This window comes from Fundulus heteroclitus, chromosome 22, assembly GCF_011125445.2.
Source record: "Fundulus heteroclitus isolate FHET01 chromosome 22, MU-UCD_Fhet_4.1, whole genome shotgun sequence".
NCBI classification, from domain to species: domain Eukaryota; kingdom Metazoa; phylum Chordata; class Actinopteri; order Cyprinodontiformes; family Fundulidae; genus Fundulus; species Fundulus heteroclitus.
The window spans coordinates 36,802,841-37,091,198 of NC_046382.1; the positions used below are offsets into that span (position 1 = coordinate 36,802,841).

The 288,358-nt window shown below is 40.4% G+C and overlaps 6 protein-coding genes and 1 long non-coding RNA gene across 11 annotated transcripts; 3 read left to right on the plus strand and 4 right to left on the minus strand.

Annotated features, from left to right (window-relative positions):
- The first annotated feature begins 27,132 nt into the window (after positions 1 to 27,132).
- On the plus strand, positions 27,133 to 31,108 carry ciao2b (cytosolic iron-sulfur assembly component 2B). The gene is made up of 5 exons (XM_012872802.3): positions 27,133 to 27,381; positions 27,555 to 27,634; positions 28,926 to 29,051; positions 29,172 to 29,217; positions 30,709 to 31,108. Exons 1-5 carry the CDS (start codon positions 27,255 to 27,257, stop codon positions 30,807 to 30,809), a joined length of 480 nt encoding a protein of 159 aa, XP_012728256.1. The 5' UTR covers positions 27,133 to 27,254; the 3' UTR covers positions 30,810 to 31,108.
- A 22,182-nt stretch (positions 31,109 to 53,290) lies between these two features.
- Positions 53,291 to 83,090, plus strand: wipf1b (WAS/WASL interacting protein family, member 1b). Its single transcript, XM_036126863.1, has 9 exons — positions 53,291 to 53,510; positions 70,497 to 70,599; positions 72,441 to 72,570; positions 75,282 to 75,437; positions 75,523 to 76,246; positions 78,327 to 78,427; positions 78,515 to 78,730; positions 79,943 to 80,056; positions 81,718 to 83,090. The coding sequence occupies exons 2-9, from the start codon at positions 70,540 to 70,542 to the stop codon at positions 81,768 to 81,770; spliced, it is 1,554 nt and encodes a 517-aa protein (XP_035982756.1). The 5' UTR covers positions 53,291 to 53,510; positions 70,497 to 70,539; the 3' UTR covers positions 81,771 to 83,090.
- Positions 83,091 to 84,720: 1,630 nt separating this feature from the next.
- gpr155b (G protein-coupled receptor 155b) lies at positions 84,721 to 96,821 on the plus strand. Of its 4 annotated transcripts, none has more exons than XM_021321591.2 (20): positions 84,721 to 84,881; positions 86,626 to 86,825; positions 86,916 to 87,063; positions 87,148 to 87,277; positions 87,352 to 87,530; positions 87,609 to 87,761; positions 87,842 to 87,909; positions 90,155 to 90,326; positions 91,056 to 91,211; positions 91,332 to 91,415; positions 91,572 to 91,695; positions 91,805 to 91,889; positions 91,992 to 92,079; positions 92,754 to 92,979; positions 93,082 to 93,159; positions 93,379 to 93,533; positions 93,723 to 93,818; positions 93,953 to 94,017; positions 94,100 to 94,237; positions 95,799 to 96,821. In XM_021321591.2, the coding sequence occupies exons 2-20, from the start codon at positions 86,668 to 86,670 to the stop codon at positions 96,277 to 96,279; spliced, it is 2,784 nt and encodes a 927-aa protein (XP_021177266.2). In that variant the 5' UTR covers positions 84,721 to 84,881; positions 86,626 to 86,667; the 3' UTR covers positions 96,280 to 96,821. The 4 variants fall into 4 exon arrangements, with proteins under 4 accessions (XP_021177266.2, XP_012728253.2, XP_021177268.2 ...); XM_012872799.3 differs by having other exon boundaries at positions 84,722 to 84,881; positions 93,085 to 93,159; XM_021321593.2 differs by having other exon boundaries at positions 84,722 to 84,881; positions 95,741 to 95,914.
- Positions 96,822 to 98,712: 1,891 nt separating this feature from the next.
- LOC105933324 (transmembrane protein 41A-B) lies at positions 98,713 to 109,202 on the minus strand. Its single transcript, XM_012872800.3, has 5 exons — positions 108,919 to 109,202; positions 104,771 to 104,921; positions 104,508 to 104,669; positions 102,498 to 102,636; positions 98,713 to 102,404 (listed from the first exon to the last, which is right to left on the minus strand). The coding sequence occupies exons 1-5, from the start codon at positions 109,056 to 109,058 to the stop codon at positions 102,169 to 102,171; spliced, it is 828 nt and encodes a 275-aa protein (XP_012728254.2). The 5' UTR covers positions 109,059 to 109,202; the 3' UTR covers positions 98,713 to 102,168.
- Positions 109,203 to 113,952: 4,750 nt separating this feature from the next.
- Positions 113,953 to 117,760, minus strand: LOC118557139. Its single transcript, XR_004927637.1, has 4 exons — positions 117,650 to 117,760; positions 117,464 to 117,553; positions 117,216 to 117,356; positions 113,953 to 114,600 (listed from the first exon to the last, which is right to left on the minus strand). It is a non-coding gene; the product is annotated as an uncharacterized LOC118557139 (long non-coding RNA).
- Positions 117,761 to 120,592: 2,832 nt separating this feature from the next.
- bean1 (brain expressed, associated with NEDD4, 1) lies at positions 120,593 to 177,984 on the minus strand. Of its 2 annotated transcripts, none has more exons than XM_036126495.1 (5): positions 177,943 to 177,984; positions 164,038 to 164,159; positions 141,633 to 141,836; positions 141,289 to 141,430; positions 120,593 to 127,309 (listed from the first exon to the last, which is right to left on the minus strand). In XM_036126495.1, the coding sequence occupies exons 2-5, from the start codon at positions 164,060 to 164,062 to the stop codon at positions 126,922 to 126,924; spliced, it is 759 nt and encodes a 252-aa protein (XP_035982388.1). In that variant the 5' UTR covers positions 164,063 to 164,159; positions 177,943 to 177,984; the 3' UTR covers positions 120,593 to 126,921. The 2 variants fall into 2 exon arrangements, with proteins under 2 accessions (XP_035982388.1, XP_035982387.1); XM_036126494.1 differs by lacking the exon at positions 177,943 to 177,984 and adding an exon at positions 177,682 to 177,932.
- Positions 177,985 to 197,786: 19,802 nt separating this feature from the next.
- cdh5 (cadherin 5) lies at positions 197,787 to 238,536 on the minus strand. The gene is made up of 15 exons (XM_036125904.1): positions 237,627 to 238,536; positions 225,659 to 225,904; positions 225,273 to 225,546; positions 224,941 to 225,066; positions 224,622 to 224,789; positions 224,283 to 224,464; positions 220,690 to 220,797; positions 219,462 to 219,607; positions 219,224 to 219,357; positions 216,675 to 216,784; positions 216,290 to 216,392; positions 210,020 to 210,150; positions 209,769 to 209,883; positions 205,756 to 205,888; positions 197,787 to 205,011 (listed from the first exon to the last, which is right to left on the minus strand). Exons 2-15 carry the CDS (start codon positions 225,902 to 225,904, stop codon positions 204,627 to 204,629), a joined length of 2,361 nt encoding a protein of 786 aa, XP_035981797.1. The 5' UTR covers positions 237,627 to 238,536; the 3' UTR covers positions 197,787 to 204,626.
- Positions 238,537 to 288,358: the final 49,822 nt, after the last annotated feature.

The following is a 288,358-nucleotide window of genomic DNA, read 5'->3' on the forward strand; positions in this document are numbered from 1 at the left end:
CAGTTTGTCTCCAGTAGTGAAGGTAATGCTGGTCTTCACCCGGTACTTATTTATCATCGTCTAACTGTAAAAGGGAACCCGTCTTTCTTGTTCCGGCACTATCCTCAGATCAGAGTTATAATAAAATTTCCTGAGGTACAGTATTCTCTGCGTTGATTTTCATAAGCTATGACACTGAAGGCTAATAAAATTACAAAAGGAGTTTTTTTTATCATTTATAAATTTGGATTATTGAAGAGCTGTATATTTAATTCATCATTTTACCTAATTATTAGGTTTTGTTTTCTTTTTGCAGCAGTTCAGCCGTGTTTTAGGCAGAATCATTTACGCTACTCAAAGTGACAACAATTTATGTTATTTACAATTGAAAATATGAAGATGTTTTTTGTTTTCACAGCCAACTGCACAAGGAGCCCAGGACCTGACAAAGTGACTGGTAGGAACCAACCACAGCAAACGCCCTTTAACATTTCATTTACATAACGTGACGAGTGATGAATCAGTAATAGTGCCTGAGCTGTGTGGAACGCGTTGTGAATACAGTTGTGATGGGTGACTCAGCAGAAAAAACGGGACATCATTCGTGCTTTCACTTTCACATTTATAGCCTCTTGAAAAGTTTTTCCACTACTTTTCAATAGAATATGTCTTTATGAAGCGGAATACTGTTTTGACAGATTTAATACCTCAATCTTACTCCAGAGCAAACAATTTAACAAGAGATTAACCAACTTGCTAAAAAATTGAACATTTCAGTGCACATTTCTTATAAGGCATGCAAGTAATGTGCAATTCATATGCAATATGATTAATTAGAGCTTTCAACCATTTTAGTGGCATGATGGGTTTGTAGTTTGAAACCATAACTGTTTAAACCTTCTACACGAGTAGCTGGACCACGACTACCTCGCAACAGAAAGGGCCCGATAATAGTACAAAAATGATCATTTGCATCCCATCAATTTCAATGACATAAATCTTAATGAAACTATTTGCTTTTCTTTAGTTTGAGTTTGGTAAAGCTGCCTCTGAATCTTCTGTTGGTCATTTTGAAGATTTAGGCCTAAAAACAAAAAGTACAGGTGTGGAGGCCTAATTTACACCAGTGAGTATAAGTTAGGCCAGTGCCCAATGAGATACATTGACTTAATAATTCTGGCAATGCTCATGCCTAATAAGTGTGATAATAAACAGTTACAAGAGTAAAGTGAATTTTATTCAGGTTGCTTAAACAGTAATGATCCACTGTGTGTTTTTCCTAGCAATCACAACAATGCACTGGGCTATACCCGTCACCCTGCTGACGATTGTGGGGATTCTGGGCTTTGTGCTCATATTTTTCAGGTATTTTCACATCTTTCTATTTTTACAGAATATTGTCAGCACTGTCTTAATGTCGTATATTTTTTAAGAAAAATGCCGTTTTTCTTTGCATGCAGATGGAGAAGACATCTTTCAACTGCTAGGCAAAACCACCATCAGAACCAGGTGAATGATGTTGTTGTGTAACGGCACATTGAGTCCAAATCATCACCTCCAAGAAGTGACTCCTAAAAAACAGTTGAGCACACACTGCAGCTCGGAGGGGGATGAATCTGGTTTTGGGTTCCCTCACATACCCACTGTGACGTTTGTATGCCCCACATGAGAACGATATGGTGCAACGTCCCAGTCATCACGTGTCGATCATTTTGTGTACTGCAAAATCCAAGGAGATGATCTGTGGACACGTCCGGCGGGCGGCAACCGCACAGCAGTGAGCTTGGATAGCATGAAGTTCCATGAGGAATGGATCTCAGATGACCCCGTCGGCTCAAAGATATCCCCACTGTGAACTGATAATGCTGTTAACATTACGTTGTATGTCACGTGCATGCCGTCCATCCACCTGACAGGTCACCAGTCCGTCACAGGATAACATAGAGATGTACAGTACAATGTACACACTCACAAAAAAAAAAACCCAATTAAGATTAAAAGCTGTGTTTTAGGGAAAACTTTTTTTTCCCTATTTGTTTATGCTTTCTGTTGGTTACTTAATAAAATTTCACCCTTTTTAATAAAAATTTTCACACAACCATTTTAAGACTGGGGAAAAAAAACAGCCCAGAAATGTACATTCCTATGTAAAAAGAGGATGGATTTATAAAACTGGTGATGAAGATGGCAGCTCGACAGGTGTTGTCAGTGTGGAACTGTGTTTTAAACACTCTTTACCATCTATCCCCAAGCATTTCAATTAAATGTAGTTAAGTAAAACATGAAATGCAGACTTGTTTGCAAGAATTTGAATTTGGGACAAACTGGTATGAAACTTTTGATCATCTGTCAAATAGCCCATTTGAGCTCAAACCCTGTTTTCATTACATTGTCTACGTGTTTTATCCAAATGCATGTCTGGGCTCTTTCCTGTGCTATTCTCTACCTCTATTCCTTGCTCGGGAGTAAAACCATACATATCTATATGCTGCCTGTTGCACAGTAATTTAAATTTTTTTAAATGGCACCACAGTTCTGTTCAGGGAAACTGCAGTATAGAGGATGAAGTGTGCTAATGCTCAGGAGATTCTAACCTTGTTTGATTTGCGGTGCACTAGTATGTTGGACCTTGTCACACCCTACTGATCTAGCCTCACTAAAGCGTTCTGAAAGGAGTGATGACAGTAGGGTAGTCTGTGGTCAGGATGTGTCATTTTCATTGAATAGGGTTCCCATTGACCTCTTGTGGAGACCTAACTGGTAGTCCAGCCCTCCTGGTCCTCTCTGGTCTGACTGCTACATTAAATCCTGTAGATTATTGGATTCTGCTCCCTCAGTTGCAACACTGTGTTGGAATCATAGGCAGTTTTATAGTTTGACTCGATTAATTTTGACTAATTTTACTGTTTTAACCCTGGATAATTAGGAAAATGTTAACGACCACAAGGCAAGCAAACATAGCAGTCTTTCTGGTCGCCTTGGTACCATCGCTCTCCTTCTCTTCGTTCGTCTGTCAAGAACCTTAGTGTGGCCTTTGATGGGGATTTTAAATTCGCTGAGCAGATGAGCTTTGTCATTAAGTAATGCTTTTTCCAATGTAGGGTCTAAACCAAGGCCAAAGGCTTACCCGATCAGAAGAAACTAAAAGAAGAAATCCATGCTTTGATATAATCCTGGTTAGATTATAAATCATTTCATTGTGGTATTGATAAAAGAAAGTCCGCAACCAGTACAGAATGCTGCAGCTCATGTTTGGCTCGTTGGTAAGGTTGTTTTAAACCTCTAAACTGGTACTTTGGTTCATGTCTCCACTGTGGCACTTTTATACTCAGGTCAGGACACCTAAGTCTGCTGATAAGCTTCGCCTCATGGTTTGTAAAACCAGGACCAGACTTGCACACTTCACGTTTGACGAGTTTTGCATATTTGTAAAGACGGGTTATTTTCCTTGTTTTGGTCTAAATGAAACTGTATTACCAGACTGTATTCATTTGTTCATTGTTTGTAATGTTTATTGTTCACATATTCTTTGTCCATTTCTTTTTTTCCCTGTGTTGTGCTTTGCTGTCTTTGCTGTTTTTATATACTTTGTTTAAAGGGCTTTTTTTTTATATGTTCGACATTTTGTTCTGTGTCTTATTTTAAGGGCTCTATAAATAAACGAGATGTTTGTCGTGTAACAACAAGCTAATGTATTATATTGGGATTTAATGTGGTATTTCAGCATGACGAGCCGTTACGCTGAAATGTATCTTTATGCTAATTTTATCCCTTCAATCTTTCAGGTATGTTTCATATTATTCAGTCGACTGTGGATGCATCTATGTAATTGAATAAATTGCTGTGCCAGATTAAAAGTCAGTTTATTTAATTTTGGATTGTGTGAGATGAATGTCTAAATAAATGCTATTATAGTCTGCTGCGACTTATATATGTTTTGTTCCTCATTATGACACATTTTTTTGACTGATGTAACTTAGTCTGAAAGATACGGAAAATGTCGCTCTCTTGCTTTAAGATGATCCTCCGCCCCAGCCTGAAGTAATTTGCAGCCTTTAACAGGTTTTCCTCCTGGACCTTTTTGTATTAAGCTTCATCCATCTTCCTAGAATCTCTGATCAGCTTCCCTGGCCTGCTGAAGAAAAGTATTTTTATAATGTAATTCTACTAATCAGTTGACCTCTTACAGCAACTGGTTTCAATGGACTTTATTTAGTGGTAGCAAGGTAAAATGATGTAGGAGTTAAGTGGTGTGTTTTTGCAACAAAAGGTAATAAACACGTAACAGTATATAATTTTTTTTTTTTAAATCAGACATGTGCTTTTAAATTTTAAATGTAAACACCAGACACATAGTAAAAGAGGAAGACAATGTGCCAGCTCCTCTTTTCCTTCCAAGGCTTCTGTTTCAGTCCAAGGTAGGCAAGTTATTATTTTATACGTTTGCTAAATTTTATCATGTATTTATTTTTATCACTTCAAGGCAAATGTCAAAGAATACTTTTACAACATAGCCTGTAAGTGATAATTACAATTTGTGAATACTTGCACAAATCATAACCATAACTGTAAAACCATCATGACTCATGATGGTTTCATGACAATGACCATCTGTGTTTGAAAAAACAACAGAGTGTGAATCATTAAGTCAACAGTGGAATCCTTTCACTTTGTAGGGATAGTTAGCATTCTTATGCCTGCAGACAGATCAGGAGATCTTTGCGCTTAATGTCTTATGTCTAGTTATGTCAGGACTTATCAATTAATGTTTTATTAGGGCCCCAACCTGAAGTGTCTGACTTAAAGGACCCAAAAGAAATCCAAGCACAGAACAGGATTTACAGATTTTATTGAGAACCAAACAGTGGTGCCAATTCTGGAACCTTGGGGTTAATTCAGGTTAACTAAGGCCTGAAATGAAGAGTGGAGGATTAGGGACATACTCCCTATCTAATGACTTTAAAGCAGGTGAGATGAGATTCACTAACAGGAATGACATCAGGGAAGCTCTGATCCTGAGTGCGTAGGAGGCTTTATGATGAATCTCTGGGATCTCTGTGCCATTCCTTGCAAGATACTGTTACTGTGACTTACTGTGAAACCAGTTGCCCATTGGGAGATGAATAAAGTCCTCAATCTCAATACTGTGGGAGTCTCATTTCACCATATGTGACAAAAGATGCACAATCTTTATACAGGCAATTACTGACAAGGCAAATCGTATTTCTCTCTCAGTCGGTTAAATAAGGCAAATTCTCCACAAATGTAGAAATTCCCTCTCTTTTGTCTTGCTAAGAAAAATCTGTCCAAGGAGACAAACCAGGCATGCTTAAAACATATAGGTGTCTGTACAGAGGTGGTGCCAACAAGCTTCTGAAACCAGAGTCGTAATTAGCAGAGTGAGAAACATGTTTGCAGGGAACCTGAAAAAGGAGCTGAGAAACCTTGACTAATGTCAAAGACCAGAAAGCTGGAATAACGGGAAGTACAGCTAAACATAAGAAAAAATAGAACTGAATACTGGAATAACAATAAAAACAGGAACCTGCACAAAGAGCTGAGAAAAAAGTAAATCCAAAGTCAAGGGGATGCAAACAAATAGGACCTTTTTATCAAACACTATCACTCAGACTACCACTTCAAAACTGAGTGAGACTCCAGATTCCAGCTGTATCTGCGAAAAATATCTTCTGATCTTCACACCATCGCATCATCGTGTCTCTGATGTATCACCTCTCTCCCGTGTGTCCACATTATCTACTCATTCTTCCAAAACTATGCATCATCATGTAATGTCTGTATGCATGTATTTTTAATTTTTAATACCAGCGAAACAGGCTGCTAAAGTAACCTCTGCTCAGTTTAAGATAAATGCCATTGCAAAAAAGTAGAAGAAAAAAAAACAAGCAGAAAAATATCTAAAATCAGATAAGAAAACACACACACCACAGCCAGTTGCTTATTTACAGGAAGGATGAGACTTCCAGTAGTGTTTTTTTTTTATCTGTCTTTACAGCAGCTGTGTTGGCTTGCCCAGTAGGTGACAACCTCTCGGTGTCAGATTACACCCTTTTACAATCAGCGCCAGGAAAAGCTGACATTTATTTTAAATGACTTGATTTATTAGAAAACTGCAGCTCCGACACAGCTCAAAGGGGAAGATAAGACCGAGAGATGGTACAAGAGGAATGTCTCTTGCAGGGCAGATATTCAAGGGGAAAACCTCTAAATGAAATTAGGAGGAAGTAAAGTAAGAGAGCAGCCCATTCGTACAGGAAACTATGTGCGGTTGAAGATTTCTACTGTTTTTGTTAGACAGTTATCTTTGAAGCACAGCTACAGCACAACGCCATGCATTGTCCACCAACATCAGCTAGATAGAAAAAAATAGTAGCCTGACAGGAAAGGCGAGATTCTTTCCAATAGATTATAACTAATTTAAGAAGATCTTGATAAGCCAATTTAGTTTGAACTATGAAGTGTTCTTTCTCTTTAAAGACTACCGCCCCTCTTAGTCATTATTGTATTCAGGTGAGCAAATCAGAAATGCTCCATGTTTCCAGTAAATCGTTTCTCATCGTTTCTCGACTGTTTGTACGGTAAACATTCACCGCACTGGTTACCAGGGTGGAGCCAGGTAAAATTGTCAACCCAAACTGGGGGGTTTCTTAGATGCCAGATTAGAGAGATAATCTTTTATGTGGTGACAGAATAAGCCATGTGTGTACACTGTATGCCCACTAAAGGAGCAGGATGGTGTAGCGCTGACCAGACGGGGGTTTTAGGCTCTTTGAAGAGGCAACGGGTTTATAACCCATATATCTCAGTTAATACAAATCTGACTGAAATGATTAATAAATGATCCTTTACTAAGGAAGTTTGTGTTTACTGTGAAAATAAAACTGAGCCAGATACTGAAATTAAATATTCAAATGCGGCGCTCTGCAAAGATTATTTATGACACCTTGCATTTTTTCCCCCAAACATTTTGCCAAGTTGCAGGTGATGTGAAGCAACAAAGTGAAAACAAAGTTTTTCTGTTGATACAGATTTTCATGTAACTATTGGAATGTGTTAAAGATATTTTTAGTTTGCATATGTTTATAAATGTATTGTTTTGTTTGCTCGCTGTCTAGTGTAAACAGTGTTGTATTTTCATTTGATGCAACCCTAATAATAGTTTTTTTTCCCCAATTTAGGTTCATTTGTATTTAAGCTGTTTGTCATTTGTTGTTCATTGTTGAGTGTTGGTGGTTATGTTTGGTTAAACTGCTGGCTACAAAATAAAAAGAAGAAGGTTCTGCAGATGTCACATTGCTTTTTTTTTTTTTTTTTTTGACTGCCATTTGGGGCCCACTTCCATGGCCGCTCAACCAGTTTTACAAGCACACGACACACGTTTAGGAGAAAATGAAAGAAACCAGGGGTATGACAGCGTTTTATAAATATAGAGGTCCCTTTAACAGTTTTCAATCTCTAAATACTTTTCACCGGTACCATTAAGGTCTTCATTTAGGATCTTTTGTGATAGATTAACACAAAGCAATGGATAGTTGTAAAGGGAAACGTCATTTTTCCAACCCTTTTTATTTTCATCTCGAATCTAAAAATTGTATTCTCCGCCGTTTAATCTGACACGCCTGTATCAGATTAAATGGGGCATGCGTTCATGCACAGTGTTGTGCATAAAATGATGGTAAGTGGAGAACCGTGAACCAAAAAAAAGCTGCTTTTTAAGTGTGGAACGTCAAGGGACCGTAGTTACTTTTGATAACTTTAAACTCTTAGAGTTGAAGTTGTGATAAAGGTGAGAGGACAAGCTTTAGCCACCTTGTCCTTGTTTATGTGCATAAACAATCATATCTGTGAGAGCCTTGCATTTCACTGATGACTCATTTCCAAGTGAGAGAAACCATCCCTGATATTTTTTCCAGATCAGAAACCTGTATAACCAGTAGTGTGTTTGTAACATGTAGCAGACTATGAACTGGGCTGATAATTTATTGTGATGATGACTATTGTCAACATACCACTACAATTCCTATGTACTTTGTAGCTAATGCTCTGTAGACATGTGATCTTTGCTGTGAATATTCTGCCATCTTTATTGGTTTTCAATAAGGAGAAAAGCAACCAGCAGCTCTGTGATTTTTTTTTTTTTTTTACTGATTAACATTTTATTGAATTTTCATTACAACACAGTCCATTCTCTGTAAAAGTGATACCCACCCGCAATTACATTGGTACAGTAACAGAGCAATAGAGAACAAACACTAAACAGTAGACAGAGTAGGAAAAAATAGGAACAAAATAAGAAAGTAAAATAAATAAATAAATGGGGATGGGGGCAGGACCTTGTTCACCCTTAATTTGGCCCCTGCAGTCTAAATAGGTCCCATTTAATTCGGAAGATCTCCATTTTATTTAATAATCTGTATGAAATGCACTCCAGTGCATCTAATCTGCCTAGTTGATTATACCATAAAGTAATGGGTATAATACAGGTGGCCTTTCATAGACATAGACATAGACAGCTTTATTTGTCATTTTGTATGCACAAAGTGCGTACAGAACGAAATTTCATTTGCATACAGCTTAAAAAATCAGAGTAAATTGCACTAATTTTCAGGACAAAGATGCAGCAGCAATTTATGTAAACAATTGAAATGTAAAACAATGTAACAATGTAAACAATGCATGGGAAATAGACAGTGTGCTATTCACAGTATCCAGGAGAGTATTATTAGAACCGTGTAATACGAATGTGGTACAGAGTCCATTTAGTGGCTTCAGCAGTCCAGCATTTCTGAAGCATATGTGCATATGTGTAAATGTGCAGTTATGCGAGTATGGTGCAGTGTCCATTTTGGGTTTCAGCAGTTCACAGTCCATTTAGTGGGTTCAACAGTCCAGCATTCTGAAGTATATGTGCAAATGTGTAAATGTGCAGTTATGCGAATGTGGTACAGAGTCCATTTTGCAGCCTCAGCAGTTCAGAGTCCCTAGCAATTCAACAGTCTGTACCCTCCACCCCACACAGTGAGACAGCTGGTCAGAATGCTCTCTATGGTGCTTCTGTAGAAGGTCCTGGGAATGGGTGGGGGCAGGTGGGCTCTCCTCATCCTGAAAATCCACTGAAGAATAATCCGTTTGCGCCCCAACATTAATGCAGTCTGGACCCATTCAGTGGTGTTTGATGACAAGTGTTTAATCAGAATCAGAAATACTTTAATAAGTGGGAGTGCAGAGAATGGGGGAGTGCTGGCCAAGTGGTTAGAGCAGCGTGCTTGTGCTCTGAGAAGGATGCAAGTACCCGGTTCAATCCCAACTACCTGTACTCTGGGTCCCTGAGCAAGACCCTCAACCCCCGACTGCTCCCCGGGCGCCCTACAGTGGCAGCCCACTGCTCCCCAACGGGGATGGGTTAAATGCAGATAAATCCTAGTATACTTCCAGCTGCGCCCCCGGGCAGCGGCTAAGGCTTACAGCTCCGCTACAACTCTTTGTTTGGCGGCATATTTTCATAAAATATGCCACCAAACTCGCTGGAAACCACTCATCCACCCAGCCGATCAGTTCATGATCGCCAGCGCTTACTGGAATTACGGTCATGTAGTGTTTTTGGACTTATAACCACTTCTACGCTCGATTGTTTACGCGGTCTTGGAGTATTACGAGAACCCCCGGGGGCCTGCGAGGCAGCGGACTCGACGAACAGCTCACGCCGGTGGTGAGTGAAGCGGAAGCGGTGTAGCTGGCCCAAGAAACGCGGTTGCCGCGAAGGCTTAGCAGCTAAGCTAAAGGCTAACCCATTCAGACCGCCGCTGCCAACCATCTTGCTCTCCAACGTCCGCTCACTGGATAACAAAATAGACCACCTACAACTCGAACTCTCTGCAAAGAGAGAGTTCAGGGACTGCTGCGCTCTGATCTTGACCGAAACATGGATCTACTCAATAATCCCAAACCACGCCGTTAGCCTGGAGGGGTTAGCTACGTTCCACACCGATAGACAGAAAGATCTCAGCGGTAAGACACGAGGAGGCGGACTCTGCGTTTACATCAATAACACCTGGTGTAAAAATGCTAGATTAGTCACAAGTTTTTGCTCTCCGGACACTGAGCTCATGATTATTAGCTGCAGACCTTTTTATCTGCCTAGAGAAATCACTGCTGTCATCATCACTGCGGTTTATGTGCCTCCCAGCGCCAGTGACGGACTGGGATTAAAAAACTGCCCTGGCATTTTCACCAACCAGCGGGGGGGTTGGGGGGGGGGGTCGCGGTGGAGAGACGACGACAAGTTTTGCGCCGAGTGGGGGGGAGACGTTTGCGCGGAAGCGGCCGCCACGCCAAGAAAGTTCTGCGGGAAACCCTGCATTTGGCTTATTAGTGGGCCGAGTGAAACCAAAGGCCTACAATTAACAGGGTGAAAGGGGCCGCTCACACCCGACGATCATGCCGCCTCGTGATTGGCCGGCCCAAACGGCCCACGAGGGACCGCGGCCCTTCTGGCATCTGCCCAAATGCCAGACCGTCCAGTCCGTCACTGCCCAGCACTGACAATAAAGAGGCCATGAGTGTTCTCTATCGGACAATCTCTGACATGTAATCTGCACACACAGAGGCGGCTTTCATCATTGCTGGGGACTTTAACCAGGCAAATATGAAAACTGTTCTTCGTCATTTCCTCCAACATGTGGATTTTGGAACCCAGGGGGAGAACACCCTAGACTTAGTTTATACAAATATTAAAGGCGCATTCAAGGCAGCCACCCGCCCCCACCTGGGCTCCTCAGACCATCTCTCTGTCATGCTAATTCCTGCATAAAAGCCCCTGCTGATCAGAGCTAAACCTACAGTGAGGCAGGTGAGAGTGTGGACTGAAGGAGCAATCGAGGCGCTCCAGGACTGCTTTGAATGCTCTGACTGGGACATGTTCAAAGCTGCTGCAACTTATGAGGACAAGATCGACATTGATGAGTACGCCATGACTGTGTCAGCCTACATAAACAAATGCATTGAGGACGTCAGCACCACCAAGACCATCATCACCCGAGCCAACCAACGACCCTGGATTACTGTGGAGGTTCATCGAGCGCTAAAAGCACAGAACTCAGCCTTCAAGTCTGGTGACAAGGAGGCTCTGAGGACAGCGAGAGCCAAATGAACCGTGCCATCAAGCTAGCAAAGCGGGACCACACAAAGAAAATCCAGGAGCTTTTCAACGACGCCAGCAACACCAGGAGCATGTGGAGAGGCATACGGGCGATCACTGAATACAACACGCCCCCCCGGTGGATGAAGTTGATGCTGACTTCCTAAACGGACTAAATAACTTCTTTGGGAGGTTTGAGGCACTAAATAGCACTCCAGCAGTGAAAGCTGTTCCCCATCAGGAAGAGGAGGTCCTCTGCCTTGACACTGCCGATGCGTGGAAGACTTTGAGAAGAGTCAACCGGCGGAAGGCCCCAGGTCCCGACAACATACCTGGGCGGGTGCTAAAGGAGTGTGCAGGTCAGCTGGCTGGTGTCCTCACAGACATTTTTAACACCTTGCTGGACCAAGCCACATTGCCAGCATGCTTTAAGTCTTCCTCCATCATTCCGGTGCCGAAGAAACCTCAAATCACCTGTTTCAACGACTACCGGCCTGTTGCACTGACTCCCATCATGATGAAGCGCTTTGAAAGGCTGGTAAAAGAATACATCGTCTCCAGTCTCCCCCCAACACTCGACCCGTTCCAGTTTGCCTACCGGAGGAACCGCTCCACTAAGGACGTCATCTCCTCTGCTCTTCACCTGAGCCTGGCACACTTGGAGGAGAAGAACACGCACGTGCGGATGCTGTTCCTGGACTTCAGCGTTTAACTCCATCATCCCAAAGCATCTGGTGGGAAAACTGGAACATCTGGGCCTCAGGACACCTCTTTGAAACTGGCTGCTAGACTTCCTCACCAAAAGACCTCAGTCGGTCCGGGTCGGACAGAACACCTCTGATGTCATCACCCTCTGCACGGGCTTCCCTCAGGGCTGCGTCCTGAGCTCCCTGCTGTTCACCCTGATGACACACGACTGCGCTCCCAGGTTCACCACCAATCACATCGTGAAGTTTGCTGACAACACAACGGTGGTGGGCCTCATCAGAGACGACAATGACCACGACTACAGAGAGGAGGTGGAGCAGCTGGTGGGCTGGTGCAGTGACAACAGCCTGACCCTGAACTTGGAGAAGACGAAGGAGCTCATCGTCGACTTCAGGAAGAACCGGCCCCACCTCACTCCACTGCTCATCAACAACTCAGCTGTGGAGGTGGTCAGCAGCACCAAGTTCCTGGGGGTGCACATCACGGACAACCTCACTTGGTCTGTGAACACCAGGTCACTGGTGAAGAAGGCACAGAAACGACTGCACTTCCTGCGGAGAATGAGGAGAGCCCGCCTGCTCCCGCCCAATCTCAAGACCTTCTACAGAAGCACCATAGAGAGCATTCTGACCAGCTGTCTCTCTGTGTGGTGTGGAGGCTGCAGTGCCGCCGACTGGAAGAACATGAGGAGAGTGGTGAGGACAGCAGAAGGGATCATCTGGGCTCCTCTTCCCTCCATTAAGGACATTTCATCACAGCAATATGTGTCCCGAGCCCTTAACATTATCAGAGACCCCACACACCCTCACCATGAACTGTTCTTCCTGCTACCTTCTGGAAAGAGGTTCCGCAGCATTCGCTGCAGGTCCACCAGGTTCTGTAAAAGCTTTTTCCCTGCTGCCATCAGACTGTTGAACTGCTGAAGCTATAACTGGACTTTGTACCACATTTGTCCTGCATTTCAATTGCTGTACTGTGAAATTACTGCTGCACTTTATCCTGAAACTATCCTGCAAAGTTACTTTATTCTGAAATCCACAGCAATTCACTGAAATATAATGACATAGACAGCTCCGTGATTTTACACAACCACCACGGACAAATTCCTCAGTGCACGGCGAACAATGCACAAGGGCATAACCATCCTCTCAGAAGTGAGGGGGACATATTTTGAGTGATTTATCATTCTCTTTCACCTCTCCTTAGTGGCTAAGGGACAACATAATCACCAACAACAGCAGTGCAGCACCAGGTGAGATCATAAACTGCCAAATGAAAAAAATGTAACATGAGCTGTTTGGTAAACATTCCTGTAAGCAAATTATTACTATAGAATATGGAATGGGAGGTAACAGGCTCATCAGACTCAGAATTAAATTTATTGGCATGAACATAGAAGGTGACTCAACATTAAACAAATCCACATTTTAGTCAGATGTAACAGATGTGCAAGATTAATCAAGATAAAGAAAAATGGCGTGACGTTTCACTGCTTCCTTTAAGAATGCAAATAATGCAGAAGTCAAATAATATCTGAAAATAAATATCTATTAAAGTTAGGGCTGGGCAAGTTAACGCGTTAATTTCGCGTTAATTCATTAGACTATTAACGGCGATATTTATTTTATCGCGCATTAACGCATGTTGCTCACATGCTTTCAGTCAGTGTCAGTCAGCACGCGCTGACTGCAGCGCGCTGTCACGGCAGCACTCTCCCGCTCCCCTCTCGTACATGGCTCAGCGGCGCCAGCCAATCAGCACGCAGGCTCAGCCTGGCCCGCCCACTCAGCTCTCACACAAACTTAACAAACAGCTGAGAGAGACTTACCTGACTCCGCCAGATAGATTTGCTCCGCATATCCATCTGGAAACCTTCCGTTGAAGTAATTTTGGGAAGGGGCGAAAATACTGGTTAGCTGATTGGCCTATGTTGGTGATAGACCGGCCAAATGAACCAATCAGATTCGTCGTCACTCTGTTACGAGCGACGACGAAAACACAACCACAAGCTACTCTTGCTGCTGCAGGTAAAGGCTCGTTAGCTCAGCAAAGAAATACTCTGTAATTCCGATAAAACTTGCTCGATAGCCACGCTAACGCTGGTTTCATCGGCTGAAGCCGCCATGTTGTTTAGACTGAACTGTCGCGCTTCCCGTTGCATCACACCTCAACTCGCCTCAAAGCCAACGCTGATTGGACGTTCGTTTGGTGAACGGCTCCAAATTTTCTTTAACGGAGAGTAGCCAGACTGATCTGCGAGTGAAACCTTGAAAGCTCGCGAGATCAGGATGGTCTCACGAGGCTAGAGAGAGACCGCAGCAGCGAAAAAACATGAACAGGGGAAGTAGCACCGTTCGGCTTTATTTTAATACCGTAAATGAAATCAAGCTGTATGTTTTGTAAAAAGCCGGTTCATTTCAGTGGAAACACAACAAATTTATCTAAGCACGTGAAAAAACATGAAAACGTCGAGCCCCAGAAACGGAGAGAGGAGACGAAACTTCTCTCACTGCCCCGACAGACCCACAGACGTCTCTGACTGAGGCGTTTCAGTCCTCCAGGGAACATCCAGGTAGATCAGTGGATGGATGGATGTTACTGGAGCCCACACATAACATGTAATTAAGACCTTGAAAGAACCCAGTACATATATTAAAAAGTGTTATTTAAGATAAGATAACATTAGCTAATCATTTTTTTATCCCACGACGGGGAAATTTATAGGATTAAAGCAACAGGCAGGTGCACACAACACAGACAAAATTACATAAGGATTGAAATATATAAGAGGTGGATTAGCGAAAAAACACTGAACATAACATTATTGTCAGGGTTTTGTTTACCGATGAACTCAGGACGCACACACGGAACTAAAAGTTTGAGTCTTTATTGAAAGAAGTATGCTGGGTGATGAGTGATGAAGACCGGAGGATCAGGACTGCAGAAAGTCAGGGATGTAGATGATGCCAGGAGCTGACGGCCCGGAGACAGAGAGTCCACACTTGCTAGGTGCTGCTCGGCTGCAGGCCTCATAGCACTCAGGTTAGCAGTTCATTGGAGACACCAGGGCACAGAGCTGAGCTTCACCAGGGCGGCTAGTCAGGTTAGCAGAACTTGAGAGACACCAGGGCACAGAGCAGAGCCTTTCCAGGATGGCTAGTCCAGTTAGCAGTTCTCTGGAGACACCAGGACACAGAGCAGAACCTCTCCAGGAACAAACAGTGAACAAACAGTCTTTAGAGTGACTGGCAGGACTAACCTTAACAACAGGAGCAAAACAAAGCTTCCAAGGCAAACCGGGGACTGGCATGGAGAGGTGTGGAATGATGACGGCCGAGTGCTGAACTTCTTCTTCTTCTTCTTCTGTTGTTGTTTTATGGCGGATTGGCAGGCCAACGTAAAAGGTGCATTTCCGCCACCTACTGATCTGGAGTGTGGAGTGCACAATTTTGGAAGACTACAAAATTAATCAATGAGGGAAATAAGCAAATAATAATATTAATAATAATAATAATAATAATAATAATAATAATAATAAAAATAAATAAATAAATAAAAAAAAAAAAAAAAAAAAAAAAAAAAATCTACAACTAAATCCTATTCATTGTTCCTGTATCTTTTAGGTATTTGAATAATATTTCATTGACTCTTGTCTGTCTTGTCTCATTTCCTAACAACACTTTTATTGAATTACCATCAATTCCTATCCTTCTCAACTCTTGAATTAGTTTCATTCTCTCCCTTACATATGCAGCACACTCAAAAATAACGAGTGCTGAACTGAAGGCAGAGGGAGGTTTAAATAGAGCACTTCACAGGTGGAACAAGGGTCTGGCTAATTGACTGGTAAATGATATCAGGTGTGACTGACTGCTGAGGAGGTGCAGTGGAAATGACAGAAAATAACTGATGACTGAAAACAATAAATAAAGTCAAACCTAACCCAAAAGAGATGAAAAAATGAAAATAACAGAAAAACAAAGCCAAACCAAAACTCAACCATGACAATTATTATTATTATTATTATTATTATTATTATTATTATTATTATTTAATTGTAATAATAAAATAAAAACCACAAAACCCAAAAGGTCAACAGTTTCATGATACATCAAGCTTAGGGACTGGCTAATATACAGCAGGTCAAAAAAGGCCATATTTTGGCTGCAGTGCTTGCTGTTCTCTTATGAAGAAAAGATCAACTAGTGCACTAAATTCAATAGATGGGTTGAAAATATCCAGTATAAAATAAGTGCTACAAATGTTACAACACTTTTGTTCATATGGCAGCAGAACATTAAAATAAAAGTGCTCTTTACACTACTTTTGAATTCATTCTTGGAGTTTGTAAATACAATGCGATTAATCGCGATTAATCAGGGCGATTAATCACGATTAAATATTTTAATCGTTGCCCAGCCCTAATTAAAGTAAATCAAATAATCAATCCCCTGCCCTGTCACTGTCTGCTGGCTCTCCCTTTGAGGGCTGCAGCCTGGTCTCTGCCCTGACTCAGGGCCTTCTCCTTGGAATACCTTTTACAATACAGAATAAACTATTTTAGAGTGGGAATGAGAGTTACTCTGAAATAGCAGTGAAAACCCTCTCCTCATAACTGCTTGGTTTCTCCTTGCAGGCATAAATATTTTACTCAGCAAGTTGTAACCACTCTTCACCTGTGAAGACCCAGCATCATTGTCCACTGCTGCTAGCTTCTGCTCTTCCTGCTTCTGCTCTTTCTATTGTGGCAATAAAGATTGATTTTAAATATGTGGAAAGCCACTATGAGCACAAGTTCTACAAAGAAATTAAACAGATTTGTGTTTACTCTTACCATGAACTAACTAGCAAGGTATGTAACAGAGAGGTGACAACAGTTTTCTTGTTCACTAGCGTAAAAAGATAAACTGCCATGTCATGAGTCATCATTTAGCTAACATTATCAGCAACAGCATTACTCAACAGGTTGGTTGTTGGTGATAGTTTTTCTGAAAGACGTTCATGCTTCCCTATTTAGATGAGCTATCTGCTGATTTAATTTCTCAACATGTAACAAGTCATCATTTAGCTAACATTATCCACAATAGCGTTACTCAGCTTACATGGTTTATTTAGGGGGGAAAAACTGTGTGCTTCCCCCACTGTGAAGAGCAGCTCAGCTGCAGAACGCTTCCTGCCTTCTGCTCAGAAAAGCACGTTACCGCACGTGAATAATGGATTAAACAGTCATAGCAGCTGGAAAAAGTGTGTGTGTGTGTGTGTGTGTGTGTGTGTGTGTGTATGTGTGTGGGGGGGCGAAGGGCACAGATTTGAGAGGTACCCCCAGTCCATTACGCTCATGACAATGCAGCTTACTTACACTGATGTTTATCTCTCTGCAGGAGGTAAGCTTTGAATTTCTGGAGGAGTTTTGGTTCTTTGGGTTGCGGTTCCAGCTAACTACAGCAGTATTGACCAGAATATGCAGGGCAGTTCGTGATTCTTGGTAAACGTGAGATGAGAACAGAGATAACTTCCTCTTTGTTTTGTTGCCCGTGCAGTTTAGTAATAGTGTCGCGCTTTATCTTTGGATGAAAACCTCAAACCAAAGCGCCTAGCATCAGTCCAAATAAAAAGCCTAAAAATAGTAATGAGCTAATGTTTTTGCTCAAGATTCAGCTCAGAAATGAGGTAGAAACTCTATGTAGAGTACAGACCATGTTCTCTGGAGTTTTAATTATTTATGCTTTTTTTTGTTTGTTGACATGCTGTGACCAGGTTAATTATAGTTTGCATTACTAGCAAACACTGTATTTCTCTTTATTTTGTACTTTAAAAAAAACTGTAGCAACAGCTTGTTGTTAGTAATAGTCTTGTGAAAGACCTTCATGCTTCCGTATGCAGATGACCTTTGTGGAGTTGCTGATTTCATTTCTCAACAGGACAACAGACCTCCCCATAATGCCAAAAATATCAATACCTGCGTTGTTGACCTTAGTGTCACTGTTTGATTCGCCAGAGAAATAATATGACCTAAACTAAAATAGAGAAGCCATGTAGTATAATCTGTGCCCTAAATCAACAAAACAGCCTCAGACCCCACCTCACCCCCCATCACCATGTATGACTGTATGATGTTCTTTTTTTTTTTTTGTTTTACACCAGTTTTAACGGGACACACACCTTGCTGAAAGTTCCAGTTTCATCTTACTTAGTCACAGAATATTAGACAAGAGTCTTAGGGGACCATTGAGATGTTCTTTGGCGAATGTGAAACCCACCTTTGTGTTCTTTGTGGCCCTTTTGTTCTTTAATGTTCTTTATAATTTGACGAGTCTCTATTTTGACTTTTTATAATCTACCCTGAGATTAAGTGAGGCCAAAACGGCCCAGTTTAAGATGTTGTTCTTGATTCTTTATTGAACTCCTGGACGTGTTGCCGGTGTGCTCTTAGAGTGCACTTTGTAGACCGGTCACACCTGGGAAGGCCAAGAAATTACTTGATCCTCTCAAGACGGTTTTTCATATAGATCCTATTCAGGTAATTTCCTTCTTCTAAATATAAATAAATGTTTCCCTTCACAGTCCCACAAAGGGGAAATGATGCATTGTGGTGGATGTTATTCATTATCAAGGAGGAAAGCACACTACTCATTTAATTAAGAGAAAGATCTTTGTCTTTGCAGTTTATTCAAAGGCGTGAAGCGTTTGAATGTCTCTGTCCCAACGCGGTCAGGAAACAGAGCGAGAGGAAAAGGGCACACTAAACCTTTATTCATTCTGGGTTAACACAGGAGGAGAGTGTAGACTTCATCTGAGAAAATACGAGCACACACACTGGTGCGATCCAGTTCCTATCTAACACAACTCCTGTCTGATTCCTTGGTTAAAGAGCACACAATAATTCACTCTGTAAGCATCTGAGCTTTTTTCACACGGGAAACTTATGCAGGTGAATCTAGCCAAGATATGATCAGTTACATACATCAATAAATGTTTCCAAAACAGCATTTAACCCATCTCTCATGGAACAGTTGGCTGCCTACCAGGTAGCAATCTGGGGTTGAGAGTCTTGCTTAAGGAGCCATGGTGGCAGTCTAACTGTATTCTTGCAGCCTTTCTCAGAACACCTGCTAACTAGACCAAAACTCCCCCTGAAGTGATACACTCTTCCTGGAGTGGTACAGATCAGGAAGTTATCAGGAACGTGTGTGGGAGCTGAATCAGAACCACAATAATGTGGTTAAGCACTATTAAGCAATAAATTATGAAGGGGGATTTTCTTTCAAAGAGCCAGCTTTGTGTGGATTGCTTCTTTCAATCAGTGCATGAAACGATCGCTGTCGAGCTATTTTTCTATTTACTCAGGCAAATTTGGTTTGTATTAACACTTATTTGTTTATATGAAACTTTTAAACTGACAAAGAGCAACACAAAACACATTAACACATTTTCAAAGCACTGTAAATCAGTGTGTGTACTAATCTAATATGGAAAATAATTACCTTTCCAGTGATATTATAATCTAATAAGACATTTAAATCATGCTGCAAAAACAAGTTTATCTACCGTAATTGTTTTCACCGAACAAATTCCAACACAGGATCCAAAAACAACGCCTTCCTCCAACTTCCTCATTTTAAGAACTGGTTTAGTGTCTTTGCCTTTTTATCTTGTAACTAAGATTTTTCTTCTTGTTTTAGTGCGGTTTCCACCGATATTGACCAGGCATCATGTCAGGCCTGGATGTTGACCCAGACGACATGATGTAGGCAGAGGCAACAAGAACCTCTGATGCTAAAACTACCCACTTTAATCAACTAGTATACAGGAAAATGACTTGGACTTTGTTGAAGGTATCGGTATGACTGACTGAAACCACTTTCGGTTGGTTTTGGAGGTTGATAATGATTTAATAACCCGCCTCTTGCCCCATGACACCTGCAGACAGGCATCAAACCGTGCGCTGACAGGGTTGACCATAGACATTATATAGGGAGACGCCCCATGGACTGGTGCTGGTTATTACAGCTGACGTTTCAGCTTGGCCACCATCTTGGATGGGTCTCTCCCATGCCCCCAAAGCATTTATTTGTACTGAGTAAGATGTTTGCCCAACTACAATAAATCTCATAACTAACTGATTTTTTTTACACGGTTGGGTTTGTTACAAACAGTTATGATACAGGATTCTGTTACACATTTTAAAAAGCATGTTGTAATGCTGAAATACGTTGTTTATACAACATAAATGTATCCTCTTTAACAGACAGACATATGGCATATCATTTTTTTACTATGTTTTATGCTATTTAACAGGCAGACATGTGGTATGGCATATTCTTAAATATATAAATACATCTGTGCTTTCATGCTGAAATACTTTGTTTTATGCTCTTAAACAAAGTTAGATGTGGTATTACACATTAATACATGTATAAATTAATACATTTTATATTTTATAAACAAGTCAGTTTGTTCATTTAAATTTATTTCACTCTCTCACATTTCACTCTCTCACATATCCTGAGCCTTCTCTACACGGCAACAATAATTTCTTCATATTTGTGCGTGCTGTACATGCACACATGCACACACAGTTTTTAAAGGCCTGGAAAAGCGTTCTTTAAAATTTCCAGGTCATTCCAGTATCTTACACTACCTTGCTTGCAGCTAGGACTGGAGCTTTAGACTGTTGCATGTGTTTGTTCTCACTAACTCCAGGCTACTTAATTTGGCAACGTGATTCTGCCTTGTTTTGTGAAATACGGCGATAATAGATAAATAAGCATTAAATTATGGTCCATCTGTTGGGTTTCTGCATTGTTCTCACCAAATAAAAACTCAGCTTTAGAACCAATCTCAGCCTAAAATGGTGATCTGCACCACATGATCTACTCTAAATAGTTAATTCTGGTTATTGGAATCATAAGCTGCAAAGTTGCTCCCTCTGCGTTTACCTTCGTAAGCGTTCCAGCACGTCATGAGGCGCCTGCATACATAAAGTCTATGGGGCTGATACACTCTTCTCTATTTATTCACATTGTGCAATGGCCGTATATAATACACTTCGCTTTGAAGCCACCAGTGGCCATATTGGTACTCCCTATGTTCATAGAACAACGATGATTTTCTCATGTTCGGGGGTACATAACTTTTATGTTATGTACTAAAACTATCAATTACTGAGAAACTCACAGACACACATATATATATATATATATATATATACATATATATATATATATATATATATATATATATATATATATATATATATATATATATATATATATATATATACGTATTTCACACAGTCAGAAGACTGCTTGTTGTTGCAACCAAATCCTCGGCAAAATCAGCAATCCATTGAATAAATAGAGATCAGTGGGCTGACAGTCAGGATGGGTGGATAATGTGTTAGGTACTGCCACCGTGTGTCTGAAAGCAGGTACTGTTTTCAAATTTCTCAGCGAAAGACCCAAACTGCTCCTTAACTAAAAAATGATATGAACCACAGAACGCACATCTTACCACATTTCCTGAAAAATGAAAAATATATAGTGATAATACTAAAACAAAACATACACTGGAGAAAATATACAAAACCCAGATAATAAATGTTCACACCGAACAAAAAGCAACACGATGCAAGGGGAGAAAGGAAACAACCTAGAGACACAAAGAACACAGAACAGCCTTGACCTGCCGAGCCATCGGCTTAATCAGGCAATTTGGGAGCCACGTCCACACCTCAAACTTGTTGCTATCCTCCTCAAATCATTTCGGAACCATTTTTGCTTTGTTGCAGCCATGAAGGAATATTATTTCCAACTAAGTAAATGGTCTGAATAAATAGATAGACGGATGTCAAGCTGACATCCACATGGAAGGCAGGAGTCAAAGTTCCCCAGCAGACAAATTGCCCAAACTATCAATCCCACTGCCTTCCCTGGTTTGCCATGTGTTGCCCTGGTAATAATCTGTCCTAACTGCCATATTAGTGGTCCTAATGTCCTAATTATGTGACAGTTTTTTTATTAATAATTTATGACTGTTATTCCAATCTCGTTCAGAGCTGAAGCAGCCTGTTGGATAAGAGGTAAAACATCTTGGAGAAAATAGAAAAGTCTAGCTGCCTTCTTAAGCATCTCTGAGACTTTGGAAATCTACATTTACACATTTCCATAAATGTGTGACTATAAGTAACACATCATAGGTAAACCCCATCTACTCCCTCCACGGTCCTGATGCCAAACAATGCAACAAGAATAGAGGTCTCACAAACATTTAATACCTTTACAAAGCTTTTAATTTTCTATTTTTCAGCGTTGAAGTGTCCGGTCCAGGGTTTCTGACTAAGGTATTTTGAGTTTTGCCTTTTATTTGAATAAAACAGAAAAGAACAGAAAAGTGAAACCATAACTTGGACTCTCACATCAAACTATTTGAAAACTCTCATATTTCCTATCAGGCTGCTATTTTTATTAACGTGGCTGATGAATTGCACAGCATTGTGGCGTCATTTCTAAACTGTCACCACACCCTGGTCGCTGCTGACTTAAACCAAAACAACAAGTTTCTTATTTCCTGCTTTTCAACGGAGTAACTGCAATCAAATTACAGATGACTGTGTCAATAGTTTTGTTTTCATATGTTTTTTTTTTGTTCCGTCTTTTATTATTGTGACATTGTAGCTGATTTTTCTGTTTAAATGTTTGATTTTGTGGGTAACTTATTTAAAAGAGTGAATTCTATTAATGTATTTGTGGAAGATTCCATCCATCCATTTTCTTACTCACTTATCCCTCATGGGGTCACGAGGGGTGCTGGTGCCTATCTCCAGCATTTCAACAGGCGAGAGGCGGGGTTCACTCTGGACAGGTCGCCAGTCTATCACAGTTGTGGAAGATTGAATCTGATTTTTATAGTGGCTAAATGGAAGACTCCTTCTGAGGGAAAAAACACAGAAAGGCCACATCCGTTATAAAGGAGAACGGCAGGAAAGAATTACCCATCATCCAAGCTGTAGAATAAAAGGATATAAAGTATTTAGTATTTAAAAAAAGGAAGCTGGAGGATGGCTCATCAAAAGCGGAAACCACAGGAATGACAAACATTCAGAGGTTGACAGGTAGACATGAAGATCTAGTCTAGCTGTCAGAGCAGACAAAGGATGACAACAAGCAACTTTTCTCTTTCACCTTAAATTTTTTGTTACGTCCTTTTGAACAAAGCCCCCTTTTCTCTGAATAAGCTGTTTTACAAAGTTTTTTTTCTGGTTTATGTAGACCAGACAGGTGTGGTTATGAATTTAACATCTCCATCCTTTGGACTTGCAGATTAGCCTCGTGAGACCATCCTGATCTCGCGAGCTTTCAAGGTTTCACTCGCAGATCAGTCTGGCTACTCTCCGTTAAAGAAAATTTGGAGCCGTTCACCAAACGAACGTCCAATCAGCGTTGGCTTTGAGGCGGGTTGAGGTGTGACGCAACGGGAAGCGCGACAGTTCAGTCTAAAGAACATGGCGGCTTCAGCCGATGAAACTAGCGTTAGCGTGGCTATCGAGCAAGTTTTATCGGAATTACAGAGCATTTCTTTGCTGAGCTAACGAGCCTTTACCTGCAGCAGCAAGAGTAGTTTGGCTTGTGGTTGTGTTTTCGTCCTCGCTCTGTTACGAGCGACGACGAAGCATGTTGACGAGTACGTCATATGCTTCGTTGATCTGATTGGTTTATTTGGCCCGTCTATCACCAACATAGGCCAATCAGCTAACCAGTATTTTCGCCCCTTCCCAAAATTACTTCAACGTAAGGTTTCCAGATGGATATGCGGAGCAAATCTATCTGGCGGAGTCAGCCAGGTTACTTGCAGATGGCTGCTGCAGATTGGAAACTAGGCGCCATACTTTTGTTTTTATCATTAGATTCAACCAAGCTGCAGCTTTTTGCCCTTGTGTCCAACCAAACACCTGCCTTTCTATTAGAAGTGAAATGGTCCTTCTGGTTTCCTGTCGAGCCACACCGCGAGCTGGTCTGGCTACCAAAGTGCAGTCCATAGTTATCTTGCAGTTTGTTTGCTTTATTGTTAATGTCAAAACACACTAGACCCGGTTTAGGATCCGATCCAACAAAAATGAATCAGGAAAAAGTGAGACACGGTGGTAAAACATGTTCGCTTTAGGGGGAAATAGCAAAGTCAAATCTTCTACGTGCAATGGAAACATTATATAACAGTAAGCTAAAAAAAAAAGAAAAAAAAGTAAAACTGCTGTCTTTGAGCTTGTTTGGGCAGACACAGCGATTTTGTGATTCATGCCACACCGGCTTGTGTTTAAACCGTCAGGATTTTTGGCATATATTCCGCCGTGATTACTCTACATTGCAAATCTGGCGATCTATAGTGAACAGTTGGACTCACCTGCTGTGTTTGGGCCTTACCCCTTTAAAAGTGACTAGCACTTTTATAATTTCTTTAAGCATGGAAATTGCGTCACCTGACAAAGTTGGAAAAAGACTTGCGACAGGTTGTTGGAAAGGTATGACTCTCCACCTTCCAAGGATCCCAGCCATGGGGGCAGAGCATAAACACATCTGTGTCCTGAAGCATTATTCTGGAAGAGTCTACCTTGTTTGATAGACCTTTAAATGGCATCTTCTGTGTTTAAAGAGCTGTAAAATCATGAGTGAATAAAATAATTTCAGGAATTGTCTTAGAAACATTAAAAGCCTCCTCCTTTGAAGAATTTAGAGAATAGAAATTGCCATATTTGAACTACTTTTAGAGAAGGTGAAAATTACGCACCTCCCTCTAGGCCCAGTACCAGGCCGGTTGGGTTTAGGATTATATCACGAAGTTTAGAGGAAAGTTCAACCTGGCAGACTCACCCCACACACCTGCATCCACTGATTACCTCTTCAAGCGTCCGCACGCCAGCCAATCTCCGTCAAGTCCTCATCCTACCATCCCACAATACTGCTTATAAGGCTCTTCACTCATGGATTCTCCTGCTCTTCAACTGAGCTTCGGCATCAGAAACAGCTGTATCATGTCCGACTTTGAGTCTGATAATCTAGCCAGATCCCCAAGCTGTCTCATCTCGGATCCGCTCCTGCTTCCTCCATTTCTGCACGCAGGAGCATTCACATGACAAACCGCCTTGATGCTACTTACTCAGCTTCCCGGCTTACAGCTTGTGGTATTTCTCCCTCTCATCCACCTCACCGCCCTGTTGCCATATGACGACTCCTCGCCCTGTAACGAGTAGTGCTGGAGATCCCGAAATTCAGCCGGACACAGAGCTTTGTTTTAAAAAGGTTTAATTAAGAGACTTAGACTTAGACAACTTTATTTGTCATTCGGTATGCACAAAGTGCGTACAGAACGAAATTTCGTTTCGTACAGCTTTTGTAAATCGCAGTAGAAGTTAAATTACAGTTTTAGGTGCGGCAGAGATTTAGAAGTAAACAGTAGATGTTAAATATACAGTATACAAACAATTGAAATGTAACAAAAAAGAGACATTATTTATGTACAATTTGTGCAATTTTAAGACTAATAGATGAATAGTGGCAGATGAGGCAGGCGAGCAGAACCAGACTTGAAAAGGGACTGACAGACAGAACCAACTTGACCAGAACCTGTAGACTGAATCTTGACTTACAGCCACCGATGTGTCTCCAGCGTAAGCAGAGCGGATAACAGAATCCCACAGAAATCCTCCCTTCAAAGCAGTGCAGACAAACACTAGCAGGTGTACTAGTGAGGGCATTGTGAGGACTTTCTATAGTAGAGAAAAGTCTAGGAGAGAAACACTGCTAAGCAGATAAGGATAGGGAGTGAAAGAGACACATACAGTTTTCTAGACGTAATTGTCTGGGAAAAAGACAAGGCCAAGTGTATCATCTATAGAAAGAGAACATTAACCTGTTGGCAGCAGGAGCTCAGCTGATGACGGTGCTACAGCTAAGCAGAATGCAAGGACAGCTAATATGTAAAGAGAAAAAGTGAGAGAGGACACAAAGTTAAAAGTTCTAATAACAGAAAGGCATATAAAATTGGAAAGTAGTCGAGTCGTTGAATGTTGCAGAGTGAGAGAAAGTGGTCATCGTGTCCTCCAGTAGCCTAAGCCTTTAGTAGCAAAACTACAGAGATAGCTCAGGGTAACCTGAGCCACTCTAAGCTTTGTCAAAAAGGAAAGTTTTAAGCCTAGTCTTAAAAGTAGACAGGGTGTCTGCCTCACGGACCAAAACTGGGAGTTGGTTCCACAGGAGAGGAGCCTGATAGCTAAAGGATCTGCCTCCCATTCTACTTTTAGAGACTCTAGGAACCACCAGCAGACCTGCAGTCTGAGAGCGAAGTGCCCTGTTAGGAACATAGAATTTTAAATTCTATTCTCAATTTAACAGGAAGCCAATGAAGGGAAGCTAAAATTGGAGAAATATGATCCCTCTTGTTTATTTTCACCAGAACTCTTGCTGCAGCATTTTGGATCAGCTGAAGACTTTGAACTGCATTTTAAGGACTGCCTGATAGTAAAGAATTACAATAGTTCAGCCTTGAAGTAACAAATAAGGACTAGTTTTTCAGCGTCACCCTTTTCGCTTATCAAACGTATCATTCAGGATTTTATGAAGTGTTCCCAATTGCAGCACTGAGATGAAAAAGATCATTTTTGATGCATCGATGATTAGAAATCCATCCATCCATTGTCCATACCCTCTTATCATTGCAGGGTCGCAGAGTTGAGGGGGTTGAGCATACCCCCAGCGGTCATTGGGGGAGAGCTGAACAACCTGGACAGGTCAGGACAGGTCCATCACAGGGCAGGCAAAACAGAGACATGCAGGACAAAGTCATGCTCTAGGTATGAATATGTCCACGGAATTTAGAGAGACCAGTTAACCTACAAGTCATTTTGGAACTGTGAAAGGAAGCTACAGCACCTTGAAAGAACTCACATTTGTCATGTAAAACATTTACTAGAGCAGTTTCAATGCTATGGTGTGGTCAAAAAACTGATTTGACAGCTCTGATAGGATAGATTTATTTTGTATTAAAAATGTGTAGCCTACATTTGCTGATACATTTCCTTTTCAGATAGTTTACCATAATGGGACTGTAATTATTATGTATTAATATATTTAGATTGGGCTTCTTTAAGGACAAAAGAACATAAAAACATATGATAAACAATTTGTGTCTGTTAAATGTAGCAGCTGTTTTACTTGTGTTGTTTGGGGTCGACATTAGTTACAGTGAGAAACAGAGAGCGAACGAACTGTTCCTTTAAGACGCTCTCTCGACGACGTTGGTTTCCGCTAAACCCGGAAGTGCTCGGCCAGGTTGCTATTTCTAGCATCACAGCGCAGCGCGACGGCTTCAACTTATGACTTTCTTCTGTGTAAAAGGGCGTAAGATATAAGTTAAAATGTCCGGAGGGCTCCAGCTGGAGAATGCCAACCCGGTGATCTTCCAGCGCTCCGGGGAGAGGCTGCTGACGTCCTCCGAGGAGGACGGAGACGTTCACGACCCCATCGACGACAGGGAAATATTCGATATCCTTTTTTTTTTTATATAAATCAGGAAAACTTCCTGTAATTCAGCTTGTTTTAAACCAAATGAAATAAAATGGTTCAGTACCTTTCCACAGTATTGTAGGTACATAAACTTGCATAAAGGCATGATAATGGCGGCGGGATGAATAAATGTTGTCTTTAACTTCCGTTACATCTGATCCGGTCCATCAATGATCCGGAGCACCCGCTGTCTCTGGAGGAGCTCAACGTGGTGGAGCAGGTTCGAGTTCAGGTCGGTGTCTGACTTCACCTCTCATCACGGGTTCTGAAAAAGGTTCCGCCGCAAACTCCAGTGGATTCGTTCGTTACGCGCGTGTTTTGGTGGAGGTTGGATAAAGCTGCGACTGCGCTTGGATGATCCTGCGCGTCTTGTGCAGCTAAGTGAGGACGAGCAGCATGGCGGACAGCTGGACCACCAGACTGAGGGGGGATGCTGGGGATGCGGTGGGCTTGGAGATAGAGGACGGGGACCAGAGCTGTCAGCCGCGCAGGATTGCAGCTGAAGTGTATCAAAGGACTGGGCTGCTGATGTTTCTGTTTCTGTAACAGCTGGCACATTGCATACCAGGTTGGATATTTTACAGCTGAAAGGATGGCAGGATCGTGCTGTCCCTACCATCCCGGGTCCCTCTCCAAAAAAGAGATGCATCTAAGACCTGAGGATTATTGTCTAAACCTATAGGCTTTTAGATACCTAATAAAATATCCATTTCTCTTCAAACACACTTGTTTCTTTCTCCTGACAGAGCTGTAAATTAGGTTTACAACTGATCAAACATATATGTTTGAAGAGGAACTGTTTTTGTCATGTGTCAAACTCTCGGGTCTTAAGAGGTTAAGAATTTTGTGTTTTCATTTCTGACCCTACATACCGCACCATTTCTGAATCCTGCCGTGTTTGTGCAGTGCTGGCATCAAACGTACGCCAGGAACTAAGAGGAAGCCAGGGGGGCTGGCGGTTTGGGAGAAATCCTCCTCTCTCATTGGGTGCTTTAGCTCCTAAAATGTGAAGGAAAATACTTTTCGACTGGTTTCATTAAATCTCTATAAGGATGGAGAATAAAACAAAATGTAAAGAAAATGACACGTCTCTTCATTCCTGTACCATGTGGCTAGTGAGGAAATAGACGTGTGTGTGGTGTACGAGGAGGACAGGTGATCCTTGGGGTCCTTTAGATTCCAGGTTGGGACTTGTTGGTTAGGACTGGTCTGATGCGGGTTCAGATTGGAGTATTTATAGAGTATTCTGAGCGGTTTGGGCTTCAGTTCGTTTGTTTTTCTCTCTCAAAAACAAGAAATTGAGCAATATGCTCAAATTATGGTGCTTTGTGTTTGAGGCTTGATTTTCCACCGGGCATTTACTCCTGACGCCTAACAGGGCTGACAAAGTGTCAGGTGACCCGCTGCCAGCCCAGTGATGGCTCAGGAGGCATAAGAGTGTAAAACAAAGTATTTATATCCGTGGTTGGACTATGAGGTGGAGACAGGCTGACCTTCGGTGTGTTGTTGTGTCTTGTCTTCAGGTCAACGACACAGAGAGCACTGTGAGCATCGAGTTCACTCCCACCATACCCCACTGCAGCATGGCGACGCTCATTGGCCTGTCCATCAAAGTCAAGCTTCTGCGCTCCTTGCCAGACAGGTTCAAAGTAAGTGGAAGATGCTCATTAAATGTCGCCTGCTCTCACGTGTGGGCTGGCGCATGAAACAGACTGCGGCATCTCTTTGACTTTTTACGTTTTTATGTTGTTGTTTTTTTTTCTTTTCAGATCGATGTTCACATCACTCCTGGAACTCATGCCTCAGAGGAAGCAGGTAGAAACACGCAAAGCAAAGCAAACGTTTGAATTTAGAGGTTCATCTCAAGTTAGAACGTTAAAGAGGGCTAAACGTCTTATAGATTTGGAAGAAAGAAATATTTATTACACACTGTGATATGTCTCAAACGTTTATTTCAGTCAAGTATCGCTTACAGAGAAAGAAAGCCCCAAATCGATGTTTTACCGCTGACTAATCCAAATGATTTTTAATACATAAATGGGGGCAAACTCAAAAGAGTCACCGTGTACTGTACCTTGTATGCACTGACTCTTTGGTCAGGGCTTCTTTTGCATTGATTACTGCATCAATGTGGCGTTGCATGGAGGCGATCAGCCTGCGTTTCTGCTGAGGTGTAGCTGGAAGCCCAGGCTGCTTTGACAGCACAGTTGACTCTGGTGTCTCTCATCTTCCTCTTGACAACAGCCCATATGCGACCCATATTCGTCTTTTTGACGGCAATATCTTTTCAAAGTGTCTGCAGTCCGAACGGTCACGTCACATTTTCTCCGTCTTTGACATCACTCTCCTTGCTTCAACTACTCGTCTACACACAGTAGCAGCAGTCAGCGCTCCACAGAAGACCATTGTTAATAGTTATGCTGCTTTCCTCTTACCTTCGTTTCACTATGATGTGGTCCTAATATTGTCGGCTCCCATTGCTCACCAGGTTTCTAATAATAGCAAGGAGAGATGCCGGCCCGTATCCGAGGTCGTTTTAATTTTTTCAAGGGTTTTTCTCCCAAAACTTTATTGAACATTTACAGCAACAGTTACATTCACCATAACCTCTGTAAAACAGTGAGCTGCTCTGCGACGTCTCCTTCTGTTATCTTTGCGGTCTTGAACCGTTCAGACAGCAGTATGATGAAATCAGCATCCCCATAGAGCTAGTCAGCCGAAGGAAGCAGGAAGTGCTTAAAAATTTCGTGGTAGATGTCTGGGGTTGACTTTCTTCTTGGTAAAACACAGTGGATCAACCACCTGATGACAGATTCACTGACTGGGGAAACTTCCCACTGGACTTCACACAACATGTATTCTTGGCATCTCTACTTTCCATTTAGACCAGGAGACCTTGATTTGCAATTGAATAAAATCCTCTCTAAATTCTATAACATCTGATCAACGGTCCAGACCTTTCCCCCCTTCAGTGTCGGCGGCTCTATGCAGTCGGCAGTCCTCGCCAGGCTTGTGCCGGCCGTCGCATCGCATTTCTTCATTAGAAATCATGTTTCATTTGTGCAATACTCAGATCCTTAGCTTTTAAAAAGGATAATCAAAAAGAACAGAAACTAATGCTTGAAATATGTCACACTGAAATAAATTACACAAGTTCACAATTTGTAATTGAGTTGCTGCCTTTCAAACGACGTTCTAGTTTATTAAGATGCACCTGAACCTGTCGTCTCGAGTAGGCGGTTTGTTTTCACGCTAAGCAGAGTGAACAGCGCCCAAACTAAGTCTTCCTGCTGTTTTCATCTGCAGTGAACAAGCAGCTGGCGGACAAGGAGAGAGTGGCTGCAGCTTTGGAGAACTCGTCCCTGTTGGAGGTGGTCAACCAGTGCTTGTCCAGCAGGACCATCTAAGCAGCCTGGCAACATGTTTTTGGATTTTTTTCTGGCAGTGGAAACCCGGACAGCATTATATGTTCACTAACCCTCAGTTGTGCTATACCTAGCAGGTCAGACCTCTCTTTGTGATGTGGAGCTGCAGCTGATGGTCATTAGGTAATAAATCACAGCCAAATGTCTGTTAGGTTCATCAGTAACAGACTTTGAGATTTACTTTCTGTCTTTTATATAGAAGTTTTGTTGTCGAGCGTTTGTTCTTGCCTGTATATAATATGCATATTTTTCAAGATTTAATAAAATCACTCAGAAAACAAGCCATAGCTCTTGCTCTTTTTTTTGTCAAACCTGTGATTCCATTCTTAGCTGAAGGGAAGGTTTTATTTTAGAGGGTTGTCCACATACCGCGGTTACTCGAGCAGCTGTTGCCGTTCCTTCATCTCTGACACCTTCAAGGCGTATTTGTCCACACAACCGCTGGTTGCTGGATAGTTTCTCTTCAGAACGTTCTCTGTAAACCAGATCGCCTTTTAAGCTTAAGACAGAACCCAGTAGATCAGGAGCTCTACAAATACTCAGACCAACCCCCATCCTGCCACGTTCCAAGTCACTTCCTTTATCCTCCCCATCATGATGCTCTGTTTGAGTTTCAGCAGCTGATTTTTACAGTGCCCAGATGCCCAAATGGTGGAGTAGGGCATTTTTTTAATAAAAAAAAAAGACCTTTAGTTTCTACATGGATGTGGATGAACAAACTTTTCAGCGTAATATGTTTCCACTAAAACAAACCCGACTTCCCGTTCATAATGTGGGGCAAAAAGCTGCGTGTGCTTCAAACATAACCGTGTGAGGGCGTCCCAGCATCAGCCTTCGTGGGTCTGAGCCTCTTGTCCTGAAACGTGCATCGTCTCCTTTTCTCCACCAGGTGGAGGCCTGTGTATGCGCGGGGATTCGGTCTGCCAGAACCAGCCGCAGCCTTGCCAGGCCACACGTTTACTGAGCACTTCACACATCTGTGTCTAAGTGGATGAGACAGGATGTCTTCATCTAGACAAACATGAGCTTCTGTGGGGAGCAGGCGCTTGCTGGATCACACATCTGAACATTAAACGCTGAGATCCAACCTTTTTAATCGGTGCGTGATGAAATACTTTTGGGCCGACTGTTCTGGTAGAGTTGCATGCGGTGGTTCTGTTTCTGGGAGAGAACACGTATTGCAGCATAAAGTGTTCCCAGAACTAGGCTATCACAGCGGCCCACCCCCATGGGTCCACATCTGGAAACATTGCGTCACTGCAGAAACACCGGATGAGAGCCGCGCTCTGCACAGCTGCATTGGCTGAAACCAGAGGCGCGAACACGGAGGGTTCAGGCAACTCCCATGTTCAGAACCGGGCCAATCAGGCTGCATCTCACAGATCGGGAATCGGATCTAGGAATGTTGTCAAAGTGGAGTTGTTCACTTAAATTGTAAAACGAGCAGGATTTTCAAATAGTGCTTAGTGGCAGTGTCAGGCAGTAACATTTTCTTTTCATTTTACAGTGTGAATTCAAACTCTAAAAGAGCATGTTCAGAAATAAAAGTTGTAGTACTATGTGTGCCACTTTATAGACAGAGCCACCTATAATTTAATTGTATGTTATTTACAGTTGACTGACATGTGGACACTGGACAGCAGTCCACATGTCAGTTTAAAAAAAGACAAACTCTTAGTGACCTGCTGGTAGAGTCATGCAGCCACAGCCCTCTGTGCTTTGAAATAACCAAAACTAAAACAGACGAGGAACAGTGACAAGGTGAAATGAGCAGTACCCGATTAACAAGCAGCCTACATGCAATTTGGAACATTACATTAAATGATGTACTTAATATGGCAGCCATATTGGATATTGAAGTCAGAGTTGTGCAAAAGGGGATTTCAGCTTTAGTGGCAATTTTCTACTTCCATCGGGTAACTCAAAAAGTTGATCTAGAGTGCAAATTTACTCTGGTTAAGAAAAAGCAACATTCTATAGCATCAAATATATAGACTATTAATACAGATATAAGGTATAAATAATAAGATATAACCAGGGGCGGTTCTAGACCAAATTTACCAGGGGGGCCAAGGTGGGGTCAGTGTTTTTTCACAGGGGCACAGAACAAAAAAATTTAAAACAATAAAATGGCAATATTTAACTGTGTAATAATATTAAGTGGCTTGTGGCTCTGGAACTGCAGGTTTCAGACCCCTGATCTAGCAGTTGAAAACTTTGCCCCCTGCTCAATACGGCTAAAGCTAAACGTGAAACATCTTAAGTTTTAAATTCTTTTTATAGTAAAGCTGTATAGGTAAAAAATTATATTGGTCAAAGTGACCAATCAGTTATGGTTTCTTTGCCATTGCAAATAATTATGAGTTTATTTAACATCATGCTTTTAGTACAGGGGCCATAACAGAGGCCAAGGCCATTTCTACAGGGGCACGGGCCCCTGTCTAGAACCGCCCCTGGATATAACATAACACAAATGTGTTAATTGGGAAATTTGCCATACCGAACCACATTTTAACTTTACAGAGATCAGTTAAATTGAATGGATCGGCACAATCCTAACAAAAACCGGTGTAGCCTACTTTTTGTCTGAAAGCGGCTATTTATTTAAGCGGATATAATGAGGGCCACCAAACAGCCACTTTAGCTTCTGGACTGGCTAGATAAAAGGGAGCAGAGTTTGGGTTCAAGATAAGAGACAGTTTTAAATTCATTAAACGATGCGAGGTTTGTGGATAGCGTTTGCTGTCATTAATAAAAAAGTGCTAAAAGTTTAAATTAAGTTTAAAGCTTAAAACTGGTCCTCCAGTTGGGTAAATCCAGCTGATCTCAGAGGTAAATTGAATGTCCTGTAGTCGCTGAAAGTCCGGCTGACCGCGCACAACCCGGTTCCTGCAGGGCTCTGGTGGGTGAGGCAGCCCGCCTGCGGACCTCAGCATCGGCTGCGCAGCCGCAGCGCAGCGCAGCGCTCCTCATCAGCCACCGCAGGGTCCTCCTGACGGTCCGTGGAAGGCTAGCAGCCGCGCAGAGGGTCTCGTACTTTTAGAGGTAAGTTAGAAAAAGCCCACACGGACTGCAACTTTTTATTGCAAGTCTTTGTCTGCGTGCCCGCGGCGGAAAAGTCGCCTCGGCGAAGCGGAAACGCGGAGAGCCGAGCCGCTCGGAGCCGCACAAGTTGTCAACTTGTTGGAAGCAGCTGGGAGTAATTGCTGCAGGGAACGGGCTGGTTTGTTCCCCACACCAGAGAGCTCTGATGTCGGCTTCAGACGGCTTTGGAAACTGCAGGCGTCTTTGGCATCCGGTCTGCTTTTTTTTCCTTTTTTTTTTTTTTTTGCGTGCTATCCCACCCATAAATAAAACTCTTAAAACTCCGCGATTGCGTTTACAGACGGGTTTGGAGTTGCCGTTAAAGCGCCAGACTGCTGTTGCTGCAGCAGATTGTACATATTGGACTTTTCTGACTTTTTTTGAGGGGTAGCTGCTGGTTGGGAGCTCACATCAGGCACAACAAAAAAAAATAAAAAAATAAATAATAAAAAATGCTCTTGAACAAATCGTACAGGAATGCTTTAAAATGTGCTGCGTGTGATCTGCGCTGTTTGCGGTGGCGTTTGTACACAGCGTCTCAGACAAGATGTTGTTCTGGAGAGAGCGGTCATCCTGGGATCACTCAGTTCTGGGAACATGGACTTTATGAAGACGCTTGCTGTGAATGCTGTTATGGCATTCCTCAAATGGGTTGATCAAAAGGCTTATAGGCCTGAAAAGCGGGATATAGAATACTGCAATGAACTATCTTTGGGTTCGTTTCTGTAGTTTGATTTTTTTTTTTTTTTTTTTTTTGTATTTAGCGCCCCCTACCCAAAACTGTGCAGAACTACTATCCCCTGCATTCACGATTGCAAATTTTTTTCAGCGTGTTGTCTTTACCACATATGCACTGCTAAACCCTGACATTTTCCCCACCCATATTTGCACTAATAATAATAATAATAGCCGAATCTCAGTCAGATTAGATGAAAGCAGCAATGTCCAATTCTTGCCCCAGGTTTTCAGTTGCATTTACGTCTGGACTTTGACTTACAAAGCAAGTGAAAGTAATGGCTAACATATAGTGGGATCTAGACATTTTTATTGTTGCTATCCTGGTCAATGTCCTGCTGGGAAGGATGAGCCTCTAACGAGGTTTCTTCCAGAATTGCACTGTATTTATAGCTCCATCCATCTCACTTTGAACTTGGTCCCTGCTCAAGAAACACATACCCTTAGCATGATGCTGCCACCACCACATCTCACCGCAGAAACGGTGTGTTTCAGGTGATGTTCAATCTTAATTTTCGACTAGTCTTTTGCATGTAGGCCAAAGGGTTTAGCTTTCTTCTCATCAGACCAGAATACCTTCTTCCATCTGTTTGTCACGTGGTTCTGTCACGTAAAGGCGAGACTTTCTGGTTCTAACATCTGCTCTGTTAAATAATTCAATATCAATATATATTGAGATATCATTTTATTCAATAAAGGTGATATGACATTTATAATAGCTCAATATACATTGCAGTCTATGATATCATCATGTCACTGAATGACGTTCTGGGTTTCATGTAATTTTATGTGTTTTATTTTTTAAAGCAAACATTTCTAAAATGTTATATTGGAATTGAGGTTAAATTAGCTTAACTAATTCAGAACATTTGGTATGTGTTTCAACCCATTCACAATGGAAATCATGTGTTAAACAAAAATATTATTTGATAAAATAAAATTTTAAAGAATGGTTTTCTCAGTAAACATCAGGAAACTTCTAGAACACTCGATTTTATTAATGCGATCATACCTCCGGGAGGCTAGGGGTCGCTGTAGCGATCGGTCGCTAAAATCAGCTTATCCTAAAGTGATACAAAACACCTTTAAATCAACATTAATATTCCATATTAATGCGGTAATAACGCTCATAGCACTATCGAATGATGGTGGAGCGAAACAAACATTATTTTTGAAACTAATCGTAGTTGTTTATCCGGGAAAGCGGAAGTTACTGGAAGCTAATAGCATTTATGCCAGCGAACATTCAGCGCTAACTTTGAAAAGCTTCGGCTTTATTCTGGTCGTAATCAGTGGGCCGGATAACATAAACGTTAATATCGCATCAATGTATGAAACCCTTGTGGAGGTAACGTTTGTTATAACCATAAAGCACACTCGAATTACATCAGCAATGGCATGGTTCGAAGAAGCTAGTGGGAGCTACGTCAGTTAGCTCCACGTGTTTAAAGACAAAGTGAAAATACACTACGTATACCTAAAATTTCTCTGCCAAACCTGTCGGTGCCTCTGTGTCAGCTCGCTTCACTTTGGACATCCAAGGGAAAGCAGTACTCCAAGGAAACGTTGGTAATTTCAGCAACGGGCAGCATGCGGCTCTACGGCTAGCCGAAATGTGGCGCTTGGAGTGGGCCCCGGGTCGTAGTCGAGTCCCCGGCATGCAGCAGGCGATCTCAGTCCAGGTTTTACTCTCAGCTTGGGAAAATGGGTTCTGTGCTGGCTGGTCCAGCTCCGTCTGGAGTCCATTTCCTGCAACAGCTGAGGAAGCAAAACAAAGCTGGTTCGGCATAGGAATTGCAGAAGTGAGACTGCAGACTTAGCTTTGATTCGGCCGTCAGGTCCTCTGCCCCGCAGAGGACAAAGAGAATTTCCCCCTTTGTCGCTCCATTGAAGCGACGGGACATGAGTTTCTCACAAAGCACATTTTACCCAGTTTGTGAATCTTTGAGACCCGCATTGCTGGCTGGTCCCCAGGACGGACCCTCGCCTTGAGAGTCCACCGGCAAGAAGGATGAAGAGAGTGAGGTGGAGTCTGGCTCCATAGCAGGCACCCTGCTGAGAGAGGCTTTCTGTGTAATCTTTTAAATATAACTTTCAGCCCGTATAATATTTTCCCATTACTAACGTAAACGACGTCAAGTGAGGACAGAGAAAGATACATTTTCTGATTACCACTCGTTTTCTGCTCCCGGATCCATTGCAATGCCCTCATCTGTTGCTTCCGATTCCTCTCTTACTCTTGGTTCCTCTCCTCCTTCATCACTAACTTTAACCTTAGATGTCGCACCTGCATGACAGTTTCCCTGATTTCCCTGATTGAAGCGTAGAGGAAGATTTCTAAATAAGTACATATTCATGTGAATACCGTAACGCTCCATTATGACACCCAAGCACCAGACTGGGGCTTTACTGCTAACACTTTATTTTAGGACGAACAGAACAGGATAGCTTTCACTCCGCCAGTCCCCCGAACCGCCATAGACATTATATACATAGATGCCTCGTTGGGCGGGTTCTACAGTATGGCGGTGACGTTGACGTGCGAACCTGCGCCAAATGAGGCGTCTACGTATATGATGTCTGTGCGAACAACCACTCCATCCCCCGGCAGCCACACATTTCTTCCGGGATAAACCCAAAACAACCTAACTTAAAGAAACAGTAAGTGTGCAACAGCACCTAGCAATAATGTCTAATACAGATCATTACAATACATTTTTATTTATTTCTTACATTGACAGTTTTTGATTTTAATTTTTACAAAGGAAATGTTTATTGACTAGTCCTTAGGCTGTGGCAAAAAACACAGACAGACCACCATTCCATTTTTCACCTTGCGCACCCCTAGTGGCAGCTCACGCAGGGAATCCCTGATCTAGGGGTATTGGCGTTAAAAGAGGCTGAATACAGATGCACACGATGCTTTTCAGAGATTGTATGTGTCATAAAATTGTGAAACCAATCATTTTCTTCCCCCTTCTCAGTTATGTATATCTTTTGTGTTGGTCTATCACATAATATACAAAAAAAAATAATTTATACATTGTAGTTTGATGTTCCAAAATTTGAAGAAAAAAAATCTAGCACCTTTTTAACACTTTTGCAGGAGGCTGTGTCTGTGAGAATTGTGGGTTGAAAATGTTAGTGCCATCTAGTTCAGTTCTAGAAATATATATTTTTAGAGATTTTTCTAAACTATACAGATGTTTTCACAATCGACCGGGTTTTACATTCAAAATAATTCGGATACATATTAGAGAGGCTTATTCAGGGGCTTATGTTCTATTTGAGAGACAATCACAGTCATATAAAGTCATGCTAAATTGCAAAGAGAAAGGAAGATGATGCATAGTTAAAACATTTTTGTTGCAGGTAAACAGTGTGTGATGCGGCTTGGTACGGCTAAATGTTTTGGCTGATTCCTCTTTCAGTCAAAACCAGATGGTGAGCATCAAAGCTTGCCACAGATTCCTGTCTGAACCTTGACTACTCCAGTCCAGCACATGGGCACGCTTTGAGCTAAACCAATGCCATCGTTGCTCCTGTTGCTTGTTTCGGGCTGTTGTGCTTGAAGTTGACCCTCTGCCACCGTCTCAAGCGTTTTACAGCCTCCAACAGGTTTTCTTAAAGGAGTTCCTTGTATTAACCAAATCAATTTCCCAATCGAGCAGCTTCCTTGTCCTACTGAAGAAAAGCGCAGCATGATGCTTCCACCCTCCTCGTTTCACGCTGGGTATGGTGTGTTTGAGGTGATTAGCAGCGTTCGTTACATGTGCCACATAGTGTGCGTCGCAGGCAGGCCTTAAAGTTCATCAGACCTCATCAGAGTTCCTTCTTCCCCATGTTGGCTGCGTCTCATACGTGACTTATGATAAACTGTGAAAGAGACTTCTGTCTTTCAACTCTGGGTGGCTTGTTGGACTCTTCCATTTGTTCCATTCTCGCCAGGTCTGTTGATTGCATGGCCAATATTGGCATGTTGACAAATTCTTTGAATATCTTTTAAGCCATTGTAAGAAGCTTAATGTTTAACTTTGAGTTTTGGTGTTATAAATTGTGTTGTTCTAGTGCTTACTGACCCTACTTTGAGTTGTTCCTTTACTCATTCAGACTGAAGATGCTCTGGTTGAAATGTCATTGTGTAAATTTGTTTTCTTCTTAAGTATTTTTAAATGATATTTTTTAATTATGACTTTATTGTTTTTTTTTTATTGTCTCTTCAGTCTTGGTTTTTCTATTTATGGACTTGGGCCTGCCAGGGTAGTATGATTTTTGATGATTAATGATTTACTTTTTTCTATTTGGAGTGCACAGTTGTGTGTTGTTGCAATAAATCTTCTAGGATTGTCACAACACTAAAATGTCTGGTTTGTTTTGTTGTTTCACTGATGAATAGTTGACTGAGCCGTCAGCTGATTGTTTTCCTGCGCTGCTTCGGGCCGCAGTAGAACGAAGCACATCTCAACAGGGGAGCTCAGACCGACAGAGCCCTGTCATTGGGCTGTCTGTGTCCGTGACGCTTTCGTTTGAGCAGATAGCGTTAGCTTATGTCGTCCAGGTGCAGATTTCAGCTGAAAAGTAGAAAAACACTCAACACTGCTACCGAGCAGGGTTGTTTCATGGAGTAATTTGTTGTCATGATTTGACTCAGAGTAATAGCTTTTGAGCTTTCTGAAACTGAAAAGCCAGGGTATCCAGGAATTTAGCCCAGAACCTACTCTGGAGATCCATTAACTGAGGCCCAGGAGGTTTACTGCTTCACGGTTACAGAAGCTTTACTGGCTTTTAAATGTTGCTCTCAAACAGCAGTGTTGTAACGTTAGCTTGTTGCGTTGTCGTGGCTTGTGGCATCGTTCCACATTGCTGTTGTTTTTGTGTTGCCAATAAAGAGGGGTGCATTTGTTTTCCTGGCTGTATTCAACATGTTGGCCGAGTCAAAACTTTCAGGAACAAATTACTGTTTAGATGAGCGGCTGCAGCGAGGCTTAGTGCCTCTGTCACTGCAGCGCTGCAGTCTGAAGACATGCAGTTATTCAGGCAAATGTGAATGGGTCCGTTTATATTGATCATGACACAAATGAGTATCTTTGGATAATTTATTGAGATATTGAATTTCCTGCTTGAGTGTAGAATCTATTTTTACTCTTAAGGTATATAAATACTCTGCAAGAACAGATGTATTCTCTCTCCCAGCTTTGTATGACCAAAACAATGTCATTCTGTTCTTGCCATCCCCCCAAATTTTGCTTTTTCCATTTTCATTTGTCTGAATTTCACTTTTTCCGTTCTAATCATACTCCAAAAAAATGTGTAATTAAGGAGCGGATGAAAAAAATTCAGCAACTCAATAGCTACAGATCTCCACATTTAACGACTCATGTTCAACTTCTAAGTACTGTGGTTCAGCAGCGCATTAATGCATTTGCAATGTATTTAAAAGCATTACCCTTATTTTTTTTCAAGAAAAAAAAGCTCATTATTTACGTGTAAAAAAGAACTAGATGTATTTTGCATAAAATACTTCCTTTTTATAATTTAAAAAGGCTTCTTAGATGAGTAAGTATAACATCTACAGACAGTAAAACCTTGTGCACATATTCATAATTAGAAGCACCTATATCTATTTTCATCTCTTTCAATTGTTGCAGACATCTCTATTGAAGTACATGATTCTCGGTCTTCTGGTGTTTAGCTCTCGTGTTCTGACAGCACTTGACTTCTTGTGAAGTAGGAAATGCCCTGGCCTGGGAGAGCCTTTTTCTCGTTGTATTGCCACCTAGAGGAAAAGAACAAATGACTCTGTTCTTGTGGCCTATAAGTACATTCTGATATGCAGCATTATTTTCTATATTTAACCTCAGCTGGGAGAAGCAGACCCTTTTTAAACTTCAAGTAAGGGTAAAAGACTCACTTTCGGTTTGTGTAAAAGAAACAATGATAGGAAGCTGTGAACTTTGCTAGACCCATGCATGTTTAAAGAAAGTAAGCTCACTTACAATATGGGTTTGGGGTTTTCCTGGTACCAAAATGTCTTTATAGAAAAGTATATTGTCACACTTAGCAGTCGAAATATTGTTCCACTTTTAATGGCTTCTAAACTACATCATTGGTATTATGCATTGTTTTATTTTTAAAGGCAACCTTTTGTTACCTGGTCCACGTGCTCACCAAAAAGAAGCACCTAGTATAACATTGTGTAACATACAACACAGGCAGCCAACAAACAGTAGATTGTCCTGAAAAAATGGAACATATTAACTTTGTATGACAAATCCATTTATTGTTAAGGAACACTTACAAAGGGTGTTTAGAGATCTCAGCCTTTGCAATGTGTAATTGCCATAATTTAAATAACTCATTTTAATTATAAGTTATAAATAAGTTATTTTTTAACTTATTTAAATTAAATAATATTAAATAATATTAACAATAATAATAATAATAATATGTATAATAGCAACATCAACTTAAATTGATAATCAACAGTAAGGCAAATATATCAAAATGTCAATGAAACAATACATCAAGCAAGTACGGAGTACAGAAATATCATTGTTTCACATAAAAAAAAAAACAATGTAGAAAATTAGCATTTTTAAGCATTTATGAAAGGGTATTATAACGTTAAGGAAGTAGTTTCCGGACGAGTATCACGTTCACTTTATGCAAAAATAAGTGAGAATCAACATCCTGTGAGCATATCTTCTCAAGTGTGAAAAGGTTTCCTCTTTCAGTGAGGAATAAACCTGTCACAGCAGTACTGTTTGAGAATGCACAGATTATAGATTATCAGACCGTAGATCAATGACTTCAAGCTGGACCTTACTTGGTGCATTATCCACTCTAAAAGTAAAGGGACACACAATCAGGTTTTTTCACTCTCAACTGTTTTGAAGTCTTCAAATCATTTTGAAAACTCGCCATGCAGTGCCACTAACATGGATGAATACCTCTGAAGGTGATTAGCTGATAGTGTGACTTCCTGCTATGTTAGCATGTCAGTAAGAATGTTTCCCTGTAATTGACTTGGAAAAAAATTCAATTGTCTCATGAAATCTGTCACCAAGCTGTAGGCGAGAGTCAGGTTATTACTTTTCAGCTTAGTATTTAGTTAATTCATTAGTGGAGTCGGTTGATCCTGTTAGCCTGGAATAACAAAGTTTGATTTCTGATTGTGGAATTATTCCCAAGATAACCACCAGTACATTGATCAGAAAGAGTGATGGTGTAGCCTTTAACCAGAGATGGCGATTCAGGTTTCACACTGGAACTCTCATTGCAAAAGAAATATATAAATAAATAAAATGTCCTTGTAGGTTAATGGAAAACGTATTATCTGTGGTCTGTGTTTGCAATGAACCCAGGGCAAATAAAGACATGATAGTTTTTAATACATATTTATCCCACTTCCAAACTGTGGGACAACAAAAGGATGCATATATGATATTATAAATCTTTTATGATGAAATGTGCTATATAAACACATTTACTTTTTCTATTTTCTATTTTATTTAGCTGTCGTATATATCGCTTATTTTTCTAAAATTGTGCAGTTCTACAGTCTGTTTATGTTCCTTATAAGGACCAGATGGATGTCTCTCAAAAACGTACTCTGTACAAAATGTCTTAATTTAATTTCAGAGCACAACAAACTTGACTCTGACATTATTATTACAAACTCTTCAAAATAAAAGCCACTTCCATGAGAGAAATTGTAAAATGTGTCATTTTCTCTCATTCCCCTACCACGTTCTGCTTTGCCCTTTTGAAATTTTAATGTTTATTCCCGGGACATGTTTGTTGCTCAGACCTACCCACACATGTTCAAAGTGTAGATTTGGGACGTAGGTTCCTGATAATCTTGCAAATCCTCCAATTCGGAGTGAGGAAAAAGAAAAGGGGCCCATGTAGCACACCACGTATACCAATGACACTTAAGCTGATTCTGCAAAGCCAATTTAAAGTGTGTAGTCACACACTGATGCAGCATGAAGCCCCCTCTGTTTGGCTTTTGTGGCTCAGCTGACTTTGCAACAGCGGTTAGCTATTTTTAAGTAGACGTCTTTTCTCCCCCCCCTCACTAAAAAGTTCTTATTTAGCTGCTTCTGTTCTTCTTATTTACTATGAGAACCCAAACAGAGACTGCCCAGGGCCGAATCATGGGGTCCTGACATGACACTACAAGGGGATAATCTGGATGAATGACATCTAGGAAGCAACATCAACTGTTGTAAAGTGGATCTGATGCCCTGGTTTCACATTTTGGAAAGAAAAATTATTGCATATATAGTTTTTTTTTTTTTTACATCATGCTTTTTGTTCCATGATAAGAAGCTTAATTCAACAACGCAACAACATGGGCATATACAAGTGTATATGGTAAAGTATTTGTTCACAAAGGAGATCCGGTCTTTTAATCACTTCCATGGCTACAGGTTTATAAAATAAACCAAGCCATGTAGACTGTTTCTACAATCATTTGTGAAATGCTCCATGGCACTCAGTGGACTCTAGGTGGTTCTGTGACAGGATGTCACCTGTGCGAAAAATCTAGTCGTGACATTTCCTCACTCCTAAATATTTTACAATGAGCTGTCAGTGGTTTTATAACAGAGTAGAGACAACTGAGACAGTCAAAGCAGGGGATCAAACTGGCAGCCCACCAATTGCAGGACAAACTCCCCGACTCTTGCACTGCTGTTGCCCCTACTGGGGAACACACTGCCAAAGTGTGCAAATAGTCCTTAGCATCTGGTAGGTTTTAGATATTCAGTGTCAAAAAAGATAGATAACAGTCACTTTACAGATTATGTAAATTAGCGTTCTTGTTTGTGTTGCAGAGCGGTGTTTTTATAACCATGGTGTTGCATACTTCCTAGGCTCAAAAAGATTAACAGAAGGCCCATTTATGCTGATCACCATGAGTTTACTTATATTCGACAACAATAGAGAAGACCTTTAATCTGTATAATGAACATTGTTCATTATGCTAAACCCTCTTTCACCCACTTCTGATGCAGCTTCCAAAAGTTCTCTGGAGTTTTTACTGGACTGGCTGTATAGACTGTGAGTCATTTCCATTAATGTTTTAAAATGATTTACTGACATAACCTCGTCTACAGCATCTAATGCAGCAAGCTCTTGACGATGGTTCATACAGTGCCATGTGAAGAGGTTAGGATAGCTTGCAGTCAGCCTGGTTGTCACCTGAGCGTTTGCCCAACACAACACTAGCTCCATCAGAAACAAATGCAATCCATTTATTTAAGCCACCCATTTCTAAAGCCTGCAGTGGCCAAACAGTTCAGCAAAGCTCTTCCTATACTTCTTTTTACCAGCTCCAGAAACACAAATTCAAGAGTACCTCTATCTATAGAGGCTTTAACTATGACAGTCAGCAGAGTTGTGACTGGCAGATGTATCCTCACCAATCAGGACAGACAGTTTGCTTGAAGAAGACACTATGCTGTTCACAATTTTTGGCTGCATTTCTTTTGCAATATGTTCCAAGATATTTGTGGAACTGTACCTTGAGTGGGGACTAGTTCGATGAGATCATCCTGATCAGTAAAAGCTTTATTGATCTTGGTAATCTGATGCTCTTCCAAATACCGCCTTGGTCTCAGCCAGCACAGTGTCTGATACAGTTCTCACCATACTTCCAAGCAAATCCTGACCACCCTTATGTGTAAGCTCCTGAGCTATTTCATGAGCCCTGGGCATCTCATACCCCCAAATCTTGTTCTGGAATGAAGACAGTGGTGTGGTAACACTTACAATACGTTACACACATTTTTATTAACTTCAAGGGAACGCCTTGAAAACTAATGGGTACTAATGGGTAATTAACCAGTACTTACTGGTGACCACCCAGTCCAGCCTTATTAGGGGACTACTGGTTATTTATTAGGAAATCAATAAAGGAATGAATCAGGAACTAATGGCTAGTTAACCAGGATGGACCAGAGAACACACAGCCATGCCTTAATGGGGGACTATAGGTTTTTGATCTCATTTGAGCCTGATAACTGGATCTTAAAGGAGGCCCACTCCTCAGATATGGAGACCCTCTTTTCTGTCAGGACTTCAGACTTTATGGTAATGCAAACAGCATATCCTGCAAATAAATATAAATGATGATAATTGTAGGATTTTAAAGTTTTTTCCTAATACCAGCATTACTAATAGCATCTGCAACTGCACTAAGTCTAAACATCCGTCCACAATTACATTCATTATTAACTGCTTACACTTTTGCACTATGACTAAAACCTGAAAATGAAATTATCAGACTTTATACATTACATTTCTATACTTTTTAATGACTATCCTGTGTGACCAGGACTATACTGTAAGATGTTTTCCAAGCATAATATACTTTACTTAGCTTTTAAGATCTGTGATTATCAGACAACCATTTACAAATGATCAAGCCATAATATATTAATTTTAGAATATTTTATCAAAATAATTATGTCTATAATTAAATGCTGCTCTAATCTGCACAATGTATGTGATGAACTAAACTTTATATACACATCTTTTTCTATATTTGCTGGTATTTACCTAACCTTCTGTCCCTCCATTCCAACCACAGATGTTTTTAAATTCTCTACTCCAGACGGCTGGCCAGGAGCTCACGTCTAAAAAGAAACGAGGAGTTTTACAACGGAGCATAGCAAAGCATATCTGTTTAGTTGATTATTGGAACAACACAATTTAACACAAACACGTCATTTTCATGTTCACGTATTTATTTAATGCGATCCCTGTAAACGTGCCCTCATGACACCCAGTTGATGTTTGAGCTAGCTTCAGCTAACTTTGATGCTAGCCACTTCTGCTTGCCAGGGGTAATGCTAGCATTAGCCTCAAACTAATGCTGCCTCTGTTGCTTTAGGGGCAGCTGGTTTCTAAAAAACATTAAAAAAAAGGGTCCGTTGTTGTAAGCATTGAAAACGCTCCAGCTGCTGCGTCTCTCGGCCTTTGCTCTCGAATTGAGTCTAACTGTTCCCGCCTACCTTCCCAGCCAATCATAAAGGAGCAGCTGATTAAGAAACCAATCACAGAGCAGTGAGCTGTGGTAGTGAGCTCAGCCATTGGCTGGGAGTCTCAGCTGGAACAGGAGGAAAGGAAAGAGAGCAGTGAAGAGTTTGCGCTGGTCCTTATAAGTGAATGTAATAAACACGTGCCGCATACAGACACATTGTCACGTATCAATGGCCGCTCTTATGTGCTTATGTGGAAATTTCCAAGCGTTTCTATTTGTACGTACACTAGCGAATCATGTAGACCACACCACTGCTTGACCTCATCGTGCTCGGAGTAAAACATCATCAGTAAGCATTTTGTTGTTGTAGTATTGCTTCATTTTGGACTTAGGTTTTTCCTGAGACACTTAGTGGGAATTTGAATGGCATTCCAGTTATTGCTGCAGAAATTTGTTTGTGGTAGAGTGTCCTTTGTCATCTCTTGGTTGTTGCACAACAGAAAAGAAAACCCATATGAATGTGATCATCTTGCTTCACTAACTCGTATGCTTGGTCATGGAACTAGTTTTTGCTTGTTGTGGGTTTAAGCTCTTGGCGTTCCCCAGTAGCACAGTGGGATGATCCCAGTGCCTGATGGGATTTGCGGCTTTCGGTTGTGTCTCCCTCCTCCTTGGTTTTTGTATAAATTTAACCTTAAAGAGCTTCTCGCTGCTGTGAACTGCTTTGGCTTCTACACTGGTTTGTGGTCAGAAAACGTGCTTGCAGTGAGCCGGCTCATGTTAGTAGCAGTAGAATTATTTTGCTGTTGCTGCGCTCACTTTATGCACGGAGCTCAGTTTCCTGTGTGAAACATGTGATCTTGGCATCACTCTGTCCATCCAGCACTGACACTCATGACCATGTGCCCCATGTATTTTTAGTGTAGCCTTCAACAATTTGTTTACCACCTCATTCTGTTGGCTTATCTGTGTAGAATTGTTCCTTCGAGGCAGCACTGTAGAAAATTAGTATTTAAATTTTACTGATGTAATTTATTCAGGCTTTAAATTCTAATTCAGCTTTTATCCTCTTTTAATCAAGAAGCCCAGTCAGCGACAAAAGACGGGTACCAACTGGACTTCTCCAACAACGTCACATGTATGGTGTGTGCACATTGCTGAGCTTCTTTGTGTGTGCTGTGAATTTGTGTTCCCACTGTTTCATCAGTTGCTACAGCCTGCACCATTTCTACATACTGGTTGACTTTATTAAGATGACAAGCTGGAACTTGAGACCAGTTTTGTGTAAAGGTCACTATGAGGAATACAATTATTTTGAATATTACCATTTAGCAAAGAACGGCTTTCTTGGTGTTTTCATTATGCATGGGAAATTGGCAGTAAAACAACCCGTGACCTTAGACTCTACTACCCAGCTAGGTTAAGCTGTTGAATTTCCTCTTTTGCATCTGATCAACTTCCACAAAGCTTGCGAAAGATCTGTTCATTGATAGTCAGCCTATTGGGCTGGAGTTGTTCCGCTGTGCTTTACATGGCACGTGGCTGCAGCATGGTGACATCAAGTCTATGTAGATGCTCTGATCTGTAAACACCGGGAGCCAAAATGAAGATAACGACATTCCACACATGCTACTGAAAAGCTGACAGTGCAATTTTCCTGTGTTTTACAGCTTTGTCATGCACTCCTGTCTCCTTGGACCCAAAATAGCAAAGGCCCAACTGACACATCCAAGGTCAATAATAGGTATGGCCACAAATAGCTATTAATAAGTGCCAAGAGCAATTATTAAATTAGTAAATTATTAAATAAGAAAATTTGTAAAAGTAATAAACTACAGGAAGAAAATTGTGAATGTCATTATATATATATATATATATATATATATTATATATATATATATATATATATATATATATATATATATATATATATATATATATATATATATATATATATATATATATATATATATATATATAATTTAGTTTCACTTTCTCTATGACTTCAGAATAACCCCTCTCTGGGTTTATAATTTCAATGATATGACATTCTTTTGCTACTAACACATCACCCGTTCCATTTCAGTATGGAGATCCAGCATGAAGTTTATTTTTCGATTGACACCTGCTGTGTTTACATTGTGTTGTTTTAACTAAGCAGTTTATTTTTGTCATAGAGCTAGTCTTTCCGGTTTTACATTTCATCATTTTAAACACAATTAACACTGACCAAAAAATATTACGGCTATGCCATTACACCCCAAAGTAGTCACATATCATTAGGTCACAAAGGGGAGCAGTAGCACTCAGAGAGTGGTCAGTATACTATGGCAAGGCTGGATCCTTCCATTTAGTGAAATGGATTCTGATCTGCCTCAAAATTAAGCTTCTTCTTATATATGTGGAGCTACACTTGAATGCACAGACAGGTTGCTCTCATGCTGTTTAGTAAAATGATCAAAGTGACCCATTAGCTTCTCACATTTTAAAACATTAGGATTTCCTAATTTCTTTAAGGTCACTCCTTACCCGACGATGATTTGGATGTGTATTTTGGTTGGAGTTGTTCTGTATTAGCAGTGTGGATTGCTGACACTGTGGCTGATTGCAGCATAGTGTGATGGGGAAAGCAGTAAAGTAATCTGCATGTCAGCAAAAACTAAAATGAGCTCTTAGATATTGAAGGAGTGTTTGTAGTCATGGTCTACATCTGCAGACTCTGCTCTAGTTGTTGGATGACTCATGATGTTGTATCATAAAGTCAAAATATTCAAGTTACTTTGTCCAGCAAATTCATTTTACTGTTCAAATGCTTGATTACAGGAAGATTCCTGTCTTCTGAGAAATTAAGTTGTAACTTCCTGTACCTGTAGTGATTGTAAAACCTTTGTGCCATTACACAATCAAGTCAAAACTTTGGCTGTCAGAACGTTCTCTGTAAAGGCCTGGTGTTGATTTTCCTTCGTGCACTACCCAGTTGCAGTGTGGGGAACACTGGTCTTTTTATAACTGCATTACCAGCTCTCACATTTTTTCCCCCTCAACGAATACCAGATTGGGGTAAAGAAAAACAGCTGTGGACACTGGAGGAAGCAGAAGTGTCTCTTCAGGGCGCTGCTGTGCTGCTAGAGTTTGCTGCTCAGACGTAGAAGCACGCAGAGTACTGAAACACAGGCGATGGCGTTTTGGCAGATTGCCTCGGACTGCATTGCGAAGCAGGAAGTGTGACACTGAGAGCACAGGAAGTGGCTGATGTGGAGCTGTGCGCTCCTTTTTGTCCAGCAGCATTACAGGCTACAAGCCATTGATTTTTGGGTCGAATATAACCTGAAAGTTTTCTCTGATGGGATAAGGACTGATAAATGGATGGCCTCCAGACAGCTTTTGTCCAGTTTAGTGTTCAACAACTAATAAAACCTCAGTACAAAGCTCAAATATGGTCAATATGGATTGCATATCTCAGGGCTATAATGAGAGGTTTCGTAGATGAAGATGAAGGTCAGAGCACCATAATGTAACAGAAGATTTGCTTTGGATCCATTGAAGAGCTTTCCTGGTTTGAGAAACCAATGTTTACATGATAGTCTAAATATAGATAAAAAGAGAAGACAGAAGAATATTGTTGCTAGTTGCAAGTTTAAGTTACATTTTGTATTTGAGTCTCTGTTTCTACTATTTTTCTATGGTTTTACGGCACTTGTGGCTTGTTTTTCATACAGTAGACTGACAGAAAAGGGGGGGGGGGGGACATGTGGCCAAGGACCTCAGGCTGGAAATCGAAACCGGGTCAGCCACATCAAGGACTAAGGCCTCCGTATAGGGTTAGTGTGCACTACCCCTGCGCCATCGGATCATGCCCCTTTTCCACCTTTTCACACTGATCATTTGTTTTGATCTAAAACCTGTCTTACAATCCCTTAGAGATAGGGCTGTGCTTTCAATCATATTTATCGTTCAGTTTCAGGTTGGGCCTAAAACAAATAGAAAATCAACACAATCATATAAAAACAATATTATAGCATATTCTACTTTGGCGGTAAGCTCTTATTTTGTAATGTCTACCAACTGAGGTACACTTTCATCCCTTTTAAGGGCTGAAGCTTCATGCGTTGTTTTTTTTTAAAAAAAAAGGAGAAGACAAGCAGTGAAATAAAACGTCTTATTGACGGGTGGGAACTGACACTAGGTATGAAACACGGAGGGCATCATGGAAAAAATTAACGTGTCAAACGACCAAAACTCTAAATGTACGAATCGAAGGGGCGAAATAACCAGCACCTGGCGGTAATGGCAGCATCACCAGCAGGGTTCAGTGCAGTAAGGGTCAGTAATTTCTGTTGAAACAATTCAGATTGATACTGTTTGCACCAGTCAACAAATCTATTCTACCTGCAAAAATGTAGAACAATAGACCCCTTGCAACCACGTGACTCCGTTACCCAGAACCCCTTGCGTGGCGGCCGTATTGGTTGGCAGCCACCCTTACCAACATGCAATCCAAGCCTTATGTGGATGAGTTACAGCCTTCTGATAAGGCATTTTACTATGCTAAATGTACAAGGATTGGTAATGCGGACCCTTTGGCACTTCCTGATATGGATTTTTCGAGCAATCCCGATGATAGCGCACAAACAGTTCACTGCCGGATGGATACGTGAACTGTCTGTTTGTTACCTGAATGATGTAGCAGTTGTCCGTGGAAGGGTGAGTTTAATATTGTTCAGTCGGCTGTCGTGAGGTTTTCGTGAGCGCATCCTGCTGTTCAAGCAGAGCTACGAGGGGGCGACCTCCGCTCCTCTCCGTCCCCGGCCCGGGACCCGCGGGGCCTGAACGTCGGTCGGCTCGCGGAGGGTTTGGGGAGGACAAGCGCTCCGTTCCGCGCGACGCGCTGGCCGCCTGTTTCGGCACGCCTCCGCTCACGGGGCGGGCCGGGTGACCTGCCGTGCCGCGCGGCCGCCGGTGCGGTGCGTGAGCTGGGCTCGACCCCCTGCTCTGGTTCCCTGTTCACCCACCGTCGCTCGCCTGCCTCTGCCACCACAGCGAGCGGTCCCAGAGGGGGCATGACGTACAGTGTGTACAATCCGGTCGCGCCGCACAGATCGTGAGCGGTGAACTTTTTAAACCCCGCGGTTCCGTTGTTAGCACACTGCCAGTCTATTATGGTAGGCAACCTATAGAACGACTTTTTGTCCCTCCCAGCACGATTCCCGCAACCAACAATGCAACAGGTTTACACCATATTGAACAATCGCTCCGCCGGCCATGCGAGTAATAAGCTAACTGTGCCAGTGCAGTGGTGGGCTGTCACGCTAGCGTGCCCACCAAGATGGAGGCGCGCACCCCCGATCACGTGACTGTGACGTCAGATGCAAGGGGTCTATAGTCAGCTGAGTGGGCGGGGTCCGGGCGGGGCCAGGCTGAGCCTGCGTGCTGATTGGCTGGCACCGCTGAGCCATGTGACTGTACGAGAGGGGAGGGGGAGCAGCAAGGTTCTCCAGTAAGGAATAACTGCAGAGCTGTGAGGGTGTTCCTACTGTGGGCGTTCCTACTGCGCGTCATCACACAGACAGGGAGACCAGTGAATCAGTTTAGAAGTGGGTGTACGCAATGCTGACGGAAAAATAGGCGGGTATACGCTGTATACCCACGTATACCCTGGACTACACCCCTGGCTATAATCTTATGCACCATGGCTTTAACATTTGAAGATGCTGTATTGACAAACAAATTCAAATGCGATTTATCTACTGAGTGCACATTTAGATCTGTTTAAAAATTAGTTACAGTAAATGTAAAATATGCTGTAAGCACATATTCACTGCGCCTAATTTTTTTCTAGATTTTATTATTTTAGTCTTATTCCAAAATAGATGTTTTATTTTTTTTTTACCTCGATACATGACGGCAATGTAAAGACATGCTTTCAAATTTCTGCAACTACATTGAAAATAAAAAAAACTATGAAATCACATGTACACCACTGGCCTTTGCCATGAAGCTCAGATATGAAGTCAGACGGCTCCTGTTTCCCCTAATCGTCCTTGAGTTGTTTCTACAGCTTAATTGTGGCCCACGGTTGATTGGACAGGATTTTATAAGGCAAACACCTGACCGTATAAGGCCCGACAGTCTACAGTGCAGGTTGGAGCGCAGAGCAAGCATGAAGTCAAAGGAATCGTCTGTGGTCCCCAGGCATAAATCTGGGGAAGGGTACAGGGAGTCTTCTGCTGCTTTGAAGGTTCCAATGAGCCACCAGGTCTCTTCCTAGACCTGAATGTCTGTCAAAACTGAACGAATGGGGTAGAATGGAGGTGACCAAGAGCTTTTTGGTCACTCTATCAAAACTTCAGCATCGCTGTGTGGAGAGAGGAGAACCTTTCCAATGGACGGCCATCTCTGCAGTAATCCACCAACCAAGCCTCTATGGTAGAGATACAAGAGAGAAGGCACTCCTTAGCTAAAGGCAACTTTAACTTTGCCTACTGGTGCCTGAAGGACTCTCACATCATAAAAAAATACAATTCTTTTGACAAAGATTGAACTGTTTGGCATGAATCTCAGGCATCATGTTTGGAGGAATCCAGGCATGTTCATCATTTGGCCAATACATCCCTATAGTGAAGCGTGGTGGTGGCAGCATGATATTGTATTTCAGTGGCAGGAACTGGGGGACTGGTCCAGAGGTTAAGATGGATGTACCAATGTACAAAGACGTCCTGAATAAAAACCTGCTTGTTGAGTGGCCCAGCCGGAACAGAGGCTGGAATTAAATTGAAAATTTCTGGAGAGATCTGAAGATGGCTGTGCACCCGTCCGCCCTGATGGAGCTCTTGATGTTCTGCAAAGAGGAATGGATGAAACTGCCCAAAATTTGTGCCATCGTATTCAAGAAGACTTGAAAGTCAAAGTGCTTCCACAAAGAAATGAATTGCTGTCATAAATTAACATTTTACTCATATTTCAATTAGTTGAGATGCACCTGTAAGTTTATTTTTGTTTTTTAAAAACCATTTCTCACTCACATACATGGATTATTTGGCCATGCTTCTTGCTACTGTGGGTCAAACGTAGGTGAATTGTATTTTAATGTCTGCTATTCTGCCTCTGAAACTAAAATGCATTTTTCGCTATGTTTTATCAACTTCCAGTTGGTTTATTAAAATGATCTAAATGTGTAGCTGTATAAGAGCAGTGAAGTTGAAAGCACATTTTCACAATGAAAACGTCTTACACATGAAGCATGTTTTAGATTTTTAGACCTTTTCATTACATTGTTCCAGTTTTACTTATACTGAGGAATCATTGCACCTTTGTAGCCAGATGGTAATTGTCTCTTTTTTTTTTTTTTTTTTTTTAGATCTTTAAGTAGATTTTAAAAGAAAATTCATATTACAGATTTGTAGCCTGAGTAGATAAGCACATTTGTTATATTGTTAGTTTGTCATGTGCATGGATGAAATATTGTCTATGCACAATATATCAGCTGTTTGCTTTATATTAGCATCTTTTTTTTGTTTTTATTGTGTACTTCTTTTTAATCTTCAGCCCCAAGTGGGCACTTCATCACCCCTCCTCCTCCCCCAATAGGCAAGGGAACTGAAAAAGAGGAAGTGGTGCGTTCCATATATAAGCGCGTGCTGAAGTGACACTTCTGTGAATGTGTGCGCTGTGAGATTAGAAAAGAGGAATCAAGAAATGCTGCAACACTGAATGTTAACGTAAAGGCTTTTGGATGCAGCTAATTTTGCGCTTCTTTGCGTTTACTGTTGCATGTGGCTGCTGTTCGCGTTTTGCCTTTTTATGCGGAATGAACGGAGGTGCTTCTTCTACTGTCTTCTGAACATACTGATAATCCTTCTATGGACACAGATTGAGTAAGTGGGCCTATTTTCATTCCAATGTCCCATGTTTTGTGATCTGTAAATGCAAATAGACGTTCAAGACGTAAGCCTTTTGCTACAAAAGTCAAGTTTTTCTGTAACGCTGCACGAACGATCCTATTTGCTGCTCATCTGTATATTGCAGTTGTGCAAAGAGTTGAGCTCAGTTATTTACTCGGAGCAGGCTTAAAGTCGTAAGGCATACCCAAGCCAGTGGTGGATAACTTGGAGAGTTATGTATACATAGTTTGCTCCGCAGGCTCTGTTCCAGTCTAATAATGGCGCTTTCATTGAAATGCCAAATCTCCGAGCTGTGAGAAAGAGCTATTTAGGAGAGACGGTCCCCAGAGGGTAGGCCTGCAGAAGTCGTTCAAATGGAGCAGATGAAGTTAAACAAAATCCAGATTTTTGAATGCATGTGTGTGTATCACCAGATTATTCAGCTCCTGCATGCTGTGAGGTTTCTCCGTCTCTTGTCTGGCATTCGTCAGTTTGACGTGATTGTTTTCATCGAGCGAAATCCAGTCCAACTCTTTATCTTTAAAGCTCTTAAGTAGCCCTGGACAAAATGGATGGGATTGCTGCCCTGCTGAACAATAAAAGTTTGTGCATGTAAGTGCAAAGAACTTGCTTTCATCAGCAGTGACGGGAAGACAGGCCGAGCTGCCATTTCCTTTAAGAGCTGTCAGAGTAACCGTTTTATAGGCGTCATAACTGCTAGATACCGCTGTGTGAACACACCGTAGGAAGTATGTCTGATTGCGCTTCAGAATTTCTTTTATGAGTCGTTTTAAGAAGTGAAACAAGGGGGATTTTCCAAAAATGACAGACACAATCTATGATGTAACTGGGTCCAAATGATGCATGAATTCGGGGATTTGATTGATTGAATGTCTTAATGCAACAACAGAAACCAATCGTACCAAAAGATTTGTTTTGAAAAGCATAAAAAGATTAGAATAAATAAGTAATGATGTAACAAGATCTCGTAACATTAAAATGAAACGATATTCTTAGTGGGATCCAGAGACTGGCCACACATAGCTTTGACTGCTGAAATGAAATGAGTTTAGAATGCTACTGTGTCTCCAGATATGCAGGTGTGGGCTTTACACCTCGCTGTTCAGTTTTTTCCCTCTAGACTCTTATTTTGATGAAAGGAAGGAAGTTGTTCTTGAGTTTTGCTATTGTGTTGACAGAAAGGGCTAACAAAGACGTCTTGTCAGGCCTCTGGACAACACATTCTCAGTGACGGATAAGCTATAAACGATTCGTAAACCCTCAGAGCGCAAAGATGGGGTAACCGTTAACTGTTAATCATGCTAGAGTTAGCATCGATTTTATAGCTTCCTGTCGCTGCTAAGCTCAAAGATATAAAGGAATCTGGACTGCATTTGATCATCCCTTATTTAACGTTTAATGTTTCAGCTGGTCATACATGAACTGGATAATCCTAGGATAAAAGGACATTCTTTGAATTGCACTTCTTTATTTGTCTTGGATCTTCCGATGTTCAGTGTTACCTTGAAGCACCTGAACCTGAAGGCTATTTGTCAATAGCCGTCAGGTTCATAAAATTTACAGATGCAATCAGATGAAAGAAATTCTCTGAATCCTCCAAAACTAAAGGGGGCGACAGTGGCACAATGGGAGGGGCAGTCACCTTGCAATCAGGAAGCTCTTGGTTTAACTTAATTCCAGTTTGCCCACCAATCTGTATGTCAGTGTGTGCGTGTTGGTATGACTGGGTGAATGTGGCCCAAGGGTGAAGCACATTGAGTGGACTAGAAAAGTGTTGATAAATTCAGTCCTTTTAAAGCTAATATGCATGGTTTTCTGTGAGTTCTGTTGACTTGCTTCACTGTTAATAGGTTTTTTGTTCACTATATAACTTAAGCTGTGCTACCCCTAATAGCTTTGTATTTTCTGTTTTTTAGTTTTTTTTGTCCTTTGTTGCTAAAACAGCTTCTATTGTCAAATATCCACAATAGATTTCTGTTCCTTTTTCGACCAGGTTCTCTTAACTTGTGTGAACATGTCGTTACGTCAAAGAACTTCAGTCTATCTCACAGTTCGAACATCAAGAAAATCATACACTACCAGGCAAAGGTTTGGACAGACCTTTGTAATTCAGTGGCTTTTCTTTATTTTTTATAACTTTCTACGCTGTAGATGTGTAGTGAAAATATCAAAACTATGAAGCGTACGTATTGAGAATTATGTGTAAAAAAGTGAAATGACTAAAAGCATCTTTTTTATTATAGATTTATAGTCGCCTATGTTTTGACTACTCCTCTGCACACTCTTAGCATTCTCTCAATGAGCTTCAGGAGGCCAATCACCTGAAATGGTTTTCCAACAATAAAAACGTAAGCTCCAGTAATAAAAAAGGATTGAATGAGAACATGTGTCCAAAGCTTTGACTGGTAGAGAATCTGTAAAGAACTTGACACAGTTTTGCTTTGGGAAGTGTCTGTGGCAACGAGCTAAGGTAGACAGAAATATGTGCTATCTGTTACAATGTCCTGTCTGCTAAATACTGGTCAGTTTGGTGGATTATGCATGTTAACATAAGAAACTGTGCAAAATGACCTTGCTGAGTCGAGGACTAAAATGACAGCAGCAGACCCACATCTGTTGCTGAATGGTGAAGCCGAGATGTGTGTTTGTGTGTAGTGCGTGTGAGCGGGCTCACAAGACCACGCCACAGGATGTTAGCTTAACCACTCAGCACAGTTTCTGCACAGTCTCGGACACATTTATCACGTTCCTGGACTCTATTCGGAGGGTCTAAATTTAACGTTTTCCAGAATTCAAAATGTCAGACGGTCAGAGCTTTCTGTTTGATCTGTTTGCTCAGTGAAGACACGCTTGTATGCTTGCTGTGCAATATTAGGAACTGAACCAGATTGAAGGGATGTTTTAGGTTTTGTGTTGTATGTATGTATGTATGAATGTATGTATGTATGTATGTATGTATGTATGTATGTATGTATGTATGAATACACCGCACACACACATATACGTGTATATACCGGGGATGCAAGTTATCGATTAATGAGTTAATCTAAAATTGATTGATATTGTCGATCAACTAACAATTGATAAGCGGCCATTTTTTTACAAATCTGAGTGTTTTCTTTCTTTCTGCAATACGTGAAAGGCAAAAAAAAATTTTATACAATATGCTGAATTTAAAAAGAGGCACATCATTATATTTTAACAATTAATTGTGCCACCTGTATCAAATAATGACTGAATAAACAAGAAATTGTGGGTTTCTCACTCATAATTAAACACAGGCATATTTATAAAATATAATACAGCAGGATTCCATCAGGTTACTGTATAGAAAGAAATAAGATGAATAGAATAAAATATGTGAAACACTTATAATCCTCACAAAAGCCCTCACTATCAACTGTGCTTTTGGCATCATGTCTTTTTCTATCATGTTACGAATGTTTTGCATAATGCCCTCTGCTTTTGTGACATCACATCCTCGCCTTTGGAGCAGTAGGTTTTGGTTGAGACGTTGACGCTGCTCTGCCATGCAGCATTAAACCGTGTAAAATAATCCCACACTGGACTCCATTTGGACCATTTCACGTTCCTGTTCTGGCATGCCTCTACCATGATTATTACTCTTACAGCTATCATGGGCTGCATATGAAACTTTCTGATTATAGCTCCCAGCTGCTGTTTATAGCTGCTGTTCCTTGACCTTTCATGAGGTCAACAGTAAGAACTCTATTGTTGCATAAAAAATGAGCTTCGGGCTGCTGTGTCTATTTCGGATAGCTTTTAACTTTGTCATTACGCAACGGAAACGTACATGGATGAATCTAGTCAAATCCGGGCCTACAGCCTAGCAAGAACTACAAAATGCATGCTCTCTTCTCTTCAGACAATTTCATTAATTTCCATAAGGTGGGTTGTGCTTATACATCATGTCACGCAAAGGATTTTGGGATTCTGTATAGCTCCTTAGCACCGGTAAAGGACATGATGAGCTCGCTATGCTAAAGGAGTTGTGATAGGAAGCATACAGGCTCCTTTTCCTACCTCCTTCCTTACTGACCACACTATTCGGGCAGCACTTGTCTTGGAGAATGCTGACGCACTTCCTCTTTGGCCGAAGTGTCCTTACCAGCCATATTCTGTCTATGTTTAATGATGAACTGCGACGCCCTCTTCTGTATGGCGGCCACACTACAACAGTGAAAGATGGGCCGTCTAATCAGAGCAAACTCATTTTTATCCAATAAACCATTATTAAACAATCGTAAGTTAATTGTTTGCATCCCTTATATGTCAGTGCCCACATTTCTGTCGGCAACTGGGTCAGTGTGTAGCGTTGTCATTTTTTGCAATGGGAAGGTTGTGAGCTTGATTACAGCTTCCTCCTTCACAGGTCAATGTGGTCTTGGGTATAAGGCACTTAACCCCAAGTTGCCTACAGATCTACGCACGGCTATGTGAAGTTGTGTGCATTAGTGATTGCGACTGGGTGATCATGCCTCCAGTGTAAAGTAGTTTTAGTGGTCAGTGACACTAGAAAAGTGCTTTATAAATTATGTCTGTTTACCATTGTCATTCAGTGTGTGTGTGTGTGTGTGTGTGTGTGTGTGTGTGTGTGTGTGTGTGTGTGTACTTACATCTACAGAATTGGAAAAAGTAGGTGCTAATGCTCATCATTGTCACACATGGGTTCAAACAAAGTCATAAACAGAAACAGCTGTGTAGGACGCTTAAAACTGGGCGAGGAATGTCCAATCTCTGCCACCAAGGTGAGCTTGTGAAAGACCTTTCATATCACAGGTTATACACTATCGCACAGCAACAAGATGCAAGGTAGTTCCACTGCCTCAGCTAGGTCTCTCCCAGACAAATATTTCAAAGCGGACTGGTGTTTCAAGATGCGTCGTTCAAGCTCATTTGAACAAGCATAAAGAAACTGACAACTGGGGGAGTGTTGACACACTGATGGTCTAATCAGAAGATGACCAGCAGTTTCACTGTCCGCAGAAGTCGGGCCAGAAGTGGTCGTCATGGATGAGTTGCAGCCAAAAAGCCAGATTTGGAAACGAGGCCAAGTGACTTACCTGTGCACAAAATCATAGGAACTGTGGTGAAGAAAATGGCAGCAGGTGTCCTGGTCTGATGAGTCAAAATTTGAAATCTTTGGCTGCACCAGAAGGCGATATGTCAGCTGAGGGCTGGAGAGTGGTCCAATAACGAGTGTCTGCAGGCAACAGTGAAGCATGGTAGAGGTTCCTTGTTAGTTTTGGGCTGCATTTCTGCAAATGGAGTTAGAGATTAGGATTAATGGTGTCCTCAATGCTGAAAAATACAGGCAAATACTTATCCGTCACGCAATGCCATCAGGGAGGCATATGATTGGGCCCAAATTTATTCTGCAGCCGAACAACAACCCCAAACATACAGCCAAAGTCATTAGGAACCATCTTCAGTGTAAAGAAGTACAAGAAGTCCTGGAAGTGATGGCATGGCCCCCAGAGAGCCCGGATCTCTATGTCATTGAGTGTGTCTGGGATTAGATGAAGAGACAGAGGGATTTGAGGTATTCTACATCCACAGATCATCTGTGGTCAGTTCTCCAAGATCTATGGAACAACCTACCAGCCAAATACCTTCAGATACTGTGTGCAAGTGTAACAAGAGGATGCTGTCTTAAATGCAATGTGTGGTCACAGCGAATTTCCACTTGATATAGACCTGTCTTCTGTTCAGCCACAGCACTTTAAATGATGAAAATAAACTATTGACACTTTCACTGTGGAAAGAATTATTAATTCACGGCAGTTTCTCAATCCTGCCTAAATATTTTGCAGAGTACTGTTTGTGAGTTTGTATAAATATTAGTGATTCCTTGTTTCCTCCAAACTTGATACCAAAGAGTTCAGTTGTTGTCTTATCAGACCTCAGCATTTTATTTTTTATGGCGCTGGGTCCTTCAGGTCCCTTTTGATAAACTCCAGGCGAGCTGCTATGTATCCTTTATCAAAGAGAGATTCAGGAAGTCCTCACAGAGCAATAACTGATCTGACAGGGTTGATCATCGAGTTGTTGGTCATCTCCCTTCTCCCCTGATTGTTCAGCTCAAGGAGGAGTCCTGGTGGTTCCAAGCCTTTCCCAGTTTTCATTTTTATTTATTTTTACAATTTTATTTCATTCCTTGTGTTCAAACAAAGCAATTAAACATAAAAACAAACATTCTAAAGCAGTACATTTACAAAGAACTTAAATTACAAAAGCGTCATTGATCGTTTTTGATGGGTAACCGTCCCAATCTGAATTTACCTCAGGTAGACTGCAGAAACATCTGAAGGATCTGTGGAAACAGGACCCACCTGAGCTCAGTTTGGAACTTCAGGACAAAGGCTGTGAATACTGGTATACATGTGATTTCTTAGTTATTATTTTTGATATATTTGCAACAAAAAATCATGTCATTGTGGGGTGTTGCGTCTAGAGGTTTGCTCTAAAAGGTAAAATTTGTATCATTTTGGAAAAGAGTGAATATTATGGTTGATATGAACTGTTTTATGGCGGATCGCTCTGATTTGTACCTGGTGGGGAGTGTACAAAACATTCAAATGGTGTAGGGGCGACAATACTTCTTAAAGTTCCTCGGGTTATTGTCAGTTCTGGTTTTATATGCTTGGTACTTCACACAAAAAAAGCCGAAAAACATGCAAAAAACATTTTCTTTTTGTGGGTTCTCCTTTTTTATAGCTATTTGCAAATATGTTAGTCAGCGTTGGTGTGCATCTTGACCGTCTCTTTAAAAACATCTTCTTCTCTGCTTCTCTTCCCTCTCTGTCAGAGGAACCACTGTTCATGCTTTTACTAATATTAGGCGGCATCTGAGAGAGAAAAAGAAAGAGAAGTGGTTTATTTCCTTTGTAGGTTTCAGCATACTGTGCTGTTTGTCATGCCGGAAGTTTCTGCATTCACTCAGAGCTGCATTCAGGGTCCTCTGCGAATCTAGCCGCTTTCTGACTCCACTGTGCTGCTCTAAAACTCAGCTTGAAAGTTACATCTTGAAAAGGTAGCCGTTAGCGGTGGAAAATCAGGGCGAAGCTTCCTGCCACAGCCCCCCCCCTCCCCCCACACACACACCTCAGAGCACCCCAGTAACTGAAGTCCAAACTGCTGTTCCTTCATCTGCAGGTGGTGTCATTTCATCAATACTTCAGGAAATGAGTCGACATGTCTCTCAGTATCTTTAGCAGAACTGTCAAAGCTTCTGAGTCATATTAAAGGTAATTTTAACCACAGACAAAAGTTAGACTGAAGGGCCTTCAGTCTCAGCCGTTCTCTCATGACCGACCTGTCCTCTACATTTATTCAGTATCGGATAAATTCAGTGGAGCCCCCATAGGTGAGGAAACTACAGATAAATATGATTGCTTTGGTGCAATGTTAATACAGATACACATTTATTCACACCCCTGAAGACAGTACGTAAAATAAATATTTTAGATAAATTCATCTTTTATTTTGCTTTCATAATGTCCCACTGAAAATGCTGCAAAAATGTACATTTATTTGGGAAACATTCTGTGTAGAGCAATAGTTGCTTTTTTACCAAATGTCCTGTCTCCCAAAGCAATTCCTTTAAACAGTAAACTGTTCCTGGAGTATAAATATTGTGTGACATGATGTAGCCCCACAGCTACAGGTGACAACCTGTTGTTTATGAGTGATTGTGAAAAGGAAGTATGTTCCGTCCTGCCATCACAAACGACAACATGTAGAGTTTGGCGACGTCTAAAGGAACTTTAGCTAGAACTGGGAACTTTGGTCAGGTGAACACTCCTGGTGTGGTTGGCTCGTCAAACACAATGTGATACTTGCAACACTATTTATGAAACTATCGCTTTCTTCAGAGCTATTACTAGAATCTCATCTTGTTCTCTTAAATCCAGTATTGTTTTGTCTCATGTGTTGGATGTGTTAATCAATGCCGGTCAGTAAAGGCCCCGTAGCTAGTCAACTAATGTGCGCTAACAGCAGCATGTCTCTGGCGTGGGACGTTTAACAGAGTAAAGAACACTAACCTAATTTTTGCAATATCAGTTTTAAAAAAATAAATAAAAATAGACAAGGAGTTTAGGAAGCTGTAGTGAATGAAACTCTTTTTTTTATTTTTTTTGAAGAAGAAATGACTGCAGTTCATAAAGGCCACAATGTTCACCTAAGGATATTGTTCCAGCATATCTGTTAGCAGGAGAATCCTGAGCAGCAGGAAGGCCTAATGAATTATTGGAAAACGTTTGCTTTCATCCTCCATCTCTCTTGGAAGATACCAGCTATGGACATGTTGGCAACTTTTTCAAATATGTACTTTTATAAAGAACAAACGCAGGGACTGCTGCTATTAGCAGTTAGCATAATGCAATTAGCAATGCTAATCATGTACATTTCTGAAACAAGATGTTAAAGGAAGTTAAGAAAAAGTTTGAAACTAGACCCATTCCCACACATTTCACTTATTCACACATGGGTGTTCTCTCCTCTCCTATTATGAATAAATGACAAAAGATTTTCTTATTTAAATCTTTTAGTAGTTTCACTGTTCACAATCAGTCAAATCTAGTTGGTTTAGCTTTTTATTTATTTATTTATTTTTTTTTTTAGTTGAGTTATTTTAAATGTTGTCACTTCCACTTTTTACATTTAACCATCCTCAAGTGAATCAGGATTTTACCGCAGTCTAAATCCATAACAGCATTAAAAAACTGCAACCTCTCTAAAACAAAAATCTAAAAAAAAAACTGCAGCCTTGGCATCTCTGGATATTGAGTCATTCTGGTGTCACTTATAATACTTGGATCAGGCTAGTATCATGACTCAAAACCTGCTTATCAATCTAATGGTCATGTTTTTGGAGTGTGGGGGAAAGCCTGGAGAAAAACCCATGTAACCACAGGGGTCACATGCAAACTCCATGCAGAAAGTGGTGGGATTTGGACCCAGGACCTTCCTGTTGCAAGGTAACGGTGACACCAACCTCACTACTGTACAGCCCAGCATCAAAACCACAGTTCAAATCACAAATGCTGCATTTACATTTTCCAAGCACTCTACTACAAAACATCCATTCACCAATTGGTTTACTGGTCAGTCATAAATAATAACCCATAAAATAAACTGGCCTCCTCAACACTAAGGTCTCCCTTTTGCTGAAGAGTCCCTGAAATATCACTGATTTCTAAATGAATTGAAAACCTTAAAGAAGAGGTCTTTGAAACAAAATACTGTTGGGATTTTCTTGTGGTTTCTGGGATAAATATTTAAAAAGATTTTTAATAAAGAAACAAACTACTTGCTGTGCAGCTTCTTTTTAATTGTATTTCTTTTGCGTCATCGTTCCGGCTAAATTATTTGCTTTAATTATTTACTCAAAAGCTTTTTGCGCTCTTTGAACGGCACATGTTGACGGCTTTATTGTCATTGCACTTGAAACCCTTGAAACTCACCGAAAACATAACAGACATCCGACTAATGAGCCAGATAGTAATCGCTCAACCTCTTTTGGTCGATGGTAACCCAGTAAAGATACAGCGAAAGCGACAAGTTGTGGAAAGAGGAGTTTACATTATTATCTCAGTTTGCTCCATTACGTATATATCAGACTCTGTTTCTGCTCTTCATTCACATAAGCATCGCAGATTGTCACTTCGTATCTGTAACCGTACGAGGGATCCTCTGGTGTTCCACTTGATTTGTTCTGAATGCAGGGGTTAAGAGACTGTGTGAAGAGACTTTATGTAGTACAGATAGAAACGAAGGTAAAAAAAAGAAAAAGAAAATCACTTTTTTTATATATAAAATGAGAATAGAGACTGCTGAGGTTTCCAGCTGGTGCACTTTCATGCTGGGTGAAGATGGTGATGCAGCTTCATATCTGCTTTTCTAATTATTTCTGAGAACATTAGATTTAAATTTAAACCACAGAAGCCTGTGTTCATGTTTCCATGAAGTCTGATTTCCGCCTACAGTCTCTGGGCTATTTAGGAGGAAATATTTGCAAACTCCAACATTCAGTCACACTCTGATGCTCACATGTGTGTTTGCAAATGTTGTCTTATTTAATGCAAGGCACATTTATCTGTATAGCGCATGTCAATAACAAAGTGCTTTTTATGTACCTAAGACTTTGTAAAACACAATTAAACTACATTGCAGTTGCATTATAAAGGACAGTAAAGAAAAGTTGGACCACAGACTGAAATTAACAATGTTTCAGTTACTAGTTTAAAAAGAACGATCAAATGCAACTATATGCAAATAGAATTTTACCCTCGGTTTTAAGAAACTTTGTATTTTAAGAGTTTTCTTGGAATGTGTTCCAGGTTAGTGGAGCATAAAAACTGTATTGTTCATTTTTTGCAAGCTTTTATGGTGTTTCAGCATGTTTTTGCCCCCATGATGTTCGACACTGGGAAATTTTTGAAAGAGAAAGAGATTTGAAAGATTTGAAAGAGAAATCCAATCAGCATTTGCGTAGCACTGCAAAACTTCCCACAACTGGTCAAATGACAACAAACGCCAGTGGATATAAGTGGGATTCTGTACGATAGACCAGATGTCTGCAGCTCCGATCCTCCAGGGCTGCTGTCCGGCAAGCTTTAGATGCATTCCTGCTCCAGCACAACCTAATCACAAGGCTGCATTGCCTCCTTGGCATGTCAGCGATTTCTGCAAAGGCCCGGAAATCAACCACTCATTATGTTCAGGTGTTTTTTAAGCAAGGATGCACCTACAAGCTGCAGGACCGCTGCCCTCTAGGCCGAGAGATGCAGACAACTGAAATAGAGCAACCAAAAGTACCGCTTAACTGTCAAGTAAAAGGAAAATGATTCATGGGTTATAAATAAAATTCTAAAAAACAGAACTGGAATGTGTTGGGTTTATCTGTTTTTAGCCGTCTTTGCTTCGAAACCTCCAAATAAAATCTTGTCCAATCAGTTTCCTCCTTTAGTTAAATAATCGGTAAATGGAGTCCGTGTGTGTAGTTCATTATTAGTATAAATCCTGCTGTTCCATGAAGGCCTCAGAAGTTTGTTAGAGAACAAGCAGCATCATGAAAATAAAGGAGCACAGCAGTCAGGTCAGGGAAAATGTGTGTTAAATTTAAAGGAATGCTGTTGTAAATATGAATATGATCTATGTACACCACTCCCTCAGTAAAACATAGTGGCAGCATCATGCTGTGGGGATGCTTTCTGTGACAGGAACTAGGAAGTTGGTCAAACTGAATGGGAAGATGGAAGGAGTTAGGATATATTCACACCAGGAAGGTCCGCTGGGTTGGTCCGGACCAAAAGCAGACTTTATTTTTCCGTTTTGGTAAGGTTTGCTTTTGCATTATACTTTTTGCAAGTGAACCATAACTTGTAAACAAAGCCACACATGTGGCGATCGTTGCTCCCATTGGACATTAATGGCGAGGGTGGGACGTAGCACAGACCTGGAATTGGAGGATCTACCATGGAAATGCTGCATGCAGCACCTCTGTTTAGCATATTTGTGGTGTTATTACAGCTGATAAATGCTTGTGAGTGGTAAGAGCAGCTCATTAATCAACACAGGTTCCACGACATTATTTATTACTAATTTTGCAACGGCATCAGACGATGTGTCCTGCAAGCTGAAGGTGTTCTACAACACGCTGGCAGCAGCAGTATGATTTAATTAATGCATTTAATGCTACGGTGGCTCGTTAAGTCCGGAGAGACACATGTTTTCTGTAGCTGATTCAGATCAGGGCCGTTTGGAAGGGGACCAAGACCACCTCACAGCACTTTGAATCGTCTTGTTACTGAAAAGTGCTTTATAAATAAACTCGCCTTGCCTCAAAAAGTGGATGTGGCAGGTGTGAATACACCCTTAGATGCAGAGAGATCGTGGAAGAAACGTGCTAGAGGCTGTGAAAGACTGGGGACTGGGGACTGAGGTTCACCTTCTAAAATTGTCTGAAATGTTTTACTCTGGTTTCTCTCTCACATGACATACATTTAAGATTGTGGTTGTAATCTGATGAAGTATGACATGATTGCAAAGGTCTGTATTTGCGAAGACATTTACTGCTGATACTATGTTTGGTACAATAGATGTGTTTTGTATGCATGGTGAAATCATTGTTGTCGGGTTTGCGTGACGCATCAGAAAGTTGTACCGTTTAGTTTCGTTTGAGTTTAAGGAAATGTTCAAGGAATACGTTTTGTCCCAGCTGAAAACCTCTTTTGTTGCTTCTTTGTTGCTTTTGTTGTTTTTAGAATGTTTTTTAGAAGTTTTGAGCTCAGTGATTTAGCAGCAGCAAAAGGGTTTCTGTTTGTTTCAAACTATGCAGGAGCAAGTGAGATTAGATAATCAGAGAGGTTAAATTGGTGTAGAAATGGAACATACAAAGGGTAAATGTCAGGTTTGTGGAGTCAAAGTGAAAAGAGGAAGAAAGAAAAGCGGTAAAGAAAAATGCAGCAGGAAAGCAAAACGGGGTGAAAACAAAGAGAACACGAATATGAAAATGATGCTAGCTGCGATGAAGCTGTCATCATCATCCTGGCAACCGGATGGCTGCGGTGCTGGAGGCGCGTTGTGACTTCCTGTTTGTTGCTGCATAGAGGAAGTAAGAGGCCCCTCAAGGATGGTCTGAAGTGTGAAGCGGAGCTGTCAAGAGTATTTCTGTGAGATGGAGCCGAATGATTCAAGTGTGAAAACGGACGTTTATGCATTTGAGTCTAATGCGTGCATTTGTCGCTCGATTCTTAATTTATGGCAGCTCTTTCCACTTTCTTCAGCTTTGTTGTTGTTGTCTTTGTTTAAATAGATGGTGTTAGTGCCAGAGAACTGAAATGGCTGCATTTGCTTTAGCTGCTCTCTTCACTTTGACTAAGAAGCAAGTTCCAAAGGTTTGAATGAAGAAGTTGCTGTGCGTTTTTCGGGGCAGTGCTGTACCACTCGTGCAGCTTCTGCTTGTTCAAGTGTTTCTTTGATCACTTCTGCCGTTATAATCTAAGAAGAATAAAAATTTCGTCTGTGCACAAACATTACAGCAGACAGTAAAACTTATTGACTTGTTTACAGATTTTGTCATTTTTTTTATGTCATACCTAAATGTTACAGATCACCAAACTCATTTTGATATCAGACAAAGATAGGCCAGCCAACAGAAAATACAGACGATTATTTATTATGGGAAAAAAGCTATTAATCCTCCTGACCTTGTGCGAAAGAATAATTACCCCAACTTGTTAACCTTGTTTTTGGGTTCAGTTTTACTCACACTTAGTCCAGAGTACCACTGGACCTGTGTAAATAGCACCTGGGTGACATGAAGCAGCCTTAAATATTTAATCTAAGGCAACAACAACCTAAAGAAATTCAACAACACAGGAAACAAAGACCCTGGCCTCTGTCAGTCTAGAGACGGTTCCATTTCTAAGGTTTGCTGGTCCCTCCAGCAACCCACAGGGAGAGCCTTTATTCCATTGGTAAACCTTCTCAGGTGGTCAGATCACTCAGATTTATTTAAAAACTGCGTAGAAAAACTTTCCAGGAGGTCGGATAAGAACTGGGTCTCAGGTACAGCAGGCCTCGCTTGCCTCGATGTTCATGATTCAGTTATAAGAAAGCAAAAATTAGGCTAAGATTGAAGGGAAATAAAATGGGGATTATGCCAAAAAAAAAACACAGCTAACACAGCTTTTCAGAAATAAACAACCTAATACACCCAAAGTGCAGCTGGGCCTCATTAATTTTGGATGTTTGGTTTGAGAAACGATGGAATCGCCTCAACAGGCTGGGATTGTTGCTGTTTAAAGTATCCCTTTTTTCAATGTTGGTTACATAAAAACACTCATTAAAACATTACGTTTAAAACTATGATTCAGTGCAACTATTATGTACTGTGCTGTTGTACTAATTGTACTAAAGCAGCCTATTCAGTGTGGTAAGCTTACCTTTAGAGCGGTGTGTTTGCTTGCCGCTGACTGTGTCTAGACAGACGCTCTGCCAAAAGACAACCATGATCGCAGTTCTTAAGTACTTCTCTCACTTATATCATAATCTCAATAAATGCCAAAACATCTCATGATATTGTGTTGTTGTTTTTTTTTGTCTCTGTCAATCATGCCTAGTGTGATGCACTCGGGCTGCTTCAGGAGCGACAAGCATCACTTTCCATATTTGATGGAACCCTGAATTCTGTTTGCTAGCTGATCAAAAGCTTAGGCGCACTAAGTTTATATGCAGCAGAAGATATTGCCGTGGTTGAATTAAAACAGTTCTGCAAGCAGGACCAAAATTCTTCCACAGCGGTGAAAGAGACGGTTATCACAAACGCGGGATGGCAGCCGTTGCTGCACTGCAAGAAAGGAACTAAAAATAAGTACATTTTTCTTGAAATTAGTATATTTGTACTCGATTTGAGCAAGTAAATTAAACATCTGCCAATGGAATGAGTATTTTTACCCCTGTAACAAGGTAATTAGACATACTGCACTTGAAATAAGATGATGGAGATTTTAATTGCAAAACTCTTATTCCATTGGCAGGTCATCTTGTTTACCTGCTCAAATCAAGGACAAATACACTCAATTCAATAAGATTTTACTTTGTTTTAGGTCCTTTTTTGCAGTGTGCCATGGGTGGCACAACCAGTTATGGGGTACAGGGTGAGGCTACTGTTTCACACAGGATCAGGTTTGCTAAGCCTTTCTCCCTTAATTCATTAAATCATCTTTCGAAATCTCTTTTTTTTGTATTCATTCAGGTTATCTTTATGATGTTAAAGGACATTAAAGGACACGAAGCCTTTTAGTGTGACGAGAAACCAGAGAAGAAATCTGTGAGGGGGAGTGAATACCTTTTCTCAGAACCGTCTACTGTTTTTTTTTTGTTAGTGTTGTAATAAATGTTGTGTTGTTGTTTTTAACACAGTGATCACATGTTGTGATGCGTGGGGCTTCTCCTAAGCCCAGGTCCAGAGCAATTTGTCAGAAACATAATTGCATAGGCCCAAGTCTCATGAGAGTGAGCAATTACACAAAATAAAAACGAGTAGAGTGAACCAGCTGTTGGGGAAGTTCTCATTCAAGTTCCTGCTCAGTGGCACACAATGTGATTGTATGCAGGCTCTACATTTAACCGTCGGCAGTGACCACCCGTCTTCTCTCACACGCTTTCTGAAACTCTACAGTTTCGCCATGGATTGACAAGAAATTGTGAGGATAAATCATGGCGACAAAAGGCTGAACAAGTGTGTCAGTTTTTCTTCATCTTTTATGACTTAATAGTTTTTTTTTTAGATGATGACACACAAATCTAACATTGGGGACGACTAGTAATGATCTGTCCAGTCATAGCATTCGTTTTTTACCTAAAATAAAAGCCGGACTGGGTTGACCTCACCATAGAAACTATGATGATGACTCCTGACAGTCAGTAAGCCCTTTAAATGCCCGTTTGTACTCTGCCAGACATTTCCTCTAACATCTCACTGCGAATCGTTTAAGGAACTGAAAGCAACTGTTGTGACAACTGCCAGAAAGCAGAGAGGCTGTTATCAGGCAGGAACAGTGGAGGCGATCTGGAGAACTCGCTCCAAACAAACCTAAACTGTTCACGGTAGGACTGCAGAGAGGCGCATCTTCCTCTGGAGATTTATTCATTTTTTGCCTCATAGCATGAAATAAGATGGAGCGATTTGCTCAAAGAGTAACTAAATCACTTTCAAATCAGTTTAGTTATATTGCGCCGATTTACAACCGATGTCACCTCAAAGCCCTTCACAAAGTCTATCAGATCATCCATACAGATTGGTCAAAAGTTTTCTAAGAAAGCCAGCAGATTGCACTGAGGCATCGGCATGCTGAATTTTCTCCTCCGTTACTGTCGCTGCGTGCATGCAGCAACAGTAACATGAGTTTGTTTTAAGTGTGCAGCTAGTCGATTTCCAACCGCAGTGTTAAGTTAATAAGAACGATAGATGTCACTTGTTTAGTTTTCACACCATGACTATCAGTGTTTGTGATTGGAAATATTTGAAACCGCTTCAATTTCTCTTTCTTCCAAGTGAAGAGCTGCTTTTGTAGCCTTTTTTCAACCAGCTGACCGGCAGTGTGCAGCAACAGATTAAGAGAGAGGCAGGACCATCTTATTCTCTTTTGCAAATAGCTTTAAACCCGAGGAATGGCGATAATTGTAGTGGTTTCAAAGCCTTGGTGAACTTTGATGCTGGTAAGCAGATCTATGCTTTGGTGCGAATCTCAATTCTGCCTGCACTGTGAAATTAATGGAGGCTGAGAACCCAACGATAAATTTGCACCTTTGACCAGCATGCATCCTCGTTCAGTTGTTGCATTCACACCTGGTTTTATTTCTGATATCTTTTTTTTTCACCAGCTGGTGGCAATTTTAAAACATGTTCAAGCACTCGGGAGCAAATGCTCCGACCTTTTCAGCCCACTGGAACATGTCTGTTCGTCAGGACGGCAGTCTGTGTCTGAAAGCTGCATCCGATGTAGCCGCATCGGCTTACTGGACCGCAACCAAGCAAGTCGAGTATATGTAGAACCCGTTGTTGGTTCTGATACCGAATGCATTTTGGCTTTGAATTTTTAAGGCTCATTATAAAAAAAAAAGAACAGCATTTGACTTTCAAATAAATAGGCGAGGAAAAATGAGAAGTGATGAACAGAAATCAAACTTCCACATATTGAAGGTTGTTTCTGTCTAAATGCCGACTAATCCTTTAAGTTTTTTTTTTGTGTGTTTTCAGTGGTATTGGCTGATGCTTTTACTTCTTAAGGCCTGCTGGAAGTCAGTGGAAGTTTCTCAGATTAGTTTCATCTGCGATTTCCCCCCTCCCCTGGACTTCATGGACAATGCTAACTCATCTTTTGGTACCAGCTTATTTCCTAATGATTTGTGTGATCTGTCTCACAGGGTGCAGAATCCAGTCCAGATCCAGTCCAGCTAAGAGCAGAAGATGCCAGCCCCGCCACCCCCACCCCCTCCAGGGCCTCCCCCTCCTCCCACCCTTGCTGTTGTGAGTCCCTCTGTTTCCCATCTGAGAAGTCACACTCAGCAGAGACCTCTGGTGGATAAACCCTTTCATAACATGTTTTTTTCCTCCTCTGACCGCGCTTTTGGATTTAAACCCAATGCTTGGTTGCTGCCTGAATTTTACTGAGCAGATAGTTAAATGCACCCCATGAGAAAGTGATGATGGGATATTTTAAATTGGCAGAAAAATGAACTGAAGTCAATATGTCCGGACATTGGACTCTGGGAGAAAAACGGAAAGAAAAGATCTAGCAGTAAAAGTGAAAGAACATCACGTTTATGTCAGAATAAAGGTTTGTGAGTTAACAGCTGTGTATCTAAACTTAAGACTCTTTAGTGATGCTCTTTAAAAAAACAAGCTTCAGTGTGAAAACATTTAATAGATTGGACTTGAAATCAGAATAAAACTGTGATATGTTGCTATACTTAAGTACCTCTCAGTTATTTGGAAAACTATTGGACAGGTTATGACAGTAATTTAATTTAGAAAGGGAATTATATTTTATGTAGCTTAACCACACACAATGGTATGTTTTAAAGGTTTGTGTCTATTAAATGGGATTATTATGGCTGACAGATGGAAACCCAAGATGTAGTTTCTTAAAATATTATAATATTGAATAAGAGCAATTAAAAATCATTTTTAATACAGAAATGTTATGTAACGGTCTACACAATTGTATGGAAGATGGCTGCTGACTTGACAGTTGTCCAGAAAAGAGGCACAGACACTAACAATGAGCAAACTGCTTTAAGCATGCATTTTAATGGAAAGTTGACTGGAAGGACAAGGTGTGGTCGAAAAAAGTGCACAAGCTTCAAGGATAACCATAGCTTTGAGAGGAGTGTGAAGCAAAGCCAGTTGAAACGTTTGATGGATATACAGGGGGCGGAGACTGTAGCTGGAATCAACCTTTCAAAGAGCCAGCATACACAGACGTACCCAGGACATGGACTACAACTGTCACATTCCTAGTGTTAAACCACTCCTGAGTCAGAGACCGTGCCAGAAGTGTCTTATCTGGACGCAGTGGTCCGAAGCGTTCTTGTCAGATGAAAGTAAATGCTGTTCTTCATTCGGAAATCAAATATCTAGAATCAGCAGGAAGAGTGGCGAGGTCCAGCGTTTCCACGGTCAGGAATGATTTGGAGAGCCTTGGCATCTGCTTGTATTGGTCCACTGTATTTTATCAAGTCCAAATCCAGCTCAGCCCTCCACTAGGAAATTTTACGGACCTTGATGCTTCTCTCTACTGACGAGCTTTACAAAGGTGCCCATTTGATATTTCAGCAGGAATCAGGACCTGCGCACTCTGCCAATAGTACCAATGCCTGCTTTAAGGACATGGTTGCACTGTGATCAACTGGACAGCAAACCGACCTAACCCTTAAATACACCACAGAGATAATCTGTTGTCAAGAGAAACACAAGAGACACCAGAGACACCAGAGCTAACAATGCAGATGAGATTAAGGCCGCTATCAAAGCAACTTGGGCTTCCTGAAGCCCTCAGTAGAGCCACAGGCTGGTCGCCTCCATGCCAGAAAACAGCCCTGACCCAGTATGAATCGTATGCACTATACAGCCCATGGTGATACATTTCACTAGGCCCACAATTCTGTGTTAAAATCTCTCTTTACTATTACTGATGGAATATCTCATTATCTGAAACACTGAATTCTGCATATTCATTACATGTGACCCATAATTATCAAAATGAACAGAAATGACCCAAGTAATCATCACATTTTTTAAAATCCTTTTCTCTGTAACTTTGGACATTTCTTCCTTTGTTTGAATCTTTTTGTGCATATTTGTTCCAGGCTAACACACAGAAGCCGGCTCTGAGCCGATCAGAGCAGCAGGGACGGGGGGCTCTGTTGTCCGACATTTGCAAAGGCGCCAGACTAAAGAAAGCCGTCACAAATGACCGCAGCGGACCTGTGTTGGACAGCAGTAAGTCAGCGCCTCTTCATTGGCACCTAGCGGTGTTTAAAGGAAAATCCAGGTCCTGTTACTATGCTTGATTCATAGTAAACCAATTACACTGGTGCTCAAACAGTGCGAGTGGCGCTACCATCAAGAACAGCTACAGTGTAAAGCAAAGTCTTTGCATTTCCGATGGGAACACCCAGATTTTTATTCTTAAATCTTTGAAATGTCCCTTTTCCAGAGCCAGCATTCATCCCACTGCTTGCTGTTTGTGATATTTATATCCCAATCAGAGATTTAATGTGCTTGATACCAATCAGACTGATAGAAGATTTGGCATTGCCTGAAACTGAATCCCGGTCCGACACTTTAAAGTGTAATTCACCCCGATGTAATGGCAGACATCCGCCCTCAGACACATTTCAAAAATGCCACCAAAGTGAGCGGTTCCAAGAGACACAGAGTTTTAAGCAGGACTCGTTGCTGTGGCGGTCAGGATGAGGGAAAGTGACCTGTTGAAACATGGAGGAACCAGGACAGGACAACATCTGGAACTGTCTTTTGAGGTGCGGGATTTAAGGAATCTTAGGCAAATTCAACTGCAATAACCACTGTTCAACCCTAAGAAGGCAGTACTAAAATGGTTTTAAAGCAAATATTACAGAACTAAATAAGTTCACAAAAAAAAAGTTAAAGAATGGGCGTGTTCCGACGGTGCAGGGGGTAGTGAGCACGACCCATATACGGAGGCCTTAGTCCTCGATTCTGGCCTGAGGTCCGGTGCTGCATGTCTTCCCCCCACTCTCAAACCTTGTTTCCTGTCAGCCTACTTTAAGAAAAATGAGCCGTAAAAACACAGAAAAAGAGTATAAAATGTAAAGATTTACACAATAACATTAAAGTAGCACCCTTAGTTTATACAGATTATCTGCAAACAATTTGATTTTGGGGTGAGTTACACTTTACGTTGGTGATAAAATCAGTGCCATGTGTAAGCTTGAAACCAGTAGCTTTAAAGTACAGTAATATAACACCCTACATTTCCTCATTATTGCACCCACGATAGGAGGCCTATCAACCTCAAAGACGTGGAGCTCATAACCAAGGATTAGTCATCAAATGCCCAGGCCAATGTGCAACTAGCAATAAAGGGAAGGCTTAGGTTACTCTGCTAAGAAAGGGATTCCCATTGATTATTTAGAAGTATATAAGTACTGTTTGACAGATATTTACTAAAAATGTTAAAAAATCAGAATGTTTTTTTTTAAATTGATAGTCCTATTGTTTTGAGAGATGCCCAACTCGTTTCTTATTAGAAAAAACTTTGAATATAAAATTAGTTTCAAATCAAAATATGCCAATAATTTTGGGCTTAGCTGGATTTCGGTAAATAAAAAAAGGTAAAAGTTATTCTTCTACTTCTGAAACCTAGCACCTTGCTTTGAACATCATAAAACGTATCTGGGGTTGTAGCTGCTTTCTGGACAGCTCGGTGTCCCACAAAGAGCGGTCTGTATGTGAGCACAGCGTGGCGAGCAGGTCACATGACACGCACAGGAAGCTGAAGGAGCCAGTATAATATACCTTTTACCCTGAGTGCCTCTGAAAGGGTAGAAAAGCAGATTCTAAAGAGAGAATTGGGATTCTTTTAGAGAACAAATAACACACAGAGCCTAAAACACAGATATGTTAACCAAACATTAAAACAGGCTGGGATTGTTAAAAATTAGCCGAGCCAAAAACGACTGCATGGCAGTGTACTGACAGTCCAGTATAAGCAGGGATTAGGAGTTGAGTTTTGTCAGAGACTTTTACACCAATCATTTAAAAAAATAAGTAAATAAATAATCAGATACCGTGAATGGGATGAGGACATCCATAATTAGTAAGCATGTCATGAGGGACCATTTATGTCGCTTGTCATTGCCTTAGGTATAAAAGACTTGTTTGTGTAAACTTCTTCATGATTGGGGTGAATTATTTTGTCATTTTAGAATAGTTATTCATATTTTTTGAAGTAGAAGTATAAAATGAAGAAACTCACAGAAACTGAAAAAAGAACTAGGAATGAGACACGCAGGATGTGTGGAATTTACCAGCTTTTTTACTTTAAAAATAACTTCTAGGGTCCCTCAGGACAATAAAGTAAGAAGTAATTTTTGTCAAATATATGTTTTTTTTGTATTAGAACAGGATAAAATAATATCAGCTTCTTTCTTGGATGAGAAATTATAGAAATACAACCATTAACAAACAGCAAATGATGCACGAAACAGACTGACTACTTATTTTTATTTCTCTTTAGGTTTAATACACAATTTGAGACAACTGATTTTTATTGCAAGTGATGTAAAAAAAAAAAAAAAAATGTTTGCACCCTATTGACAAAAGTTAAAGAATATTCCTGACACTACAGTCATTGTTTTGTGGACATTTTAAGCATATTGCATGAAAATGCCTAAAAGAAACTGCTAAGGCTAGCATGTTTTAATTACCTTTACATTTTAAAACATTACTAGATTCTTTAGCATTTTTGGCTAAAGTTAGTAAGAGCCACACCGAAAGGTTTAAAGAGCCGCAGGTTGCCAACCCCTGACCTACAATTTGGCACAAATGACCCACTGCTCCAGTAGTCAGACCTTTAGTACAGTTTTTGCCCATATGTCCAGTTTGAACGTTATATAAGCAGACACTACTATCATGAATTAAGAAAGTTTTTCCTTCCTTCTTAGAACCCAAAGGAGGAGGAGGAGGAGGTGGAGGAGGTGGAGGAGGTGGTGGAGGAGGAGGAGGAGGTGGTGGAGGTTTTGGTGGTGGGCCTCCTGCATTGGGGGGCATTTTTGCAGGAGGGATGCCAAAACTGAGGTCTGCAGGAAACAGAGACAATGGTAAGAAAAGAGTCAAAAAACAATAACAATAAATGAAAATTGTTGTCTCTCTGCAAAAATAAATGTTCCAGATTTTCCTTCCCAGACTCGGGACCCAGTCGAGGACCTCTTCTCCCTCCAGGAGCCCGATCTGGAGGACCCAGCCCTTTTGGTGGTGGTGGCAGTCCATCTGGCCCACCAAAACTGCCAGGTGTCCCTGCTGTTCCTCGCGGTGGTGCTCCTGATATCCCCAAAGGCCGTCCTAATTTTTCATCCAGACAAGACACTCCAGGAGGTCCGCCTCCCCCCGTACCCAGCTCACCCAGACCACCCCAGGGCCTCCCATCTCGTGGGGGCCCCCCTCCACCATCTCTCCCTGGAGGCCCAAGGCCCAGTCATGCCAGTGCACCCCCACCGCCCAGTGTTCCACCAGGAAGGCATGGCTCTCTTCCTCCCCCACCAGGGGGCTCCTCAGCTGGGCCTCGATCGAACTTCTCTGCGCCCCCTCCCCCACCTTCAAACAGCAGCCGACCTCCCTTACCTCCAGCTCCAGGGGGGAGGCCTCCACTTCCTGAGGACCGACCGCCACCACCACCAGCTCCTGGAGGAGGTCATCGACCATCGATGCCCCGCGACATGCCCCCTCCTCCCCCATCTGTCAACTCCAAACCGTCTCCCTCGTCTTCCTCAACCGGCCGTTCCCCAGCTGGTGGGGGGGTGCCCCCTCTGCCACCGGGACGACCGGGGCCTCCTCCTGTCCCGCCTGGCCAGGGAGGGGGGGAGGATCAGAACACACCTCGCCTGCCCCAGAGGAACAGCTCACTCAACAGGTAAAATTGGAAAAATTTTTTTTAAAGAGGACTGCCCAGATATTCAGATGCTGAAACTGTTATAGATTTGAGTCTGATGGAAACTCTTAGAGCTGGGCAAATGGCTTAGCCTCAAAAACTGACTAAAACAATGTAATCCACAAAAAAAAAACATTATTTACCATTATTATTTTTAGCATATTCCTCTTTGCAGAAATACTCTTATTTTGCATTGAATGCCAAAGGGGTGTTGGATTTGGCCAGCAGGAAGAGCAGCTCTAAAGTCTGGGAGGACACGTCTTTGAAAATATTTGGTGATGAGAGCAACTGGGAGATAGTCATTCAGTCAACTATGGTCTGTCGCGGTACTGGAATTGGTGTTGCAGGCTTCAGGCATGTGGGAACAACCGAGAGAAGTCGGGATAGGTTGAAAATGTTGGCGAATACATCTGTCAGCGGAGCACAAATTCTTCATTAGAACACAAAATCTGCTGCCTCTGCTCTTACCGGACTGAGTGGTTCTTGTTGCTTTGATGAAAGTGTGGCCTGCTTGGTCAATAGCCGAGTCCGGGATGTTTTCGTCCAATCACCTGTAAACAGTAATCCAGGCAGTCTGCAGCTGTTCGCAGCTTTAAATCGTCCATCTTGTTGTTGATTGTGCTGGCATTGGCTGAAAAGAGGCTTTGAACGTTCGGCTTATGGGAGGTTTTGAGCGTAGCATGAAGGCCTCCCCTTAGTTAGTCATCATACCTCCTTGTAACACCGTCCCTCTGTGATGGTAGCGTGTTGGGATCAACATTTAAGCGCAGACACTTCCGAGTTCCGCCTTTGGCATTTCTCAAAATTGTATCATAAATTGAGATTGAAGGAGCAATAAGTGATATTTCACCATTAAGTGGAGCTTGAGCACTGTCTGTAGACCAAAACAAGATGTGCATCAAGCCACACCTCTTTCCACCGCTCCAGCTCTTGGTCCCCATTTCCCCGTTGCACCCATTGGCTTATATGAGCCTATTTGCAAAGGATAAATACACATTCCTTTCAGAGGAACATGTCTAGTGAAGAAGCAAGTAAGTCATAACATATAATGTTGTTAGTAAGAGAACGGTTTGATCCGATGGACATGCTCTCCACCACTTTGTGCCTGGCGGTAACATTTTATTGGCAGGGAGGGGCTAAGCCCTGAGGGGCAGCTGTTCACGTGTACATACGGCCATGTGCTGCCCGGCTTTGTAAACAAGAGATTGGAGAAAACACCGAGAGATGGTGTGTGACGTTTAACCATAGGCCATCTAAAAACATTTTGTTTTTAGATGGCCTAGTTTTTAAAATGCCTTTAGTTCTTCACAAAACAAATTTTCTATCTAAAATAGTGACCTTTTGCGTTTTGCTCCTTTTAAGGTAATACCATCTTTATGTTTATTAATCAAAATTGAGGTGGTTTGGGCGTCTGATCATGATGCCCTCTGGGCGCCTCCTTTTGGGGGTTCATCCAGACACGTCCCAGTGGGAGAAGACCCCGAGGAAGACCCAGAACTCACTAGGGATCGTTTAGTAGCCTAGTGCACTCAATGTGAACAACCTTTTTTGGTCAGAATAGGCTTGTCTTGCATATCATTTGTGATGATTGTCAGTTGTAGTATTTTATTCTTTATTTTTAACATTAATGTTAAATTTTAATAATTGTTCGTTTGTCTTGCATATTTCAATGTTTTTTTATTTATTTTTCCAATTTAGACTCTAGAGAGGAGTGCAATGATTAGTTCATTTTGTTATCTTTTTTTTGTTTACACAATACCCTAAATGTCAATGAATATTCCACAAGGTTCAACAACAAGGTATTTGGAGAAATTAAACTTTTTTCAAGGCTCAAAGTGCAAGTAACACTTAATTTTTCTAACTCTGTGAATAATCCGGTAAATAATCCTTATTTCAATGTTGATCAAAGTAATCAGGATTATAATTTTCCTCTCAAACAAGCAGCCCCAGAAACTATGGGGCTGCTATGGTGGAGATGGATATTTTACCCCTTGGCCTCTGTTTAAGATGAGTTTTTTTTTCTAAGTAATATAAAGATGAAAATCTCCTTCATCTTCTCCAGCCACGGTCCAGCAACCCCTCCTGGTCGATTAGGACCCCTCCCTCCTCCTCCAAATGAGAGACCACCGTCCGTGGGAAGAAACCAGTCGTCACCGCGCACAGGTAACCCACCAGTCTCTACCGACTTCATCAACAATGGATCACTTCTATACAAAGAAGTCAGCAACAATATTGCCTCTGCCTCCAAAGGTCCTCTTCCTCCACCGCCTCCTTCTGGTCGCAGCGTGGGCGGAGGCAGCATCAGGTCATCGCCCGCAGCTCCTCCCGTGGGTCGGCCCGGCCCGGAGCCTCCCCGTGGAGGGCCTGGCGGTAGACCGCCCCTGCCACCAGACAGGCTGGGGCCTGGAGGGGCTCCACCGCCCATGGGGAACGGTTTCCAAAACTCGCACCACAACCAAATGCAAGGTCTGTAAGTCCACAATGTGCTAATTTAGTTTGGAATAAGCAAGGAAAAATGAGAAATATATAGCAGAGTCTGGTTGAAGAAGTACAAAGCAAAGGTATCCATGCCACATAACTATGTTTTAAACTCAGGCTTTAATGTTTTTGTAAATCTGAAAGGTTTGTTGTGCATTCAGCCTATTTTACACTGATGCCCCTAAATAAAATACAATGCGACCAGTTTCCCTCAGAAGGGACTTGATTAGTGAAATGAGTGCATCTGTTTGTAATGTACTCTCAGTATGAATCCAGCTGTTCAGTGGAGGACTCAGGGGTTTGTTAGATAACATCAGTGAACAAACAGCATCAGGAAGACCAAGGAACACAGATGAAAGGTCAGAGAGAAAGTTGTAGATATGTTTAGAGCAGAGTTTGGTTAAAAAATAAAATCCAAAGTTTGAAGCATCTCACAGAGCTTTGTTCACCCCAGCATCTGAAAATGCAAGGATGTGCTATGGCCTTTATGGAAAGGTGGGAAGAAGAAGGCAATTATTGAAGGAAAGTCATAAAAAGCTCTGTTTGCACTTTGCCAAAAGGCGCGTAGGAGACACAGCAAACATACACAAGAGGTAGCTGGGGTCACATGAAACTATGTCAAAAACCTAAAGACCACTCATCATTATAAACACAATGAATGGGAAAGATTCCAGTATCTATATGTGCAAAGGTGGTAGAAACAATACCCTAAAAGACCTGCAGCTTTAATTTCTGGCTATACAAAGTACTGACTCAGGGGGCTGACTCCAAGGCACGATTTCCTTTTTTTATTTTATTAGACGATCTGTAAAAGAAAAATGTTAAAAACCATGCAATCTTTACTTTTGCTTCTCAATTAACAGCTACTTTCTGTTGGTGTTTCCCCACAAAATCCCAGTATAATACACAGGGGTATGTTGTTGAACCATGAGGAAATGTGCACTGTAAACGAAGAGCTTGTAAAGTTATGTAAGCTTGACAAAAGATACAGATACCAGCTCAGTCCTATATACTGTTTTTCAGACTGATAACTATTGCCCTATGTGTTGTTGTTTTTTAACACAAGCTTGAGTTAAGGCAAAAAAAACAGAAAAACCCTGACCTCTATTTCAACTAGTTTAGTTAAAGTCCTATTATATCCTGTAACGTCATCCAGTCTAACTGACATAATTGCTCCGTTTTCTCTGTTTCCTCCAACAGATGAGTTCGAGTACAGGTTTACTTTTCACCCAGTGTCGGAGCTTCCTCCACCTGATCCCTACGTGCCCTCCCATAAAACCTACCCCAGTAAGATCTCCAAGACGGAGAGCAAAGGTGACGCACGCAACACACATACACTTTTTTCCCCCAAAGTATTTCAGCGCTTGCTCACAAATTAACTTTAAGCTCGTCCAATTGTTAAAACATGGAATTAATTTGGAAATTTGGAAGCACAGACGCTTGATGCAGAGAGAGAGACTTTATTTTTGATACAAAACAAAGTATTTGAGTTTTAATAATGACCATAACTGTAGGATCCCATCTGTGCAGTGACTTTCCCCCATATTTAAAAGCGCTTTTGTGAATACTCACTTTACAAGAAAAGTACATCAGATCAACAAAACAGAATGAAAAAATACACTAAACACAGTAAAACACAAAACAAATTACACTGAGCTAAATATTAAAGTTTTGTTTATATTGTCTGTCTCTCTCTGTCCTTGTAAAGCATCTTTGAGTGTTCTAAAAAGCACTATATAAGTCTGATTTATTAGTATTAGTATTATTGTTGTTGTTGCTGAGAACATAAGATATTTTTCAATTTTCTTCGATGGATCTTAACAGAATTTGCAAACAGGATAACTTTTTTAAAATCAAATCTGTCTTTAAGCTTTTGCTCTACATTGATTTACACATAACTGAAATCTAAGTACATTATTTAATGAATTAGAACGTTACATGCATACTGTTGAGCAGGTAAAAAAATACTTTAAAATTGTTTGTGATATTTATAATTTTCTTGAACCATGAGTCCGTCAGAATTTAATCGGCATAACAGTGGAAATTTAACCCACGCTGTCTGATTATTTTACCAATTGGTAGCATTTATATAGTAAAGATATTTGGCCCAAGCACCGAATCCTGTGGTACTCCACAAGTAACGCTGGAGTTCGAAGAACACTAACGGTGCTGCACCGTCATGTGTATTGCATATTATCTCACATTGTTCTGTGAATAGGCTGGTGTCTTTCCACTGGCTGACTTGAATATTTTTTCGTCTTTTTCACCTGAATATGTTATATTATCAATAATGCAATATTTACTCTATGTATTTTCACTGTTATTTTGGCCTAACTTTAGATTAAATTAGCTTGTTTTTTTCCCATTACTAAAAATTGTCTTTGCCACTGTCACTGTGTCCATAGTGGGACAATAAAGGCATATGTTATCTTTTACATGAACAAACTGGAATCTTTCAGAGCCAATGATTTTGACCTATGTGACAAAAAGTTTGGAGACCGTTGCTCTATGCGCTGTTGATGAGCTGACTTGAAAGCCACATGAAGCTTGAAGGTCTTTCTCACTTCTGCACAATGTGTGTCTCAACATGTGCTGTCCCCACGTTGTGATTATACAAGGCTTACCACTTCATGGTTGCTCCAAAATGCTTCCACTTTAACTAATGAACAGTGTGAAGTCAAAAAGATTGGATGCTGAAACAGGATCGAAATGTTCAACAAAGTGTTACTTTAAGGGTTGTATATTTATTCAATATTTTTTTTTATGTTAGAAAAAGTTTTGAAGCCATTTATTATGATCTATTTTTTTTTCTATCCCTAAAACCTTACATTTCAACAGGAGTGTGTAGGCTTTTTATATCCACATCAAAAGGTATTCAAGGACTAAAGCGTCTTAATTTGTGTGAAACAGTGCCACCTGGTGGAGGAAGATATGCTATGGAAAACTAACTAATCTCACCTTTACTTATGTTTCAGGTGCTGGTAAAAAAGAGCGAGGAGCTCCTCCCCTTCCTCCAATACCCAGGTGAAGAAAAGATGGCCGCCATGACAACGCTTGGACCGTCCACCTCTTCTTCTCTCCTTGTCTCTTTCTTTGTTACGCTCATTTGCGCTTTGACCAGAAGCATGTCGATCATGTGAGGACCGCAAAGGGGGGAAAAAAAGGACTTCCAGTGCAGTTATTCAAACAAAAGCACAGAGTCTCGTGGAGTTTACATCATGTGCCTCTGCACCAGGGAAGTGGGGGATCTGCAAACGGCCAAAACTGTTTATATTGTGGTACAATTGTGTTCTGGAGAAAATAAATTCTATCTATCGTTCTAGTTTTAAGTTTACAGCCATGCTGTTCCTGGAGGATGTGTTTGGGCAGGCCTCAATGATCTTGTTGCTCATAATCAGATCTCTCTCAAACTCTGTTTTTTTTGAATGCATATCAAAGTTATCCAATGTCCCTTTTTCCGTCACTGTCACAACCGATCGTTAGATTTTCTGATTTTCTTAAAAACCAGCCAAACCTTTTTGCTTCTGTTCCGACTGTAAATCTAAAGGGAGTTACCTCGGGTGGCTTTTTTTTGTGTCAAGATATTCACTTACGTCAGTTGAAACAGTAAAATTAAAGGCAGTAACTGCTTGAACATATCAGGTAATCAATCAAGGTGCCTTAGATACAGCCACAGTGCAAAGAAGGACTTTAAATGGTCTCACCTTCCAGCCTCGACTGTGGTAAACATCAGGAAATTTTGGGCACTTACTTTGCCAAAGCCACGTGTGCCTTCACAGCCAGAATGTAGACTTGTTCTTTTTTTTTTGTTTTCACCTGTTTGTTTCTACTGGAGCCACTGAGCGGTACGTTTTATTTGATTATGTGAGGATGCTCAGCTCAATGTGTTTTAAAGGACATTCCAGTGGGGTTATTGCAGTATCAGTGTGCAATCGAGCTGGATATTGTGTTGCCGTTGTTGGGTTCTCTTGATGCGCAGCAAAGGATCTGTGTAGGTATCGGTATGATTTAATCAACTGATATTGAACAATGGGATAAGTTATGTTTGCAGTATTATGTACGTCATTTTGTTCTGCTTTGTTTTTTTTTGTTAAACGTTTTCTGTAAGGCGATCATACAAAAGTAAAACCATTTACATTAAACATGCTTTAAGATGCTTTACTTAGGGGTAACTTTGGGCTAAAAAGGGGGTGCTTTTATTGAATTATGCATCAATATTCCTGAACAATAGACTTTTGGGTAAGGGACAAGGACACGGTGAATTGTAGTGTCAACCAGATAAACCAGATTTTACCACATAACTGTATTATTCATTTACATAAATGTGCAATAAAAAAAGTTGAATAAATGTTTAAAGTGTGGCATCGTGTTAACCCTGTCCATTTTAAAAGGGATTGCTACTAACACAGAACATCAAGTTTGTGAAAGCTACAGCATCCTGGCATCGGTTAAAGCCCTTGGCGGACCCCAGCTCTTTACCCCAGAAGCGAGCACCCATGGTTAAAAACGTCTTTGAAGGAAACAGAAATTACGCTTTATTACTTTTAGTCTAAACAAGCCAGATAAACGGTTACAGATCAGTGCTGAGGCTCTTGGCAGGTATCGGCACAGGGAAAATATGGATGAGGAAGAGCAAGCCACGGATGATGGTTGTATGAGTCTTCAGTCGCCAAGTGCGACCCCCATGCTCACCCCATTGTCGTCAGTAGAGAAGGTGTCACCACTTGGATATCATCTGCTAGATTGTGCAATATGTCTTAGACTGTCCAAATGTACATACTGCCCAGTGATAACTGACCCATCCCTTTGTCCATATCTGTGCATGTCATCTCTGTGACATAAATATAGTGTCTGTACGAATCATCTGGTATTTTCCCAACAACTGCTTTCAACGGCTCTAACAACTTATAGCTTCATGTAATATCTAACAGGTCAGAGAAAGGGAGGCTGAAAGCAGATGCTGATAATCAGTTGTTCTTGATTAATCCGAGGAACCACTTCCGGAAAAGGAGTGTTGGCAGTTTGCTGTTCTGGAGCATACAGCTGTGAGTTAATGGCAAGATGGCAAAACAGCAGCAACCTTGGAGACGCAACTACCCACCCATCTGTCTGGGGAGGTTTCCAAACTATTTAAAGTCCACCATTCACATGTGGAAATGATTTAAGACAGTTGCCAGTGTTCCCAGGAGTGGGGGGTGTCAATGAAAGGCCAAGATGGCTTGGCAGCCACATGAAAGCTTCCTTTCTCAAAACAACATGGCAAGCTAGCTTGGGTTGAAACTTGTGGAATAATATCCACTGAAATAGACGAGAGGAAAGTAGATATAGTTGACCATAAAGCACAGTGTCATGTCTGCCAGAATCCAAACTAAACACCAACTGTCAGCCATGATGGTGGCAGACTAATGGGCTTGTTTTGCAGCCATTCGGGGCCATTTTATCCGACAGTTATAGCCTGGCTGAAACTGGGACAAATGGATGATCACACATGGCAGAAAAAGGGGGGTAATCAAAGTGTTGTGATAGCTCATTCAAGCTCCAGACGTCAGCCTGCTGAAAATGTTGTGGTAGGACATTCTGCATCAGTGAATGCTTGCATATCTGTCATGAACTAATGTTCAGTGGTTCGAAATTTCTTAACAGTGTGAGGGAACTCTGCTAAATGGGGGTTTGGCTAGTTTTCCCATATTTGACCGAGAGGCGTTGGATTTGATATCCATTGAGGACGCGTGGGTTCAAACCCTGGCTCGTTTCCTCAGAGGAACATGTAGACGTCCATTAAGAAGAAGAAACCTGTATCCACAAAACAAAAGTCTACACTGTAGAATATATGCCCACAAATGGAATAAACTGCGTGAGTGATAGCTCTGTAGTGAAAACTGCATTTGTGTGTCTCTTGATTAAATAATTTATCCAAAACGACGCTCCTCGTAAACCAACCAATCACGGAGGCCGCCACCAAGCTTCCTGTGCGACGATTGGCTGAAGCCTCGGCCAATCTTGTCGGGGCGTGGCTACTCGCTGCAGCTGTCAGATTGGGACCAGCCTTCAGCCCAAACAGCAAAAACAAGAGCTCAGAAAACAACAAAGACGGGGCAATGCTGCTCGTCCGTGTCGTGCCGTGCTTCTAAGGACCGAGGTGAGAAATATTATCGCTCAATAAATCATTTTAAATTGTGGAAACGTTAAGAAAGGTACGGCTCACCGCGCCCTGAGATGCGTTTTTAGCATGCAGGTAGGGTAGCGCTAACGGTCAGCTGGCAATGACGGCGGGGGTCCCAGAGGGCAGGTCGCTTTGTCCGGCTTCTCCTGTTACACCGCCGCGGCTTTGGGGCTTTACACCATGTCCCTTTCCGCTTCAGGCGAACAGACAACGGATAGAAAAGACCGTCTCAACCCCCCGTTAGGAGACCATTCAGAGGCGTAACAAGAGAATCTGTGGGTAGCGTTCCTCCTGCCTCCCCCATATTTTCCTCATTCCATACAAATACTTTTAAACAGATGCTTTTTTTTTCAACGAGCATTACATTTTCTTTCAAATGGTACCAACACCATGGTAGTAGGATGAAAAATAAATAGCAGCATTTTACATCAGAAAAATCCATAAAACAAAACCTATTCATGTTTTTTTTTTTTTTAGATTTTGTTATTAAACTCAATTAAAAGCATTCTGAGGGCCAAAGTAACATTTTATTTGTAAGAAAAATAAAACTATAAAGACAAATAATGTCCATATATGTTCAAAGAAGGTTGATTGATGTCAGCTGGAACATGGATGGTTTAATTAATGCAACATTAAAGCGTGGATCCATCCTGCTTTTATCAACAGTTCAGGCTGGTGATGGGCTTGTAATGGTGTGGTGTAGGGATGATTGGTTTTTGACTCAGCTTTCTAAGACACCGCAGCCAACTTGAGTCCCCTCCGCGTCTCCTGCTCCATCCTTTTGTCACAAAGGCTCCATTCTTCCTTTCTCATAGCTCAAATTTCCAGCTAGCTTCTTGAACATGACAAGGCTTTAATGTTCTCCAGTGAACTCCACGGTCGCTAGATCTCCGTCCAATAGCCGTGCAGCAGACAGATCACCAGCGACTGTGATGAAATCATGTCACTATGGACCCAATGTCTCTGAGGAAGATTTTTGACACCTTGTTGAGCCTTGTTGAAGCATTAAGTTCTGATTTCTGAAGGCAAAACGGGATCCGATCCCATTTATTTGGACGTATGAAAATAATACCATTTAAAAAGAATGTTTCAAATGACAGAATGTAGCAAGTGATCCCACTGAGTTGGAAAAGAATGTGCTCATATACATTACATATTTAGTATACAGTACTTCAAAACATTAACTAACAGACTGTTTGAATAATGAAATAAATAAATAAAAATGTACCCACTTTCTGATCAAACACTCATTTGTTGGACCAGAAATTTGACACAGTGCCTCGGTTATGCTTCTAACAGGTAGTTACATGTTGTGAGTAGGGATTCGCTAAAGTCCAACCCCTAAGGAAAAATAAAGTGTTTTATGAGGAAAGCATGATATGTCTAGATTTACATCTCCAGTTCATTCGGGCCGGGAAGAAAACAAGACGGAGCGACTTTTTAAGCAGATAACAGGAAGGCCAAACAGAACTCAGCAACGATGCTCTGTTTTATACTTTTTAGCTTTCAACCTCTGCTATCCTAAAACATCCACTTCTCTTGTCGGCTGTGTCACTGACTGTTCAAACGGTTGTACCTGTTTAGCTAGAGTTTATCACAACCAATAATAAGCTGAAGTTAGCTCTTTTGGTTTAAGTGAATTGACATTCCAGTGAACAGTAAGAGTCAGCTGTCTATAAGCTCCTCCATACATCTTGTGATGTGTTACTCTCTCTACCAGGCTCTGGACCCATCGGCCTCCGAATCTCATCCCATCGTCACCATGGAGACTCCCAACAGCTATGTGTTCATCCACGGGAAGAACATCTCCCACAGCACCCTGGGAGGCTCCGCTGCGGGGCCCCACATGTCCATCGACAAGCTGTTCCCGGCTCTTCTCGAGTGCTTCGGCATCATACTGTGTGGTTACATCGCTGGACGGTGGGTGCATGTAAATACCGAGAGACTGGCGCGACTCCTCCGTGAATTTAAACTCGGGTTTTAAACCGGATCTCTGGTTTCTTCCTCCAGGGCTGACATAATCACAGAGGGCCAGGCAAAGGGTTTGGGGAACTTTGTCTCTAAATTTGCCCTCCCAGCTTTGCTCTTTAAAAACATGGTGCTGCTGGACTTTGGAGACGTAATTTGGGCCTTTCTTTGGAGCGTCCTGGTGGCCAAGGTGTTTGTCTGACCTGTTTCAGTTGGACCTCGTTTGTATGTTCCCTGCTATGCAAGCGTAAAATAACCCCGCATTCCCCCGCAGGTTACGGTGTTTGTGCTGGTGTGTGTGCTGACGCTGATGGTGGCCAATCCAGACAGTCGATACAGCAAGGCTGGACTGTATGCCATCTTTGCTACTCAGAGTAACGACTTTGCCTTGGGATACCCAATAGGTAAGACTCACCTGGCACGGACATTTGAAGTTGTCAGCTTGCATATTTGAGTCTTTCCGTGTCTTCCCTTCCAGTCGACGCTTTGTATCGAAGCACGTATCCAGAATACCTCCAGTACATCTACCTGGTTGCCCCTGTTTCCCTCATGCTCCTCAATCCAATCGGCCTTGCTCTCTGCGAGGTGCAGAGGTGGAGGCAGGCCAGCCACCCACACCACAGTAGTCTCAGCATCCTGGGAATTGTAGTTTTGCAGGTAATTCTAGCCGTGGGAGTTGTTAGAACCATTAAACAGTGCGTTTAATTCTTCCGATTTTTCTTGTCGTCTCTCAAGGTGTTGAAGAACCCGATAGTGTTCATGGTGATAGTGGGAATCATCTCCCATTTTGTCCTGGGAGAACAGATCCCCGCCGTGCTGTCTGAGTTTATAGACGGCCTGGCCAACTCTTTTGGAGGAGCAGCGTTGTTTTACCTCGGACTCACTATGGTGAGCTGTAAGAGTTTGTGTTGTTTTACAACCATAAGACTGAAGGATTACTGACATTTTATCTCTGTTTTTTGAGGCAGGTCGGCCAGCTCAGAAAACTAACCAGAGACACTGGAGTTGCCCTCATTCTCCTCATCACAGCCAAACTGTAAGTGAGGCTCAGATGGAGGTGTGGTTTTCATTTCTCTTCAGTAAAATATTTGTAATGCCAAAAATAATAGATGAAAAATAAGGATTATACTATAATGTTTCATATTTTTATTTTTTATTTTTTCAGATTTGTCAAAATTTATTCTAGTTGGAGACAATTGTGGTACTGAACTTGACATGAATGCACAGACTGCTCCCCTAATTTTTGGGATTTTCTCAGTAAAGAAGTTGCCAAATTCATTACAGGCCCTGGTGGAGTGGAGTTCCGATGCCACAGTCACAGGACGATTTGTTAACCTGTTGACTTTGGCAAATAAGGCATGAGCATTATCATTTTTTTTTACTGATAATCTCAGAGAAGGAAGATTCTCTTGCATTTTTCAGCTGTAAGTTATATCTGTAAAGTCTCTCTTTATAGATGTCATAGTGAACCAGGAGTCTATTCTTTCTCCATCTGTGTTCGGCTTTTCGACATTCCCCTTTTGCACTACTGGAGCACTTATCCATGGAGATTTCTTCTTCCCAGAAACAACCTTCACTTTAATTGGAGCAATCCAGTCAATGATGTCTGAAACTTTAGACTGAAAGTTATTAACTAGTTCATCTACTGAGTTACAGCACAAAGTGGAAATAAAAGAGTAAGCTTGGTTAGAGGTTTCAGTGGCATCGTCCCTAAAGATGCGCTTTCTAATGAATTGGCTGACTGAGTCATTGAAAATGATGCTTTCAAAGATAACAGAAAGGTGATCAGATAGGGCAACATTAATCACATTAGACCCTTACTAATGATTAAGTCTAAAATATGTCCCCATTTGTGTGTTGGCTGTTTAACATGTTCCGTTAAACCAAAATTTCTAAAGTGTCTAAGTATCTCACAGTTTTTTTTTTGTTTGTTTTTTTTGCACCTCTGCCTTTAGATGTCTTCAACATAAATGTTGAAATGTTGAAATCACCCACATAATAAACACATAACACAGATAGTAGGTCATTAAAATGAAAAAGTATATTTTGGATTTAGGTCTTTGCCTGGAGAACCAAGAGTCAAATTTGTCCAGAAACACCTTTTTCCACTTCAGTGACTCATTGGACACAATTGCCACAGTTTTAGTTGGGAGGAATTGATCTATCAGTATAGGTGTCTCACTATTTTCATCTAGCCATGTTTCTGTTAAAAACAACATCAAAAGGCTCCACCTTTTGTCCTGTTGGAGTCTGGTGGAAATCCGCTTTTAGTGTTGTAGAAGTCTCATTCTGTGGCATGTTTCTCTGCACGTCTAATCTTAGCAGATTCCAGTTGTACTGGGCATATAAATTGTTTTCTCACTCCCTGTTCTTTGTTCAAGGAGAAAGCTGCTGGCGTCTGAGTCACAGAACATGTTGGAAGTGGAGTTTTGCGACTGACCTATTAGGATAAAATCCATCTTTCTTTAAAAAAAAAAGACGTAGTTTCTCCCAGAAATAAATAGAAGTTTTCTATAAAGTTGACAGATTTTGCAGTACATGCCGTTTTTAGGCAGTCGTCGATCATGAGCAGTCTGAAAAAAAGTCTCATCTCCACAACAAACGGGCGTGAAAGGTCCACTGAGAAACACCTTGACATTATTACCTTCAGCTTTATTTAGCAGATGAATGAAATTCTCAAATATTTCTGAATTTTTTCCCCCCTCACATCATCCATGGCTCCTGTGTTTATTATGAGGTTTTTCAAGGTTGAACACGCTTCTCTTTCCAGCTGGTTCACCCCTATCTTTTGCTGTGAACAACAACAAACCATTTTTGTCGTTTCCTTTGTCCTGGGGTTGTGCAGCGTTATACAGTCTCTGTATTCATCTAGGTCAGGGAAGACAGGGTGACATCAACCTGTCTTCCCTGACCTTTTGGGTTCCCATCCAGTTCCAGGGGTGCTGCACGACAGTTTAGTCTTATGTATGTTCATCAGTATTCTATTTCTTGGTCGTGCTAGCTAGCGACCTGCCACTGTTTGGAGTCATCGGCAGAGTCTTATCATTTCATACCCAGCATTTACCTCCACGTTCACTTCAAGTTGTTGGATTTTCAACATCTATTTTCTGTAGAAGCTTATCGAAGTTCTCTGCCTCTTGTTCTGATTAGCTAAGGTCAACTGTTCCTTCCGCTGGATACAATTACGTATAATGACATTGATAAATCTTAATCTACAGTGTGTAACATTTCGCCCTCACATTTAAAATGTGCTTTTTTTCTCTCTTTTGTCCCCCTTCCAGCCTGGTGATGCCATTGGTCTGCAAAGACATGGTGGACATTCTGGACGTCGGGGTGAACAGCACAAGCCCGAACCACACTAGTTTGTCCAACTTTGCTTTTCTCTACGGAGTCTTCCCGACCGCGCCAAGCGTAGCCATCTATGCTGGTCATTATAACATGGAGCTGGAGGTGGTAGGTTCCGTTTAAAACTGCAGCTTGACTGATCCTGCTATTTTTTTCCTTTTTTTTGTTTCTGAAACAATACACCGATTCAAACGTTCAAGCATGTAAAATGCCTTAATCTGGACTGAAACGGAGCTGAATTCCTCCGCATTCTTGGCATGAGGCTTTCATCTTTTTAAACCGAGGCTGCCTTCTGACCCGATCACATGATACACAAACTCACGCAGACACATACACCCAAACGCAACACAGAGGATAATGACTTCCTGCTGGTTTTCTGCCATTCAACAGCATTTGCAACACTCTGCTCATTCCCCTGTCACATTGTCCTGATTGAAACGCTAAAGCGGATCATTTCTTTCTAATCATAAGCACCATCATCATTTTACTCAGTATTTCTTTGAACTCCAGCAAAACTTCAGCCGTAGCTGAATCCAGGCAGAGTATACAGCTGGGAAATGGGACGTGGCCCCTTCCAGATTCGGTGCAAAGTTTTACAGAGGGCCAGATGATTTAAAGAACTAATTTTATGAATTAAATGGTCACTAGAAAACTGCTGTTTTAAAATTAGTCTTTATCTGTGTGTTTGTGAAATAAAACCTTTTTTGGATGATGGAAGAAACTTCTACTGTGACCAAAAATCTGTGGGTTGTGTAAGTGTGTGTGGGGGGAGGGGCTTTATGCTTTTCTACAGCGCTGTGAGTCTCGGTGACTGCAGGTTGGTGTCCTGTATTTTAGGTGACATCAGGGATGGTAATCAGCACGTTCTTGTCGGCACCAATCATGTACGTGTCCGCCTGGTTGTTGACAATCCCCTTAATGGACCCGACCCCCCTCGTGGCAGAGCTGGAGAACGTCAGCTTCAACATCAGCATCGTCAGCCTTATAGGACTGGTACGTGGTTTTGATGCACGGTAAAGAGTTTCTCTAACGCCGCTCCCTCAGGGATCGGCATGAGATGATCACTGTCAACGTTGAACAGACTAAGTCAGTTTGTGATTGGGTTCCTCTCAGGTGTGGACTATCGCTGTGATGTTGCTTAGCAGGAAATTTAACCAACTCCCTCATCTATTTGCATTAAACCTTTTCCTGGCTCAGGTCAGTTAAATATGATGCTCCACTGCATGTAAGTGATCGCCACTGTGATAATACATGTCTGTAATTTTGGTTTCTGTTAGTTAATACCTGGAACGTACGTGTAGCTCTTTATATTTACTGGAGTCTGCTACCTTAACCCTCTGCTTCATGTGGCAGTTTTTAGTGTGCGTTAGTATGATCCTGTGGAACTTCCTGGTGAAACAAGAAGATAACCTTCTCAGTAAAATTATCACATTCACTCTGTTGTACGGGTCTCTGTACAGCACATACATCTGGACAGGTTTGTTTTCATCAGATATTTAAAAAGCTACCCCCATCAGTTTCTGTAAAGTACCTTAAAGCATTTTGTTCTTTGCTTAAGAGAAGCTTGGGGTTCTATGTCTCCCCAGGTTTAATCCCTCTCTGTCTGGCTCTGACTAGCAGAGATGATCTGCTCAGACTCAGACCAGGAGTCTTTATGGCTTTGGGCTGGGGGTAAGTATTCACACCTATGCTTAAAGGAAAAAAAGAGAAAACTAGGTTTGCTGATGCAATATTTAATATAGTCTGGCCTTGATGCTGTTTTTGTGTTTGTAGGGTTCCCTTCCTGATGGTTGGAGTTCTTCTGATTTCAGGGGAAAGGACGGAAAACATTGACTCTGCTTTCTTCTATGGCAGAGCTCAGGTTTGGACCAAATGCCCCTTTATCAACACTTTACACTCTTATTTGGAGACGCACCGATCAGCATTTTCTGGATTGATTTCCGATCTCCAGTTTCTATTAAACTTTGTCAATTTCCAGTTCCTATTAATCTTTAAAAACAGTAATATAAGAAGTATTTTTTCTCAATACTTTCTGCTGTGAGTGGGCAATAGTTAAAGGTTGAAAGCTCGAAAGGATAAATTGCAACAACTTTTCTGTTACTGTCTCATGCAGTCTGAACAAACTACAGACAGATTTCGACATTTTTAAAGAATAAAGCTTTTTAGTCCAACCAGCCTGTTTCATCCATTTGCTTCGTCTGACTTCATATATAAGTAGCAAACTTTGAGTTCTCTTCGTTCAGTAACACTGTCCACACTGAAGAGTGTTGTTGCATTACCTAGTAGTACTTGTATATGATGCATAAAAATGATCAGAAAAAGATTGGATTCTTGAGTTTCCAACAGGCCAATCACCAGTCAGAGCTGAATAAGATGAAACTTTAGGTACAAAAGTATAGTTTACTATTCTTCCTTTCAAAACCTTTTTTTTAATCATTACCTGAATAGGAATACTGAACACAACACAAAAGAAATCTCCTGGAATGTAATCATATTATTATTATTTTTGTTTATTTGACATTATATTTCATTCAGATAATCAGCTCTGCTGGGGTCCTCGCTGTAAGCCTGGCCCTCGGGGCCATTTCTCTGATGGGTCTGAGCCAGGGAGACCGGGAGCAGATTGGCTACGAAGCTCTGAGCCAAGCTGCTGTCACCAGCATCAATGATGAACTGAGGGCCCCTGGTGGCCTGGAGGATCAACAACAACCGCAGCAACAGACAGACATGACAAATTCCCCCACTTGCAGCATCAACTCAGGTAGCTCTGTTCTAGATTCCTCTCATTTCTTTAGATGAAAAGGTATGTAACTGTTACGTAACTGTTGGTTAATTCTTTCCCCCTTTCTGTTGTTTCTTTGAGCAGATTTCCACATTTCTCCTCTCCAGGCCATACCTGACATGATAGCGAGCACTCAGAGGGAGCACCCAAACAGCACAGGTGACAAACTTAGTTTCCTTTGATAATATGACATTATAAAAGCATGAACTAGAAGCTGGAAGAGGCAACAGAACGTTTAGTTTTGTTTTCCTTCTTAATAATTCTGAGAGGTATTAAAAGAAACAGTTCTCTGTTGAAATATACACTACATATGAATGTGTCGTTATTGTTAAGGAAGATGGAAGAAACCTCATTTCTAATTCAGCTTTGCCGCTTCAGGCCACAGTGGGGCGCTGTGTGACAGGCAGCAGCCCTGTTCGTCGGCCTCGGAGCAGCCACTGGATCTGCCGCCACCAGGCCTTCAGAGCACTGATGATAAACAGACTGTGAGACACGTTTTGCTCTGTCTGCTGCTCAGCGTCAGCCTGCTGGCGGTAAGGAAGAAGCAAAAGTCCAAGAGGATAGACTCCACTAGATCGTAGCACAAAGTGGAGTTTGAAAAAAAAATATTTGTAATAATTTTAATCTAACTCCACTGCCTTGCATGAAGATGATAAATTCACTTGTGCAGTGAGCGGTTGAAGGAATGACGAGTTGATGTCTGATTGCAATCGTCTCCATAGAATCTGTCCAGCTGTCTTTGGTGGTTGTTCAACAAGGATCCAGGCCGACTTTACCTGGAACTGCAGTTTTTCTGTGCTGTAGCCAACTATGGGCAGGTACCTCAACAGGATGATACATTGTGCCTGTATTTGTGTGTGTGTGTGTGTGTGTGTGTGTGTGTTGTAGGGAAACGGGTAGTGTTAACTTTAGCTGGTGTTGTGTGTTCTTTTTTGCTTTCTGTGTCTCCCAGGGTTTCCTTTCGTTCGGAATATTTGGTCTGGACAGACACCTGATCATTGTGCCGTTCAAGAAGAGGTAGGCGGAGACTTCAGCAGTCGATTCACAATACTTTGTCACGTGGTTTGAAAAGGAATCCTGTAACTATGGTGCTGTCCAGGTTTCTCGGCCTGTGGCACGGCAGGGACGGAGAGGATCTGAGTCCGTCTGCCGTCCCTGAGGAGGTCCGACTCACCTGTACCCAGTTTGTCCGCTACCACAAAGACCAGTGCGTGCAAGACATAGTACACACTCGCAGGTATGAGGAATACAGCGGGCCTGTTTAAAATGCCTTGAAAAAGTATTCATAACTGTATCTTTTTTTTTTAACAAATAAAAATCCAAAAGATGTGCCTTGCATTTGTATTCAACCAGCCAGTACTTTCAGGGCAAACCTTTCTGTAAATCCAGCTGAGGTATTCCTGGTTCCTTTACCCGCTTAGCAGGTGTAGACCCTGACATTTTAGAACCCAATATGCTTTACAAAATAGCTCAAGGTCAGTGTGTTTGGATGGAGAGCACCTGTGAATCTCTTTTCCTCTCACTGCCAATTGGATTTTTAAGTCTGGACTTTGACTGGGCCATTCTAACACATGAAATCAGTAAGTCTGATTGTTTAGGGCTGTTGTCCTGATAGAAGGTGAACCTCCACCTCAGTCTCCAGTCTTTCTCAGCATCTACCAAGTTTTCTTCCAGTATTGATCCTTATTTAACTCCATCTCACTTCTACTGTAATCAAGTCTGGCCAGCTTCACTACTCTTGCTAAATAAAAAATGTTTCCCCCTTTCTTGAGTGGGCCACCAGCATGTTTCACTAATGGGATGCTAAATTCGGGGTGGCGGTTGTAATGTTTCCTCCTCATATTGAATTTGAATGTAGACCAGAATTTTTCTCATTTGTCAGGAGCGCCTTCTTCCAGGTGTTTATGTTGTCCCCTATGTGTAGTTTCTGGCACCTGAGCTGTGGATCTCTGCAGCTAATCCATAGTTAGCATGAGCCTCTTGGCTGCTTCCCTGATTAATGTTCTCCTCACACAGTATGTCAGTTTAGAAGGACGGCCATGTCTTCATAGGTTTGCGGTTGCTTTATTTGGGATATGTTTTGACTTTCTCCCTGATCTGTCTGCTGTGTTCCTCGTCCTTCCTGGTGGTGCGTTTACTGTCAGACTAAATCACACGTAGACGGACTGTTTTGAATAGATTTAATTTATCACTGACAGAGTAAAGGGTGCTGAATACAAATGCATTGCAAACTTTTCAAATCTATTATATTACTTCCAATTCACTATTACCCGTGTCTTTGTATTTGGTCTGGCATAATATCCCAGTAACATAAATAGTCTGAGGTTGAGAAGTGAGACAAAACAAAAGATTCACTGTCTGTGCTACAGTTTGGAACGTGTTCATAAATGGACTGATCAAAGTCCTTTACATACCATCTAATAGAGATTGCAGATTCCATTGTTTCTGACCTTTTAACGGTGATGGTGCATGAATCTTCACTTATCACTGTCTTGTTTTTCTAAGAGCCACATCTAGCATGTTTAGGGGCTGAGTATGAAACCTTTCCACCCTACTGGAAAAAGACCTTGCACTACATTTGAATGACTCTTGGCTGTCACACTTTACCTTTCTTCTAACAGGTTCCTACTCTTCTGTTAGCGTTACCTGAGATGAATTAATCCTTTCCTTGCTTTGTCTCTCTCTGTCTCTGCCACCGTTCCTTCTTCCTGTGTGTCCCTCCTCTCCATCACCTTGTTAGTGGCTCAGGGGAGAGTGTGAACGCTTTGGCAGGTGAATCCTTCCTCTGATTGCCACAGGTCTGGAGGAGTGACACGGGAGGAGAGTGAAGTTGGACGTTGCCTTTCCCATCATCCCCAGTACTTAAACACAAACCCTTATGTTCAGGAGCAGAGACCTAACGACTCACAGAACCGGCACAAAAATGACAATCCAGAAGAATCGCGCAACCGGGCCTCGCTTCCTTCCTGCATGGAGGCTCAGGATGAACGCCAAGGATACATTTCTACCCTTGATGGACACGATGAGGAGATCTCTCAGCATGATCTTGGTACAAGACCTCCCCAGGGGCCCCCTGAAGGTGTCTTTCGGGGTAGCGACTTAGTGGTCTGGCTAACGGAGCGAGGTCTATGCGCTGGACGAGCCGAGGCCAGACTTTACGGCCTTCGTCTTCAGCAGGGAGGAGTGCTGACCCACCTGACCGGCCAGCAGGGCTTCAGGGACGAGCCCACTCTGTTTTACCACTTCACACAGGAGGAGAGGTGGTCCAGGAGCACGTGAGAGGATGTGTCAACCCTTAAGGCGCCAAACTGGAAGTGCCTTATGGTGAAGTTATTCCCACAAACTACTGGCTGGGTTATCGTGAGACCCAAAGGCTCTGTGCAGAATTACATTTCCCACAAAAATCTGTATTTTATGGGGAGCAACTGTTACACCTTTTCACTATAAAAGTATGGAATAGTGCATTTCAAAGATTTAAAGTTTAAGTAGACGTTCAGGAGACAATTTCCACTAGAAAACCAAAACTAGGCTGTTGGTCAGGAACTCCAAACCCACTCATTTTCCAATCAGTGAAGGTAAGAGCAACCAGGGCCAGGTAATAACACTCTTCAGTGTTGGGGCGGTTACTGAGGTAGGACGTGTCAAAGTTAGCTGTTTTTAGTGCCAGTGAAGCATTTAAAGATCAAGTCAGAGGAAGGAGATTGATGTAAGAAGGTCTTTTTAAAAAGAGACTTATTTGTCTGAGCGAATGAAATTTTCAGGCTGAGCTGAATCAAGACTACAGCAAATTTGTTCTGTTTAAGCCTGTTTCTATACAGATGCTAACTGTCCTAATTACTTATCCAAGCTGGTAAATATTAAAATGTCAACTTTGTCTAAAACAATAAAACCTTGTCTTACAGCCCCTCCTTTTGCCCACATGAGTAAACATAATCTTTGCTCTTAATGTAAGTAATTAATGACAAATCACAGCAGGGAGGCTAGAAAAAATATTTGTAATGCTCTTCTCATATTCTTTTGTTTTTTATTATAGTTCCTAAACAACAACAGCAATGGTGATCAGCTAGGGTCTGTATTGGCAGGTCATGGTTTCACCCAAACTGCAGATATGAAGTAAGGCACAAAAATCTAGTCGGTTCATCTCTAATTAAAGTTGGTGGTGTGTTTTTTAAAAAAAAGAATCATACATGAAGAAAAAAATGCTGCTTGTTGGTCCTGAACGCCTCCAGGCTCTGGACCTTATTTCACATTGTTCCCTCTATTTCATTTATGATGTGTGCACCAGTGGTGCGACGACAAACGGACTGTCATTGAAAGTCAGTCCAACTATACTATAAACATTTTTATTTTATTTTTTTTATGCCGGGTAACAAGAAAGAAATCTTCCTGTGAACCTGTACCTCGCACGTTGCCACAGTTGGGTCTGTGCTGGACTCTTGCATGACTCGGCTCTCAACCATTTGCACTGACTGAAAAACGTGGAGTCATGCAGGACGTTTCGCTGCTGATAGTTGTGACTGGGACGTTTATCTTTGTAACTGTTACCTGTCCTTGTGAAGTATTTTGTCCCAGCCTTGTACAGGTTTGTAACGTTCAGCGATCGGAAGCACACGCCAGACTTTTCTGCACTTTCGGGGGCGAAGACTCACAGCCCCCGATCTTTGTTTTGCTGTATATTTTACAGATGACCTCTGTATTTCTGTTTACAACCTGTTAGGTTGCTGCTGATATGAATTTTTTTTCCTGATGTTTACAATTTGTTGGCTCGGTGCCACATGCATGTGAAAAGACCTCAATAATGCTTAACTGATGTGTCTGTAAGCGTGAGTGAGAAATCAACACATCGGTCAGAAGATTATGCAGACAAAACCCTCGTCAATAATTATCAGCACCTCTGATGAAGTTGTGAGCAGTCTGGAGATAAAGCGAGTCTTACACTGCGACGTTTTCACCTCACTCACTGTGCAGCCCGTGGCCAGACACGCTGGGCTCCTCGTCCAGACGCCGCACATCAAGTTTGTTTAAACTTTTTAAATGATCGACAGATTTGTTCAGGTTCAGATCAGTTTTTTTTCTTTTTTTTCTTCTCATAGCCATTCATTCCCCTGCCTTACTTGATTAGCGTGTTCACTTGTCTCTCCCGTTGTTAACAGTAGCTTAGACAAATGAGCCTGAAGTTTTTAGACACTATAATCAACTTTAAAAACAAAGCATACTTTAAAAATGGTTGTTAAATTGCTAGGAATCACTGATTTTGTAAAAACTAACCGTTAATGTGGAGTTTCCTCCAGTTCTGCTCAGATTTATGGTTTATTTTAGAACCTTCAACACAACTTGACCAGGGGTGCCAGTTAGGTTGGACGGTGCTGAGTTTACTGTGACGATTTTCTACTCTAGGCTTACGAGTGGGTTTATTCCCAGCTTTGTATCCTCTGCCAAGTGGCGCCGGAACCATGTCCGTGTATTTCACGAATCCGGTTGTTGTTGTCTGGGTTTACATTTTCTATGTACTGATTTGTTGTTGGTTTGATTGTGCCTGCCTCTGACAACATTGGGCAGAGTGTGTCTGTCTATTTGCATGGCCGGTCCTGGCAGTATGTTGTGTGTGTTGCTGATAAACAGGCCAATTATGGTTTTATGCATTTTCTCAAATGTCCAACAGGGTGAAAGACTGAAGGATAACCAAGTAAAAAGACCACCAATAAAAACCACTTGCATCCAGAATGTCTTTATTTCGCTTTGCCAGATTGTCACGTTGTCTTTGTGACCCCAATAAAGAACATTAGGAAATATGTAATTTATTGCATTTTCCACAGGCAACTGACTGCAATATGCAGAGTTGAAAACGCTTTGTATATCCCAAATTTTGGTCATAAGATCATATTTTCACATAACGCTTTTTAAGCTGAAAACAATATAATCAAAAAGACAGGATTAATAAGACTGAAACTGGGCTCTTCAAAAAAAAAAGTGCTTTTAGTGTTTTAGTGAGCTTTCTGAAAACTTGACACATTTTAAATGCATCATTTTTAATCTTTACCCTGTCAAACATTTGGACTCACCTTCTCATTCAATGGTTGGTCTTTATTTTTATTCCTAATTCTGGGAACTTATTCAAGACAGTTAAAAAAACATTTCAGGTGACCAGCCTCAGGAAGGCCGAGCAGTAATCACAAACAATTGGGAGGGAGGGGGGAGGTATTTACAAAAAGTATAAAATATACAAGATATTTGGAGCTATTTTAAAATTCTGCTTGATATATAATTCTATATACTCTCAAGTCAGTTTAGATGTCTTTACTGTGTATATGCAATATAGTAGGTAAAAAATAAATAAATAAGGAAAAGCCACTGAATGACGAAAGGTGAGTCCAAACTTTTGACTAGTAGAGCAGCTCAGGATACGATGTAAAAATAAGCCCAAAAATGCAAATAAAGCTAATAAAAAATAAATATATTTATTTTATGTAACGATTTTTCTGAGTGTAAAAAGCAGCAATAATAGAATAAAATGACTTGCTTTGAGATGCAGAACCTTTCCATGAACCTAAACAGTCATTAAAATCCCAAACCCATGGGAAACACTGAATGTCATATTGACATTACTCCATCACAGGATCGTGTGACCACTGAGATTCATTTCAGGATGGCAAAACAAGTTCAAAAGGAACTTGCTGCAGAGATCATAGATCCATTCTGGCCTGGCAACGCCTTGGGATCCCCCAGAATGAGCTGGGGTGTCTGGTTTTGCCTCCTGGACCCGTTACCCCCGCGACCCGATCTGGAATAAGCGGAGGACAGTGGATGGAGGAAAGTTCAAAAGTACATTTCATGGTGCCTTTGATTGACAAGTTTATTGTCTCATGCAAAGTTTAGACCTCGAAATGTGACTGAGTTACTTTCTCAGTTCTCATTAGCAGTGATAAGGTTTCACCAACAAATGTCTAAGACAAGGTGGGGCTAAAGCATTACCTGATGGTGGATCCGTTGCTGTTTATAGTGAGAATTAAAACAGAACATAGGTCAAGAAAATTTAATACAATCAGGTGAAATTAAACTTACTACAAATACTCATTCATGCTTTACAGTCCAGCCGGCTCAGAGTCCATAACTATCTGTTTAAGCTTTGACAAAACCATGACATCATTGTCCTGTCCATGACCAGTGAACACAGAGCTACATTAAGACGTGTTTAAGTGCCTTAAGGAAAAAAAAGACACTTGACCGTAACACATATGTAAACATACCAAAGCAACATTTCCCCTCTGACGTTTAGGCAACTACAATGAACACCATGAACCAGTAAATATATGTATAATATATCAACACTGTGGGTTTTAAAACGAGCACAGAGTAGAATAGATGGTTTAAACATCTGGGCCCAGATGCACCAAGCCCACGTCAGTTTCATGTATAAAACTCGTGTTTGAGCAAAGAGAAGATTTTCCTCAGAGGTGAAGAGTTTTCAGTTTTGATCATAACAATAATCAGCTTCTGACATCATTGTTTAACCCCAGTTTCAATAGCATTGCGGCAAATAAAATCTTAGCTTTAGAGTTTCCTTTTAACTAGAGCTGCCATTTTGTGGACTGCAGCCAAGCAGAACCCAAATAATTACAGCTGATGCTACTGTTGAAGACCACAAGTGAGCTAAACATTAATAACAATAATAATAATAATATAATTCTCTGATGTGTGGAGGAACTGTGGTGAAGGGAAGACCCAAAACTCACTGGAGGGATTCTATCCCATCGGGCGTCGCTGAGGAGGGGGGATGTGTGGTTTCCTCCTGGACCTGTTACGCCTGCAACCTGATCACAGACGGGTGGGTTCCAGTTTCAGCGAACAGGACCTATCCAGCTTTAACGTCATGTGTAAGAACAAGTTGTTTGGGGGAAACAAATTATTTTTAGCACTATACATGATTTAAGCGTCTGGCCCCTGGTGTTACAAAGTCCAAACAGAGTAGCACTGAAGTGCAACGCATTTACACAAAACTCATTAAAACCTGATAGAAAGCACCAGTTTTTCCGATGTTCATTTCTGACTCAGGCCCTCACAACCGTGGCTACTTTGAACAGTTGCAGAGCTTTGAACAAACTCTGAGCCAGAAACCCTGAAAAATATTTGGAGCATTTCCAGACTGGAAAACATAAAACATTTCAGACCAAAAACCTCATTTCAGCCAGCTTTAGGAATCTCCCTGAGGGACCTTATTGATGGGAAATCAAAAAGAAACTAACATCCAAAATCTGTTGTCTTATTTCTTAGCGTTAGTAAAAGAGAAACTATCAAAAGAAGAAAATACAAAATTGGGACTCTTTTCGACAACCTGTGTGACCGTATGGACAATTAACATCCATTCTAACAATGCTTAAAGAAGTAATTTAAAAATTAAAAAGTGAAGATAAACATCTTTTGTAAAATGTAATAAAAATAAGAAAACTTCTGATATAAATATGGGAAAACTTTGGTCAACAAGGATGAACTATCGTCATGTGAGATGCTTTGAACCCTCTCATTAAGTATCCCGCTCAATCTTTGTAGATATATAATGAACTGAACACTTTAAAGGATATCCTAGGTTTGTCACAGGACTGCAGTTAAGCTTTGTTGATGGAGATTAAATTAGTTTTTGACTAAATTCTGCTCTAGTGAGAGAAAATAAGCAATTACATTACATCAGTGATGTGTAGAAAAAGTTATGTTGGGACTAATCATGATTAGCAGCATTACTATACATTACAAATCCTATTTTTAATAGGAAAGACAACGATCTGACAGTTCAACTCTGTACAAAATAATTACAATTTCTGCTAAATGTAAATGATTCTATCCATCCAGGTAGATGATTTTAGCCTCTCTTGTGTGTGTTTTTTCTTCCCCAAAGCAAAAGCAAAGAATTTTGGGTCTGATCTCAGGAAACTTTACTAAAACTTTTAGATGGTAATATTTCAACCAATTGACAAAACCTTTTTACGAAGGCGAAACGTAACCTGATAAGAGCAGAAGTTCAGAACAAACGCCGCCCAGGATGTCTTGACTCTCTGGAGTGACCTTAAAGAAATCTCACTTCTGGCGTGGACAAAAGGTCACATGCCTCCATCTAGTGGTTTCTTTCCCCACCTGAGTTCCTTTTAAACATTAAGTCCCTTTCTCATCTTTCAGTCATCTTCTCCTCCTGCCCCGGCTGACCTCCCCCCGGCTGGTGCCGTTGCTGTCGATGCCGTCCACCTTGAGGTGAGCTCTGCTGTAGCGTCTGATCAGCGCTCCAGGCAGGAGGGCCATGAGCGCGATGGCCAGGAGCTGAGCCAGCGTCCCCCAGGAGAAGATGTCGTCCAGGGAGGAGATCTGGGACAGGATGGAGCCCGTACGGACGCAGATGAAGTTGTACGGGATCAAACCTGGAGGACGGATTACAGAACAGGGGCTTTGCGGTCGGATCTACGGCTCGTCAGTTAGGAAATGTAACTTTGATGCTCTGTGAGTGAGCTCACCTATTAATACAGAGAAGAAGAAAATTGAAATGGGGATGTTGAGGACAGGACAGGTGATGTTAAGGAACCAGTTAGGAGTCATGGGGAAGAAACGAAGGAAGAGGAGGAAGAAGAAGAGGCTGCTCTGATTCTCCTCCACCTGGCAGGAGGAGGGAGGGAGCAGGGAGGAAGAGGAAGAGTTGAGGAAAGAAAACAGAACAAAGGGTTAACAGGAATTTAATGGGAAAAAAGCGTCACACTGCAAAAAGAGAACTAAAAGTAAGTCACATTTTCTTGAAATTAGTGTATTTGTCCATGATTTGAGCAGGTAAATAAGATTATCTGCCAATGGAATGAATAGTTTGACCCCTAAAATAATATTTAGATATCCTGCACTTGAAATAAGATGATGGAGATGAATTGTTCCTATTTTAAGTACAAAAATCATATTCCATTGGCAGATAATGTTATTTACCTGCTCAACTCAAGGACAAATACAATAATTTAAATTTTTTTTTACTTATCTGTAGTTCCCTTTTTGCAGCGTAAGACGTGTTCAGGGGTGAGAAAAAAGATTTACAGGTTTTATTAAACCGTTTGCTTTACATTAGCCTAACACCACTTTAGTCGCGTAGCTTCAGAATTTGTATTTACATATAAGCCCAGAATTATTCATATACCTGACAAATTTAAAGAGATTTTCATTAACCAAGAAGTTGTTTCCTGATTGGGAATGAGACTGACACGACACAGAAGATCAGAAGTGAATCTACAAGCATCAAAGCTGATACGTCAAAGTGAGGGAGGTCCTGGCATTTTATGACACACCATACACGTAGACAACCAGGATGACAAATAAACCAGACAAATCGCTTACAACACCATGGAGAGGGACTTCGGTAATATATTAAATGAAGATTTATGGTAAGTGTATGTCTCCCTTTGGAATTCCAATTCCAATATACATGTATATTTTAATTGTTTTGTCTCTGATAATTGTTCTCTTCCTTTGCTACCAAATCTACGAACCGGGTGAGGCGGGCCTTCCTGAATGAGACAGGAAGAACAAACAGGCCGCCTCGTCAGTGCCTGAACAGAAACAGGATTTTACTGGAAAGGAACATCGTGGTGTTTCATTGTGTTCGTTCCGAACAAAACCTGCTCCAGCCCCGTCGGACCAGTACGCACACGTATCTTTGTTTTATACCTGAACACACGCAGGTGGTTTATGTGCATGAACTGAGAGTTCAATGACAGAAATGAAACCAAATCTCCAGTCAGTTCCATATAGCCGCATTTTATTTGTTTTTTCTTGATTAAAGCGAACCAATTCGTACTGAGCATGATTTCTGTGTATCGTTGCACATATAAGATGTACTCTGGCAACAAGAAGGGATCAGTCTGAACTGGCTTAACCCAATTTAGAACTAGCACTTGCTGACAATGTATTGGCACAACACATTAGCCAATACAAGTTTACTGACGATATGAGCTGCATGTGTTGAGAAAAAAAATGTATACTGTAGCATCCCGAACATCACTGGTAAGAGAGTTAAATCCTGAATAGCAGTATAGACATGCGCTACTGATGCCACTGATCACTGCAAAAAGGGAACGAAAAGTAAAATTTTCTTGAATGGAGTGTATTTGTCCTTGATTTGAGCAGTTTAAATCATCTGCCAATGTTTTTGCACTTAAAATGGGGACAACTCATTTCCATCGTCTAATTTCAAGTGCAGTATATCCTATCTTGTTTTAGGGGTCAAAATACTCATTCCCTTGTCAGATAATCTCATTTCTCTGCTCAGATCAAGGGCAAATATGTACATTCTACTTACTTTTAGTTCATCTTTTTGCATTGATTTTGTGAAGTATATTGGACCATGACTTCATATCGGCAGAGCCGATTCTTAAATGACCCGGTGAGGAATGTAAACCAAAGTATTCTGATTAAGACGTTCCCATTTGCAACGCAGCTGAGGGTCTTCAGACTAAACGGCCAATCCTGGGAAGGTGTGCAGACATGCCTACCTTCCTCTGCAGCAGAGCCACCTTCTCAGGGAAGAAGTAAACCACATATTGCTTCCCAAATGTGGAGGACAGCAGGAAGCAGAACGTGGAGCCGAAAGTGGAGAGCAGGCAGGTCAGCATCAGACCCACCCAAGGTCCGAATATCGCCCCACCCAGCATGTTCTGAAAGAGGGCAGGAAAAACGGCGGCAGTTAAAAGGCTACGTCAGATTATACGGAGCTATTTCTTCAGTTCCTGTTAGTTTCTCCCGGCATGCCTCTCACCAGGAAGGACGAGCCAGGTATGGCGAAAGACTGCTTATAGAGGTAGGCGCTACAGAACAACAGCAGAACATAGCCGTAGTTTTCTGTCTTGTAAAACTTGAGCGTCTCGGCGAGTTCCCGCAGAGACTCCAGGTCAGACGGGAACTTCAGCCTGGGTGGAGGAACGCAGAGGAACAGATCTTAGTACCTGACTGGGATGTTTTTTTTCTTCCTTAGGACATTAGTTAATGAAATGAAGTTGCAATAACAATGCAATGCAAAACAATAACAATGATCCCAAACATGGCAAGGAAATGTATATACTGATTGAAATAGGAAGAAAATAAGTTTTAAAACGGTCTATTTTAAGTCTAAACCTTAACCTGAATGAAAAGGTTTGGCAAAAATCACTACTTTCAAGGATCTTTACTAGACATTTTCAGGTTGGATTGCAATACTGCCTGAGTTTCTGGTAAACTATTTACCATAAAATTTTCTATTTGTGATTGAAAACCTGCATGTAAAGTGTCTCCAATTGCCGTAGAGACTTAGTCACAAATGAAATCCCACTGCAAAATGTTTATATATCTCATTTATGTACTTGACCAATGTCACTAAAAAGGACAACACTAGTGCAAATTAATCACTTTGCTATGGTGCATCCAGTAGCAATAAAATAAGATTTTTTAGGTCTAGGGGATTCCTCGTTATGGTCAGGCTAAAGGTCAATTCCAGTTACCTGCTAAGGAACTGCTGCATTTTACGATGTGCTCTATGACTGCAGTGATTGTACGAATCGCAAATCCAAGAAGCTAAAGAGAGCTTAATGTTTCAGGTCTGTAAAAATTTGTCTTTGTTTTCAAATAATAGTAAAACCCCAGTTGCTGTTTCACCGACATGGTCCAATTTCATCTGTTCCTAATGCAAATAATAAACAACCTCTCATCGCAGAAACACTAGAATAAACATAATCAGCTCTGATATAATGTTTTTTTTTCTTCCTTTGGTATAATTCATGAAGAGAAACCAAAAATGACTCAAATATTGGAATATCAAAGAATGACTTAAAGGACCTATAAGTAGGATATTTACTGTAAAATCAACCTAAATCATTCTTATTTGTCACCGGGGATGGAAGTAGCATTCCCTATAAACAATCGGTTCTCTCCATCCACAATGTCTAAGTCACGTTTTTCTCCTTTAAAACCTTTCAAGTACGGTGAGGAACTACTTTAGTGCAGTGTGCAGCCCGTGTTTACTTCCTGGTTCCTGAGCCAATCATATGAAAGTTCCCAGGGTTCCCAAAACAGCATGCAGCATTTTGGTATTTTATTTTGGTAAAAGAGCAGCAGCCTGCTAACATGGAAGCCAGTAAGAGAAGCAGACCAGAACAGAATACAACATCATATAGCTGTCCTGTGGAAGTAAAAATTCAGCGGAGATACATAGCTGCAGGACCGTTGGGGAAATGGTGGGTCTCTGTGAAAGGCATTGTGTATGTGTTGTTCCGAGTTTACTTATTGTTCCTTTAAACCAGACTTACCACACCAGACTTAAACCAGTATGATGCCTACAAAATTCAGACCAGTGCATCTCCAGCAGGGCTAAAAAATATATTAATATTGGCATCAATATCGGCCAATGTAAGCCATTATTTTACATTTCAGTATCCATGCATAAGTAAAACTGGGCCGATGTTTATGTCCATCTTGTTGCCGTTCGCTGCATCACGATTACTGCCTCATGCCCAAAACACACCGACTCCCGAAACAAATGCTCAAAGGACTGTGGGGTGTTTAAGTGAAGTAGAGAAGCTACTATGTCAGTGGTGTGGGTGTTTTTGCAAGGTTTCAGCAGAGTAGGGAAATATATATAGTATCAGTAAATGTTGGCTATTGGCTGTGACAGCAATATTAACATCGGCCCAAATTTTCCCATCGATGCAACCCCAAATCCCGACTATAAAATGCCTTTACTCTCAGTTTAAACAGAGTTAAATATTAAAAGTTAAATTGAAGCCAAGCATAGAAAAATCTGTAAAAACTGGACTAAGCAAAAATAAGGGAGCATCTTGTTTGCCTCTGAGCTGAGGAGTAACTGGATACATTTGATTCAGAGATAGAAATAGCATCACTGCTTGCAGACTTGAGAAGAGGCTAGAAGACACTTATGAAAACTCACCCAGCAAAAAAAAAAAATCCCCGACCCCCGACCCCACCCCGATGTGAAACTCAAGATGCCGCCTTCCTCCGCCACCTGCTTCCACATCCAGCGCTGCTCCTTTTTACTGGTCAGAGGACAAACATCCAGCTCTCTCACTGGTCAGCAGCGAGGGGGACGTGGAAGCAGGCCGACACGCGAGACTGGATGGATGAATGTACAGTATTCGAGGAGGGGGACTTATAAGTTTGCTTACGACTGACACTATAAAAGACATCCTGCCTCAGCAGAAACCCTTCACACGCGGGGCTGGAGGAATGTACAGACGGGGATTCGTATCTGCGCTCTCTCACACACAAATCAGATCAGGTTTAACGTGACTCAGCCCAAACCGAGAAGTTCGCTCTCCAGTTCCCTTTGGTTGAAAGATAAAACAAAACAAAAAAAAAGAAAAAAAATTAATTTTACAGTCCAGTTTGTTGTGTTTATATTACTTTAAACATGTTGTGAAATAAGCAATAGCATAATGTGGACACACGCACACAGATAGGCTTCTTGCGTTTGGCCTCAGAGTGTCTGGCTCAGTGTTATTCTATCGTCCCTCTGCAACCACACGTTTGACTGTAAATTTAAACTCACCCAGTGTTGATGCATAATCAGGTGACCTATCCAGCTTGTATTTAAATTTTTCATTCAGACGTCTTGTTAACACCCAAGACCTTAAACGTTAACCTCCACTACAGGAGAAAAAAAAAAAAAAAACTCTGAACATGATTTATTATTTTTGGCTATCTGGGAGGTTTCTTTATTTAGTCAAAACTCATGTCTGCCTTTTCGCTTGCAGAATTCCCCCTCATGGTGACTCCCTCCCGTTCACTTGGATGGAAGAAAGTAAGCAACAGGTGGGGGTCACTTATCTGGAGTTTTTTTTTTTTTTTTTTATTCAGGGAATCCCCTTTGGTTTTCAAAATAGATAAAAGTGGTTCCTTAAAAATATCTGCCGGTTCCCTAAAATTATTCGTTATTGTTTTTACCATTATATTTAACTTCCAAAAAGATTAAAAGCAGTACACAGACGAACGTAAGTTAAAGAAACTTATCTGAAAAGCCAAAGCTGTGATGACAGTAGGCCTGGGCCTGTTACTGCTATAGGTTTGGCTTACTTACCAGATAGGCTGGTGCCCATCGGTGTATTAAAAATAATATTACCAAATCAGCCGACTGCAGGCTAGCCACAGGTGCGGATCCACTCATAGTTAACCGTCTAATATCATCTTATACTTGTGTTACTATAACCAGTGGAAAGACAAATGGAAAATTAAAGACAAGGAAACGCTCAAATGAAATTCTAAAAAGTATTATCTGCACCAAGCGCTACTAAAATTAGCAGCTCTGTGTTATTTATATAGTTTTGAGGTCTATACTTTAAAATAACAAAAGAATAAATGGTTAAGATAAGGGTTCCTAAACTTTTCAGCTTCCACAAAATAACAACGGAAAAATGATAAGTCAATTAAACAGTCATGACATCACAACCAGCATCAACAGCCAGTATTATTCTTCCATTTGTAATTACATGTTGTAAATGCACTTACTATTAACATTGTTTTCACTTTGATTTCTAAAGAGGCTCCATAAGCCCCAGATTTGCTGACTCTCAACCCCTAAGGGGGTCCCGACCAGCTTGTAAATAAAACTCTAACAATAGAAATTATGTTAAATCATTTTGGTAGCATAGGGAATAGTTGTTGCGACTCTGTTTTGAATAAAAGCAATTAAATCATGCTGTGCATTGCTGTTTAACATGCATTCACAACTTTAAAGCGCTTTATTTGGACCCTGCGAGGGTCTGAAGCCCATTCCTAGACAGAAGTCCGTTACTGTGCTTTCTTACAGAGGGGTACACAAGCTGCTACTTTTAGACCAGTTTTACGTTTGTCTGTAACTTGACCGTCAAATTTGACAGCTTGCTGGTTGACTATTAGAATCTAGTTGCCGTGTGCTGCTACCTGTACTCTTGGACGGCCTCGTCCTCCTGCCCAGACCCCGGCTGGAGCCGCGTCGGTCCCGGGGGAAGGTGCGCCGACAGCAGGTAGAGGTAGACACTTGCCGCCGCCACGATGACAGCTAGTCCCGCCAAGGAGCGCATGTTGTCCCCTCCAGACACTCTGCTGCTGACCGCTAAACTTTCCCCCGACGAGTCAGTTCAATGGACGGGAAGCTGACGTGTTGCGGTTCAGTTGGACGGCACCGGGGGAACGGGGTGTCGCTTTCCGGGGGGGCAGGCCACATATGACGGCTGACATTCTGACAGCGGATCGGTGCGCGGATCATGTGGCACAACCCGAGGACTAACAAGTTGCTTCAGTGCATGGTGGTGCACTGGTTTGTTGAACAGGTTAGATTATTGGCCAAGGTTTTACCCACATTTTAAATATAGACATCTTGAAGTTGTCATTTTTAAACACTTTTACTGAAAAGATACAAAACAATTTTTTTTGCATGCAACGTACATTTGCACTTCCCCACAAAACCACTAGAGGGCAGGATACTTCAACCGTTGACCTCCCGTGACATATTTAGATTGAGCCATCGGGTAACTTCAACTTGCTATGACATTAATAAATTATTGATACATACTAATTTAATAGTTTAAAACAATTAAATAGAAGCTATTGCTCAGGAATATTTATACACCCTGTAAGGATAAGCGGGTATAGCAAATGGAACATTTATACACATGTGGTGCTGTAAATAAGTATTTTGCCCCCTTACGTCACGTTTCAGATCAAACAACTTTTGATAAACATGCAGATAAAATATGTGGTTTTCAACGGAAGCTTTTGATTTATTTGAGAAAATTCAAATCAGTTTGTTCCTAAGGGGAAAACGTGAGCGTCCTAAAAACCTACCGTTTTATAGGCCCTTCTACCAAAGTCTAGTTTGGACTTCCACAGGACCGCTACATGTAGTGCAAATGTGATTGCTGTCGAAGTCTTTTGTACTTCAAATTTATACTGATTTTAGATGGTTCAATGCCACTTCTAGGCTGTGCATAATTGCTATCCAATTGTAGAAGGTGCTTAGGGTTCCAGATAGTTATTTTTCCAATGGCTTCACTTAATTGTCCCAGACGCAGATAACTGGAAATGCATATTAAAGGTGTAAGGGTGACCCAGTGGTTAGAGCTGAGCGCTTCAGTTCTGAGTAGGATGCAAGTACCTGATTTGAGCCCTGCAGACTGCCACTATGAGAAAGTCCCTTCGCTCCAGATTACTGCACTGTAAGCTGCCCGCTGCTCCCTAAGGGGTGGATTAAACGCAGAAGAGAAATGTTGTTGTGATGTACAATTACAACAGTTTTCTCCTTTCAAACTTGCTGCTGAGCCAAAGCTAAATGGTACCTGTTTGAGACCTTGTGCAACAGAAAGCTGGTCCTCCACCCACTAAAACACGTCTTATTTACTTTACCTTAGTTGAATATTTCTTTAATTGGATTAACAGAACAGGTAACTTAACACTGGGGGTAAAAAATTAAAAAAATGCACAGAAATATATAAATTCACACAGCTCACCTTGATTGGGTCTGTACTTTAAATCAAACATGCAAAAAAATAAACATGCCCTTCAATATTTACTTATCGTTTTGGATTCACAGTTTAACAAGAAGTGGTAGAAAAAAATTAAACCTGTAAACAAAAACTATAAAATTACATAGTCCACCCTGCGTGGGTCTGTGCTTCACATATACTGGACATAAAACGTAAACAAGCTTTTCCATCTTCATTTCTCTTTGGATCTGCACCATAACCGGCAGCTTTGTGCTGGTGGTCAAAACAAAAAAATATACAAAAGCAAGTTGCTTATCAGTTCTGGGTGAGTTTGTGTCCTCCACTTCTCTGTGGTGCATGTTTTAGATGCTCTGCAGCGTGTATGCTTATAAAGTCTCCTCTTGCTGCCTCATCAAAAGTCATGATTTCATCTGCATTTGTAGAAAAAGGAATTAGTAATACGCAAAGGCAATCTGGAAAATGGGGTCTCATTTTATACGAACATAAGAACAAACGATAATTATAGCTAGCAATTCAGGATTAATACAAAAATGTTGACATTTCCTGCAAAATGCACGAGAGCGACCACAACTCGTCATACTTCAACCACAACTACCCACACTGACACAACTACAGTACAATTTTCTTCGAGGTTTTGATCAAAATGTTAACCGATTTGCTCAGAATATATAAGAATCTGGATAATTTACTGTAGTTGAGCCAACATTGTTGTCTGTGAAAAAGAATAACATTAGTCCCCTAGCCTATGGTTCAGGAGGCTTCTAGGTGTTTGGAGGACATTACGTTGAGACAAGCGTGAAAATGTTAAGCAGAAACTGAATGTCAACAGGAAATAAACATTTCTTATCCAAGCAAATGTTAACGTGACGTATGGGCTTACCTTTAATTGCTCTATAAATCTTTGTTGTTTCCAAAGACTTCTTGCCTTGTTTCCCTTTCCCCTTCATATTGAATTGAGCCATCAGTGCATTGATGAAGAGCCTGAAGAATAAATCACATTTCTGAATCAATATTAATAATTACGAGGGATAATATTATGCACAGGCTGAAAACTGTGTATTATATTGTGGTGGAAAGAAGCTTGCTGATGGTCAAAGGCTGGGGGGCTTTGCTGTTTGTATATCTGTAGCTACATACCTGTCAAGAACTTTGTGGACACAGTCCTTAGTGTTCTTCCCACCAATTCTGGAAATATGCAGCACCTGTTGAGATAAATCCATGATACAGTTGACAGACACTCCCACAAGAACCTAGCAGTGTCTGATGGCACTGTACTGTGTTAAGCCAGGCTATCCATTTCTTCCAGACTTAAAACTTACCAGGGTTTCAAAGCCTTTTGAATCAGAGGCGCTCCTCCTCTCACTAAAAATCCTCCATGGTCTCCATCCTCTCAATTTGAAAAGGTGGGTTGCACATGTTCCAGGTGATTGCCGATGTCAATCAGCATGCTGAAAAGCCATTGCTGGAACACTGAAATAAACACATTTTTTTGATTAAGATGGCTATCTGTAACTAGAACAGCAAGGCTGCCAAGCTGGTAGATAAGATAAAAAGTGTGTCACTGCCAATTGATCAGTACTTGCCCTTCTCGGGCAATGGCAATGCCCAGCTTTCAATGCCAGATAGAAGCGTCATCACAGCGCCTGAACCTGGAGCCAGTGCTAGACCTTGTGCATTTTAAATGTAAGTTTTAATTACATTTTATCATCGGCATAACACAGAAACAGGTCCACCCCAACTGGTTGGTGAACATTAAGGGCTGGAAACCAACCAGAAGAAACTTAACCACTACTGACACATTGCCTTATGCTGTTTCTGTCTCTGCTCTGTCTTCTCTAACCCCCAGTCAGTCAAGGCAGATGACCGTTCATACTGAGCCTGGTTCTGATGGAGGTTTCTTCCTGTTAAAAGGGAGTTTCCCCCTCCACTGTCGCTACATGCGTGCCTGGTATAAGGGATTGCTGCCAAACACACGGATTGAACTGCCGAAACAAAACGGCGCAGAGGCGACGTAAACACAAGTTGTAGCTAACGTTAGTTGAAGAGATGCCACAGCAGGTTTGGATCAACAAAACAGACCTGAACTTAGCTTTAAGTTTGAGCAGATAACAGAACGCTGAGTAAAACCAGTTTAAATGAACGCAGAATGGAAGCAGTTGGTTTATGAACGTAGCCACGCTGCTCAGCAATAGTGCAGTTGATTGGTTGGTTCGTGACCCTCAGGGTTGCGTTATATTGCAACTCTTTCATCTAATAACAATATTTTACTATTTAAATAATAACACAACTGATAACTGATTTTTTTGGTTACCTTAATTAAAAAAAATAACATACTCAGTAAATAAACCAGTTCAGTTTAATCTTTTCATTTTAATTTATCTTAAGAAAATAAAACCATTAATTTGCAGTTTTACTGGAAGTCTAAATGACGCCCAAACACTGAACTGCTTATTGATGTACAAGTAGGGTCAATATTAGGCGCCCAAATAGTGGACCTTGTTAGACATCCAGAATTGTTCTTGGGCAGACAGACTAAATCTAGACATGATCTGCATGTCCACTAGACGTCTAATGTTTAGTGGGTAATAGTTGGTTGTACCATCTTTGGCAGCTACAACTGCCATTAAGCGCTTAGTGTTTTACAGCTCTCTGGAAGACCAAAATTATTTTATTTTAATTTCTGTTATGAATATCCTATTTAAAGTAATCTCTGGACCGTTAACTCTGGACATTGACTATGTCCTTCAAAAACCTTTATTTCACTTTTTGCTTAGTAATTCAAAGGTTGACTTGGTGGTATGCTTTAGATAACCCTGGTTCTCCTGAGCTTAAGGTCCCAAACCTTTAGCCAGAAATGATCCCTCTGGGTTTTCTGTTGGAGAACAGAACTCATGGTTCCGTCTTACCAAGTCCTTCTTGTCCTGGTGCAGCAAAGCTTCCTGAAACATCCACACAGCCAATACCTCTGGTATGATGTTCTTGTTCTGGAAAGTAGCGTTAGGTTTACAACAAATGTAATGGGACACACAGTTACCAAATTCGTTTCACTTTTTTCCAAAGCACAGATTCTCATAACATGTAGGGGATCATGAAGTTTTATTTTCTGTCCAACATGACTTGGGTCTTTATGTTCTTTATGGTCAGCAGTAGTTTTGGTCTTGATACCCTTTTTGCCCATCCTTGTTATTGTAGACTCTTGACTCAGGCAACAGATACATACAGTGCTTTAGATGTAGTTCTCTTGTGATCTCCTGGATGAGTAGTTGATTCCTTCTTGAAGTAATGTTGGTCGGCCCCATTTCTCCATTAGTCCTCCAAGAGGCCAGGATGACAGCTTATATCTCTTAATTAATCACCTGCTTTCTGTATTTATTCAGGTTATGATTGTTTGGATTTCACATTTCTGGTGATCAGAAACATGAACCCACCTTTGCACAAGTGTAGTGTTGTCTACTAATATTACAATGGCCTGTTAGTGATCAACCTTTTATTTATATGGCCCCTTTCATACATACAAATACAGCTCAAAGTGCTTTACATGGCATCAGACACATCAGTTACTATGTTGAAGTTTACATAAACAGGAACATTAGGGGACTATTGTGTTATGAAACTAAACCATTAAAACCAAGAGTGGTGATGAAATTACAAAAATACATGATAACAGATAGACACTAGGTGGTGCTAGAGCACCTCCCCTTTCCCCCTGGATTAAAAAGTGCCGTCCTGAAATCGTTCTTTCTTTTTTCTTTTTCTATGCAGTTTATAGTGTGTGGTCTAAGGTAGAATTTCTGGATTAAATGGGCTATATTATCAGTTCCCTACATTTTTGTAAATTTGCCTGACAAGATGAACCATCTGAAACAGATACAGATGCTTAAGGTTAACTCTTTGTTTCAAGTTAGGTTTTAAAAAAAGTGCAATTTTGATGGATGGCTATGTTATAACAGTGTTTGTGTATTTCTATTAAATTAGAAGTGTGATAAATTAAGCCTAAACATGTACACCTTATTCAGATAAAACTTGGCTTTCACAAATGCTTTTTAGTGACAATTAGTACATGCATAAATGATCAGATAAATGGTTTTGTTTCTCTCTTTTTTTCCATTTTCTTGCACTCCTGCAACACAAATGAAAATAACATGGAATTATAACATGCACAAACACATCTCATCAAAACCGTCACACATTCAAATATAATTCTTACTACCATGATGTCTGAATTAATGCACATCAATATCAAGGAATAGGGTGTTTTCAGCTGACGTCACGCTCACGTGACTACTCTGCGCGTCCGCCATATTGGGTGGCAGTCGTTTCGCACCGTTGACCTGCATTGTATGACGCCTTAGGCAGTATTGGAAGTGAACAATGGGGAAAATAGTTTAATGGTTGGTTGCACGGCCCGTGGAGGTGGAGATCAACGCTCTTTCTATCGCCTACCAGCCGTAATAGTGAATCAGTGTGAAAAAAAAAAACAGCTGTCTGAACAACGCCGTCACCTATGGCTGACACGGATATCCAGGTCCGATTTGGACGGTGTTAAGCTGGAATACGCCAGAGTCTGCGGTGCTCACTTTGTCACAGGTAATTAACTGTTAAGTATTTAAAACATATAAGAAGAATATATTAATAATAGGGCTTGGGCGTTATGACTTATTACTTTCCGCGGCTGTCGTGTTGACTGCCTCCGCCGCCTCTACTGCCTATTACTACCGCATACTGTACTCCCTCTCTCAGCCGTGTTTTAATTTGATTAATTTCACCTTAACTTGATTTCAACCATGGTAAACCGTTGCTGTATTGTGGGCTGTAACAGCGCAACACATGATCGCCATGGGAAAAACATAGAAACAGATTAATTTTCCACCGCTTTCCTGCCTGGAGGCGCAACCACGGAGAACAACTGTTAGCGATAACAAAGAGTCGGCTCGCTTGGATCGCGGCTGTAAGTCGACCGAACATAACTTTCCACAGTATCCCGATGTCAATGAGAGTGTGTTCTAAACGTTTGAAACACATAGCAGCTAGTTAAAAGTACATTACATGCGCGAGTGGTTGTTAGCGCTAACGGTTAGCATGAGCCAGAGGCTGAGCGCAGCTTACCTTTGAACGAGTTACAGAGATAAAGAGATCGTCGGCTCGCTTGGATCGCGGCTGTAAGACCGAACATAACTTTCCACAGTATCCCGATGTCAATGAGAGTGTGTTCTAAACGTTTGAAACACATAGCAGCAAGTTAAAAGTACATTACATGCGCGAGTGGTTGTTAGCACTGGCGGTTAGCAGCTACTAAACTAGCATGTGCCAGCTCGTCTGAGCGCAGCTTACCTTTGAACGAGTTGCTGTGTTCCCACTGTTTGCTGGCTTTATGATCTGCAGCTCCTACCGGCGCCAATACGGTAAATACAACTTAATTTTGCACTGGTCATTGTTCTGCTTAAATAATTAAAGCCGCGAGCGGCGTCGATCGGCCTTGCAGCCAAGCGCCTTCGCGCACCGCCCGCCGGCGGGCGGTGCAACACATTTGCGTCGGATTGTTTACATTTTTACCATCTTATTAAAACTCACCCGTCCACGTATGATGGCGATTTCCTTGATGTACATAACCAGATGTGAACTGGTTGTGAGCCTCTAGATCCTTGTAAGCTCTCATTTCCTCAAGAGTGTGCAGAGGGTTTTCACTGAACACCAGGTAATGCACTATGTCGCCGTGCTCTACATTTGGCCAATCATCTGGATTACGGCTAAACAAGGCACCGTGGAGGGCATACGGGTCCATATGGTCGATCACGGAACATTTCCTCAGATATACGTCCTTATCTGGTCGCTCTAGCGTGCTGGCGTACTTATCCATTCGCGATACGATAATACGTGTAAGACAACTAGAGATAAGGAAGTGTGCCACCCAATATGGCGGACCGGAAGTTGGCCAGTGACGTCAGTGAAAACACCCTATTGATTGTGCAGCAAACTAGTGTTTGTGGTTAGAACCTATAATACATTTTTGAATAGCCTGGCTTAAAAAAAAAAAAAGCACAGCAGGTAGTCCACATCTGAACGGCTTAAAAAAAAACAGTGGAAGGTTTTGTAGTCAATAGTCAACTTGCCCGATCTGTGGTCTGTCCTAGTTTGCAAACTCTACTTCCTGTTTATTACAGCCATGCGTAACGTCACCATCTGAGGACATTACACTTTGCATCACCTGGTTAACTATAAACCAGTAGATGGAAACATGTTTATTCACATTTTCTTTTTTGTGACATTTTAAAAGTTCGCTCAAAATTCAAATTAGAATTGGATGGAAGCATGACTTAAATCTCATATAACAGCCTGGAATTGACCTTAACTGCTCCTATATCGCTGAATTAAAGCAAAGCTGCAAAGCTTTGGTCCACGAAAAGTGGACCAAAGAGAAAAGACCCATTGTTAGTTTTCACAAGTGTTGAAACGGTAAGTGATATAAGTGATAACGGTAGCTGTGGTTATTAGGTTTAAGCTATTGCTTTTTCACATAGGACCAAATCGTGTAGCTTTGACCCCTTTATTAAATAAAATAATCATTACTACACAAAGTTGGTTTTAAAACCTGTTTGATGGTCTGAAACATAAAGAGAAACCAAGGAAAATCACAAAGAATCCTGAAAGGAATGAATTACTTTTCACAGGTATTCACCATACAAAAGTTTTCAAACTGAAAGTGAAAGGAGAAAAATGTAATAATTTTATTTTTACCTAGTTGAGGATATGCAAACAGTCCCAATGAATAAAAGCTCTAAGATTTTGGCAAACTTGTAGAAAATGGTTTAGGTGGAGCTGGCTCGACTTCTCCCAGTTCCCCTTTCAGTTCTGCCACGGCCACATCCTCCGGAACAACTGAGAGATCGAGGCACATATGTCAGATAAAAAAGCATTCAGAGAGTTTCAGTAATAGCCCTCAAGCTCTGTTGGATTCATAGAACGGCTAAAAAACAAGACCGTACCTTCTGAGTCCCCATGAGAACCGGCGGCCATCGACTGAACTCCGACGGCAAGAACGAGGAGCAGGAAGAAAACCTGAGCTTTCATTTTCTCTGAGAGGACACGGATGATCAGTGGAATCCTGTGTGATTTTATTCCCCCCTACCTTATTATCACCAAAAACAGAAGATTTTTAGATGATAACTCACCTCCGGTGCAGTGCATGAGCTGGATGTTGTCAGCAGGTCTTTACCGGCCTTTTGAGGTGTTTACCAGTCAGCAGTGGAGCCCAGACGTACCGGGCTAACAGGTGTGAAACTAGGCGTGTTTCTAAAGTATTTAAAGAATGCGCCCTGGTCAGTTTTAGGTATAGCCTGAAAACTTTGATCTCAGGCTCAGCACTGGGAACAGATGAGCAGAGAAAACACGAGCGACTGAAACCTGTAACAGCAGGTGTCAAAATCCCTTCTCTGAAATTAAATGTAGATAATGTAAATAAAACAATAAAAAAAACAACCATGACACAAATTTCATCCCATCAAACAGTAATTTGATCGTTTTACCTTGTCTACACCTCGGTCACCGAGTTACAGCTTCGAAAGGACTGCACTTCAGAAATTCAAACGCATAATTCATGTCTTTGAAAACGGCAGCAGGGATGTTTGCTGCAGTCTTTATTGCTGCTGGAAAACGGAGTCTATTTTTGACTCCATCCACTGTAATGGAGGATATTATTTCCTTGTTGATAGAGACAAAGATTACCTTCAATTATGTATGGAGGATGGTGGTTTGTTTGCTATGGAGGAGGGGGGGGGGGGTGCATGGTCAACTGCTACTACTACTATAATAGTCTATACCAAATTAGTGGACTGACAGGGGCACTCTGGCACTTCTGATTTTTCTAAATAAAACTATTTTGTGCTCCACGGCCCTGGTGGTTCGGAAGCCCTGCTTTGCACCGCTGCATCTGACCATTTGAATTTCACTTAGCGATGATGTAAGGCTTGGGTGCAGCTGCTTAGCCATGAGAACCCGATTATTCTTTACCAAATATGGGGGTATGTAGCTACCGAGTCTACAAAAAGTTGGCACTTTTCAGAATTTTTGCCGGAAATGTTATGATCGAGTCCTTATCATTGGAGATTTTAATGTGCGTGTGTTTTATCCTAATAAACCAATGGTTGAGGACTTTTTTGATCTAATCGACTCTTTTAACTTCACACAGTGGGTGTCTGGACCAACACAAGTATGTGGCTACACACTGGACCATGTTTTATACAGCTTGTCTGTTTCAGACTGAATGACTTTTCATGCTGTATTTATCTATTTTTGATCGTGTGTTATTTGACCTTGCGTTGTCCATAACCTGTGTTAAACTTCCCACTCCTGCCCGGCAGCGACGTGTCATCAATCCACACACTGCTGTGCAGTTTTTAGCTTTGTTTAATCAGAAATGTGTCATTCCAGAGTCTGTGCCTACTCAAGTACTGAGTAAGTAATCATAAAATATGATTAAATGTTTAGAAATTATGTAATTGGACTGACAAAAATATTAAGCTATGTAAAAATACTGGTACTTTAAAGATTAAAACATAAAACAACATAATTACAAAATAAGAAATTCAGGCAGAAGAAAGTTTTCTAAATATTTTTTTCTCAACTTAAACCTATAAACCAATGTTTACAGCAGTTAATGTGTGTAAACTATATTGCCAAAATCATTTGAACATTCGCTTTTACATGAACTTTGATGACATCCTACTCTCAGGTTCTTTTTCCGATTCCTGCGATCCGTTTGTAGCGGCTGAAAGTCAAATACAAACCATGTTATTAAATGCGGTGGATAACTGCAAGCACCAGACCATGAAAAATATTAGTTTTGTCTGTAATTAAATGGTAAATGGCTTGTTATTGTATAGCGCTTTATCAAGTCTGACAACCCCAAAAAATTTTGCCATGTAAATTCATACTAAGAAAAATAACCACATTGATGCGGTGCCTCTTAATGATCGAACAACTTTCACTTTTCCTTGTACATAAAAAATAAACCTTTGCCTAAGACTGGTTTGTTGCGTAAACCTATTTTTTTATTGTTTGATGCAGGCAGTTACGCAGGAGGAGACGCCACAGTTCCAGGTTTGGATGCAGTTTCCCAAAAGCTCCCAGTGACCCTCTTCACCCTGATGTCCTGCCATCATGGACTCCGCCGTCACCATCACTGCAGGCAACTCTCAGCCAGGACAGACAGAGAGGCTGAATGATTACACATAGATGAGTTTTTGATAAGGGCAGCCCGCACGGAGCACTGATACACCCCAAATGCTGTATATTGACCAGAAAACAAATTTTGTGTATCTCAAATTAAGCTTATAGTTGGGTCAAAACTTACACGCTGCTGCTTTAACTGTTAGATATCATCTGACTGAATTATACATGTGTTTAACTTCCACTCTTTAATGACACCCAAGTGGAGTTTGAAAACAATCTGTCAGGAATCAGGTGTTCTCTCCGGGTATGGTGAGCCTCTCAGGCAAGCTTGCTGTAAGCGCAGTGGGAAGAGACATCTACAAAAACAATGGATGATTTTGATTCTTTCAAAAAAAAAAACATCAAAAAGTTTGTTTTGTGTCTCAGAAAGCTTAATATACCAAACTTTAATATTTACGTTTTTGCCGCTCTCTTCATCGTTGTGCTTCTGTTTGAACAATCTGCTTGGACCCTGCCCCTCAACAATCCAGGGGTAATCTCCTATGCTGTGACCACAACCTTTTATCCAGTAAAGTGTGGAGATGAGAAATTGAAATTACTTGGGTAAAAATGTACTGAAACGTGTGCAGGGCTTTCAAAATCCTGTGTGTTGGCTGAAAGGCCCTTACAATGGGAAAGGGACTGTTCAAGTCATGGAGATCACCAGCACCCATCAGCCACTACAGCAGCTGGTTTCTGTGGAGACTGAAAGCAAACTGGTGTGCAGCTTTTTTTGTCCTCCTTACTGCTTGGGTATCAAGGTGCAGCAGCTTATTGTCTTGATATCCTCTGAACTAGAGAAAAATAAAAAAGCTTACTGTAGCTTACTAAGTGTTGCTTGCTACTTTATCTATCCTGTCAAATAAAATATACTTCTTAATGTGTTTTCCCCAATAAGCAGCCACTCAGCTTTACTAAGAATTTATTTACCTTTTTCCTACAAAAGAAATCTTTACCAAAACCATTACAGCACACCCAATGAAACAACATTTTAGGTTGTTATTGTAGTAGTTGACAAAAAAAAAAGAAAAAAAAGAAAGAGGAAGATAAATGTGGCATGATGATGCACATGTAACAAATTTACATACAATTTACTTACAGAGAATGCACCAACAAACTAGAGCGAACATAAAGATGGACAAACACTCATCAGATAAACCCTTCTTCTAGTTGGCAAAAGAATAATGTTCTGTTATAATACTGGCAGCTCAGACAGGCTTTACATTTTAAATCTGCTCTAACTTAAACATTCACCCCTGTCATACAGACAGCAACATGGCGCAAAGTGATAAATCTATCTGATCCAGCGCTACAGCGCCCTCTTGTGATTGGTGGTGATAATAAGATAGTTTACAGCTTAAAGAGGACCTATTAGTCTTTCTTTTAAATGTTTAGGATAGGTAAGTGGGCTATAAAAAGATGTTCATTAAATTTTTTGCACAAAATCGTTTTCAGATAATGAGATTTCTCCTCGGTTTCATGTATTTTGAGCTGCTTTCAGAATGAGCTGTTTAAGGACTCTGTCACTTTTATGCAAATAAGCTGTAGCTAGCCGCCACCCAACTCAGTGCTTACACTTTGTACACGTGAAAATGGCTGCAAACAGATGCACAATGGTACAACAGTACATCTTTGACCCTGAGTATGACCCAGAAGCAAAAGAAGCGAAGCCTCCTGCACAACTAGCAAGGATGCAGTGAGCCGTTTGTGAATATTAAGTTTCTAAATGGACACGGGGCTATCAGTAGCATATTGTTAGCGTTAGCTTGTGCTAAATGACAAATCATGTTCATGCTGAACAGCCATTGTAAAGTGCATATGGCACTAAAACCAGCTGATAAGGTGGGCGGAGCCGGAGCTCCGCTTGGGTTGCTAGTTGAGAGGCTGGGCTCGACTGGGGATGCTGATTATGACGTAATTGTTGGGAGGTTTTTTGAAACAGCTCATTTTCCAGACACCAACAAAACATTTACCTATTGCCCAAAATGGCTGTATATTTTTATTTTATTTTTTTATAGATTGATTACTGGTAATTGATCAATGATTTTTTGCATAAGAGGCCCCCTTTAAACAAGATGCTTTACTTGTTCTTGCTGAACATATTAAACAGAGAAACTGGTGTCATGTCATAATTATTACTGATAAATAGGTAAGGTCTGACATTTTATAATGATCCTTTGGCCATTATACATGAGCTGAGAGAAAGAAAAAATGCTGGAACTGGAATAAAGAAAAGGTTGGCTTCATAGTCTTATAGTGCGTTCCATTTGTCCTCGGTAGTCGGGATTCACGACCTCCGGGTCGGAAAGTTGAACTGGAACGGCCTGTAAGGTATTACGATTTAGAAAGTCGGCAGGATGGTACCCAACATCGGCATTTTGATGGCTGATACTCACAGCAACATTGAGTAAAACCACGTACTTTAACTGTTTGTAGCAGCTCTCTATTATTTATGTAACATTTATTCCAGAAGCTACCTTTCAGTGTTCATCAGACGGGATGTTTCAGCTCTGTTTATTTGCACAAAATATCGCCTTGAACAGCGTTGTTCTGGTATTGTTGTTGTTATTGTTTTAACAACATTGCAAGCGTCAGTGTTTTTTCCTACTGTCTGACGGACGGATGCAAAAAGGCGGAGATGACGTAATCTGCGACACGTGAGTTCTGACCTCAGAGGCAAAAGGAACGCACCATTATAATAAATAACAGTTAATCTAACAAACTTTGAAAGGACTAAAATGCCAAAACTGTGCTGGGAACTTCTGATTTTTCTTACAAACTTATGTTGATTATTTTTCCTCCAGGATTTCCCCCAGAAAACGTATTAAAAAGGGATTTATTGGATAAAGTGTGCTTCCAAATCACAGCACTAATCACCAGACTCCTATCTGTACAATACGCATGGCTACAGTGCTAAATTCAACGTTCAGGGGGAGGGTGGGAGGAAGCTTTTAGGCACATCTTTAAACATAAAATGTCAAGAACAATGAGCATTTTCCAAGTCAAGATATAAAGGCTAATTACACAAAACAAACTATTTCAAAAGTTACAAACAACATTTATAAAGTTATTAAAGCTCAGTCGACTAATGACTTCCTGCTTCAATAACCAGTGATAAAATGGTGTCTACAGGTCTTAGTGTCTCCAGGAAAACTGGGGTTTTTAGTCCCCACACTACCTCCACAATAACACAGCCTCTTTGTTTCTGTACATGTAAAGAATGGATATTTTAAACAAAAAAGAGGGATTTAATTTGACAGTCGTTGGGCTTGTAGATGTAGTGAATCTGCTATCTGAATTGTTGCTAGATATTCAGGTACAAAGGTATTATGGCTGAGATTTAGATAAAAATATTTAAAATGTTTAATCTTAAATGTTTAACGGTAGCTTTCTCACCATCAGCTCCATGCTAAGTGTGTGGAGCTCATTTAGGATAAATAAAAATTTATTTTGAGACTGAACATATTTGACTTCATGCTCTCCTTCATTTTACCTTTGTCAACTCTTCTTCAGCATTAAATACGACCACGCTCACATTTCCCTCCATTTCCGTAAAGACATTGCAGCTGCATAACAAGTCTCTGCTATGGTCTTAAATGATCTGAATGTTTTTGTTTTGAATTGAGACGGAATGATCCAGAGGCGAGTTTAACCTCAGTTTAAGTATAAATGTCAAATTACTTTTGCATAATTGTTGCTTTTTGTTCTCTTTTTGAACTTTTTTAGTCAGGAAATAAGGAATTACCTTTGAAATGTATTTGTTATTTAGACCCCTTGGATTTTTTCACATTACCACCTCAAACTTCCATGTGTTGGTATTAATATTTTATGTGATGTATGGATACAAGAATATGATTGTGAAGTGGAAAGAAAAACATACTTGCTTTTAAATTTTTCTGTAAAAATCTAAATCTGAAAAACAAGGATGCAAGACATATTGGCATTAACACTGGTATTGGTCACTGTTAGTAGTTTTTTTTAACATATTGGTATTGGTCTCATAAGTAAACTAGGCCAATATTAATAACTAATGTTTATATCCATGTTGTTCGTGTTTGTGTTGCGGAAGGAGGTGGCCATGTCGTGTTTGTTTGGTCATGTGACAATGATTTCTGCCATAATATCAAAATCAATATTGGATATCTATATTGGCCCAAATTTTCATATTAGTGCATCCCTACTGAAAAGTTATGTGGAGTCAATATCTTGTAGAACCCTCTTTTGCTGCAATTGCATGTCCAAGTGTTTTGGGGTATTGCTCCATCAGCTTTGCACATCTGGGGGAAGAAGTTTTTGTCCATTCCTCTAACTTAGGCCCAGTCAGACCGGATGTAGACCAACTGTAAACATTAGTTTTAACACGTAACTATGCTTTGATCTGACCCATTCCATAGAGCCACTTGTAATATGTACAAGGGTCGGTGTTCTGCTGGAAGATGTCTTAAATCTTTTGTAGCCTCCGACAGGTTTTCTTCCAGTGTTTTGCTCTGTATTTGATCTCATCAGTTTACTCATTAGTGCTGACCAGCGTCCTGGTCTCTGCTTGAGAAAAGCAACACCAAAGCATGATGCTGCCACCACCCCTGCTCACAATTGAATTGAATGGTGGTAGCAGGTTTGCTGTCGCTGTTTTTTGATAATGGATTAAACAGTGCATTTTATAATCTAACCCTACTTTAAACTATTTCACAACTTTCTGTTTCTTGGTCTTTATGATGCTGTTTGTTCGCTAATGTAATCTATAAAAAAAACTCTGAGGCCTTCACAAAATGTTGAATTACACTAAATGGTGTCTCCTGCGTGAAAATGGTTGAACTTTATTTTATTTAGGTGGCTTTGTGGAAAGGGTGCTGAAAACATATTGTACTCCACACTTTTCAGATTTGTATTTGTAAAAGTTTAAGAAAACATAAAGATATAATTTTCCTTCCACTTTACAACTATTTCATTCACTGAGTGGAAGTCTCTATTTCTGGAGGAACAGTATGTTTGAGTCTACAGTTTTGTGTGTTAAAGTCTCCATTGCATGAGGCCAGCCTCACGAGGGGGAAGGCTCCAAGCTACATGTCGCTGCTTGGTTCCAGTTTTATATTTATATTAAAACCAGAGCCCTTAATAGGAAGATTTATGACAAAAACAGAGCTAGCAGAGCCTTTGCTCAGTTGCAGATAACATTCAACATTATCACAGAACGTTATTATACTGCTGTACTGAAAGCTTCATGTAACATACAGGAAGAATGGTGATTTGTTAGTTCCTCCCTCAAGTCCACTTAGCTTTTTATATTTTCCAGCCATAGCGGTCACAACTATTTTACGACAAAATCTTTAGTTTTACTTATTAGGTTACTACAACCACACAATAAGCTACTGAACAGCAATAGCGGTTTTTGATGAGCGGGACATGGGTCACTGCCCAGGTCAGTCAGACAATGTAAGAAAATCTTGGTTCTTTAATGTCACTGGAAGTGGCTTATGACATGAAAGTCGGAATCTGATTCCAATTTGGGCTATTACTCTATTTTTATTTTTTATTTAAATTTTTTTTTTGGGGGGGGGGGGGGGTAATCCGGCCTGCTTGTGTTCATCTCTAGTTCAAAATCTAAAATACTTGAAATTGGTAAATCTGAAGTAAAACATAGCTTGAGGCTTAGTGAGTGGAGATTTAGCCAGTTTGAATTCTTTATATCTTTGTGTACATGTATATCTTTATACAATATATTGCCAAAAGTACAGTTACCCATCCTAATGAAAGCACCTAGGCATGCAGATTGTTTCTACAAACATCTGTTCTACAAACATCTGTTAATAGAAAGTGTCACTCTCAGGAGCTCAGTGTATCCCCGAATGGTTGCATCCATTGTAGGATGCAACCAAATTTGCCTGCAACTAAATACTCCACACTCGGGTATTAGAGCCATTATAATGAACTGGACGTGAGTAGGGATGACAACAACTCAGCTACTGTGTGCTAGTCAACATAAAATCATGAGCATAGTGCGCAGAGATTGGCAACTGTCTGCAGGGTCAGTAGCTGCAGACCTTCAAACATCATATGGCCGTCAGATTGGCTCAAGCGCAGTATCGGTTTCCAAAGCTGAGCAGCTGGATCTAAGCCTAACATCATCATGTTCAAAGCAAAGCAGTGGTTACAGTGGTGTGAAGTAGGAGACATGTTTGATGCACCCTGATTTATGGAAACAGTTTGGGGATGATACCTTCCTGTTCCAACAATTAAGGTTTGTAAAGACACAGATGAGTGAACTTGATGGAAGAACTTTACTTTGTCCAGAGCTCAACCTGAAAGAACCCCCCTTTGGGTGAAATTAGAGCAGAGACAGTGACCTGGAGCTTCTCTTGCAACATTATTGTCTTACTCTACAAATGTCGTCAAACATCCACATTTACACAGTTTTAAATCTTGCGCACAGAAGAGCTGAAGGGTCGGCTAACAAAACATGTTAAACCCAATGGATAAAGAATGTGACGTTGTTCAAGTTTGTATGTTTGTGAAGGCAGGATAACAAATACTTTTGGCAATGTAAAGTACATATTTATACATATTGATGTCTATATCGCATTCATATAGATATGACTATAAATTTATTTTTAACTTATAATTAAAATCATTTCTATAACACAGAAGACTAACATATGTAGAAACTTTGGGATTTGTTGGTGGGTGTGGATCTGCATGGGGAGGGGGTGCCCCGAAAGAAAGGGCTCTATGCACGTAAGATCCGCCATTGCTGAACAGCACTCCGCTTTAATGCCTACACACTATAAACACCGCAGCTCCGCGCTGTGTTTGTAATTTAACATAATACTAGCGTAAATGTAAAGAAACCTGGAAGATTGTACTCAGTGTGCTTGTCTATCATCTAAACTAAATAGTCTGACATCCTAAATCACAGAAAAAAACGGGGGGAAAAGTGGGCAATGTAGTTTAACAAGGGAGTCTTCATTCAGCGGAGAATCATTTTCAGATGAGCCACCTGTTCATTAGGGAAAAGACCTCCAAGTAGAAAGCAGTGCTTTTTCTCTTTTCAAAACTGCCACAGCAGCACTGTGGTCCACTGCCGCTTCTGAGCCCGATCATCTGATTGCAACTGTGTGGAAGCTGTTCCCACGGTGTTGCTTTCCACTGTATGGGCCACAGCTGCTCCTAACAAAGTGTTAGTTTTAATAACCAGGGGACAGCTGAGAGCTCAGGTGAGGAAAACAAATTAACGGTCTTAGGAGATCTGGTTGGCCGGGAGCTGCTGGGAGTTTTCACCATAGTCCCTCTCCGAATGGTGTTTATTAAGGTCACATGGCATGAGAGGGAGGGGCTGTCCCTGCTCTGCCAGCACCGCCTCGTAAGGTGGCGCTGCCTCCAGTGGGAAGGAAATAGATGCAACGTGCTGCTGCTCCAGCTCATGTAGTCCCCGGGAATAGTGGGTGGAGGAGGAGGAGGAGGTCCAGGGAGTCTCTTCGCAGTACTGAGAAGCATCTGGACCGGAGTGTGTGGGCTGCTCCTCCGGCTCGGCCGGGCTCTGACAGGGGTCCAGTAGGGAGTAGGGAGGTGGGTCATCAGTTGGTATGTAGATCTGAGTCGAATCTGGTCCAACGCACTCATCATAACTGTAGAGAAGAAGGCAGAGAGTGAATTAATAGAAATGTGGAGGGTGGAAGTAAAACGAAGGAATTAATTTGCAGTGCCTCGTAAAGATATTCATAACCATATTTTGTCACACACAAGCACAAACGTCAATGTATTTTATTTGGGATTTTATTTGATAGAGCAACACAGAGAGGGATACATAAGTGACGTAATACGCAGGTGGAAGAAGGCGCTTCGGTGTGTGGTGGAAAACTAATGCCGTACAGTTGAGTTGTTGGGAAAATAAATGGTAAATCCTGGGCAATTCAATAAGAAATCTGTTGCAAAAGACTTGAGACTGGGTGGAGGTTCTCCTGGAGTTAAAATGAAATGGTTTAGATTAAACCATATTCTGTGTAGGTATGGCCTAGTCAAAGAGCAAACTTAAATCTATATAAGTGGGAATACTTGAAAATTGATGTTTACAGATGTCCTCCATCCCAACTGGCTGAGTTAGAGCTGTTATATATCTATGTTTTAGAGCACAAAACCACCACGTGTGTAATAGCAGGAGAAGGTGGCTCTTCCATGTCTTGACTATAGAAAGCTAATTTAAAAACACATGCCACACTTTTCAGACTTTTCTTTGTGAGCAGTTTTAAAAAAAAACATGTATGCTTGTCTTTCCCTTTTAAAACCCAGCACTCATTGTTGAGCGATGATATAAAATTCCAAAAAAGTTAAAGGGAAATGCCAGGTTTCACTTTAAAGTCGAAAAAAAACAAAGATCTTCTAACTGAATCTTAATGAAAACTAAACAGTGTAAAACCTCATAAAGAGAGGATACAGAAACACATTTAAATTTCTGATTAGCTAAAACAATTGTTTTAAGGATTCAGGGATTGGCTAGAGCATTTCATCAACAGAAGCTTGAACATTAAACTGATCACAGTAGCATTTAGATAATTGTATCACAAAACTATCCAGAGGACCAGAGTTCGTTATGTAAATCTATGAGAATCACACAGAAAACCTCTAAAATGCAGTTTCAGCACTTAAATGTTAATATCGTATGTAAAATTTAACCAAGCTCTCTTTTTCTTGTTTTGCCAGATCTTGTATGTCTTTAGAGAGGTGAAAAGGACATGTTCTAAAATGAAATCCAGCCCGACCCGTTTCCAGCCACACACCTTCAGATCCGGTGCCTTGCATATTTAAGATGACCTCTGCAGCAATAATCCCTGATTCAAATGTTTCTGTAAATTTAGCAGCAGCCTGCAAATGACGCATCTGTTGGAAGCATAGAAGAATGAAAAACGCGTGGACAATGTTTTCCCCAGTAGCAGTTCTAGAGTTAACATTAACATGAAAGCCTATAGAGTTAAACAGATATTATACAATGGATTAAAGGTGAGAAGAATTAAATTAAATTTGTGTGTGTGTGTGTGTGTGTGTGTGTGCTCCTGTTTAGGCATCAGAGTGAGGACCATTTTTCCGATTTCACCCTCAGAGTGAGAACTGTTTGTACCAAAGGGAGGCCATTTAGCTGGTCCTCACTTTGTTTTTGCTAACGGTAAGGTTTAGGACTAAGGTGTTAATTAAGTTTAAGTTAAGGTTAGGTTTAAGTATGCACTGGGAATGGTTAGGGTTAGGGCAAGGGTCAGGATTAGCCCATAGAAAAGGCCAAAAGCCCAAAGTCATGGCAATGTCCTCACTATGTAAGGTAAACACGGATGTGTGTGTGTGTGTGTGTGTGTGTGTGTTGGGGGGGGTGAGTAGTGTGTGGTTTATTCAGGCTGCGAGAGGGAGTGATGCTAAAAAAAGTGCTAGAGGTTAGTCTCAGATTCTAAAGACAGTTTAAAATGTCCAATCCATTACTATGTTGTCATTGTTACAAAATAATAATAAAATCAAGTTTAATGGAGTTTTGAGAGCTCCTTTAGACACAATATTACATCCCTTCTGCTTCTACTATAAATAGTAATGGCCACTCATAACAGGAAGGATAGAAAGCAAATGTCATGGTCAGATCAGAAATAGACCATCTAACTCTGATCGGTGCATCTCTGTAAACTATAAGCAGGTCAGATGTAATAGGATTGTCAAACCTAGTGCTCCATAATGAAGTTTCTTTATTAGAACCAGCTTTTGTCCCCAAGAAGACTGGAAGTTCTGACGTACTGTGTTGTGTACTACAAGGCACATAATCTAAGCTGTATTCACTGGAGCAGGACTGAGCTCTACGCTCCTAGGGACAGAAAATCCAAAGGGGTCAATTTGAATCCATCTTTGTAACTTAGGCAATTAAACACTGTAATCAGCAAACAGACACTGTCTACTTTAACAAATAAGGCCTGCTAATACATAGTGGCACCCCACCCTCTGTCAGTAATAGTTTAAAAATGGTAATTTAAGTTTACTGTTGAATTTTTTCCTCATGTCTCTTAAATTGGTTCCATAAAATCATGGAGGTGAACAAAGCACAAAGTTACTCACTTTTATACTGTACAGAAATGCAAACAAAACTAAATGTTAGTAGATATAGATGCTTTCAGTCAGTGTTTTGTGAGGATTAATTAGCTTTTTGAAACCTGAACTTGTGCAAATTGGCCACATTGAGGTGAGAATTGAAGCTAGTGGAAAGTGTGCAGCAGCTAAGATGAGGTGTAAACACATTGTTATCCTCAGTGTCTTTGGCCTCTCAGGACTTATGAGACCTTCAGCTCCCACAGCACACTCTCTCGTCTGTCTCTGTCAACACCTATCAACAAATAATGAATTTTAAGCCCTTATATATTTGCACATTCTCTTATCATGTGTGGCCTGTTAAATAGAATTTGGACTGGTGGATATGTGCAACTGGAGTTACACAATTAAAGCAATCTTTATTTGTGTAACTCCTTTCTTCGATCACATATTACGCCTCTGACCATTATACGCTGAAAGTCCAATATTTTACATTACATCTGGGATAGGTGTCATGGAAAAAAATAATTCTGTGCGAAATAAAGACTATCCCTGTGATAGGCAGGTGACCTGTTGCAGCAGTTATGCTGCTATAGGCTTAGGCTACTGGAGGACATCAGGGCCTATTTTTCTCACTCTACTGAGTCCTACTGTTCCCCCAGTTGACCCAATCTGTATAATCTGATTGAATTTGACTTTGTAAAGTGCCTTGAGATGACATGCTTCATGAATTGGCACTATTTAAATTAAATTTAATTGAACTGAACCTGTCCAGGGTGTACCCCGCCTCTTGCCCATTGACAGCTGGTGATAGGCACCAGCACCCCTCATGACCCCACAAAGGATAGACGTGTTAGAACTACCCAAATGGATGAGAACACTGAAACTCAAAGTTTTATCAAAACATGCGCAAGGAGAACGGTCACAGAAGAGAGTCTGTAGCTCTTCTGGGGAACAAGGAGCTGACATCAGTATTTAAAGGACACCAGTTTCACAGTGGGGTGTCTATCCATTGTCAACACAGACTTAAAAGGTAGCACATAAAATGTAATTAATTCAGATTGGGGCTTGAATTAACATAGACTTGTGAGGTAGTCATATTTTAAAACTCATGTTGGACCACAATCCGGTGCAGCCGGTAGATGGTGGCATCATCCACCCCGATGCCAGGCTGGTAGGCAAACTGCTGTGTATCCAGTGAAGACTTCACCAGGGGGCAAAGAAGGTTGAGGATCAGCCTCTCGAGGGTCTCAATCAGGTGTGATGTTAGTGCTAATGGCCTGTAGCTGTTGGGGTCTGGGGTGTGTGGTATTTGGCACTGGTACCACACAGGAGGTTTACCACAGCTGTGGTAGTCTCCCCAGGTTCAGACTGATGTTGTAGATGTGCCCCATGATGCCACACAGCACTTCCGCACAACACCTTAGGAGCTGATGCCATCTGGACCTGCAACCTTCCTCACTTTGGTCTTTTATAAAATGGCAAGGCAAGGCAAGTTTATTAGCACTTTTCAGTAACAAGATGATTCAAATGTTTCTCTCTTGCAGTGTTGAGAAGGCCAGGATGGTGATGGAGAGGGGGGGCACTCATGGAGTCATCTGAAGCAGAGGGGGTGGATGATAGCGTTAAAAGAACAGGCAGTCATCCAGGATGAGGGTGTTTGCAGCATGTTAGACTGAGTTGGAGACGACAGGCTGGTCAAACCTCAGAAAGTGCTGATTCAGCTTATTCACCCATCTCAAATCACCTAAGCCTTGGGCATTCTGTATTTTCCAAACATCAATGATGTTGTTGTCCTGCAGTTGCTCCTCCATTTCCTTCCTGTAGTTATTTTACTCATCTCTGATCTTCCTTCTTAGCCTTTACTGGACATCTCTCAGTTCTTCTTTATTTTCTGACATGAAAGCCATTTTCTTCTCCCTCAGCAAATATTTTATCTCAGGGCTTATCTAGGGCTTGCTGTTAGAGAAGCAGCTAGCCTTCAAAAGTGGTACAGCAGAGTCCACATAGAAGTTGACATAATCTGTGATGCATTCTAGTATTTCATCCATGTCCTCCGATGGGGATCACAAAGCTCACCCCGCACAGTGTAGCTGAAGCAGTCTCTCAGGACTTTTTCAACCTCCTCTGACCATTTTGTCACTGTGCGTGTTACTGGTTCACTACAGGGGTTTGTACACAGGCTGGGGGTGAACCAAGTTGTGGTCGAATGAACCCAGGGAACGGACGGATGAAGAACGATATGCCTCTTTACAATTTATATACACTAAGTCCAGTATTTTAGTGTCCCCAGTTTTTGCAACATACTGTTTAAAGGTGGGGAGGGAGGAGGACAAGGGTACATAGTTAAAGTCCCCTGAGATTAGGGAAATAGCATGGGGATGTGTTGTTTGCATTTTGCTCACAACGATGTGGATGACGTCACAGGCTGCCTCGTTGTTTGTGGATGCGGGGACATATGCTGCCCTCGTGATCATGTGTGAAAACTCTCTGGGCAGCATATAAGAAAGTCCAGTAGCTAGCAGTTTGATATCCTTAGTGCAAAGTCTCTCTTTAATTGTAACATGTCTTGATCTGTACTATCTGTTATTAATAAACACGGCCAAAATCCCTCCTTGCTTCTCACCGCTGTCCCTTATTCTGTCGGCTCTGATCTGATGGACGCTGTCGATGTTAACACTGGAGTCCGATTTGTTCTGTTAGCCAGGTCTTGGTTAGGAAAAGTAAACTGGCCTCTCTATACAAGCTGTGATATCTTATTAGCCATGAAAGCTCCTCAACTTTAATTGTTATGGATCTTACATTGCCCATTATGATGGATGGCCAATATAGAGACAGATAAGACAAAGAATGAGTGCTCTATATTGGCCTCTGAACCTCAGGAAGAAAGTACATAGAGAGAACCCACTGGGAGAACAAGGAAACTTCAAACAGAAATAACCCTGAATCATGGACTAAAATTGTGCAAGAACAGTCAAATAGAGAGTTTATTAAACTTAGATTTTAACTGCTTACTAAAAAAAACTTAAATCACCTGAGCAGCATGTTGAATATAGCGACAATTTTAAGCAAAGTTACAGAATGCATCCAATTGTTCCACTTTTCTTGTAGATGGTGACTGGAAACAGCATTAAAGGCTTTTTCCTCAGCTATGCTCAGCATTTTTTTGTTCTGACTTAGTGGAGCTCAGAGAGCCCGCACTATTTTTAGGCTCATGCAAAAGTAAAAAAGCACATGAAGTGTTATTTTAAGAAAATTCCACACAAATGACAGTGTGTGTCACACAGGCAAACACACACGCACATATACGCCCAGCTTCTCCCTAAGAGGAAGCAGAAGCTTTCAGTCTCCACAGGTGAGATACTGATCCATGAGTGTGAGTCAGATTGTGGTGACAGAGAGCGAGAGGAAGTGTGTGTGTGTGTATCAGTGATCTCTATGAGCGCAGGTGACCGTGTGTGTTTGTGTTGGAAGCGTTAATGTTCACAGTCTCAGTAGGTAAGCTGTTGATCTGAGTTCTCAGAGATTTCCTCCACCATCTGTGTCCCGTTCACTGAAGCACCAACACACACACACACACACACACACACACACACACACACACACACACACACACACACACACACACACACACACACACACACACACACTGCAGGAAGATCACATGACTGCACAGCGCTTACAGCATCACAAACAACAACTTGCCAGGTCTGTGATAAACAAATGGTGTGGTTTCTATGTATATATGCATATGTTTACATACTGGATGCTTTCCACTCATCCAGGCCAAAAACTCTCACACAGGCGGTCCAGAATGCTCTGGTTCCTTGCCAGATCATTGACGTACTTCGCTAACTTCCCTTTCTGTTTCTTTTCTTCTCCTCTGTTTCAAATAGAGGTAACTGTTGCTCAAGTGTTTTTGAAAATACAGTTGACGTAAGGTGAGTAAAACTTTGTGAATTAAGTATTTTCTATCAAAGGAATTAAACATGATTCCCAATGAAGCTGAAACTGCTTGGGCCAAGGTAGTCTTTCCCAACAACACTAAACCCTGGTGCTACCAGGTGCATCCTCTCACAGATGATCTATTAGTCCTGCACGATGATGCATTTGTTCATGTTGCAAAGATAACCTCAAGAACATAAAAAGAGCTCCGGCCTAATCCCCAGATCACAACCTTAACAGAGACCTCACTCCTCAAATTCAGTGTGATGAATGTGCAAAGAACTGTGCAATGTTGAACAATCAGCATGAATCGAGATCCATATGGTGCACTTCTTCACATTGCTGAGTCTGCTGAAACGTCAGAGAACATTGGCTGTGTGTAAGAGGGTGAAGCTAAATGTGCTTGTCCACATTTTCTTTTTAACAGAAAACTAATATGAATAAGCAACAACATATACAACTAACAAACATGCAATATTTTGAGGGGTGTGGATGAGGGCAAGCATGTCATAAAAATATTTGGTTCCTTTCAGTGGGATTTGATTGGAAAACCTCTAAAGGGAGGTTGTCAGATGCATGAACCACCTCAACTGACTCGTCTTGTTGTGGAGGTGTGACAGTTTCTCGCTGAAGATGGAGTGCTTCACCCTATTTCTCAGGCAAAGGCCAGTTATCCAATAGAGCAAGCTCATTTTAATCACTTTTATCTGCAGTTCTTTTGGTTCTGATCCATATCTCGCTAACATAGGTAAAAATCAGTAGCCTCGTGAGACCATCCTGATCTTGCGAGCTTTCAAGGTTTCACTCGCAGATCAGTCTGGCTACTTTCCGTTAAAGAAAATTTGGAGCCGTTCACCAAACGAACGTCCAATCAGCGTTGGCTTTGAGGCGGGTTGAGGTGTGATGCAACGAGAAGCGCGACAGTTCAGTCTAAATAACATGGCGGCTTCAGCCGATGAAACTAGCGTTAGCGTGGCTATCGAGCAAGTTTTATCGGAATTACAGAGTATTTCTTTGCTGAGCTAACGAGCTTTTACCTGCAGCAGCAAGAGTAGCTTGGCTTGTGGTTGTGTTTTCGTCGTCGCTCGTAACAGAGCGACGACGAAAACACATCCACAGGCTGGAAGCCCAGATGTGTCGCAACACATCTGGAAGCCCACAACTTAACTTTTCCCAGACTTGTCATAACACCAATAATAGCAATAATGTCATATATTGTCTTTTTAATTGAAAAGCATAAATAAAAATTGGTTTCATCATTGTTGTGTAAAAACATTTTCCTATCCTAGACATCCTGGTTGAATGTCCCTTGAGGATTACCAAAGGGTAGTCAATAAGCTGGCCGGTGTTTTGTACAGAAAGTGCTGGAAAAAAATAAAACAGCCCCACTAAGCCGTACAGCGACCTACAAGTCCAGTCCCCCTCCACCTCCTGTGGTACTGGTGATGAACCCATAGAGCTCGGTTGCACCACTAACAAAGGGTTATGAACACACAGAAGTACATTGTTTACAGGGAAAAAAAAAACTTTGTGGACACCGGTGTCTCTGTTTTTGAGCAAAGCGAGCTGACAATAAGTTGGCAGTACATCACAAGGCAAACCCCAACTAAAACGAACTAAAGAAAAAAATAGATAAAACTCGGCTTCTTTACTCAACCATTCAATGGCCCTGTGATTAATAGAATCATGACTTCTGAGAGAGCCTCAATCAGACTAATTCTACCAAGTTCTGAGTCTGCTAGATCTGATCTTGTTTATTGGCTGTTGTTTTTCTTTGAATCACTTTATTAATCTTATTGCCACCTTTAGATCTTGGATACCTTTTCTTGATTTTAGATAGACTTGTACATGCTTCCTATCTTTTTTAGAGCTTGCATTAATGTCTTGTTTTTACTCTATTCATACATCTTTATTTCTAGAGTTGCTCGCTCTTCCACTATAAAACCAGCTGTAAGCCCTGCACCTTTCAGCCCACAGCACCATCAGCCTTCTGCATCATGCCATGTTCTGCAATTTCTGTAAATGTTTTAAAGATTTTAAAACTAAACCAGTAGTGCCAGAATTAAAAACAAAAAACCCAATAGAGTAAGCATGTAGCGAGAACTAAAAAAAAAAAAAAAAATATTAAGGCAAGAGTTTCTCAGTTCCTGCCTAAATTTAGCAGGTGAACTGTCTAATTGAACATGAATTTAAATGTTATGTAAGCCTTAATTCAAACATAGAAACGCAAAAACACACTTTTTTGAATAATAAAATAATTCACAGAATCAGCTATCATTTCAAAAAGCTCTAAAGTGAATGCTCTTTGAAAATATATATATATACATATATATTTATATATATTTGCCTTTGTGAATACACACACACACACACACACACACACACACACAAACACACACACACACACACACACTGTATATATATATATATATATATATATATATATATATATATATATATATATATATATATATTCACAAAGGCAAAAGTTAATGCATTTAAATCAAAGACATATATCAGACCACAGCCAGAATTTTTTTGGTTTTAGCAAGTGAATATTTAAGGCAGTTCAAAATGGAGGAGGCTCACTGCAGGGTAGGGATTTATGTGAATTATTAAAGTTGCCAATTAGACCAGCTGACATTTAGATCAAAAATGCCATGACATTGGCTTTTACCAAGCTCTTTCTTTCTCCTCTTTCCTCACACACATATATGATGTGCACAAACAATTTTCTCAAAGGGCACCGAAGGCAGGCGTTCCTCTCTGAAAAGAAAGACGGCTCAATCTAAAGAAACAGTGGGACACTCTTTATGAATGACCAGTTACTTTTCACTTTTGAACTAATTGGCGGAAGGAAGTTCATCTATTATTTAGCAGCAATTTGTAGCTTGTAACATAACTTTTGAATAGTTTTCTAATATCTTGCTTTTTTCCAAGGATTAAATGTTAAGCAACGCTATTCTAGTGTACCCTAGTCAAATCTGGGTCAACAGCCTTCTGAACAAGAACTACAAAATGTGCGTTGCCTTCTCCCTGGACATTGTCCTTAATTGCTGTGAGGTGGTCTGTGCTTATAAGTCGTGTCGTGCAAAGGATTGTGAGATTCCTTATAGGTCTTTAGCGGCAGTAAGGGACATGGCAAGGTTTCTATGTTAAAGGAGCTACGAGAAGAAGCATACAGGCTCCTTTTCCTGCCTCCTTCTTTACTCACTGCACTATTCAGACATCAGTCATCAGTCATCATGGTGACCGCTGACGCATTTCTGCTCTGAATGAAGAGTCCTTACCCAAAAAGACGTTTTCGGATGCAACCAACCTGGTGCACAAACAGCCTGGAAGCAAACCAGAGGACGCAAACAGGAGGAACCGGTGACATGATCATGAACACAACTGTTTAAAGATTGTAAGTTTTTGGTGAAGCATGTTTCCATCTTTCCAGGGACAACGGATGAAAAATATCTCACTGGCTAATTTTGGTGCATTTACAGCAATGTTAAATAATGTACATTCTCCCTGTTTAATAAATAAATAAAATAAAAATGCAATAAATACTGGGAGGAGAGAGAGAGAGAAGGAGAGAGAGAGAGATGGCATGAGGACCAGGTGGAGTAAATCAACGGCCAATGATTATACAGGTGAGGGAGATAAAGTAAGTTAGAGAGCTGAGGGAGAGCGACAATAATGGACAGGGAGGAAACATAGAGACAGGATACAAACTAAAAACACATGAAAGGCTAAATACTGAAAAATACATGATACATACAGCCAAGGAGTATGGCAGTTGTTTTTTTTTCAACATGGCAGCAATAATACAAATTATTTAAATATATAAAAATGCTAAATATTTTTAAATTAATGAACTTAAATTCTGTGCAGAACAAAAGCGTTTTCACTCCACCCCGTTCGGCCATTTTTTTTGTAGAATACTGGGTAACAGTGTAATGAACAGCTGAACATTTTGACTTATTCACTTGTGGCTTCGACATCCTTCAGCTTGGACGACAAAAGCGCCTCAGGAAATAAAAATAGTGGATTCGAGATACAGGCAATTTCACCAAACTATCAAGGCAACATGGTTTGAAGATCATTCCTAGTTGTCCTAGCACTACAGTAGAGGAGTGTAGTTTGGCAGTAGGGGAAGTTGTGGGTTTTATCAATCAATCAATCAATCAATCAATCAATCAATCAATCAATCAATCAATCAATCAATCAATCAATCAATTTTATTGTCAACTACAATTTGCGTGGCATTCGAAAATTCAGTTCCAGTACAACCGTCCATCACATACACTTAACAAACATTTTGGGGGAACGATTGACTGAGGCATTGTGTTGCCAAGGAACGCAGCCAGTCGGCCGCTGCTACATCAGCGCAGCCGTTAGGCGCATTCCTCCAAACTGCCCCGGGCTTTTTGCCCACAGGGCGCTGCCCTTGAAATCTGTTCAAGGAAGATTAAAAACGTGGGGGAAGTGGAGGAGTTGCCATCTGGTTGCAAGTCACTACTATTGAAGCATGTTGTTTCTAATAAAAGACAGGTACTTATGATTCTGAATAGAAAGGATGAAGACCTTAGTGTGGTGTTTAATGCATGAGTGGAAGACTTTGATTATGCCATTTATGTGACTTCAGGCACTTTATTATGTTTTGGTTGTGGAAAAGTTGGCCATTTGGTTTAAGCATGTCCAGGAAAGAAACTCCTATAAATAATATGGAGCGAGATAAGGGTGGTGAGAAGACACCGAAACAAACTAATGCCAAAGATGAAGGATGTACAGAGACAGCTGAATGAGAAGGGACAATGTCTGAGAATCCCACCCAGAAAGAAAGAAAGAAGTAAATTAAACTATGGTTGAAGAAGAGAATGAAGAACAAATTGCGCAGACTCAAAGTCAAGCACTGTTAGACTCGCAGGAAAGTCAGATGGATAACACTGTGGGAGAGCAAAGCCAGAGTTTACTAAAGTCTCAACGTAGAAAAACAAACATAGATGAAATGGAGGTTATGGGAATCAGTCAAATATTGGAAGAAGATGGTTCTGAAGCTTCTGCAAAACGGAAAAAAATTGAGTGTTACTAGTTCGCAAACTGAAAATTAAGTCAAAAATGAAACAGAAATAGAATGTTCAGGGAAATGTCTGGAACTAGAAAGCAATATGGATGAAGAGGAGGAAGGAGAAGGTGATGTAACTGAAAAAAGGAGATCTTCAGGACATTAAACACTGGCGACCAATCTCTCTGTTGTGTACAGATTACAAACTGTTGTCAAAAGTGCTGGCAAACAGACTGAAAAGAGTGATTGATCAGATTGTCCATGGCACACAAACCTTCTGTGTTCCAGGCATGTCTATGTTTCATAATATAGCTCTAATTAGAGATATTGTGGAGGTCTCTGGCTCATTCGGCTGTAATGATGGTTTGATTTCTTTGGACCAGGAAAAGGCTTTTGAGAGGGTTGAGCACCATTACCTCTGGAAGGTTTTGGAAAGGTTTGGTATCGGCCCTGAATTTATTGCCAAGTTTATGGTTCGGTATGAAGAAATTGAAAGTGTACTGAAAATTAATGGCTGCTCGTGTAAACCTTTTAAGGTTACAAGAGGTGTTCGACAAGGTTGTTCTTTGTCTGGAATGTTGTATGCTCTTTCTATTGTTAATGTTATCAATGTTAAGCAATATTAGATCACATATTGATGATTTAACTTTGCCGGGTTTTGATACATCTTTTAGTTTTTCTGCATATGCTGATGATATCATTGTTATTGTTAAAAATCGGGAAGAAATAACTAATTTAGGGAAAATTGTTGATTTATTTTGTAAAATTTCTGCTGCACGTGTGAACTGGGTTAAGAGTGAGGCTCTAGCCATTGGTAGCTGACTTACAGGGTTTCCTAAACTCCCTGGTGGTTTTAAATGGAAAAAAGAGGTTTGAAATATCTCGGAGTGTATTTGGGGGATGAGGACACAGAACAAAAGAACTGGGAAGGGATATTGGGGAAAGTGGAGGGAAGGTTAGGAAAGTGGAAATGTTTGTTGCCACAACTATCTCATAGAAGAAGAGTGCTTATTATAAATAATCTAGTCGCTTCTTTATTGTGGCATACATTAGTGTGTTTGGAGCCCCCGTCTGACCTACACCCAAAAATACATGTCCTGTATGATAAATCCTGTATGATAAACTTTTTTCGGGGATAATAAACATTGGATATCCCAGGCTGTGCTTTTCTTGCCCAAAGAGGAAGGCGGGCAGGGATTGGTTCATTTAGAGAGCAGAACTGTAGCTTTTAGACTACGGTTCATTCAGAAATATCTGCTGGGAAGGGAGGGGGACGTTTTCTGGAAACCATTAGCAAACATCATCTTGAGAAGAGTGGGAGGTTTTGGCTTGGATGTTTCTTTGTTTTTATAAAATTGTAAACTGATATGTTCTTATGAAATGCAATGTTTTATAAAGATTTGTTTAAAGCTTGGACTATTTTAGTTGGAAAAGACTGGAAGTGACAACGTGTTTGTTTTGGCTTCTAGAAGAACCTTTAATTGTCGAAGCACGGTTGGATGTACAAGATGGAGTTGGAGTTAGTTTGTCAAGAAGATTGCTTGAGAAAAAAGTTCTGAAATTGAGGCAAATTGTTGAGGTAGCTGGACCAAGACTTCAAAACACAGAAGCGACAGCTTCTTTGATTGGGTTAAAATCGAATCATCAATGTCTTAGATTTCTGGTTTGAAAATTTACCCGTAGATGAAAATCAGATGTCGATGGATTATTTTAACGGAAAAGAGTTTCTTGATGCAACAGATCCTTTTCCAGAAATGGGTTTAAATATTGATTTTACAGGAGTGATGGGTCCTTTATTAAATAAATAAAGACTTTTTTTATATGTTAACTGGAAAGTTACTATATAAAATCTTTGTTCAAGGGTTAAATAAAAGACGGTTGAGTGGAAGGACTGATACAGTTTGGAGAGATAGGTTAAGCGTTGGAGAAAATCAGAAGCCGGTATGGAGGGTCCTTTAAGAGGGTTGGTGATCTAAAGTGGAGGATGTTACAGGGGGCAGTGACTGTTAATAGTTCTGTGTCTAAGTTTAATAAAGATGAAATTGAACTGTCCTTTTTGTGAAAAAATTTAAACTATTTTTCAAATGTCTCTCTCTCTCTCTCTCTCTCTCTCTCTCTCTCTCTCTTTCTCTCTCAAAAAAAAAGTAAATAGAACCACTGGAAAAGTTCCTGTGACTGAGTTTATGAGAACGAAAGCCATGTGTGTGGGTTTTCTCCAAAGCGAAATTCCACAGGTTTTATACAGATTGTAGGTCACACCCCTTTTCTTCCACAACCAATGTTGTAGGATCTGAAGGCTACAAGCCAGTGATCTCAGCAGTTCTAGTTGTATGATCCAGCCAGTTATCTAGCTACATTATATCATGTCTTTGTTGAAATTATAAGATTATAGGATAGGATGTTTCAAAGTTGGTGACCGTAGATTCAGTAAGTCCACATCTGTATGGCTCTTGACACAAATTTTCAGGAAAATTTTAATGGACAAACATCAATGTTGCTTCAAAGCACAATTTCATGTTTGCATGTGAAGTAAACCATTGTCTTTGCAGTACTCACCGGGGTGGAGAGTCAGGATACAGGTTGCTAATCTGTGGAAGATTCTCTCCAAAGGAGTCAAAGTCTAAACCAGGAGGAAAGTCTTCAACGCAGCTAGACCTCAGTTCCCCTGCCGAACCTCCATATGAAAAGCCATCTTGCCCTGCAGTCACAAAGATCAAATTCTTTTGTTAATCTGGAATTAAACATTGGGATATATGGCTGTAAATGTGGTACATTTTCATACTGTAAGCTTTCATCTCCTGTCACTATTACTGTAATGCTACTTCAAATGGCTGAAGCTTCACTGCTCACAAAGCTTTCTCAGACAGATAAGAAAATCCCAACTAAAATCAGAGGCTGACCATAGCTGCCGCGGAAGTGTGGGTTTCTGAGTCGACTATCTTTGCGCAGGCTGCCGATGATAATGGTGACGCAGGAGAGGAAAAGGACCAGTCCTATAACAATCCCAGCCACCACCAGCGGAGACACCAGGAGAGACGCCTCCCCTCCTGATTCCCTCTCACTCCGACAGTCTGGGTACTCCCCATGGCTCTGGTTGGAGCTCACTGCAGAGAGGCAGACAAAGATGGAAAAGGTCAGACAGAAGAGTCTGGGAATGATCTAAAGTGCCGCTTTCTATGGACTGTGAGCATTTAGAAAGACATTTATCATATAGATGGTAAACAGAAAGCTGATATTAATATCAGATTTTTTTCCCCCAGTTTTCACATATCATGTGTCTGAATGCAGATGTTGTTGAACCCTCAGTCAATATGAGAAACAACAAAATAAAAAGATGATAAGTTAACTTATTTTTGTTCTCTTGACAAATATCCAACACATTTAGAGTCACAAGCAATGCTTGATCACTTTCAAAAAAGCTCTAAAACATTTTAGCTTTGATTTAGTGACTTTATGGTTTGTATTGTTTATATTCTCCAGAGAAATTTAACATGTGTTGCAAATAATAACACTTCAGCAAACTCTGGCTGTAAGACTACCATAGACACTCCATAATCAGGTTTCAGTGCAAGTATGCTCTTCTCTACCTACAGAGGTGTCAAAAGTATCCTATTCTATTACTCAAGTAGAAGTATAGATGCTAGGGTTTAAAACTACTTGCATTTCGGCCACTCCCAATCAACTAAAACCTTTTGCGCAAATAAAAATATAAAAGTACCGACTTCAAAAATTCTTAAAGTATTAAAGTAAAAGTAATATAAGTAAAAAAAATGCCACTAAGGACAAAAGCTTAGACCTCCCACACCACAGGGCATATAATGGACTTATCCTTGTGCACTTAAAAAGGAAAATGATAATCCTAAATGCTATGTTTTTCTTCTACATTTTATTCTTCTTAAGTTTTTGTTGGGGTATTTGGCAAACAACTTAGTGCTGTACTGCCTCCAACAACAATTAAAATCACTCTGTTCAAGTAGCACTATTTATCTGAATATTTAATTATCTATTTTTTGACAAGTCAGCTGAAACAAAATGGAAGTAATGAGACTATTTTCAAAATGTAAGGAGTAGAAAGTACAGATAATTGGATAAAAAAGTGAGGAGTATACGTAAATAATAGGTTAAAAAAAAGAAGTACTCTAGTAAAGTATAAAAAAAATTCTACTTAAGTGAGATAATAAAGTATTTGTACTTAGTTACTTGACACCTCTGTCTACCTAACACATTTTTACCTTACATTTTACAATTCAACACATAGTCAGAACTCATCTTGGTTTGGATATTTAAGTATATGTGTCTGTTTAAGACTTTGTCATCTAACAAAACTTATATATTCAGGAATACGTTTTTGGATTCCAGAAAAGTGGTCTTTTAGATGGCTGGCTGGCTACAACTGGTATGGCATGAGCAAAATGCATTTCCTTAAACTTTAAGGTATACAATTCAGAGATAAATATTTTACTTATAACATTAACATAACATTGTGGAATGCATGGTTTTCCGATCTCTATTACAGCTAATATCATACTGTGCCCTATTTTGATTTGTGTTTTGCTATAAGAAATGTTAGAATATTAAGCATGTGAAACATCAAGTCCTGTCACATCTTTGTATTTTGTGCGTTGCTTCTGATGCACCCCATGTTGTATAGTTTGTGCTCATTGTATTTAATGCTGTAAATAGCATCAGGACAGAGTACATGACTTTTGTCGTAATGTCACCTTCCTGTTTTATTTGAGCATTTCACTACACCAATAATTGTTTAACCATGTAGGGATGAAGCTTTAATGTTCTGTGAGTCCCACCCATTGGTCAAATGCTTATTGGTAGAGTTGATCATAAAGTAGGTCATTTTGGAACCACACCAAACATTTTGCATCCTGAGGTAAGTGAATATTTACATTGATAGACAAAGTGTAAGCATAGTGTAACGTCAAATTAAGTAATGTTATTATTGGGTCTCTAGATTTAGCAATTGCCTACATTTTAAAAGATTGTCCAAGCAATACGGTACATATGTTGTCTTAGAGTAGTAATACCCATGACACAGACTTTTTGAAATGTCCAAAAATATCCATACCTCATCAAGTAACCATTTTTTGTATGCTATAGCATGCTATTATAGGAGATTTATAAAAACACAGTAGTGTGATATGGATAATAGTATGGTCCAGGGTTTGGGTTGGCTTTCTGATATTGGGGACATGGGGAGATGGAAACTTGTGTCCTTGTGCCGCCATGTCTCTGTGAAACACATCACACTGCACTCCTGGTACTCCGGATCGCTCCGTGTCAGCGCCGTTAGGTCGTCCATCTTGTTGCTAAGGGACCGCACGTTTCCCATACCACAGAGGGGAAACACCGCTTAAATGTTCTCCTCTCAATAAGCCCGGCCCGTCTCGACTTTCCTTTCATCCCTCGATGTTGCTTTCCTCCTCTGCAACCTCGGTGTGTTTTCCTCCAAAGTTCAGGTGGTATTTTAGCCCCCCCTTGGTGTGGTGTTTCTGTGGGTCCTCTTGCTGCATCCTGGAGCGATGGGTTGCCTATGGCTCTGGGGATATGCTGGGCGCGCTGTGGGCCGCTGCGACTATCATTGGGTCTTTTGGGCATTCCTCCTTCTTGAACTCCCATGGGCTCGCTCATCAGGTTGGATGGTCATGTGCCCTCCCTAGCTTAGGCTTTCCAAATTGCAGCTCCCATGGTGGCTGATGCCCACCCGGAGTATTGGGGGCTCTGGGGTATTATCCACTGCTTAGTGCTGGGAGGTTTTGCTGTCGGGGGTTAGTTGATGCCTGGGCTGTTGTGGGGACTGGGTCCTGGGCTTGGCCTGTGAGGTGAGAGATGGAAGTGTGGCTACCCTATGCAATTTTGGCCTGGGAGCTGCTACTCCTGTTCCTGTGCTTCATTGATGGCCTATCTACACACACACACACACACACACACACACACACACACACACACACACACACACACACACACACACACACACACACACACACACACACACACACACACGAACCAGCACAAATAATGCAAATGGTCAAAAGACATTTGGTGGCCTGCCTACGTTAATGCTGTATGCAGTGAATCATGCAGTTAGGATACAGCCTTTTATCCTTATTGTAGAGCAAAACTGCCCTGGCAAATGTTGATAGTGTATGTTAAAAAAATGTTTCACCATTCAGACAGACCTCAAAGAAGAGCTGCTGCTGTTTTGCAATGAAGCTGAGGTTGTTCAGGAATTGGGTTAGGATTCCTCCTGGGTGCTTCACTTTGGAGGTTTTCCATGCACATCCCAGCAGAAGGTGACCCCTGGGTAGACCCAGAATACACAGGAGAGACTGTATATACCCTCTGTGGCCTGGTATCACCTTGGTTTCAAATATCATGCTTTACAGTGTTGGTAATGGTACGTATGTCTGGGATTACCTTCTGGGCATGCTATTCCACTACACATTCTAAGATAAGCAGAAGACAATGGATGGATGACCAGGAGGATGGATGGATGAATCTATGTGGCAATATTTTCTATTCCATAGGCTCTTAATAATCTTCTGCTGAGGTCCGGTTCTGAACAGTCTCATACATAAGGCAAAATGTTCCATATTTAATTATGTTAACCCACCTCATGTTTTAGAAAGACATGTCATTTATATTTTATCAATTCACTGTATTGAAACATGTAAGCATAATAGACACGTGGTTTACAAGACAAAGAGGAGGATCAGATTTCTTACAATTTTACAACATCTGGTATGGTGTGATAAATTCTGATTTTAGTATTATTTATTTTGACTGAATCAAATAGATATTTCAACAGAAGCAGAAACAAAGCTTCTGTTGTAATGTGAACTTTACACTCTGAGTGCCTTCACATCTGTAGTTAAATCACTTTTCTTGCCGCTGAATATACAAACCTCCATCTCCCACAGTGCTTTTGCGAACCCTTTGCGAATGAAGCTACCTTTATCGTAACACTTTTTCTCTCATGTTATGTAGCTGCTGTCTTAACATGCGTACGTTATACTTCCCCTTTCCACTCTGCTTTTTCTCCTCTTCGTTTTTCCACCACACGCTCCCTCAAGACTTTTTCCATTTCAGCGTGTGACAGATAATTAGAGCTGGAGCCGGCACACACAGTCATCATTATCATTAGATTACAGAGCAATCCTGTTCCTTTCCATTTCTGTTTAGTGTCTCATTTGTCTGTTTGTACTGGCTGTCCACTCTCCGTCTGTCTTTCTGGCACCCTCTCTTGTCTCTCTCACTGCCATTCGTCTCAAATCTGAACAGTTGCATTATGGGTCAAATAATACTGTGCATATTGTCTTTTTAAGTACGTGTGTTGAGTTTCTCCTTGGTTGATGAGGAAACAGTGCTGTTCAGTGCCAAAGATCAAATGCTATTTAGTGTCTTATGGCTTGATTTTTAGCAGTATCTTTGACAGGAGAAAAATATATTCTATTATTTGTAAAAGGTGTGTTCTCCTTTTGTGCAAAGTGTCCATCTTCTCCAAAACAACAGTGGTCTTTAAAAATTCTATATGTAAATAAATAAACCTATTTAAAGGTGCTTGTTTAACCTAAAAGCAAGCCAAATACGTAGTTTGAATGTGGAAAAAAATCCATTAACATAAATATGTTTCTAAATGTGAAACCGTTCATAACCTAGTGTATGTTGCACTGAAAGTATGATTTGCAAATCTCCCTTGAATAAGATGGACAGACAAAGTCTGGTTCGCTCCCATCTTACTACGATTTATGCTCATTAGGAGTCAAAAAAGAACTATCTGTTGTTATTATTCCTTTTTCCAAGATATTGACACCTTAAATTCTACAGAATAATTTTGTAACTTTATTAATATACTATGTATTATGTTCAACAAGATATATTTTCCTCATGAATCCCATGTCCACAGATTAATTGTTAATTTACAAAGAAAAGGGGAGAGCAAAATATTTTTTTTACTTTAATCAGCTAAACATGATTTAATGACATTTCAACAAACAACGTTGTCCTCCCTTGTTTTGTCCTTTTTTTCTCTACATCTTTGCCCTGAAGATCAACCAGCAAGAACAATTGAAACCTGCCTGCGTTTTACACTAACATAACCGTTTTCATTTCAGTTGCCGTGCCTCCTCCATTGCGCAGGTTTTGTCTCCATCTCCCCTGGATGGCAGCCTGTGTAATTGTGTTGTCTGTAATAATTTGGTTTCACACAGATTCCCCAGAAGAGTAAAATGTTCTCTCACCCAAATGATTCCCACCAGACATCTTTACTCTCTTGATAACGCCGCCTTTCCTCACACCCTGCTTCTTCTTTCTCTCTTTCTGTCAATCCTAACATGGTTTTCTCTTTGTTTCACTCCTCATCTCTTCTTCATTAAACTTCATCTTCCCCCATTCTCCCCAGAGAGAGCTAAAATGGAAATTTATAATTGTGTACATTTATATTCAGATAAACCTCCCTCCTTCTGTAACACCGGGAGACAAATACGAAGAAAGCAGGAGTTGTTTCCTCATAAATCCTGCCGGAATCTACAAATATATAAAAATGTCTTGTGAAATATAGGGAAAAACAAATGCACTTTGCCTTTTAAAACGTATTCCTACCCTTTGTCACCTTATATTAACATTATTTACAGGGGCGGCTCTAGACAGGGGCTCACAGGGGCCAGTGCCCCTGTAGAAATGGTCTTGGCCCCTGTTATGGGCCCTGTACTAAAGACATAAATTAAATAAACTTCTTAAGATTATATGCATTGGTGAAGAAACCACACCTGATTTGTCACTTTGACCAATTTTATTTTTTGTACCTTTACAATTTCACCCCAACAAGGGTTTAAAAATCAAGGTGTTTTACTTTTAGCTTTAGCAGCATTGAGCTGGGATCACAGTTTTCATCTGCTAGATCAGGGATCTGAAACTTGCAGTATCAGAGCCACAAGTGTCTCACTTCATATTAAGCGATTAAATATTGCCCTGTTTTATAATTATATTCTTTTATGTGCCCCTGTGAAAAAAACACTGGCCCCACCTTGGCCCCCCTGGTAAATTTGGTCTAGAACCACCACTGATTATTTATATGGTGGAACAACATGATACATGGTTTAGACCACCTTTATTAAAGAAGAAAAAAAACTTAAAAAGTTTGATGCACATTTGTATTTAGCCCTCTTTCTTTGACACCCCTAAATAAAATCAGTGTAAGCAATTGCCTTCAAAAGTCGGTAAATAATACACATGTGTAATTTAATAGCCGTATAAATCACGTTATTTTTTAAAGGGCAGGCAACAAGGGCCACAGCAGACATGTCAGAAAGTTGTAGAGAAGTTTAACACAGGGTTAGGTTATAAAATGATATTCCAGGTTTGAACATGGCACAGAGAGCTCTGTTCAATCTATCACTCCAAAGCGAAGTGGCCCAAATGCAAACCAACCAATGAATGGCCCTCAGTTTAAAATTATAGGTGAGGCAAAGACAACATTAATCAGAAAAGCAGACAAAATTTCCGTGATAATGCTGGAGGTGCTCCCATTTGAGGCTTTTCCGCCAAAGAGGTTCTGGTGCTTACAACTTGGTTCTATAATAGAGCCGGTTTGGTTTTCCACAACCTGAGAGCTAATTCTACGTTACGACATAGCGTCACTTTAAAGACCTAAGTTAATGTGCGCTATAGAGGGTTTCGTGGTGCACAAAGACAGCTGAACTACACAAAACACATTCTTCTTCCCAGTGTTCCTGCAAACAGGTGCTCTAACCCAAGTTCTGGCATGGGTTTAAACAAAAAGTCCTGCTTTTATTAGCTCAATGCACACTACTAGGCAAGAAGTAACACCAGTTTAGCACAGGAAAGGGTTTGGTGGAAATGGCACTATATTTCTTAGCCTGTATTGCCTAGCCTTAGGTAATACAGCCTCTTTTTTCAAACAACCTGAGTTTTTGCTACTCTTTATATTGGCTTTTTAAACTTTTTGGTCCAGAAAACTTTCATGATGGTAGCCACATTTTGTCCCAACATACATTTTCTAGAAAACTTGAACATTATGAATGAGAAACCAATTAGATGTCCTGGGGACCCTTGGACACTGAGGCTCCAGGGCCCTTGGAGTTATGGTGTACGGTGAATGAGTCACTGAGTATGAACACCCAGGGGACTCATAGGGCTATAAATCCTGCTTTGATTGTGCCACACGATTTGTATAGCAAGAAAGAAGAAAAGACGACTCACTAGGAAGTGCTTTTGTGTGTACTTTTGTAAATCATATTGCTCCCATTTTAATATTGGATAATCTTCAACGTGACAAAGATTAAAGAAAAGGTATAAATGGGTCTCAAAAATTGATTTTGGGTTAGTTTTGCTAAGACACCGAAGGAGACAGAAAAAAGGGAAGGAAATGGTTGGATTAAAGGTTGATAATGATGTATTTCTAAGCCTGGAGGGAGCTGGACCCAGCTGCAGAGAGGAAACAGAAAAGGACAAAAATAGTTTGGATTTATAGCTGGAAAAATATATTTGCATGCACTATAAAGGCACAGGGCTGCAGGCTGTGGAAGTGTTTAGCACTGTGGCTGTGCAGCAAGATTGCCCTGGGTTCAAATGCCAACCTGGGCGCTTTCTGCATGGAGTCTGCATGTTTTCTTTTTTATGTGTATGGGTTCTCTCCACAGTCAAAAAACATTAGGCCTAAACATATGGGGCTGGATTCTAAATTTATTAACATGATCAAAACCATATATAAAAATCCCTTAGCCAGTGTGGTTACTGGTAATATTCATTCTCCTCCATTTGTAATAAGTAGGAGTAGTCGACAGGGAGATCCAGTTTCATCAATGTTGTATATTTTGTCGTTGGAACTTTTGCTACAGTCTTTTAGGTCATCTTTAAACATCATACAAATAAAAATAAAATCTACTCAGCATTATATATCTTTATTTGCTGATGATGTTCTTCTATGTTTTCTGATATAAAGTATTCTCTTCCAAATATTCTTAATATGTATGAGCAGTTTAGCCATCTATCTAGTTATAAAATAAGTTGGTCCAAATGTTCTTTGTTGCCATTGAATCCCAAGAGCAAAGATCAATGTGCAGGTTTTATCATTCTAAGCGTATCTCATTTTATATATCTAAGGATAAATGTATACACATCATTAGATACAACTATTTCTAAGAATTATGATAGTGTCTTTAGCATTATAAAAAGTGATTTGAAAAGATGACATACATTGCATTTTTTCTTTTTTTGTTTGCAACTCGAGATTTTAGGAAAATAGAAAAGTTATTTAATTTGACATCCAAATAGCATGTTTGACATTGTATTAATCATCCAGTGATGCAATTATTTAATACAACACCAGGATTATTAAAAGGACATGTTTCTGCAATTTACAACACATTAGATCCAACGCCGACTTCACCAGAGATTATAAAAGTGTGGACTAAAGACTGCTCAGAATCATGTATAGACTGGACAAGAGTTTGGAGGAATGCTTTTTATTCTCCGAAATGTATGCTTTGGAATGATGATTCTGGGCAAAACTTTAACCTGGTGCAAAAATATTTGGCCACGATACATGTCATCATGTACCGTGGCTAAGAAGATGCTAGCAGTTAGGTGAATGCCACCAAATACACTTTCTATGCATCACTGGATGTATTCATCACTGGATGTGTTATCTATGGAGCTCTCTGTCGCTAGAATGAATGGGGCAGGCCAACTTGTGCTTAAGGCCAAGAAGGAGGCCGCAACGCAGGGGCAGCTCGGAAAATGTTAGAAATGTTCTTTATGAGGGGAATAGATGGAGAAAGATGCTTTAACTGTTGTTCAACAGAAAACTTTCAAATCACCCCATTAAATAAACTTTAAATTATGAGAATTCTAGATGAATAAGAAAGAATGGTGTTCCTGAAAATAATAAAAGTATATGTATTTTTAAGTTACTAGTAAGCATTACTAAAGATGAACCCTGATCCTCCCCAACCCTCTACCCTTTTTTTAGGACATATAAAGGAAAAGAGAGGAGCATATCTCCCTGACAGGCACATCCTTCTGTCTCCCTAACGCTGTAGTTAACGGCTCTCCTTCCCTTCACGTCTTTGATCCTTCCCGCTGCGTATCGACCAAATGCCAGCTGCAGTTTGGCTCTGAATGGCTTACAGTGTTGGTCATTAAAGCATCATGTTCTATCATCAGTGGAACAGGAAAAGAGAGGAACAGTGCAGTAAAAGCCTTCACACCAACTTAGCGGGCTCGCCTCTTAAAGAGTAACTTAACACGGCTCCAAGTGAAGCCGACCTCTAAATACAAAAGGTTCAGATCTGATTTTGGTGCCGTCAGTAATGATGTCATTGGGTTCATCAGTATCTCACTTCAGCAGGTAGAGAGGTACCGCCATGTAAGAGTCGGCGAGCCGAGATTTAGGGACTAAATTGCTGTTGCATTGTTTGTGTTGATAACAAATCACGCAATGTCACCTTCCAGACTTTAGGGGCTGCCTATTGACACCCACGTCCACATTATGATGGCACTCCATTGCAATGCTAAACAACCAGACCCGTGTATTTGTCTCTTCTCAGGCGGCCCCTGAGTACAGACAAATCGATTAGTGCCATGCACCGCTAATGTAACAGTGCCAAAAAGTCCATGGAGGAGAATTCTTGCCTTGCACTGTGGTTTTACTGGAACCGACCACAAACATTAGCTCCTGAAAAGAAGCAGATGAGGTCTGAGTTCCCCAAACTTATTAAAAGGATTTAACTTTTTGGGTTTCCACCAACATTTCATGAAGGGTGCCACGATATCAGAAAAACCTTGCAATGGGGACAGTATTGGTAAATATTGTGGGGCCGATATCAGTTTCGATATCTACCTCTTTTCTTCTTTCCTCTCTGTCTCTTCTGTGCTTCCATCGGTGTGACCTTTAGCGCTTTGGGAAATGTCACGTGTGTGCGGTGTGAACATCTGCCACCTTCAGACTCTGTCCAACTGGCTAAATATTACATTAGCATGAAAAATGCATGTTCAGAACTCTTGGAGTGTAACCTAAATAACCTAAGTAAGGTTAAGCTATCTCTCACAAAGTTATTTTTGACTAACTTGTCAGCTGAGATCTGAAATAAAATTGGATGTAGGTCTGATTTTAATATAGTGCTTTAAAAACGATAATAAAAAAAAAAATAGAACTCAAACCGATGGTTTCGACCTCCACTGTAAACTCTGGACCAATGCATGCTCTGCAGTGGAGTCATAACAAAGCCGAATATCCACTCTGAACGGTATAAAAAGGTTTAAAAATAAATCTGAATTCTTAAAGCGGAGATGTGATCGATCAGGTATGCCTGCAAGGTCTATGGAAGTATTAGACATCGGACAGCCAAGGCTTCAAGGCTGACAGCGTGTTGAGATGATGAATACGTACAGTGGTAGAGAGAAAGGGCAGGTTGAAGTGTTCCTCACTCAGCTGGCTCTTACAACAATACAGACGGAACTTACAATGAAATGTAGTTTAAAAATGAATCAAAGAGGCAAATAAATAATCAGGGCCGACAAATGGCCGAGGCTTTTTGCATCATAATGAACTCTTAGTTACACGGTCTCACTACTGCTACTGATTCAAACATGAACCAGTCAGACCCCTCTATCATCGCTGCATCTCAATGTAAGACATCTGAGCATTCGCCACCAACCAATGAGCTGTGGGGATTTCCGTCAATCGACCATTCTCAGCATGTTCACACTCAACTAAAATGTGAGTACTCCAGCCATGATATCCTCAGTGCTTTAGTGTTTTGTGCCTTTATACTTTAAACAAACACAGCAGCGCTCACTCACTCACATGTGCGTATTAAATCAGATTTTTGTATTGAAATGTGGTTGAATGTGGGTCACAAAACATGCCGGCGTGTGTGAATATGGGTCAGAATACATCATAGCTCTGCTTAATCTCCCTTCCTCCCTCCCATGTGGGTTAGCTGGCAGAAAGACAGATTATCACACCCTGCTGGCCCATATTGCTGCCTTCCTCTTGTTTAATCATCTGCCCATTTTGAATGTATTCATCTCCCAAGGCCCACTTATGTTGTTGTGATTACTTCCTTTGACTGTTTATTTCCACGATTAACTGCTTTCACTCTAACCGGTCCTATTTTTGAGGACAACGCTGTTAAATTTCTACATTAGAATCTGGAGGATTTTATATACCTGTTTCATATATTTTCGATTATTGTCAGAGAAGTGATTTCCTTGTTGAGGCTTTGTATTTTTCTAAAATGGAGAGCTTGATGCCCACACTTCACAAACAGGCACTATGGCTCACAAAGATTTGATCTGAAGGAAAAAGAGACAGGAGTCAAATATTTATACTTTTGTCATTAAAGCTCACTACATTCTTATTTTTAGATTGGGCAGGGTCCTATTTTGAGTAGCTGTTTTGTTAAGCAATATGAGCTTCAATGGACAGGTTAATGGTACAAATGTATACAGATTTTAAAGATGTTAGTTTCCAAATATTCAAAGTCCTCCGTCTCACTGACTCTACTAGAATCCTTTTACAGAGATGTCAGAGAAACTAACAGTGATCCATTGTTTCCAGCTAAATGGAGCGCAAAGTAGGGCTGGACGATATAGAAAAAAAGTATGTTGATAAAATTGAAATCATATTGATCAATATTAATTATAAAAAAATTCAAATCATATATTTAAATCTATAGTTGGTAATCCTGTTCAGAAACACTTTTTGTAATACTGGGTAAAAAGCTCCTTTCATCCTGAAAGTAGTTAATACATTATGTATTCACAAAAAACAGGTTAAAAAATAGTTTCCTGTGGAGGCTACAGGCCTGTAACAACTCTAACCGATCCATGCTCCTCAGTCCAAAGGTCATGCACAGCAAAAACTGATCTAAAAATAAGTCAAATTTGTGTTTTTGTCCTTGATTTGAGCAGGTAAATAAGATTATCTGCCAATGGAATGAGTATTTTGACCCCTAAAATAAGATAATTAGATATACTGCACTTTAAATAAGATGATGGAGATGAATTGTTCCTATTTTAAGTGCAAAAATCTTATTCTATTGGCAGATGATCTTATTTACCTGCTCAAATCAAGGAAAAATACACAAATTTTAAGAATATTTTACTTATTTTTAGTTCCGTTTTTGCAGTGTGGATTTGACAGAGTTTTGTTCCTGCTTTCAATCTCCTCTTTCCCTTAAGTCCTGGTGGTATCGCCTTATCTATTGGTTGTCCCACATGACGTCATTCTGACGCGCTCACAGAACACCACACAAACACTGAATTCTAATTTAACTCTTTAATTCAACCAACTATTTTTTTTTACCAAAATTGCAAGTTTTTAAAAAAGAAGGAAAAGAACATGTGATCTGTGAACTCTTTGAATGGGGGCGGAGCTTAGTGACGGAACGTTACTCAGTTTGTGATTGGTTGGGAGGATTTACTTACCGTAATATTAACCTACATGACAAGCTAGAATGCAAAAGGAAGGAAAATGGTTCTACTGAACTTTCAAAAATAAAAAAAACACACAAAAAAGTCCTGTTTAGGTTACATTCTTTCATTTGTATGTCTGTATGTATGTAAGGACATTCTCCCTCCATGATTGGGAGTGGTGGCCTAGTGGTTAGAGAGCTGGGCGTTTGCATCTTGGAAAGGCAGCAAAGGTTTCCAGTTTGAAACTAAGTCTGTCTCTCTGGGTCCCTGAGCAAGACCCTTGACCACTGCTCGCTAAGCGATGGGTTAAACGCAGAGACACATTTCTTCTCTGTGGGTCTATAAAGGCAAGTATTTATGTTATGTATTTTTCTCATGGCAAAGCCGTCTACGATGTCTTCATTAACTTACACTACAAAGGTTTTTACTTTGTTTTATATGTTTGGCAGAAAAGCAGGTGAGAAATGTTTTGGGGTTTTCTTGAGGCAGGAAATGTTCTTATGAGCAGGTGCACAGAAGGCCTTGGAGATTTCCAAGATGTCTTGTGGTCTGGTTGTGTCAATGCACGGAGAACAGAAACCACATCAGTTTAAACAAATGATGCTTAAAACTGGGGATCTTTGTTTGCTATTTTAAGTTCCTTGTGACCCACCTAAACCCGGTGAACCAAATAGGAAACAAATCCTACCAGTGGATCCTATTGACACTTTTCAGTCATTGTTGGACTGCCAACAACAGTATTGTCAACAATAGGTTGAAGAATTTAAATTAAACATTGTAAAAAAAAAAGGAAAAAAAAGAAAAAAGATGAATTAGGAACCAGAGGTGATCATGTTTGATTTATTAGTTTGAGCAACAGGATCCCCAAAGAGACAGTTACCAGTATTCAAGTGTACCCATATTTTTCATGATTCATAGATTTTGAAGTTATAAAAATGCACATATTCAATTAAAAGCCAGAGAAAGTGCCTAAATCTAAAACCAGTAGTGGCTGTTTCCTTTTTAAATAGCTGTGAGCCACTTAAACCCAGCGAGCCAAATGGAAGATAAAACCCATCAGTGACTGCCGTAGATCCATCTGAGATCCGTCAGCCATTGTTGGAAATCCAGCTTTGATTGCTCAATCACAACCTCAGATCAGTCTATGATAGGCCCTTTGTGAAAGCCATTCTGATTGGCGAATCAGCCACGGGAATGAAAAACGCAGGAAATGGAGTTCTAAGCTTGGTCCATTTACGCACACACTCGCCAAACTAAAGGTTGTCCACTTCCTTCACTCAAACACACAACACAAGCATTTCTTATGCTCATGTAAGTGGAAGATTTAGGATGGATTTGTGCTCCTGATTTAACTCTTGAACATTTACTTCCACGGCCGCAGCTACCTGCACTCATACTGCTAGGAGGCACGATGCGTAAAATATTTTTTGACTATAAAGTTTTCAATTTAATATATGTACAGCCTAATTGTGATGCACAAATGTCTCACAGATGTAGTACTATGCTGGCAAGCTCAGCTCAGGATTCTGCCATACTATCATAATACTTATTATATACTATTATATTATGTTATATTATATACTAATAATTATTCTCATTATAATAGTTGTGTTGGGAACAAAACCAAGATGGCTGACTCTGGGTGTGTAGACAGTCTCTGCCTGACAGCACTGTTGCGTTAGTTATTTGGACGCATGGTGGATGCCTTCCTGGTATTTATACTGATTAGCATATGTATTTAGCTGCGGGGACAGGGCGGCCCAAGATATACATGGTGTTGAGCAACATTTCATGCAGATTAGGATGAATAAAGAAAAGGTGTGCATTGACACATCTGCGCACAATTCTATGCGTCTGACGTTTTTTTGTGTGCCGCACATTTAACAATTTTTGTCAGTGGCCTCCTGCGCTTTTATGCATGATGCCTCTGGTAAGGTGACAAAGTCAGCTGATAAAAACGTAACTTTTAAATCTTTCGTCCGGCAGCACTTTGGATATTCTCTATTTAAACAAGAGTTACAGACAAAATGCTACTTATTTGTTGGCACAGAGAGAGTGCAATGACTGGCTAAAGATTAGTGGCTATACAAGTTGGCATCTCCTTGGTAGATTCCTGTTGGCTGAAAATGGGTTATTTTGTTTGTTTTTTAGTCTGAATTGTCTGTTATCGCCTCTGTTCCAAAATCTGAAATTCCTGGACTGCCAACAGGAGCTGGAATAACTCACACTGAAGAGAGATTCTTTAAAACACAGTTTAAGATCTGTAAACCCTTTATTTTCTTTGTGAAAACATAAAAAGGCAGGATTTTAAATGTTATTTTTAAGGCGTTAAATAAGTAAAAAGGCTGCAATATGTGAACCAGTCAAACATGTTCAACTTTTAACCTTTTTGAGAAAACAAATGCACTGCCATTACACCGCTAATAATTTTAATTTTAAACTTAATCATTTAATCACATCAGTATCATAACATAAAGCAGATTTTTTTTGTTGATATTTTCTGCTATCATAACAATAATTTTCTTGATTTGACATCACTACATCAAACTATTTGCTCCATACCACCAGAAGAGCCCGACACATGCAGGTCACCGTTATGTTACCGGCTTTGAATTTAGCAGGCATCCAACACAAAGAAGCCACCTGATTGGTTGAAAAGCTTCCTTTTAGGGGGGGATCTATAAAATAATCTGCACAGAAAGTCTTTCTATTTCTTCGTCAGGCTGCAGAAGCACCGGCTTGCTTAACGCTGGGGCCACAGGAGCAAGAGGAGCAGGCACATAAATACTGTAAAAGCCAGAGCAGTCATAACAACACAGCACAGAAAGCCATTTCAGATGGATGTCTCCTTTCCAAATGAAAGGACTGATCTCTGCTTCCTTTCTGACCCTCGACACACTCTGTCTGTGCGCTTTCTTTATCCCTCAGCGTGACTCACAGCAGAGCCTTTTAAACCCCTCTCCTTCTCCTTCCCACCCTCTTCCTCAGAAGGGCTGTTTAAGGGGGAAAATGATGATGGGTGAGAAGACGGTGATGGAGGGGCACGCGAAGAGATAATGGCAGACATGAGGAAAGGGAGGAAGAGCTGGCGTTTAATCGCGTTAAAGCAGCTCCTCCACGGACAATACGGCACAGCCCTTTTCACTCTGGAAAGACACAGAGACACGTGTGCTAAGACATATATGGGTTATGCTGAAGAACTCCCCAGTTAGTCTCTAAGTGATGCAGAGTTTCAGTATTGTAAAGCACCAACCTGTCCATCTTCAGAACTTTCCCACAATTATCAGAATTTGGCTGGACAGCATCTTTCAAGAACTCAATATTTCTTTGATGGATCAAAACAATGTATCTCAATTGATTATTTCTTTTTTTGTTAATAAAAGGCCCTGATTTCTAAGTAAAGTGAAGGATGCAAAGCTCAGTGAGTCAGTCAGGTAGACTCTAGCTCCAGGTCTTCTGTCTCTGAGCTGCACACAGTCTCAGGTCATTGAGGTTGACCATCTGTTGTTCCTGTTATGGGCTCAGTATCTCCTTCACAAAGCAAATGGCATTATAATACATCCGCACTGCTTCAAACGGGAAGGTCTGCCTGTTTTTAATGCACAGCTGCAGGTTGTAAAAGATGCTGGAGTGATTTATGCTTTTACGGGATTCCCTTCAAAATACATAACTTTGAAATTAGAAATGTATTCCACCTAGTTTTTAAATGAAGAACTGCACCTATTATCTTGCATCTAACAAGCTTGTGCTGCACAGTATCTTCTGAAGTTCTTGGGTCATTAGAACCTGTGTTGCTGTTTTCTACAAACTGTTTAGACTTTCACCTTCAGGTCGCTGCTCCAGAGGGCTATTAACAAAAAGCACATGTTCCCCCGGGACTTCTCGCTGATGAAGCTCCTTACATACAGATATTCAGTAGTTAGCTGCTCCCCTGTGAAAGAAATAATAATATTTACACTGCCACAATGTTTTAGTTGGGTCTTGAATGGTGGCGCCTCCTGCTACCCTGTGTGAACCACGTAAGTTTGGCTATTTCAATAAAACTCCTTGACTTCCCATCCTGCCTTTGCTGCCATTGAGGTCAAATGGAGGCTGTTCTGTTCAATAATATCACCAAAAACACATAGCCATCGCATTCTTTGAGACTTTCTCTAATTGGACCCATTCTTTGCCATGTTGCTGATTCCTCATCAGACAGATCATGGCTTTAAAATGAGTTTCCTTTCACTGTCACACGTTTGAACCTGACCACCTGTGGTGTGTATTAATTGTTTGTGGGCCCCGATGGAGGACCAGTGAGCTGGAACAGCCTTGGTATTTGCTGAGGCGGCGGGCCATGAAATCCGCCCGCACTTGCACACGCTTCCTATCCATTTAAATAGATCTAAATAAACGACCTCACGCGGCAAGATTGGATGAGAGCACGCGCATGTGGCCCGGTCGGTTAGTCAAAGACAGACGGGTGGCTGGGATGGGAGGTAAAGTGCCAGTAAATGCAGTTTTCCCCTCCTATTTCCATAAGCATGGGAATGTGATGATGGATGGCTTGGCACTGGGAGGAAAAGGCATTGTGCATTTCTGATGGATGAAGAGATGATGTGAGCGGTGAGGCGGAACAGGAGGAGATTCCATTTCAGATCTTTCGTCATCTGATGGAAAAGCGTGCCGGTGCTCTAATATGTAGATGGAGTTTAGCTTTTATCTTTGGAGGTGATATGAGAGGTTGGGCATGAGCACAAACACACACAAGCCCCATTCACAGCCACATCCACAAGTAATCATTAGCAAACGGTGCCTCGCAAAACTAGTCATACTCTTTCATATTTAATCGCATTACAAACGCAATCGCCTGTGTGTTTTATTTTTTGATAGATGAAAACGAAGAGGTGTGCAAAAGTGTGCCGTGCTTTTCTAGTCTAGCATCGTTTCTGATGCCCCTAAGTTAAATTTAGTGCAACTAGTAGCCTTCAGTAGTAAAAAAAAAAAAGTCTATAAGAAGCTTAATTTGTTGTTTGGCACCTGCATGAAAAAATCTATGTGTGACGTAAAACGGACATTACAAGTTGCCCTGAACATACAGTGCACTGAGGTGATGCAAGACGGCATCATGCTGTGGGGTTGCCAGTGGAGAAGCTGGTCAGAGTCGATGGGATGGAGCTAATTACAGGCCAGTGCTGGACAGTAATGGGCAGTAGGCTGCAGAAGACTTCAGACTGAGGTGGAGGGTCACCTTCCTACAGGCAACGACTTCAAACACATACGTAGCCAGAGCTACAATAGAAGGGTATAGAAGAAAGATTATTCATGTTCTTTGAAAATATGTGGCAAGAAATTAATGTTCGCTGATGTGTACTATCCAGTTTCACTGAGTTTGAGCTATTTTAACAAGAATGGGAAATAATTTCAGCGTCTAGATGTTCAAAGCTGGTAAAGACACCCCCCCCCCCCCCCACCCCCCCTCAAAGACCTGCAGCCATAATCACAGATTCTACAAGCTAAACACAAAGGAACACCACACTTTTCAGATTTTTTTTAAAAATCTTTTACTCCTTTTATTTTTTTTAACTGTGTAGAATTTCCCTTCTATTTCATCATTGGATATTCCTTAGGGGTCCAATCATATGGGAGAGGGCATTTACACATTTGTTTAGATATGTGGAAACTATGAATCATTTCCTCCCGCTTCATGATAATGCAATGCTTTGTGTTTTTTTTTTATGACATATAGACCCAATAAAATACATTGAAGTTTGTCGTTGCGAGATGACAAGCTGTGAAAAAGTTAAATAGATGTAAATTTTTTCCCAACTCCCTGTATAAAAACAACGGGTTGAAATATGGCTTCCAAAAACAGAGTGTTTGGCATCCAAGTATTCACTGCCCTGGCTTCTTTTTAACCCAATCTGCTACATTCTATTCTGTAATTTAAATGTTTTTGTTATCTTATTTTATGTGATGGATAAGCACAAAATAGTCTAAGTTGGTGAAGTGAGATGAGAAAAAATACACAAAACAAGAAATAAAAAAAATAATTAAAAACTGATATTCACATTGGCTATGAAGCTCCTAATAAGTTCCAGTGCAACTGGTCTAGTTACCTTTAAAAGTGACATAATCAGTGAAATGAAGTCCGCCTGTGTGCAATCTAAGTGTCACATGATCTGTCAGTAGAATCACACCTTTCCTGAACGGCCGCAGAGGCTGTAACACCACAAAGCAGGACACATCACACCATGAAGATCAAGGAGCTCTCCAAACAAGTCAGGGACAAAGTTGTTCAGAAGTACAAGTCAGGGCGGGGTTACAAAAAATATCCAAAACTCTGATGTTCCCCCAGAGCAACATCAGGTCTGTCATCTTCAAATGGAATCATTTTGCGAGGCACTGAAGGCTATGACCCCATCAACGAGCCTCTTATGATGAGTAACCTAAACAGATATATGACAAATCTGACATCTTTACTGACAGATGTGACTGTTTTTTTCTGATGGCAGAGGACTTCTTGCCCTTATCTAGCCAGAGCTGAAATCATCCTCAGGCAACAAACCATCAGTCATCTGATGACCATCAGCCCCATTTGCTCACTGAATATGCACCCTCAAACAAGCTGCGTATTAGGAAGGGGAAAAAAGTTGGAGCAATTTCCCACCTGGAATTTCATTCGGAGTTTTATATTCTGATTTCAGATCAGACAAACCTTTGTTTATATCACAGTACAGGTTATCGGTAAATGCATTCTACGCTATACATAGAGCATTTGTCAGAGTCATACTTTGATATCAGATTACATTTAAAGAGAAGTCAGTGATGCGATTCATCCCTCCTAAGAGTGGATACCCACTGTCATTTTTATTAGCATTTCAGATCAGACAAATCTTTTAGATCAGCCTTTCTATGAACCGTTTTTATCAGAACGGATAATAATAAGAATGGCCGGCTGGGTTCAGTCAGGTATACTTTTGTTTTAAAAGGGAAATATTTTTCTTCAGTGCCTACAGGTTTTAGACCTTTATTGGAGGCCTTAATGTAGACCTGTCCTAGCTTGTTCAACTCAGGACCTCTTGCTTGCTGTTTAAGCCATTTTACCAGTTGATAGACATGCCCTGAGCAGCAATAGTCTGCTATATATTTCATAGAAACCTAAACAGAAAGGAGCTGCTGCTGTATGACTGGGAAGTTCTATTTAGAAGCTACGAAATGTAACGATTTAACATTAACAGGCAATGTCATTTTATAACGCTTTTATTTTGATCCCAAATTTGGGTCTTTGGCCCAGGAACTGCTTTTACCATAGAACTACACAGACGACTGTCAAATGTCAGCCTCCACAATACAACCACAGGAGGCTTTATCCTAGAATATCTACAGAAGCACCCATCCCAAAGCATTTTATCAGCCTATTCACTCTGTTCTTTTATTCATCGTTCTATTTCTCTTCCTGGAAGGGAAGCACTGTTGGTGGAAGGTCTAAAACGCCCTGGAGGGGATGGAGAGATTTTCAGGTGTCAAGGGGAAGAGAGGAAGTGTCAGAGAGGGATGTGAATAATAGATCAGACAGCGGGAAGGGATAGAGTCCAGAGTCAGGGAGAGAGAAAGAGGAGATGTTAAAGGTGGAAACGAGGAATCAGCAAGAGGACAGAAAGTCCAATAGCGAAGATGCCAAAGTGATTTGTAAGGCGAAGGAATGGAAGATCATTTACTTGAAGGGCAAAGGTGTCATGAAAACACAACATCTGTCCGTCCATCCAGTCATCCATCTGTTCTGCCCTCCTTTCGTGCCTCTTTCTTGCCCCCAGCGGTCAGGAGTTGTTGCATAAGCCGCTGATTCATCTTTTATTGAGACTTTTGTCTGCTATAAATATGTCTGCCTCGTTCTGTGGAGTTTGAAAATATGTAATTCTAGCAAAATGAAACGCAGAAAACCCACAACAACATTAAACGACAAACAATTTTTGCAGTTAGTAGAGAGGACACAACCTCTGGTAGGATGAAAATAAGCCTTATTAAAACATCTAAACTGTTGCCATATATTTCTTAAACATGTTCCTTTTCATTACAGCTCCTTGAAAAAGTATTTACGCATATTTTATCCTGTTATAGCTACATGTTTCAGTATATTTTATTGGGAGTTTATGTGACAGACCAACACAAAGTAGTATATGATTATTAAGTGGAAGGAAAGGGGTCCATCCTTTTCAGGATTGTTTTCAACTCTGATAGCCCTAAATAGAATCAAGTTTAACTGACTGCAAAGACGTATAAATAAATAGACCAACTGAGTTAACTTTGAGTCCAGAATAAGTGCAACTGTTCTGTGAAGGCCTCCAAGGTTTGCTAGAGAACAGGGAGAAAGTTGGGGAGAGGTTTTGAAGCAGAGTCAGGTAAAATAAAGCATGCATATATATATATATATATATATATATATATATATATATATATATATATATATATATAGCAAAAGTTTTGAACATCTGACAGAGAGCTGTTCAATCTTATGGCTTTTGAAAGAGGAAGAGGTGTAGTGATAAACTAACAATCTGCATTGTCCTGAACACAACATCCTCATGGTAAGACATGGGAGTGGCAGCATCATGTTGTAAAGTGTTTTTCTCCAGTAGGGAAAGGGAAGCTGGAAATGGATGAAACTCAATACTCAATAATCATGGGGGCAAGACTCTGGGCTTGAGGTTCGTCCTCTGGCCAGACAATGGCGTTAGACGTACAGCCATAATAGAAGGAGCCACAATAGATAGACTCGGATCAAAGCTCTTCTGTGTGTCATAATGACCGGCCTAGTCAAAGTCCAAACCCAGCTGAGAATCTGTGGTAAGACTTGAGAGCTGATGTTCACAAACACTCTCCATCCAACCCGACGGAGTTTAGTTTGAGCTACAGTCTCTTGCATAAGGGAATGGGCAAAAAGTTTGGTCTCTAGACAAGGAAAATGGAAGCGATATGCCCCAAAAGACCTGCAGCTGTAACTGCAGCAAAAAGTGGTTCTGCAAAATACAGAAAGTAACGCACACCAAGCTGTTCTGATTCTTATTTGTAGAAAGCCATCAAACTATGTATTATTTTCTTTCCACTTCGCAGTTAGGCTCTGCTTTCTGTTGGTCAGTCACATAAAGTCCTAACAAAAGAGAGCATAAGGGTTCAATGATTTGATGAGACAAATTGTGAAAATGTTTAGCTAAATACCTTCGCAGGGCTTTATAAGATGATGTCTATATTCTTATTTCAGAGTTTGAGCTGACTGTGCAAATGTAAGTGTTTCCATTTAGTTATACAATCTTTTCTTCTCTGAAAAAGGAGTCCAAGAGGACAATGCTTTAGGTTTCAGTGCAGGATTATTCCAAAGTAATCATTTGTATCTAAAAACAACAAAAAAAAAAAAAAACAATAGAACTCAGTGGTTTGAAAACATGATGACATAAAAGGCTAAATATCCTATTTTTATATGTGTCCACCCAGAATTCAAGTTCTGGCCCTTGATTTGAGATTTTTAAAACTGTACAAAAAAAGCACATAGAAGAATTATGACCTACTATTTAACTTTTTGTCACACACTCTGAGGTAAGATCTGTTACATTTTACAGCAAATTGCTGTAAAATTAGACTCTTTGAAGTCTCGTGTTCTTTCTTTTACACTACTTCTCAGACGAGGCCGTCTGTCAGCTTTCTCCAACTCTAAATGAATCACAGTAAGTGTCATTCAGACAAAAAAAAAAGACACACACACACACCTTCCTCTTAGTATCTGTAGAGGAAATGATACATCCTGTAACCTCAGGAGACAAATTAATGCACAAACACTAAATAAAAAAAACACAATAAGGAGGACTTGTGCTTTACCTGAGCAGATCAATTTCATCAGCATGAACCCCCTTCACTGTGTTTCCTCTTGCAGCATCTCAACAGGCAGGGAGCCAACTCGAACTGCTCTCGGCCACACAGCGCTGCCGCTGTATACGTGACTGCAGGGACAGAGAGAGAGAGAGAGAGAGAGAGAGAGAGGAAGAGGAAGGGAAAAGGGATCAGCGGTACATTGGGGAAATAACAAAAAGTGAGGTGCAGGCCCAGAGACAGCGCACACAGACATCAAACAGCAGGTGGGTCGACAGCGAAGGAGAGCAATAAATGAAGGAAAGTGAGGAGAAGCTGTGCTGTTTCACTCAGAGGGAGGGAAGCAGCAGAGACAGATGCAAGAGTCACAACATCCAAGCCTGGCTGTTTATAAAGCCCCGGGCAGTGTGTGTGTGTGTGTGTGTGTGTGTGTGTGTGTGTGTGTGTGTGTGTGTGTGTGTGCAGGTGTGTGTGAGAGGCAGTCCAGTGGTCGCCTACACCTCTGTGACCGTGTGTGTGTGTGTGTGTGTGTGTGTGTGTGTGTGTGTGTTGCTCTTTCCGGAACATGGCCAAAGGGTTGAAATGTTCCAATCGATACCTCAAACACAGACACATACGCACATCTGATGCTGTTTTACTACCGTGGAGCAACGCTTGAGGTCACGACTACAACTTCTCCTACTAAAAGGTAAAGGCAAAAGTTATTACTTTTAATATTAATGTTTCATACAACTAATGATTTTAGACCAATGATTCATTTTGAAATTATTTTCTTCTGTGTGTTAAGCAGGTCATTCTTTTTTTTTTTTTGATTTCCAAGCTCAGTTTACTAGGCTTTTTATTTGTGCAGTATTTAATGAGGCTTTATTGTTTACTTCTGTTTGTTCAACTGATGCTACTTTTCAGCTGGGACACCCCATTGTATAACTGGAGTCTTTTAAAATGTTCTAACATTTAAACTAAGATATGTATGTATGGGCCTCAGCACGCTCCAGCTTTTTTGGTAACATTGTAGGAAAAGACTTGAAATAAACAAATCTTTTACTGGCATTGCATAAACTCATGCTGGAAAGTTAAAAAAAAAAAAAAAATCCAACATTGAGATCATTTATTTTATGAGTGAAAAAACTGTATGTAAAAAAAAAGAATAGACTTTTTATGAAATTGCTAAAGCTACACGTGTTTGCGCAAATGTGTATGTTTTTTTTATCTATATAAGGTGGAACTGCAACGCTTTGGTCTGAATTCTTCGTCAGTGAAGATTAAGAGACCCCCAACCCATTATCAGCAGCCTGTGACACCGCGTCTTTTTCACACCGTTTTGTTGCTGTCCTTTGCACCCCGCTCCCCACCATCCCCTACAACGTTCCACTCCACCCCCTTCGCAAATGTTTTTGTAGTTTAAAGACCAATTTACTATTATTTAGTGCAAGAGAAACTTTTTATTCCCATATGTATGAATAAAAATATCAGCGGAATACTTTCCATTCAGCCTTACATGTTTGAGTCAGACCCTGAGAGAAAGAGAAAACAACGCTGCTTAAATCGGCACTACAGTTGTGCTCTCAAGAAACTATAAGCGAGCACACGGCAAGCGTTATGATATCTAAAATAAAGTCTTTTGAAATTTCAGAGTAATCAGCAGCTTCCTTCTTTGCTGATTCCTTCGTTTCCATACTCAGAAGGAACTGAGCCGTCGACCAGATGAAGTCTCCGGACAGATTCCTCCTTATTACTGGCTAAATTTACTAAAGCATTAATTCTTGAAGGGCTTTGCGCAAACAAGGAAGAGTTTCCCCACTGATGCGGGTACATTCCCATTAAAAAAAAAAAAAAAAAGAGTTTAACCAGGCACTTTAACAAGGTTCTAATAATGGGGGCTGAAAGAGTGACTTGTGTGGGTTAATAAACTCAACAACCGACATGTAGACTTGTCCACTGACATCTTAGGCATCCTTTAGTTTGGACTATAAAATCGAAGGACTAAACATGGCGGAAAAGTGGTGGGACGCCTATTACCTCATTTAAACATTCTGCAAAAAGAGCTGAAAACGTAACAAGAAACAATCAGAACCATTGGAAAAATATGACCCAAAAAGAATCTAAAGATCTCTAAACAATCCTTTGGAAGACTAAACTCAACTTTTCAGTACTTCCAGAGGCCCCACGCACACAACAAAATGGGCCGAAAAAGTGAAGTTTGCATGTTATGTCCCATTTAATAAACTTTTATAGGGCCACAATTGAAAGCATCCTGTGTCTCAGCATGACGGTATGATACGGGAGCTGTACGACACAGGAGAGAAAAGACTCAGCACAGGTGGTGAGATCAGCACAGGGGATTGTGGGATGCCATCTGCAAGACCTAGACACTGTTTATGCTATAAGAGTCCAGAAAAGGGCCAGACGTATAGCTACAGATCCCACCTGCCTGAGCCACGCACTGTTTGCCCCACTTCATCATGTAACTGATTCAGGAACATTAAATTAAAAACTAAGAGACTTCTTCCCCAAAGCTTTGAGGACAATCACCCCTTGCTGAGAATCAATAAACCACCAGCCCAGTTCATAGTGCCTTGCATATTTAGAAACACACTACTGGTCCCACAGGTTTTTGATCCGACTGATCATTTTTAAACTGCCTCCTATGTGGTTATGTCTATTTGTCCACTTTTAGCTTCTCGGGGAGTGTTTGTTTGGACATCCATGCAATCTGCACAGTTTTTACATCACTCTGAGAAACGACTGCTACTTCCCTTCTTTTTAACTTGAACATCTCATTATCATCTGAACATGCAGTATTATCTATTAACGATAGCAGATAATGTATCCCCCTCTGACACATCTTTCTCCTCTGTTGTATAGCTTATCCTCAAATTTAGCTTTTTTCACTTTGTGTTTTTGCGTTTCTGAGGGTCTTTTCTGGCAATGCTCATTCTTCATTTTTCCATGGATGTTTTTGATTTATGTCTGTGTATTATGCGCGTATTAAGAGCCAACGTCTCACCAAAGTTCCCTTAAACCTGCAGATGACAATAAAGATTCTTTAATCTTTAAGTAGTGGGGAAAACATGTGAGTGGCATAAGAGATAGCAAGCTGTATCAGGTGAGCTAAATGAGTTGGGATGCAAGGTGGCGGAGCGTGGGAAACAGGAAGAGAAAGTCTAATTAACATGAATGGAACTGATAGAAAATACAAGAAAACCCGAGCATACAAAGAACAAGGGTATAAACTGTGAGACCTAAGAAAAAAAAAATAAAAAATAATGAGCACAGAGAGCCAAGAACACAAAACCCCAAAAGTCGTCAACATCATGAAAGTGACGCATGATTTTTCCAGACTTAGACAAACACATTTCCCGTTGACAAAGACAACTTGTCAACTTAGTCACTGTTGAGTCAATGCTGCAGGATATCACACACTCTAGCTGTGAAAAAATATAAAGACGATTATAATATGCACACTCACCCTCCTAAGATATTGTATCTGTGTGTGTGTGTGTCTTTGCGCAAGCGTACATTTGTGACTTGAAACTACAATCCATTCTGCACCGTTGTTACATAACTGTCCCAGCCTCACACAGACACTCTGGCAGCTCAGCTGAACCATCTTCCCTTTCTACTCACACACACACACACACACACACACACACACACACACACACACACACACACACACACACACACACACACACACACACACACACACACGTACTGTGGGATGTCAACACCCCGGTTCTCTTACAGTTCAGTGTTTGTGTGTCATTGTGAGAGGCAGAACAGAACTCGCGGGATTAGTGTCATCTCTGCACTCCACAAAAGAACTGACGCTAACAGAAGAGCTGTGAGACTAGTGAGGACAAAACCACACAGCGCGGCTAACAGTCAAATAACAGCAAATACTTTCATTTATGGGATTAGTTTGCATTTATATTGAAAATTCCCCTAAAATGGATGAATCTTTTGAAGTTTTGAAGTCTATAAATCAACCCTTTTAAGTGAATAGATTTTAATTTTACACTGACACATTAGATATATATATATATTTTTTTTTTTTCTTGTTAAGTTTAGAAACAAACTAGCTTTCTTGTTACAGTAAACTGGCAATTGGTTTTTCACAGATTATTTTGATTTACACATTTTAAATGATTCTATTAGAAATGGAGCATTTTAGAGGAAATAGCTAAGAGTGTTTAAGGCAGAGCTCTCTTCAAAAACCTGACATACATTATTTTCTTCAGCCTTGTTAAGACTTTTAGCTTTGATCTTTTTTTTTTTTTTTAAATAACTATCTGAGTTTTCTATGGGGATTCCCCCCTTTTCTGATGAGCATGAGGGAAGAGGAGCCCACAGTATCAGTTTTTGTTTCTCAGATAAATTGCAAAATATCAACAACAAACCACATCTCAAACAAACGGTCAGCGTGACGGAAGGAAATTACGTGGAAAATAATGTCAAACTGTGAACAGCAGAACCCTGAGGGGGGCAAAGACGGATATTCTTAGTTCTGATGAGTTTTGTCAATGAGATATAAAAGGTTTCATAGAGAGAGAGATGAGCTGAGCCAATTAAATAATAACAGGGCTTATGGCTAAAAGGACAATGTATCAAATGCTTTTACATTCATTTAGCTAGAATGATAAACTCCTACTTCATTGAGGTGTTTGGTGTGACTTCTCTCTGCCTGTCACATACACACGTTGGCTCCGCTCATGACTAATTAATGAGTGTTTATCGCTGAAAAGCTTTTTAAAAGGCACTGTTATGGATGTGATTATGTTAGCATCTGTAAATGCTTTTCAGACCCTTTTACACCCAAGTTAAGGCGCGGAGTTGATAGTAGAAGGATTTTTAAACCACCGTCACTAAACTCTGAAAATCCTCCGACCTTCATTTCAGAGGTCTATTTATAGAACTACGTAGCATAATGTGAATATAGGCATAAAATAATCCATCACAGGCTTATTTAATTATTAATCTTGTAAAAATGAATGAAGTTGAAGGTGTGTTTTCATATGATTTGCATTAGCTTGTACAAAAACAAACTATATACAAGCTACAAATGTCAAGAAACGCTCTGGATGAAAGACATCGGTATCAGCAGTTTTTCAAATTCAGATAATAGATTCAGATCAGAACCCAAGATTCTTGGATCTTTCTTGCCAAAGAGACCCATCAGTTCTGGTTTTACAAGTTGAAAATATACATAAAACTATGAGCAAGGAAGTTGTCTACATCAAAATGTTTCAGAACATTTCACACCGTATATTCGGAAGTGCTAAATTACTACAGGAGCTGTAGCGAAATATCACCACATCAAAAGCACTAAACTTTGATTGTATGAAGAAACAAAACTAAGATAACCTGATGCTACCTCAGATATGTAAATCTAATTGCCACAGGAATTGAACTCAAGAATCAAACATTATCAATGTACAATAATTTTGATTTCTTTTAAGACCTTTGGAAAGCACCATGTCCCATATCACAATTAAAAACTCACAGCCCTCTCTTTCCAGCTATGTTGTACATTTTGCTATTCATTTTTCCTGCACTGTAGAGAGGGATAGAATTGAAATTAATTTCTGTTTATTTTTGCACTGCCAAATTACAGCAGCACTTATTTCAAGGCACTTTTCAAGACAATTGAAAAACACCTATCCATCCACTGTCTATACCAGTGCTTTTCAATTCAAGTTCCACTGTCCTCCACAAACCTGTCTTAAATAGGTGATGAAGATGCCTCTGTAGCTCTTGAGGGCTGCAGAGGAAGTCATGCAATCACTTGATTCAGGAGTGCTGGAGCAGAGACGCATCTAAAACATGTAGGACAGTGGGTCCTGAGGACTGGAATTGAAAGCCACTGGCCTACCTGCTTTTCCATGCAGGGTCGCTGGTGCCCATCTCCAGCTGACAGTGGGCGAGAGACTAGAGAGGTCGGCAGTCTGTCACAGGGCATCACATAGATAAACAGATTGAAAAACACTTATGGAATAATCCAAATCATCCCAAATATCAATCCAATGCATTCCAACACAATGCAGTATGGCCACCTATAGTCACATTCAGATCCAATCACACCCAGAACAGTTCACCTTTAATTACAGTATTTTAAAATGAAAGTCTATCGATTACATAAAGCCAGCTGGCAAAAAAAAAGTTATTTTAATGTTGCCAAGTGGCATCAAAAGCCATCTATACAAGACAAACTGCAAGAATTTAAATGGGTCCAGATTTAATTCAAATCAGTGTTAAATGATTCAATAACAATGTAAAACTAAAGTCTGATTTGGAGTTGAAATTGAACATCTGAGATGACTCGTGATGCAGTGTGGTTACAATTCACCACTTTACCATCTGCGTCGCCAATTTCCCCTGTCTCCAAAACTAGCGTATGTGAACCTATATATGTGCGTTTAACTTCCTGCAATTACACAAAACATGGAACTAGTTCACAGTATTCTAACTGTTAATTGTTTATATCTGTTCATCGTTCAACAAAAATAACTCCCAAGGATTAGATGTGTGGCTAATATGCAAAGATTCCAGCTCCATCTAAAATCATTTGGCTCACACACTGTGAAAAAAATTAAACAGGCAATTTCTAAAAACCATGTGAAAATGTTCTTGATTAGAAACCTATGAGGACGATCACTAAGCCAAACTGGCTTGCTTTATAGCTGCACAGGATTCACAATGCAGTTTGCTCTAGATACGTGCAGCAGCAATCATGGCTATCAAGTAGAGCAAATAAATGCAATTTGCATTTTATTCTATCAGTTGTTCTTTCTTCAGCCCAAAACAGTGTATTTTCCAGTTCTATTTATTTTCATCAACTATTCTGGGTTTCTCTTTTTTTATGTCTCAAATTTGCATAGTTTTTGATGGGTTTGTGTAAATGACAAAAAATATGTCCAGATTTTCTGTCAGGTCAGTGTAATGTGTTGTATTGTTTTCTTTAAGTGACACGATCAGTGTCCATTTCAGCATTTTTGTGATATTGACTCCCATTCAAAATGTTCTATATATACTACTATACACTACTAATATACTACTGCCACTTACTTTTGAGATTTTTTTCTTCTGTTTTCCATTTTTCTAATAAAAAAGCAGAAAGCGACAGCAATAGATATTTTACTTGGTGGAAATAAGTGGTTAGAATCTAATGAATAGTTGTTGTGTATGGACTGAAGTTATTGATCATAAACTTTAAAAAAACAGAATGTTTATTATAATCTATGAAAGAACATGTTTTGCATCCCAATAACAAAGGTGGATCACAAACTGAAGGGAGTTCCCTAGAGCCAACAGAGAACTGACCTGACCTGATGAGGCGTTCCTAAAAAGTTTGAGAACAGCATCTGACTGCAGGAAGAACGTTGCAAATACGATGCTGCAGATAGTGAGACTGCGGAATGACGCTTCCTTTAACTATTAACTATTTTTAGAGAATAAAAACCATTGATTGGAGTTAAAATATTTTTGGATAGCAAAATTATAGGTACTCATTGGATGTAGTTTTTATTTTCTCAGCTGCGTCTTGCATAGAAATGAGGAGTCATTTGCTCTGGCTGTCATTTACATAACTACACAAATATAGGTGGTTTTCCCTTGAATGGATGCATAACAACTAATTTACATGTGAGCAATCTAAGTCAGCCCAGAGTGATTTTTGGAGCAGTCTTTTTTTAGAAATTGAAGCACATGCAAATGTTTAACACCTGCAAATGGCTTTGTTCATCTGCCCCTGAACGTAACAGTCTGACATTTTAACAGACAGAAATGATCTCAGAGTAACTTTCAGGAAAAACAAACAAACAGCCGGTTTCTTTTTACTACTCAGTATGTATGCATTGCCACAGCAACATGAGATGTTCAGCCGTAAACACTGTGCAGATTAGATTTGTCACCTTATTAGACAAATTACGATAATGATGGCAAAGAAAAGGAGCAGAAATTGAGAGACATCGGCAGTTAGAGAAAGAGAAACTGAGGGAATCGGGTATCACATGAAGCCGCCACACCACTTTATCATTCTTTCAACTCTCTTCCTGGTATTCCCTCTCTCCGATTCTCTCCACTGTCCCTCTGTCCCTCCTCTCATCCATCTTTTCCTTGCTCTCTCTGACAGTCCATTAGGCCCACACAGCCCTGTCATCCATTCAAGCTGTCAGTCCTGAGTGCGGCACAGATCTCAGAGCGGCTCTCTGTTTGTAGCCGGGCAGGCAGGAACAGCGGCTGGAGCCCCAGCGCCTTGGATAACAGCCCCAGAGTTCAGTTTTCTTGGCAGCTGGGTCACAGGGTTAAACGCCACAGTTAGAGGATCAGATTTTTTGGCCTTTTATGGAACAGACTTTCACACATTTATAGCATTGCACAAATAAATAAAACCAACCCTAATTTATTAAGTCAATATTTCCTATAGGCCTAATCTTGTTCTTGTTTAACAGTTCTCCAGCCTCTTGAGGGATGCAGACCCTCAAGAGGCTGATCTTCAACCATCTTTACCCCCTGTTGAGGTCTTCAATGGATCCACTGCATACCAGCCTGGCATTCGGGTGGATGTGCCACCATCTACCTGCTGGTTCTGGTCCACCTGGAGGAACCTGCAGGCACCATGAGGATCATATTATTTGATTTCTCCAGTGCTTTCAACACCATCCAACCGCGACTCCTGGATGACAAGCTGGAGCCCTCAGGAGTGGATCACCACAGTGGATAGTGGATTACCCCACTGGTCGACCGCAGCATGTGAGGACATGGGGCTGTGCTTCTGATGGGCTGATCTGCAGGACAGGAGCACCGCAGAGAACTCTGCCGTTCACTCTGTACACTGCAGACTTTTCCATCAGCTCACCAGGCTGCCACCTTCAGAAGTTCTTTATTGACTCTGCCATTGTCGGACTCACGACAGATGAGTGCAGACAGTGGATACAGGGATTTACCATTAGGCGAAACTAGGCAGTTATCAAGGGCCCCCAAGTTCCTGGGGGCCCCTAATTATCCAGCCAGGCTTTGATAATGATGTTGTTCCACCAGACTGAGAGAGTCCAGCATCATCCACTCTGCTGGTAAGGAGTCAGCACAGTTTACTTCCTGAAGATGACCCAGCTCTGGCCAATCAGCTGTCTGATCATGCACGCTGCTCAATAGTACTGAGAGGACTGCTCCAGGTGAAGAAAAGGATCTTGCCAAGAAATAGAGACAGGTGTTGATTTACTTCCAGCTATTATTTCATTCAAATGAGAAATGGAGAACAGATAAGCAGATCATGGCTTGTCTACTAGAAAAAGGGACAAAAGAAAACATAGAGGAAAACAACAAGAAAAGGGATAAGAGAGGAACAAAAGGTAGAAAAAATAATGTATGTCTATTTTATAAAAATTTCTGTATCTGTATAATGGGTCTGTTTTATGTGTTGTCTTCACAATTCAGAGGGCCCCATGCCTTTCTTTGCGTAGGGCCCCAAATTTCCTAAATCCGCCCCTGAGTGGATACAGAGCTTTGTAGACTGATGCCAACATAACTACCTCATGCTAAATGCTACAAATGCTACAGTCCTCAGCACTCTCCTCTCTCAGCTGCTCCACATTCCCCCTGATTAGCTCACTTGGATCAAATGTCATCCTACACTCCTCCCTCAGTATGTAATGTCCCTGGTTTTCATTGTTCTTTACTGGTTCCTACCAACACACTACCTATGCTCCATGTCCTGCTCTTTCTGTGATCCATCTTTAAATTATCCTTTTTGCATTTTTATCAAAGAATTTGTGCCACAGTCAGTCAGCGCTTAGGTCCTTTATTAACCCCACACATTACAGATTTCTTCCCTCTCATTTTCTGTCCCAACCTTGAACCTCACAATGACGTAGTTATTTTACTCGCTGTGCTTAGAAATGTTAGAAAATGGGTGAGTGGAGGACAAACGAAGGGTAACAGGATGGTTTTGTAAAACAGAACCTAAAAGGCATGTCTGTAAGATGGGGGGGGGGGGGGGGGGGGGGGGGGTCCAGTTAAGACCTAAAAAGTACATGAGAGGTCCATCTCTCTGTTGATTATCTACTGTACAGTAGCTCTTTGGGAAGCATTATGCTGCTAGCAGAATAACACTGTGCTTCATGACTGTCAAACTGGATTAACTTTTTAATTAGTTTAGTTCTGAGCTGCTAGTAAATCAGTTCCTGTAGATCTAAAATTGGCTCTTTGCTAAACTATTATGTGGAACATATCACTGGTTCATCGTTTGTGTTTAGCAGCCTTATTTATACACAAGTGATTCATAGGCCAGAATATAGTGGCTTCATTAGCAAGTAAAAAAAAACCGTGAAACTAGTCAGGAACATAAACTGAATTAAACATAATATAAAAATTATTGATTTTAAATGCTGAAAAATCTAAAACATTTCATTTTATTTCCCTTCGAATTGATGTTTCCTTTGAGAATATACCCTTAATTAAAATTGCCCAACTCTCGAACTAGTCAGTAGTTACAAGCACTGGGGATAATTATTGATGTGAAGTTTCTTTTAAAGTTCGTCTTAAACATTTGATCTCCAAATTAGGGATGAAGCTCGCTTTCTTTTACAGAAACAAGTCATGTTTCTCCTTCAGAGCTCGGAAGCTTCTGATAACAGCCACTGTTGTGCTTATGTCGATGTTGTGTATAAGTGTGCTTCAACCAGTTGCCCACGGTGCTTGACTCTGATGTACCACAGTGCTCTGAGATTCATCACTGGTTGTAGCTGCTTCACCCACCACTGTGAGCTCTGTGCTAAAGCTAGCATGCCTTCCATGAATGTAAGGCAGCAATCACACTGGATGACTCTGGTTTTGCAACCTTATTGGCTTGGTTCGTACTTATTTATGTACTTTCCTTCAGAGAACTGAAAGCTGTTAAGCCTTACTATTAAATTACATTTTAGTATTTCTCTGCACCTCCGTTTCTCAGCCCCCTCTGCCTGGAACGCCCTCAAATCAATTATTTCAGTGAAACCTGTAAGAACTGGGTTCGCTGAAAGCCCTCCGGTACCAGATGTCAGCCAGGAAGTTAAAGCTCGGCTGCAAATTGTTCTTTCAAATGGACAATGACTCGGTCAAGTTAGTTACAAATTGGCTTAAGGCAAGTTCAGTTTATACGTTGTCAACTTATAACTTGGTTTATAAGTTGTCAAGTTAAACCATCATAGATTAATTAAGTGGGCTAAACTTAATCCAATTGAAGCAATTCAATTCACAGTTTTAGTTGCATTCTCTTTTTAGCATACACTGAGAGAAGCTTGTTGAAAGGACACCTCAAGTCAGACCGTTTAAAAAACAATGCTTTTAAAATGGGAATGTTTTTGAATCTTTGGCTTAAGTAAATAAAAAAAATACATAAAAATGTCCTTCAATTATTATTCTGGTACTTAGCAAATGTAAATAATTTGGTAACCCTAACTGACCTAAAACCAGAAAGGTTTAGTCTGATTTAATGTCAGACATGGAGGGGAAAAGGGTTATGTGTCTTAGAAGAATTTATCAGCAGTGTTAAAGTGTCTTATAGTTAAACTAAGAGGTCATGATCTGTCTTAGTTTATTGAATTTTCTTGAACATGAGTCACAGTCTAAGTGTCAGACTGGTGTCGAAGGGCTTTTTGATACTTCGACCTTCGCAGCTGACTGGAGAGGCACCTCTCAGATAACCCGTGGCAAGGCTTTAATACTCTCTGTGGAATTCAACCCTACAAGCTGCATGCAGTCTTTGAGATGTGAGAATATAAGAATCACAGATAAAACAAATCTTCTTGTCTTGCTTGGGCCTTTTTATGATCTACCTACAGAGTACTCTGTGATTTCTGTTGAGATCTTCTTTCAAAATGTCGTTTTTTTTTTTTAAAGTTATGAAACAAAATATTTTTCAGCAACTGTATGATCACTATAATGTAACATGGGTGATGGAGTTGGTGGTTGTCTTGCTGTGGCGCTGTGTGTGTGTGTGTGTGTGTGTGTGTGTAGGGTTGTGAGGCTACTGCACTTCACTGCTGAGCCAAGCCGTGTGGGAGGATAGCAGAGCGAGAGAAGAGATGAGGTGCTCCAAAAAAATAAAAAATAAAAATATAAACTCACTACAACTCGCCTACAACACGCCTATAGGGAGCTCCGTTGTCTTTGTGTTGGCCAACAGCGAATTTGCCTTGAGTTTAATTGCTTCCTCTGGTGTGTATATGTTTGTTCTTGGCACTCTTGCTGCGGTAAAATAAAACAGCGACTGTGGGTGGATTTCTGGTGAGCGGGGATTTAATACTCATAAAATTGTCCCATTGTAAGAATATTCATACCTTTTCCACCTTTTCGCCACACTGCAACCACAAACTGAATGTATTTTGTTGGGATTTCCATGCTACAGATCCATAGGTGAGCAGAATTATCCAATGGAAGCAAAGTGAAGAGTGGTTTTCAACGACTTTTAGAAATAAAAATCTGTTTGTTGCATTGCAGTTGAGCCCCGTTTACCCCGACACCCCTAAATAAAACCCTGTGCAGCTACAGTAAATGCATCCAGGAGTCCCCAAATTATAAATGCAGTCCATCTATATATAATTTAACCTCAGTATGAATTCTGCCATTCTGAGGGCTGACTGGTGAACAATCAGCATCATGAAGACCAAGGTTTACAGGAGACGGGGCTTAGAGACAGCTGGCGGGAAGTCAAAGCAGTTTCAAGAATTTAATAAAACTGTCTAAATTTTTAAACATCTCACAGAGCTCTGCCGGGAGGCCCAAGGTTCAGAGTCTTCTAAAAAGAAAAGAAAATGTTTTTTGGCTAAAAGAAATACTGCAAGACACCTTAAAGACCCCTTGCTCTTGGTGTGGCAGCGTCATGGTGTGGGGACGCGTTTCTTCAGCAGGAACAGGGAATCTGGTCCGGGTTGGTGCAACGATGAATGGTGCTAAAAATATACAGGTTAATCCTGGAAGAAAACCTGTGAGAGACCGCAGTGTAAACGTTTAGATCAAGACATATCCAGGTGTTAGAATGGCCTAGTCAAAGCCTAGATCCAAATCCAAACCTCAAAAATGTATGTTTTCATTAGGAAATTGGCAAAAATGTAATTCTCCAGGTTAGCACAGGGAAAAGAGACAGACGGCAGTAGACTTGGAGCAATAACTCATTAGGAAAAGTCCTAATCTTTCAAATTGATATATATATATATATATATATATATATATATATATATATATATATATATATATATATATATATATATATATATATATATATATATATATATTTACCATGGGTCATTTTCTTTTCACATCACAATTATGTACAGTTGGTAAGAGCACCTCTTTTGCAGGGCAGTGTGCATTTGCATCCAGCTGGAACACGGTTGAGTGAAATTAGTCCATCATTTGGACAAAAGTAGGCTACCACAAAGCACTCCTTTGAGTAAAACACCAAGAATCTTATAAAGTATTTCCAAGCAAACCTTACATAATACACATTTCCTTTCCGTGGGAGAGAGATTCGGGGTGAAGGATGTCAGCAAAAACTAACTCGGAGCCTCCGCTGCAACAATCCCTCCAGCCCACATATTCCAACACTGCGGTAGATTTTACAGCACGATCGGCAGAGAGCGTGAAAGCAGAAGCATGAAGCGACCAGCTGCTTACCTGCAGAAGAACAACCGCAGAGATGAGTGCCGGGAGTCCTGGAGGTCCTCACATCGCCGCCACCACTACCAGCAGCAGCATCAGCAGCATCAGCATCCCAGCTGGATCCCACTCCTCCCCCTTCCCCTCCTGTCCCCTGCCTCTATCCCGGGACTCGGCCCACCTCCTCAAAATAGCGCGTTGTTAAACTCACGATGGTTTACCAAAAGCGAGCAGCGCTCCGGATCCACCAAGCATCCTCCCCTCCCCTTCCCTTCCTACCGAGGCTGCGGACGGTCCCGTCCTCGCAAGCCGAGCATCGCCACCTTCCTCCCTCCCTGTCCTGCAGAGCTGTCTTCCTCCCTATTCCTCGGTCGCTGCTCCGCTCCGATCACAAGCGCTCCTCTGCGCTCCTCCTCCGCGTCCGGGTCCAGCTCAGGGTCGCTCCTATAAGCCCCGTGGTTCGGTTCGTTCTGGGCTCGGTTCTTCTCTGCAGCCCTGGGAAGTGTGTCATTCCCGGGAATCGGAGCGCACGGGGATCCGGGCCAGGCGTGTGCCGACGCGGAGACATCCAGCCAGGAAATCCCTCTCCTGCGCAGGGCACTAGCTGCACCTAGGCACGGCTTTCATGTGCTGTCAGCCCAACGTAGGCAGTCCGTTGCAATATTAATACACGCTTAAAGTCGTTTCTACTGCAGCAAATGTCGTTATGGGATACATAAAGCACACTGGGGTCTTTAAAGGGAGATTAGGAGCACTTCTATTTCTTACTTAGCCTGCATGTTAAACAACACTGCCAAACTAGATTAGAATGCCCATTATTCTTCTACTATATTCTACTCTTAATGTGATCCTAGATTTAATTGTCTTAATTGCTTTTTCTCTTTTAGTGAAAGAAAAAAAAATTGCCCAAATAGCTGATATCCAGAATCCATTTTAGCTGATAAACTCATGTGAAACTACAGCAGTTCACAGGTGTTTCAGGTGGAAGGCCCAGAAGTTAGCTTCTCATTTGGAGATCCGATAAAAAAAAATCTATTGAGCTCTACAAAGAGGCTCAAACCACATGCCAACATCAGGAGGACAATATAGAACCCCGATGCTAAGGTTGATTAGCTAAAGTCTCACTTCAGGTAAATGTTAGAAAGGTTATGGCACATAGACCCTCAGACACTCTGTAAACAAACAGCATCATTAAGAAACTCCCAGGAGAAACCCAAAAAACGGCTTCAATTAAACACGTCTTTATTTATGTACACTGGATCCTGTAGGTAAGGAGGCTCATTTTGTGGATTGAATAAGAGTAAAGATTGGGCATGGTTTTTGTTTATGTTTGCTGAATTCCTTTTCTGAATTTGATTTTTTTATATTCAATACAGAGGATAGAGGATTACTGTCATTTATGTCATTTTATGTATATTTTCTTCTTCCTTTCCTTTTGTTTCTCTGTTTGAGGTCTCACAGCAGCACCCCTCCAGCAGATGGCACCCCTGGAGCCCACTTGCTTTTATCAAAGATCACGAGAGGCCCTTTTGACCATCCATGGCGGCTCTTAATCTTTTCGGCTAAAATGATAAAGAGCCAACTAATATTTTTAATTTTGATATAACAAATGTTGCTTTTAGGGTTGTTGTTTTTTCAGTTTCTTTTTGGACTATTTGCACTTATGCCGCCTTCAGACTGAACAGGAGTTGAGTGTCAGGTGCGTCTGGCTTACGAGTTGATGGCGGACGCGCCTCTAGGAGTGCCCAGAGGTCTCGTGGCGCCTTTCGAGATGTCAAGTGGAGGACAAAGTTATGGTCGCTGTTTGTGCCCTTCTTATTATCTATGATCAGTCGAGCTATCACTAAAGTAAAGGAGCTCACCTGGAGGAGGATTAGCAAGTTGTGATCTTGGGTAAGTTATCAAATGCAGTAAATATTTCCCTGCATTCGAGGAAAAGAACAGTTCGGTCTGAATGCAGCATTAGAACAGAAAATGTAGAGCGTAAAGAGCAATATGTAGATGTTCTTCACCCTCTTACTTTTCAATCATTTTATACACACAGGAAATGGAGGACAGAGGCAGCGCGTCACCATTGGTCTTCCCATGTGAAACATGCTCTGAGAAATATGTAAGGTGTTCACGTTAGAGTAATCAACAGATTAAAAAGTAAGACTGTAAGAAAGCTAAAGTGTTGGAACAGTTAAAGTGATGATTAATAAATGTTATTCGCTATCTTATTTGGTTGATTGGCAGTGACTTGGGCCAGAAATACTTTAGATGTTTTGTCATGAGTAAGCATTTCACACAAAAAGATCACTGGTGGCACCCAGCCTCCCACTTCCATTTCCTGTCAAAAATATTCAGTGATTTCTCTATAAATAATCCAGTGCAAAAAATGATGAGTCACTGGCCTGCAGAGAGCCATAATCTAAACCATCTCTGACGCCAATAGACCAACCTGAACTGTCAGCTAAATCTTTTTACCCAACACTTGAGTTAGAATGAAAATGTCAGCCCTGTTCTTAAAGGAAGTCATTATTTTTCTGTTAATGTTCCCAAATGTGGGTATAATACCCAGAGTCCCACACTCCAAATGTAGTTTTTAGAGCACTGCTAAATTTTCAAATACATTTTTACAGGTTTTGTTCTTATTGATGGGTGGAGGTTCATTAATTCACATGGCCTGACTGTGGGAAATAATTCTCTATCACATACTGAGACCATATGTAAAAGCAAAAACAGGCAGAAACATAGAAGCCTCTGTAGTTTTTTTTATGAGTCAAAATGTCAGATGTCTTATACGTGGATTGGACCGTATTTTCGTAACAAAAGGAGACAGTGATAATACTTTGGCTCCATGCTTCTCCAAACTGTATTCAACCAAAGTTAGAGATGCCCCTTTAGAGAGAAAAGGCTTGTACAAAAAAAAAACCTTCAATGCATACATGCATCCTTTTTTAAAGTACATAGTGAGGACCGTTCCTTGACTTCCACAGACTTCCATTTATCTTTGAGCCTTTCTATGGCCTAACCCTGACCCTAGCCCTAACCCTAACCTTTACCGGTTTATACCTAACCCCAAACTAACCCTAAACCTAATTGACACTTTAGTCCTAGTCCTAAACCTAACCAGAAAAAGTAAGGAACAAAAAAAGGTCCTCACTTAACATCAAAGTCCTTACTTTACCAGAAAAATGAGCAAAACAGGTTCTCCTTCACTTCCAAGTACAAACACACACACGCGCACACACACACACACACACACACACACACACACACACACACACACACACACACACACACACACACACACACACACACACACACACACACACACACAAAATAATCCCAGTGCGACCAATTCCCTTCTCACATAATTAGTGGATAGAATCCACTTGTGTAAAATTGAATTTTTGAATTTCAGTATTACTAACAAGCAGCTGGCATTTTGCTTGGTGACAAAGTTCCAGGGACCTCAGATCGGCACATTAGGTATCTAAGCACAAATGTTACATGGTCAGCAGACTCAGCATAATTGAGGATTCATGAATTCCTTTTATGTAGCATTATGTAACGCTCAAATTACATATCCATAAAGCCTCTACCCGACGATAAACAAAGCATTTATGCAGCAATGTATCTGAACTTTGTACCAAAACAAGCTTTCAAGGCTTTCTCTCTCTTTGTATTCTTTTTTTTTATGAGCATAATAGCTCTTTAACATCTCAGAAGTCTTTTTATAAGCCATCCATTCCTATTGTGTGTTGAAAACAATCAAAGAGAAAAGTAGAAGAAATGCAGCATAAGAACATTTGAGGATCACTGTTTGAAGATTTCTAGTGAAAGTCTGAAAAAAAAGAACATTAAAAGGACCAAGCGTGCTTCACATAGTAAGTGTTGGAAAACAATAACCTCTAATGCCCCAGCTAAGCTCAAAAGTTTGTTTTTCGTCTCACTGTTAGCATAAAATGGCTTTTTTAGTGAAGTTTTCTCTTATCTTTTGTGGCTACCGCAGTAGGAGATTGTTTGTCGACTTTTCCTTATGTTGAACAAAGACTCCTGCTGAGGAGAGACTTGTCAGGATCTGATGTACAGTAAAGTATATCAATTATTTGATCCATTATCAAATTCACCTGATCTTGCATGTTTGTCACACTTAAAGGTTTTAGATCAGTTTTTAACAGCAGACAAAGATAACCTGAGTGACTACAATAGCTGTTTTCTAATTAGGATTTTAATTATTAGGGGAAAAACTAAATCAAAACCTAATAACTGGTTGTCCTGGTCTTGGCAGCAACTACTGCCATCAAACGTTTAGGATAACTGGCATCGAATGTTTGACATCTCTGAGGAGGAATTTATTCCCACTTGACTTGGCAGATTTTTTTTAATTCAGCCATGATGAACGTTTTCTGAAGAAATGACCTACATCAGAATTTAGTCTGAACTTTTACTTGGCTACCCCAAAACACTTTTCTTGAGTCATTCAGGGGTGAACTGTACCGGTGGGTTTTGGATCATTGTGTTGCACTTTAACTTGAGGTCAATGGGTCCTATAACTTTAAAGATGTGATTGGTGTTTTCCAAAATATTGCACTTAATGTCAAATGGTGAGGGTTAGGAGTAAGGCCAAATGAGATACAGGATATCCTTTGTGGCACAATGACTAGAAGGCTTTAATAATAACAAAAAAAGGCAAAGTCTCAAAGAATGGCACGTGGAGAACTGGATGTGGAGAATGGGCAGAAAAACGGGCAGAAAAACAGAAAGGTCACAAGCATCATCATGGAATACAGAGCAGAACATATGGGGCATTCAGCCTGGAAACAATGAGATCTAATGAGTACTGTGTAGGCCTACTGAGAGACAGGAGGAGAATGACATTTGAAGAGTAAATCAGGAAATAATGTGAAGCGGCTGGGACAGAAGAAGCACAGGGAAACTGACGAAGGGGGACTAATAAACATAAATAGGGGGAACTGAGATACAAAGAAAATATTTCAGTCTGAAAAACTCACACAGAAAGAAAAACACAATTAGAAGAATTTTATTGATACAATTATTTTAAGACTTTGGCAGAAACAGACCTTGACAGGAAACATTAGCGCTGAATTATACTTTAATATGCATAAGCAGGCGTATGAGAACAGGGATGTTTCCCCCCAGGCCTGAAACTGGTGGTGGAGTGGAGATAGACGAAGTTGGTTCAGTCCATAGACACTGGTTGGCGAGACGATCTGCTTGAGCTGTATTGGTGAGATCCAGTAGACTGCGAGAGCTGATACCAGTGCTTCACTCAGGGACCCAGAAAGATAGATGTCCAGCTTGGATAAACACAGGTTTGCATGAACCCGTCCATGATGAGCAAGCATGAAGCGACAGTGGAGAGGAAAAACTCCCCTTTGGGAAGAAACCTTTGGCAGAACCAGGCTCAACATGGCGGTCTTCTGCCAGATGGAGCTTGGCTACTACGGTGGAGAAGGGGATGGAGGTGGGTTGAATCAGGGTCATCTGAGTCCAAATCAGACATTGTGCAATCACTACTTGCTCTTTGGCTGAGTAGAAGGCTGAGACGTGGATTTGAAGACCCTTTAAGATAAACTCTGGATGCTAATTGGCTTCGTGGAGGTGTGGTTCAAAGCCGATTGGCTTGCGTCAGAGGCAGATGAGCCTCTGATTGGATGGATGTAAGTAATTCAGTTTCTTTAGTTGAATTTCCGCCTAGGCTTCATTTAACCAAGGAGATGAATCTAACAAACATGTAACAGTACATACCCAGTGTAGAGAGAGCAGAACACTAGAATAATCTACAAAATGAAACTTAAAAGCAGGAAGCGATATGTCAAGTCTAAACTGGACATAAATAAACAACACAGTAATACGGCCAACATAAACACAAAAAAAACTAAAACACCTGGAAACTGTGACATTTAAAGCGTTGGTAATCCTGTTCACAAACACTTTTTGTTATACTGGGTACAACGGACCGTCCGTCCTGAAAATAGTAAATACATTATGTATTCACAAAAAGGAGGTTAAAAAATTATCACTGTGGGAGCTGCAGGCCTATAAAAACCAACCAATCCCTTCCAGGCAGTGATTGGTTAGTTTTGAACTTCAAAATAACTCTACCTGGTCTTTATTATTTGTTTTAACTGTACAGAAACAAAATAGGCAGTTAAAGTTCTATAGATAGCACACTTATTGTCACTAATGCCATGCTTATTGCTTATTTTAAATGTAAAGAAACATGTAATGCAGTTAATGCTCTATGAATTGCACACTAAATATGACCTAAGCCATGGTAATTGCCTAATATAATCGTAAGGAAACGGAAATGTGGTTACATGAATTTAATGTTTCAATGAACGAAACATTTGAGTGAATCATTTTAACGTACTGATTCTAGTGATTCAATACACGCAAAAGAACCGTGATGCCACAACTGTTAGGCAGCCTGCTGTTCATATCTAACCTGACTCTTGCCAGATGGATATCGTTCCGCAGAGCTCCACACATCCATCTGGGATTGCTCCAGTGGAGCATTTTAGAAATTGAGGCCTTATCAAAAATCCTTGCATATGATTGGATAAACCACAAATCATCTTTACTGACGTGCTACTTCAACCACTCACACCAAAGCAGAAACCATCGTTTCCACTAACAAAAGCCTTCAAAGCCGTTCTCTGGTGTTCTTTTAAAAAATTAATATTCGGTAGATCGGATAACACGGATGGAATAGCAGCATCAATGTTACCTGGTGACCAGATTTCTGATTTTGCTAAGCAGGCGGTCACAGAGTCTCTGTTGGGGGATGTGCAACGCCGACGGGGAGGGGAAGGCACGTTCAGCTCAGCTCTTCTACGTCGGGAAGGTGGCAGGACCAGGTAAAATACCTTTTGCTTGAGTTTTTTACTCCATCATGATACATTGAAATCGGGGACATTTCTGAAATCCAAAACGGGGTTTCAGGGACATCGGGTCACCCTCGCTTCCTTACTGTGAGCCACCATTGTTTTTTTTATTTTTCTTCTTGTTTTTCTGTATCCAAACAGTTGCCTCTTTGATACGTCACATCTGCAAAAATCCTTCCCAGCGATCCTGATTGGCTCATCCATTTTATGTGGTATTGAAATCCCTCCCAATGGCAGCGAGTCCAGATGGATGTGTGGAGCCGTGTGGAGGTCTGTGGAATGAAATCCATCTGGCGAGAGTCAGGTTAGATCATATCAGCAGATTAACCATTTCTGTGTTGATTTTGCCATATATTTCCGATTGTTATATTTTCGATTGTCATTCTGCTAAAAGGCCCAACAAAGACCCGCTTTCAGTTTACTGATTTTTATTCAAAATGTCCCGGTATTTCAAGAAGTTTATAATGGCATGTACTCTAACAAGGTTTCTGAGTTCTTTGGAACAAAAACAACATTATACATCCACCACCACCACACTTCTCCATCCATAACGGTTGTTATGGAGACCTTGTGACCTCAACATCCCGTTCTTCGCTGTAGTTCTAACAGTGACCTTTGGAGATTTTTTTTATAACCTCCCTTATCCTCCTCACTGTGTGTGTTACCAAGATAAATGGGGGTCCTTGTCCAGCCGAGTGGCCAGTTGGAAAAAGCAACAGGCATTTGTGTCATGTCATATTGGCCTCAAGGAAACACAAAGTCAGAACTAATTAAAAGTTCCTAGAAACTCTGATCAACTTAAAAGGAAAGTATAAATAATAAAATAATCCCTCAGTTACATTTATATCAACCATATTATTAGGTTTACCAATAATTCTACAACTATTATTTTACTGTTTAATTCCAATGTATTTATCAGGGATACCATCAAATTTGTCGCCGTCTGTAAATTCTTAATATTTTGTTTATCTTTACTCCAAAAACACAGCTCAAAATCATATCAGCTGCATTAAAGAAAGTGACAGATCCTGTAGTTAATACTTTAAGCCACAGAGTGGAGACAAAGCACTGCCAGGGTCCTTTTTAGCTCCTGACTCTACAGTTTGTGCTCAGTTTTCAGTCATTTATCATTCAAGATTTTCTTTTTCATGCACATTAGGAACACCACATATGGAAACTGCAATCAACAACTTAAAATTCCACAAACAGATCAACAAAATTGCCAAATGTTCACATTTCCCTCCTTTAGTAAATATGTTGCCACTATTTCTATCTTAAACTCATATTTTTATTAAGTCCTTTTAGATTTGATTAAAATTACTAAACAAGGAGATCATATTGTAGCATGTAATCATAGATTCACCACACTCAGTCTATGTCTATGTTCCCCCCATGAGAACCCAAGATGCTTTCAGCTACATGGAGGTAAAAACTCAATGGGCTTCTTCCTTTATATTGTCATCCGCTGATCAATGGCAGGATGCAAGTTAAACGGCTACAGAGTCAGTCTTTGTTCAAAGTTACCCTATTGTGGGCATACTTTGGATTTCTACATGGAAAACAATCAGAGTTTTTAATGTCGTAGAGAAAAACATGTCCCCGAGGATTATTTACCAGAACATTTCTTGTTTTTTTCCCCCCCCTCTTTTTTATTTTTGTGTTGCCAAACCGCAGCGTGTCTGTGGTCCCCTCAAACACTCACTGAGATGTTGGACAGGAGCCCTGTCTTCATCTGAGACAGCTTCGGCTCTTTTAGCAGCTGTTTTGAACTAAGCTTTATTCGTCAGTGTGTCTGTGGGGTGTTTGATGCAGCCCTGCTTTTGTGATGGTTGACTGCAGCGTTCCTCGGAGCAGGAACGAGGAGTTTTCACTGGGCATCCATATGTAAGGGTAACCAGTCTGTGTGAGCATTTTTGCCTGGGGCACGGGAATTAAGCTCTAAAATATGGCAATGTCACAGTCTATCCACTTTTCTCCTGTCCAGGCCTTACATTTTCCTTATGACAAACACAGAAACACATCTGCTAAACAGACCAACACGGGGGACATGAAACAAAAGCAATCCACATGCAAACACTAACAAATTTCATATGTTATTTCATGTTGATCGGGTCTGACGTTTGTCTTACATCATGATGAAATGTCTTCACAGACATAGTTAGGGAAGGAAATCTGAGAGTGCGAACGCAGGTACAAGCAGCATGTAGAAGACACTTTTCCAAAATCATGTGGCAGGTGATTAAATCTCTAGCCTGGCAGGCCAGACTGACTTACGCCTGTGAATATGGCATATCAGTCAGGAATATCAGGCAGAGCCTGATTTCAAAGGCGGGACTAACAGGGTCAGCACAACCAATCAGATGACTACAAATGTGATGCAAACTCCAAGCAACATGGTCTGTTTTAGCTCTTAGAGCAGCCAGTTGGTGAGGTTTTAAAGATATATGCAGCTCATTCAGGACATAATAAAGGGCATCATTAAAACATCGTTTTGTTGCGGCCGCCACCTTGACTGTCATGGTTACAGAAAAGAGCTGCCTCATTATAGGTAAAGAGTGATGCATCGTAAAGGCCTGCCTCCTGCACTGTGATGGGTCCAGTAAGTTCTCGACCGGAGCGTCTGAGCCTGTCCACACCGACAAGCTGTGTATTGGATACACATGACTTAAAGGGTAACTCACCCCCAAATCAACTTTTATTTGCCAATTAACTGTTAACATGGTTGTCTTATAGTATTATCTACAAAACCTGGTCATTATTTTTGAATAATTAGGGCATATTTGTTGAAATCCTGCTTTTGTGGCTACAATCGTCAGCGTGGCGCCCTCCCAGAGTTAAATGGTGGTCTCACGTTGAATTTCGATTTAACATTGGTTTAGTTTGCTGTCACGTAATTCGGATCTAGTGACGTTGATAGTTCTGACGCTGTGGGGTATAAAAGCAGGTCCGTCTTGAAACAAAAACACAGCTCCATCTTTTGCCTCCATAGAGAGCACTGTTGCACTTTTCAAACCCTCTAGCAACTCTTTTTTTTTTTTAAAAAGCGACGAAACTCTACCAAAATTGAATGTGTTATTGCCGAATTTCCGTGAAAGCAACCAATTGTTCTGCCATTAGTGTCTTGAGGCAGCCTAGAAGGGGCTGCTGTGCGACCACGGTGAAGTTGTTTTTGGCTTTGATACTAGATATTTGCGCTCCGTGGTTTCAACAGCCAACAGACAGAGATTAGCCTCCTTGTATCGGCTCGAACAGGAGGCAGATGCAGCTGAAGCCTCGGAGCGTGAATATCTACTGTCCAACCCAGAACTATCTTCTCCGCGGTTGCTGTAAACTTTCCTCTTTAGATCAACCATGCTTCGTGTCCACATTACAAATGAATCATGATGCCAGTGATCACGCATGGATTACAAAGCGGGGAAAAATATATGATAATGTTTAACTGGACCGATGCTGTCCTCCACTGCCTCGGCAGCGCCAGTTTTGGGCTTTACTGTGTCAGAGCCTTGAGCCAGCAGCTTGAACTGTTAATGCTTTGCCCCGCTGGGCTCCACAAAGCCTCCCCTAACCTCCAGTGACGAGTGGGTGGGGAAAATCCTCAACCTCAAAAGACCAAACCGTGGAGTAACTACCAGCATAACTCTGCTCATGCTCACGTGCCGTATTCACCACCATGTTCAACCTTTTTTCTATATCACTCCATTGGCCCACATGCCTGATGTCCGCTATAATAATTCCAGTACTGATAAAGGGCACAGTGAACTGTCTGGATGACTATGGCGCAGTTGCACTCTCAACAATCATCACCATGGGCTATGAAAGACTCATCCTCCTACACAGTAGAACTCTGCTCTTCCTGCTGACAACAACCAAAACCAATTTGCATATGGTGCAAAGAGGTCAACTTAGGATACAGTAATAGCAGCTCTCCACACGGCCCTGACCCACCTGGAGAAGGACAACACCTACACCAGGATGCTGTTTGTGGACTTTAGCTATTGTTAGTCCCCATAAACTGGTCAGGGAAATGAGCGACCTAGAACTGGGCAGTTTGATCTCCCCAGGTGGGTAAGCACACATTATGTGCGTCCTCAGCCACATTATCTTTTTGATGGTTATTCATGATTGCTCACTCATTCACTCCACCAACACAGTGGTCAATTCATCATTGTTGCAGGTCTGATAATAATGAGTTGGCCTACAGAGAAGAGGTCCATCCATTTAAACTGGGTGTCCATATCTCTGCTTACCTCTCCTGGAACACACTCATCTCAGATCACGTGGGGAACAACAAAGACCTCACTGCCTTAGGTTTTCAACCCTAAAAATGCGCTAAAAAATGACCCATTATTAAACAAGTTGTATTTGGGTAAAAAAATAAAGCTGTTTTATTTTTACTTTAACACTGCCTCAAAATGATCAGATTAAAAAATAAGAAAATAACCTAATAAAGTCAAATAAGACTTTATATGTTGAAAAAGGGAACTGGGCGAAAAATCAAACTCAATATACAATGTTGGATAAATATTGATAAGATAAGATAAGATAGTCTTTATTGATCTCACAATGGAGAAATTCACTCGTCACATCGGCTCATACAAGAAGGTGCAGAGTAGGGAAGGTGCATTCAGTTATATACAGTGAGTCTTCATATATACAATGGATCAAAAAGAATACCAAAAAAAAAAAAAAAAAAAAGGAAATAGGAATGGGCATATGATGTCTTATTTACATTCATAGTGGTCTATATATATATATAAACATATATATATATATATATATATATATATATATATATATATATATATATATATATACTTATATATATACATATATCTATGCGCCTACATACATACGTACCTACGCGTATATATGTGCATATACATTGTATACATTTGTACATACATACATACATGTGTATTGCCCATCTATACGAACATTATGACCAGTTCTTTGGTGACAGTGTTAATGACATAGCTCACAATAGCCTGTGTTGACTACTTAGCAGGTGAAAAGCTTATGTAAACATCAAGAAAACCCAACTACAATATATTCCATCCATCCATCCATCCATCCATCCATCCATCCATCCATCCATCCATCCATCCATCCATCCATCCTTTCATCCATCCATCCATCCATCCATTGTCTTCCACTTATCCGGGGTCGGGTCGCGGGGGCAGCAGCTTCATGAGGGAGGCCCAGACGTCCTTCTCCCCAGCCACTTGGTCCAGCTCCTCAGGAGGAATCCAAAGGCATTACCAGGCCAGCTGAGAAACATAGTCCCTCCAGCGTGTCCTGGGTCTTCCCCTGGGCCTCCTCCCGGTGGGACGTGCCCAGAACACCTCACCAGGGAGGCGTCCAGGAGGCATCCTGACCAGATGCCCGAGCCACCTCAACTGGCTCCTCTCGACGTGAAGAAGCAGTGGCTCTACTCTGAGTCCTCCCCGGATGACTGAGCTCCTCACCTTATCTCTAAGGGAGAGCTCACACACACTATGGAGAAAACTCATTTCAGCCGCTTGTATCCGGGATCTCGTTCTTTCGGTCACGACCCAAAGCTCGTGACCATAGATGAGGGTAGGAACGTAGATCGACCGGTAAATCGAGAGCTTCGCCTTTTGGCTCAGCTCTCTCTTCACCACAACGGATCGGTACAGCGCCCGCTTCACAGCAGACACACCAATCCGCCTGTCGATCTCCCGCTCCATCTTCCCCTCATTCGTGAACAAGACCCAAAGATACTTGAACTCCTCCACTAGGGGCAGCACATCCTCCCCAACCCGGAGAAGGCAATCTACCCTTTTCCGGTTCAAAACCATGGTCTCAGATTTGGAGGCACTGATTTTCATCCCAGTCGCTTCGCACTCAGCTGTGAACCGCTCCAGTGAGAGCTGTAGATCACGCCCTGATGAAGCCAATAGGACCACGTCATCCGCGAATAGCAGAGACGCAATCCTAAGGCCACCAAAACACCTAGAAATTCTGTCTATAAAAGTTATGAACAGAATCGGTGACAAAGGGCAACCTTGGCGGAGTCCAACTCTCACTGGAAACGAGTCCGACTTACTCCCGGCAATGCGGACCAGACTCTGACACCGGTCATACAGAGACCTGACAGCCCTTATTAAAGGGCCCGGTACACCATAGTCCCCGAGTATGGAGTACCGGCATTCGAGTACACGGTCGAATGCCTTCTCCAGATCCACAAAGCACACGTAGACTGCTTGGGCAAACTCCCATGCCCCCTCCAGCTCCAGGATCATGCTGAGGATATTATGACACTAAATTATTAAATATAGCATACTTTTTTACCTTGGTGCTATTTAATATTATGCTATATGGAATACATTAGAACAGATTTTAAAGTTTTGTTTATTTTTAACCTCTAAATGATTTGGCACAACCCTACATTTTTTTTTTAAGTTTCTGCGTACGATCCATAAGGTCATCGTCCCAGTTCTTCTTGAATGTTCAGAGAACTAAGTATAAACATTGGGCCTTTTCAGTTACCGTACCCAGACACTGGAAACAGCTCACTCTGGATCTCTTCTCAATCACTGACCTGGACTTAGTTAAATCCAAACTTCACATGTTTTATTCAGGAAGGCTTTTAATTTTACATTGGCACATTAGTGGCAATGTGGCATACTATTTCAGATTTCTAACTTTTATTTATTTTATTTTCTATCAGATTTGTTTTATCTGTGTTGAATGATTTTATTATTTTACTGTCAAGCTCTGTGGCTGTCTGATTGGCTGTTGTCAAGGGCTTTATAAATTAATAACTGAAATGCTGCTGTGGAAGAGTTCACTGAAATCTATCATTGTCTTTTTATCAATCAAAATGGCGGTCTTTGATGAGTGATGACACTTCTTTAACTCAGCAAACTGGGCCACAGTGTGTAACCCAATGTGGGGTTAAAACTATCCAACTTCTCTCCGAACAGCATAAACTCAGTATTTGGGTTAAAAAAGATTTGGCAGGTTTTAGAGTACGTGGTGATAATTTGGATTTATAGATGAATGGGTATCTCGCATTTCATTCCATTCACTTCTTTTGCACATAATATACCATTATAAAAGTTAAGTCAAAGGAAAAGAAACAAGGTATCAGTGAAAAACAGGTGATTAAAATGCCACTTGTAGTATTAAAGTCTAAATGCAAGGCACAGTCCCACTATCACGGCTGTTTTTAGATTTTTTTTTTGCAGTAGTCATCTAGTAAAGCTAAAAAAGTGTGACTTTATTTAATTGGAAAAGTGCGTTTACAAAACTCAGGCTGTGAAAAAAGACACCTTGGCAAATGTAACAAGTCAGAAATGGAAACATACTCAGAGTGACTTATTTTGTGAGATACACCCTAAATTCCTGGAGGAAAACGGTGTGTCTTTCGACCTTGTCATTCCTGGACGTTTGAAATTTTCACATTGGATTAAGGATACTGGGATCTCTACTTATTGGTTTTTGTGGATTTTTGAAGTATCGGCAAATACAGCGGATGTCGGAGCCATTTGGCCTTGATCAGGCTGCCGGCTGCATGACGCGCTCACTCTGGCTGTGAACGGACAAACCTGGCAGGTGAATGGAGCCAAGCCGAAAAGCTGGCTGCGCTGGAACGCAGACTGACTTTGGGGTTGAACTCAAGGGGAGATGGGATAAAATCTGGGAGTGAAGCGCGAAAAAGCCCAATAATTTGGAAAATTGGATTTATGTGGAGCCAGCAAAAGACTTAAAAGCTGACAGGAAAGGCAGTGCAGCTTGTCTCATAACAAATAACATATTTGGATTCCCTCCCTATCTTCTCCTGGATTGTTATGACGGAGTGCCCAGAAAAGCCCCCGGCTACCCCCCTCCCCCGCTGACACCTGAGGATGCTTCTCTGAGCTGTGGGCCGGCTGATAACATCAAGGACAATGGCCTCTGGAGAGTGTTCACGGAGAAAAACACTTTCGCCCATACACACACGCATAACTGATACTCATAAAAACTGATGAATTACACTCACGCGACAGGTCTCAAATGTTTACCTTCTGCATACATGTTGTCTTGTGTTTATTTGTGCTTTTGTGCTATGAGGGTTTTTTTGTGTCGGTTGTTTGTCTCTTTATAGGTGAGAGCATAAATAGGCAAACATCTGTCTCTTTTTTTCTCCCCCCTCTTTCCCCCATGTTGTTGCTCTTTCTTCGAGAGTTTTCAAGGCAGCGCCTAGGGACCCCGTGTAAAGCGGGGTCTGGGGCAGTTTGGGGAACGCACCTCACGGCTAGCGCTCATGTAGCAGCGGCCGACTGTGTGTGTTCCTGGCAACGCAAGGCCTCAGTCAATCGTTCCCCCAAAATGTTTGTTAAGTGTATGTGATGGACGGTTGTACTGGAACTGAAATTTCGATTGTAATGCAAATTGCAGTTGACTAATAAAATTGATTGATTGATTGATTGATTGATTGACACTACACACCCTAAAATGGTATTCTGAAACTTTCAAATTACTTTACTTTAAAACTTCTAAACCCAGCATGGTAATTTACAAATGTAATCTTCAATTATGTTTTAATTCTAATGGTCCAGTTTAGTGTCCAGGACCCTGTGTTTACCAAACTAGCAAGCTGAGCATTTCAGCCCTGCAGCAGTCGTTGGCAGTGAAAGGCACATCCTGGCTGTGGTGGTCAGGTTCATCTGCCACACGTTTAGAATAGGTTCTAAATATAATGCTTTTTCACTATCAGTCAAAAAGCAAATATTCTTGTTTCCTATTAACACACAGACAAAACTAGATGAGCTAAATTATCTTATAAGCTGCGATATACTACAGAATCCAAAATAATGGCCTATAACTAAGAATTGATCTCATTCTTGGATCCCAACAGTTTGTTTTATCAGTGCACTGCTTTTTGTATCCAAATGTTTAAGAATATTTTTGTACATGAATTAGCCGTTATGCACCCAGGCTTGCTAGCAAGGAACGCTGAAGTCTCGTAATGAACTGTTTTAAAATGTTCAAAATAGCCTTTCTTCTATTTCATATTTACCCTCAAAGGTTCCTTTAAATAGCTTTACACTGACACCCTTTTTGGATGCATCACTGGCTTTCCATTTTTAAGGCTGCAGCATCACATTAAGCAGCAAATTCAATGTGATTTGTACCTAATTTTCCACACGTTTTCCCGGAGTCGTTTGAACTCCCGAGATTACATTGAGAATCCCAGTTTTTCAGGGTTTGAACATTGCTTCGGTGCACAACCAGCATCTGTAATGAATGACCAAAGGGGCTGTGGGGCTTGAAATGATAACAGTGCATGAATAGATTCCTTTCGTCTCTTTGATAACATCTGCCTGGTCCTGCCCTCTGGGTTTATTTTGGTTCAGCTACATCTGTTGGCTTCGGCGTATCAAAGCTAAAGGTTAACATTTCTCCAAGCGTTGACGGTGAATTTCTGGGATATTTGTCACATTTCTGTCAGAGGGTCAGATAGAAATATTAAATAGGGCAATAATTGAAAACAGCGTTTAAAAAAAGAATACTGTTTCAAACATTTCTGCACATGTAACCTCGCAAGCAAAGTAATGCAGAAGTTGCATTTAACAAAGCAGTTTTGCCAACTGCACAGGAAATTGCTGCTTTCTGTTCAAACTATCAATACAAGGGAAGCACAACATGGTATATTCCAACAGGATTGCACGCTGTGGTCATGTAAACAGCCGCGGATATAAACTTCTTCTATATATGTAAACATAAAACCGGTTCAAAATGTAGACTTTCTTTGATCCAGCTTCAGAGGATTATCCACTCAGTATCTCCGTGTAATCACATTTAGGGACACACAGTCTGTCGGAGCCCATCACAAAGTTAAATGTGTGCTCGGCGAGTCCCGTCCTCACCAAAGCTCAGCTATGAATGAGGAGCAGGGACATTACAGAAGCATGCCTCAGTCCTCCTCTCTGCTGATTCCCCAGCTTTCCCTCCTTCTTGCCGACATCTGTCACATCTCCCAGCTATCCTCCTCGCCTGAATAACTGATGACAGAGGGAATTTGCACAAGACACGGTAAAAGCATCTCTCTGCCTCACAAAGCGGTGTCGGGCTGCGTCGCTGCAGAGGAGAGATAGGGTCAAAATAGTTCAAGAAAGAAAGATTAGCGGCCACGCTGACCAGGTTTAGACAAACGAGGCAGCAGACGCGGTAACCCGGCCGGTGAACCCAGGAAACAGCATCGGAAATCTTGTTAAAATTCAATGCTCCTCTGGTAAAAAAACATGCCGATGTTTTTCTAACAGGTACTGTTGAGCCCCAAATTATTTCTACGTCTGACAGATTTAGATGCAGACAAATCTGCAGTATCTCTGGGATGCTGTCATGTCAATATGCAAAAAGGTGCTGAAATACACAAAAAGGAGAAACATTAATCCGCCATTGAAATCTGAAGAGACGTCATGGGACAGTGCCTAGCAGCGGAGGCCAGACTTATTAGCCCCTTGGATTTTGAAGCTGTCGGAAAATTCTTGATGCAGGCGTTTAGATGCTGAATACCTGTCTGCTCTTTTTCATAGGGGCGACTAATGTGGGTAAATCAAAGAGACAAATTAAAGATGTAGGTTTCAATTTAGTTTACACAACAACAGCGTGACCTGGAGGAAGAGAAAACAACACCAGAGTGAAAGTAAGGCTGAATATGCATCTGGTCCAATTTTAAAGTCCGATTCGTCAGTCAGAAATGTACACAAACCTCTCACTTGTTGTTTTTTTTTGCATGTTGTTCTTTGAAACCCCAACGTGTTTTGGCATTGTCCTTTTGGTCTTTCCCTCTTACGGAATGTTTGCTTCCCTCTCTTGTCTTCTGCCCCTTGTGATCTTGGACAATCAGTCAAGTCTGTAAAAAACACGATCACACATCCAGAGGTCTGACCCCGAAACCTACAACCTTCCCCCAGACGACAACGGAGCAGCACGAAGCTGTGGCTAATTTACACTTGGAGGAAAACACAGGATTTCCTCCAGGTCCCATGTGATCGCAAGTCAAAGTTTAAGTCGAGGGAGATCGGGGGGTTTCTTGCGAGGCCTTAGAACATTTGACACAAAGAAACTGATCTCACCCTGTACGGCGCTCTCCTTTAATGTGAACCAGGTTGACATTTAGATCCATGTAAAAACCCTCCAACTGACCTGGTTGAAATCTGTCACTAATCAAAGTCTAATTTTTTTTTTTTGGTCATATCAACACATTCCTCAAAAATGAATTGAGTTTAGTTCTTGACTTTATGGATTCTAACAAAGGTTTGTGGTTTTTGATCTAAACTGATCCATATCAGTTCTGGCAGTATGTTTCTGGTCATTGTCCTCTGGGACACCATCCTTCACAGACATGTCTCTGACATGTTAGAGTTATTAGTCCTTTTTCTTTTTAACACTGACTCCCTTGTTGCCGAGCTTCCATAAAAGCCTGATATGTGGAGTGCATGACTTAGCATTCCATTCAAATGATCCTCCCTCCTGAGCTGTGTATCTCCTGATGCTCCTCCAGACTTACAGTAAGCATGAAGCTGCATTAGTGGTAGGAGTGATTACAGGAGTGGTATCATAAGCTTGACCTTGATTCTATAGTATAAAAGATGTCTGGCATGGTTTATTTTCTTATATTTAAAATAAAAAAAAAGCAATTACTATGTTGCTTTTGCTGCGACGGACTGGCGACCTGTCCAGGGTGTACCCTGCCTCTCGCCCAGTGAACGCTGGAGATAGGCACCAGCAACCCCCACGACCCCATGAGGGATTAAGCGGTTTGGAAAATGGATGGATGTTGCTTTTGCTGAAATAATACCTTTATTATTACATTTATAGTAATACTAATCATATATTTTTAGTGGTATTTTCATTTTGATACTTAGACACACATATGGAGAGGGAGAAAACATGGGTGAGTGTGTCTGCAGTCACTGTTTTATGTACTCATGAGAACAATTTACAAATATCCTGCTGAAATATTCCTGATAAAGTCAAACATCTAATTTCAGTCAGTAGTGAGATAGATTTCAAGCTAATGTCAGCTAAAACTGTTTTTTTTTTAGAAGATTTTTATTAACGGATGTTCACAGTGGTGAAAACTGAATGGAAGAAACACGTGCTGAACTTAGTTGAAATTTTTCAGTAAACATGGTTGGTGCCCAGGTTGCGCAGCAGCAATTGGTGGCGCTGTTGCTTTGCAGCAAGAAGATTCTGGCCATGAACCCGAGCCTGGGGTATTTCTGCTTGGTGTTTGCATGTTCTCCCTATGCATGCCTGGGTTCTCTCTAGGTACTCTGACTTCCTCCCACAGCAGAAAAACATGTTGACTGTTGAATTGGTCTCTCCAAATTGTCCCTAGGTGTGAGCATGGTTGTTTTTCCTAAGTGTCTCTATGTTGCCTTGTGATGGACTTGTATACCTCGCCTTTTGCCTGATGACTTCTGGAGATAGTTACCAGCCTGAACGCCCCTCCCCAGCGACCCTGCATGCATAGGGGACAATATCCAATGGATGGATGGTTCATACGCTAAATTTGATCTGTTTTTATTTTTCTGCTGTTTACACAGTAACACCTGGAGTCTGACAAGCTAACACTAGCTGGCTAATTAATTAGCCAGGCTATCAGCTCAGTTAGCTAGGCTGCACTGTGCTATTTAACGCTACATAGCCTTTAGCATGCCAGCGGTACTTTCCAAACAGCATTACTGTATCAAAGGTAACGAGAGAAATGAAAGTGACAGGAGTACACTGAAACGGGTAATACAGGGTGGATGCAGAGAGGCTTGGCTCCAGATACAGCCACGGAAAATTCTGCTCAGTCCGATGCTTTGTCTGACTTTTATTAAAACGGCTTCAAACCACAGGAGCAAATTTAAGTGGTTTTGAAATTGCACATTCTTAAAAACACTGACATACCTTAAAAGTGGTAATCAGCCTTTGCCTTCTTAGCATGGGCCTCTTGATTGCTTCTCTTAACCCTCTCTGATTGGTATTTGAAAAATTTGAAAATCATGTACAGTTAGAGTTCAGAATTACCCAGTACTTTGTGTTTGTCACACAAAAATCCCTCCAAAATACATTATTTATTTGTTGTTGTAATGTGACAGAGTGTGACAAAATATGTTATTAAATGGAGTCATTGAAACCTTCTTATGGATATTTTACTTTCCAGATAGTTTGCTGTTTGACATTGGAAACTGGTGAACTGAAATTTAAAACAAACGACAAATACATATTTCAGCATTTATTTTGTTTCTACACTTACAAAAAAAAGGCAGGTAATAAAAAGTAGCTGCTATACACCATAGAAATAATATAGAAAACATTGTTTAAACCATCAAAAGAAAAAAAAAACAGTCTTCTTTTTTAAGAATAAAGGCACATGTTCCCCTCTTTCAAACCTCGATTATATTTACACAAGGAAAAAAAAGAATCATTGTTGATTTTTTATTAGGTTGACACTTATTTGTGTTTATGTACATGGATACAATCCAAGCACTCAGAAACAGAGACCAAAACCAATAATCTTTCATTTTCCACCCATTCATCAGGTCATGCATCAAAAGCTATGTTTGTAGATTGCTAAAAAAGTAGCTCTTTTCCTTTTTCCAGCAATAAAAAAAAGCCAAATTGAAAAATAACAAACAAAGCAAAGCAATAACTGTTAGGCACATTTTTTCTATACTGATTCTCTTAAAATGAAAAACCCTTAAGGATAGCACAAAAGAAAAGAAAATAAGTTCACTTAAACTTAAGACCAGTGTCATGAATTCAAAAGAGATGTTTTTGCTTGTTTCTCATCATAAATGGAAAAAGACGTTGTTTGCCTGCTGGATCCCACCCTGAGACATTTGTTTTCACTGTCTGAAAAGAGGAGGTGCTTTACAGACTAAATAAATGCTGTTAATGTCCAGTTAATGTCCGAAACCGTTTAGCGTTTCTTTAAAGGATAGTTCCAGATTTTTTGAAGAGATGTACTGTTAAAAGGTTAAATTTAGTAGATAACTCTTAGTATATTCATTTCATAAAGCCAAAGAGAAGCTCAAACTATTGGCTAATCCAAGACAAAAGTGTTTTTTTTATTGATTTAAAATGACTCCAATTATTTAAAAAATTTCAAGTTTTATGAATCTTCAAACCATCGTCCTGTTTCAGAGTTAATTGCTATTTATTTGCACGGATGGCACTGATTAATTCATACGGAAAATGGGGGTAGGAGGTTGTGCACAACTAATGATGTTCCTGTGTGAAACACACTGACAATGGAAAATATGAAGTATTCCCAGTTAGAGTAACTATCATAAGGTGATGTAAAAAGCAAACAATATCACAGCAGTTCAAGTTTTTTTTTATAAGGATATACTTTTTCACCTGAAATATTTAACACGTTTGCTTTTTTACGATGTTTTATGAACAAGGATCAAATCTTCCTACCTCCGCTTCCTGCTTTTAAACTATTTTTGGCTTCTTTGCAAATAACCTCCCAATGCTCATGTGACGATGGTTTAAAGGATCATAAAATAGTTTTTTGTGTTAACTGCACCTCTATTTTGAGGCTGGAGTGGCTTCAGGACAGAAGAAGCCGACTCTGGTCTTGGTCCCTCCTGGACCAACCGATAGCTTCAGCCTCAGAGACCGACTCATGCATGCGGTTGAGATGTTACCTGCTTTTAACCTTCACTGGTACATCATCTTGAAAAACCCTGAAATGTCTCTTCAAATGTTCACAGAAACAAAAAAATACTCTTCTATAAATCTCTGCGGAGAAGTGAGCACAAACGTTTGTAAAAAATGGCAAATCCATTTGAACCGAGCTCACATACAAAAAAAAACAAATACACACGTCACACCTTTAAAACAACAGACAACAGGCTGAAAGAGCTCATAAAATATCTCATCTACGAGTTAAAAAAACTTTACATTTTCTGTGCAGCAAATATTTCACGATTAAAGAAACAAAGATAATGGAGAAACTGTCCGGTGTGTTTTTCTCTTCTTTTGGTTAGTCATACACACTTTTTAAAAATAAGTGTAAATACAATAATAGTGATGAGAGAGCTTGAATGGTTTCATGGTAAAAGTCGTAAATACCTCAAAACAGTTTAATCATATGCATCAGCGTTCTGATCACATCTTCTCTTTGCTCCTTCTTTTATTTTTTTTGACTAAATTCAAGATATGGAATGGCATCATTTTCAAAAGATTAAAAAGGCAGTGACATTTGATTATTAGGTGACCTCAAAAGTAGTTACATTTTCACCAAAGTGTTCTCAATAATTTGCCCCAAGAAATAAATGGAGTCCTTCCACTGTGTACGAGTCATCTTGGGACAATTTGGATTTTTGAAAAGAAATGTATAGCCTCACGAAGATGCCTGGGTTGCAGGTTTTCCTCACATCTTTCAGTGTTATGTCTCAATATTTCATCACACATCTTTGTTCTGAAGTGTTTCTGCTCAGCAGAGGGACTCCTCACTCCTCTACTTTGTTCCTTTCCTCCTTATCCCATGTTAAACCCCCCCCCCCACGCCACTCAGCCCTCATCCCGTGTTTCTCCCCGCATCGTCCCCTCTTCCCCTTCAAGACCGCTTCCCAGGCTCCTCTAAAGGAAGCTAGCACAATGTGTTGGCTCACGAGAGAGATAACATGGACAGGAAGGGGCGGGGCACAACCCCAGATGGACAGGAAGCGCGTCTGCTGTTTGCTTTAGCTGATTAAAGGACAAAGAGAGAGAGGCAGCGGGCTGCGGGCAGGACGTACGGCGAGGTGGACAAGGACAGCAGGACCGAGAGTTAGGAGGAGGAACCGGCTACTCTGATTGTATATAAATATAAAGTCAAGTAGGCACCGAGAGGGCTTCCAGCTATTGTTTCCACCATTTATCCTGCGACATTCCAAGCAGGCCCGGCTTATAAGGAAACACACTCGAGTCCCAGCAAAACAGAATAAACAGCCGAGTAAATAAACCATAGCGAGTTAAACTAAAACTGGAGAGAAAATACATTTCAAAACAAAGGAGCTGTCATAGTGACGCACAAAGCGAGTTTTCAGCACAACACCTCAGTGTGGGCACCACTGATGTCGTCATTACACACAATTAGTGACCTTTTCCCTTTATCGCTGGTTATGAATGAGTTTTTAACTGCGGAGGCCATAATTTATGACCGTGCCATTACCCGGCAAGTCAAAAGGCCTGCAGTTATTATTTAAATGGTAATGAGTAATAGGTTGCTCTGAGCCAGGTGCTCTGCAGGCCGGGGTTAAAGGTCGGGAGGTCCATGGGGAGCAGTTACCCCTGATTACTTGAAGAGTTGCCCATGAACCAACATCTGCAGCGAACATTCGATTACACCCAACAGAAGAGACATTTTATGGGATTTGTTGCTACATTAAAACATGTAAACGTAATCAATGTGACGAGCAAACAGGCTTCCATCAGTCAGGTTTTTGATTTGTCTGTCACTATAAAACAAGAATCAAACAAACATTTTTAGTTTTTGTGACTTTTGAACAAAGGTTCTACAATTCCACAGCTCAATTTATCAAAGGAGCCTATTTACGTCTGATTTTACTTCAAACGGGAGGTTTGTGCATTTAAAGCTGTTCCTGGAAAGTGCACAGGAGGAGCTGCTTTGGTCTTCATTTCTGCTGATTATCTGTCAGGCGTTGTGTGCGAATGATACGGAAGCCTGTTGGTGTTTTTCGGTAAAATGACTGAAGTTTGAGTGATACTTCTTTTCAAATGTATCTGCAGGGTGTGAAAATATAAGTAGCAACTACAGAGCAAAGAGCTTCCAGCTGCCAGTCTTCCAGGATGGTTGCTTGTTAAAATGAAGACGAGAAGTAAAACAACATAATTCACAACACACTGAAACATGTAGAAAAGACAATCAGAAACCCTTAAAAATATCTAAAACCCTACACACAGTAGACCTCCTTAATGTTCCATAATGATACTGAGTAATTATCTAAAAAAAACTCAAAAAGTTGCACAGAGAAATTGGTTGGAGACAAGAACTGGACGGGTTTCAGCACAATTGGCCCTGACCTTTGACTGACCAGTCAGGAAGTCAAAAAAACGGATCCTTTTTTTTTTTTTCCTCATAACAAACGTAAGGGCGCTACCAGGTCACACTGCTATCAGCATTCCTTGATTAGGATGTTCTTATTGGGCTAAGAAGGCTGAAAGTAGAGTTTAAAATGAAATAAAAGTGTAACAGGGCTACAAGAAGCTACTCAAACAAAAAACTATATTTTCTACAACAAGTCGGGACAATTTAGGACGTAATGAGGCGTGTCTGCACTTTAACAAACCTTTGAGGGAGCAAAAGAGAGCCTTTCAGCAGATAACAGGGGGGGTGAACAGAGCACAGCAAAGTTGTTCTCTTTTAACTTTTTGAGCTTACAGCCTCTATCTGTAGTGAAACAAGCTGCATTTTGAAATGTTGGCAACTTCTGTGAGATCTCTAAGTAGAAGCTACGGATCGACGTTCTCAGGGGAATACAAACGCAGACAGCTGCTTTTGTGAAGGTAAATGCACTAAGTATGCTAATAGAAAAGGTTGTTAAATCTGTACTGATTTTGTTTTATATTAAATATTAAAACCCTGTTTTAAAGCGACCACTTGCTCACCCGCGTGGTTTGACAAAAAACCATGTTTCACCATGCAAATAGTTATTGACTCTCTTTGCAGAAAGTCAACAAAAAAAAAACATTTTGAATGCTCTTCCTAAAGAGCAATCTCAATCAGATCAGAAATCAGCCCCCCTCCAAAAAAGCGTTGGATTTTGGGCAGAGGCGTTGTGACCTGACAGAAGCCAAAGAGGATGAGAGGTTAAAGTCATCGAAGCCACATCAGAAACATCACTGCGGCCCAACAAGCTGCATCTGCCACCCCGTGCTTCCTGATCTGAGTGAGTCCCTTTTGTTTGACTCTGCCTCTAAGGATTCAGCTTTCATCACAACAATAACTGCGACGATGAGTTCTGTCAAATAAAAGCTGGGAGCAAGCTGTAATTCTGTCAGAGCAGGCTTAGAGACATTTCCTTTCTTTCTTTCTTCCATCTTTTTTCTCTCTCTCTCTCTCTCAGAGCAGACTCAATCTGGGCAAATGAAAATAACGACTCACACGGTATACGGCACCTTGGTCGCCCTCAGTTTACGGCTGGCTACTCGACTAAAATGGTTTCTTTTAAAGTTCAAACCTGTAAAAGCAAAACTTTGTGCTAGATATGTAGAAATTGAAATGCAGTCCGAACGGTTAAACGTGATGGCTGCCGCTCAGAGAGCTGACGGTGGGAGAAAAAAGAAGAAAAACGACTATTTGCAACATGGAGACATGCATAGCGCTGAAACACCCAGTGAACATCACAGTGGGAGCTCAGAGCTGAACTTTCCCCAAAGACAGTTGTTAATAATGTTTCAGAAAAGGAGAAATCCATGCGGTGTCCCGCTGTGATCAAGCACCACCAAACCCTTACAGCTCAAGCTCATGTGAAGGAAATAACAAACTTCAGAAATGAGTTGCCTTTCACAAAGAGTGTTTTGCATCCCAAGAAGAACTGAAACCAATTACATTTCCTCTATTAGATAACGAGTCCATTTTAGAGATGTGGGAAAGCTTAGATTGTTGCAACCTTGATATTAAAGGACGTGAAGTCTACGAGTCAATAAATGAGTCAACATTTAGAGAACCTGTTAAACAGTTTGTAAAATAAGTCAAGAAAAGAGAAGTTTATCAGCATCATTTCCTGCATGAAATGAATGCATCCAAAATAGGGGCCTAAAAAAACAAGTAACATATGGCTAATTCACAAATACTTCTGGCCGTAACCGACATCCTAATAATCAATTAACCAATACCAGTTCTGAGTAAGCAGGGCCTTGTTTCTGGCATCAATATACCAAGATTTAAAAAAGTGAAAGTTTTAAAGCCACCAAAATGTTCAATCATATCATTTCTATCTCCCTTTAGTGAGATGCCAGCGTAAGTGTCATATCGATTGGAGTTCTCTCTTTGGAGCATGGAGTACGGCTGCCACCCACCGCTCTCATCAAGGTTACATTGTTTTAAAATTACAATCGCTGAGCTAAACGTGACAAGCATCTGACTGCAGGCTGGTCACCCGAACCTGTGAAGCAGCGTAAACATCAACACAACTGTGATAACATCCATCACTGTAATATTTTTGCCTTTTGCACTGACTCCCTTTCATCAGATATTTACTCTGGACAGTGATGCTTTACAAGTTCCATTTTCAAGGTGAGTTTCACTGAGGAATATCAATTTGTATTTTTGCATATTGACTTTAATACAAATGTGTTGATTGTTTAAAGGTTCATACAATAGCTCTGCGTTAGCGAATTTCACATTTTTCAATACTTGAGTCAAAACCATTAATGCCATTAGCTTTATCCACCAGCACCAACTAATGGGGATTTATATTCAATAAGGATGCCAAGAGACGTGATTAATGAAGGTAAAATACTTTTTTACCAGAACCTCATCACAAAAATTCTGAACTATCCCTTTAAGGAGCAGATTTCCTGACTGATCAACCAGCTAGCATCAGAGTAGGATGGCAAAGATGCCCGATACAAAAACATCCTTTAGATCTACTTTTAAATGTAGCAGGCATCTGTACGCCTTGGCTCAACTCTGCATCAAAACATCAAGAGCGTCTTGATAAGTTCTCCTGCTTCTGATCCGCTACATCCTCCAGAGTCCCATCTGCTAGGTTTACACTTTCATTCAGCTTGTGGGGAACCTCCTGACTTTTGATGACCCTTGTCTCGTGAGTAACTAGATAAGAGACACAAACACAAACGGACCCACTGATATACACATGATAACTAAAGGTAAATTTCTTAAAAAAAAAAAAAAAAAAAGGAGTCCCCTGATTGTGTTTTGCGGAGTCTCTGGGGGACACTTGGGCTATCTGTCAACTGTATGTTAAATATGCATGTTTCCAGCATGTTTTTGTTGTTGTTGTATTTTTATGGCTCTCTTCAACCACCAATGCACAAGATGTACACTCTTGAGGCGCACATTGGGGAATCCCACGTTTGCTCTCAGTACTGATGGTAGTAGTCGGTGTCATCCACCCCGTACAGCTCGGCCAGGGCCTTGAACCTCGGGCCCCAGTCATTGAGGAAGTCGTAATCCAGGTTTGAGCCGGAAGAGGAACTATCCAGAGAGCTGAGGCTCCCGGCTAAAGATTCAGGTCCCTCGTAGCCGTAGATGTGGAGGGTGTCGTAAGGGAATCCGTCTCGGTCGTGATCGGCTTCGTCTTTCTTCATCTCGATCATTGCCGCCATGTCGCCCTTGCACGCGGCGGGTTGAGAGTGGTGGGGCGGTTTCTGGACCATAGCGTACATGGAAGGGTGTGAGAGGCGGTCAGGATGGCGGAGGAGGGAGCCGTCGTTGCACGCCGAGGTGAGGATTGAGACGTCGTAGCTGGGAAAAAAAAAAAGGCATAGCTAGTAAATGAATGAGCTCCAAAGCTGATTTACTTGTCAGGTTGCAGTGAAATCTCAGGGCCATGAGCAAATTCAAGTAATGTTAATTGTTTTCAGCAATTTAATTAAAACAGTGAAATCCATGCTATATTTTATATTATGTTTGAGTCGTGTTTGAGAACAGTAATAAGCTAACTATTCAATGATATTCTAATTCATTAAGAAGGACTTCTTAAAATAAGCTCCCTTTTCTTGCTGTACTATTTAGAAATATTTTCTTATCAAGGAATACATCTCTTGAAAAAAAAGCACCTTTAAACTGTAACATTAGCATCATTCTAATATATGTTCTGGGTCTCCACTGGGAAAATCTTTAACTTTGATGCATTTTCTGTTCTTTTTGAATAAACAGCATTTACTTATGAGCTGGAACTTCTCCAAGCAGACTGATCTGGGGTCAGCCTTTGCTCAGCCATGTTTCTTAGAACCATGGCTATTACTTGCAAGTTGTTAGAGCAAATTCAGCTGTTTTTTTTTCCCCCTTAGTTGAAAGCGAGCACAAAAGAGATATTTCCAAGAAGAGAAGGCACAACCTCGCTGGGGAATGAATGAACTTTTTTTTTTTTGCTTAGAAAGAAAAGGAAATTGGTTTTATTTTCATGCACCAGACTGCAAAAGAGAAAATGTCCCTATGGTAAAAAGGTTTAGATAAAATAATGTTTTTTTTTTTTTAACTACATACCCGTTTGTGTCCATCTCTCCTCCTCCTTCCTCATCATATGTGACCAGCTGCTCATGAATCTCTCCGCTGTTCTTCATACTGGCGAGTGAATCCTTCTGGTAGTTTTTTCTCATCACAAAGAGGATCACTATTACTATACAGAGCACAAAGTAAATAAATTATATTTAGGCATTTTTTGTAAGAAGATATTTATTTTGAGAAGACATTTTTTATGAGAAGAATTTCCTATGCAAGAGCAAACCGAGCAAGCTATAAAGTATCTAAAGTTACCATCTGGGAACTAGAAATAAATGTAAATAATGTATTTAAGGCATTTGTGAAAGTCCCACTGATTGAAAAAGTAAGTAAGTATTCATGGATTTTGAAAATGCATACAGTAAAGAGAGCCAAAAACACACGAAGCTCGCAATTATGTTGACAATTTTAGAACCACAGAGAATGTAAAATGAGATCATTAGAAAACTAAAACAAAGCGAGAACTAGGCCTAGAAACAAGTGGAGCACCAGCGAGAGAAAAAGACTAGAAAACAAGCACTGGGAAGCATTCAGCTCCGTCAAGGAAACTTGAAAGGAACAAACTCAGCCAGACTCCAACAGAAACAATCTCTGCACAAAGGGAGAGAAGAGAGGGGAGCACAAGAAACAGGAAGATGCGCTCGGTAAACACAAGAAAGGGAAGTGGAAATGAGTAAGAGAAAACAAGGTAGAAGAGGATGAGTCAGACCAAAAAGAAACAAAAAATGAAGAAATGTACGGACGGAAAGAGGGAAAAGGGGTCACGAAGGGTAAGGCACAGAAAAGGATGTGAGACATGTGAGAAACAGTTTACGTCAAAAAAAATAAATAAATAAATGAATAGAAAAGAAGACAGAAAAGAAAAACAAAACAGAAAATTGTCGAAAAAAGCACCAATAAAAAAGTTTACAATCATAAGAGAAAGCTAATTCTGCGGAATTATGTAACAGGATCGACATGAAATAACGTAACTTTACCACTGGCAATGATTTTTGTCTTTAGTTGAAAAACCACTGGTATTATTAATATTTAATAAACTTAAGGTCACAAAGGAAATAGCTGTGCGTAAATATGTTATTACACCCCTGCAGCTTTCAGTTCTGAGGCAATTTAATACAATCTGGTTTAGTAGTTATAATAGTCAGAGCTTTCCTAAATCTGGAGCAGGACATGCCTCTACTGGTTGTTGTCCCTAAAATCAACCCCCAAAAACACTTCACTGCACACTTTCTGTGATTATGTGTCAGTAACCACCCCTTCTAACCTCACGGCCATGTTTTTGTTTTGTTTTTTTGCTTGGGTCACGACTTTTTGGGTAAAAAAGCTTCTATTGCCCTGGCATTCGAATCATAAACATGTTGGTTCTGCTAAATAGAAAACGGGTCACCATTGGGTCTTTCAGCAAAAATCGGCATGGAAATGTTTCCTATTACCACTAATTATGGTGGTATATTAAATGTAATATTGTGGTATCACCCACTGAACAATGAAAGTATTGGTCATATTTACATTTGTTGCAAAAAAATCTTAAAAAACCTGCCTTATAATAAATGCCAATCAGACAAGCACCAAATATGACTAATTTCCCAATATTTGAAACTAAGTTCAACAAGTTCATTTCTAAAGTGCATTCCATTAAGTTTTTCTTGCTTGTCACATGTTTTTCATTGTGTCCATGGAGAATAAAACCGAGGACACGCAGGAGGAAAGCAGAGACGAAAACAAAAGAAAAAGGAGGAGCAAATATGGCAAGCAGCTGCTGACTGAAGAAAGAAGGCAGCGGGAGGAATCTGCGTCTTAAGGGTGAGGAAATCAAGCACAAGGACAGATGAGGAGAAAAGGAGGAAAGGAAGGGAAAATGTGACATTTGATTGGGCCCCAGGCCTCGGTCCCGATATGAACATCTAACTCTCAACGGACAGAAGGCATTAGCGATGCCTCTTAGTTGAGTGTGAGCGGGACTGATTTAAGTTTGCATGGGAAACCAACAGATTAATCTTTTACAACACACGCTCCTCAGTTTAATAAGCTCCGCAGATATCAGACTTAGAGGGACGGAAGAGGAGAGAGTGTTGGAGAAAAAAAAAAAAAGACCACTGAGAAAAATATCTGGCTGTCAGACCTGACTTTATGTGAGAAAATGTGCGTGTGAATGGCAAATTGCTTTGTGCCCAGACCGATAATGACAAGGGCATTGAATAGTTAATCTAGCTTGCTTTTGGGGTGTTTGATAAAGAGAGAGAAAGACAAAAAATGGGGGAGAGTGGTAGGCAAAGAGAGTGACAGAGACACCCTGAGGAAAAGAGGAAGAGAGAGATGAAGAAAAATGAAAGGCAAAAGGGGATGATAGTGAAGGAGTGTATTAATAGTTAATAGGTTGGGTGTTTGGTGGTGTTTGATAAGCAGACGGCACCTAAAGAGCTGATAAACTCTCCTTATTACCACTCCTATTCTTCCACTACTTTTCCCACACTTCTCCTTCCTAACTTCACCCAAACCACGTTCTGTTTCTGTCACTTAGTTGGACTGATCACGCCTCAAATTTCCGCCCCAGCTCGCCTGTAGCGTGTCTTTCACCCATCTGCGTATCCCCATATTCATGTCTTCATAGATGTTTTTTTTCCTCTGCGCGTCTCTCTGCCTCCATCCCTTTTTAACTTCCCTGTCTCTTTTCCTTCCATCTTCCACACTCCACATCCTAGATCCCTCATGTTTGGCCAACTATCTCCACTGGGCCTCTGATCTGACATGACAAGTGTCTCTTTTTCTCCAGGAAGAAAACAGAACAGGGGTGAAGGTATCAAAGAGAATCCTGAGCTCACAACCACAGGCATTATTTCTGCATTTGTCACTGCATTATTCATAAAACCAACAACGTCAGGGATGGGGGTTGGGGTTCCCCCACAAAAACGCAAATCAATTAGTGCTATATCTGTGCACGTGTGTCAATCGCTCAATAGTGCACCAGTCACCGCTGCTGTTTAAATGCAGAATACTGGCTTTTAGGCTGGTGGAAGCCATAAAGCCACCCTATACCTTAAGGTTGTTTGAGGGGATTTGCAAATAGGAAATAAACTCATTCTTGTGCAAAGTAAGTTTAATAGTTTTGATAAATGTCAAATGAAAAAGTAAAAAAAAAACTTGAAAAGGTATGCATTTTTTTATATAAACTACATATTGTTTTATTAAACAGCATGCTAGCAAAGACATATCACACCCTATGCAGATGAGTATGTGAGCTTTCTTTTGTATTTCAAAAAAATTGAAAAAGAAAACATTACAATCATAAAATTATGAAATGTCTGCAATAAAGTAAAGAAAAATACATTCACAGTGCAGAAGACATTTTATAGACTTCAGAAAAAGCTACTAAGTAGTATATATGAAGGTAGCATTTAATCATAATGGAAAAATATGTGTATAGTGGTATAAAATGTATAATAATAATGATAATAATAACAATAATGTCAACTAAAACCAAAATTACTATAGTGAATTCATGCTTTGTCATCCATCCTGCTTATAACCATATAAAAATATTATAATTGCTATAATCACAAATTTTTCAGAATACCATGGAATTTCTGTAACGCTTCACCCATCTGTTTATCTACTTATTGTATATGATTTAATCATTTGGTGTTACTAAATATTTTTAGGGGAAAGACAAGGAATGACAAAAGCATTTCTAGAAGGGATATTGATAAAAATGCTCTATGAATTTACTTTACATCTTGAAAATATTTGTTTCCCTGCATTCAGTTAATATCCCCAGATGAGTGCATAGTCAAATTAAAGGTAATATGCAAATAGATAGGTTACAAGTGCTGATAAAAGAAAGAATAAAAGCACACAAAAAACAAAAGAGTTCAGAAAAACTGAGTGAAAATCTGACCGCCTCTGATTTAAGCTTGTTTGCTGTTGCGATGACCCAAATAACTGAGAATTTGCACAGGCAAAAGAGTTCATGTATGAACCAGGAAAATATAAAAACTTACCCAGTATGGTCAGTATGCAAAGCAGTATGGCTATGAGGGCATGGACACTGACTCCCATCCTTAGTTTACTGGCTTTACACTTTGAAAAAACTCGCTTTGCATCACACTGGCATGACTAAAACAAAGGAAAGGAAGCAGTCAGTTCATTCTGTTGCATACAGCTTAAAAATAAACTTTTAGCTAAATTAATAATTTAGACAATACGTTTCCCATTCATTTGTTGAGCTCATCAATCAAACGCATTCACAAACCTTAATTTGCAGTTTGGTGACGCTGTGCAAGGGAGGCTGATCTCCATCACTGATGCGCACTTCCACACTGTAGTCACTGGAGTCCTCCAGGTTGAAGGGGCCCTGTTCCACTATTAAAGCTGCTGTGTTGTCTGCACAAGAAATATTGTAATATGCATAGTTAGCATACATAATGTCTGTTTGCAATGTAGCATGCATAACTGTCTCTGATTCAAAAATGTTCTTCTCTTTTCTGGAAATTATACTTAATTAGTTTGATTTATCATCTGGTTTTCTTTAGAATAAATACAGATTATCTATTTCTTTATTTCTTCAGTTAATTGTTTACAAGTGGCAAAACACTTCCTGTTATTCGGCAATTAGTCTGAGTGATTACACATAAACATCTCTGATAACTGGCAGGAACAATATATATTCCTTGTCCTCCTAGCGTGTAAGCGCCAGATTCTTGAAAGCCATGGTGTGAGTAGATCATCCAGTGTTCCTTGTACTGACCCCTGCTATTGAACTGTCTCGTTCCTGTTTCCCCGGTCTGCCTTGCCCTTGTCAGATACTCCTGTTGGCTTCTGATCTCTGGACACTGACCTCCTGCCTTGCTTGTCGACCAAGCTTGTCTGCCTCTGCCCCTGTCTGGATTCTCTTGCCTATTGGCAACGATCCAAGCCTGTTATCTCTTGTCCTGCCTGGCATAATCAAGAACTGAATCAGTATCCAGTTATTTGATTCCCCAAGGCGGAGCCATCTGGATCATTCTTCAGAGCCAGTGCAACCTCCCGGCATCTGAAAAGCTAGCTAACCTAGCTCTCCTGTGATCCTGATACATTTTCCAGTCAGTTCCTATTCCAGCAACACTAGTTTTACAATCATCTCTCATTTTGGCTGAGTTATTGGGTCTCCAGATTCTGAGGGTGAAACATTACAGATTTGCATAATTTAAAGAATTAAGAATCAAGAATCTTTATTGTCATTACGCAGCCATAAGGAAATTTTGGTGAGACGTCGACTCTGAATGCACACAAATCAAAACACCCATGGAAAAACAAACAAAAAAAATTCTTGGCAGACCAGGGTTGACAAAGATATGAAATTAGCCTTATAAAAAAAAAAAGACTGGTTAGAATGCAACATGTTTTCTATAGGTCAGCAAAACAATAGAGTCATTAGTCAAATTGCTGGCAGACAGAAGTTTCCTGTTGAGCTGATGAGGGGAGCCGTCCACAATACACCACCGTTAAAGGAATTTCAGTGAATACAATGGCGGGAAAGAACCTCACATTGTCCATGAAAATTGCTTTGCTTTAAAGGCAAGTTTAAATAAAAACTAGGCCTGTCAGTGACTCAGGGCAGGTAGTCAATCTTGGGCAATCAATGATCAGCTAAGTTTGACTATACTGTGTTATAAATGTCACTTTGTTCCTAGATCTGAATCAGGCTTTAGGCTTGGCTTGTACAAACTAGAGTAATTTTGACTGAATCAACAATGAACAGGATTCTGTTTTTCTTCTGTACATCTTGTAAAGCACCTTGAGGTTTGTTGTGAAATGTTGCTATATGAAGGAATTGAGTTGATAGGAATCTGTCACAAATACTGCCGAAAGCCATCACAATCAAAACTACTGATGTAGATCAGTTCAGGCTAGATCTAGCTGAACGATTTGTACATGTTAGTTTTATAAGCAACGGTTGATAATGGTGTTCCACAGAGTTCTATGCTAGGTCCAGGGGTCTCAATTATAAAACATTGTGTGGAATCCATACTAAAAGTGTACGTACTATAAAAAAGAAAAAATTGCCGTATGGCAAAAAAATATTCAGATTTATAAAACCAAGCACACGCAAAGAAGCAGGTAATCTCGCTTTATAGATGACAGCTGTACCTGAATGTTTGCGTACCTGGTTCTACCTCATGTTCTTCCCTCAACACGCCCAGATTCAACCATAAATGGTCAATGCAAAGCACCTTATGAATGTTGATGTGGGTTATAAGTGTCAGCTTTTTTTTCATGGTGATGTGGCAAACTAGGAGAAAAGCTGAAGAAACTCTAGAAATTTTTCAAACAGAGGCGTTTATTAGATGAGAAAATCAGAGGTAAAACCACAGATGTTGCCCACATTAAAATAACTTGTTAAAAATGAAACATGATTACTGTTTTGCAATGTCAGATGAAAGCCATATTTCGTGTTGAAATTCCTCTGAGGCTGTGCGTTCAGATCGACATGCAGAGAAAAGAGGGAGACCAGGAGGAATGCCCCCAAAGATTTTCCCATCAAGTTTTTTGTTATAGATCACAACTTTTGCGTGGAAAATGCCAAACACACGTTTCAGGCCCTATTTTGTGCGTACGTAAGCTTTATAAATGAGGCCCCAGATCTGTTTTCTGAAACCTAGCCCATCAAATGTGATCGAATTGAATCACATTGCTGTGGTGAATCAACAACAGTCTGGATGTGCAATAGCTGCAGTCCTCAATACAAAATCATCAGTAACATCTAAATAAAAGAAGTGAATTTTTACTCAAGTATTTCATTTAGATATCTTGATAGCAAATAAAACTATTTGAGCTAATGGCTTTATCACCATTTTGCTTTAGCTAAGAACTTAGACTGTTTTCTCCATGCATGCAGAGAGAGTATATAGCAATTTAAAACGCAGAGTCTTTATGACAAAAATGTCCAAAAGAAGAATTCACTGAGTGAATAAAAGATAAAAACAGTGTCTATCAGCCCTTCATCCCACCACTCTTCTCCTTTGCGTCCACCAATCGTTCTCTGTTTGATTTCCCTTCTTAATCCCGTCTCTGCGGATTTTGGGATATTCCTCACTGCCCTCTGGAGATTTATTTGGCTCTATCTCATTACTCTTCTTTCCCTTTTTCCTTGTTTGTCCCCTGCCTCTCTGGTATTAATGTGGCAAGCTTCGTGTAGCTGCCTGCACACAACACACAGTCGCGTCGCTTCACAGTGCAGCTACACTGCCTCTTCCCTGTACTGAAGGTTGTTTTTGCCCGTTTTAAAGAGGACGAAGATTATTAATATTTTACAGCTTTCACTTCGCAGGTTTCGCTGTGTCTAGGTGTGCTTTGGGAGTGTCTGTGGTTGTGTTGGGGACTTTTTTTTTTTTTTAAGGCAAGCGGATAGTCCTGCGATTCACACTGACAGCAGTTAAAAGACAACTATTCGCGTCTGTCCTCTGTCTCCTTCATTTCCTTGTTGCACCTTTCATCTTCTTGAACCTCTCTTTTCACCGGTTGACATTTTGATTTGATTCCTTTTTCATGCAGTCTTTGCCTCGCAGCTATTTCTTCTTTCCTGTCGTTACTTCTTTATTCTTCTCGCCCCAGCCCTCATACTCTGTTCCCTAATTTAGTCCTTCATCCGTGCTTTATTTTTTCTCTCGTTTTCCCTCTGCTATTGTTCTGTTTTGCTTATTTTGCGTTAGATTTTGTTATTGTATCCATGATATTTTCTTTTTATTAAGAATTATCAGCAGAGATTTCATTTCAATCTTCCTTTTCAAGCTGATGTTTATGCTTCTCTTTTCCCTCGTGCCTCCTCTCATCTACACCTCTCCCTCATTTCTTGACATCTCTCTGTTCTCCTTTCATCTGTTCCTCCACCTTTGCCACGCATCTCTCTCCTTTAGCTCTTCTCTATCTTCCTCTCCCTCCATCACTGCTACATGTCAACTGCTCCAGGCAAATGAAGAGTGGAAATGGATGAGGGTTGTTTATTCCCTTTTTCCTCTCTTTTTCTTGCTTTTAGAGCTGTTCAAGTTTCACTTAAATCAAATATTAACACTTTGCCTCAATCTTTCATCCGACTACCTGAGGCTCTGAGCATTTGGCAAGCCTTTTCTGGAGGCATTGTCTTCTAGCAAAATGTACCCATGAAAAATGATGAAAAAACACTTTGCACTGCCGTTTTGTGACCTACTGTATGTAGATGGTGTTTCCCAAAAGTGTTCATACCCCATGACGTTTTTTTTTTTTCTCATTTTGTCACGTTCCATTAAACGTGACATTAAAAACTTCAATGTATTTTATTGGGATTTTATTTTATAAACCAACACAAAGCAATGCATAGTTGGAAAGTGGAAAGAAAATTAGAGATGGTTTTAAATGTATATAAAAAAATCTTTCATGTGTGGCATGGCATGTATTTTAGCCCTCTTGTGAAAACATTGAATAAAATTAGTAGCCACCATCTACTTTCAAAGTTACAACATTAACGAACCAAGAGTGCCTTGAACCTCAAGAAGGACAGGTCAGGGATAAGGTTGTTAAAAGCAGATTAGGTTTTAAAACAAAACCCCAAGATTTGAACATCTAATGGACTAGGGCTGGACGATAAATCAATGACTATATATATATATATATATATATATATATAGTGATGGATAGACGTGTGGTGTGACAGAACAAAAAGGGTCAATAACAATTTCAATACCAGACCAGTTTTCCTCCTTTGCATTCTAGCCTATCATGTATGTTAATACTACAGCCATTACATTCTCTCAACCAATCACAAACGCAGACCCAGGAACACTAAGCCCCACACCTCTCAAAGAGCTCAGTGAGCACGTGTTCTTTTTTTACAAAACTTTTTTTTTTTATATATAATAGCTTGATTGAATAAAGGGTAGAGTTTGAATTCAGTGTTTGTGTGTTCTTTATCTAAAAATGGGTCATTAAGCAACAGCATAAAATGGCCAGGGCTGCACTTACAATATATGTTTTTAATTTTTTTAAATTCTTGATATCAATATAATTTCTGTTTCATCAATATACTTTTTTCCTATATCATCCAGTCCTGTAATGGATTATTATTCATCATCTGGAAATGGAAAGTATATGGAGCACCCTAAAACCTTCCAAGACATAGAAGTCCACGCGAAATGACGATCTGTTCTGGGAGAGAAGCGTCCCAGATGCCTGTGTGCAGCATCATGCTGTGGAGACGGGATTTTCTCCAGCAAGGATAGAGAGGTTGGTCAGAGTTGATGGGGAAATGGAAATAGCTTAACACTAGACTATTCTGGAAGAAAACCTGTTAGACGCGGCAAAAGACTTGAGACTGGAGGCGAGTTTCAGATTTCCAGCAGGACAACTCTAAACACACAGTCTGAGCAACAATGGAGTGGTTTAGCTCAAAGGCCATCCATGTGTCAGCACGGCCCAGTTAAAGGTTTAGATTTGTATTTATGAAAAAATTATTATATTAAAATGATGAGCCTTTTCCTCCTCTGATTTACTATGAATATGTTTTTTAATTGATCTATCACATATAGTCTCTTAGCAATACAAAAATGTAAAAAAGTTTAAATAAAGAATTAAAAAAAAATAAAAAAATCTGAAAATCTGATGTAAAGTAGAGCGCCCTTTGCCTAAAGTTTAATAAAATTTTTCCCCAATATGATCCGTGTACCACGTGAAATGAACGGGTGAAACGAACACATTTTCTCATTTGGTCTACACAGAAATATTGCATTTTCTAGCAGAGGGATTCACATGGAAGGCCCATATTTTGCTCTCAGTGTCTTGACCTCAACTTCCCCTCCGTTTTCTTTTCCTGTGGCTCAACAGCCACACTAAAGCTCAGAGATTTACAGTACACTGTCAAGGCACCGACTCTAACAAGAAAACTGGAGCGCAACCCTGTTATTTTCATTGGCTGCTTCCCAGAATCCAGAATTTGGATGGTGGTAATCTTTGAATTTCTGAAAGCCTTTTGATACGTCCATTACGTTCATGGGCTTTTACACGCCTGTGGGAATGATTGGTAAAGCAGAAAAGACGGCTCTCACATACTAAAATTAAAATGAAAAAGCTTTGAAATTAGAAAAACTGAAAATCAGAGGCTCCTCCGAAATATTTTAAAGGCGAGGCGCCCATGGTGACAAGCAAAAACTCATAATGCATTTAGGGACGGTGGGAAGGTGGTGCTGTGAGTCAGTGACAAACATTTATAAAATCAAGAAAGTTAAACATAAACATATGCTCCAACTCACCCCCCCCCCCCCATCAATATGAAACAGTGTCCCAGTGAACTTAATATGAACACATTTTTTTTCTTTCTAAGGAATAATGAAGCGCAAAAGTAGCACAGAACCATTCAGCTACAGCTAATCAGCGCTGAGCACTGTGCCTCTGATAGTTTCATCTGTTGCCTGGCAACAACTTAGGAGGCCCACTGCAAGCTCCTGTTTTCACTCGGATGGATCAACAGGTAAGGAAACAGGAAAGCAATTATCACGAGAGTACAAGCACTCACTGCCGTGGTCTTTGACGGAGAAGTTGAAGCTTTGGACGGCAAGGCTGAAAGTGAAGGTCGCTGGGCGATCGTCTTTGTCCGAGGCTTCCAAGATGCCAATTACCTGAAGAGGGACAATGGTATTAATGAGAGGAAATGGACACGGGAACACTAACGTTCACAACGGTGGATTCTGTTGCATGTTGTTTTAAATGTGCTAGATTTAAAACCTTGGTTCAAAAAGTATTCTGAAACAACACCAGTTATAGGAGAAGAGACAAAAAATAAAAACGTTAAGGTCTGGCGGTATGTCTTTTAGATTCTGTTCTATTGTTTTTGAAAACCTGAATCTGAAAACAACAACAACAAAAAGCATTTCAAGGTATTTAAAACGTGCTTTTCTTACCGTGCCTTTGACGTCGTTCTCACACACGAAGATGTCATGGGCGATCAGTTCAGGTGGGTTGTCATTGATGTCCAGAACATTTATGTTAACGTTCACAAATGACACCAAACCTAAAGAGAGACAATTCATGAACATCTAAAAGGATGTTGTGATTACGTTTGTGACTAGGAGATAGTTCGCCAAGAGCTTGTAGAGATGCTTCAGAGGAAGGTGGAAATACGGCACTAAGGAGTAAAGTCACATTGAAAAATCTAGCAAGAGAGAAAGAGTTGGTTATTTTGTTAGCTTCGCGAGCCAAGCCCACTGGCTAATTACAGACTGGAGATGGATTTAGGAAAAGTTAGAACTAACGAGCAAGAGTAAAGCATCAACTACAACCAATGTTTTACAGATAAAACCCCTAATGCAGCCTGCTGAAGGGGAGATCTTACACTTTTTTTTTTTTTTTTTTGCTACGATAAAAGGAAACCATGTGCAGTTAAAATAAAGCTGACTAAATGCTAGGGAGACTTTGTGGATGGTGGGAAATATACTTTACACCCACCTTCTCTTTGCTACAAGCACATTTTTGATCAAGTCTGGAATGTTTGCAGCCTGCTGCATTTGCGAGCCTTTTATTTTTATTTATAAACCCAAAGCGTTATTCTGCTTTTTAACCAAAATGAATGAAACTATTGTATTTTCCTTCGTTTTATTGCTGTGTGTCACAGACGATGTACACAGAAGCTCCTCCTCTGCAACTTCTCTGAGCGAGACGGAGAACAAGCCCAAGGAGGAGATTACAGCAGAGTACAGCTGTGGCTTCTGCAGCAGCTGGATGCACGTTTTTTTTTTTTTTTTTTGCTGACAATGAATGGTAACAGTACATATGTGTATTTATACACACACATCCTTGTCTAATGTACATAGTGAGGACCGTGCCTTGTCTTACGGAGACTTTCTATGGCTTAACCCTGACCCTAGCAAGGTTTATACTTAAACTCACCCTAAACCTAAACCTAATTGACACCATAGCGTTAAACCAAACCCCAAACCCAAAATAAAAGTGGTCAAAGTCCTTCCATTATTAGTATATACTCAACCCTAACCCTAAACTTAAGTACTAAGCCTAACCCCTAGCCCAGAAAAAAAGTGAGGACCAGAAAAGGTCCATCTAAGTATTCACTTTACTTGTAAAAATAAGCAAAAAATGCTTTTGCTCAGCTGCAACTACAGGTGAGCTAGCATTAAGGCAGTGCCTACACATAATAACTTATGGGGGTGACACATTGATTCTGTAACATTATTACTGTTGGTATACATAACTCTGTTTTAATGAGGATAAATTTCATTAAAGAAACAACTGTTGCATACTGCGTCTGTAGTCTATGTCTAAGGTTAGGAAGGTTAATGGTTGATAATGATAAAAATGGATACGCTGTACGTCTACTTCAGAGAAAAGCAGCCAGAGCACCATAACATGGTCAGAGATAATGTCGCTTTATTTCACAAACATGACATCTAATGGGAAAGACAAAAGAAAAGAGGTCACATCAGAACCTGTTGGGCTCTCAGACTCTCAGGGGAAATGATTACACCTAAAATCCTACACTCCTCGTTAAGTTTTCTTAGCTGGTTTCAAATTATTTAACATTCTTACAGTGGAGACTACGGGGGATTACAATATTTAACACTCAACTAAAAAATTAATTGTCACTCAGACAGCCTCTAATTTTTTTTTTTTGCCAAGTTCCCCAAATCTATTTGAAGATTTTCCTGCTCATAGATATTTTATTTTCTCTTTAGGCCCAGACTCCTGATCACCCAGCGCTTGTTTATTATTTACTTTAATGGACAGTTCTGGCAGTGATTAGCCATGATTATAATTAGCTGTGAGCAATTTGCGTCACTGACGGATCTGATTAAGGTCAAGTGACTGAAAAGTTCTCTATTTGTGAGCTCCGTGTTTGACAGGTATTTTTGTGTTGTCGCATTAAAGCATCTCTTACGTGCATTTGCATCTTCTTTTGAATGTTCCCCCTTTGATAGCTCTCTTTATTGTCTCTTGCCCTGATATTTTAAAAATATCTTTAGCACAGAACAAATAGTATATATCGAGGACCTTGTCAAGCTCAGGGGAGCTGTGTGCTGCCTAAACGTTGTGACAAGCAGCTAAAATAGATCTCTGGATTTCATTCATTGCTCGTCTAAAAATATAGGCTTTGGGCTTAAAAGCTGCAAGTGAACAAAAGGACTCACTAATGTGATTTTCCTGCTTAGTCGCTGTTTCCAGAGTGGGTCGAGCAGGTGTTGCAGCAATGTGTCGAATCTATAATAAAATCCCCATTAATGTGTGACTCTGGCAGCCTTCATAAAGCGAACGGAAAAGAGCCACCCGTCCAAATGACAGAACATACTGTCCCTTTAGGCCCTTCTTCTGTAACGCCCCATTGTTAAAAAGAAAAGAAAAGAAAGAAAACACATGGTTTCCATCTTTATGTGAGGATCTATTGTTTCAGGGTGACAGGATGAATAAAGCCAAGCAGTGCTGATGCGGGTGTGGGACGTACCGTCGTTCTCCTCCTGCGCCTTGACTTGAAACTCGTGTCTTTCCTGCACCTCTCTGTCCAGCTTCCTGAGGACGGACAACTGACCCGTGAACGGGTCGATGCCGAAGGGTAAGCCCGCGTCTAAGATGGAGTACCTAAACAACGGGAGCCAGAGATCAGCCCAACAATCGGGGTGCACAGCTGGATGACAGCTGGAGTGTTATTTAGTCATCTGAGTGGGTGTGTGCAGAGCCCATACTCTATGCGCTTCTTGGCTCTGTCGGGGTCTCTGGCTTGGATCGCTCCGAATGGTCTCGTCTCGACCCGCTCCTCGTACACGCTGAAGTTATAGGTGGTTTGGGTGAAAACCGGTGGCTCGTCAACATCTATCACCCTGATTTTGACCTGGTGGGGATTAGTTGTAGCAGTTGAGAGACAGCGTTGACTTGCCCCTTGGACAGGATTCAAACATTCTTCCTAACTTTAACTTCTGCTTTGTTATTAGCAGCTCCTTCTTTGGAACATTTTGAACTGGCAAATTTATAGGAAGCCATAATATGGGTCATCAACAAAAAGGGACGGTGCACCAATATTTTCTCGACTCAGATTTTCAAGTTTTTAGGGTCAGTCCCTGTTCCGGGGCTCATAGGTAGACTAGTAACTGCTCAATTTTTGATTTAGGTTTAAGTTTTCTTTTTTCATGAAAAACATCAGAAGATTTGAAAGCATCTTGGTCTTTTTTGGGTATCTATACTAGATTCTGTTTAAGAACCAAAAAAAAAAAAAGAAGAGAATTAGTGTTCATTTATCTTTTGTTCTGTCACTATCTCCAAAAAAAAAAAAAAAAACTGCGCTAATGCATTTTGACTAATACTCAAGGTGTTGCAAATCCTAGGCAATGTGAAAAACATGTTTTCACATATTTGAAAAAAGTAAGAGTTTTTTTCCTTTAGTTGATGGAAGCCGAAGAAAAGACAATTAGAAATTCAACCATATTTCGATGCTTAATTTCCCCCTTTTTCCATTTTTCATAACTATGTAGGAACCTTGTACAGAGTTGTGCAAACATCTTTCTTTGGCATATTTGGCTTTCAACAAGGCATAGTTATGTCTGAAAAAGGGATCGACAGATTAACAAACTACTGATCAAGACAGTTTTAAAAGATAAAAGGTCTGGCCTCCCTGGGAGGAAACACAGAAGAAGTCTAGAAGTGGTTCAAGACTTTTGCACAGTACCGTCTACATCTAACTTTTTTGTGTTTCTATATTCTTTCTGGGATACAGTAACTGATTACCTCTTTTTCTGAAAGAGGATATTTGTGCTTTAGCCCTTATGGTTGAATATTTGCTGAACTTAAAATTTAAATACAATGTTTAAACTTGCTAGAATCAATAACAGAGTTCAAAGGAATCCAAACATAATAGATATATTATTAAGATATTTTGCTTTACGCTGCTATTCTGGTATTAGAAAGGGAAAGAATTACCTGTGCTGTTGTGCTTGCAGTTTTAAAGTTGTCTGCGGGAGAAAACTGCAGATCTTCTTCCACCTTGACAGTAAAAGTGTGGCTGTTCTGTGTCTCATAGTCTAAAGCCTGGGGAGAGAAAAGAAGATGACGTCGAACCTCCAGACACCATGTCATTTGCACATTCAGCGCCATGCTGCTCTAAAGTTGAATTAATCCTCCAGAGTTTTTTGTGAAAACATACGGTTTCTTGTTTTGTGGGAGTAGGAACACATTTGCACCTAAGTGCACAAATGCATCTCTTATGTTTGCGCTGAGTGAGTTTGCACCTCCGTTTACCCGGACGAGAACGGCCGTTAACTCCAGGTGTAAAAAGGCTGTAAATGTAAAACAACCCAGGAGACTCCATCTGGCTGAACGCATCATTTAGAGTTTGTCAAACTGACCCTAAACTTTTTTTTGATGGAAGCGACTTTGGGCAGACATAGACAAAAAAATAACTGTTTTAGGGAGAGGGTCTGATATTAAGTGAATTCCTCCACAATCAGAACCAAAGTAGAAGTCAATCAGAACAAACATGCCGGGCACTCACATGTCTTCTTCATTTTCAAAAACTCTAAATATAAGGATCAGTTTAATTTATAAGACAACGTTTTCTGTGGAGTTCTAGTATTGCTTTCAGAACTGAGGTTTTACTCCAACATCATTCTTGGATGGGATGTTGGAGTAAAACAATCAGTCCATCCGTCCACTCATTCACTAATTTGAACTTGCGGTCTAAAAATTGCTGTGCACTTTAATACAACAGTAGTATACACAGCAGCCTCATAAACTATATGTAAACAGATGTTACGTATATGTCATTAGTTGTTAGAGGACTTAAAATGTAAAGGTCCAGACTATAGTCATAAAAATGGCCTGTGGGCTGCAAAGTGAGCCTTCTGCTGCTTAGCATGACCAACATCTCTGTGTGGATTGGGGGTAAAACTGAAATCATGTATTTGTTGTGCAAATAGTAAGAGCCATAAATGATACTCTGGACTGTTAAAGCAATCATATCATAAGAGGAACGTTTGCCGTAATAATTAGGAGCTGGAGCTGCTGTTAGATCAGTGATGCTGGCTGTGTTTACGGTGCTAATCACAACTAAAAGCTGTTAAAACAGTGTAAAAATTGTCACTGTCATCTGGTCTGGACTTGCTTCCACTACCATAATAATGTGAGCAATGTTTCAAAGGATCTTTCTGACTTTTAAAACAGATGTGTGTAAAAGTCAATAAAACTGCAGAATTGAGTTAAACTGCAGCATGACCACTGATATTACTGTGTACAACAACAACAGAAAAAAACGTTAGTTAAAGTAAAACCTAGATTAAAAAATATCAGGATTGGCAGATGTAGGAATTCACATAAAGAAACTGGATTGGAGCATCTCTAATGCGTATGCAATTTTTTAATGCAGGTCAGGCTTTTTTTTTTTAACTTTGCTCTAGTCAACGTCTGCCTTCAGAAACGACTTGGTTTCATCATAGCATCTACTTTAAATCCTTGCTGGGATTGTTAAAAGACACAGCTTGACTTCAAAGAGACCCGTCGGCGCTGTAGATTAGAGACACGCACTTTCTCACTTCCTAAAATGAAAATTCCCACCTCAGTATTAAAGACTACTTTGTATTACGAACTTGAACCTTGGAATCATTTTGTTTTTAATTATTTTACAGTTTCTCGCAAGAATCTTGAGATGAAAATATTAAAGAGCCTCCTCTGTGAACATATCTCTAATGAAAGTTTAGGTTTTCCTTCAGTTTTTAACATTTATTTAAGCTCCGTGATAAAAAGCAATTTGCATCCGCTTTGTTTCCATTTCCTCCCGCTGCACTACAAAGCACGCTTTTCATCTGTGGACGGGACAACGCAGGTAGACAGGAATATTCTGTTAACAGGATTATTCTCTGTAACAAGGATGCTCAGTCGCAGGGTATCAAAGGCACTAGTAAACAGCTTAGCACGAATGAAACCTTGGCGGCGGTGTGGACGATAGCTGGGCTTAGTCTGTAAACACAGACGGTGAGGAAGATGAGAGCGGCTGTAGGGCTGAGGGGCGAGTGGAGCAGAGAAAAGATCGGGGTTCGATTTGGTTCCGGGCCAAGAAATTACCCGGCTTATTTTATAAGAATATATTTTCAACTCTCTGAAGTCCTAAATACTTTATCTTGACAAGTGAACCTCCTGAAATTCCTGCAAGCATAAATATCTCCTCCAACCAGAAGGAGGAGGTTCCAACACAGCGTTGTATATTACTGTCAGCCTGCAAAAAAAAAAAAAAAAAAAAAAACATCTTGCATTTCAGGGTGAAGGTTTGCATTTTACACTGTAGTTATTTGGCAGTAGATGTAAGGAAGCATGATCAAAAAAAAAAATCCCACATAATAAGAACGTCAGTATACTGGTACGTGAGAATTTTAGGAAATCCTGTCAGAGCACTGCTGCTATCATCCTTCTGCTCGACTCTTGTGTGTTTGTAATGTTTGCCATACCAGAGTGTATTTTTACACTCGCCTTTTAATGTTTGCGAAGGAGCTTTCCACCCGTTTCTGGGGCTCGAACATTTGAACATGAGGATTTTACACATCCTTTGCGGTTTTGACTTCTTTGGGGAGTAAATTTAGAAGAAGCCCATCCATGTTTTGTAGTTTACCCTACTTCAGGTATTCACAGCTCGCGTGTCTCCAGGAAACAATTCATGTGCAACACTCAGGCTAAGGTTAGTTGTTTTTCTTCTCCAAAAAGTGTCTTCTGAATACACTTTTGTCTGCCTTGCTTAAGTTTCATTGCAAAACAAGGACGGAAGGTACAGTATATTTCAGGACTTTGACGAGCTGTGTTCATATTTTACATTTTTTCTGAAGAGTTGCAGAATTTTGGTTCAGAGAAGTCAAACTATGCAATGGACGAGCTGGTGACCAGAACTGGAGAAATTTCACTTGTTTGGCCAAAAGGAAAATGAAAAATGTCAGCGAAACCATTGTGCCTCAGCGGTTTATGGGTCGGAGCTAACTACAACAATATTGGATGGTGGGAGGAGCTACAAAAGCAAAAAAAAGGGTACAAGTTTAGTATCAGTGTTTCCTTTTAAGTATTCAATCTATGTCTGTCCCCAACAACCTGGTCTGAAAATGTCAACAGCCTCTTAATAGAAAAGGCTTAAGATTAGAGGCTGCATTCTCTGGGAAATTCAATTGCAGACCGCTGTGTTAATAACACTAGCCAGGTTAACTGTTCTAAACGCTGTATGATGCATGCTTGAAAAATATTTTATATTACTCTGTAGAGCTCAGTACGGAGTCAACAGAAGGTTTAAAATGGCCCCAAAAACTCTCACCAATACTTCATAAGTCTAAATATTTGGAATAATTTGACCTCCCACATGTGTACCCTCTAGAACATCTCCCGACTAAAATGTCTCTCAAAACATGAATATTGATCCATTAAAGTCTAAAAGTTAAATCTTTGTTACACCACCCTGTGCTTTTTATTCACCACAGGGTGAACAAAAAGGTCAGCACTGCCCGGAGACATCCTCCAATCAGTTTTGTCCCCTCCAGGCCTCCTACCTGTTTGAGCATCAGGATGCAGTTCTTGTGCGGTCCAGGTTTAACGCTGAACACTTTGCCACCCTCGCTTGCAATAGAAAACCAGGGTTGCTTGTTCTTCATCTCGTCTCTATCCGCCACCTCCAGCGTGCCAATCTTCTCATTAACATTAAGGTTTTCTGGAACACTTATTTCATATTCTCCTTGAGACAGAAAACAAACACAAAAACGGTATATATGTATATGTATATGTAGATATGGGTAGAGTTTCATGAAATAGATCTACACATTTCTTGAAACAATAAATGATCAGATCTGCCACTATATCATTGCTTAGGGTTAGATTACTCTGTTCCTTACTTCTGGTAAAAGAGGCTAAGTTGTCATTGGCATCGGTGATGGTGATGGGGACCAAGGTGGAGGCAGAGCAGCCTGTGGCCATTCCTTGCATGTCCTTAGCAATAACCACAACCATATACTGGCTCTTTGTTTCCCGGTCCAGGGTGTTTGTCTTGGAGGTGATCACACCTGCCGAGCGACAGAGGAAGTGTTATCTCTGAGGTCGGCTCTGACTCATATTAAGGTAAAAATAGCCTTTTGGTGCACAGCTACCCAGAAAGAAAAAAAAAATCATTTGCTGAGAGAAAGAGTTGGAGTGAACAACACTACCGCTGCCTACCTGTTACCGGGTGGATTTCAAAGAGAGCAGAAGTCTCGTCCTCTCTTTTCAGGGAGTACCTGAGATCTCCGTTGTGAGTGTTTGGGTCATCTGCGTCAAACGCCTTTACGCTAGCCACAACAGATTCTAGAGGAGGGGAAATGTATGGATGTACATAACTGTCAGCCACGACATTAAATGTCCCTCCTTAATTTTTAGAAAGTAAACTAAGGATGTGCATGGTTTTTATTTTACAAGTGGATGCTACATTGACAGTAACAGGTGTGACCATTCCCCGCTTATCTTCACACTCAAGTCTATGTTTAAATCACATAAAAAGTGATCCAACGTACTCGTTCTCTCCGTGATGGATCCATTGTACTGCCTGGGGAATACTGGGCAGTTGTCATTGATGTCCGTCACTTGGACAACAAAGTCTCCTGCGTCCTCAATCAACTTGTTGTTTCCGTCGTACATCCTAGCCGTCAAATTATACGAGGCTTTCTTCTCTCTGTCCAGAGAGGTGGTGACATACAGGTTTCCGTTTTCCAACACGGTGAAGATGTCGTTCGCTCCTTCGCCTTCAATCGTGAATTTCTTCACACCCGAATTCAGGCTTGACCTTAGCTGTAAAATAAAAAGTAAAAAGATGGTGGCTGTGATCATTTCCAGCAACTTTTTTTTAGCAAATTTCTTCAAAAATCATAGACATCTTAGATTGGAAGGGTTTAAACCATACCTCTCCAATCTTATAGGGGATGGGTGCAGGTTTCTCTTCTTGTACATAAAGAGAGTTCCACAACCATTCTCTCTTCTTTCTGACCAGCACCGGGTGGGACTCTTTCTTCACAACGTCCGGCGAGACTTTTCTTTGTGGTACCACTACCACCCCAGAAGGGCCGGACCCTTGTGCAATGACCACAAAGGAGAGGAAGGCCAAAGTGACTACAAGTCCCGCTGTCCACGGTTGGAGCCACGCCATCATCTAAGACACATCGGGACAGAGCCAAAAGGAGGGAAAGAAGGATATGCAAAGCATGAAAGAAGGAAGAGGCAAGGCAGTGATGAGGGATGTAGAGATGGAAATGGAGGAGAAAAGAAGAGTGGAGATCACATTAAAACCACTTATCAGCTGCGGACAGACCCTTTCCCTGGGCCTGGGTGAGAATTAGAGGCAAGACCAAGGACTCACTGTCCCATTACAGTCTGCGGCTGAGCCCGAGGTCTGGCTATCGTTTAGGCCCAGGGCTCTTAAATCTTTGCAGCTCGGGACCCAAATGAAACATTTAGTCTCTCACCAAGGGACCTGTACTGAAAGCATTCCACCAGAGCGGTCATTTGGGGATCTATTAAACATAGGCCTGTGACCCATTTTAGGTCCTGACCCATTGGTTGCAGCAAAAGAGAGAGACTGGCAGGGAGGAGATGACATTAAAAGCCACTTTGGATGTCTGTATTAATCAGTCATTGACATTTCAAATTTTGTGACCACTGTTTAATTTTCTCATTCTTTTAATACAGCAAAGCAATTTCAGAGCAAAGAGCAACAGCTGTGTCTTTTAATGATACAAGAGCTTTGAGGCTAATAGCAGTTTACATTTAAAAGAAGGATTAGTTTGGTACCTTAATTTGTTGTAGTATAGCTTTTTGGTTGTTTGTTTTTTTGTAGCATAGTATAAGATTATCCGGGAGACTGCATTCTGTTGGACACTATACATCCTGGCCAGCGGCTAAAAACATCTGTTTAGCATTGTAGTCAGCAAAGGTCTATATTCAGAATAACTTCCCATAGCATCACAGTAGCTCAAAAGAAGATAAGATATTTTATTGTGAAATCTCTGTGATAGGAATTCTCTGTGTTTAGCTGTGTCAGGACAGGGTATATTACATGTTCCTTGATGTCACCATTTCTTTGCATCTATTCACATTTTTTGTATTTGAGGATCAACTGACCTGCAGCAGATAAAGTCGCAAATGCTTCAAGTGCTCCCAAGAGGTCAAATAATGATGAGCCAAATTATTTGAAAACCAAGAATAGATGTTGATCACAGCAGCCAACATTGTAATGTTTTTGCAGCGTTATTGTTGAGTCACAGTTGCATCCATTCTGAAACAGTTGGTAAATTACAAAGTATGTTAATATGTCTCAGAAACTTTTGGTAGCCTTGCTTATCAGTTTATTAAATTGTGTATGCTACAGTGTCAAATACATACAAAGGCATTGTCTCTTTATACCATCAAACAGAAGATAGATACACAGCAGTGTGACATCAGGATTAGGATGGATCATGTGAACACCACAAGTTTAATGTCATCCTAGCAAAAAGCTTTTGAATATTTTCCGTCATTGCTTGAGAAGTTCAGAAAACACTTATTCAACAGATTTTACATTCTCATTGTAAATCTTTTAAACACTTCAGACACATTTAAGAAATCTTGGTATCATCATATTTAAATGTTTCTTATATCATAAAAGTTTTTTTTTTGTAGAACGTGACATGTTCAGAAGATTAGCTGTCTTGATTAGGCCGTTTTTTTATTGCTTAATGCCATTAAAACAAAATTAAGGATTTATTTAAATTACTATATTACGGTATTATGAGCACCTTTTGAGTTCGTGGCTTTTGACTGGTTACAAAAGACTTGCATCATTTCTTTTTCTCTGCCTGAAAAACCATTTAGTTTAATTAAATCCTAATACATTTGCACAAGCACCGGGAGTCATGAGCGGAGCAGTTTTCTTTGCCATCTGCTTTTCTTACCATTTCTCCCCTGTCTGTTTTTGTCGGTCTCCCTCATCGTTCTCTTGTCCCCCCACTGGAGTCTATCTAATAAAGCAGAAATGCCAGAGAAATAATCCTCAAAACACTTTAGCCTATCTGCTCTGTACTCCGGTTGATATCTCAGCGCAGCCGTGTGCCGTCCCGGTGGACAGATTAGAGCATCTTATTGTCTCGCAGCCATTAGCAGCAGGGAGGGAGAAAGAGAGATTATGGTGAAGGGATTATACTGGCACAGTTCTTCTCGCTCTAATGGCCTAATCTCGTATTCTGCTGACCTCCCCTGACCTCTTCACACAGCTCTCCAGAATTTAGCGCTCAGAGAGACTCAACAGTGTTTTTTGGCCTTTGTCTGACTTCCTTTTGTTTAGGTTTTGTGTTGTTTCATTGTTGGTTTTCCTTTCAGGAGCCAATTAACTGAAAGGGAGTGTATTGTTCTTTATTACACTTTAGGACAGACTTCAGAATGAATGTCCGCCCGGCTCTAAAAGTGTTTACTGTGACTTCCTATGTTTATTATTTTCCCTGTTGGATGTTATGATTAGCATCTGATCACAATTATTAAAAATTCTTGAATCCTGCAATGATGTAATTTGATTTTCAGATTATCTCTTTTCTTTACACTTGTCTGCTAAATTTCTATTCAGTCTTTGTAGTTGATCTTAACAGCATAATGATTGAAATACAGAAAATGGACAGGCTGATTACAGTAGAAGAGATGTTGTGCTTTTAATCTTACCTACAGCAAATTATACGTATCTGAAAGTTGTGTGCTCAAGAAAATTCGGAAGAAATGAGTAAAGAGCTGAGACAGGACCAAGGATATGGATCATCTTTCAGTCGATCTTCTACCGTGTGTCTGATCTCAAACTAATAGTTCCAGGGAATCACCCTGTAGGTACTAAAATATGTGTTGTGTTTTGAGATCTCACCGAAAGAAGTTGGATTGTGTCTTTGTGACAGGCTGCTGGTAACAAATGGATAAATGGTCCGGTGAGTTATTTGTAAAACTGGTTCATGCCTCAACTTTTGAAGCAATGTTATGCAGATATTGATCTATATGTAGCTCAACAGCTTTGTGCAAAACTGTACTGAGAAAATAGTTAATGATTTTGAAAACAATGATACAATCCAGTTACACGGGATCAGCGAAGACTTTACATGTTTATTAGAGGCATAGCTTAATCCAGTGGAATGAGTTCTGTCATGTGAAGTGCTATCCAGTTGCTGTAAGCGTGTGATTAATAGGATAATCCAGTATTATGATCCCTCACTATGAAGGTGACAACCTGTTGTATCCTTCTTTGGGGCTCTTATTATGAAGTAGGAAAGGAAGTAGTTCTTGAGTTGACTTGTGTAGCTAAAAAACTAAACTAAACTAGCATTCTGTATTCTGTAAATACAGTTTGAGATTATTTTTTTAGCTTTTTAAGCAAAAGGAAATCTTAATAATTAAAGCTATAGTTGGTAATCCTGTTCAGAAATACTTTTTGTGATAATGGGTAAAATGCCTCATCTATCTTGAAATTGGTAAATACATTATGTATTCAGAAACAGGACATTAAAAAGAAATCGATCTCCGTGGGAGATGCAGGCCTGTAAAAAGTCTAGCTAGCAGTGATTTGTCGGAGTTTTGGTTATGTCCTCACCTCCCCCTGTCCCTCATGTTCCGGGGGGTATCACCTTATCTATTGGTTGTGCCACATGCCAATCATTCTGACGCGATCATGTAACACCAGTGTGCGTGCTCGTTCCTTGTTCCATTCCTTTTGCTGGCCGCACATGCGCACTTCTAGTTTATATGTATCCGGTTAGCTTAGCGGTTAGCTTAGCGGTTAGCTTCGGTGTTAGCCGTTCATAGTAGCTCCGTTGCTCTCACCGTAGACTTTGAACATGGCTGAGAGTCTCAAGAAGCGAACATGCTTATGAGAACAAGAGGATTGCCTCAGTAGAAAGAAATAGACCAGAGTGGATTTCTGAGATTTTTTTAAACGTGATCTCCCTGAGCAGTGGAAGAACGAGGTAAGATGGTCTTGCACATGCACAGTTGTTCAAAAAGGGGCTTGTGGAAACTTGCAGAAAAATTGCAGATCCTAGCTTTCAAGGAACACAAAAACTGCAAAAGGTGGACACGTAAAACCTCGCCAGAATATTCTGCACTGAATACTGATATTCTAAAACAAAGTTTCAGATTTTTGAGACCTTTTTGAGTTGTAAAAATTAAATCTTATCATTTCCAATAATGTTGCTTAAATCTTACTTCGTTCTCATGAATCCAAGATCATATATAAGGTGGTCTCTGGAGCTGGATGTATGCCCACACAGGTTCACTCTCAAAACTTTTAGGGGTAAGGCCAAGTTAAGTCTCAAGTCTGACTGAAATAAACATTTTCTCATCAAATCATATCTAGTACACTAACTCCAAATAGCTATGGGTTAGGATTCCAAACCTGTTCTATTTCTTCAAAGCATAATAATTATATGAGCATGTAATAATTATCTTTCAACTTATAATATTTGATAAACAATTCTGTTTTGATATTTTAAAATTAAATGAAGCACACAAAAAACAAACACTAAAGGCTGCTTTAGATAACTGTATTGATTTAATCTCCTCACTCTGATTTTGAGAACAATATTAGGAAACCTTTTCCGAAATCCACATTTAAAACCTTTGTTCTCAGTTCTAAATAGGAAAGATTTTCTCTTTTAAAGTATAAATGACAACACGATTAAACACAGCATTCATTTAGAGACTTTCGTGAGGTTATTGTTATGAAGCTACAGCTAACATGAACAGTTTGTTGGGAGCCATTAACAGCCATCCTTTCTCAGAAAAATATGTGCAGCAGATGCAGTCAATAGCTCACATATTGGCTTCATTTCATTCTTCATACATGCCAAGTAAGACTTGAGTCTTAATCCAGGAGTCCAAGTCAAGTTTCATATCTAGTTAGACTTTACATTCTTTTATTTTTGTAACTTAAATTTGACTCGAGTTGCTAACTTCTGGTAACAACTCAAAGGTACAGTTGTCATTAAATAGTTTTCATGACCATTCTATGGAACCTGTAGTATAAACAGACATCCTTGAGTAAAATTAAACTTACACGTTAGGTTGGAGTAACACTATTACTGTTTTTATCTCAATGCATCTAAAATAAGGCTATGGCAGAACGTGTTTTCACATAAACCTTCAAGACTGTGTAAATGTCACAAACTGCTTTCTTCTCCATTTGATTGGAACAGAACCTGGAATGAGATTCAGTGATATTTCTGTCAGCCAAAGAAAAAGACTCTTATTCAAGGGATATTAGTCTTCAGTATTTGCAATATCAAAAAAGCCTTGCCTAAATTGCAGTGAGATTGTTTTGAATAGCTTATTTAAATTCAATTCAAATGTTGCTGAATTCAAAAGGTACCTGGGGTAAAACACTAACGTAGTCATGTCATAATAACCTAAAAAAAAGTCAAAATCCATTTGGTTAGTTCAAAGAGACCGACCTAAGTGTAATCTTGACAGGTTCGCTGCCCACAAAGATAGGGCTGTTTTTTCAGACCAGACATGTTTCTAGATAAGGTCTTTCCTTAACTGTGTCTCCTTCCTTTAATCATGTTCTGAACAAACATAGTAATCACACCCTGTTCCGAACATGTGGGTTTTTCCACAGTTGGACACCCTTACACTATTTTCTACAGAAAACAAGGTTAGATGAATCACAACTCTAAAAAAGCTCTATTTTTTTTTTTTTTTTACATTTCCAGATAACTGAGGGAGGCTTTGATATAAGTGATATGAGTGTTTCGCATATGATTTATTAAAAACTCACAATCGATTAGAGTTCATTGTGTTAAAACTGACTCATCCGGCATTAGTCAGCTTTGCTGTTATCCCCTCCCACTGGCCTAGCAGTAGCCCTTTACTGGAAAATACGTTAAAATCACGGTTGACTCCTGTTTGTGAACTCCGTTGTAGTCACACACATCAACATCCCAGGTCTGAGTCTGTCCAGCCCATTTACTTCCCGTTACTTCTGGGAGGATGGAGGCCTTTTCCCTGCTTGGGCATTTTTTGAAACAGCATTTCCTTCTCTTTCAAGATCCAGTGCCCACTCCTCGTCTTTTATCAGCACTTTGAAGTGTAAACACTATACCTTCTGGGAAAAGCCACTGGTCTGTTAATTTGTCGTCATTAGTGAGTTGACACGCCCTTCCTGGTTTTCAGTGCTCCTGCTAACTTCAGGTTCACAGTCTCTCACTTCTCATCAGTTTTCGTCACATTTTGTCCGATGTAGACTCTCCCTCCTTTCCCACCACTTTGATCTCTTGGTGTTTTTTTTTATGTGTTTTCATCCCAGCTTGGGCATTCCATTCAGTTCTCCAGTAATTTCCTACTTTAGACTTGTTGAATCGCTCAAAGGGACTCTTGTTGTTCACTTCATCTATTTCTGTCCTTTGTCAGTCCCTTTTCTCGCCCTTACCTCCTCACCTCTCTCCCTTAGCACCCTGTTCACACTCCCAGCCGCACCTTGAAAGCAGATTTAGCAGGTCAGTGCAAAGGATAAACACACCAGCACTTTCACTTTGACAGACTCGGAAAAGTCGGTCCACTTTAAAACTTTTACAGCTCACAACAAGGTGTATTCTGCGAAAAGTTCAGCAATTATAGAAAGAAAACAGCGTCAATTTTTAGCTCATTTTAGGCATTCCTTTACATTTTCTGAACCGCAAACTTCAGGCACACAAATCTCACTGGAGGATTTGTTTAGAGTTATTTAAAGCGTTATTTATCAAAGGCATCTCTTAGAGCTATGCAGAATAAACGGCATGCTGAAATATCTGTAATTGCATCTGTACATTGTCTGCAGGCTAAGAGAGCGCCCAGATGCGATGGAGGTGTAGGAAGAGGCAGACACCGGAGATACAGTTGTCATTCTCAGCGAGGCTGTGTGACTGACAGACAGGTCTGACCCATTTTTCAGCGTTCCACGGGCTAAAGCACGGAAACGAACACGACTTTATAATCCTGCCGGTTGCTGAAGGGCATCTGAAGTTTTAACGTTTAACTCGTGCTGTCGTTTCTGTTTTAACGATGGGAATAGGGTTTGATTTTGTCTCTCAGTGAAGGAGCGTGTGTAGGAACGAGCCAGCCTTTGTTCATCCCAACACCTACTGGGGGTTAATTAAGGGGCTTCTTTGTCTTGCTGTTTTTGAAAAGATGAAACGTTTGAATTTGCCCACACCTGATGCAGACCTGGTTCTAAAGCTCAGAAACGGCAGCATGTTTTGTTTCAGATGATGTTGTAACGTTGTCCATTTTTTTTTCTTTCTCCTATTTGTCTAATTTCAGCGTGTGAGAAGAACTAGAAACCTCGTCCATCTTTGAACGCCAAAAGCCTTCTTACAGGAACACAATAAAGCCTTTTGCTCACAGAGCAATCGATCAGCTGCTCAAAGAGGCAGCTGAAGATAATAAATTGATTGTTTTTTTTCATGTTGTATTAAGAGGTTACATGCAGCTAATATCTTATCTGCAGTAGGAGAGTGCCTTGGTGTCTCCGTTTAACAGAAATCCAGATTAATTGGTCCTAGAGGCCAAAGCTAAGAACTAGCCCAGAAAGGGCCAAAGTCGAAATGGACTTCTACCCCTTTAGAGTTCCTGTTTGAAACGTACTGAAAATGAAACATGTACAGTGTTTCTGGTCCGAGAGATGCTTCTTTCCTTTTCTCTTAGAAGTCAGAGCGGGGAATCTGAGAATGACCTTAAACCTGAGTTGAGCTCGTTCTAACTGAAAGTGAGACTAATACTGCTATTAGCGATATAAGGCGCCAACAACACATTTCTACATATTTTATGGACTTAAACTCTGGAGGAGGATGTTCACCAGAGGTTGTACGGTTCTGGAGTAGCTACTGATTTAATGGGACTCACAAGTACTAAACAACACCTTATAAAGAGTTAACACCTGAAACCTTTACAGTGCTTTATATGTCTGGGGGCTACATTGGATCCTGGACTCAGTTCAACCGCGGACGTTCCATGTTGAAATCCCAACATTCAGGGGACATTTGTGTTTTGTTTTGTCGGCGTAGAACTTGGAAAATCCAACTTTTGGCTACATTTAGAACGCACCTTACCTAGCTCATGTTAAGGTATGCTGGTGTCAAAAAGTAGCATTTACTCAAACCAGGCCTGACTGGCAGCCTTTCCTCAAGCTCTGTCGAAAAAAAATCCAGATTCTGAAAATAGAAACAACCACCCCGCTCCATGCATCATATTGTTTCACATTCTGATTGACCTCTCACTGCTGTCAATCAAATGCCCTAAAAAACAAAAAGTCAACCTAGCTGCATATGCAGCACAATCAGCTGATCCAATGGAAGAAAGTAAAGAAACGTTCCTTAATTCACAGTGAGCCAAATAACATCAGCAGTCTGGTCTTGTTTTTTTTTTATGTTGTTGTTACAAGCGGATGTTAAAGCAAGATTTGCAGCTTCTGAAAGAGTCGCTTCACTTATTTAATAGGTGAAGTAGAAGCGATGAATCAGAAGCTGAATTCAATGTTGTGTTCTTTACCTGAAAAAGCTGAGAACTAATGAGCCTTATATGAATTTAGCAGCTGAATGGAGTGTTTTTCCTCTTGTGAATATGCCAAAGACAGGCCAGGGCAGGTCAAAACTTAATTAATAATCTTTTATAAACTCATAAATATTTTTTTACTCCATATCAGGCTTATTATTATATTGAGTTTCCATCCTCTTGTTGACCCAAAAGGCCAAAAGTTTCATGAGTTTAACTTGTAATTCATATAGAGTTGTATAGAGTTGTGAACAGAATGTGAGTCTCTGCGGCGTTATTGTGTTATTTAACGTCCTTTATTTGTGCCTCTTTAATCAAAATAAGTGCCACGAGACAAAAAGGGAATGCTGCATCTCTGTTTTAAATGATTGGAAAGTATAAAAGCTCCTCACCTTTCCTCTTCTCTATCTTCTTAAATATTTGTTCACTAAATAATCTGATTGTAACGTTGTTAGTGTTACCAGAACAACACAACATCACTTAGAAGTAAAGAGTGAAGAACATGGATTTCTACCTCCTTTTAAACATCCTTCAGAAAATAGTTGGCAGATTAAATCATTGGTTGCCTAATAACGATATTAGAGATGCCTTAGCTGCTGTATAACTACATAAATGTAATGCAACCTTCTTTATTAAACAAATCCATAATTTCACCCAGATAATGTTGTGATGAACACATCCAGTAGTCTGTCTGCTGCAGCTCCGTGCTTTGCTTGTGCCTCTTTGCAACAGGTGAATCTAATCTACATCTGTCCTGGACAGATGCAGGATTGCTCTAAAAGTCTATTTTCACTGTGCCGATACAGTCCGTAAACTTCTAAACATTCATTGTAACAAAATAATTAGGAAATAATTTGAACTGGATCTGCTACACAGCTTTTCTGTTAAATACAGTTTTGCCTCACATTCGACCTTCTCCAAAGAACACCACTTTAGAAATCCCACGGTCCTGTCATTAGAAATCTTACAACCTTTAAATATTATGGCAAAACTTGTGAAATAAAATATAATCGATGATTCACTTAGCTTACACAACCCAAACATGAATCCTTACCCCAAAATGTTGAGCAGTCATTTGGAGAAAATGATCCATATCAAACAAAATCAGTTTTCTCAGACCTCCACTAACGCAGAGGAAACATTTTCATCATTTTAATTTTTAAACAACACAGCACCAATGTTTGAGCTTAGAAAGTGTTTAAAAATCCAATATTTGGTGGACTAACCCTGATTTTGGATCCCAGCGTTGATGCTCTCGGCCAGCTTTTCCCTCTGCTGTTGAGTTTAGCTAATCAATTAACCAGTCCCTCATTAAAAAAAGATGTATGTGTGTGTTTGTGTGTTGGTATTCAATAGGCACTGGGATGTAGAGATGTGAGATCATAGGAAAAAAGAGCTTCTAAGACCTTACAAATTAGAGCAATGTTGAGGCTTCATATAAAAAATCCTTTCAGTCAGTGTTTGTGATTTTTCTTTAAATTCATCTGAATGCTAACTTGGCCAATTATAAAACATTCTGTTAAATACTTCAGACTTCTTTTTTTCCCCCCGTTTTGTGTTTATTAAAGTCTTTGATGTTTGCCACATGTGTTTTTTTTTTTTTTTTGCTGAGATTAGAACAGGTTTAATGACAGAGCGGCTTCTAACAGTCTGTCTGCCAGCAAGTCACAGCTCCACACGAGCACGGACCAACTCGCATCAGGCTAATTAAACTTTAACTCCGCGATAAAGGATGTCTGCCAACACAACGAAACTGTTGCTAATTGGGCTGTTTTTGCTCATTTGCTTCCCTCATCAACCTATTATGCAGTTGTAATTTACAGCTTAAATCAAGGCATTGTAAGAAAAGGGGATGCAAACGGATCCTAAAAGTAAATAAATGTTAAAACGTGACCGTTCAGATCTATTTAAGGCCCTTCAAAGCCTAGATTCCGATAATCAGAACACATAACACTTCAAATTATTCTATCTCTTGACATTTTTTTTTTTTTACTAATAGCCACAGAGTCATTCCCATATTAATGGAAGCAAAGGCCCATTTGCAGAACAATAAAAATATTGCATTACAGGCCTGAGTGTAGCATGCTATGAAAAAAAAAAGAAGGGGGAATGCAGGTCAGTCACTGAGAATAAACCTTAACTGGGTCTTTCAGTAGTAATCAGTGACTTGAGCTGAACTAACAGCACCACAGCTGGACAGCTTGTCAACCTCACTGACATATATCTGAGTGAACGAACGACTCTAATCATGAATCTTGGCTTTGTGTGCGAGCCTACACGTTTGCGAGCGTGTAGCGAGTGTGCGAGGGTGATGTCTCCCAGATGGCACCCGGCGGATTTTCCCTGATAGTTCGCTCTTCAGGAATTAGACCACTGGGTTTAGTTGCATCAACGGCTTTCCATGTTACAACTAAATCAAATCACTTCTCTCACCCGTGGGAAGGGGGGGGGGGGCCCTCCGGAGAAAATCCGCCACTGAGGAGTCACTATTTTCACGGCCGAAGACAAAACGACACACGCAGTTTTCAGCAAAAAATATCTAAATAGCCTCTGAAACCTGTGCTGAAATCTTTGAGGTGCTGTTTTCCTTCCACCCTGCCAGAAAACATGGAGCTGATGAACTAGGTCTCTGTCGCGTATGTGTTTCAGGGAGGTCTTCAGCTGACAAAGTGACACCGCTCAAAAGACAAGATCTTCGCCACTTGTTAAATATTAGATGTGCGTCATCAATACTTCATAGGTGAGCCAACTTGAGCTTGACAGCTGCGATGAATCAGTTTCTTCCCGACGCAGAACTCTTCAAAAAAAAAAAATGAACAGCCGAGGACCTCCTGGTGGATTTAGTTAAATTTCTTCCTGCTGTGTCTACAAATCAGCCCGTATCATTTTAATGGCCTCGGCCGTCTGTCTCCGGGAATGACAGTCCACCCCTGGGGACGGCACAATTACTGCATTCAATTCCACACCGAGCTGTCCGAGACCATTGCCATAACATATGTGAGGAGTGACAGGTGCTGACAACCTGTCCGAGAAGGGGTTATCACTGTCAGCTCCAGTTATTTTGGTCCCTTCTTTGAGACGATTTTACTACTATTCATCAGCTTTTCGCCCCGGAGTGAATGAGAAAGTGCCCTGGAGGATTTTCAAGGGATCTGGGTTACATTTTTCTGGCACCGCTGCGGTACACGGCGCTTCAGTCAGAGGGAAACAAACGTATATTCACAGTCTCGTTTGCTGAACAGGGATGCTCTGGCGGTACTGTCTGACCACTGCTCACGCAAACTTCATTATGCACACGGAAAACTCCTTTTTGACCTTTCAAACTGAGAAAGAAAAGGTTAACTTACCTGATTCAACCCTTGTCTCGGTGACGGTTAAATCCCCTAAGAGACCGTGTCCTTGTTTGCTGAAACTGAAATTCAGCCTGAACTCCAGGCAATTCAACAGTTCCTGAGTCCTGCTACTCTTGTTTGATCAATTACAGGGATAACTGATTTTTCCTGAATAAACTCTTTCCTCCGAAGCTTTTGAATAAGCCTATTTTTGGGAATTTTGGCCAGTCTTGTGATGCCTCTTGAACGAGAGTGTATCCCAAAGATGTAGTTCCAAAGACGAGTAAAGACACTCCAAGAGTCAGAATCCAATATATTTAAGAATTTGATTTATAAAGATCATTGGTTTACCCTTTAAAAGTCTTTTTTTTTGTTTTACCCTGAGAAGTAAAACAAGTAGTCCCAGTCACTCCAAGTGTGGAGTCTATGTCCTTATTGCCTCCTTTTCCTCCTCAGGATTTTAGTTCTGTTTCCTCAGGTGTGAATCCAACAGGTTTTCCGTCTCCCTTGCTCTTTTCTTCTCCTCCAGCTGCCTCTGATGTGGTTTTTCTCATCCAGCATCCACAACTGTTGAGCCACAGCTGTCCGACCTCAGTCCCCTTTTTTGGCGCAGGTCACTGCCCACTTCCTTTTTCCTGTTTTTGTGGCCGCGGTCTTCGCCGCTTGCTCCCTGCTACTGGTCCTTTTCCTGTCCTGGGAGGAGTGGGACAAAACCGAGAGAGAGTCCGGCTCTCCGCTGAGCTACGGTGCTGGAGGAAAGACGGCGAAAAAGAAAGCGTCGGGGAGGCAGAGGGCAAGTGCATATGTCAGAACTGCTCAAAGACGCACGGCGAGGCAGAGAAGGCAGCCAGCTCATGCTCGAGAAGCAGATGGAATGAGGGAGTATGTGTGTGTGTGAGAGGAGGGAGAGGAGAGGGAGTGTGATGGAGAGTAAGGTGAGAGAGGCGCTACTCCTCAGTCCGGCTCAGAAAAAAAACAGAGAGTGGAGATGCGGGGGGGATTTATTATTCATGTGTGTGAGATAAGGATTAAGTTAAACAGGTTATTGGGGATAATCCTCAGAGATTTCCCCACACGAGGCTTGTAAATATTCCAGGGGGCTGACTTTAGGATAAGAGTGTGTGTGAGAGTATCTGACGAGGAGATCTTGTCTAAGCCTGTAAATGAGATGAGAAGAGTAGGACTTTAGACACACATACCGAGACAAAGACTCTCCGCCTCACCCCTACTCCCCTTTTCCTGTCTTCGGGAGGGTTTGGTTTCTCAGTAATTTGGCGAATTGAAATGAGTGTTTTTATATGAAACCTCTCCCGTAGCAACAGCAGTCCAGTCATTCCCTCCCTCCCCCCCTTCCTCCCTTCGCTGTCTTTTACATGTTTGCACGTATTGTTTGTAGTTTCAGCTCCGACGTCTCTGATTCTAGCAATACTTTCACAACATCTGGGAGTAGTTTTTGTCTCATAACATCCATCAGCGATTGCTTTGAATCTGTATACGCAATTGTCCTCACTCCTTTCTGATTGAGCTGGGTCCAATTCATAGTCAGCTCCAAATGTCCACATATTGTTTTTACAGCCAAAGCAAACGCTTCCAAAGGGGTAGAGTTGTTTCACTGCTTTATCTTCAAAGATCACTTGACTGAGAACGAAATGAGGATTAGCGCGGGCGTCTTTGTGACATCCAAGTTGGAACACATAATTCAATTGGTTGGTGACTGGAGTCATTTGACTTTGATCGGCGCTGATCATTAAACCTCAGAAACCTGTAAATGCACTATTAGTAAGCACAACCGAGTTGCACACAATTGGAACTTCCAGCACTGTTAACAGCAGGCTGGCATTAGGACACAGTCTGTTGCTTTGTTGAATCCAAATAGATACCAATAAGAATCCTGCAAGGTGATTCTCAAGGAGTCATTATTTCACAATGTGGCGTATTGAAGACAATTGACCGAAAAATGCTGCTTCTCTTCAGCTCATTGTCAGGTCCGTGCCAGATCATTGTTGATAGATTTACCAGAAAGTAGCTGGGCTGGGGACCATTGTGTCAGAAACTCAAAATCAGATTGTTTCTCAATCTGTGAAACATCATACAAATAATACCACCTGGGCTGACCACAACAGAATGTGGTGTGGATGCTGTTTCTGAGGAAAGAAGATTCAAGATTTACCATCCATCCATCCATCCATCTTCCGCTTATCTGAGATCAGGTCATGGGAGCAACAGGTCAAGGAAAGAAACCCAGACATCCCTCCTCCCAGCGACATCCTCCAGCTCATTTTGGGGGATCCCAAGGTGTTCACAGGCCACACGGGATATATAGTCCTTCTAGTGAGTTCAGAGTCTTCTCTGGGGTCTCCGCCCAGTGGGACGTGCCAGGACATCCTGATCAAATAAGAAAACCACTTAAACTTTTAGTATAAATAAATGAAGTTAAACTAAATCATGGAAATGGCATGTGTGTAAGAAGGTCATAAAGAGAAACAGTTTTCCGAAACATGTTTGCAGTTTGTTCAGGCTGTGAGAGATCAAGACTTTAAGCAGATGGTAGGAGGTTAAACTGAACCCTGCAATGTTTTTCTGTTTTATCCTTTTAATCTTAGTATGTGTCATGGACACAGAATCTGGAGATGTTGGCAGTTTTTTTTTTTTATTTCAGGTTTGTTAATAAAAGGATTAACATGCTACAAGGAAGACTCACAGAGACTGCTAATTTTGTAATGTTAGCCGAACTGACCGTGCTAAACGCCCATAGGAGATGCTGAAGTCAGTTTAAAATTTGAACTCTGCGACTCTTTTGTCTTTGGTATTAAGTAGTCAAACTCTGTTTTACAACAGCTGCTCTCTCACACAGAGGTGTGACATCTCCCCGGCTCCTAAAACAAACAAAAAAAATACTACTCAGTACGGGAAAGACTAAAAATAGTTCCAGTGCTGTTCTTATGCCTTCTTATAACTAAAGAGATATTTAAATTGGCTAGAATTTGTATTGACAAGTCAATGAGTCACAGAACTGTAGATTGGATATTCATCACCCCATCCATTCATTTCTATACCTGCTTATCATTACAGCGTTGCAGCGGGCTGAAGCCTACCTGCAACGGTCATTTGGAAATGGAACCATGGAAAGGTCGCCAACCCATCACAGGTCTACGTAGAACAGGGGTGTCAAACATACGGCCCGCGGGCCGGTTCCGGCCCGCCGAACAATTTAGTCCGGCCCGCTGGCTAAATGTATTATCATTATTCCAAAAAAAAAAAAAAATAATTTTTTATTTTTTTTATCTAGTGTCCTGTCTGGCAATGTGGCAATAAGAAATAACTTGTCTTAATGCCAAAAACAGCTCATCAGATTTGACTTTCACAAGTGGAGCAGTACTGCTTTTGCCATAGTGCTCTGCTTGATTTATGAATGTGAATAGTTTTATTATGATTCATGCGGGGAATATCTCAAATGATATGGACACTACAATGGGAAAGTAGGAGAGGAAAGGAAGAACAATAAGATCAAAAGAAAAGGTGAAAGAAAGAGGAGATAAAAGGAAGAGAATGATAAAATAATTATTGAAAAAAACATGTAATGTACTTAGTTTAATTGAAAATCTGCAGTTCCTATATTGTCCACGAGTGGCGCTGTGTTTTAATCAGCAGATGGTAGCACTGAGCTTCAGATGTGGAAAATTGATTTTAAATAATTTCTTAATTTTTATCTGTTTGATGTATTTTGTCATGCAGGACAGTGTTTTTAAGTTCCAAAAAATGTGAATAAATGTTTTTCAACTTTGTACAATCACTGTGATCAGTTCTTATGCATAATGCACAAGTAAATGTTTAACTGAGTAAAAGTATTGTTGAAATTGCACATACTTTTCTTAAAAACGCTGAGGTTATTCATAATATATTGTGTAAAAGTGAAATTCATTTAAATATAAAAATCAACAAAAAGTCCACTTTTATTAGTTCTATTTAATCTTGCAATGAGTTTACTCGTGTGGCCCTCTTGAGATCAGATTAAGCTGAATGCGGCCCCTAAACCAAAATGAGTTTCACACCCCTGACGTAGAACCTACTGGACAGAAACCCATGCACACAAACATTAACATCTATGGGCAATTTAGGGATTGTGGGAAAACAAACGTTCCTCTTGATTTATGACAACATGTAACCAGAGACTTAAGTCATCTTAAATCTGTGCTTTATTTCTTTTTTTTTCTCGATCCACTCTATATATGTGGACGCACTGTATATACCTCATGCACCTTTTCCTCCTTTTGGCACCTTTTTTGATTATTGAGCCGATGTGACACGTGAATTTCTCCACTGTGAGCTCAATAATGTATATCTTATCTTACTACCTGAACTTAAAACAGATGGTTTGGATTTATAAAAGAGATTTGCAACTAAAATAAGTAAAGACCATATTGTAGAAGTGTCAGAAAACCTTATCCATTGATTCATAAACTTGTTTAAACACTAAAATAGAAAAGTGCTTAAGGTAAAAAAAAAAAAAAAAAAAAAAAGACAACAGAAACCTATTATTGGTCTACCTAACCAGGACCTTTAAGTCTTTAAATGCTTTCTGCATTCTAAAAATGGTAATTCTCCTGGCTATAACCATTTAACCTGTTAAGCCCAGATGGTTTTAGGAGCAATTTCCGCCTGGAATTACATATCTGATATAAATCAAGTACAGCTCCATAGTTTTAAAGTGTAAATGTATTTATGTGATACTGAGGCATTAAAGAATACCGGTGCTTGTCATAAAATTAGAAAATTATGAAAACATTGATGTTTTTCAGTAATTCCATTCAAAAAGTGAAACTTGTATATCATATTCATTTATTACACACAGACTGATATATTTCAAGTGTTTATTTCTTTTCATTATGATGATTACAACTGACAACTAATGAAAACCCCAAATTTAGAGTATCTGATTATTTAATATTTTTGAAAAGGTCCAATATCAAAAACACCTGGTGCCACACTCTAATCAGTTTGAAGAGTTTGAATGAGAAAGAGAAAGAAGAAAAAAATCACAGTAAATAGGTGAATACAATCATTTGCTGCATTTTACATATTTTCTTTTTTTTTTTTTTTTTACATGTGTCCTGGGTTCGCATTTCAGGCATATCGCATTGAGAAGCTTATTGCCTCAATGCTCTGGTGCGTTTGGCTCTGTCTCAAGATGGTAACCCAATTGTAATTGCGTTTCACATTATTAAATCAAGATTTCATTTGGCATCAAAGTAACAGGCTACATTGATGAAACAAGAACCTGTCTGTATTAACTCCAACAGCTTGTATTACTTGTATTGTTGTTTGAGTTGGTGGATGTCAACGAGAGCAGGCTGGCAGGACCTCCTGTACACCCGCTGGTATACCCATGAGGCACCCCCAACCCCCATTATGTGGCTCCCAAACCCCCTAGAAGAACTCAGCTTCAATATCTGGGGACGGGTTGTTTTCGATCCCCTTGGAAAAGTTGGAATGAAGAACAGGAGATGGAGGCCAGCTCACCTTGATCCCCTCTGCTGAAAACACAGGATCAGGAACTTGAGATGGAGCAGAGCCTACTTCCATCCCCTTGTTGCTGTTAAATTAGGGAACAGGAACACGAGGCATGTCATCTTTAACCCTCTCAGGCAACCCTAGGGGCCTGAAACATGAGGCGTTTTTTTTTTTTCTCAATCCCTTCAGATAATGTCGGAACAGGAAAATGAAGTGGAGTTATTGGTAGAATGAGCAGCTGAGGCTGTTAGTGGGGTCTAGTGCCCTGAGGTGACAAGGATGCTGTGAAGGTAAAAAGAGGATGGGAAGCATCAGCCAGACCCCTGTAGAAGGAGTGGAGGCATTCTTAATATATGGCCTTTTGGATAAATTGAGTATCAATATGGTCCCTTTCTACTGTCAGTAAGATATTGATAACAAATTACTTCTCCATAAAATCTCACCTAAGATAGGGCAAATACTCCTTTTTAGACAGTGTGTTGGTATTAAAACTGTAAATCGTGTAAGAACAATCCACACAAATGGAATGTGTATAGTATTTCCATAAAAAACTAAAACAAAGTGATGATTTCAAACCAAAATATTCTTAAAGCTGGTTCCAGCACAATCTCATTGTTAGTAAGTTGGGTAAAAAAACAACAATTTTTCACTTGGAAACAATGTCCTCCAGGCTCATATACAAAAGCCGGTCTATTATCAGCTTTAAAAATAACTACATTTGACATTAACAAAATGTTTCACATGACATTTCTTCAAATCAGGCAAGTAGAGTGTAAGCAATTGTTTTGTTTTGTGCGTGAGAATTAACACTTTTCCTAAGATTGACATTAACACAGTGTGAAGCTGGATCTTGGGGAAATGCCAACGCAAACAACCTCAGCTTAAACGAGCCTCAGCATTTATTCAGGATATAAGCTGCTCCCAAGATTCTTGGTAGTTTGCTTCGTGACATGAAAGCTGTATGTCAGCACTAGACCTCTTGGTGATTAGAAAAGCGGATACATTTACAGACGCCAGGATAATGAATAAGGGGGACTGCAAGAAAATTGTGATGCTCTGCATTTGTAAACACTTTTTTACTTCTTCTCTATAGACTATTTTAACTTCTTCTTTTTAATGTTTAGCTGCCTCATGAACCACACCCTCCATCTGTCTGTCTGTTTCTGATTAATAGTTATAACTTCAGGGAAAGTTATCTCCCCCCCCACCCACCACAGGCACCACCACCACCACCACCTCCTCCTTCTCCTTCTAACCAACATTGTCTGAACCTGAAAGTGACCGCGTGAAGAATGACATCTGTTTACAAGACAGAAATAAACAAAACAGAAATAAGCTCTTACTGAAATTCCTTTATTTTGAAATTACGTAAAAGGTTCTATCTGTCATGTAATGCAAGCCTCGATCTATTTGCAGTTTGTTACATTACAGCCACAAACTTCCACATATTTCATAGGGATCTGTGTGACAAACTAACACAAAGTGATGGACAAGTATGAAGAGCAACGAAAAAAATACCTGGTTTTGAAGACATATTAGAAATATAGGTCTACATTTGTTTTGCCCCCCCCCCCCCCATACAATTTACACCACTAAAATGACAAAAAAGCAGTGCAATCTGAGTGTTGCTGAGACTCAAGATACGAGCTGTTCTGTGAAGACCTCGAAGGTTTGTTAGGCTACGTTCACACTGCAGGTCTTGATGCTCAATTCCGATTTTTTTGTGAAATCAGATTTTTTTGCGTGTCCGTTCACATTTCCAAATATATGTGAGACATCATATGCCCATTCCTATTTCCTTTTTTTTGTATTTTTTTGGTATTCTTTCTGATCCATTGTATATATGAAGATTCACTGTATATAATTGAATGCACCTTCCCTACTCTGCACCTTCTTGTATGAGCCGATGTGACGAGTGAATTTCTCCATTGTGAGATCAATAAAGACTATCTTATCTTATCTTATCTTATCTTATATGCGACTTGTATGTGATCTCCTGTGTGAACTAAACGCGTTCAACCTAAGTGTCCCGCATGCGCACTCGAGGACGCGATGACGTCACACGTAGCAAGTGTCCTCAGTGTTTGCGGAAGTAAACATGGATTATAATGCTGGCGTGCATTTAGTGGTCATTAATTTATTTTCTAATCGGAGCTTTCCCTCCATTGACTGCTCTTCTCATTGTAGTCCGCTATGGGTGTCATCTTTCTTCCTGCTTCTGCATAGCAGGACACAAAATAGTGACATTAATCGAGTATCGGTGACGTACAGGTCGGATCAATGCGACCCGGCTGTACAGACACAGGTCGCATTTGAAAAGATCAGATACATATCGGATTCAGGACCACATATCCAAGTGGCCTGGGTCGCATTTGAAAAAATCCGATCTGTGTTGTTCAGACTGTCATAAAAAGATCAGATACAGGTCGCATATGGGCAAAAATATCGGAATTGGGTCACTTCAGGCTGCAGTGTGAACATAGCCTTAGAGAATGAACAGCACCATGAAAATCAAGGAACACTGAAGACAGGTCAACAATAGTTATAAAAGTTATGAAGGGGTTAGAGGAGGGTTAGCTTACATAACATTACCATAAGCTTTGAACATTTCATGGAGTAACTTCTGACTCTTCTGCTTGATCACGTTTCTTCACCTCTTTTCCACATTCGGCATTGCTCTGAACTGAAGACCCCCAAATACTTAAAATCCATTGCCTTCTTTATCTCTGGTTCACCTCACGGCTCTACTTGAGTCCCTCTCCTTCCCACACATTGTCTGGCTACATCTAACCTTCAGTCTTCTCCTTTCCACGGCAAATCTCCATCTCTCCAGATTGTCTTCCACCTGTTCCCTGATCTCATCATAGATCACAATGTCATCTGCAAACATCATGATCCATGGAGATTCCTGTCTAACCTCGTCTGGCGACCTGTTCATCACCACAGCAAACAAGAAGGGGCTCAGTGACAAGAAGAAAGCTGTTAAAAGTAAATCATTTCAAAGTCATGTTTGTGATTAGCCACAACGTTGTTTAAGGGGAATAGCAAACAGCTGGAAGAAGATGGGCAAAATAAAGGTCTTGGTCAACATGCAAAATGCCATAAGGGGCAGAAAACCAAACCAAACACGGACAGGAAAGCTGGTCAGAGTTGACGGGAAGCTGAATGGAGATAAATAAAGGACAATGCTTGAAGAAAGCAATTGAAGTGTTTTTTCAAAGCATCTTCCTGTTGCAGAACAGCCAAGTCAAAGTTCAGACTTGAACCCCATTGAGAATGTGGGACTTGACACTTCACAGAACCCCCCCTCAATCTGACTGGGCTTGAGCCATATTTCAAAAACAAATGGGCAAAAATGTCAGCGTCTAGATCAGGGGTGTCAAACTCATTTTGGTTGGGGGGCCGCATACAGCTTAATCTGATCTCAAGAGGGCCACACGAGTTAACTCATTGCAAGATTAAATAGAACTAAGAAATGTGGACTTGTTGATTTTTATATTAAATTAATTTTACTTTTACACAATATATCATGAATAACCTCAGCGTTTTTAAGAAAAGTATGTGCAATTTCAACAATACTTTTACTCAGTTAAACATTTACTTGTGCATTATGCATAAGAACTGATCACAGTGATTATACAATGTTGAAAAACATTTATTGACATTTTTTGGAACTTAAACACTGTCCTACATGACAAAATACATCAAACAGATAAAAATTAAGAAATGATTAAAACATTTTTCACACCTGAAGCTTAATCTGTTAATTAAAACACAGCGCCCCTCGTGGACAATATAGGAACTGCATATTTTCAATTAAACGAAGTACATGTTTTTTCAATAATTGGTTTATCATTCTCTTCCTTTTATCTCCTCTTTCTTTCACCTTTTCTTTTTGTCTTCTTGCTCTTCCTTTCCTCTCCTACTTTCCCATTGTAGTGTCCATATCATTTGAGATATTCCCCGCATGAATCATGATAAAAGTATTCACATTCATAAATCAAGCGGAGCACTATGGCAAAAGCAGTACTGCTCCACTTTTGAAAGTCAAATCTGATGAGCTCTTTTTGGCATTAAGACAAAAATTCTTATTGCCACATTGCCAGACAGGACACTGGGAAAAAAAAAATAAATAAAATAAAATAAAAATTTTAATAATGATAATGCATTTAGCCACAGGGCCGGACTAAATTGTTCGCCGTATGTTTGACACCTCTGGTCTAGATGTTCAAGGCTGGGGGACACATACTCCAGAAGACGTGTAGGTGTAAGTGCAGCGAAAGGTGGTTCTACAAAGTTTTGACTCATGGAGGCTAAATGTGTGGTTGTGAAGTGACGTAACGTAATAGAGATAGCTTTTGTGATGTGTGGTATTGTGTGTTATGTTTCAAGGACTGCTAGTCTTTTAAAACTGTCTAAAGGACTTGTGAGTAAAGTGAATGAATTTGGTTTAAATTAAGTCAAAACCACAATAAGCTGTATTTGTAGAAACACACAAACAGAGAAAAAAAAAAAAAAAAGAAAAAAAGACGTGTCCCCATGTTGGCTGTTTTTTTTGTGTGATTCAGCCAACATGTATAAGAGTGCTAGTTGTCTCTTCAACAAGCAAACAAAACGTCACATGTATGATGGAAACCTTCTTGTTTACACGTCTTTTTCCCTGTACCCCCTGTGCGTGTGTCTTTCAGATTGCTGCTTTTTTGAAAAAAAACCCTGGTGCTCTTGCCCTACTTTCCTAAAAAAAAAATAAATAAAAGAAAAAGAAACTCTCTGGCACTAAAAACTGCCTCTGCTTTCCACTCATGACATGTAAGGAAACGGGCGATATTTCCCCCCGCTGGTGAGGAGAAGACCACGGGAGGCAAACATCAAGGACTGAAGGACCGAGCGCAAGGAGAGCGAGGGAGAGACAGAAAGATGTTTAACATGACAGATCTTTTAAAATCGTGTCTCTCTGCCTAGAGGCCCCACTTTCATCAATAACACCTACAGTGCTTCAGCTACAAAGATTTCGAAAGAATCAGTGAAATCACATGAAACACGCAGCGACTGGAAACGGTACAACAAATCTGGGTCACGGAGGGTTAGGACTCTGATAAAGCTGCAGCTTCAGAAGGTAAGAGACTTGCCAGCTAATTTAAGTAAGTGTGTGTGACTTTTGGGCTGATTTTCTTAGCCCATGTATTGACTTTCTTGTGTTTGTTCCAGTTTAAAAAAAAATGTTCCGATTACATGAATGATGTATTTTGTTCCTCAAACTAAGTCTTGACATTTTTTTTCTCTCTCTCTCTCTCTCTAGTATCCATTTATTTGCTTTGTGCTGTTACTCGCTGACGTGCTTTTTTTATCCTTCTGGCTCTACAGCAGTTTGTTCAAGGACTTTAAAAGTGATTATAAATAAATTCCCTTTACTTTTTGTAGAAACACACTCATCCAAGGTTTTCAAGTGTCACCCTTTTTTAATGTTTCCAACACAAGTGTGCTTTTGACGAGGCTAAGCTTTTAAAGGTACTTGCGATTATTTCATGTGGAGATACTGGCTTTTTAGTTTGACAAGCGCTCATGGATGCAACAAAGCACTTACCATGAAAATGGGCTCCAGTAATGATTGCCTTTCATCCGTACTTCATGTTGGTTTTATTCCTTCTCTGTCTGCATGGTAACATGCTGCAAAGTAAAAACAACATTTCTGCTTTACGGTGAAGTTTAAAAGGTATTTGAGGATATTGGTAAAGGCGATTTTGCTGGTGATGCTACATAGTGGTTCAGGCAGCCTGTTATGGAAACAAATACCTTATTTTTCTTAAACCTATGTTACATTTTTTTGTCTCTTTGCTGTTATTTATTTGTTTGGTTAATTATATTTTTTCAGTTATTTTCAGTGTTTGCCTTTTGTTCAAATCTATACCTTTTGACATTTTAAAATAAAGTGTGTTTATTTCTAACTGGATTTCTTCTCTTGTCTTGTTATCAAGCTTGGAAACCATACAACAGCTCTTCTTAGACAGCACAAACATAGCAAATAAATGTGGAAAAACATTCTGCAAATATGAGAATGGAAGCAGAAATCGATTATCCTTGCTAAACAATTGTGTACAAAGATTACACTTTATGAAAGCCTGGTTTTTTTTTTGTTTTTTTTTTTGTTACACGTTTTGACAATAATTTTAAATACTGAAGAAAACTGGAGAAATGTAGAACTTATTTGTAAAATGTACCTTCTAAAAGACGCGGTTCTGATAGTGAAAAAAGTAGTACACCCGAACATTTATTCCTAATCACAAACATCCGTATCAAATCAGGTACACATGATCAGAACATTGCTGCTCAGCATTTTGGAGTTTTAGTTCCTCTTTTTTTTTTTATCGCAGACATTTAGATTGGTGTTAGTATAAGAGTCCACAACGAGGTAAGATCCAAAGAGCTTTCTTCAGAAAAAAGACTGTATCCCTTTACCAGTCTCTTATGAGACTGGGATTTAAAGAGGTGTCAAAATACTCTGAAATCAGCCTTCCACTCTGGAAAACAGCCTGCTGGAGGACATTCAGAACAACTGACAAAAAGCCCGAGTTTCACCAACTAAGCAAGTTCACCCTGAAAGCAGGCCATAGGATGCTAAAAGAAGTCTCCAAATGCGTACAAAAGCCAGCATGGAGACTACAGCAGACTTGCCAATGGTAATATAGTACGTGTCGGTATATTTAGAAAGGGACTGAACAATTTTAACTTCCATGGGAGCTGTGCAAGGAGGAAACGTTTGCTCTTTAGGCCAGAAGGACATTCTTCTGAGAGAATGTGGACAAAAGACAAACAAAGCATTCCAGAAACAGAAGCTCACAACAGCTTTGAGGGAAACAACTGGAAGTGTCATTGTTTGAGGTTCTCTCTGTTGCGGTAGGACCTGGCCAGCTCACCGTCTCTTGATCCACCATCAATTCTACCATGTGTCAGAGAGCGTTTAGGGGAAAGGTAAGATCATCATTCAAAAATGAAACCTGCAACAGAACTGAGCCTTGCAACATGAACAATGACCCCAAAATAAAAGTTAAATAGTGTAGAGATTGTAAACTACAAATGAAATGCGATTTCGATATTCACAATTAACTTTTTCATTTAAAGCATCAGATGCAAACCACTCTTTTTGCACCAAATAAGGAAACAGATTTGTAATTTCAACACTTAATTTAAAGGATGGTAATACTCTTCAAATAAATGTGCATCCTGCCTGTAATGAAGATGATCGCACATGCTCTCCTCAGGCTTCAAGAAACTTCAGAGGTTGAGCTAGACGGAGTAACCGTGGACGCTTTGCTTTTCACGGACTCACGGAGGCTTTCTGGAACAGAACGGACCCGTAAAGGAGCGGAGGATGTGGAAGGTTACAAAGAAGGCAGGCTCTTTTCTGGGGACCCTTCTAGAACCTTTGGAGACCACTGTGCATGACCACATGACATGAGTTACACCAACGTTTAATTTCCCTTTGGGATTAATAAAGTATTTTGAATTTGAATTTCATATTTATTGAGGTCTGTGGTGGATATTAATCTTTATCAAGAAGGAAAGCACACTGCTCATTTAATTAAGAGAAAGATGCGTCTTTGTCTTTGCAATTTTATTCTAAGGCCTAGAGTGTTTGAATGTCTCTGTCCCAACGCAGTCAGGAAACAGAGTGAGAGGAAAAGGCCACACTACACTTTTATTACATTCTAAGTTAACATAGCAAGTGGGAGTAGTCTTCATCTGAGAAAATATATACATCAATTACATTTTCCACAACAGGTCGTTGTTATTTTTTGTCACACAACATGTGTTTTTTCCATATGTTTTTTTTTCTCTATAATCCTAAATTTGAAGATATTAGCATCCTCAATCTTGATCTGGAAAGATCCATTTTCTCATTTTACAAATTAACATTACCACTCTTGTTTTAAGGAATCTCAGGCCTATCGTGCTTTAGAAAAAAACAACCACAAGGCTGACTGAGCCTTTCTTACTGTCTTTTAGTCAGTGCTTGCATCATCAGGTGTAGTATCTTGGACTGAACCAAATGTATGAACAGCAGCACAGAAGTGTAAGAAATATATATGAGACAAAGGCGCAGCAGTAGAGGAAATGTAATTTCCATTATGATGGGAGAGCCAAACTATGTCAAAAGCATATTTTAGTACAATGTGTCAATTACAAAAAGTGACCAAGACATTTACAGTTGCTACCTCCTAAAGAGAGAGGAAAAAAAATCAAACATAGCTGCAAACATGTCTCATTAAAATATTACAAATACATTACATGATTTAATTTAACCTTCGATGTTCAAGGTGGCATGCTTTTCAAAGAACTTGTTGTGAAACTTGGGTTGCAAACAGAATCACTTTAAATCAGTTCAATTAAGGATGTAATTCACCAATTTATTTTGTATTTACTTTGCTCTATGTCCCAACTGCTAATTTTACTAAAAAGAACAGGGCTTCACAGAACTTTACTTTAGAGTATTGCAATCTCACCTTGTTCGTGCTGAGAAGCACATTTCTTTGTGTATTACTACACAAACTGATCACTAAATTCATTTTCTGGTAATTTTTTTGTTCCAATTCATAATCAGTCAGCATGACAGTCGTTTATCAACAAACCACAACACATGGGCAGTTAGAGAATAATTATGTAAATGCAAAGACGAGTCAAAGTGGCTTTTCAGCGTGTTGTTGCACATGGGGCACCTGCCATTTATACTGAAACGCAGTATATCCTTGGGATTACCTCATTCTTAGTGGTTGTGGTGAATTTGGGTCACAGGGAGGGATTATGGTTTAAATAAATTCTACATAGACACTTGAGGAGATGAAGTGAAATATCCACTATGATGTGTGCAATTAGATGATCCATCAGGTGGTTAAGGCAGTATACCTAGTTTAGCTTTTGTGTTCTGAGTGGCTGTTATTACTCGCATACATAGTGGATGCCACATTTTCTGACCTGAATAACATCTTTTACTAGATACAGTGGTGAAAAAGATTCCAATAATAGGAATCCACAAAACATTCAGCTCACAGGATGAGAAGCACAAGACTGGAAGATATCCGAGGAGCGATTTCACCAGTATTTCAGGAAAAATTAAGAATTCCCTATTCCAGCTCAGACTCATGTCCCTGCACCCCTGTAACATCTCACCGTGTATTGGATTCTCTATCAGTTTCTCTGTATTTTTCCAGAGTTTTTTTCTCAGTGTCCCTACAAACAGATGCTCTAATCAGCTTTTCCTTCTAACACAGTTTTAAACAACAACTGGTTGTTGTGAAGGTTCCCAAGCCCAAGCAGCTGATCCCTGATCAGTGCCAACAGTGCTGTGAGAAGCAGCTCAACACAGTATTTACACCAAAACTGGGACTGATGATATTAAAAAATCCAGCAATATTTAAAAATTCAATGGAATGGATTCAGCAGAAAATATCAGCTGCAGTGAAGCTCTGTACCAACTTAGTTCTCTGACAGGTGGTATAAAAATAAACAGCAGGGAAGAAGATTTTATGGATTATGAAACTTTTTGTTAATCATGTTTTTGTCTTCAATTAGGAAAACCAAACAAGGCAGTCATAATGTTAGGATTAGTTGTTGGTGTCCACGAGCCCAGCTCCAGTTTTTCTGAAAGGAGGTTCTTTCCTCTGGCTCTGCTCAAAGTGGGAGCCAAGGGAGAACCAGTTTATGGTTGCTTGTTTTTTATTTTTCCTGTAAGTTTTGTGAGGGCTAATAGTGGTGCAGAGAGCTTCATACCTGCCAGTTCTAACCCCCATCTCGGTCATTGTGGCCTTTGGCACAATGGCTTCTCCCACTTTATCACCACTGCTGTTGGTGACCAGAGGGCCCGGTAGCGCTGACTGTATGGCAGCCTCATTTCTGTCAGTCTGCTCTAATCCTCACGGCAGCTGTGGCTACAATATGGCTCACCACCGTCGGCGTGTGAATGTGAGTGTGAAGTCGCCAATTTTCCCTGTCTCCAAAATGACCCACGCATGGGTCAGATTTGCCAAGAGGACCGCATATTTTCCCCTCAAGTGATAGTTTTTTTTTATAGTTCCCAACTTTTGCATGGAAAGTGACACACACAAGTGTCAGGCCTCATTTTGTGCGTACGCAAGCATTGTACTTCCACCAAAAAAATTGGATTTGGGCACTGAGCTTTATTATACACTGGAGTGCTAATAGTCCGCTGTTAGAACAAGTCGCTGTGAAGCCACCAGCCGCCATATTGGTACTCCCTATTTTCCTCCAGTAACTAGGGAATATGTGCGCTACAGCATCGAATAACGAGGATTTTCTCATGTTCAGGGGGGCTTAAAACTTTTAAAATGTCAAATGCCATATAGTTTTATGTTATGTTCTAAAACTATCAAGTACCGAGAAAGTCATGTGCTGAAATATTTTGCATTTTATTTATTCAAATATATATATATATATATATATATATATATATATATATATATATATATATATATATATATATATATAACATTTATAAATGTATAAATAGCAATATACAAAAACATATTTTTACATATATATATATATATATATATATATATATATATATATATATATATATATATATATATATATATATATATATATTAATATGAATAACATGTAAAATATTTCAGCACCTAATTTCCTAGTAGTTGATAGTGTTAGTACATCCACTGATTGTAGAATTACCTATGAAACGTTTTCACACAGCCAGAAAACTGCTTTGTTGTTACAACCAATTCCAATGAGATTCTGTGAGAGTAGGGAGTAGCAAGATGGCGGCCAGTGACTTCAGTTTTTTGGCAAAATCAGCACTCCAGTGTATTATATAGCTCAGTGGATTTGGGCCACATTTGCCTGTAGTGGGATCGTGGCCTTCCATATGTGGTCCTAAGTCTGACTCTTATCTGATATTTTTAACAGTGACTCGAGTAGGAAGACCAAGGCCGATTTGATGTATCTTTGATGTCACTTTCCATCAACATTTGAAACAACTTATTTTTTTGCAGCACTAATGGCTCATTTTTACAAAGTAGGCTGACAGGAAAGGGGGTTTAGAGAAGGGGGAAGGACATGTGGTAAAGGACCTCAGGCCGGAATCAAACTTCAGCCGCGTCAAGGACTAAAGCCTCCATACATGGGTTGTGCTCTCTAACCCTGCGCCACCGGAGCACGCCCCAACATTTGTCGCAACTTTGCACCGTCGGCAGCTAGAGTGATGGCAGTTAGCATTAGCAAGACAAACAGCCACTGTCTGCCACAGCATTGTTCAGTGAAGGCACAGCAAGATACCAGACCTCATCAATACATGCAGCAAAATTTCTGCTCCACCAAAACTGGACGGATCATAAAGGAACCATTTGGACGTAAGGTACGAACAAGCAAAAATACGTGTACGATCCTCGTTTCAATCTGTTGTTTCGCATTTCAATGGCTGCAGCGTGTCATAATTTGCCCAAGGTGCAACGCGATACAACAGATGATGACGAGTGTCCTGTCTTGGGAGTTAAGAGATAAAGCACTAACATATATCATTAAAAGCCTAGAGTTATGAATGAACCCAGTCTGTGTGAAGCTGTTAAAAATCCTTGCACCAATCATACAGACCTCCATGCAGCCAAATCTTTGAAATGCCAGAATACAGAGTCTCGCTCTCTTTTAATTTGTGCGTTTCCCCCTCAGCTTCCGCTGACACAATAAATGGCTTCCATTGTTGGACACTTTAAACCATAACACCTATTTCTTCCATGTTACCTTATGTTGTTGTTTTTTTTTTACATTGGCTGATGTTAGTTCGAATATCTTATTTCTCTTAATTTAATCATATTTGAGATTTGCTTCTTGTTTTTAGTCAATTTGTCTTTGTCTGATATAAGCATTTCTTTGAAAGATTTAAGTGTGGTGCAAAGGAAAAGGGAGAATACGAGGGCTAACACCTTTAAACACTCTATGTCCATTGGGCTGTTATAAAGGGAGGCATTTCAAACAAAGAAACAAACTCTCCAATGACTTTGATTAAAAAAAAAAGAAGTCATTTCCGTTTTGGTCTGACCATCGTTGTGACACGGCTCCACTGATATATATGCTAGGACATTAACCTCTAATGTGTTCATGTAGGCGACTACTTTACTCTGACTATATCATGCCCGCTTAGAGGAGGGTGTCTACCATTTTGTGTACGTGTGTGTGTGTGTGTGTGTGTTGTGTAAATAGAAAATTATCCCTGGGGACAAACGATGGGGAGATGATATCTTGTGAAGTGTGCCCTTTAAAAATAGCAGGGTCGCTGTCAACATTACTCGGCTCCTGATTGGGCTCTGTAGTTCTGTGTGTGCTTTTGTGGGGGTTTATTTCTACACGCCACCATGATATGTGTGCGTGTTTGTGTGTGTGTGTGTGTGTGTGTGTGAGCGCGCATCATTGCAGTCTTCTGAATTTTCTGCATGTGCGTAGACAAGTTGCAGCTATTGGGATCTGTCATCATGCATGACTGATCTCCGCATGCCCTGTGTGTATATATGCACTAATAAACGGTAGTGTCTTCAAAGAGGTATGAGGTGCATTTATCCTGGGCCCCTGTGACTGATGTTCGTTGTAATGTGAAACACCGCCTGAGGGTGACATGGATAGAGAGAGAGAGAAAGAGAGAGAGAGAGAGAGAGAGAGAGAGAGAGAGAGAGAGAGAGAGAGAGAAAGGGGGCGGGATGTAATAAAAGAAGGTGGTTGAGGAGACAAAGGAGCAATATAAAACAAATGATGTCTTTACATTCATATGTTGCTAAAATGTAATTTAGTCCTCTTCCTCAATTTTTTTTGATCTGCTTATCTCTTGTTTCACATTACCCCCCCATAATGGAGCTCATTAATAACTGCAGTATTGCATTTAGGTACAGCAGCGAGCCTCAACACACAACCAATGCGTGAGATTAGGGCAATAAAATGCAATTCAGCAGTGACTGATTGCTACGATCGTGAAATTCCTCAAATGTCCGGACCAAAGAGATCACACGTGTATATTTGTAGTTGTTATCTGGGTGTGTAACCCGAAGCATCCTGAGACCTCGATGAACAGATACATGATTTTCAGGAATCACGGGGAAACAATTTCCCACAGGAATCAGGGTGGTTCAAACCCAAGCCGACAACAGTAAATACATAAACCTTATACAAGGTGTTGTTTGCCAATGTAAAGGCCATATTAACCATTTGATGTCATGAGAATCTATTTCAGCTTAATTAGCAATATAAAAGGCCATCTTATCTCTGTTGATCTTCATGACATGTCGATAGATTAAAAACAGCAACTGACAACCTAAATCATTTTCTTGAGTTGGGAAAAAAATGGCAAAAACAGCATAAATGGAAATCATGGATCTACTTATACCTTGTTTAAAATGCATCAGCACCATAGCTTTAGCTTCACATATTACCATCAAAGAAAAAAAGACATTCCACCCTCTTTTGTCTCTCAGGTTTTATCAGGGCATCAAGACGTAACAGGATTGATGGGGTCTGTCTGGTAGAAGGCTCTAAAACCGTTCAAATATAACGAATAAATATATACAGCAGAATATTTAGTGCTAACAAATAAAGCCTAGAAACGCTATGTGTGATAAACCATGCACGTTCTTGCTGTTTCCATTAACAGGGAACATAGCAGCCAGGCGATGCTAATCAACGCTGATGAATTATTGATCATCAGCATGAGCAAACATGTAAAAGCAGGGTTTTTTTTTGGTTTTCTGGCCTGGTGTATTCAGGTAGTTTCTAACACGATGTCAAGGGAGAAATACATCAACAGTGACCTTGGAATAGAAGTTGGTGTTGTCTGTGAATCTGGGAAGGGCTAAGGAGTCATTTCCAGAACAAGTTAAAGTTCCCAGGGGTAGACATCCCAGGAAACTTAGCCCAAGGTCAGTCTGTGCGTTGCTCAGATGCTAGCAGTGCTAACCCCAACCCCAAGAGGTCAATTTAGGAGTCCAGAGCTCCCAATTAGCATGTAAATATTAGTTGTTCATTGAAGCACATTTAAAAATAAAATAAAAAGCATCTTCTTTCTAAAAAAGAACATCACAGGCCAGATTATGTTTGCAAAATGCAGCCTGAATAAACCATAGGACCTGTAAAACAATATCCTTGGGATAAATGAAGCCAAAGTAAAGATGTTTCAAGCTACTGCAGAATGTCATGGCTAAAGAAATATACACAGCATATCAGCTCAAAAAAACTCATACCTTATATACCAACTATCACTCGTGGTGGGGGAGCCCATATTCAGGGCCTGTTTAGCAGGCACAGGACCCTAGTACCTCGTAGGTGTTGAGTTGATCACAAAGTCCTCTATATTTGAAGGTTTCTGGAGTCAATTGAATGCCATCTGTCTGACTGCTCAAAACTGGCTAAAACTGGGCCAACAATGGGACAATGGGACAATGATCCTAAACACAGCAGCATACATACAGCAGGTGGTTAAAAAAATACCAATTTTTCTACAACGGCCCAGTCAAAGTCCAGAAATGCTGTGCTGGGATGACAGGATCACTTAAATAATAAAGTAATCAAGAAAACCTACAATTATAGTTATTGGCATTGAGGTGGTTCTGCCAGATCTTGGATAATGTGGTATTCTTCATTTTTCATGCACAGCTTCTGTGGATTTAAAATGTGTCAGAAATGGATAAAATCCTGATTAATTTCATTACGACAACATACAAAACACTATAGACCTAAAAGATTATTTCATTTTGTTTACTTTTTTAATATCTGTAGTAATTTTTATCTCAGTTCAATTCAGTTCAAATTATAAGGTGTTTTTTTTTTCTTCAAAATAAATCAGCATAACCTTATAAAAGGTTAATAGTGGGTAACTTTCTTGTTTCTTGAATATTTTTACCTCTAATTCAGACTACTTTTGTTCCAGACTTGCACAAATGAAAGCATTGTTCTATGTACAAACTGTATTCAAAGAAAATCGGCTCACCTAGTGCAGCATTAGATTTTAAATCTGAAGTCCGCTGATCTGATGCCCGCTCTCCAGAAAATTACAATTTTATACCCAAAAGGATCTACTTTTACATTTTTCACACTGGAAAAAGGCCACACTGCCACTCCAGAACCCAAGATTTGAGTCTGAGCCAATTTTCAGTCGCCCCGGAGTAAACTTTCACCAAGAGCATACCAAAAACATTAAAAATTCAATATTGTATCCACCAACCTGCTCATGTGGTGATAAACTCAAGTTCCAGATTTTTAAAGATCTTAAATCAACACAGAACACTAAAAGCATACACGAAGGTGAAATTGGAGATGAAACGGCTTGGGAGGCTCTTAAAGAAAGGGGAAATGTCCACACACACTCACCAGGAATTTATGTGGGACGCCCCAATAAACTCCAGAGATAACAACCTACAAATCTATCCTTAACAGACTGTCCACCCTGCTGCCTCACCGTGCTCTACTCCCCCGTCTCCTCTCGTCTCTCTCCGCTGTCTGTCTCCTATTGCTGTTGTCTTTCATCACTCCCTCCACTCTGTGGCCAAAACTGATCAGAGGCTGAATCAATGAGGAGATGTCTGAGAGTGACTCTGTGTGCACATCTAAGATAAAACGCATGCCTTTGCACACAGAGAGGAGACTTTTATGTGTTTCTTCCTTCTTACAAAGCGACTGGGGTTTAATGTGTTCAGCCCCGTTCTTAAATCAGTACTCCATATATCAAAAAAGTGCGGAGGAAAAAAAAAAAAAGGCACATTAACAAGTGCTCGTGCCTGTGTGTGTTTCTTTGAGGGTGCCTACCAGTGGATGCTAAATAATGCAGCGTTCTTCCAAATTCCTCCCCTCCCCAACAACATCCTGATTAGTGATTCGGGGTTTGAAAATGTTAATGCTTTTAACACAGTCACTCCTCATTCCCATCACACTGTGGAAAATAGCGGGGCCAGGGAGGCTCGTACATAAAGCATTCACACACGTGGACAGCAGCAAAGCTGGGCTGACAGGTTTACATTAAATCACATAAAGCAGACAGACAAAACACGGCCAGAGAGTCCTGGAAGCACAGGACTGGCACACTCATGCAGGCATGTAGACACACAGATGGCTAAGAAAGAGGTTAGAAGAGCACAGGGCATTTATTATTGATCTCTATTGTTATACCTCAACATCTGCGCTGCTAAATCCTATGGTCTCTGCTCTTTTCCCCTTTGTCGTTTTATTTTCAATGTTTCCAAATGGTACATCAAAAAGGTTGATATGTATTAAACAGTTAGAATTGAGATACGTGAAGATTGACATTTTATTTTTAGAACCAAAACAAGCCTTGCTTTTGCTAAAGAGCACCGATTTCCGTTACAAATTATGATGAGACAATCCATCATAATTTTTTGTCTTTAACGACGCACCCGAATGGCTCCTTTTTGTCAGGGTGGAGTAAGTACAACGACTGGAATGTATTTTGAAAAGAAAGGTTGTGGATTTTTGCTAATCTACTGTTTAAAAGCAAATACATGCTTTTATGTTATTTAATGTTTATCAAATAACTCTTGGTCTGTTAGGTATTTCCGGTGAATATTGGCTTTGTTATTAGGACAATAGTTGAAAAAGTGATTTGAGCGCTGCCATTCTTCTTACAGTCAGCTCTGCACACATATGGAATAAATGAGTGACAACTTGTCCTCTTCTCTTCACGATTTTATTAACATAAATAAATGCTCATCCAGGGAACACCGTTATATAATGTTGTTTAACTGAATAAATTATATATTTCAATCAAAAACTTGTTTTAGTAGGCTAGTGAAACTTAACTAAACCTACTAAGTGAAGTCAAGATGAAGGAAACTAAGGAACAATGTACACACAAAAAGAACAAAAGGACAAATAGAAATAGTTGAAAACCTTCCCCATAAGAATGATTTAGTGAATTTCAGAATTCAGTGAGGATCATCTTCATTCATCTTAAAGGCATACTATGCAACATTTTTCAGTTAATTAATGTGTTCCATACCGTTTCGGATGATTAAATGAGTCATTTCAGGTTGAACAAAGGTTTTCTCGGCCGCCCTGGGGGTCTGTGGGGGAAATACCGCACTTGCAATTGCAAGAGCTCACGGCCCGCACTCACAGAAGTCTCTATTTACGGCGAGAACTCCATGTGTTTTTGCCCTGCCATTCACTATATGCACGCGCGAAAGCAACAACAAAGAAACGCGTGTTAACATCAAATAAACATGCAAGCATATCGAGTTTTATTATTATTATTATTATTATTATTATTATTATTATTATTATTATTATAATAATTATTATTTATTTATTTATTTATTTATTTTTATGTTGGCGAGACGCTACCGCGGCGCGGCGGCGGTGGCGAGGCGGTGGCGGTAGCGTCTCGCCAACATAAAAAAATAATAATAATAAAACTGGCGAGGAGGCGGCGGCCTCGGCTCGGCGAGGCGGCCACCTCGCCAAGATAGCGCTGCGGGAAGCCTGATGTTCATACCTTCACTGTGTTAGTCATTGTTTGTACTGCCGTTTTTTCCACTTTTCGTTGCGTTCGCCTGTCTGCTAAGCTCAAAACAACCGCGCCTGGCTTGATGGAGAAACCAGAACAGCTGAGCATCTTTACCACAGTGCACTTTTACTTTCGCCCTCTGGGGGGAGCCTCGCTGGAAAATCAACCCCGGTTGCATAGTATACCTTTAAAACATTTGGAATTAAAATTTGCACTTGAAACTTAGAAAACTTGGACAAAATTACTTTAGATCAGAAACCCCCAAGGATTTATCTAGTGTATTTCTTCTTATTATTATAAACAATTAAGTACTGTAATTTTATGCTTTTTTATGTTTGTTGATGTATGAATAGAAACAATTAAGCTTTGAATGTTAGTGATAAAGCTTGTTACAGTGAAACTAAAGATGTCTAGTCCAGGACTTAGCTTATGCCTTTGTTAATGTAAAGTTTTCTTTTCCTATGTAATATTTTCCTCTGCAATGGTTTTCTTTTAATTGTCTTGTTACTGAAAAGTGCTATATAAATAAACTTGCCTTGCGTTTTGACTACTCTCAGGATGGAAGGACCATTTCGCCTAGTGTAACAAAAAGTGGTTCTGAACAGGCATATTAGCATATTTTCTGAAGATTTAGGTCTTACATCTATCTATCCAGTCACTGTGGACAGCCTAAAGAGCCACATGTCTTTTGAGACATTTAGAAAGAAAAATGTGTCAATCTCTAAAATTATTGCATATTTGTTATTTTTTTCTGTACCATTTAACCAGTTGTTTTTGTCATTTTAAATAAGTTTCAATTTTTACACTCTGTCTTTGTGAAGATCTTTGTAATGAGTATTTGAGAAATGTGCTTTATATATAAAATCATCTTACTAACTTACTTTGTTCAATGTGGCAGAGAATAACAATGAAAAAATATCAGACTTTGATATGATGTGGTATCATCTGTGGTATCGTTTGTGGTTCACAATTTTGAAAGCGGACAAAGTTACTTCGACAATGCCATGCAGTTACAACAGTTGGCCTCTATGGCAAGATGCTGTCCCGTATGAGCAGCAGGTGAGGCAACAAGGTATCCAGCATCCATCCATCCATCCATCCATCCATCCATCCATCCATCCATCCATCCATCCATCCTTCCATCCATCCATTCATCCATCTTCCTACACGCTTATCCCTGTTGGGGTTGTGAGGGGTGCTGGTGCCTATCTCTACACCCTGGACAGGTCACCAGTCTATTGCAGGTATCCAGCATGTTGTTCTGTATAAATGAGACAAGGGAATCGGTACGGAAAAAGATTGTGAACAGTGACAGACTATGACATATTTGACGTGTGGTTATATAGATGCCAAGTAAGGTTGGACCATGTGGTGCAGAGCTGGCTTGTCTGGTCTGCCCCAGAGTTTTAAATGAGACTTTCACATTTGCTCAAATGAAGTGGCGCGTGTGAGGAAGAAAATTCTAATCTGTTCAAAGTGGGGCCATCAACTCTTGTGTGAAACCTTCCTGAATGACCTTCCCAAAGACCCGACGTCAACCTTATTGAAAATCTATGGACTATATTTAAAAGCCAGGGCCTTGCCAGGAAACTGACTAGTTGTAATGATCTTGAAAATATCTGCCAAGATCTATGCCAGAAGACTGTTAATGGTTACAAGAAGCACATGGGAGAGGCACATTTCCCTTGTACCAAATTGTTGAGATGGGTCTGGCCCTGTACATTTGGGTATTTGAAATGAATTTCATATATGGCGGGGCGACGTGGCACAGAGTTTAGGGAGTTCATCTTGCAATTGGCAGGTTGCCGGTTCGTTCCCCCCGCTCTGACTGTCTCTGTTGTTGTGTCCTTGGGCAAGACACTTCACCCGCATTGCCTGCAGGCGGTGGTGCAGATGCATGGCAGCCTCGTCTCTGTCAGTGTGCCCCAGGGCAGCTGTAGCTACTAACATAGCTCATCAGGGTGTGAATGTGTGTGTGTGAATGGGTGAATGACTGAACTGTAGTGTGAAGTGCTTTGGAGGTCGTCAAGACTAGTTAAAGCGCTATACAAGAACAAGCCATTTACCATATGGCATAAACGTACTGCATGTAGTGAGTTACTGACTGCTCAAAGCACTTACAATTGAACCAAGTTAATTTATACAGCATTTATTCACAAAACATGTAATCTCAAGACTGTTTACAAAAAATAAATAAATTCAATCCAATCATTCAGACAGATTCTAAGTCAAGCTCCTTCCAAATTGATCCTGGTTATCAAACAGTCAATCTCAGATCATTATTCCAATCGGTTAAAAGTTTTCTATCTTTTTTTAATTGAGTTTTCTGTCTAAGGAAACCCAGCAGACAGCTTTATAGTGTTGTTTGCAGCCAAGATGAGAGGCACCAGCAGCTGTCTGTGAGACTGACTACAGAAGTGGAAAAGGAATCATGGCTCCTTCAAGTAACTGTAGAACAAATGGTGCTTTCACATGAAGTCGCTAATAATAAAAAAAAAGACAAGAAGTTGCTTTTTGAAGGTACATAAGCCGAGGTTGGAAAAGTCACAGTCAAAATCGTTGCTGTGACATGGAGCCTCAGCCTCCTCAGAAAATGAAAGGCGGAGGGTGTGTCTGTCTTTTCCCTCTCACAACTGCAATCTGTGGGAGTTTCAGATAGGCAGCTACCTGAGTGAGCCGCTTGAACGTTATGAATTTTTATGTGTTATGAGCGACCCGAATCTCTGCAATCACTGAGCAGGCCGGGCAAGCGGGCCAGGCTACTGTCCGGGCCACCGGGAAAACTCCTGATGCTCCATATGGCCAGTCCACCCCTGGTAATGGTAGTACTTGAGCCTATAATGGCCCCAACTAGGAGAGAAACACTGCTAAGCAGATAAGCCCTGGGCCAGTTTTAAAGTTTAGAGGATGAAAGAGAGTACATATAGACGGTTGTAGTAGAAGCTCAGCCAATAGCTATGTCTGGGAAAGACACAGGGTTAATTAACCACTGAAAGACATGGCCATCTATTGAAGGAGAACATTAAGATGTTGGCAGTAGTAACTCAGCCCATGGATAGTATAAAATAACCCAAGCCTTAGCAATGCAGATGCTCAGTCTGCGCTGATGAAGATTGACTCATCTCGGTTTTCCAATGGCGGGGCAGTCAAACCTTTATATCTGATTAAAAGTTATTGAACTGTTTTTGTACCCTATCCTGTCTTTGTGCAGTGGCACACTGTAAACTTTACAGCTTTCATTCCAAAAGACACTTGATACGCAAATCAGGACCATACCATATGCGACACATATACATGGCAGAACTTGATGTATGAAAAATATGTTTCATTTTTTTTTATGTGTGGATCAAGGGTTTTTGACACACCATGACAGGATAAACATGGGTGTAAAATGAGAGGTATAAGAAACCTGATAACATTTTACTGAAATATAAGGAAATTAAATGGCCCTTTAGATAATGGAAAAGTTACTGGTGCTGACATGCAAAGTGGGAATGATAGTTTTAACACTTTCTTAGCTTGCTGCAACCAATACCACCTGAACCTATGATTTGTGACTAAACTGTGCCTAAGACGCTGCTGCTTCACATAATGAAACTGTCCATGAAGACAGTGTGAAAGTGATTGGAAATTAAACTTTTTACAATGACAGTATTTTTTGTTAAAGAACAGCAGTTTGTTAAGGTTGGCTGTGTTGGGAAATCAGCCACAATAATAAATGTAAGACTGAAGCAGACTCACTCCCCAAGGGGCTGCCCCACCAGCAGGGTGCCAACACTAACGCCATCTTTCTCTTTCACCCGCTGTTCGTCAGCAGCACCAGAGAGGAACGGTCTCTCACTGTCCATGGAGACCCGCCAACATGTGCAGGCTGGACCACGCTAAGTAAAGTCTGTTTTCTGTTGGACCAACATCAAAATTAAAGGAGCGGTGATCTTTCTAAGCTGTGCTAGAGAAGCTGGCCCCAGAGCCAAGACACAATCCTGCAGAACGTGTAGAGATCCCCACGCTGTTCAAATCACTGTTTCAACTATTGTCCTAATGTCAGCTGATTGAGCTAATATTAACTGGACAACACCTAACAGACCAAGAGCTATTTATTAAACATTAAGTAACTTACAAAGATGCTTGATGGCACTACAGCTGATTCAGCAGTAATGAACCGGTTGCTTGTAAAATGGATGTGGATTCAGGGCTGAGAGGGCTTTATCTCTGTGGTTGTTTTTGACAAAGCTCATTTTACAGAGATTTTACCGGGACTTTAGCACAAGACTCCAGACTTATGTTTGTGCACATGTTGTAGGAAGAGATAAATCAGTAATCTAAAATTTAAATTGCATGAATTTATTAAGATGGCATTGATGAAATTTGTTTATAACGATTTCTTAACACAATCTCTTAAAGGTGTTTGTCTAAAATGGAGACTATCAGGAAGTGAAGAAACTGTTTTATGGGATGGGTCTAATACTGGACGCTAGCCCCAAACAATGTAAAATAAAAGAGGGAAATCTCCCCTAGACCTCCATTATAAGATAGTACAACAGTAACACTGGTCACTGCTACAAACAGCAAGGTGCAGTTCTGAATGTATAACTCAACAAGGCAGGAGGTCAGTGCAGAAGACTTAATGACTCCATTGATGAAAAGCAAAACACCGGCGCTGCCAAGGCAGGAAATTCCGTAAGAATCCAAACAAGCGCTAAGCCGAACTGCAATGTGAAAATAAGGCCGGGGCGAACATGAAGGAAACAACAATAGAGGGCTGACAAAAGCCAGCTGTTTCAGTCAGAGCGGAGTGTATATGTACCGGAGACTGTGATTACTACGGCGGGTGCAGGTAGGGTAATCAAGCAAGGAACGAGTAGGGAGATGGCAATCAGAGGCAAGATCAGAGAAGCTGAGGACTACGAGGATAAAAAAGTCAAACTCAGAATCAGAAAAGGGCTCCAGAAAAACCGTAGACTCAAAAAAATAAAATCATGTTAAAACCTATAGGCCATAGAGCAGTCACTTCCAAATGTATCATTGCTGTTTCCACTGCCACAAACACTAAACTGCAACACAGAAACAACACAGAGACAGCATAATCAAGAAAGTATCTACAGTAAAAGGCTAATGTGAAACTGTTATAATTTTACTTGATAAAATAACTGAGGTAGCTCTGAAGCAATGAGTATTGCTTAAGATTAGCAAGAAACAGGATCGTTTGCTGTTAGAATGAAAAGAAGAAAACATTCTGCAAGCCTGTTTGAAAGAGCTTGATTTTTAAGTACAAAACCACAGTTTGAATACAAAAATGTAGATCTGCTTAGATACATTTTTGTCCTTACTTTGAAGTGGTGTGTGAGTATGGTTTTGTAGTTCCAAAAAAAAACATTTTGGTCAAGACCACCTAACCTGAGACTGAGCCTAGACAAAGACTGTGAGAGAGGTGAGACCAAGCGCTATATCAGATCAAACCGTATGTGATAAAATCTAGATTGCTGCAGCCACCATGATGATGTAGTTGCAGCTGGAGGTGTTCAAAACAACAGAAATATTTTTCACAGAAATATTATGTCACACTATCTCCGTCTCCATCCTCAGCTGACCCTCCGATGCCACCTGTCACCACCACTTCGGACCATCACTCGCCACGCTAGCCTTATCCACCAGGATTTGGATCTCTCCATCCATTCTCTACCCACAAGTACGAATCTAAACCTCCACACTACTCTTATGTACCTCCTCCTACTCCTTCATCTAACCCCTGATCTCCTCTGCAGTGAGCCATTCCCAAGCCGCTCCACAGGAACTATCCATCCTCTCTTCGGTTCATTCAGTAAACTCTGTTAAACCTGTCTTGTCTCCTGGGAGACAATCTGCATCTGGGTGTGAAAAAGATTAGCCAGTCGTGACCGTGTCCCCTTAAGGCTGCATTTTCTGAAACCTTAGACCGTTTTGTGAAAGAAAAAAGAAAAAAAAACACATGACAAACGGGAGCTGTCCAGTCTTAGTAATAAAAATGACAATATATGGAGTGTTTTTGAATAAATGTAGTAGATTACTACTTTGATGTTTTAAAAGCATGACATGTTTTCTATGTCATTCATTATAATTTGATGTAATATTGGAAAGGAAATCAATATATTTTCGTTTGGAGGGCGAACAAAGAATATCACAGCAAACCCCAAAAATGTCTGGCAGCATATCTGAAAATGGTTCTGACGGCCTTTTCATTGTGTTATCATGATTTGGTCTCAAATTAAGTCGGAAATTAGTGACAAAGAGGGGAGCATTTGTCTTTGTGTTTAGCTATTTTCCTTTTTCTTGTGGGCTGAACAGTGTTTCAAAAATCATTGGCACAATTTCCCGTGAGCTAAAATGCTGGGTTTTCTTTGGCCGTTTCAGCTTCTTTACACAGTCCAAAAATATGGTTGGTAGGTTAATTGGTAACTCCAAATTGCTTTGGCAGAGAGCAGATGTGTGGATATGTACATTTGTCTGTGTGATCATTGCTGGGATGAATGTCCAGTCCTTCACAGACATAAAAGAAAAACTACAATTCATGCACACACCTGTTCAATGTTAATTTACAATCAGCAACATGTATGGCTTTAGACCTTTGGGAGGAAACAAGAGAACCTAGAGAACCCAAAGCACTGAAGCACTGAGGTCCAAATCAGTAAAGCCCTGGACACGTTTAAATGTGCTCATAACTGTTGGAATCCAAATAAACATTAATCTCCACTTCAGGTGATTTATTTTTGTCAATGTTCTTTGTTTTTGTGTTTTTTTGGTCCAAGTGTTTAAAAAAAAAAACAGCCTTAAAGCACAGCTTGACACTGTTTACAGGCAAAGGGAGTGATGCTCGTCTGTCTAAGAGGAGACAGCAGAAAACCAACTCGCCTTGCTGCAGAGAGCATTAAAATTCAGAACAGGAAAACTGGCAAACGTTTTGTTCTCCCTTGTTTGAATTTTTGGAAGCGCTCTGCAAACAAGGTGAAACGAATGAGTTCCCGTTTATAAAGAAGAGGGGGGGGGGGGGTAAAAATTGCCAGAGAAAGACTTTATCTTTTCAAATGACTGAATTCAAATGAACTCACAGTGCAAAGGAAAATGTGTTCAGTTTAAACTGCCTGAGGCAAAAAAGGAGAAATAAACATGCTCTGTAAGCCTCCTTTTGTTATTCCTCTTGCATTCTGGTTGGGAAATGGAGCGTCTTTGTAAGTTCTCTACATCTGCATGCCATTTCATATGTGTAGTAAGTCTTTGTTGCTTGTATATCCACCAAATATTTGATGCATAATAAATGCCTTTTCTTTCTCTCTATTCAGGATGTTCTTCTAATTCTCTGTATGTACATGGTTCTTATTTATTCTTCTTTATCATTTAGTCTTAACAATGGGTGTTTTATGAGCCCAGCTGTCCAGGGCGTTTAGACCTATGGAACTTAATTCAAGCATTTTCCAGGTCTGGTATTTTTTATTTTTTTTTACAGCATGGACAAATAAAACATAATATGGGAAAATATTTTCGTTCCCAGACATTATACTTAGTTTAACCTGGCAAGCCAGATTGATAGTGTGTAGCCTTTTTGGTTTAGTTCTGCACATTATCAATCTGAGCCTGCTCCCATTGAATCTGTTTGGGGAAAGGTGGGACATTCAGCAGGACTCTCTGTGCTGATTTGGCAAAGCGACACCTAGTGCCCGTCTACTAAAAGGTTGGTTTTAGCCAATCGCTGCAGCAAATAAAAATGCCATAAGCAGGAGCAGCCATGAGAAACCATAACAAGTTCATACGGGACAAGACACTTCTTGCTGTTCTTCTTTCAAAGAAGAAATCGTGGATTGTCACAAAACAGATGAGGTAGCAGCAGCTGCGCATGTGTCCTCCTGCGCTGCCATGTCTATTTTGAAAGCAAGGGCTTGCTTTCGTCACAGCTGTGAATCCCGCCTTATACCATAATACTGCAACGTGATTGGCTCGACAGGCGCGGACGGCTTAGACGGGAGCGGGACAAGATCATCCTTCCTTCCTTCACTGTAAAAACAGATCTAAAAATAAGCAAAATGTCCTTAAACATAATGTTTTTGTCCTTGATTTGAGCAGGTAAATAAGATCATCTGCCAATGGAATGAGTATTGTGACCCCTAAATTAAGATAATTAGACATCCTGCACTTTAAATAAGATGATGGAGATGAGTTGTTCCTATTTTAGGTGCAAAAATCTTATTCCGTTGGCAGATCATCTTATTTACCTGCTCAAATCAAGGACAGATACACTCATTTTCAGAAAATTTTACTTATTTTTAGTTTGGTTTTTGCAGTGTTCCTTCCTTCCTTCCTTCCTTCCTTCCTTCCTTCCTTCCTTCCTTCCTTCCTTCCTTCCTTCCTTCCTTCCTTCCTTCCTTCCTTCCCTCCTTCCTTCCTTCCCTCCTTCCTTCCTTCCCTCCGTATTTAGCCTTTAAAAGTGATTAACAGTGATTGAAAACTCTGGAAATCCGACACTCGCAAAGAAGGCTTTTCTCGTGACGTGAAAAATTGCGGGACTCTGGTGTTCGCAGATAAAACACGTGACATGAATATAATGCGATTTTGTTTCCAAGGTCACCAGGCTGCGTTATTTTCTTTGACGTGCGGTCGTCCCGCTGTGATACGGAGAGCATCAAGGTTAAAATGTTTTGATGTTTCCAGTAGGTGATCTCACCTCTCCTTCTCTCTGATGATGCAAGCCCTCATCACTCCTTGCTGAAAGATACTGGCTAGCACCAGGTTCCAGGAACTGCCTCCCTCATGCCTTTTCTATCTGCCTTTTTTTCCCCCCTCCATCGCCGCTGTTTTTGCTCCCCATCTCCGCGTGTGATTCAGATGTCCTCCCTAGAAGCGCACGGGCCCCAACAAATCTGACTGAGTTGTTTATCACTGACGTTTGAATGTCAACTTGGCAAAACCTGAAGCTATAGCTGTTGTGTGGAAAGGAATGAGACTAATTACACAGACTGACAGACAGAGAAAGAGAGAAAAAAAAAGCTCGCAGGAGATGCAACGGCACAATCAGAGACACAAACAGACAGAGAAATTGGGTTTTTTCACATAATAAACAGACTGGGGCTATGCTTTCATGTTTCTAGTTTAACTGTGCGATGAAGCAATTACCAGTCTTTCTCCCTTTTTTTTTTGCCTCCTTCTGCTCTCCTTCGAGCCGCCTTCCATCTCTTGCATTCTTCGCCTCCTATTTCTGTCTTTTCACCTTTCTCCCTTTCCCCTTTTTGCCTCTGTTTCTCACATGGTTCAGTGATTGGAGACTTCAAATTGCCACTGAATTTCATCATAAAACCAGACTCTGCTCCCCCTGCCCTTGTTGCCTCTTGCCAAATACACAAAGATATGCAAGTGCACACACACGGGTTCATGCTAAGATGCCACCAGGACCGAATCCATGTCAAAAACATGGGAGAGACAAAAAAAAGCTGCGAAAAATAGATCTTTTATTTGCAAAAACTATATATATATATATATATATATATATATATATATATATATATATATATATATATATATATATATTTGTGTGTGTGTGTGTGTGTGTGTGTTTATCTGATGTATTCAATCCCCACACGTCGGCAGGAGCATACAAAGCAGGATAGGAAGGTAAAAACAACTGGGACGTTTCATGCAAATAAGCAGACGGTGTGTTTGGAGCTCAGTGATCTCCTTGTGGCTTGGGCTAAGCACGATCTGCGCAAACAATCACAACACACGGTCAAATTGATATGCAGCAAGACTCTCTGCTCCTGGGTGGTTGTTGGGATTTGGGTGTGTAATGTGTTAGAATTCCACTCAATTTAATTTTATACCCAGGAAAACTGAAATAACACAGCCAGCTACTGATGCACGTGCAGTTCACGTTAGTGTCACTTCATCCAAAACAATCCCATGTTGTCGGAATGACGTGCCTTAGTGTAACTCGGGCATATTTATTTTGGCCTTGACAATAATCATAAGTAAAGTAGTTCTGATTTCTCCCGACTAGCACCCCACCCCCCCCCCCCCCCCCACACACACACACACACCCCAGCAGGGCTGTATATTTGAGGCATGTGTGGAATTATTTGGAATTGGGCGCCCGTGTTTGACACATACACCAGCGGCATGTTACGAGCGTCTCAGGCACATTTTGAACTGTATTGCGGTCACGTCTCCCCTAGGAGTTTTAGCCAATTGCCCTTTTTTTCACACAGCAGATCAGTATCAGGAAAAAATATACTATGACATAAAAAAGAAACTGATAGCTCATTTCGACTCAACATAACAAGCGACCCGTGAAATACGTCACTGTCTTAGGTAAGCAATGTTAAGCGTGATGATGATTATATTACAGTACTGTGCAAAAGTATTCACACCCTGTCAACATGTTCTTTGTTATAATTGCAAATTAATTTACCTTAACGGGATTTTGCCTGGTAAATGTGTCGACAGTATTGTGCGGATTTAGAATATGCCCCCTGCCCTCAGATATGCAAAATCAATTGCAACCAGTTGTCTTCAGAAGTTACCTAATTAGTATACAGAGTCAATTTATAAGTCATTTAATCCCCATATAATTCCGGTTGTACTCTGAAGGCTTCTGGCATTAGTGAGAAAACTGTATTTCACTGTCAGTTTTAAATGGGTTCCTTTGTTTTAATTATCTTTAAGGGTTAACTTTTGTCAATTCTGAGATTGACTTAAGGTTACAACTGGCATCAGAGTACTCCGGTCACATTAACAAAAGAGGAATCTGTGTGAGAGAGCTGCAGCCTTTTGGATAGTTTGTATGGGTGCTGTGAGTATGGGTGGAAGTGTGCGTAGAGGCCTAGAAGCTTGAAGTTGTTAGAATATTGAGAATGTTAGAAACCTTGTGGCACTCAGTGCCCATTATTAGCAAGGGGCAGGTAGCGTTGGCTCCCAACAGCCTCAGTCAGACAGACACAAGGCACAGACTCAGGTCAACCTGGGTCCATCCATCCATCCATCCATCCATCCATCCATCCATCCATCCATCCATCCATCCATCCATCCATCCATCCATCCATCCATCCATCCATCCATCCATCCAAGCCCCCTAGAGAGCCTTAGTGAATATACTGCATCATGAAGATCAGACAGGTCTGAGATATAGTTGTGGAGCTTTTAAAAAACATTCATTTTGAACTTCTAATTACGGGTGCCCTTCAGTCTATCATCCGTGCATGGAAATTTAAAGTTCAAGTTAAAAGTTGAATCATTTTTATTTGTCTCCCTTTAAGAGACATGTCCCATACCAGCAACACCTGCTGTAAGACCATGGAGGTGAGGTGGGAAAATCTGTTCAACGGAGATCTACTTGATGGGCTCTCCAAAATTCTGGTTTGTATGGAAGAATAGTGAGACCAAAGCCATTGTTTTTTTAAAAAAAAAAAAGATAGAAGAACTCATTTGATCTGTTTGCCACAGGTCAGGTACAGGACACAGCAAACATATGGAAGAAGGTGCTCCAGTGGGAAGAGGCCAACATTAATGCACTCGGCCTGTCTTCAAAATGCTACGGTTACACCATCCCCACGGTGAGACATGGTGGTGGCAGGAAACAATGCTGAGTTAACTCTTTTCATTAGGAACAGGAAGGCTAGTCTGAGTCAAAGGGGAAATGGGTAGCACTAGATACAGGCATTCTTGAGAAGAAAACCATTTCGAGGCAGAAGAAGACTTAGGACCAGTGCAGAGGCCCACATCATAGCAGGAAAACCACCCTAAACGCACAGCCAGAGCTACAGAGGAATGGTTTAGATAAAAGCATATTCACATATTGAAATGAGCCGGTCAACGTCCAGATCGACTCATACATGCTGAAACCAAAGCCATCGCACTTATCAGACTTTGTATGAGTCAAAACATTGAAAACAAGTTGTTGTTTTCCTCCCAATTCATAAGTTGTTTGGTCTGTCCCATAAAATCTCCTTTAAAGCACGTTACCTTAAGGCTGTAACATAAAAAATGGGCAAAAGTCCCAGGGGTATGAATACTTTTGCAAGGCACTGTAATTTTCTTGCAAGTTACTGGTCTCAAATTACATTTGGAGCTTATTTGAATGACAGCAATACAAATCATAAGTATTGCAAGAATAGCAGCGCAGGTGATGAATATGCTCCAGCAACGCTGCAGAGGAAAGGCTGGGGGATGGGGAGGCCTATATGTTCCTGCCAAGCAGCAGCTCATTAACCTCATCTAATGCCACACTGCTCGCCAAAGACTCAGGTAAGTATACCTATGTGGTTTACTTACTTATACATCAAGTCACAGATCAGCATTTTTGCAGTTGAGCAAACGAGGTGATGGTGTCATTAAGCTGCGTATTTGTTGTTATATTGAATCAAATCTATTGCTTTTTATAGCCAGACTATGTAGCTGTGTTTTTAACCATAACCAATGGTATATCATCTACAATTAAATGGGAAATGGGAAACATGTAGTGTTGCTGTCAGGGATTTTAAGTAATGAAAATGTTACATTATTTCTCATCAATCAAGAATGCTCTCTAGTAAAGCACTGTCCTGTTGCTTTACATGACTTCTTCTGCCAATGTCAGAGCTTTATTATGTGTAAGGTGAGAGTTCTAAACTTGACTTCCACTAAGGAAAGGAAGTTCTTAGCCTGACAGAGTCCACTAATACTAATACTAATACTAATACTTGTTTGGCTATAAGGCCATAACTTTTAAGCTATTGCTGTGGCAGCATCTTCATGTCTTCATGTTGGCTCCACAGTAGAGAAAACAACCAGTGACGGAAACATATGACCCATTTGTAAGCGCTCAAGACACTAACGTGACTTGCTGGCCGTTGGCCGCTAATAATCCTAAATATTATTGTCATCTCTAATTGTCTTTGTAACTTTGTGCATCACAACAAAATTTATGGTCTGCATTTAACCTGTCTCTTAGGGAGCAGAGGGCAGCCACTGTGCGGTGCTCAGGGAGCATTCTGGGGATAAGGGACTTGCTCAGTGATCCAGCGTGGCAGTCTGTGGGATTCAGACGGGGGAACTGGTAGCCTTCCCAGGACGCAGGTGTCCTTCTTTAACCACTAGGCCCACACTCCCCTCAATAAAGTCAAAGTTAGCTGCTCCATCCTATTAGTTTATTTATTATAACTAAATGGTTATAACACAGATTTTTATTACTCTGAATTGCATTTGATCATTTCTTGTTTGAAATCAAAAATTCTTGGAAAGCTCAAACAACACTGAACAAAACTAATGTTTATATTTTGTAGTTCTTGCCTTTTCTATTTCATGATCAATTATGCCATATTGCTTCATAAGGTGAGCTAATATGCACCCCTAGTGGTTGTGTTATTGAAATAATTTTTTTTAAACTAAAGCTAACAAATATAATATTTAGTGCAATAAATGCTGACATATCTAATAGAAGTTATGGAAAATTAAAAACCTGTCCTTGGGAAACAGATTTGGTACACAAAATGTGACTAGCAAGCATTGTGCTTTTACCACCCCACAGATGCCAGGCTTCTTCTCAGGCTCTTTGGTCTTCTTCCATGTTTCTGAGAGTGCGTTTTTCTATACACTGGAACTCAAGCTCCAAGGCTTCCTGTCAGCATATTTTGGACAAAGAACCCATAAGCACATTGCGTCTCAGTCTGTATGACACTTTACTGCACCGAAAAAGCTCCAACAGACGCTGCTGCATGCTAAATGCACATAAGGTGCAGTATCAAAGGTCCCTCATTCCTGCCAAAATAAGACTTTAAAACCAGGACCAAATATTTCACCAGCAGATCAGCGTGCACTGTTAGATATGATTTCCTCATTCAGTGTGCAATCACAGTGTAATACATGTTCAGACTGAAAGCAACATGTTTGCATCATTATGTGGTTTACCTAACCACTGAATGAGCTCTGTTTTTATTGTTATCTTATATAAAATATTAATGTCTCTATATTTCTATACACAATATGCATATCTAAAACGAAATGTTTTTAAATCCCTTCTGTGTGTTTTCCATACACATTTCTTTGTTTGCATTTATTTATCTTTATTTTGTGATATATTTTTCTCTTCTGTATTTTCTGGAATCCTTTGTCCAATATTGCCCTTTTTCCAGTGGAGAACAAATGAAAGAAAGTTAAAGGTAACATGTCATGCTTTTTAGTTCTTCCTTTTCACATTAAAATCATTCGGTTGTGGCCTATATAAAGTCGAACTGCAGTGCTTTGGTCTGAATTTCTCATTCATTTACCTTCTTGTTCTCCCTTTTTACCCCTCTTTTGAGGTGCATCTGAGAGCAGGTGATTTTGGTGCTGTCCCTTTAAATTCAAAGGAGGGACTTCACATGTTGCCCCCCTCCAGGTCACTCCACCCTGTTCGGCCATTTTTAATAGTAAGTTGGGAAACTGTGTAATCAACAACTGATGACTTATCTACTTGTAGCTTCAGCATCTTTCACCTTCGCTCTGAGAAGTAAAAATGACGGATTATCAAAAGTGGTTCGCTGGATGTCCATGACCCTGTTTAGGCAAGACAAGGCAAGTTTATTTATAAAGCACTTTTCAGTAACAAGACGATTCAAAGTGCTGTACATGAACAAAAAAAGAAAACGTTACAGACAAAAGAAAAACGGAGACAGAGGGAAAATATTACAGAAGCACAATGCAGTGGAATTACTAGCTGAAGCAACTTATGCTGTGTGCTAACTTTTGATCACTCCTATATCGGTCCAAAAACTTTTATTTCAGTTTTGATTTTATTCAATTGAAGAAAATTTGGCCACATTCATGCATTGATTTATTCTAGGCATTTACTCAATGCTTGAACTGGTTCATAGTCACCTGGTGACATGGTGATGTAGAGCTGTGTGTCGTCTGCATAGTTATGGTAGCTGATGTTGTTATTTTTTATTATCTGGGCTAGAGGGAGCATGTAGATATTGAATAGGAGGGGACCCAGGATGGACCCTTGGGGAACCCCACATGTGATTTCTGTCATCTTTGATGTAAAGTTATCTACTGACACAAAAAATTCCCTGTCCTTTAAGTAGGATTTAAACCAGTCAAGTGCTGAACCAGAGAGGCCGACCCAGTTCTCCAGGCGTTCTAACAGAATGGAGTGATCGACAGTATCAAATGCTGCACTGAGGTCTAATAATACAAGCACTGTGATTCTTGTTCTGGTCATTGTTAAGAAGGTGTTCAATTGTTGAAATACAGCTTTTTCAATAATCATACTGATAAAGGGAAGTTGGAGATGGGCCTATAGCTCTGCACCAGTAGTTTGTCCAAATTGTTCAGTTCTTTTTTAGCAGTGGTTTGATAATTGCTGTTTTTAGGACTTGGGAGAAATCACCTGACAGAAGGGACACGTTTATTATCTGAATCAAATCAGACGCTATGATAGGCAAAACTCTCTTGAAGAACGCTGTGGGTAGAACTCAAGGCAGCAGGGGGAGGAACTTAGTTTGGAAATAATTTCTTGTTAGCTTTTGTTGTTTATTTGGCTGAATTGGGACATTTTGTCAAGATCAGTTCTAGTTGGAGACAGCTTTGGTTCTGAACTTGATATGGATGTACAGATTGCCCCACTAATCATTAGGACTTTCTCAGTAAAAACAAGTTGGTAAATTCATTGTAGGCCCTGGTGAAGTGGAGTTCAGAAGCCACGATCACTGGAGGATTCTTAACCTGTTGACTTTGGCAAATAAGACACAAGCATTATTAATTTTTTGCTGATGATCTCAGAGAAGGATTTTTTAGTTGTAAGTTATATCTGTCATGTCTTTATAGATGTCATAGTGAACCTGAAGTCTAGTCTTACACCACCTGCCTTCAGCTTTTCAACACTTCCTTTTTTCACGTTTAACTGCTGGAGAACTTCTCAACAGAGATTTTTTCTTCCCAGAAACAACCTTCAATTTGATTGGAGCAATGCAGTCGATGATGTCTGAAACTTTAGACTGAAAGTTATCTACTAGTTAATCTACCGAGTTACAGGACAAAGTGGAATTAGAAGAAGCTTGGTTAGAGGTTTCAGTGGTATCGTCCTTAAGGATGCGTTTTCTAATGATTTACATTTAGCTGACTGAGTCATTGTAGATGATGCTTTCAAAGATAACAGAGAAGTGATCAGATCGGACAACATCAGTTGCATTAACCTTGGAAATGTTTGGACCCTTAGTGACGATCAAATCTAAAATATGTCTCTATTGTATGTTGGTTGTATGTTGAATTAAACCACGCAGTTCCGCAGCATATACTGTGACATAATTGTTCAAAAAACATAATAGAGAACAGAGAACATAGAACATTAAATAGCTTAACAAATATGACCCAAACTCTATATAAAGATATCTATAAAGGTAAATTATATTCAACATGTTCTGCATAACCAGAGACCCCAAGCAAACAATAAAATGTATTTAAGGGCTAAAAAAACGGATTTTGCATGATATGTCCCCTGTAATTATAATTTTTATAGTTTGAGTGTTATGGTGACTCTTAACTGGGTAAGAGTTTTTCTTTTCCTCTTTTCTTGATACAAATCAATCCTTTTGGCACTCATTGTTACTGCTTTAATTGAAAGAGATAACACAGTAGCTCTCTTTTGCAGTATAGCAGCTAATTAAAGTGTACTGACCTCTGTTGAAATGCCTGGTCTTTGGATTAAACCTTGATATAGCGTTTTTTTAACTATAGCTGATTAAGTGATGCTATTAAAGTCATTCTGAGCCTGTGGCAAAGACAAAACATTAGACTTTACCCAAAAAACCCTGCTTTCATTTGCCTTGTTTTAAAATTTAAAGATATGGCTGAAAGGTAGATTTTTGTTTGTGTTTTTATTTATTTTTTTGGTAGACTAATTCAGCATCTAAAGTCGTCCACTGTATTCAGTGGACGACTTTGGGTGTCTCTGTCTCTTTAATCTATGAGCGGTGGTCCCTTCATTGTTACACTGTGAACTCAAGGAAATTAGTCATGAGCTAAGACTCTGTGACCTCACTGAAAGTCAGACATTTACCGTCAAGCCCTCATCAACTAGACAGCTCTCCTAAAATCATTATTCTGGGCTTCCTCTATGGACACTGAGGCTCACCTAAAAAGATTTTCCCATAAAAGGACTTCCCTCTTGTTCCCTTTGGGAGATCTCCAGTGACTAAGTATAGTTTGTGTTTGTTGGTCAGTGTGTCTGTGTCACAGTCTGGAAATGTCTTATCTACCAAATTGTTTGATAAACTTCCCCAATCTGTTGTTCGTTTCCAGGATTCTAAGCAATAAAAAATAGTCAATATTAAACCTATTTAATGAACTTAAACTTTGCCTTTAAATGGCTACAAATGGTATGATTACAGAACAAGCCCCCGGGTTATGTCTTGTATTTGTGTTTTGTTTTCCGGGTCTTTCAATAATGCTCATATTGCTTCTTTTAAAAACTTGTGGTGATTGAATATCTTACTACATTTTCGTGGTTCCTCAGAAAATAGAATTTTATAGTAGGGAAAAGTTTTTAGTTTATCGAACATGATCTCCAGTGGCTTAGATTGGCCATTTTCTTGTAGAGAAAACTTTGAGGAAAACTTAACCTTTGAGGAAATGTCTCTTGAGAGTGAAAAGCATCCAGATTCATTCTCCTGGGATCCTGTGGACTTACGAAACAAAAGGACATGGACACAAACAAAAATATTGAGCTCAGTACATACAGAATTGATATGCTTGTGCAACTAAAAAATCTGAGCGTTTCTCTTGTTACAGTTTTGTTTGTCTAATGTTAGATGAAGTCTAGTTACTGTTTAGACTGAGCTTAAAAAGACAGCCCAGCTGTCGACTGGTCTGAAATTTCCATCATCTCCACAGGAAGACCGGGGTCACATGGTTTCCCACTGCTCTGTGAGTGTGTATGTGTGCTGCACGTTGCTACCATTTCAATAGGAGGAAGTTGGAGTGACCCTGCACAGTAGAAGAATTCCTCGGCCAGCAGCCTTTCAAACCATTCAAAATCGCTTTGTGAAGCTTTCACGTCATCACCACTTCTATCCTATTCATCACTGTTTATGACTCATACATTTTTTTTTTTTTAAATCAGCCTGGTAGTGATTTCATAGCATCCCATTGATTAAAAAAAGTATCTGCCTTTTCCTACAACCCAACAAAAAATGATCAACAAAATTTACAGTAATAAAAAAAATCTAGTCTAATTCTTTTTGATGTATACTTATTTTAGACACCTTATTAATATTTCAATACTTAAATCCTTATTACCACTTGAATTTTGCAAAAGTGTAATGCATCATCTTAACATAGATTGTAGGTACTTGAACATGGCTAGAAGTCTTACAAAATCTCTGAGCAATATTACAGTGAATTATTTTTACGGTTTTATGTAACTATAACTAACAAATGTAAAAAAAAATGCTTTGGTGTATATATCATTAAAGCCACATTAAAGGTTTCACTTTTTGTCCATCCTATCATCTATGGTTAACCATCTGCTTTAGACACATTTTTATGGTTAGATATTCAGACCTGTTCAGTAGGATAAAACATCTTCAACTAGAATTTGAACGTGGTTTATGGGTTGAAAATCAGACCAAGAAAAAACATGTATGACTGTTTTGAATTCATTCTGATAAGTAATTTAATTATGAAAACTCTGTTTGATAAACCTCTCCAACCTCCACTCTAGTAGTCCAAGGGCCAATCCCTGAAGATATTGTCCTTCTTGATTTTTTTTTATATATATATATATTTTTTAAAACTATGCCAAGCTATTGGAGTTTTTATTTTCCTTTAGCAAAATAAAACAAATGCAATTAAAACTCCAATCCCTACCTTTCCTGTCGGTGGAAGGAAGATCTCTCCACTGATTGTTAAAAAAACGTATAACTACTTTTTGCACATCTATTGTTTGGTTTTGTGTGTTCATAATTGGTCTTTTATAGACTCCCGTCTCAGTTCCTATCAAAATAATTTTTTTTGGTTGAATTAAAATCACTTTAAGTCCAAATTTCTCCAGGGGTATGAATAATACTGGGCTTCGCAGAAGACAGTACTCTACTGCTACAACATGCACAACCACAATTTTACATCAGTTAATGACTCAATTGAAACTTGTCACAATTCTGAGTCACAAGTGTCATTAGCATTTAACTTTAAAGTCTTTCACCTTTAGAACCCCTCTTAGTGTCTTCATTTTGTTTCTCATGATACATGATGGGATCCCAGCCCCCCAAAAAGGGAATTACCTTTTATCTACCTGGTCAATGCCTGCAGCTTTAATTGTCACAAAATTATTCCACAAAGCTCATCTTCTTCACCCATCCCCCATTTTCCTCATAATGAATTTTCTCTCCATGCTTTTGTGCAGTCCAGCAATCCTAAGGCCCTTACTGCCGTGCATCCAGATGTGTGCAGATGTATCTGCTAACAAAGCACATTGTGCGCCAGCGGTTATGAAGTCCCTTCTGGTCCGCGCTGCTGAGCAGCAGGGTGATAATAGAGGGCATAAACTTTGATCAGCAGATCAAAAGGAAAGTCAGATTTCCATCAGCCTGTGCTCTACCTTTTTAAAATCAAATTTTAGCACCGTCATTCAGTGCTGGGGAGCTTTCATGTGATTTTTTTTTTTTTTTGTACCAAACACAGAAACCAAAATTGGAATAACAGAGCTAAGAAGAGAGACACAGCTTTAAAGCCTAACCCAAATCCTCTTTATCTCCCTCCCCATTTATACAAATCCTTACCTATATCTTCTTTTCTCTCTGTTCTCAGCCACTACATGTCACTTCATTGAGGCTTTGTGTTTATGCAATCCTTTTGGGATCTTGATGTAAAAACGTGTTGCTAAATATAAAACGATCACGCTAAAAAGAAGAGGTAATAATGCACTCAGCGCCAGTTCAGTTGCTTTTTTTTTTTCTTCTCCCCCGTGTTTTTGGTCAGCTAAGTAGTGCTGGGTCTTTAAAGTGAAAATAAAAGCAAAGTTGTCTGGCGCTTGATGTACAAAAAGGGCTGTTATCTTTTCAAATGCAAACATAATTCAAAGAAATGCCCCTGCTCTCTGCCGTTTCAAAGATCCCCAAGAAAGCTGTGGCCGGAATGAAGAATGTTTCCAGCTCCTTTCAGCGTCTGATGAAAACACAGCAGCTTGGACAGAATAGACCTGCTCTGACTACCAACACACTGGCTTTAATTATGTCCCAACAGACAAACAGGCGTCCAGATGGAGGTGTAAAAGGAGATATGTTGTTTTCTTTATCAAAAATTTTTTAGTTTTAAACAAGATCAAATGGCTGAAATAAAATAATTATTATGTCAAGCATGTAAACAAAACCCATCTCACAGTTCACAAAGACAGCTTCTTACAAATGTATATTTTATTAAAATGTTTGTTTGAACTTCTGTATTTGATGTGTTAGACATAGTTGTAGTTGAACTTAATTCGTTCATCTGACTTCAGCACACACAAAAAAACGGACTTTCAGTTGTGGTCTATAAAAACAACACAGGATTTTATTGATTGTGTGTGTTTTGCATCATTCATCTTTTTTGGTTGTATTGTTTTGTGTTCAAGTGCTACTATTAAGAAATTACCATTCTCCTTTTCCCATATATGACTGAATTTGATAGCAGGGTGAGCCTGTTCAGAATAACAGACAGTATATGTGGCTGAGACATCCGGAGAACAGGTTTTACCATCATCTTTAGTCAAAATGGCCATAGTAAAATCATTATTCTGAGGTATTTTAACTTTTGAGGCAAACAAACAGCCAAACAATGCAGATGAGCCCAGATGCTAGTTGCGCTACTGAGCTGAGAAACACAACCACGCCAATGAAGTGTCTCTAAGGCCAAAGCTCAGATGTGTGAAAGGGGTTTAAAGGTCAACAAAGCCCTAGTTTCTACAACAGTGAAGCAGTGGCCACACCAGACCGTGTAAGCTTAGGTTAGCTGTTTAAATATTAGCAGTCTACTGTTTATGGCCCTGTTACGTCGTAATCAAACAGCACCAATCAGCTCCCTCCTACTGCAAGTACAAATTGACATAGGGAGATGTCCATACAAAAAGGGTCAAATTGATCAGCCAGAAACACAGAAATTCAACAGGGCTGAGAGTGAATACATTTGCGTGGACCAGATCCTTGCAAACAACTTTTCTACAGGCCAGATCCATGTTTAAACTATAAAAAAAGGATGTTTTTAAGGACTAGCTCTATATTTTTAAACTGTAACAAATGTATGGGCCAAATCCATGTTTACACCGTAAAGAAAACCCTATGGACCAGATTCATTTTCTTCACGGTACAAAAAAATGTTGTATGAATTCAGGTTCATGCTTACACAATGGGGAAGCACATACTAAAACTTGTATGGACCAGATCCAAGTTACACTGTAAAGAAATCTACTTTGACCTGCGGGACTGAATCAAGTTCAATAAACCATATTAGCACTTCTAAGCATTAGCTTGTCAACTTGTTTTGCTCTGCAGGGGAGAGAGACTTTTGAGTTAATTATTTTTTTAAATGGAAGTATGGGGTTTGTGTGAGCTGATGCTTTACCTCTGGTTGCAGGATGTGACTGGCAGGTGTGTCTTTCAGGCTGCAGCAACGTTCAAGATAATCAGGAGGAGCATAAAGAGGAGTGGATCCCCAGAGGCAGATGCCGGATGGTTCTCTCTCTCCGGATGAATCAGGCCTCTTTATAGTTTGTAGCATTGTAGCTTGTTCTCTTAAGCTTATCAGCTGTGTCCTCATTCAAGGAAGCAACCGGTGTCCGGTCCTCAAATCCTTCCACTGATTTTCTGCCTCTCCCTTCCCAGAGTTTGTTGGTAAACCTTCCACTGGACCTCCTCTGAAGAACCTCCTCAGTATTTCTCTGGCAGCTCCAAGGAGCTCCGCTGCTTGGGCCCCCTTAGACCACCACCATAACTCCCCTGCTTGTCAACCCTCCACCTCTCTGCCATCATCTCCACCTCCTCATTGTAATAAGGAAACAAATACCATTAGCTTTCTACTCCACATGCCGCAGCATGCCAACCACAGTCCTCATGGGTATTCTCACCTTACTCCACTCAGACCACAGAAAGGCTCTGCTCCTCATCATTCCCATCACAAATCATACTACAATCTTTCATAGTATTATCACCTCTTTCATTCAGTGCCAGGGCAGGGCAAGTTCATTTATATAGCACTTTTAGGTACCAAGACAGTTCAAGGTGCTGTCCTAAGACCCACTCCAGATGCTAGTAGAAACATGTTTGCTCTGTTGTTACAATAAACAGTTTAAATTCTCTTCCATTGTCCGTATTTGTTACCATGACAGGGTGCTGAACTGCCGACTACTCAGTGGTGTTGCTCTAAATAACACAATGCAATTGGCTGTATTTAGCTGCTCCTTTGAAAAGTTTCTGCCATATGTATTGAGTATTTTCTTGCTGTCGCATCAAGTTTACCTTTTTTTACTGTGGGAACGCTTCGTCATGGTAGCTTCAAATTAGGTGTTTGGTAAATTCACCTGCAGAGACAATGGCCCAAAGTATTCCAAGCGCCTCAGTCAACCTAGTAATGTAACAAGAAGATAGAGCGATTGGCTGTCAAACAATAAAATGGCAAATTCACATTTTCTTCCCCTGATTTTGCTTTGTTGATTAGGTTGAGACTTCATGTCAGGAGCCAATTAGAAAGCATTTGCAATTCCTCTTAGCATTATCTCTCCAATCATGTTATGGTTTTGAATCCAATGTTGTTGGGTTTTTTTTTTTTTTTTTTTTTTTGGACCAGAGCAGTGTAACTACTAATGCATGTGTTTATTTCAAAATCTTCACAGGGTGTCAATTTCGTTAGTCAAAACGCACACTGAAAAGGTACACAGTAAAAGAAAAAGGATGCTGCAGGGATAGAACACTAACCTGCTGGCATAAACACGCGGTGATGGAGCCCTTTATCCCAGGCGTCAGCAGCATCTGGAGTGTGTGTGTGTGTGTGTGTTTTAATCTGCCCAGTGTGTGTGTTCAACGTGCATCTGGATGGATGATCTGACTTCATATCCACTTGATCGGGGGTAGGGGGTTTGGGGGGGGGGGGGGGTGGTCTAAGCTTGTTATTAGAGCACCCAGATTTGCTGGGAAAAGATGGGAAATCCCTGCGGATTTACAGTCTCCTCATCCAATCCGCTGCCCTCCGCTGCTCCTCAGATTTTAGCATAAGAAGCACTTCCCAGATAGACAGAGAAAATTAATTGTTATATGGTTAAACCAGGAGTAATGTCTATGCAAAAATTCCCGTCCCCACTCAAAGGAATGGGATTATCATAAAGTGTAACAAAGATTATAATACCTGCTCAGTGTTTTTCATCTTCTATAGATCAGGGATTGATAAGACTATAAGAGTGAGGAGATTTGTGGGTTAAAGGATAAATCCAGCTTTTATCTTTATTTTTAGCTTGCATTGTGCTTTCAACCGTGGGGTTATTTTGCAGAAAATGAGTGAGTGTTTTGGTCAGTTTTGTGTTGCCCTTTTGTCATTTGTAACAAATCCTTTATACTTTTAGTCAAGTCAAAAACACCAAGCCATGTCTATTTTTTTCTCCCACCTAAAACTGACTAATTATTCTACTGTTTGGAGTTGAAGTCAGTTTTGTAATGTATGGATCTATTGTATGGATCTGATTTTATGCGAGCAGTGATACTCCCCCTCAGCGTTTGTGTGTGAGCAGGTGCACAATGCTAACACTTAAGAGATAGAAAGCAGTGAGAGTAAAGCAGCATCCTTTGTCTGAACTCTAGAGTCTGTTTGTAGAAGTTGTGAGAGACACGACAGATTGGCAACTCACATACCTATTACTTATGTATGACCTTTTTGTTTGTTTTTACTGTACCTACATTGCATTTAATTTGGTCAGGTATTGGACTGTGACTCCTTAGTTACTATATTGGAGGGGATCCAAGATGGCGCCATAGGGGGCTGCATCGGTACTTTGCTGACTCGTTTTTTGTGTATTTTTCTATTGTTTCCTGCTTCCACACAGCAGCCACATTTACCAGAGAGCAACTCCTAAATATCAGGGACTCTACTCTGGGAAGCTCCTCTCTGTCTTTCATTGAACCGAAGAGCTTCTCTGAGATCCTGGTGAGAAGTGTGCCAACTCTCTGTGGGGTCTACCGAAGACACAGTCAAGGTGAACGGGCTGGGAAACTAGTAAAACTCCACCAGCTAGGACTAGACAAACCTGTGCTAATGAACTGAGCCCCAACTTGACCAACATATTTAACAAGTCTCTTGAACTGTGTGTAGGTCCCAGCTGCTTCAAATGCTCTAGAATAATCCCTGTCCCCAAGAAATAGACCACCACAGAATGAAATGACTATACACCTGTTGCCCTAACGTCTGTGTTCATGAAATCCTTTGACCACTCAGTGCTGACGCATCTGAATGACATCACAGGCCCTCTGCTGGATTCCCTGCAGTTTGCTTACTAAGAAAACAGACTGGCAGAGGATGCTGTTAACTTGGGTCTACACTTCACCTTGCACCACCTCGACCATCCAGGACATGTGCCAGGATCCTGTTTTGTAGACTTCACCCCCTGGTTTGTGTTCTCTCCCCCTCCTCTTCTCTCCGGATGCTAATGACTGCACATCTGCGGACTCGTCTATGAAACTCGTGAAGTTTGCAGATGACACTACTGTCATTGGGCTGACCCAGGACGGTAATGGGTCTGCATACAGATAGGAGGTAGATCAGCATTCTGGCATGCCCAGAAACATATGGAGCTAAACCAGCTAAAGACAATCCCACCCCCTCCCCCCACCCCCAATTATTCTCGACAACACTGTGTCCACTGCGGACCACTTCCGGTTCCTAGGAACCACCCTCTCAGGCGGCCTGCGATGGTCCTCACACACTGACATCATCCGTAGGAAGGCCCAGCAGAGACCGTACTTCCTTTGCCGGCTTGTGAAGCACAACTGTCCTCGGTGGCCACTGATTATTTTCTACACTTCTATCATCCAGTCTGCCTTGTGCTCTTTCTGGTACAGCTCATCTACTAAACTAGACAGGTCCAATTTGCAACGAACAATTAGAGCTGCAGAGAGGATCATCAGGACTTTACCTTCCATCCAGTCATGACCTCTACATGTACAGGCTCAGGCCCAGGAGAAGGGCAGCCAACATAGCTGCCAACCCAACAAATCCCGGTCACAAGTTTTTCATACTTTAACTTCAGGACTGTGAACCAGTTTCTATGCCCAGGAAGTGTCTCTGATGAACCTTACACCCAGAGTAGCCAGCTACGCTGCTGGAAACAATAAGCATATTAGCACTAATTCGGCAGGTGTTTTATCGCTTTAATCCACACATACAGTTATGTATTTATGTTGAAAAATCCCTCTCTACATACGACCCCTGTTCTTACCTTTTCCCTGTAAAATGTTTGGTTGTTATTTGTTACAGGTTGTATGCAATGTGAGCATTTGAATCCGAAGTCAATCCAAAGTTTGTACCAACAAACCTGCTGAATAAAGCGGATTCTCATTCAATATTAGTTCAACCTTTTCCTTAGACACAAGGATGAAGCTCATCGCGGAGCCACTTTTTAAAAGAACGCCTGTTGACACAATAATGAAATAGGCTAAAATAGGCTAAAAAACCTACAATAAGAACTTTGAATACAGCTTTGAGTGACAAAGTTTTCATCACTGAACCTAGCAAAACACTGCCGAAAATCTTTTTCAACATGTACCTTTCTTTTAACTAAAAAAAAAAACATTACCTTATTCGTTCCTCTTCTGACTAGGAACATCTTGTTACTTGCTTATGTCCATTAATAGTTTTTAATATAAAAGGTTTAACCCTTTGTAATGAGTCATATTAGAAAAGGTTTAGGCCTAAAAGTTTAAATGTCATATCCTAGCATTCCCATTTCTATATATGGTTCACTGCAGCTTTTTTCAGTCCTCATTTGAAATGATTTTTAATATCCCGCCATACCTTCTGGAAGGTTTGGTTCAAATTAGGTGGATAACGGAGGCTGAGTTCCTTTGGTCTCTGTTTACTTAGTTAAACTAGTCACTAGATAAGCAATGTGCAAATTTTAATACGGTACACACACGATATTTTAGGCAGTGCAGAAGTAATGACCTCTGTGGAAGGAAAGGATCTTAAATGCTTCAACTGTAACAAGCATTTACATATGAAAATGTAGCTCTCTGACTCTCATGATGCTGGTGAGGTAATGATATTTGGGACACATGATAACTAAAATATTTATGCAAAATGAGAGATTGGGAGAGTGACTGGGCATTTCCACCTTAAAGAAGTCTGTAGATTGTTGTGGACCTGCTGAAACGCAGGTAACACAGGGATCAGTCGAGTCTCCAGGGATGCTTGCTCTGCTCAAAATTGAAAGGAATAATATAATAACCACAGTTGTTCCTGGGCAGAAAATGAAGAAACTGCCTAAAGGTAAATACAAATTTCCTAAAAAAAATAAAATTAAAAAAAGACGACCAAAACAGATGCATACCGCTCAGTAAAACAAATTAGGGTTAACGACCGACAGAGTTACCGGAGCGAGCAGCGCTCTAAGAAAAGAAGGCAGCATTTTTTTCCCACACAGAAGCCAAATGACGGGTTTACCTAGTCGCTATTTCTAGCGGAGCAGCTCACAACAGAAGAAGTGGGTTTTGTTTTTTAGAACTGAAGACTAAAGAATGTCTCTGGGTTAGTGACTCTAGGGCGAAACACAAATAAGACGCTGGAGATCCTCAGGAAGGTAGACTCACAGAGGAAAGAAGCAACCGTGAAAGAAAGGCATGACATGGAGATTTCTGCTTTAACCTGAGCGTTAACGCACACACGCACACACGCACACGCACACACACACTCCCAGGAGGATTAAGTTAGTGGCCAACAGCAGGAATTGTATTTGATGTATGATTAACAAATTAATCTGTTGTCCCACTCAGCATGGATTAATGAGCCATAAATAGCTCCCATTAATCTTCTACAGAACTAATGACATTAGCATCATTAAGAGGATCTGGATAGTTGGCATCGTTTAAGCTTTCAGACCACTGCCCGCTTTCAGTGTGTGTGTGTGTGTGTGTGTGTGTGTGCGTGCGTGCGTGCGTGCGTACTTTCAGCTAAGGGACAACATATTTTTCTTATTTTACCTCCAAACTGAGGACTTTGATGTAAAGTGTTGTTTGGTCCTGTCTTTTTTGGGGGGGCTATGGGTTAGGTTTAGGACTCAGGTGTCAATTAAGATTTAGGCTTAGGGGTAATGGTTAGGGTGAGTTTAAGGTTAGGGTTAGGGTAAGGCCACAGAGAGGGTTGAAAATAAAAAAAAGTCAGTGGAAGGGTTGGGGTCCCCTGTATGTAGTTAAAACAAGGACGTGTGTGGGGGAGTTAGGTTTTTTTTTGTGTGTGTGTGTGTGTGTGGGGGGGGGGGGGTAGTCTGTAAAAACAAGACAGGCAACAGTGTCAAGTGTGTACTTGAAGATGAGCGAGAAAACAATGGAGTCCTCACTATGCACATTAAACAAGAATTTGTAAAAGCTGCCATGCCAGTGTGAGGTAGGTAACGTGCAATTACCTGAGGTGTAGGTCAAATCTAAACACTGGTGCCACCATAGAAAATAAGCAAGACATTCACCTGGGTCCTACAGGGTGTGAGAGAAAATAAACTTTTTGTAATTTTTTA

Coding starts and splice junctions, on each gene's coding strand:
- ciao2b (XM_012872802.3), top strand. CDS start 27,255: ATGTCCGGAGGGCTCCAGCTGGAGAATGCCAACCCGGTGATCTTCCAG. Junction 29,052..29,171: donor CCTTGCCAGACAGGTTCAAA/GTAAGTGGAAGA, acceptor TTTTCTTTTCAG/ATCGATGTTCACATCACTCC. Junction 29,218..30,708: donor TCATGCCTCAGAGGAAGCAG/GTAGAAACACGC, acceptor TTTCATCTGCAG/TGAACAAGCAGCTGGCGGAC.
- wipf1b (XM_036126863.1), top strand. CDS start 70,540: ATGCCAGCCCCGCCACCCCCACCCCCTCCAGGGCCTCCCCCTCCTCCC. Junction 72,571..75,281: donor CAGCGGACCTGTGTTGGACA/GCAGTAAGTCAG, acceptor CTTCCTTCTTAG/AACCCAAAGGAGGAGGAGGA. Junction 76,247..78,326: donor AGGAACAGCTCACTCAACAG/GTAAAATTGGAA, acceptor CATCTTCTCCAG/CCACGGTCCAGCAACCCCTC.
- gpr155b (XM_021321591.2), top strand. CDS start 86,668: ATGGAGACTCCCAACAGCTATGTGTTCATCCACGGGAAGAACATCTCC. Junction 90,327..91,055: donor ATAACATGGAGCTGGAGGTG/GTAGGTTCCGTT, acceptor CCTGTATTTTAG/GTGACATCAGGGATGGTAAT. Junction 94,018..94,099: donor ATTGTGCCGTTCAAGAAGAG/GTAGGCGGAGAC, acceptor GGTGCTGTCCAG/GTTTCTCGGCCTGTGGCACG.
- LOC105933324 (XM_012872800.3), bottom strand. CDS start 109,058: ATGCGCTCCTTGGCGGGACTAGCTGTCATCGTGGCGGCGGCAAGTGTC. Junction 104,922..108,918: donor GAGGCCGTCCAAGAGTACAG/GTAGCAGCACAC, acceptor TCCTCCACCCAG/GCTGAAGTTCCCGTCTGACC. Junction 102,637..104,507: donor TGGCTCTGCTGCAGAGGAAG/GTAGGCATGTCT, acceptor TCCTCCTGCCAG/GTGGAGGAGAATCAGAGCAG.
- bean1 (XM_036126495.1), bottom strand. CDS start 164,062: ATGCTGATGAAATTGATCTGCTCAG. Junction 141,837..164,037: donor GATGAAATTGATCTGCTCAG/GTAAAGCACAAG, acceptor GCCTCTCTGCAG/TGAGCTCCAACCAGAGCCAT. Junction 141,431..141,632: donor ACACTTCCGCGGCAGCTATG/GTCAGCCTCTGA, acceptor TTGTGACTGCAG/GGCAAGATGGCTTTTCATAT.
- cdh5 (XM_036125904.1), bottom strand. CDS start 225,904: ATGATGGCGTGGCTCCAACCGTGGACAGCGGGACTTGTAGTCACTTTG. Junction 224,790..224,940: donor TGAAATCCACCCGGTAACAG/GTAGGCAGCGGT, acceptor GTCGCTCGGCAG/GTGTGATCACCTCCAAGACA. Junction 205,889..209,768: donor TTGCATACTGACCATACTGG/GTAAGTTTTTAT, acceptor TGCTCTGTATAG/TAATAGTGATCCTCTTTGTG.